We start from the raw sequence: 203,525 nt of genomic DNA, 5'->3' as shown, positions 1-203,525 counted from the left end.
ACCAACAATTTCCTTAAATTCTTTTTCTTTAATTATTCTTTTTCTTTCTTACTCGTCTTCATCATCGTCAAACACAACGATGGATTTTAAAAATCACCAAAATCAAATCTTCATCACTCAAATTTTGCCTCCTCATCTTCTGCAATCAGTTTTTTTTTATCTTTATCTCCTCCCCCCACCACCATTGTTGAAGCTTCAAAACCTAATTAGGTTTTTATTTGAAGATTTAGGGATTTCACAATTTAGAGATTGGATTTGCCAAAATTACTTGTTTGGTATACAATTCGGGTTGGTAACTCAATTTATGTGACGATTAGGTCTTTGCATTGTTGAATCATAGTGATTCTTAGGTAGATTGGAATTAAAATCCGAGTTCATCACCAAATCTGCAGAGAAGGACAACTGGTACGAATGGTACAACTAAGAGATAAGAGGACAACTAGCACAACTGGTACAACTATGAGATAGAGGACAACTGGTACAATTAGGTATAACTAAGACAATTTAAATAATTACTCATTAAAAATTCTTTGATTATAATTGCAAATCGGGTTGTAACCCAGTTTTATATGACGATTAGGTATTTGCATGAAAAATTTCATAAATATAGTCGTTGAATCGTAGTAATTCTTAGATAAATTATAATTAAACCTGAGTTCATCACCAAATTTCCAGAGAACAACTGGTACAAATGGTACAACTAAGAGATAAGAAGACAACTAGTACAACTGGTACAACTAGAACAACTACGAGATAGAGGACACCTAGTAAAAATGGATATACCTAAGACAACTTGAATAATTTTTAATTGAGATTTTTTTTTTATTATATTTTCAAGGGAGAATGAGCATCAGCCACACAAGCAATTCAATAGATTTTATATCATTTAATACTTCATATTTCGAGCAGATAACTTATTCGGTATTAGTCGATAAGATATTGTATGTAAGAAGATTGCGATATATAAAACTAAACAGCTTTGGAATAGATAATTTATATGAAGAATGAATTGCACATATAAATGAAACTAGGTGGAGTATTTTTGATAATAAACAAGAATTATTTGTTTTACTGCCGAATTAAACAAAAAAAAAACAAAAATGTGGTTTCTATTCTCAAAAAAACATCGTCGAAAGACAAAAACAGATAATAAATTAGATAAGTATTTCAGGGCAAAAGTAGCATGGAAACTTAATTTGTGTATGTTTTCAGGTTTATTTTATCCGAAGAGATTTTATTTTAGCTAAGAAAATTATATTTTAGCCAGTGAATTTTTATTTTGGATAGCCACATTATTCATTTTAGCAGAGAAAAATTTCCCAAATGGGGATAAATAAGGTACAGTTAGACACATATATACAATTATCTGTAACTCCTTAATTTAAAAACAAGGTACTGCTGAATGAATGATTCAACTTATTTCGGCCTTAGAGTGTACATAAATATTTTGGAGTTATTTGTATTTTGAATTTTTTGGATTTCTTTGAATTCTTACATTACTATTTATTTTGGAGTTATTGTATTTTGGATTTCTTTAATTTCTTGCATTGCTATTTATTTTGGAGTTAGGTGCAATTACGTAATGAGTTTTTCCAGGGTAACTAGGTGCAACTAGGTACAATTACGTTATGAATTTTTCCAGGGCAACTAAGTGCAACTAGGTACAATTACGTTATGAATTTCTCCAGGGCAACTAGGTGCAACTCGGGACAACTATATTTTAATTGTAGTGTTAAAAAATAAATTCTTAAAATTATTTACTTAAAAACAATACAACTCATACCTTAAAAACTGTTTTTTTCACATTTATACTAGAAAGAATAAAATCAAACTTTGTTTTGTTCAAAGAACCAAATATTTTTGGTTTCACTTGAAATAAGCCCTTATGTTATAAGAAAGTCTTTTGACAATGTTATCCATCTTATGCAAGCGTCTATGCAAAAATATAAGAAATAGAAAAATAATAACACAAAGTATATGGGGCTGCTATATAATGTTCGGAATTCTTGTGGACAACTAGAACATAAAAATTTATGGCGAAGGACAACTGAAAAAACTACAAAATCGATCAAAGGACAACTATTACAAATTTTGGACAACTGGATAATTAGGTACAACTATGTTGTCAGTTGTAGATGCACGTGTGAGATGGCGGCTGAGAATAATTTTTTTTTTATCCATTTAGACACGTATATAATTTAAAATTATAATTAAAATCAATTAAAAATTAATAAAATAGACATGTGTGCCGACAAAAAGGACATGTGCGCAGGCAAAGTACCACGTGCGCCGTCAATTTTGTACATAGTTATACCCAGTTGTCCAGTTGTCCAAAATTCTTCATAGTTGTCCTTTGGCGATTTTAGCAGTTTTTCCAGTTGTCCCTTGATATAAATTATCATTTTGTAGTTGTCCACATGATTTTAGACTATTGTAGTCCTTTTACAACATTTTCATATTATAATTGATGCAAAATTATATTGTTGGCTCTTTTCCATCATAAGATTGTTAACATTATCAATTCTTTGTATCATAAAGGGTGTTTGATGTGAAACCAATAATATGTATTAGAAAAATGATAATTTCATGTTATCCATCTTTTTAATTTTTTTCCTTATAGTTTACAACTTTTTTACATTTTTAGGTGAATGTTTGCTTTATATTCATACTTTTATCACTATTAATTTCTAATGAAAGAATTACATATAGTTGTACATATGTGTCCAGTTGTACCTTGTTTATTTCCATCCGGAAAGCATCCTCGGCTAAAAATAAAATCCTTTAGACTATATTGACTTTCTTAAGTGTCCAGTTATCCGTCAAAGTAACATGTGCACCTATGTGCGATATCAATTTTTGTACATAGTTATACCTAATTGTACTAGTTGTCCTTCTCTGCAAATTTGGTGATGAATTGAGGTATAATTATAATTTACCTAAGAATCACTATGATTCAATAACTTTATTTAAGAAATTATCAATGCAAATACCTAATCATCAGATAAACCTGGGTTACCAATCCGATTTGCAATTATAATAAAAGAATTTCCAAACAGCAATTATTTAAGTTGTCTTAGTTATACCTAATTGTATCAGTTGTCCTCTATCTCATAGTTGTACCAGTTGTACTAGTTGTCCTCTTATCTCTTAGTTGTACCATTCGTACCAGTTGTCCTTCTCTGCAGATTTGATGATGAATTCTGGTTTTAATTCTAATTTATCTAAGAATCACTACAATTCAACAACTATATTCAACAAATTATATATGCAAAGATCTAATCGTCATATAAATTGGGTTACCAACCCAATTTGCAAATCTCTAAATAAAAACCCTTAATTGTGAAATCTAATCCCTAAATTGTGAAATCCTCAAATCTCTAAATAAAAACCTAACTGAGTTTTGAAACTTCAACAATAATAGTAGAGAAAGGAGATAAAGACAAGAAATTGATTACAGAGGATGAAGAAGGAGAAGAAGAGGAAGAGACAAAAGCAAAAAAATGAGATTTAGAAGGTTTGGGGTTGAAGATGAAGACATGAATTGGAAAGAAGAGAAAACAAAAATCATATTTTTAATTAATTTTCGTTTTATTTTTAATATATTAATTACGAAATTATTTAAATATTATTTTTGGATAAAATCAGATATGCCATAAACCAATTCATTAAGGGTAAAATAGGATTTTCATGTGATTTATGCACCCAGACTATAATATGGCACAGCAGATTTTTTGTTTACAAATTATGGCATCTGAGCCATTAATTCACCGTGATCTTATCCGAAAACAAGTCTTTTAAAGAAACGCTGACGTTTTGCCTCTAAAATGACCCGAAACGCTGGCGTTTTGCCTCTTCCAGTTTAATCTGGCGAAAAAACATATCCCACTCGCACCTGGTGCGCGTTGCGCGCGTTAGGCCTAATTCGTGGGTTTATATAGTCCATCGATTTTGCCCATTTTTGGCCAATATTTAAAAGTGAGCGAGTAGGCTGCGTTTTACGTTATATGAGATTGTCGTTTTGGCGCTTATTTCGAGCAAATTTAAGCAATTAGGAGCATGTCTCCTCTATTTCACAGCCCGTCAAATTAACGTCTGTCATACATAAACACTATTAACATCATTTGATATTATATGCGTTTTGTTTGTTATTGGGTTGCCGTTTCGTTTTGCAGGGAAATTAGTCATCGTCCCTTCTCTGGTTCGCCGGAGAAGAGAACGCCGGCTATTCTGAATTGCTCCGGCTCGCTTCGTCACTGAATTGCTCCGCCTCACTTTCTTCCTCCATCCCTAAAAATAAGGATAGGTAATCTCCAAAGGTTTCAATTGTTAGTGTTTGGTATCGTGAAAGATCGATTGAAACTGGCCCACAGATCGAATTCTGAGGTTAGAGCTCGAGATGTTGATGATGTGATGGGCATTGACATTTTGAGATCAGATTATGGAAATGCTTTTTGACTACATCGTTTTGACTTCATCAAGTCTTTAAATTCTGGAAACTGCTTGTTATTCAAGTCCATCTGATTGCGTTTTCTAAAGATTATAACAACTATCAAGTGATTTTGTTCATTGAATATGTGGATGGTTCACCATAGCTAAGCTCATTACTAAGCTTCCCCATTGAGAAACCAAGGTCAGACACTAACCGGTAAAACTCATTCCTGTAACATTTGTACCAGGAATCTTCACTTCTGCAGTTTACTCGTAAACTCATTCCTGCTCAAGGCTTCCTTCAGATGAGTTAGTCTGATACCTAGCAGCTTCATCAGTTAGTTTTCTTTTATGCAAATTTTGCTTCTTTATACAAATTCATATGACATTCTGTCCTTTTTCCGGTGATAAGTTAATTGCTTCTGTTATGAAGTATGGATGAACTGTTTTTTTTTTAATATATGTTTGTTCATTCCCGATTAAACGCAGGAAGAACCAACTGGTGCAGCGAACAATCCCAGTGATACGCAGTTACCTCTGTAGAGTGCTCACCAAAGTCTACTAATTTGTGAAGTTTTGAAGACAGAAGAAAGAAAGCAGTCGTTAGCAGAGAAGTAGACTCATGTGAGTTAGTTCTTTAAATTAGACTCTTTTTATAAGGTAGTAATGATCATCATTAACAATATTCCAAATAGTTCACTGTACTTTGATTGATTCTGTCATAGTACGGTACAGCTTGTACCAATTTAAGGTTAACCACCAACTGAATACTTTGGTCGAGAATATTCAGTTTTCGAAACTTGGGAAACAGATATCTTAAAACCAATCATGTCTTGATCTTTTGGAGGGTGTCCCAAACTCATAAAAGTGAGGGATTTGAGTCCTGTCTAGTCTTCGGTACATGTCGATTTCGTAGTCTTCATCTTCAGAGCTATCTTCACCACTCTCTTCAGTCACACGCTTAAGTTCTTGCCACTTTTTAATCTCCTCAAGAATCTCATCTCTAATAGCTTTTCCTTTTGTCCCTGATGAGTCTCCTCTAGTAAGGTCTACACTTGCAGCTAAAGTCAATTTTGCAGCCAAGAGCTCACAGGCATCAGACCGAAAATCCGGAGGCGTGTTTAGGACAATCTCTGTTTTTTCCAAACATTCCACAAGAGTCCCTACAAAACTCTTCTTCCTCTTCTGGCCAACTACTAGTAGTTGAGTAAGAGTCAAGTTAGCAAGTTCTGATAAACCTCCAACACTTACCATGATCTTGGCTGCAATTTTAGTCCCGACGATAGCAGATAGATTCGGTGCGATGAATCTCGTTTTAATTTCGACAAAGTCAGAGACTTTCTTCCTCGAAGAATCAAGATCAATGGCTCGATCGCACGCCTCTATCGTCTTCTCTATAACATCTCATTGAAGTGGCTCTCTGTTTGTTGTTGAAGCAACAAGCAAAATAGCTATCCTCATACCCGAGGGAAGAAGACCTTTTAGATCAACTAGGGCTAAATTCATCTCATTGCCGATTCTTTTAACAACACGAGCATAATCGATTGCGTCATGTACAAGCAATTCCAGCTCTCGGAATTTAAGTCTGTAATTTTGACGGATAAACTTGTGGATCATAGCAATTTCCTTGTCGATGTCAACTAAGAGCTTATTGCAATCGGCAATTATCTTGTATTCAGAATCTAGAACCTCTTCAACTTTCTGCATAATATCAGAGAATCTCCTACTTTTCTGGAGCTTAGAAAGATCATCGTAGTTAAGGGTATTAACAATAATCTTGTCTTCTTCTTCTTCTTCCTCCTTCTGAGCATCATTCTCTTTGATCTCGGTTTCATCGTCAGATAACTCATCAAGGTCTGCGAGCAAAGAATCTTCAAGAGTTGCCATATCGAACGCAGAATCTCACTCAAACAAAAATTCTTATTTCAGAAAAACCTTGAGAGTTGGGATTTGATTACAAAAGTTTCTTCACAACATGTTGAACATTGATGGGGATATGAAATTTTATTTTGGCAAGCCTAAATTTACAATCAATGAATTGGTTTCTTAGTCCTTGTGAACAAAATATTACATATGTTTTCTTTTTGATGGAATGGAAAGGGTTTTCAATCCCGAATCTAGAATCGTCCTACATAAGAAAATAACTTGGTAATAACTTGAAAAAAAAAATTCAAAAAAGAAAACTAAACTTAACCCGAGACCAATAAAGCTATTACATATTAAATTGGCATAAGTTACATTGGCAAGAAGAACATCTAAACACTTCTAAAACACACACACAGGCACGTAGAAGAAGAGGCCAAACTCAACTCAGATCTCACCTTATCTTTCTCAGTGTCTTCTACTTCCATTGGAACTTTGAGCTCTAGAGTCAGATGAAGAACACGTAAAAGAGTATCTCGACCTTTTCTTCTTATGAGTAGTATTCCACTTAAATATTCCCTTTACACCATTCTCTTCTTCACCTTCTTCTTCTTCTTCTTCAGACTTGTCTACTCTCTGTTTCCCACTCATCACCTTTGCTCTTTCTTCTTCCTCCTCTTCTTCCTCCTCCTCGCTCGTCCCATCACTCACCATTTGGATAGGTTCTATCGCTTTTTTAATCGTTGATGTTTTTGTCTTGCTTGCGTTCTCCTCTCTCCTCTGTTTAATAGAGAATTTTGACAGGTCTTCACCGCTCTCCACGGCTTTCATCCACTGTACCTCGCTTAGTGAGTCGCTATAAACGATTTCTTTACGTTTTCGCTTACCTGTGACACTCCCAAAATGGTATTTTGAGCTGTTCGACTTGTCATCTTGGGTCTGCGTAGTGTATGCCCACTCAGGGACTTCCTGTTCTTGCATCAGACGGGCTCTGTAATTCTCCTTCCTTCGTCTCTCCTCATCCATTCTCTCAAACATCCAGAATTCATCTTCACTACGAGCCGCAAGCCGGTTTATTTCTCTCTCACTGGGGACATCATTCCCGAGTGAGCTTGTTCCTTTGCGCATAATCTCTTCAAGCATCTCTCTTCTGTCTTGTGCTGTTATTATCATAATCGCAAAACGCACATCAAGAGATTTACCATCACAATAAATGTATCACATTTTTGTTTACTTACCAGTGGAAGTTGTGTTGAAAAGTCCAGCTTGTATGACTTTGGCATCAATGCCCATCTTTTGTTTTGCACGCTCCAATATTACTTCTTCAATGGAGCCAACGCTAACTAAAACAAACACTCTGACTTCCTTCTTCTGCCCTATGCGATGGGCGCGATCTTCGGCCTGTTGGTCCATTTGTGGGTTCCAATCACTGTCAAAGATAATAACAGTGTCTGCAGTTTGCAAGTTCAAACCGAGACCTCCCGCACGCGTGCTCAGAAGAAACATGAAGTAGGGAGAGTCTGGCTCGTTGAATTGCTTCAGTAAAAGCCCTCTTTGATCTGTCTTTGTGGTACCATCGAGCCTGAGGTACTTAAAATCATTAAGTGTCAGATAAATCTCGAGAACATCAATGAGACGGGTCATTTGGGAGAAAAGAAGAATTCTATGTCCGGCCTTGCGCAGTTTTGGAAGGAGACGATCAAGGAGCTCAAATTTCCCTGAAGCTCTCACAATCTCTGGTTTCTTCCACATGTTGTAGTCTCCTCCAACAAATAGATAGGGATGGTTACAACACTTTCGTAACTGCATCGTTAGATTTTGCAGACTCTTTGATTTCCCAGATCCTGCACATGACGATTACGTTTGCATCAAATCAGCTTCACTTTCTGATTCATTTTCTTTACCTTAAAGATGAGTGCAAATTTTTGGGGAGACTATAAATAGAGCTACAAACCTGTTTGAAGGCCAACCCTGCCCATGTCTGTAACTTGTTTGTAATACACTTTCTGCCACGCTGACATATCACACTTCAATATGACCTGTGTCTTACCAGGAAGGAATTTCTCTACTTCGTCCTTTTTCCTTCTCAGTATAAACGGCCTTATAACCTGCAAGGGACAGAGTGAATAACGTTGAAACACTGCATACAAAAATTTGGTAAGATTGTGAAGGAAAAATAGCTGCAGAACCCACATGATGCAGACGGTGGATTATCAACAGCTCCTCTTCATCGGTAAGACTGACATTAGCACGATCAGCAAAAGGAGCATTAAACCATTCCTCGAAGTTCTGAACCGAGTTAAAGATGTGAGGAAGGAGAAAGTTAAGCAATGACCATAGTTCTTGAAGGCTATTCTGTATGGGTGTCCCGGTTAACAGAAGTCTGCGTTTTATACGATAGCTGCATCCAGGATCAGATTTGTTAGGAAACATACTAAAATTCCTCAGCATTTTTGGGGGGATAAGTTAGAGTAGCCATAAACAAATTAGTCAGCTAACATCATTCACTTCAGACAAATTAGGGTAGAAATGTACCCTGTTAATAGAGTCTTTGCGAGAGCAGATTCATGGTTCTTCAGCCGATGTCCTTCATCAACTATCATGTAGTACCAGTCAATTTTCTTCAAAAATGCTTTATCTCTCATGATAAGATCATAGTGCGTTATCAACACGTTAAATTTTCCTTCGCCTGAAATCTTTTCCCTTATTGCCTTTCTTTCCTCTAAACGTCCATCATAAAGAAAAGCTGCAATGCTGCCAAAAAATAGAATGGCTAATTTTCAGACATAACATTCATACCGGTGCAAATGCCCAGCACCAAAAGAAAGATTGTTTGAAACATACCTTGGTACCCATGTTGCAAACTCGTTTACCCAGTTTGGTAGCACAGCTTTGGGAGCGACTATCAGATAAGGCCCAGGCACACCTTTATTCTCCAGAAGATACGCAATCAGGGAAATTGTTTGAATAGTTTTTCCCAGACCCATCTCATCCGCTAAAATCCCATTAAGGTTATTGTTGAATAGAGAAACCATCCATTGGAGCCCTTCTAATTGGTAGGATCGTAGTTCCCCACCTTGTAGAAGAGAGGGCTGCTCCGACACCTGTTAAAAGTATATATCGCTACTTAAATCCGTTGGTCTCTGAGATAACAGTTGTGTAAACGATTAACCGTACTGCTACTAAATGTATTATAAAGATCAACATTACCTTCTCTTGTATTGAATGGATAGCTGAGTTATACTGCCTCTGTCCCTCTAGTAAATCATTAGAGTCATCATTATTGTCAGACTCAGCGATATCAAGATCCTGGTCAGGAAGCAAATCCTGTAACGATTCATTTCTTGGAGCATCAAGTTCAGACAAGTCAGATTCTGAGTCTTTCAGTAGATCAATGCCGTCTGGAAGTTTAGCATCTTTCTGACGCTGAACAGCAGCTCCCAAATTAGCAAGGAGTTTGTTAGTCTCCTCTAGAAGAGTGGTTAGTCTTTCATTCTTACTCTCCTTTACTAGTTTCATGTAAGCCTCTTGATCATCGGATTTAAGGGCCATTAGCCTCAACTTTTCAGCACGGGTTGCACGTTGTCTTTGTCTCCCATGCCATGCCTGTTAAATATGTAATTTAGAAACAAGATATCTTTTCAAAGTTTGATACTTTGATGATATTTTAAGGATACTTCATAATATATATGTAAGTGATATCATACCTGCACACCATCATTCCTTTGTCTACGGCGTTTTTGAGTTGCCTGAATTTGCAACTGGAATTCACGAACTGCATTGAGTACTTCTGCAAAGAATTTTCTCTTGGCGGTTTCAATAAGATTCTTCTCCTCCTCTTCTAAGCGCGATAACCTCTAAAAAACAATTTGAACACATCAGTGATGCAAAGCAAAGAAGTTTGACAGCTATAAATAATCCATCATGTAATACGCACTAGAAATTGTGTATAGTTTTCATTTCATTTCTATTAAATCTATCCCTAAATGAGGCAACAAAGCAGAATCTAGTAGTAATATATTTTGACACATGTCTATTTGTGCTGCTAAGATATGTGAGCCATAGTTAAAAGGGGCAATAAGCTCATCACTTATGACACTCCATTGAAAGACTTCATCATCAAGGGTTAAAAATAAAATCCAGGAAACGGGGAAAGTGCTCCAAAATAGCTAGTTGAAGAAAAGGGAATGACCTCAGCATCGCGCTTCTTTCTGAACTGATCATCAGCTTCCATAGCAAAAGGATCTCCAACACCATAAAATGGACGAGGCAACCGCATCATGCCCCAGTCAAAGAGTTGGCTACTGACATCAGCACAGTTCAGACGTAGATATAGTTCCGAGCTCACCTCAGTTCGAACCTTGCATTGCAAATCTTGTAGCTGCAACTCACAAAGATACAGTGTCAGTGTCAAAGATATCACAATTCAAACAATGTAAGATAACAACAAAGATCACTGAGAACATCTGGCAGCGATGATACCTTTAGTCCATAAAGCTCAAGTAAGCATTTTCCTTGCAAGTCTTCACCTCTAGTGGAAGGTAATTCTGGTAATAAACAACACAAGACACCAAAAACATCAGCAGGTGCATTCCTCTTAAACAATAATACAGGGTCTTACTGAAGACATATTAGCAACCAACTCAATAATGATTATATTTTCCAAAAAAAAGTTCATAATGGTTTTCAAGTAACAAAAAAATACAAGTTGCAATAATTTGAGGTAAATTAGGAGGATAAAAATCGATTTTTTAACCTTCAAGTTCAGATAAGCGGCGTTGGAGATGATTCTTATTCCGATTTTCCAGTAATTCTGTCAATCGAGAGCCTGATTCACAGTTTGGCCTCTGCTTCAAAAGTGCATCCTCGAACTCGCCCATCAAATCACCTCCAAAGGGAGTGAAATTATTCCCCTGCAAAAACAAAGACCAAGCACAAACATAAGCAAACAAAAAAACCTTAATGGACAGTAACAAAGCCACTGAAAAACATGCAATTTCCCCGGAAACTAGAAACGGAGAAAGCTTAGAACCAACAAAATCCAAGCTAGTGATGCTCCAGAAACAAATCACAGTACCACAAAATCGATTAAACACCAAAAGAAGCACAAAACAGAAAACCTAGCGCGAGGAGGGTCTCGAGAGAGAGAGTGGGAGAGAATGGAATGGCTTACAGGCGGAGAAGGAGGCGGCGGAGAGACGTCGGAGGGAGAGAGAGAAGAAGAGGCGCCATGGTAGATTGAAGAAACGGCGGCGAAGAGGTGAGGAGGCAAAGGAAGGTCGCGAGAGATGTAATTGAGAGCGCAGATCAGAGACTTGGTCGTCTCCACAGGATCCTCTTGAGAATTGCCGCTGCTCTCTTCTAGCTGCTGAGCCACCATGGCGGGAACTTGTATGTTGTATCCACCTTCGATTTCAACTATCAAAATTGATATTTTTTTTTGTTGTGTTGTTTTTTTTTTCTTTTCAGTTTTCTCAAATCGCTCTCTCTCTCTCTCTCTCTCTCTTTGCCTTAGACACACCCGAGCGGCCGATACGAAGATGAGACGGAGATAAATTGGAATCTGGTTTACGAATTAGGACTCCGTAATAACCACTCACCCAAACATCCCCTTCCATTCTTCTTATATTACATTATTACCCCCGCCCTTTTCTTCTTAATGGGCCCTATCTAAGGCCCATTATTCGTTATCTGCGTCCTGACAATTGGGAAACTATTGGGCTTCAAAATTGAATATTTGGATTGACACAAATTATTTATTTAGCAGATTCATAAGGCCCATTTGTATTGATTGTATTTGTCTCGTCACAATCAACTGGACCACGTTAAACCAAATTTTTTTTTTTTTTGAAATTCTTATTGAAGCACGTGGTGACGCACGTGCAAATCCCTTTTTGTTGGTTTGTTGGTTTGTTAATTTCTGTACCGGTTCCTAGAAAGAGGTAATGAGACATAACACCGACAATACAGATGAGTAATCTCCATTCGGATTTCTGAAAATTCTGAAATTTCAAAATCTTATTATATATAACTATATAAGTAATGAGTTGGTCACGTTTTGTGTTCGTCTCGGAAATAGTAATTTGATTGCTATTGGGAGATGTTCCCTAGAGATTCTCTCTGTTCCGTTAATTTCCTTCCGTTTGTGTACCACAACTTTGTTAATATGGACACATGCATGCGTATGTAGATGTTGCAATTTGCATGATATCACTGGATTGATCTTTCAATGTAGCAATTGTAGATGTTGTCCACTAATGAAAAAGAAAAAACCTTGTTACTATCTTGTAAACTTTTCATTTTTTGGCTACATAAAGACTTTAAATTGGATGATTCGAAAGATCCTTCTTCTAGTAATGGGATAGATCGATGTAAGTATCATGACTGTGTTTGTTCGTTTGAATCACTATTCTTATCCAAACTAGCTAACACATAATAATAAAAGCCTTTCTTTTGCTTAGAAATTGACATCTACTTTGTGAAAATTATAGTTTGCTTGGATGATATGTGAGTGAGACAATAGTTATGGATGAGAATGATATTTTTCATGTGGATGTCATACTTTCAACAAAAGCAAAGGAGACGAACAATAACTCTCTGTGGCTAATACATAAAATTCCATTTATATTCTTTGTCTACCTAAATATATATATATGGGAACTCTGTTAACCAATAGTTCATATACATGTGTAAGCATTAACCAATAAGCTCAATTTAAAAATTAATTCATGGTCAGAATTTAAGAGTTTTAGGAGTGGCCCATAAAGGTTCCACTAACATAGTCAAAAAGATGGTTTTTTTGCTTGTGCAAATCATTTTCAGCCATGAGATTGTACACTTTGGTTTACCATCATGTGTTCAGATTCGGCATAGCGTTTAAGTCATTTTGGGATGATTAAATTTGTCTGAAACAATTTTTTTTTATTTTTCTTGGCAAATTCTTTTCGAATAAGTACGAAATCCAGAACCATTTTATGATAATATCCGAATGAAGTTGGATCTTTGTAAAGCGCTAAAAACCGATTTTTAAAATATGCCAACACCTCTAGATTAAAGATGCACATCCTCGTTTTACATTATAACCACACTATGGTTACATACTTCAAAACGTAAGGCTTAAGTTTCTGTTTCCACTAAATTTCAAGTGGTGTGACGTATTCTTGCCTTTAGATCCTCCATTAGTAGAACAAATAACTAATATTGATGGATAACGATTCGAGTTTCACTCTGTTTTTTTTTTTTGGGGTGTGTGTGTGGATCATGGGGCTTGTGTGACATGACAAGTCAAATTATATTCGTATATAAAATTCTCATACTTTAATTTTGCTTGTGTCTCCTGTCGGTATTCACTTAATAATTGTAAAACTTAATTAGTATACTTAAAGCATCTTTATGTAATAGGACACAAATCAAAAAGTAAAGCACGATCGTTTGGAGCGGCCAAAGGTTGCTATGCTACTTTCTAATTCTTTTCTATGCGTTGGTTCGAAAATTTTAGGACCACATGTGGTGATCAAAGACTCAACATATGTAGATTGATATTTGTCGACAGATTACGTCTGCAGGTCAGCTCCTTTTTCCACCTTTTTTCATTTAATTATGTCATAACTTTCTTACTTTCATGCTTACGTTACAGAATCGTCCATTTTTGAATTATTTTCTTTTATTCATTCCAACAGTGTACCAAACTAAATGATAAATCTTTTCATTCGTTATTCCTTCATGAGAGGGGTGTTGAGTTGTGGAGCGTGATTTTTCGAACTTACTGTGTTATTCGACGACCGGGGCTGCACATTAATCGACAGGTTCGTCGAAGATAGTGATATTACTTAACATGTTGGGGCGTATTTTAGGACTATACTAATTTACCACGAAGTTTATTTTCCTGATTAAATCTTTGTCCGCGTTTTTATATATTTATTGTAGTAGAGCAGGAAAAAAAAAACGAAAAATTAATTTGTAAAAATTCTGTAAGGTCAGATCATTTGGAAATTCAAATCCTAACAAGAAGAAGGGTTGGCAAACAAAATGAGGAATTATCTGTGTGGTGGTAGCTGGTACGTACTTGGTAGGGCAACACTAGTATATAGGGACTATATATCATAAACTATACCCACATATTGAATGTGAGATCGATAATGCTTTCCTTCGCACTACGAAAAATCTTGGGTAGATATGTGACTTATGTTGCCGAGATAATTATAATTTTCATCTTTTCAATATAACTATTCAGCATGATGAATTTATCGGCTCATCATTTTAGACTGAAACTTTTTTTATACTATCTATCCTTTTAAATTTAATTAGTGGACTTTATAATATGTAACTATTAATTAGATATGAGTGGATTAACTAAAACTAAACTAATTGATAAAGACTGAAGTTCATTAAAAAGAAAATCATTTTACCAAAAAAAAAAAAGAAAATCATTAGTTTTCATTTTTATTAAAAAAAATTCATTTTATTTCATAAGAAAAAATATGATAAGAATAGGATGTATAACTTACTCATGCGATTAAACCAGAAGAGAAATTCATGTATGCTCACACTTTAGTTGTTCAAATCATCTTTGCATCTGCTTGGTAATGCGAAGACTTAAATTCTGATTCACGTATATAGTGTGCACTTAGCTAGTAATGCGTGATCATCAACTTGGAACATAGATATTGTAACATGTTGTTACTCCTAGAAGCTGAGTACTCATTCTAGAAAAGAACTGAGGTCTACTTGTCATATACAATACATATCTAAGGTATATTCGTACCAAACCACATATGCATATATAGTCTCTCATAGAACTTTGTGAGAATATATAAACTATATATCTCTGTCTGCTATACACCTAGAAAAGTTTTGGTCGGCTAGCTAATTAAAGCGATCATAGATTATATATACAACCCACATCTAGCATACCATATTGTTAATTATGCTCACATTTGATCGATGGTGTCTAGCTAGCTTATATTTGTATACACATTCTTTATGCACACAGAGTATACAAACTGAGAAAGCTTTACCATTACAGGAAACCCAGAATCTCAAAAATCTCTCCCACTCTCTTCAAATTTAGGAACGGCTCACACTTTCTAGCTAGCCTTTCTTTCTCCCAAGTTATACGGTAAAAGAAGAAGTTAGGGCCCAATTGCTTTTACAAGTGAAATCTACTATGTTTTGCTGAAACAAATACATGATCAAGCAGCATTCAAAAATTTCAAATGGAAATAGAGAAAAAGAAAATCCGGTTTGCAAGTTTTTTAAAAATATTAATAAAAATATAATGAAGCGCATAATTATGGTAAACATTACTTTTGCATTTTTATCCTTTAACTAAGATTATTTTGGAGAGTTTTTTTCTTTTTTTTTGGATTTTCAGGTTTTCTTGACTTTTATTCAGTTTTAATTTTTTTGATCATTTGTTTTAAATATATTGTTTTTAGAACAGTATTTCTATTGTTTTTTTTTTTCTTCAATAGATCTAGATATTGCGATATCAATGATTTCAAAAGGTCTTGGCGACTTAGACACTCTTACTCTTAACGAGTTCATCGCGTTATCGTATTGTTTCTGCTCGATATAAAATGAATATTTATCAAACAAAAGCAAACGCAGTTGCCATTGAGCGTCTTTGCTTATATCATCATTTCACATGGCTTAGAGTTAAGGAAAAGCGAGCTAGTAAATAATTAGTGACTTTAGGTCATCAATCTACTTGTAAAAGTTGTATGCAAGTGTTGTTTTGTTCCTTTAATTTCTTTTTCAGAAAGAATAGGGTTTTAATTAGGGTTTTTTTTCCTACATCACTCAGCGTAAGCATCTGAATAACACCAAAGACATATGAGCGAAAGTGATAGTGGGGAATCAATTGCTGATTCACGAGTCTAGAACTTTGTGTCTTCATAAGCTACTCCGTACGATTTATAGGGGTAACATGGGTTGGACTTGGAGAGGGTAAAAGCAATTTAGTGTTGGTTAGCCAAAGAGAAAAGGGACAAAGTTTGATGTTAACTTAATCCAACCTGGATTACTATTTATAACCACAATGTCCTGAATTTGAGAGAGAATATTCCAAAGTAGAAACCTAGGTGTATTCGTACTCTTTCATAAGCGCGCGGAAAGTTATGAATATAAATTTAGACCTCTAATACTTACAGATCTAAGATGTAAGTGTGTGTATTTTTTTATAAAAGATCCAAGATGTATTCCAAATTCACTCTTTAGAAAACAACAACAAAAAAATAAAAAATACACACGATTTATAGTGGTTAACCTATTTTGAGAGTTTTTGTAAGTGATTTTTTTTTTTATTCTCCATCAAACAAAATATAATATATGAAGATAAACGAATAAATGCATACATGAGATAGTTAAGATATCACTTATGAACACCTTTGATTATACCTAAAATATATCATATATGAACGCCTTGGAAATTCCACTCCCTAATACAAGTCATGAGAACGGAGTTAGAACGGAGTTTACCACTCTCTCAAATCTTCACTTCATCATTACCACCCAAGTCGATCTGTGTCAGGTCCCAATCTTAGGGACTTTACATTGTTAACAAGATTAAACGATACAATTCAACAAAACAAGCTTCTTTTTATTTTTTTTGGTAAATATTGAGACATGTCCTTAAACGCCAGGACCAGTCATGCTAAAATTAAGATAACCCTCCTATGTTTTAAATTATTTTTTGTTAATATAGTTGTATAATTTAGGGCCATTTTATATCATTTCAAGTCATAGCAAGTGGGCGGAAAATGGGTTATGTTTTCTTGCGTTCAACTACAGTTTTCTTGGGTGAGCGTGTTTTAAACACTCTTAAGGCTTTTATATTTTCTATTGTATTTTTTTTTTTTTAGATGGTGCATGCATATTTTCAGTTTTGAGTTCACGAACATTACCCTCTAAATGTTCACGTCTTCATAGATGCCCGTAATCTTATATTAAAGTTATTTTTGTGGTTAACGAAAGAGTTCAACATTGTTGGACTGTTGTTATCATGTTGGTAAGTTGGATTTGAGAAACGACCGGCACACGAATCTTTTTTTCTTCTGATTAAACAGGCACACGGGATCTTGTTTATGACATAGAAGAAACAAAGAGTCATTTTCATTATCATCATGGGGAAGCGAGATTTGTTAATTGTCGGCTTCTTTAAAATTTTGGAAGGTAAATATATATTGACAGAAAGGAAAAACAAGATTGTAAATTTTTAGTTTACTATTCATAAAGGTTTAACCCGCTAAAGCTCAGTGATTTCTACAGGATATCAATTGGAATCGAAGCTATGATTAGTTTTTTTTTTGTTTTCTGGTTTATGGCCAGATCGATAGATCTTATATCAAACCTCATAGCTAAGCTGAAAACAAAAAATTTGTACATTGCTCCGGACATACGTATCTTTAATCTAGGTTTTATTTGGTTATAGTTTAGGACATAAAAGTAACAAAACTGAAAGGAAACAAAAATATACTCCTCCTCTTTCAAATTTCATTTTTTTTTCAAAATAAGTTTATTTTTATAGTTCTAATAAAAAATAATTATATATTTCACTTTCATCAATTAAATGAGTAAAAATTAAATATCTTGAAATTATAATAGTCAATCAATGGCATGATAAAACACTTAAGTTATTTTCTAAATTATTCTCTAAAAATATCAAAACGACACTTTTGAAAAAACGGATAAGTATATAATTTTAGCTATAGTTTTTTATATAAAAAAATTCTACTAACATTTCTCTTTGATATAAGAAGTTCCAAGAATTAGAATAACGTTTCACCTATTTCCGTTTTTAGTTTGGTTTGATTAAATCTAAACATATAAAATAAAAATATTTTTGACCACTTCATTTGGTGTTTGGATTAGTTTTTTCGGACTTTTTGGATTGGAAAACACAGTTGGCTCTGAAACCATATTTTGTGGTTTTACTACATTCATAGGAAACTCTCTTTGGCTTATTTCTTTTTGTGGGTAGCCTCTTTCTGACAAAATCACATGCACGCGGATCGATACTTACTCGCCTCTGACTCGATCATATCTTTTTTTTTTTGCTATTTAAGTGAAAAAAACTATGATTGATTCAGCTTCCTTCATTTCTACAATTGTATTCCTTTTACTAAATAAAAAGAAAGTTTCTCTTTATCAAAATGATATAGACACAAATGTTTTTTTGTTTTGTTTTTGATAACGATGTAGACACAAATGTTCTCAAGGTATATTACACAAATGGAACTGTGCAATGATCCTATTCTATTCATTCACCTATTAATGTATATATATTCTCATATACATTATGTCGCATAAGTTAATAATATTCATTTTAGTCAAGTGGTAGTGTGGAAAAGCTCTTTTCCCACCATCTCTTTCTCTCTCTCTATACACTATACTAAACAATTCTTTCTCGTTTTTTTTTCTTTATTATATATTTTAATAAAAGGTAACTTTTAGGCACTACAAATTAACACCTTCTCCCCTCTCCTTATCCCTCAAATTCACTTCCAAAGCCTCTCTCATCTCCTCTCCTACTTGTCTCCTTGTCTCGGCTTCCTTGTTTTCACATAACAACAAAATCTCTTATAACATAATCTTTTGTCCAAAACTCTAAGCCATGGCTACTGTTGTATATCAAGGGTTTCAATCTTACTTTCATGAGTCTCAACACTTTGAGCCAAGAGCTCTAAGACTCAGGCTCTCTTCTCCTAACAATCCTCAATTATCCACTCCTCTCAAATCCCATTTCATAGACTCATCCATCACTCCACAAGACAACACTACTACCACTAATGCAGCCTCCTTGTCCTCATCAGGTCCTAACTCGGACTCTAACTCGGAAAGTTGGAGCTTCCTTGATCCCCTCTCAAACTCGAGCTCTGATGATAAAGAGAAGACAACATTATCACCATACGTTCCTTCTCCATCTTCACGTAGAACTCTCAGCGATGAGAGCCTAGCATTGTGCACTGAAAGCCTCGGTAGCGAGACCGGCTCTGATGTCATCAACGATCAAGATTTGTTCTTAGTTTCATCAGAACTACAAACCATGGAAACTAGAACGTCGACGACGACATCAGTATCATCACGACAAGGTAGGAAGAGGAATGCGATGGATTCACTTCCACCTCCTTTGACAAGTATGAGAGGTTTTGGTTGCATTCAAGTCAAGTCCCACCGTGAGAATGGGAGATTGGTAATGACGGCCACGAAACCTCCCCCGCGCAATCGGTGCTTACAGGACCGAAGTAATGGCTGCGTCCGGCTCGCTATCTTGATTGATTCTGATGAACGCATAGAGACAGAGACCAAAGATGAAGAAGAAGAAGAAGAAGAAGAAGAAGAAGAAATAATCGAGATAGAGAGAGATAACGAAGAAGAGATTCCAGAATACGAGGAAAAAGAAGAAGAAGAAGTTGAAGAAGAAGTTGAAGAAAAGGAAGAAATCGAAGTGATGGGTATTGAGAAAATACAAAGATCAAAAAGATGTCATGAAGTGGATCAAGAAAACAGAGGATTTCGAAATTGGGAATCTTTTTGTGTTGCCACTTCCTAAGAAAATAATCTGTTTCCAATCTCTCTGTAATCACAATTTCACACCTATTTTTTCCAGCATTGTGTTTTTGTTTTTGTATAAATAACAACCCTTTTTTTATATCACTCTACATGGTTTAAGAAGATGAAATTAATTCCTAAAAAACATAAAAGACTTCCGACAAAGACCTGATTGTCAACGACCTTGATAATTAATTTAATACATAAATATTTTAGTTTGTGTTTACCTTGCATTTAAAAAACAGTTAATGTTTTATCAACTAGTTTTTGAAAATTATATAAACAAATCTCCCCGCATGTGTAATATAAAATTATAATAGAACTCAATTTAGTAGTCAATTAGTTACTGAAATTTGACATAATCTCATAAAATGAAACTGAAATCAACTAAAGAAATAATATATATAGAGAAGAAATGGGATAGAAGCAATTTGGTTGTGGAGTGGTGAACAGTTAGTGAAACTGGTTAGGTGTGATTCGATAAAATGTCCGAAGGAAGTGGCAGACTGAGATTTTGGGCAGGACGATTGTACTACGAAGATGCCTTCATCATGGGAACACACATCACTTCTCTCTGTCTATTCTTGTTTCTCCACGTTTTTTTGTTGTTTGTAAAACCACGCCTTCTTCTTCTTAAAATTGATCATATCTCTAAAGACTTAGAATTGTATTTAATTGGACATTCTAGAACTAATAATAGAGGCTGCGCTCCATTTTTTCTTCATTTTACGGACAGGTGTTTGTCTTACTTCTTTCCACGTTTCTAAATATCAGATGAAGTATTCATTTTCATCATACCAAAATGAAGTAGTCTTAAATGTGGAATGTCATATGACAAAAGGAATAGATAACATTGGACATATCTTTATTTTATTTTATTTTGTATTATGAATTTGTAACTGTCTAGTTAATCTCAAGTTCTCAACAAAATAATGAGAACATATCATATCTTCTTATCATGTATAAGTAATGAGAAACACTGAATAGTGTGTTTGTGTATTTTTTTTTTTGTTTGATAAAAATATATTCACTATACATTCATGATTTCATAATTTAATGAGATTTCTTCTGATGTAATTAACCCTCTCATAATTTGTTTTTGTGATAATCGAATGTTTTATGATGTAATATAGGCTAAAACATATAATAATTCGCAGAAGCCATTTTATTGTTTAAAAACGTTGGTAGTGGAGATTTTATCACATATTTGAAAGAACTTTTATACGAATATAGAAGAATAGTGTAAAATAAAAAAAGGGGATAAAAAATGTGTGATCTAAAAAAGGGTTAAAATGCCGCTAAAAAGGAAAAAAAAAAAAAAAAGAAGAGAAGGGACTGTTGTTCCGTACAATGACGACGTCACATATATACTAAATGCCCTCCGAGTCTCCGCCTCTGATTCGATCAGCCCCACAAAGGCTTTTAGTTTATTTTTTAGTTAATTCTTCAACTGAAATTTAAATAATTTCTTACAACTGGAGTATAATTCAATTTATAAGAAAAACAAATACAGGAGATTTATTAATCTGCTCTGCTCTGATCTTCGACTCAAATAATTTTTAAATATAACGCCAGAAATTTTGAGTTATCGAAAAAAGGAAGAAGACGATAAGTTGCTCGTTGCCAACATCGATTTCTATATATGGATGGATTTAAGTCTATGAAATTAACGTAATATGACCAAAATTGCGATTTCTTGATTTCTACCCATAGAACATACAACCTAATGGCTAATGTGAATGAATATATGTAGAACCACAACTTTCCCATGAAAGTATTTGATTGAGATCTTTAATTTACTTCTTTTTAGTTGTCTTCGATCCCTTTTTCACTTTACAATGGAAATAAAAATCTTAAAAAAGAATGTCTAAGTTTATTTGTAATTGCCGATTAACTTGCATGGCTTTACATTACAAAAAAAACAAACTATTAAAATTATGAAGTAGTAATTTATTATAATATGCTTTAAACCAAGAACTATTTTTTAATCTAATTTTAGTGGGGTTTAAATTGGGTGTATACGTGCGATCCTTTTCACGTTTCTTTTTCTGCAAAGCAATTTGCATGGGATCTGCGTCTATCCATTTGCAATTGCACAATGTATTTTATATTTAAATTTGGTAGTTGGTATAGAATGAAAAATATAAGTCTTCAATTTTGTTAAAACCTGTTACAATCAAAATACGCGGACTATCAAATATCAAACCGAGACATACTCTCATCCATTCGAAAATGAAATTTATCAAATGTAAGATTAAAATTTTGGATGTTACGAACTTACGCTAATTCAATAAACGGAATGCTAATTGACAAATCAGTAAAATCGAATGTAACAAGAAAGAAAACACTAATTTTATCTGCAGGTAGAGGACTTGCACAAAACGTCTTATTTATTTAGAAAATTAAGGTCTCTCATAAAACTAAATTACTCAAAAGTTTACATCAACGTTTAGATAAATAAAGCTTAGTAGCTTACGTTCATGCCATGTCTTGTTCCCACCCTTTTAAATCGATCTAATCTATTAGCCATAATCAACTTGGTCTTATATGATTCGTGACGCAATCCTTTACTTGGTATGTTACAAAATTAGGTCCGGCTTTTATATTATACAACTAAGGTGCATATATATATATATATATCTACGTATAAAGAAAGAATGAAACAATGTGGAAATTTAGAGGAGAAACTAAATGACATCACGAAAAGTAGGATTGGGTATTTTCTTGGTGGCTAAGAACAGCAAAAGGATTGGTGAGTGATATAAGAATATGGACGGACTTACAAGTGTATATGCCCATTACTTATCCCTAACTTACCAATTTGCCCTTCTAAACCTTTTTCCTTTCAAATTAAACAATGAAATCATTTTTAATTTTTCTTTTTTTTTGTTCTTTTAGTAATGGTGGGATGCCTTTTGATTTTTATGTTGTCGCTCTCTTTGACCGGTTAATTAAATTATTAAATTAGTGAAACATCAAACATCATAGAAAATATAATTTGCCAGAAATAAACAAATACGTACTACTCTGGCAAATCATATTTTCTACGATGTTTCTATAACCAGTAAAGCTAATTAAATGTGGATTATTTTCAATATATATATATATATATATATTAGCTGGGACGACTGTTTGGTATCCACAGTTTAATTATTTGTATTTTTGTTCTTTCTTCATACGTATTAAAGATATTTTCATCAAACATTGTATATTTTGATTTTCGGGTACCCGGGGGCCCGTGTCCTAGTGCAACATGGCGACACAACCAAATCGTAGCAACTCTATTGGTCGACTCTTGTCCTAACTTAGTTGTCTTGTATGTTAATTTAAAACGTGTGCATGTATTAATGACGTTCATCTTCGTTTAATATATATATATATATATATTATATAATGATTAGGAAGAAACATGAATTGAAATTTTGAACCAACGAGGTCCCCCACAAGAAGTCGGGAGATTATAATTCTTGGACACGAATATTAAAAGGTGTTTTTAATAAAGGAAAAAAAAAGCATTCATCGCAACTCGCAAGTCACAACGCCTAGCCTTTTAAAAAAAAAAAAAAAATCTATAACAGTTTTGTGAATTTAGTTTGGATAATGCACTGCAAAATTCGTAGGACCCAATCAGATTACAAGAATTGAGTTGTGACTGTTGTGTCCACGTGAACTAATAACATTTGTTAGTTTCTAAGAATACTTCATAGTATTTGCATACATACGTACCAATTTCAGCCTTTCTCTTTCAGCCAATCTGGGAATACCTCATATTATTTGCGTTTTTTTCCAAGTTCGAATTTTGAACGAAAATACAAAAACACAAAAATTATCGAGCGATCCTTTTTTATAGTTTTATCATTGTCTAACAATCATATCATATGTTACACTTCTCATGCTTTTAATGGAAATCCCTTATTACAAAAAAAAAAAAACAATCATATCATAGGTATCTATTGACGGAAACATCGATCTTTCTGCAACATACGAATACCAGTCTCTCTTTTTGTTTTTTTGGTCAAACAGAGAATACCAGTCTCTCTAAACTAGTATATTTTAGCCTTTAAAAACGATCACGTGTACGTAAACATTTATTGGAAAACACAAAGACCAAACCAAAAATTAACGAAAATACCTTGTTTCCATATTTATCTTATTACAACAGGTAAATCGTAAAAACACAGCAAAGAAAAACAAAAATAAAAGTGACGAAGAAAAGGAGTATCTTGCTCTCTCTCTATATCTCTAAAATCATTTGATAGGGACTTGTCGAGGACGTACACAAAACGCAAAAATCAGATGTCCATCTTTCTTCCTTTTATTTGGGGATATACATAAGTGTATCTACAAATGGTCAAGACTTCAATCAAATACGGTCCAAACACTGAAAAAAGAGGAAAGCACAAAATCTTAATGTTGATTGTTAATAGATATGGTAGAGAAAATCAAGGGAATTTTAAAGCAAGAAGATCTTCATGTTTCTCTTTTTTTTTTCGAACTTTGCTCAGCTTTTTTTTTTTTGACAGCTCAACCTCCAACCAAACACTATGTAGATCATTCGACCAAAATTTTGAATCAAACACTTTGGTTTATTTTCTTCCTCCTATTTTTTGGTGGGTGATTGACTGACTGGATCGGTCACGTAAAAGAGAAGAGAGGCAAAGAATAGACACGTTACATCGGAGAGTCAATATTTTTTCTCTTTTTTAAAGGAGAGACCATTTTGTATGTGTTTAATACATTTTAATTTTAATTAATTATTTGTATACTTTCTTCTAAAGAAGAGAATTACTGTTATAAAATGATAATTCTTTCATATTATCTTTAGTTGACGTTTTCATTCATATATAGAAATTAATCAACCTGAAAAAACTATATATAAGCTGAGTTGATTATCTTATTGATTTCAAGATCTTAATTTCAGCATGTAATTGAGTTGCAACGTTTGTATACTTATTTAAACAAAATGTTTTTTTTTTTTCGAAAAATTCGCAGTCAATATGATGATTCATGAAGTTTGACAAGTAAAAGAATTTGCCCTGTGAAATTTCATATTTTTCTCTCAAAAGTGAGACATTTTTATTTATTTTACATATAAACTTCCATAGACACATTTCCTCATATTCTTGGGTCCAGAGTTTCCTGCAGCAGCATTCTTACAAATCCCCTTTTCAAATTTCAACTCATGACTTTTGAAAGTAATTTTTTTATGTAACCAACTACTTTTAGATTGATCATATGACTACAAACTAAAAAAGTCTGAAGTTTCAAGAAATACCTGATCAAAAACAAACCATCATCAAAATAGCAAAATGAAGCAACTTAGTCACGCATCTAACTTTACGTTGAAAATTAACAATAGCATAGAATCATCCGAATAAGTATAGCTTAATCGAACAACATCACACAGTTCACAAACAAAGCTCTTAGATGGTTTTAAGTCAGATTTTTTTAAAAATATATATATATATATAACACAATAGTATATGAAACGTTTAAGAACTATCTACATATACAGTATCAAATATTATCACAGTGATGAAAATCACCCCACCAAAAAAAAAGAAAGAAAGAAAACAGAGTACTCTGGGGCTAACTTAAAAAAGAAACATACAGTTCTTCTCTTAACCGTTCTCTATCCTTTATATAACGGAGACTTCCCTCCTGCACCAGCGTGTCGCATATTCTCTGCAGTGAGTTTTACAATGAGTTAAAAAAAAACAAAAAAAAAAAAAAGACTTTTTAAATTTACTAAAACTGTTTAGACTCGAAGAAAAACACTTGCCTCGATGCCTCTCAAGCTCTTCATAGAGTTCTTCTTCCCATTTCCGTCGAATCTCTGAAAAACTGAGGATGGATTCAAAGAAGGAAACATCAAGACCAATAGAAAAACCAGGCTTTATAAACCAGTAACTTTAGAACGCGCAAACTCACCAACGGCTATTAGTTACTGCCTTCTTGGTTGACTCGTTGACTTGCGTTGGTTCAGTTCCTGGCTGCATCACTCTGCTTGTGTTCAGAGTACGCTTTGAGCTTTTGACAGGGCTGGGCATGGCATCACTGATAGCTGAGAGTCGTCTGCTCGGAAGTCGTTTAGGTGACTTGCTTATAGTTGCTAGGTTTGGTAAATTGTAGCGATTGGTGTCTCCAAGTGCACCTTGGGGTATTCCTGGATTCATAGCATTGTGGAATTCTTCGAGCAGAGGGGTCTGCAATCTTTTCAAATCTTGAGCCTTGATAATAGATAAACCGACAAAAAAATAAGTGATCGGGATTCAGATATCATCACAAAACCTCACAAGATATGCATTTGAAATCCTAGGTAGACCAGACAAGATGATTAAGAGTCTTAAATTTAAGACTAGGGAGTATTATAATTGGAAAGATAATATGGGGTTGAGAATTTCGTTATGTGCATGCATTCAACATTAACCAAGTTTAGGACTCCTTAGTGGCTTCAAAGTTTCAAAATTTCCGATTTGGCAGGTCTGTTCAGCCTAAGTTCAGCAAATGAATTTGAGAAAACATGAATTATGCATAGTATTATTATCTGATTTCTCACCCAGCTGCTATAAAAAGGCCATACCTTTTCATCCAAAAATGATTTTATTTTCAACTCTGTGGCCTTATAATCGTCCTCTGCAACGGAAGAGCTACCAGCAAATGTTAAGCTGGTTTCCTCATCACATGGAACCCCAGCTTTGACTTCAGCAGCTTGGTAAGAAAGCAAGTTAGATTTACTTCTCATCACTTCAGGGCTTTCGTCAAAGTTGCATGACCAGTTATCCGTGGAATCACACATGGGATTAAAACTCTGTAAAAAGTTAAAAGGTTTCTTCCCACTGTCAGTATAACTGCACATAAAGACATATTTGAAAATTTGGAGGATATATTTATCACCTTATTTAAATCTGTGGATTGTGACAAAACATTGTTACTAACTGATGCAATGTTGCAGAGATCATCCATATCGGTCTGACAAAGGTCATCAGAGTCGCCATCTCGCCAATAGATTCCTGAGTTATTTGACTTCTCTGGGTGTATAATGGAGCTCCTTAAGCTTCCCAGTTCACAGACATCCTTCAAGCCTGAACAGGTTGACCTCCTCATCAAAGAGTTTATTCTGGACAAATAGAGTAAGTGAAACAAAAATCAAGAGATCAAAATCATGGATAGCAAATAAACTGAAACTAGAGTTGCAAAGAGATACTTACGAACGCCTAACATTTATTCCTTGCGTGGCTATTGAGTTTCCGCATTCCTGATATATATGAAAGAATGTCAGAAGTTTGAAGAACCAGTACAAAGTTTATTGTCATTATCTACTAACCGTAAGCGAACTACGGGAAGCTGGATAAGATTCTTTGTGCTCTCCAGTGACAAAGGGGTGCTGCAGATGTTAAACAGAAGTCAGCAGTAAAGAACAAAAAAAACTTTGTGTTGGGTCTTAAGAGTATGGACCACTTTCACAACTGTTAGAAATGTAGAAGGTATGAGATTCACAACACCTGAAGCAATTCGGATGCAGAGAGTCTCAAGCTTGGTTCCCTGCAAAATATAATAGCTCTTATAAATAGGACAATAGACATAAATGCTCACTTTAGATGGAAAGGTGGACTATCGGTCTTTACAAAGACAGAAACGAACTGGGAGAAGAAAAAAGACTTATGACATACTTGTGTAAGCATTTCAGTAGAAAGTCTTTAGCCTCTGGTGAAAGGTCTTCCGGAATTGGTGGATGCGCTTTTGTTCTACCAATATGAAGGACAGCGGCAAACTGGAAAAAATTACTTCTTAGTTTTCTAAATTAAAAGACAGCAGCGTATGCATCAACGACATTGGAAAGCGCCTTTCACCAAGTGGATATGCTACCTGCTGATACTGCTCGCTCCAGGGAGGTTTCCCTGTAGCCATCTCGATCACAGTGCATCCAACACTCCATATATCAGCAGAGCTTCAGATTTAGGAAGAGGGTCAGAAAATGAAGTTGCAATACACAAGGAAAAATAGACGACAATCCATTCCCACTACCCAGAACATTTATAACCTATCACCTTACAAAGATTTAGAAGCTAAAAGAAAGTAGAAGATAGCTAGTAGGGTATTCTAGAAATACTTACAAGCTATGACCTGTCTGGAGAATGACTTCAGGAGCCATCCAATACGGCGTTCCCTTCATAGATTTGGCACCATTTACAGTAGCCTGGAAGCACAAAAACCACAAGTTTTGGAGTTATTAAAAAAGAGAGGCAACATATTGGAATATGATTGAAGAGAAAGAGAACTGCAATCATACTAGCTCTACAACTTTCTTGGAAGCACCAAAATCTGCGAGTCTGATGCACCCTTTGTTATCGACCAATATATTTGCCCCCTAAAGAAATGTGAAAGAGTTACGACAGGAGTTTTGAGCAACCACAGGCAAATCATATGTTGGAAAGAGGAAAGTACCTTGATATCTCGATGCATGATCCCATTGTTGTGAAGATACTCTAGACCAAGCAAAAGTTGCTTTGTGTACATTATTATGACCTATTCAGAAAGGTTCAGCACAACATTTATCTCCTGTGAAGCTCAAGCACAAAGTTTAGCAGAATTTCCAGGTGTAGTCAGGACTTACTGGCTCAGGAAAAGATCCAAACTTCTCCAACAGAGATGATATTGAACCACCGGAAACAAATTCCATCAAGATATTCAACGAATCACTCTCTCTTACAGTACCCAAATATCTCTAGGAAAAACAAAAATCAAGATAATAAGGGGACTGCATGCGGAACACAAACAATAAATATATAGAAAAACAGAATTTAATGGATGTCTACTCACAACAATGTTTGGATGCGAAAGGTTCTTGAGAAGTCGTACTTCTTCCTCAAGCTCTCGGATGTGACCCTAGAACAAGGATTCAATAGTAATTGTTACCAAAAATGGGAACAGATTTATCTAAACTTGGAAATTTATCACAAAATTGAACCACAAATTGGAAATACTGAATAGCACAGTGATGAAACTTACCTGAGTCTTCTCCTTTGAAGCACTGTTTGGAGCGATTAAAACCTATCATCATATAGGAAAAAAAAAACACGATCACGAATCAGCAAACACAAAGCAAAAAAAACAATTGACGGATAACCAGAAAAAATAATTTTCAAATCGACCTGTTTAATTGCAAGAAGCTCGCCGGAATCGAGGTTCATTCCCATGTAAACCCTCCCAAAAGCACCGCAACCGATTAATTCCCCTTTCCTCCACCGAATCGACGGCGCTTCTTCTTTTCTAGGAGCAGGAAGACCCGGAGGTGGCTTGGTGAAGAGGCCGATGCGAGAGCTACGGATGCTGGAGTTAATTTTCCCGACGAATCCGCTGAGACCTCCTCCGCCACTACCATCGTCTCCGGCCAAAGACGACCGGAAAACCAAGGATCGGCGAACCGACCCGAGAATATCCTGCATTGTGGTGTCGGAAGTGGATCGTTACGGCGAATGTGTAGAGATCAGTGAAGATTACTCATCCTGGCTTCGTGATGTGTGGTGGATGAAGGAAATTTCGAGGAGGGAAAGAGAAACTCGATCTGTTTTTCAAAATTAAAGGCAAGTTTTACTGATTTTTTCATTGATATTGAAACCCCTTAAAAATCCCAAAATATTAATGGGCCTTATATATTGGGCCCTTTAGCGTACATAAGTATTTATTGGTCCAATTAAAGTCCGCACGTGTCAAAAACTCAGATGATGTGTCGGTCGTTGCATCTAATCACTAAACTCACCGACACTCTCTCTAATCACATGCAATATGGCTTAACTTTAATCTTTGTCGGATGCTTACTAGTCACTACAAATATCTTAAGATAAGATGAGATATTTAAAAAAAAAAAAAAATACTAGTAACTATAATAAGCAAAAGTATTATTGTAATGAAACTCAAAACATGTGATATCTCTCAAAAGAGGAAGAAAGAAAAGGACAACAAGAAAACTAGCAAATAATTAAAGAGGCCAATACTAAAGGTAAAGCCATTAGAATCCTCCTTTGAAGCTGTGGAATAGCTGCCTTCTGGTGTGTTGGTAGTGAGAACCACAACGATCCAATCATCTTCTTTACCAATACCCATTCCTGTAAACTTAGAATCGTTTAAATTCATCGAGTACTGTGACTTGGTGAAGTTTGTGAGGACGAGATTCGAGTCTAAACGAGGAACACATGCGGGCATAATCGAGCCGTCTCTTGTATCTGAGACGTTTAAGTGGCATTTAGCTAGAATCTGAGGGTAGTTTGCGAACTGTGGCTCGGTTCCAGGTACTGTGGCTGAGCCAGTGTCGTTGGTGCATGGCTTATTCTTGAATTGGTCAGCGATCTCGTCGGCTAGACATTCTGCGTTTTCGTTCTTGTTTAATATTGTTAGATTCTGTAATGTTCTGTAGCTGTTGATGCCTGTGAAAAGAACGTCCTCTTCATCTGAGGAAAAAAAAAAAAAATCCAATTAATTTGGAGGAGCATTTTCACAATCTTTAATCAAAGTAAATGTTCTGTTCTTTTTTTTTTTTGTTATCAAGAACAATATAGATCAAGGAAAGTAGATCAATATGCTTGAGAAATTATTAGTTGTTTAGTGAGTGATATCAAACGAAGAACTTTTCAAATGAAGTGAACAAACAGATCCTAAGAGAATTCAGACCAGATCTAAAGATCCTAAGTAAATACAGCGAATCTATCAAGAGAGAGAGGAGCACAAGAACAGAGATTTAATTCAACAAGAAAATAATGAGAGAGAGAAAGAGAGAACGAGAGGATGTTACCGGTGTCGCTAAGCACAGGGCGATTGAGGAAGACAAGGACGACGGAAACAAGGAGAAGAAGTGGGAGCTTGTTAATCGCCATTGAAACTGATTCGAGAACTCTCTGATGATTTTTTTTTCTTTTTTCTTTTTAGTTGGCGATGGCTTTTATTTATTGTTAAAAAGAGAGTGAGAAAATTGGTTAAAGAGAGTGAGAAAATTGGTTGCTTAGCTTTTACTCTTGAGAGAGAGTTGTGTTTGATTCTGTTGTGCTTTTCTTGTCCGCTCGATTTTGATTTTGACGTTGCTCCGACCATTTTTATAACTAATTCGCTGAGGCTCCTATCACCACAACGGCGTCGTTTCTGTGTTTTTTTTTTTCCACTGAAGTTATTCTATTATATCAAAAGATCTTACAACGCTGGATAAACCGGAAATTTAGTCCGACAACCTTTACGGGAAATATATATAGCCGGAAAAAATAAAAAATCTTTCTAGCAAAAAACCAATAGAGAAAAACAAAACCGACGGAATAAACCCTCAAAAACATAAAATAAAAATAAAAAAATTACATAACATAAAACACCAAATCACCAAAATAGATAGAGAGAAAATATAGGGAAAAAAAAAGCCTAATGAACTTTAGGCCATAAAGCTGAGCCGTTGAACCTAAACCTAATAATGACCGTTGTTTTTGGAGGCTTTGATCTTTTTCCACAGTAATAATGGTGCTCACTCGCCGTCGTCGTTCTCTTTTTGCTTCTAATAAGACTCTTCCCACACATGGTCCACGTATCGTTGAGAGAAAGTATGTCCCTGCGATTGAAAGGGAACGGCGGAAGCAGATTCGAATGCAGAGGGCCAAGGAGATTCAAAGTGATCATTCTGATACGCTATGCTTACCTGAATCTGAAACTGAGGTATATAATTTTTTGAAAACCTTTGTAATTCTTGTAATTGATCGTATCCTATAAGCTACTTTGGAAAAAATACGTCGACTTATTTCATTGGTTCTTACAACTTCGTAACACAGGACAAGCTGACTGAGGCGACAACTATCTCCACGTCTCAGTCAAGGTATCTCTTTAATCATTACCGCCATATCTCTATCGATTTGTGAATGTTCATGATTTTGATTGTGATTTGTAGCTCATATATGTTAATGTTTTCACCTGACTCAGCATGCACAAGCAATCCCTCCACAAGGCTTTGAAAAAGAAGAAGAAGAAGATCGTGATGAAGAGCGAAACCAGCCCCTAAAGCCCCCGCTAATCCCAATCAGCCAACTATTTTCTCTTTCTCTTGTGTTTTTCAACTTGTAATAACTTAAAACTTGCAATGCTTTCTGACTTGCACCTTTTATGCTATATGATACGAGACTATGATGGTTAATAACATTTTATTTATTCTCGAATATTCTACTTCATGTTAGGGATTCTCGATCTAGGTACATCAAGGTGAACAATCTGAAATAGTCGATCAGAAAATTGAAACAAATCCTCATTCTAGGTTAATGACATGTAAACATTATTAATCTATTCCTATAACCATTTTGATTCATCGAACACACTCAGGTCTTGAACAAGTAAATAGATTTCAAGAAATGCAAGGAAACCAAAATCAGTGAGAGAAAACCAGAATTTGGCAGCACTTAAGTTATTACAAAACATCTACTGTAAGTGCCAAGATGTGATCAAACACAATACCAAAAATAAAAACAAATCAAACACAGAAGAAAAATACAAGGGTCAAAGTCACTTACTCCATAACTGCGACTCCGCCTACAGCTTTGATCTTTGTTATGATTTCATTGGCTTCTTCCTTTGTCAAACCCTGTTTAAGCACGACCGGGACTTTCTCCACAAGCTCTTTCGCTTCCTTGAGACCCAAACTCGTGAATGCTCTCACTTCTTTTATCACTTTGATCTTGGCAGATGCATCAAACTTCTCCAGCTTCACATCGAAAGCCGTCTTCTCCTTCTTCTCCTCTGCTTTTCCGGTACCAGCATCTTGCTTTGCTCCGATACTCATGCCTTCCGTTGAAATCATCTGTTGTTTTGGTAGACTCAGGTGTTCATTGAGTGCAGGACCGATCTGTTTTCGTTCTTCCGGAGACAATGCAGCTATTCGCTCAGCTAGCTCCACGATTTTGTTTGAAGGTTGAGGTCTAGGACCATATGGGTCATAAACTGACGGATACTTGTATTTCTTAGGTTTAGCTTTCGATACAGAATCTTGCTGCAAGAAACGCACTTGCACAGACCAGTTTACTTTGGGTTGGCATTGCAGCGAATGAACTTTCCTGACAAGCGATATAAGCTTCATGACTCTATTACTCTGCTACCATACAAAACATCAACCCAAGATCATTTCAAGTGACCAAAAAGAGTCTTCTCTGTCTCCAGATCTTCACAGGATAGATACAGTAAAAACTCACCTGTGTCACAAAAAAAAAAAAAAATCACAGAATGAGACTGGTTATGCTCACATGGTGTGATCAATATATCCGTGAAGATGTGGCCTATCTAGAGCAATTATCCAATGGAATTAGTGCTTAACTAGATAATAAATTCAAGAACACATATGTACTGTATCAGTTTAGGCTCAATACGGTTTCTTTGCAGATCAAATCCATTATATCATTTGCCACAAGATCAGTAGAGCAAAATGAAGAATGCAAATAGTATGATTTCAGAAGCAAGCAGAGATTCATAAGATCCGATTTTTAGTGTGAAATTGCTTACAGTCTATAATACTTAGTGATCCGCTCCGATTACAGAAAAACCAACCCCAGACATCAAAACCCAGCAAGTTCGTAACTTATCAGAGTCCCGAAATCAGACAATGGGTTCCATAAAACACAGACCTATGAGGTGAAAAAGAGAGCTCGAGAACCGGAGAAGAAGATGAGAAAGAAAGAAATGGCTTACCTCCGGCGTTGCGGTTGGAGCGACGGCTAGCTTAAGTGGTGGAGAGGAGCCACGAGAGGGTTTAGGTTGAACATTCCTTTCTCTGGGCTCAAAATTACATTTCGGAATTTGGGCTCAGCCGGGCTGAGTCAGCCCAATAGAATCTCATCAACGAAATTTTCCTAGTTATGAACAAACTGTGATTAGATTGATATTAAGCAGCTTCAAAGTTGCCAGGTTAATCCTTTTTTTTTCCTCAACGTTTAGATCTGCTGAGAACGGCAAGAAACAAATAATTTTTAGTGAAACTGAAAACATGGAACAGAGAGAATTTTTTTTTATTTTCACTGTTATTGAACCTGAAAACATGGAAGAGAAAAAAACAAAAGAAAAAGAAAAAAAGTAAGTTGTTACTTCGGTGTGATCCTTTGAAAATGTTCGGATCAAACTTATTTTCAGTTGCAACTTAGAGGAAACAACAGACGCAAGAACAACTTCTCGAAACACTTTGTTAGATCTGTCCTAAAATGACTTCTGCCCCCGACACCTTGAAGTCAGACGGTGCTTCTTCCACGTTGACTGCCTTAACCTTACCGTCTTCTACATAAGCCGACCATCTGCACATCAACATCACAAACCAAGCAAATCTGTAAGATCAATGAATTCAGGGATATGAATTTTCTACAAATGGACTTTGCAGCGGTTTACCTCTCAGACCGAGGCCCGAGCAATGCAGCAGAGAGATCCTTATCCAGCCCCAAGCTTTTATGGAATTTCCCATCAAAATCTCCGTAAAACTCAATCTGATATTATTAACAAGTTTCAAAAACAAAACAAAAAAAAGTTTCAAGATCATCACATTAAGTCATTCTGCTGGAAATCCTTCTAATCATAGGGTCAAATATTATATCATCTACTGATGTGAATGTAAGCCTGAGACAATAACCAATGTGAAATAATAGTTATATAGCCCTATCTATAACAGATAGACGTTAACAATACTAAAAGGAGTAAGGAGATTCCTAAATGATCCATCTTCACCACTCAATTCTTATACAACCAAACCAGGAACCGAATAATAATATATGTTATGATGCAAAATCAAGTTTTCTGAAGCTAACCATCGGATCAGGGTGCTGTTAGGAATATAAAAAGACTCTAATTGAACTTACTGCATCTTTGGCATCAAGCTTCTCTGCCCAGCCATTTATGGCATATGGATCATTAACAGAGACACAGATGACGGAATCAATGCCTTTGGCCTTGAACTTATCAATCTGGCTCTTGTAGCTTGGCACATGCTGCTGTGAACAAACTCCCGTGTAAGCCCCCTGGAACATAGATAACGAACAGTCCGCCACAACATCAGAACACAAAAGCCTGGTCAAGACATGAGAAAGATGACTAAGATAGAAGTCTTCTTACAGGGAGACCAAAGATGACGACTTTCTTCCCCTGCAACAAATACCAACAATCGTTATGTCAGGAATTGAAATTTACCCAAGAATCGAAATTTCCTGGGGAGAAAAAAAAAGGGGAAGAGAGAATTCGAAACCTTGAAGATATCTGTCAATGGTGTGGTGGAGAATTTGGAGGAAACGCCTTCGTCCCAGCTGCGAGCTTTCTGGAGCGAAACGCCAGGCGCCGCCGATGTTATGTCTGTGCCCTCCGAGAGCTTTGAGAAACCCCTCGATGAAACCCCGATCCGGACACTATTTGCGGCCGATCTCAGAGCCGGTGAATTTCTTAGCTTGAGAATAGACATCGCCATCGCTGAAAATGAGACTGAGTGTAGAACAACGTTTGTGGCACTTCTGCTTCTCAGTCTTCTCAAAGACCTTTCCGAAGAAAAACTTCTTGCCGTTTTCTTACAAACGAGTCAAACTGCGCGCTGTCTGCTTAAGTCCACTGGAACAGAGTACTACGACTTTTGTTTTTGATTCCAAAATTAAAAGTCTCAGTTTTTACTGATTTCGGCATCTTGGCTGTTGGTTCATCTTCATTCAGTTCTTGACTACTTTCGAAACCATCAAATGTGAAAAATATTCACTTCTTCACCATGTATATAAAAAATATATGTATGTATTCAACTGAGTTCTTTAATTTATAAAAAAAAAAACAGAGCTTGTTCTAAGACCGGCATGAATCTTGACTAGTTACTACAAAACTATCATCAACATCAACAATTTGAATTGGATAACCGGCCAGACGGGGTAGCGGACTGAGAGACCCCCAGTATGAGAAGGTGTACCCAGAAGTGTTTCTACAGCTTCTGCCCAAAAACTTCAAGAAACATTCTTGAGCTTATGATATGTCAAGGAACAAGTTCTCACCTCTTAACTCTCTGAAATTACCAAAGATAAGCAAAGTTAATATAGCACAATCAATAAAGCAGTCAAACCATGAAGAATTACTATTTTGAATAGCTTGATGGTATTTGGAGGTACTTACTATTCATTTTGGTTTTGCTCCACTTTGCTATGGCGTTATACCAATCCCATTGGAAGAAGAGAGCAATTAGTCTTATTGGGCCTGCGGTTATAACTTCAAGAAAAGCAAGCCAAAATGATCTCTGAGGGGACATGCCGGTTGTTGCGAGAGACAGTAAGAATCCTTCAAAGTTGCATGAGACAGTGAACTTTCCTGCTTTGATCCCATCCATAGCTTTTCTGGCTACGTCTTCTGTTTTCATTGAACCAGAGGACGCAGCTATTATGGCAGTGACCTCAGGTCTGCTCTTCTGTTCTGAGAAACCAAAACAAAGATAATCAACCAAACGCTTATTCACCATCTTTCAACTTCATAGTATGAACCAAGGAACTCTGAACATTAGCCAAGAATGTTTTCACTTCATTCTCAAAGAGGAAAAAATAACTCTTTTCAGATGCTATTCAACGACGGATACATCTCCTTCTGCATCCCCTATTCTCTTCTAAACAGTATTACGTGAAGCACAATTACGCAGAAACTTCATTCTAAACGCTATCATAGTTAGTACTCAGTACTTAACACATCACTGTATCAGTTTCTCGCACCCGGCAATAAAGAAGCAATTGAAATACTACATGCTTGCCAAAGAATACAATTATTCAGATCAGATAAGGGCAAAGATTTTATCTCATGATAACAACTAGATCACTAATAGTTTGATGTCTACATATCTCCCAATCTTATAGTACAGCCTTATGTAGTCCGTCTCCAAATCTTTTTATGCATTAAATTGCGTTATCCACTTAGAATACGGATACTCATCAGTGGCAGTACCTAATCCTAGCTTTACTTTCGTAATACTTTATGCATCCACAATGAAACTAAAAAAACTCAAGAGTATTGCTTTTACCTTCCTCAAAACCGGGTGTATCAGTATCGGGAGGAAAAATAAGAGTGACATGAATATCATCAGCAATAACTTCTTGTTGCAGTGATTGTGCCAAACCTTGAAGCCCAAACTTGCTCGCTGAATACGCAGCATAACCGTAAATACCCACCTGGACAAAAAAGAAAAATTACATTATCATGCTATCTGTGAAACCGCATTACTCAAAGATCCACATGATTGCACTACACAAAGCTCATTCCACGATTTGATTAAGTAAATCCAACATTTTAGAGGATAAAAAAAAAGCTGAAATTTGTGAATGTCTTACTCTCTACTTAGTTCTCAGCTTGCAGTTTAACCAGAATCTCCAGAAGAAACCTATAGTTTTCTAGATTCCTTACGAGACTATGAATCAGGAGGTGGGAAATCAGAGAGACGAACCTGACCGGCCTGAGATGAGACGAGAGCTATGGAGGCAGGTCCACGGTCTCTCCTTGCTTTCATGGCGGGCAAAGCGGCCTTAATCACGTTGAAGCTTCCCACGAGATTGACATCAATCGTGAACTTGACATCCTCTGGACTTTGCTTCTCCAGCTCCTTCGCCGTAAACACGCCTTGATTCACAATCAACACATCGATCGGCCCCGATTCGTCTATAGCCTTCGACACGGCGTCGTAATCGCGAACGTCGGCGGAAAACGTGGCGACTTCGACTCCAGTGGCGAGCTTGATGGATTGTTTAGCCTCATCGAGCTTTCCGGCGGATCGGGCGAGGATGGAGACGCGAGCACCCTCGGAAGCGGCGCGTTGGGCGAGGGCAAGACCGATGCCGCTAGATCCGCCGGTGATGAAGACGTGGCGAGATTTGATGGGGATTTTGATTGGACGAGGGCGTACGATTAGGGCTAAGATAGCGAGAAGCGAGAGTGGAATAATGGGAATGAGGAAGAGAAGGAAGAAAGTAGAAATCGCCGCCATGGATCTCGTCGGCGATGTGAAGCTCCGTTCACTCAATAAATGATTTGATTCACTGGAGAAAAAAGTACGAGAAAACCATTGATCCAAAAACCCGGTTAAGGATTTCTATCTGAACCGGCCGTTAGATATAAATAAATTAATATATGCCTATTTGACAAGAGAATTTGATACGTGAGTCGTGACTACGTGTGTTACTACTTTGCCACTTGTAAGAAACAGATTTTTGAGTTAATACTTTCACATATTGATGCTTAGTCTTATTTGGCATTTTAAACTTAATTTCTGAAAATTACAGCTTATTGACAGAAAACATACAGCTCGCTACATATAAATGTCAAAAAACTGTGACTTTTTTTTTCGTAAAAAGTATTACATCAAGAAATGTACATAATAAATCTATGTATCTTTAATAAAAAGACATTAAATATACTAAAATAACAAAATGGAAAAAAAGAGAGAGAGTGATGGGCATGTAGGCATGTGGGTGCGAGTCTGTGACAGTCTTTTCTCTCTTTAGATCTGACTTTTGTCTATTCAAACATTGTTGCCAACATAACTGTAAAATTCTGTAAGTTTGAGGTCCCAAAGAGATTGATTGGTTCTGGACCTGACATGGAAGATTTTCCAATTTCACATGAGACGTGTCCTGATCCCTAGATTAATTCCTCCATTGATCATTGAGGACTAGTTTCTTGGGTTTTAGTTTTCACTTTAACTTAAAACAATCAGAGAAAATAGTATGGTAAGAGTGAGTGAGTTGATCTCTGTAAATCACACCAAGTCCCTTTAGTTTGATGATTCTCCCTTCATTCTTATTTATTGCTGATTTTACAAACATAAAATCTATAAATATCAATAATAAATTATATATAATATGAAAATTAATGACACAAATCCATGTCTTGAATCTTGATTGAGACTAAGTGAAGAGAGATGCTGCATCTCTGTATGTTCTTCTTGGGTTAGTAGAAGCATGAAGGGTGATGCTTTCTTGGTTGTTGTTGTTGATAGTTGTGTAGTTGTTTTTGTCATAAACATGCTGAGGAAACTGTTGCTTGGGGATGAGGGAACCGAATCTCCCTTGCTTCTTATGATGAGGATGATGATTATGTTTCCTTCTTGGCTGGGAACATCTTGGGATGAACACTCCTGTCCCTTTGCTCTCTCTACTTAGGTTGTAATTCTGCTCATGGTACATCATATATGGTGTTGCTGATGTTTGGTAGTTTTCTCTGAACAAACCCTGTTTTTGTTTTCAAAGATCAACATCACAGATATACACTAATCAAGAGAGAGAGAGAAGGGTTGATAATTTGGACAAACCTGGAAAGAGACAGAAGAGGAAAGTGAGATTGGGTTTTGTTCATCTTCATCTGTGATTAAAAGATTGATTTGCTTGCTTATATCTGCAAAGAAGACATCATCATCAAGCTCAAGCTCCATAGCCACTTCCAAGGCCATATTTCTATCTTTCAACTATCTCTCAATTAGCCTTTTGTTGTCGGTAGAAAGAAGTGTTTTTTGAAAGAAAAAAAATTGGTTCAAGTGGAGTTGTGAGGGAGGATGTTCAAAGGGTGGCATAAATAGGCAAGAGATGGTGTTTAAGAGAGAGAGGGAGAGAGAGAGAGAAGTGCATGTGGGAGAGTGGGGCCAAAGCTAAAGATTTAAGAAATATATAATGTAATCTAATCTGGCATAAGTGAGGTCCCACACACAAACGGATCATGAAGGAAGGTTTGTGCAATGATGTTATACCTACTACTTGCAAATCCTAAAGATATTGAATCAAAAGCTCACAACCCGCAACAAGAACAAAACACCCATATCTATCTCAATTTATTTCGTTTTTCATTACAAATGATAAAATCATCACATCTCATCCACAAAACCCATCCCTCTCTCTCTAGTCTCTCCCTAAATCAAAATTCCTTTTCTTGTATGGCTCAAAGTTCATAGTCTAATAATCTCCACTTAGGATGGAACTCCTAACTACCTTATCCCATGACTTTCTTTTATTAGTTAATACTTTCAGATACAAAAATATATTATCCGATTAGTTAATAACATTCAAATACATATATGCTATTTTGCGAAGTATTTATTTGAACTAGTTCAAAAAAATAAAAAAGTAGAAATCAGTTTTGATAAAATTGAATTTTGTATATAATATGATTAGTTATATTTACAATTAGAATTTTTTCATAAAATAACATAACACATCTGCGTAAAAATAGATAAGTTCTTTTTGCAAGCACTAGAAACTTCTATATTTTGTTTTTTGGGACACACGATCTAAGAACCTTGAGATCGCATGGTTGTTCCACTGTATTATTTTCCCTCAAACTTTACCAAAAAAAGTATTTTTTGCAGCCATTTGCATTTACATCCAAAAAAAAAAAAAGCGCATGTCCACGATGGGTGACCTATGCATATACCAAACTATATGGAACCGTGGGGTTTGAATATATATTTTTTAGCTACTTATCGACATTCAACATGTTAGGAGAATAAAGTTGGAACCTTTATTTAGCTTTTGAAGGAGATACGTTGATTGTTCGTTGTTAGCCTCGTGAAGTGTTCAAAACCTCTCTTCAACGAATTTGACTGACCTAATTGAAACATGTCGGTTGTCAAACTGTTAATCTGTATAAGTTTCTCTGTCTATATAACACCGATAATTTAGATGACTCTAAGAAAACATAGTGATATGGTTATAGTATAGAGTAAATCATAATATGAGGCTTTGAACAGTTGGTGAATTGAATCAAGGTAGTTTGGTTATGTAACAAAATTAGTATTGAGGAAATTCACCGGTGAGTCGCATCTGAAGTGGACATTAGGAATATGGATTTTTTTTTGGAGATAGAGAGTAAGAAGAAAACAAAGAAGAATCTATCTCCATGATTTAATTTGGTTGGAGTTTTGTAGATACTCTTAATTTAAAGGAAGTGGGGTCACACACCGGTCAAGTTGGTTACTTCGAACTACGATTCCAAGTCAAGAGTTTATGAGTGATCTCCATAATTTTTTCATATATTACATAATTTTCTTACAATATATATATTAAAAATAGTTTGCTTCTATGGTTGGAACTTTAGAATCTAGACTAGTCTCTTCGATTTACATAAACTATAAAAATTTGGACTCTGAATGGTTATTCCATAGATAGGGGAGTAGACAGAGCATACAGAAACCGTTAGTGTATTTTTGTATTTGTTCTTTTATATGCTATGTTCACTCATTCGTCTGGAGTAACCATTCGTAATCTAAATCATCAAAGTGTAACTATGTTCATAGATAAATGACGTCAGTTAACAAGTGATCACACTACTGAACGACGGGTGTTTGCTTTATACATATCTTGAACGTATAATATTGTATAGTAGAAACTTATCCGAATTGGATATGTGTTTTTCATCATTTACACCCACAGAAATATTAAAAAGGGCAAATAATAGAACACCACAAAGTTTTGTATAGATAAGCTACTCTACCCTACACCAATATATTTCCAACTTGCAGTTAAACTTCCACAGACAAGTTCCGGAAAAAGCAAACCCAAACCTAGATTTAAACCGAAGTAAACCAAATATAAGATTCAATTGAACTCAGCTTATCGTTAAGTATAATACTCCATGATCACAAATGACAAAAGGAAGAATAAGATAAGAGTAAAGTATCTGAGAAGAGAATCACTGAGAGAATTGACAATCACAGATTCACTCACGAGCTTTCTTGCTAAGGCTCATGTCATATCACGATCACCGACTTGGGTTTTTTTTAGCCTCACCGACTTGTCTTTTGTGAGAACCATAATGATTCGATTCCTTTAAAGGGCCTCTTTGTGATTATTATTGTAATATTAAATTATCGGAAAAACAAACATAAAACTTATCCATAAAAAGACTTTGGTGCATTTAATGGAATAATAATGACACAACGAACACTCTTTTTAAAGTAGTCATCGAGTAGGGTAAGGATATGGAACCGGTGGGAGATCGTGCGGTTGAAGTGGTGTGCATGTCTCGTTCGTTTCAATGATAATTAACGGTAAAATTTGTATGGTTTGAAGTATGGTTAAGTTGGTTTAGCTAGTTATAATTTTTTTTTTCTTTAGTAATGTAAAACTTGAAATTATTTGAACTACATAGTTGACTTAACCATTTTTTTTTTCATATAGTTTCAACTCGGATCAAGATATACCAAATTTTCTAAGTACCTGAAACCAAATATTGAAGCTCTTTTGATGTATATATGAACATTAATGAAAATAAAAAGTTTAGACTAGTCTTTAATTTCTATTTTATCACCGCGTTAGTTATTGTAGATTATATTTAAGAGTGCCGATAGTATATCATATTACTTAAAGTATCTAAAACTAAATTAGAAGCATAGACCAAAAAAAATAAGAAACAAGCTCGATCTCATAATAAGGAAGTGTTGTGTCCGACCTCAAAATTGGGAGCATTTATGTCGGATGAATGACTACTAGATCCAACCCTGAGATTTAAAAGAATTTAAGTAAGCTATTTTTTGTGCACAAATGTCGAACATGAGATTTTAAAAATTTGTCATATTTTACTAAACTATATAAACCAATAAAACCATAAAAGATTAGAGAAACTTTACAAAACAAAAACTAGAAAAACCTTTTTTCTACAATGTTACTCATTTCAAATTCCAATTATCCGTTGAGGCGAATATATAAATTTGTAAATGACATTAAAAGTTTACTGATGAATTTGTGTCAAAAATAAAGTGAATTATTATTTATTATACTAGCTTGGTATATATGACATTTCAATTTGTTTTAAACTTATAGGAAAACTTTGAAAAAGAATAATTACTTGAAAAATACAAAGACAATATCAGATGGTTGACAACATGTACTCTACTACATGGGATGTGATTGTTTCCTAACTATTCAGTAATTGATCTACTGATATTTTTGCTGAGTTCACTAACTACTCTAAATTTTCAGGTACAAATTCAATTGCCATAAGGAAGTAGATCTTGAACTACAAATAATCGATAAGGAAGACCTCATCAGATGATACCAGAAGTTTGTAGGGTTTGTATATGGGGATACAATACAAACAGGAAGAAGAATAGTGAAAGGTAATGGATGATGTTTGCTTTGGAAGAGCTCGTATATTTATTATGTTCTTACCTTGCAGGCACGTGAAAATATCTAAGCTGCTCCGGTTTTGAACGAACATGACTTTCAAAAAGAAGTAAAGCTTGTGAGCAAGCGCAAAGCTACTACATAAGGCATTAAGGCCTCCGCTTATTAGTAAACTATTTGCGTTTCTCACTTTTGTTCTCGGCAATGCTTTGTGACTTAAACTTGCAATGCTCTATGATTTAAATATTTTATGTTATGAGATTGAGAAACCATTAATCTGAAAATAAATTTTGGTATTTCTACTACTGTTCCGCTTATTTCCTTTATACATTATATAATATTTTGGAATTAAATCTTGCTAATATATAGTCTAATTTTTTTTAACAGCTAATTTTATTAATTGTCAATTACCCCCAGTGAGAATGTTCTTATATATCCACTATTATCTCTCTTTTTCTTCTCTTTATAATATTTGTTTTCTTATATCCCATTAAAAATAAACGGCCAATCCATTAATTACAAAAGTTAACTCAATCTATATGAAACTTTGAACATCATTTGATATTTTTATCTTTAAAACACTGGTCCAGAGATTAAAATAATCAACTTAATTACATATCCCCAACCAATTAATCTAATCACCCAATCAAAAAATCTCAACCCTCTTTGATCTTTCAGCATCTTCAAAGAAATTGCAGAAGAAACAAGAGCTTGCTTTTGTTTGTTGTTTCCTTGTTCTGTCCAGCGTCACGACATTGTGACGTTGCCTATAATATTTGCTTCTTCGACTCTTCCAGAAGAATAAGAAGCTTCTTGTTTCATAAACAATGCATAGAGGAGCTCGTTCCATGTGTCAGGAACACCGGGAAGGCACCAGTGGCTACAGTCTTGGCGATGCAGCGGTGCAGGACCAAGCGGACCGAGATAGTAGAGCGATGGGTGGCCGTCTTTTCTTTGAGCAGCCATTGACGTTATGTTCAACAGTTTCATTTTAACAGTCTCTGATCTGTTGGAGTAATGTGACAACACATCTTCAAGGATCTTTAACTGTTCCCATGTCTCTGATGAAACCAATGAGGTTCCAATCTCAGGCAATGTCTCCATGTGACATGTTCCTCCTGTTCTCCAATCTCCTCCCCTGTTTTCAACCAACGACACATCCAAATTAAAACTAAATATGCAGAACATTCTACAGATCATAATGATAAACCCATTTGATCAGTTAAAACCGTAACAGACCTGAAGTGCACAGGAGCGAATGTGCGAAAGAAGACTTGAGTTTTGTTTGAATCGACCTCGCTTTGTATCCATTTGACAACTGTATTCATTGCTAGCTTATACGCAACATCTACATTCATCTTCCATTTTACTTTGTTCCCTTTTTGAAAGTAGCATCCCCTGTTAGTAACAGCATTCAAGACTTGGTCATTGGAGCAAAAATCAGAAAACTGACTAACTAATGAGACATCAAACTCTTGGTTTACGAGGGAAAAACTTACGTTCTAATAGTTTTCCCGTAGTTCCACCAATGTCCAGTATTGAACACTAGAACGTCTGCATCTCTCCATTTGCTAGAAGTCCAATCCATAGTCTCCAGTTTCAACGTTGTCTTAACCTTCTCAGGTGATCCAGCCGGTGGTCTGCTCTGAGGAACCAAAAATGGAGATCTGTAGTATTCCACTGTGCAGTTGTACTCCTCAAATTTGAACACCAAGAACCCTTTATGCTTTGTGATGGGACTTCCGTTCACTTCATAAACCAAGCTCTCGTTCTTGACCGCAGAAGATAGTAGACAAAGAAGAGACTCCCACTGGTTTCTTCCTATCGAGTCTCCAACAAACACTAGTCGCTTGTCCCGGAGTTTCTCTAGCATCAGTTTAGCATCAAATCTGATTCATTTTTCCATTATACAAAACATTATCAGAGAATCAGCCAAGTACTGTCTTCAAAGACAAAAAAAAACTGAATTCCTGACCACAAGTTGTTTCAGAATTGACTCTTTTCACACCGAGAAAATGACAGAATTCATGTTATTTGGCCCGCAATCTTTCAAGATCCTCACGGGTTCATATAGTACAAAAGCCTTTCTAAGAAAACAGCACATACACTGATTGGTCAAGGAATAGCTGTTTGATGTAAATGTGAAATGGAAGAAGAAGGGACCATATAAAAGATCAAATCAAGAGAAGAAGAGAACAAAAAGGCACTGGCTTTAATTGCAAAAGATGATGACTGGTTCACGAGATAAAAGAGAGCTGACCCTAGATTGTGCTTATCTTAAGCCGTAACTTGCGGACACAACTGGAGAAGAGACCATAGAAAACGACATCAAAGCTGAAAGCAGCAAAAAACAACTCAAGGAAGCTCTTAACTTCTCTTCTTCATAGAGAAAAGGATTTCATAAAATCTCAATCCAAAAACCCTTTTCGTTTTAGCCTAAAATACTGTACCAAAATTTTCTAGAGAACAAAATCTGATTTTTTTTTTATAATCTCAAGCCAATCTGTGTAGAACAGGTGAGAAACTTAAGAACCTCTGATTTCGCTAATACTCAATAACCTCAATTCAAAATCTAAATTTTCGAGAACAAACAACAATTACAACAAGAGAAGCGATTTGATTCGTAGTCACGGATTAGCAATCAAGGAGAACCAAGTGGCAGAAACTGTGAAAGATCAGAGAAAAAGATCGAATTTTGTCTTTACCTGGGCAAATTACAGTGTCTAGGTTGCCATCGCCACTGGGTATAGAACAAATCAGACCTTCCATACTCACTACACCTAAAACCTTCATCGAGAAATCTACAATCTTTGGATTGATACAATGGATAAGACTCGTCCCAAACCCAATCTCCATCGTACACATCACAATCATTTCCACCCTCTTCCAGAAACCCAACTCTCTTGGAACTACTACTACTACTGTTGCTGTTGTTGTTGTTGTTGTCAAGCTTGAGCCAGACGAATCTCTCTGATTTGTCAGAAAGTCCATAGCTTTTAGCCACGCTTCTGTAATCAAAGTAGAAAAAGCTCCAGACCAAACACACCCCAACCAAGAAAAAACCCAACACTCCTAGAGAAGGCTCGAACACGAGCCTCGACCTCTTGAATCTCTTCAAGGCTTCACAGATTGGCTTCGCTCCTTCATTTTCTTCAACTTGTGAGTTCTTAGACATCTAGAGAGGTTTGTCTAAACTCGAATAAAGTTGAGAATTCAAGAAATTAGGAAAGAGAGGAAGAATAGGGACATGATGGCGAATGAAACAGAGGCATGTTGAGGATTGTTAATGGAGAAGAGAAGTGGCTGCTTTGCTTGGTTGGTCAGTTTCGTCTTCCTTTTAGAAAAAAATTATGAAGAATGATGCGAAAAACATGTGTCAGGGAAACGAGGAAACGCTCATGGATGGATGTTTTGTTGCGCTTTTTGATGGAAAATTTCTGATCAAAAGTTGAGATTTTTTTTCAGAAAAGAGAAGAGGAAGAGACCAAAAGAGGGGTTTACTACAATAACAATGGCGATTCGGTTCGAATTCAAGCAAGAGGAGATAAAAAGAAAACTCTCAACCTTCTCTTGTTGTCTTTTTGTGTTCACATTCAGATGGAGAGAGAAAGATGAGTGACTATTGGTTGAGAATCGTGGGTTTTTGAAATATGGGTCCATTTAATTCCTCTTTGTTTATTTTAGGAAGAAAACATATCGAAAACAATAATTCTTCAATTTACCTAGATTAATTATTTTTATCTTTTAATCAATGAAAAATCTGTGCTTATTTGGTAACTTCAGATTTTCCAAAACTTAAAAGTGAATACTTATGACTAATTAAGAAGTCAATAGCAAATATTATCCAGAAGCAGTAACAAATTAACTACAATTTGTATTAAATTGCCAGCACAAATATTTTCATACAATCTACAAGTAGTAATAACTAATAACAGGTTCAGCCTAAAGAAAAATGCAAAGAATTCATAGAAAGAAAAAAAATTATGTGACAAGGAAAACTACAAACTTTTACTTACTCAAGCAACCAGCCGTTTAATTGTTTTGTTAGGATAAAACGGCTTTAATTGATGTATTTTTTTTTCCTCTCCAGCAAATGAAAACAAAGTTACGTCTTTGGGTACACGCCCATAAGGCGCGTGTGAATACCTCACGTCGTTGAGAGCGTGCAGGAAAAGCGTGGAAAAATGAAACGGCGTAAAAGCGCGTGGGATAAAACAGTATGATTGGTCATAATGGTGGGGCCATCGGCCGTGTGCGCTTTTACTAGTGGGGTTTAAGGGTGTTAATGTATTTTGTTGGGAATCCTTTAGTTATTACAACAGATTTAGTGGGGTTAATGTAATCTTTCACAATTGTAATTTGCGTTTAATCCTTTTTGGGAATAATTTTCTCTGAAGTAACAATCGATTCCTTGCTTTAACAGATAGATTGTTCTATAATGGGACAAATATACGATAGCCCATAGGATCCAAGTATTAGTAACAAAAGATGAGTAACTTGTAGTTGTGAAAGTAGATAATATAATTTGGTACCAGATAAATGCTAGACAAAAATTGGAAAATAGCTGTATTTGTTATGGGATTTGAAACCTGATGAATGGTAGAGAATTTTTGATGAAATCATAGTTTATGTTAAAAGTGATTAATTATCCAGCATTGGTTGTCATTATTTGATCCGAACCTGGTTTAGTTTACAGATGACAACCCAACCAAAAAAAAAAAAAAACTGAAACCACTTGATCAAATCAAGATTCGTTTTCATATATTTATTCAGTTTGATTTAGATTTTTTTATGACATTGTAAATCATTATTTCATTGGTTTGATTTGTCCAATTAAACATCCAACTAGTTTTAATTTGCTTTTTACTAATCAAAAGATAACTATGTTGAAGGGTGGCGGGTTAATTTTTATCAAACTTAACAGACTGGAACATACAGTACACAAATTATTTAGTCGAACATATAAGTATTTGATAAGCTAAGAAAATGGCACTGTGTATGCTAATGCTCCTATAATCCAAAGGTTAATGACCACAAAGATATTGAAAAAAATTATGCAAGTAACCCTACTGGCTACTGCTTTGACATTTGACAACCAACGGTCTCATACTTTTTTGCCAAACAAGTTTTCTTTTAAGACAAACGTGAACAAAATTATGAAAAGAGATTTGTCGCCTTTGACCCTTTTTCTAATAATATAGATAAGCATTTGCAAGGTCAATTAATGTAGCAAATGAAAGTAGTTGGAAGAAGGAGAGAGATGTTCCCAAAAAAAAAAAAAGGAAGGAGAGAGATGTTTCGGTTTATAAACTTTGATTTTAATAAAGGGATAAATCGTTAATCAACAAACCAAACTGAACAAAACATAAACCTTATTCACCCCTTCTAATCCGTTTCGGTTATTTTTTTCCTTGTTACATAGTTTGATATACCCAAACTAAAACTATCAGAATACTAGCACTTTTGATATACCCAAACTAAAACTATCAGAATACTAGCACACGCTAATTTTTGCTATACCAACCCTAAAATGACTGAAATTATTACTATATTAGGAGCATTAATAAGCATCAAATTCTTCTACTCTATTTAGTCCTATCCTTATCATCTTCGTCACCTTTGGTTATTTGGTGTCACTAAATAATGACATTATTTTATTATACAGTAGCTCCAAAATGCATTAGAATAGGCTAGCATTTCTTTAGATCGGATCAAAATTATACAAGATACCCGAAAAGCCACAACCTGATTTGGTAACACAGTTAAACCGGAACCAAATAAAATTTTCTATTTGAATCTGAATTTTTGCTATTTCGAAAAATATAACATAAACGATCAAACGGAACATAACAAGTTAAGAACTACACATTTCTGTCAAACTTTAATTAACTCAATGTATATTATGTTTTCTTTTTATACATATATTTTTTCTTAAAAAAAAAAAAAAATCTAAACCAACACCGAGAACCAAATACTGGATTTGATAATTCATAAATGATTGATTCTCCAAATGGATAATAATGATATTAATTTTATAGAGATACACTATTAAATTGAAGAAGCTAGAAACTCCGCACTGTCCATGCCATTTGTCTTAAGGTTTTGTAACACATCACATGTCATTTTTATTGGGGACAATGAACCTCAGTAGCAGAGAGAATAAAAAGAGAAGAGATTGCGTACTGGTCAAGCTCAAAAATCCATTTGATATTGATGTTAAGAGATGCAAAAGCATTTTTTTAATCCAAAAAAAAAAATCAAGAGATGCAAAAAGCATCGTTAATTCTCTTCTTAAGCAATGATTTGTATAGTTTTTTTCTACTTTCTCGACTTTTTGTATTGATTTTCCCAAACTCTGAATGTAGTGACATAGTACGTAGATGACAGATCTCATCGCTCAACTCCACCTTAGTGCTTTGATCGATAGAGGCGGTTGCAATCAACGTTTGCGTTTGGTATAAGGTTTTCTGTTTCCATGAGTTTAGGATTTTTTTGTAACAAAGAGGGCTTAGTATGCAATTGTCACTTTAAAAAAAAGGAACAAATAACACATGAAAGACCTTCCGTTTCTTCCAGCGGGCAGGTCTGCTCCTCCTGGCTCCTGAGATGCGTCTCGCAATGGTGGTTGATGACTTGCATAATTATTAATTTATTTGTAAACAATGACTGCCATAATATATACGATCGATTGTTTTAAACGTTTACTTTTACTAGAGTTATTCTAGCCTAGGTGTTAGTCTCACAGAATCCAATAATTTCCTCTTCTGATCGAACATTTTCTTCAAATTACCATCTAAATTTGAATATATTTAGTTGGAAATTAGCTATAGTCTACCTAAAAACACATGGTTTAAAGTTCTAATATCAGACTCAGACATATCATGAATTAATGAGATTTTACTCTTGGTCTTAAATTAGAAACTCTGAAATAGAATTAAATACAATGTAGCAACCTAAAACATACTATTCATGGACTATTCACTCACTCAGTCAATAAAATTGAACCGTTTAACTAAATCTGCAATAACTCACGTACAGACAAATAAAAATATGTAAACATGCATACATACACGAATACGAATCATTGTTAAGAACTATCAGTTTCAAGAGTAGTGATAGAGAGAAAATGGAGATGAAGAAGTTTTGTAAAGTTGTGTTTTTCTTGGTCACTTACTTAATTTGCTCCATTGCCATGGCTAGTCATCATGGTTGTGAAGATGTTGTAGAGAAGAGAATGAGAACGAGTGTGGTCGGAGAAGCTTCAAGAGATGAGTTTGGGAACTGCAGTGAGAAGAAGAAGAAGGTGAAATTTACGTCGAGTCGTAAGTTGGCTTCTGGTCCAAGTCGCAGAGGTTGCGGCCACTAAACTTTTAGTTGGGGTAATATAACATTAGAAAAAGTTTATGTTTCTCAGTAACGTTTAAGTAGTATGGGTATTGTAATAGGTTCCTATAACATAATGAACGGATTTGAGTTTTCATATGGTTTTCTTTTCAGTTTCTAAAATATATTAGAGTTTTTGTTCATTTGCTTTGCGCGACAACAAGACGCTCTCTGTTTTCATTAATTATTATCAAAAGAAGCTCTCTAGATCTTTTTGCTCATCACGTAATGGGATCTTATGACCTAATGAAAGGATTGGACGTTTTATGTGAATAACCTTTTATCTTCTTAGCATAACATTTAACAAAAATATGTAATTTGAGCAGAACTTTCTCACATTCATGATGACTTAAATGTATTCTTGTAAGATATGAATATCCATGCAACATAAAAATTTATTAGTAGTCTCAATAGAGGCCCAATGGCCTACGTTAAACGTAGAGTAAAATTGTTTATTTGTAGAGTAAGGTTAGCTTATTTAGATACTAGTTAGGTTTTGAGGCGATTAGCGTAAAAGCGAGGAGACGGACGGGGAATGTGGAGAAGGGCAAGGCCTGCTCTTGAGGCTAATTGTTCTGTACGTCAAAACTCCGATGATGGCTCCGATCACCGGAGCCGTCAGGTAAACCCATATGTCCTCAAAATCCCATGCCACCACCGCCGGTCCTAGTGATCGAGCTGGGTTCATCGATCCTCCTGAAATCGGTCTAACCATATTGTATTCCCAAAAAAACATTAGAACAAACCATAATTATTTCAATTACGATTTTTGTGTTTGAGGTAAGGATAGAAAAAAAGTTAATCTTTTTAAGTTTTTTATGGCTTTTTCTAATAGAATTTATGAACGTAAACGTCAAAGGGAAGTATAAGAAGACATTAACTAAATATAAACGAATGCAAGCACGAGCATAAATAATAAAAAGCTACGTTATATATATATATATATATATATATATATATTAGCGATTTTCCTTACGATAATGGATTTAAAGTTAAGTACCCGGTAATAAGCACTCCAAGGGAAATGACTGTTCCAATCACCAACCCCGTCAAATTACCCGACTGTACAAAAATAACATAGAAATTATATAACATTTAAATATACGTATACCGTCTTTGAATCGAAGAGTTTGGATTATAAACATGTACATTTCCTCAGACTGGCTATTTTATTGATCTTAGGAATCTTTAATAAATATTTTATATAATACAAATTTCATGTGCAAAAAATACTTTTATAATTAAGACATCGATCTGGTCACTTACATTTTGATGAGGACCACAATGCAACGCGGAGGCGAGAAATACGACGATGCCCGTAGCAACGAGCTCAACGCAAAACGCAGAAACGCAGCTTAACGTAGGTTTTGTTGCCATTAGATCAGCGTTTACTCCGTAGACTGACACCCCAACTAACGTTGCAGCTGTTGCCCCCAGCGTTTGTGCCGTTATATATAACGGAACCTGACAACCACAATTAGGCTCAAGAGCGATATATATGAGTCTCGCCTATGAAAACACAAATTAAATTGAAATTTGAGATCTATGTATGGAATTGCGATTGTTTTGATAAATTTATCGATAAATTATTTTTAATTGTTTTGAAACACAATTATTCTTAGTAATGTCGATAAATTTCAACATACATGTATACCGAAGAAATTAAATTAGTCAGTTGGTCAAACTAGGCAAATTAATGTAAGGGAATATATATATATATATATATGGAGGCATTAATTAGATATTTGTACCTGAGACCAGGGGAATCCGCCAAAGACGGCAAAAGCAATGGTGATTGAAGGGTTGAGATGTGCGCCGGAGATGTGTCCGACGGAGTAAACTACGACCACCACCGATAATCCAGCCGTCGCGGCGTACTCTAGCAATCCTACGTGGCCGCCGGATATTTGTGTACTGCTTATCACTCCACACACACTGAACATTAGAATGAACGTCCCCACCAATTCCGCCATTACCTATACGGCCCATATATATTTTTACAAATATGATATGTTTTTAGTTTTATGTTTACCACAACTAATGATAATCTTATTTCATGAAAGCAAATAGACTATTTGCTCTTTGTACATGCATGTGATTGAACATCACAGCATTCGTGGAAATTTTGCTAAATCATTTTTATACTATACAAAGAGGGTATATGAAGCTTACAATGCGTAGGGGATTAAGATCTATATCATAAGGGAGACATCGGAACAGCCTTTGTGTCGAGGGATGATCTCCATCTCTCAACGTAGATGGAGTTGAGCCAGCTTCTTGGTCAACTACTCTTGACCTTGCCTCATCATTCATCTTCTTCCCTCAAGATGGTGATTGATGAGAATCAAGGACACAGTCGCAAGGTGATCGGCTTTATAAATGGATCTGATATATGGACAAAACAAAAGAGGGATAGAGAGAAAAACACAAAGAAAATGGTGAGGGTATCATCAAAAAAAAAAAAAAAATTATATAAAATAAGAGTGATATTCCTTTGGTTAAGCAGATTGAAAGGAGAGGAGGGTGCTCAACACTTTTCTTGTGTGCCTTTTTACTTCTTCTCTACCAATATTTCTTAATTTGTTCAACTTGCTGTTTTGTAAGTCATGCATTTTTCTTATTAAGTTCATATCATGTATAAAGATTGACTCTTGAACCCTTTTTTAGTTTCCTTGAATTAACCTATTATATAATATTAAATCTGCCCACATATAGACTACCATATCACCGGAACCAAACCAAATCTGAACCAAGCTAAAATTAATTTACTATATAAAATTAAATTAATACGAAAAGTTATCCAAGAAGTGGCTATTTATTAGCGAATATTGGTTTCTCATAGCATAAAACTATTATTAGAGGTGTGAAGCAAATTCTTGATTAAGAGTTTATGAAAATCCAACAAAGATAACCAAGTGACTACGTCAAAAAAAGATAACCAAGTGACCCAAATAAATTTGTTTGGGCCATATATTGTCGTTTCTTAGCAAAGAGTATTGCTTTTAATCATACTTGTTTTCTTTGTGTTGATCGATCATTGGAGTACAAATTACTTGAAGACGGGAAACAAAATGATATAAGTTCTTATGAACGAGATAGATCACATGTCGGCTCGTAGAATTTTGAAGAAGATTTGCATCTTTCTAGAAGAGATGATTTCTTTCGGAATATTTCATCGCGACCAAGGAAAAAAGTTTGACGTGCGGTTAAAACTAACAAATCTAAAAAAAATAAAAATAAAAAAATGCACCAGCCGGGAATCGAACCCGGGTCTGTACCGTGGCAGGGTACTATTCTACCACTAGACCACTGGTGCTCGTTGGAACTTAACTACAAATAGCATCAATAAATCATAATATTAAATTTGCCTTCTCTCCTTCATATCTGGCTGGATTGTGAATTTCGTCGTGGAGTATTTTGAAAAAGGCGAGAAGATGGAAAAAGTGGTTGATCTCTTCGGAGTTGGATATGCTAATTCCCAGAAGCTATACGAAGGAGGCAACGATCTCAGCGACATCGGACAGGTTTCTTTCTTCTCCATATTCTAATTTCACTCTTACGAAATCAGTTTCCTCGATATCTATCTATAAAAGATCTCTGTTCGATTTGTCAGGGAGTGTTCATAGGTTCAGTAGCTGAAGCGAATAACAAGGATTTGCTGAAAAGCTCCAATGTCACTCATATCTTAACCGTAGCTGTTGCCTTGGCCCCTCCTTACCCTGATGATTTTGTCTATAAAGTCATTGAAGGTGCCTTTTTTTTTTTGCCCATCTTGGTTTATCGATTTCTCTTTCGAGTAAAGTCTTTAACCTTGATCGTATGTTTTGATGTAGTCGTCGACAGATCCGAGACCGATTTGACAGTATATTTCGATGAGTGTTTTAGCTTCATGGACCAAGCTATTCAATCTGGAGGTGGTGTTTTGGTCCACTGCTTCATGGGAATCTCTAGGAGGTGACTTTCTTTCTGATAGATTTTAGTGTTTAGGAATCAATGTGAACCAATTGCAATTTCATGAGGAAACAAGAAAAAGTATGCAGCGGTTAGTTATGAGATTGAAGCCATAGCTAATAAGTGAATAACCATAGAAATCTACAGACCCTTGATATGAATCATCTTGGCAAAAAGTGTGTGTCTTGTGTGATATGAATCTTGTAGTTTGCTTTTATTACTTTAGCTACTGATTCTAGTATCGCTTGGGAGCCTAGTTAAGAGATATGGCAATGAACACTTGAACAGATTACATATTATGTCGACAAGTAAAGATTTTTCTCGAGCCTGTAATTTGGAAATCGTTGTCATCTAAACAGAGAATGATCTGTCTGTGATTTATACAGCTTAGCACAATTTGATTGTTTTAAGTTCTCTTTGAAGTGTGACTATAGTGGTGGCTTATCTGATGAAAAAGCATGGCATGAGCTTCTCTAAAGCTATGGAACTCGTAAGGAGTCGACGACCTCAAGCATCGCCTAATTGTGGTTTCATTTCTCAGCTGCAGCAATTTGAAAAATCCATCAAAGGTGTATGATTCTTTCTTTCCTCATTCTGTTTTCTTTCTTATTTTCTGTCTCAAACAAACAACGCTGATCCAAATAGTGAAATGTCAGCATCTGTTTGCAAGAGACTGTAGATTTTCCTTATAATCTAACACTTACTGATGCAATATATTCTTCTTCTTCTTTTTTTCTGTTACACAGTACAAGTTGAAGATTCAGCTGATAAGAAGATAGAGTCATGAATTCTCAAGAGATTCCGATCAAATCTCATGAGCCCCATGATGACCAAACAAAAATAAAAACTTATTGGTTTCGTGTTGTGAAGTATTTTTCTTGTGAACGATTGATTGTGAGCTCATTGCCATGTCCATTACCCAATTGAAATAAATGAAAACGCAGAAATTACATTTCCTCTTTTACTACTACAATGAATATTTTCGAGGAGGATGAATGCACATAACCAAAACCAAAGAAATAAAAAGGAAAACAGATTTTTCTCAAGATAGCTGTGATACCTTAGTGGTTAGATTTAAGTTGTCAAAAAGAATTCATACATAAAATACATTCACTTCTCTACATTTTCGGATAAGATATAGCAGTAATTATATATTTGCGTATGTGCAAACCGAAATATTTTTTGTTTTAGTTTTTTCCTTTTCTTTTACTGTCTTGTAGATCAGTATTATATAACGTGATAGACCATGAACAAATTGAATAGCGATGTTGGAGTAAAAATCGCTTAAAATTAATATTTAATTAAATGGGGCATGCACCTTTGCATGTCTTATACGTATTGTAGCATAACGTTGGCGGCTACAAACATTTGTCACGAACATTCTCTTTGCAACAGCTTCCACATTTTTGGGGACTTGGGAGATAAACAAAAAAAATTGATCACATCTTCCAGTTTACTTTAACAATAAGCTAATCATGCATGCACATTGTGCAGTGTATATATGTGTTATTCCACTGGATTTGTTGCATACCGCAATCAAACAACTTGCTTTTTTCCTTTTTAAGTTAAAACTTTTTATTAAAATGAAGTTTGGATTGGAACATTGTGGAGTTTACAAAACAGAGCCAGATTTTAAGAATACCTCTTTTATACTAAAAAGTAAAAACAAAATAATACTATCAATTAGAATACTACTTTTTGGGAGGAATCTTAATGAGCCGTCCAGGTAGTTGAGAGTCATGAAGAACCGCCTAAAAGAACTGAACTTCATGCTTGCTCCAAAGGTTATATCAATATTTCTTTAACAATACGATTGCGGTTTCGATTGGTAACACAACCCGGAATAATTAGTGGAGTGGCCTCAAATAACATACCGAGTAAGCAAAAATGATGTAATTTTTACTAGAAATCTGCGCGTAATTACATTCTTTTGCTACTTGTCATTAATCTTACAAAATAGCTGGATAGATGGGTCTAAAAAAGAGTGTATTTAGTGAAAATTAAAAAGTGAAATCGCATAATCATTCCATCACATTCCGCAATTTCAAAGATTGCCATTCATACTCTTGTCTGTAAATATTGGCCAATGTGTGTCTACAGTGACTACTTAAAAATTCTATATATCAAAGACTTTGGCGTTTATAGATTGCCTCGTACGTACGTGTAAAAAGCATTTTCTGAACAAAATTTGACTACTATAAATAAATTAATGAATCTACAATTGTTGGCGTTCATGGATCACTGGATATAAAAATTAGATTTTTGGGATATGCAATGTTTTTAAATTAAGTTCCCACGTGAACGTGATCATATAATTGGTTCAACGTAACGCCTTTCTCAACTCTATAAAATTTTAGGATACAGTGACCGCCTTTCATTATATAGTGATGTGTAACCGGATAATATCAAACTTTTCTAGAGGAAACACTTGCTTTCTTCTGTGAGATGAAATATGTTTTTTGTAATGTCCGTAAGACCTTTTTCGTTTATGTTATGGTAAAACCGTAAAACAATTAAGGACACCTTTTATTGCTTCTAATTTCTCTAAACTTGGCATAATAGTTTATTTTATGGCTCATTTATCATTAAAAAATAAAAAATCTCAATGCGCACTCATAATTTCACCAGTAATCTTAATAAATCAAATCAATTTGTTTTTGGTTAAAAGAACGCGGAGATTAAGAACCAAAGAGGGGCGCAAGGGGTAGAACTAGAAGTAAAAGAAGATGGTGCAAAGGCATGCACTCTAAATGAAAAATACGATATAAAATCATAAAAGACCTCACGCAGTGAATGTAAATGTAAATGTATCCAACTTCACAAACGTGACGTATCTTTGTGTATGCATACCTTTCTCTACTTTGTACTTATACATATTGATAGTTATAAGAAAGAGAGAACAGTAAGAGAGAGAAAATTTATAAGAGACAAAAAAATGGTCACGAGACAGCGACATAGTGCATTTATGAAACCTTGAAAAAAAAATATAAACCCTAACTATCTCTCATTGTTGCGGCTGTATAAATACCACATTGTTTTGAAGAGTGTGTCGAAAAAGGCTTAAAGCGATCATCTTCTTCTTTATAGATAGGAACTGTCGAAGAGAGAATATCAATTGAAGAAGAAGATGTCTCACATCGCTGTTGAGAGGAATCGAAGAAGGCAAATGAACGAGCATCTTAGATCCCTTCGTTCTCTGACTCCTTGTTTCTATATCAAAAGGGTAATTTTTGTTTTATGTTATCTCCTCTTCCTTTTACTCTCAATTCCCTTTAGTTTTTTTGGTTTAATGATTGGCGATTTCTTTGTTGAAGAAATTTCATAGGGTCTAATTCGAGATTCACTGAATTTTTGACTTTTCTGGATCATTGAACCTTCTCTAATAGTTTTTTTTCAAGATCCAAAGAAAACATTTGCTGTTTAAACAAAAGGGTTTCGATACGTAATGGATCATGCATGGTAATCTTTCTAATATCGGATAGTACTCCAAACTTACTAATCTTGGAAAAATATGTTGTGCCATCTTATATTCGTTTTTTTTGTTGTTGTTGATTGTCTCTTGTATATATGTGTTATATGATAGAAAATATGACTTCTTACAACAAATTACTCGCATGCACCAATCTATTCATAAATATGGTCTTGATTTCGATGATTGATCGGAATTAATTAGGGAGATCAAGCTTCGATAATTGGAGGAGTGATAGAGTTCATCAAAGAGCTGCAGCAATTGGTGCAAGTTCTCGAGTCCAAGAAACGTCGAAAGACACTAAACCGACCTTCTTTTCCTTATGATCACCAAACACTCGAGCCATCCATATTAGCTGCCACAGCCACCACCAACGCAACCACCAGAGTGCCGTTTAGTCGAATCGAAAATTTAATGAGCACAAGCACTTTCAAAGAAGTAGGAGCATGTTGCAACTCCCCTCATGCTAACGTCGAAGCGAAGATCTCAGGCTCTAACGTTGTATTGAGAGTTGTCTCTAGGCGAATTTCGGGACAGCTCGTGAGGATCATATCCGTCTTGGAGAAACTATCTTTTCAGGTTCTTCATCTCAACATTAGCAGCATGGAGGAGACCGTCTTATACTTCTTCGTTGTTAAGGTACATATTTTACATCTACATATGAAAACTTTGTTAATTCAATCACTAGAATCACTTATTAAAGTCACCGAATATTATAAGACAATAGCTTGAAATTAATTAGGGTATAAACCTGTATATTGAGAGTCGACCTCTCAGACTGATTGAACGCCGATCATGCTAACCTAAAACCATACCTAGCGTCGGTGTAGTTACTTGTTACCAAATTAAGCTTGTTCAACTTTGAAAAATACTTTTTTACACTAAGATAGAATCCAATATTTGTGGTCACTAATAAACTTTATTATCTATATATGGATCAAATAACATTTATATGAATGTTTTTTAAGGCTGAATAATTGAATTTACATATGCAGATAGGACTTGAGTGTCACTTAAGCTTGGAGGAACTAACCCTCGAAGTTCAGAAAAGCTTTGTGCCTGAAGTCATCGTCTCGACCAACTAAACCAAAAGTATACATGTGCTAGCTTGTACCGTTACATGAGTATACTTGTTACTTTGCTCGAAAATAAGCTCCTAATGTGGAAAATTTAAATCATCTTAGCAAAAATAAGCTCCTATAAAACTTAATTATTGTTTAACTTGGTATCGATTATCTTATCACTTATGTTTTACTTAGTTTGTTGTAGTATCCGAACTCGATCAAAGCTGTAATTTTCCATAATAAATCATCAGCAGATTTACGGTCTAACTAGTTTAAAACTTCCACATCATCTTCTGAATGTATGCGTAAAACTGTAATATATGCAGTATATTTGTAAAGAGAAGTATTACTAAAGTATTGGAGTCTAAACATTATTAGATTGAATAAATTTTTCTTAGAGTAAATTGTGTTCCCTTAATTAAGACATTTCTTGAACGCTATCTCACCTTTCTGGGGTTCGATCGAATTAATAATAATTTGGATTTTCTTTTTTTCAAAACCAGATATTTTTATTTTGGAATACAAATGAACTCCGGAGTTGTACACAAGGATTTTTTTTTGTACACAAGGATTTCAAATTTCTAAATATATATTATGCCTAGACTATTACAGATTTTGTAGGTCGAACCAAAAGATAACATAGACTTATCCAAATTATGAATTGTATGAGCTTCCAAAACTAAAGCAAACAGGGTATGTGTCTTCTGAATTTATGGCTGAAGCTCGTGGCATGCGCGCGGCCTTATGCGAGCCTGAACCGAGCATTTCCATGAAAGCCCATGTCTTCTCGAATTGTCAAGCTCTCGTAAGGCTACTAGTCTCGTATAAGCCCCACGAGGATGTGAGAACATCCTTTTACTAGCATCAAAGTTTCCATTGATGATCTCTTTTCATTTTAGCCAACTCTTTGGCAGATGCACTTTCAAAGAGAGCCCTTATGCCTCTTGCTAACTCTGTTCCTATTACTTAAGCTATAAATATGCATTTCTTGACCCCAAAACAAACAAACAAAACAATCGGCTCTTCGCCTTAGATTTTAGAAAATGGAATCGTTAATAAAGACGAAGAACGAACACAGAATAGTATATTGATATGTTAAATACTAGAAAAAAAAAAGATATGGATCTCTTTCTTTCATGCTAATGCACGTGAGCCCCTTTAATATCTAAATAAATAAAATTTAGAGCATACAAACGATATTCACATACATTATGTCTTATATTGTAAGTAGATTTATTCATGAGAAAGTAGTATATCTCTTTCTAATTACAAATGATTTAATACCCTGATCTCTAACATTGTAAAACTACGAACTCAAACGATTTCTTTTTATGTAACATATTGTATATAATAATTAATACTAAAAAGAAAATTATTACCCATCTTTTGTTTTTTGAAATTACCCAGATTTATATTTATTTATCTATTTTTAGTTTATATCAAACGCTGTGTTGTGTTCAAATTAAACATCGCTGTAAAGGATTTTTCCTTTTTAAAACGACCAAAAGAATAGAAAATAGATTTATTGAGGAAGTAATATACTTTTAAACCATGTTTTTAATCAAGGAATATTTTTAAGAATCAATATGTTGGAATTTGTGAGATAGTAAAAGGGCAGGTGGCCTTATTTCAAGGAACATGTCGATAATGTTCTTTGGAAAATCTATTTATATGAGAGGGGCATAATCAGATTTACAGATTGATAAAAGGGCATTACTATTGAGTGACGCATGAACATATTACATATTTTTTCTTTTTCTTTTTTGAACATATATGACATATACATGCGCGTCAACTTTGTAATTGACTTATTGCTAAGTAAATCAATCATACGAGCTTTTGTAAGTGTAGAACGACAACTCGTGAATACTGAATACACATATCTTCTTAGATTTTAGTCGCAATTTGCAATTTGCATAATCAAGTGAACAGCATGCCCTTAAGGCCTTAGCAAGGTACTATACTTTTGAATATGTGATTTTTATTCAAGATTAGTTAATTGATAGAGGAGTTTGGCGTGTGGTTCAATTATTGATTTTTTGAGTTGACCATCAGTTCCTTTGTGGATAGTTAAAGTGGTATTTGCTTGCTTCTGATGTTACCTTCACAGTTCACATGAGCCATTCAATCATTTTTGGATTAATAATGAAGGTAAAAGTTTAATTTTAATCAAATCCTTTTTTTTGCTGCAGATGTTAACCAAATCTACAACCACGGCCAACAAAAAATATTATCAGCATGGGATTAGTTGAGGATAATTGACAAACATAGTGAATGTCAAGCCAAAGAAGTTAAGAGCAGGTTCATTGGTGAACCTTTTTTATATTAAATTTTTTTTTTTAATTTGAAAATTAAAAAAAAAAACTTTTGCCTAATGATATTTTGCCACCTGGACGAACCTGGGGTCTTCAGGGTTGTCCTGATGAACCGATCCTTCTCATATAAGCATTTTTTCTTTTTTTTTAATCAAAATTGTCTATAAACTCGATTCGAACTCTTTCTCCAACCCCCAATAGATATGCTCAGAGGAAAGACAGGAAGATTCCGAATTTTCACCAATAGCTTGCTTTTAAAAAGTTTCTTTATCTGTATATTCTGTAAATATATAACAGAGATATATTTGGCGGTGAAGATCTCATTCGGAAAAAAAGAAAATAATAAAAAGGTGAAATTGAAAACTATGGGTCCCAAAAGAGGAAAAGGATGGGTGATCAGTGACAACTATCTGTAGAGGGTCTTGTTTGGAAACAAGAGTAGCCATAGTTTGGAGAATAATGTTTTAAGACTTATAACCAAACAAGAGATGAACAAATGTCGGATCTCGAGCTGCTCGCACACTTGGTCGCATCTCACTTCTTGTCTCCACTTTTCAACTCTTCTTTCACTTCTTGTTGTTTTTCTTTCTAGTATTTAATTGTGGGGGATCTCCTAAATGCAAAACACAGATTTTTTTTTTTTTTTGTTAAAAATGCAAAACACAGAAATTATAGGACACAGTGAACACTCTTATTATGCAAAAAAAAAAAAAAAACGGTTAGAGAAAAAAAAACTTTTGAATTTTAATGCAACCGATATGCTGACTTTTGCTCATCATTTTTTTTTACCTTAAAGTCTTAAACCAATGACAGCCAAAAAAGAAAAAAGACTACTTCTCCTTAATAGTATAATTCAGAACTAACAACGACAACAAGAAAATAAAGCAAGATCCATAAATAGTGGAGGGAAATGATCTTAAGAATTAATATAAGGGAGTTGTGTCCCAATTTCATTTAAGAATCCGTATCCGCTCTTTATACGATTTTGTCAACTAGTCAAAATCTATGTTTTTTTATAACAAACTAGACAAATAAGATTGTACTAAAAGTATGAACATTCATATCTAATCATGATTTGGAATCTACCGAAATCGGTCATAGAGCAATTCTGTATATTCATAACCAATTTTATAGATTAGCTAATAAAAAGTTACATGAAAGAAGGAGAACAACCTAAACATAACTTAGGATTTGATCCTTGGATAAGAAAAAAAAAGATGAGAAAGGATAACACAAGTTTTATTACAGCTTTATACAAACTATATCTCACATAATAGCGCAGCTTGATGTGTTGTCGTCACTAAAGACATGAGAGTAATGATCATTATTACCATGAGGAGGAGGAGGATATGGATACGGAGGGTTCGGATATTGGTGCGGGTGTGGTGGCATGTAGTTAATCGCCGGTGGTGGCCGTGCGTACATCATTGGTTGGAACCGTTCGTTTCCCATAGCTCGTTGTTGATTCATCACCGCTGCTAAATACTGTTGCTGCTGCATTTGCATCGCCTCCGACCCGCCTCCTTGGTAATAACCCGGCGGTGCACCGCCTGGACCGGTCGCTGGTATTCCTTGATGAACCGCCGGAATATTCCCCATCAAACCTCCCATAGATGAACGGGAACCTACCGGAATTTTTCCAGACATGGGCCCACCTCCGCCGTTACCCTTCTTGCCGACGTTTGGATCGCCGCCTCCACCACCGCTGCTTTTACCTCCGCCTTGGTTTTTATCCCCACCAAGACCTCCTTTGCCGCCGCCACCGCTACCAGCACCGGGAACGCCGCCCTTATCGCCGTTTTTACCAGGGCCACCACCACCACCGCCAAGATTGGCCTTCTTTTGAGCGTTTATCATCTTCTGTTGAGCATTAAGCATCATCGTGTTGGGCTTCATCTTACTTGGCGGAGGAGGGAGATCATCAAACTCATCATCTTCAAACTCGTCGTCATCATCATATTCACTAAACTCATCATCGAATTCGTCATCACTAAAATCATCATCATCCTCAGGGACATCGAACTTCTTTCCTTTCTGATTTTGATTCTTGTTCGCTTGATTAGCAGTTGAACCCTTCAAATCCTTGAACTGAGGAGGAAGTTTCAGATCTTGAAACCCTTTCATCTTCTGAATCTGTTGCGGTTGCTGACCCATCTTCGGCCCATTATTGTTACCTCCACCGTTCTTGGAGTCTTTCTTGTTGTTATTATTGTTTCCGCCTTTTCCATTGTCAATATGCAGTCCCTTCAACTGATCATTCGCCAAATGGGATTGATTCACATTGTTGTTACCCTTTGGAGCTCCCCAGATTTCAGCATGTTTACCAGATTTGGCGAGCTTCTTGATGAGAACTGATGGATCTACACTCCCTGAGACGGTCACTTTCCCTTGCTCTGCATCTATCTTTGTAGTAAAGACACCTGAGTTTTTTGGTTTCAGACAAAACACAGATTGAGTTTTAAGACTTTTAGTCAACAGAACAAACTGAAAAAAGAAAAAAAAAAAAATCTTTTATTCAAGCTTTCCAAAAAAATGTCAATTGGGATTTTGAGGAGTTTGATTATTTTCTCTACCCTCAATTTTCTGCAAGATTTTCTTGACTTTCTGCTTACAACCATCGCAATGTATGTTCACCTTAAGAACACAAGTCTACAAATAAAAACTCATTGATTTAAGTCAAGATAATACAATTTTATTTTAAAATGAGAAGGAATCTCATGGATATGGTGAACAAACCTGGATCTTCATGAACTCTTCTTTACTCATTTTCTCTTAACCTAGATGGTGGAAAATAAAGTTTGGTCTGGTGGAGAAGCTCAAATATCTTTTTCTCTCTTTATTACCAGATCTGAGATAACTCCTCTGGTACTTCTAACTTTAATCTAGACAGCCAAAAAAACCAAGAAAATGTTTTTTTCTTTCTAAAACACGTTTAAAGAGTCAAGCAAGAAAAAACATCATATATACATACTTATATTTATATGTTACATATATTTATATGCGTATATGATATCTGAGAAAGATATCGTCTTTCTTCAAAACAGCAAAGAAAGAGAGAGAGATAGAATAAAAAACAGAGAAACGTATATGAAAGAAGGGAAAAAAAGAAGGAAGAGAGTTTCAGACTTTACAGTAATTTGGTGGATATTAACTTCTCCATTTCATCATTTTCAGAGTCAGAGTGAGAGAGAGAGAGATGAGCAAAGTCGCTCTTCCATTTTATTAGAATTTAGAAGAAACGAGTGAACACTGAACACTATTATCTTATTTTTTTGGTCGAACTGTTTTTGTCTTAAGCTTTAGACAAATAACTTTCATACAATTTCTTCTAATTTTTTTTTAAATCAATTTTTTTTTTCAAATTTAAGTTTATAAATCTTATTTCCTAGTTATTAGTTAAGTTGAGATGTGCAGATAAAAATAAAATAAAAAATGAGATGTGAAAACAATAACAAATTGAGTTAACTAACTAATTTAGTCTTATAAATAGATATAATTTCATTGGAAAAAAGAATGGAACGGATTTCTTGGTGTAAAACACTTTCATTTATTTATTCAATCAAGCATGTTTAATTCAATAATTATTACATGTTTAATCAAATCTGATCAAATAATAGAAATTTAAAAATTAGGATCTTCAGCACTTGTTTGATATGAATGTTGTCCAATTATTGATGGAGAATAAAAGTAAACCATAAGAAGAATAATTTATACATTTGGAAAGTTCCAAAAAAAAGAACAAAAATTGCATGTTAATCGATTTTTGTCGTTGGAGTTTTGCGCAATCTAATAGCTGTTGGTCACATGAGTGTCTCTGCGCATGCCATGGCTCTTCTTCTTTTATTCTTCTACTTCTTCACAAAATGACATTAATTCTTCTAAGCTTTTGTCCGATTCTCTTCTCGTGTTACCATCTTTTCCTTTGGATTCGTTTTCAGTGTCATATTTTGGGAAAGTGCATTCTTGTACGTTTTGGACTATAAAAGATAATAATTCTCAACGACCTCACCTCTTGTCTAACAAACTATTCTTTAACTCTATAAATTCTTAATGCGTTATTGACTGAATATGTTTTGACTGAATATGGAGATAAAAAGGTACTGTATATCAAACGATTGCTTGGATTATATATATATATATATAGTCCGATCTAATTCAATGAGTTGAAGACAAAAGAATATATCAAATTAAATAAATAGTTCTATAAACATTGATTTTTTATATCAAAACCAACTGTAAATAGAATTATCTTCTAGTTCAGTTTAAACTTGCGACCAACAATAACAGATCAGTTGAAGACTTTTCTCATTTCTAAAGTTTAAACATTCTCTCAAAAGGATGAATAGAGTACTATTTAGGAAAAAGGGGCCTTTTTTATTTTTCTTTCAAACATAACTTTAGTGGGAAACATTCTTTTTCCTCCGGCAGCTTTTCTTCACTGGATGTTTTAAATTTATAGCCTGATCTAGGCCAAAAGAAGAAAAGGTTCTTCTTCTTCTTCTTTAGCTATGTTTTGACCTCTCTACTTTTGAATCGCTGTACAGACCAATTTTTTACATTCATATAACAAAGAAATAGGGTCAAAAGAAAAAACAAAGAGATTAAGGTATAGAGCTAAGTAACTCCTGCAGATTTGGTTTCTGTTTATACCATGAAACCTGCACATACCCTTTTGAACCGAATCAAGTCCCGTAAAACGAAAATCATTATGATCGGATCCTTGTGCTTATGCAAAAAAAAGGAAAGCTTTAAGCACAATAGCTATACATATACTGACGCTTATATATATTTTTTTTTTTTGATAAACTGATGCTTATATCTTCCAAATACAAAGCTTAAAAACAAACAAATCTATATGCGTCATGAAACAAACAAATATCGAAGATACAGATCAGATGTGGAAGATTTCGATGAAGTAAGAAGAAATAATCAAGAATGGTGTTTAAGTAACAGAAGAACCCTTTTCTATATTAATGTAGTTCATCTTTACTGTTCACATTGACCTCTAAGAGCTCTTCGATGGGTTGTCGGCAAATTGGACATTTGTTGGACTGTAGCCTCAATTCTTTTGCACAGTCGCTACACATGCACTGCAAGGACGGACATAAGACACTATTGGACGTTAGAATAATGCAACTAAAAGTTCTTCTCTTGAAACCGATTGAGTAGATAAGATCCAGAGAGATAGATTGTAGGTTGGGTTCAATCGAAAACAAGAAGTGCCCATCAAATCAATTACATATATTTGAAAGTCCAAATGAAAGAGTTTGCCTTTCACTGTTTGGAAATTTGCTAAAGATTGTAAAACTATGAAACCAAAAGTAGAAGATTGAGAAAGCTTTACCAAATGTCTGCAAGGCAGCACGGCCGTGTCCTTAGCCTCAGTCATGCAGATCACACATTCTTTACCTGAACCACTGTCCTCTAAGCCTGAGGCTGCACCTTGACTGGTCGAGCCATACAACTCACGGAGTTCATATCGCACTCCTTCGATCCAAAGAATCTGCTTCACAACTTTCACTTTGAAAGATCCATCGGTATCTTTCTCAAGCACCGCTAGTGTGACTTGCTTATGAACTGATGATTGCTCTGAGATCGAATTTGGAGAGATTAGAGTCTCAGCTGATATTACCAGCGGGTAGACGTCTTCTTCTAAAGGTTTTGACAGATCGTCAAGAGCGAAGAAGCCTAAATCGGTTCCTGTACCCGAAGGCTGTAGAAACTTCTGTCCAGGACCTTTTTGAAAGGGGAATCTTATCGGTGAATAAACCTCTGGAAACTGTGGGACAAAAATGCAGTTTGGTTCCTCTTTCGCAAAGAAGGTGATAGTGAAACTGAAAACCAAATGAGAATACAATGAGGGGTCTATCTATATAATCTTAGCATTGATCAATACAAATCATTTAGTAAGGTTAATCCAATTGTGAAGAAAGATGGGGATGAGTTTAAAAAGGGATCTCTCAACGTTTCTGATCTAAAATTGATTTCAAGGCTTACACAAGGCGTTCTTGGGTTCAATCTACACAAACCCATCTAACAAATCATGTAAAGCTTGAGCCTTTTTAATCGGAAAGAGTGATTCCAGAAGGCTAACACAAGCTTTATTCCCGTGTCTAAAGAAAGATCTTTCCTTTCCTAGCTACCTCAACCTTAATTTCCCAATTTCTTGGCTCGAAGCATCAGAAATTCAATCACATTTCACGCAATTGTCATTTGGATGAAACAGCTAATCACAAAAGGGTCAAAGCCAGATCGGTGAATACATTACCTGCCGTGGAAAAGGGCATCGAAGACGAAGGAAACTAGATGGTGAGCAGGGACTAGATCGTCCACTTGGAGCCTCACCGTATCTCTATGCACATTGACATCGTTCCTCACCTTCTTCGAGTTCTGTTGCTCCACGTACGGCGGAGGAAGCGGTTGCGTTTCCGGCTGATTCGGACCGGAGACTCCAGGCCTCATGGTTGGGCCCCACCAATTGGGCTGAGCGGAGGTGAAATACTGAGGATGCTGAGGGTAATAATGGTAATGATGACCGTAGGAACAAGAGGTGATCTGTGGCGGTGGCAGTGGGAGTGGTGGTAGAGGCGGAGACATGTGGTAAGTGGAATAGCTGTAGTCATAATGCGGTGGAAATGGCGGCGGAGGAGGATCGAGGTAATAGTTAGGCGGCGGAGGACGGTGGTAGAGGTGGCGGCGGTTGTTGTCTCGTCTTCTGTTGGTGCTAAAGGAAATTCCCATCGGTGAGAGTGAAAAAAGGAAAGAAAAAGACAAGACAGAAAGCAGAACAGAAGCAGACTGAAGAAGAAGATTTGGAAGACAAAAGTGAGCTGTGTTGTTGAAGATTCGGTGATACTTTTTGACTTTTTCTCTTTTTCTTCTTACTTTTTATACCGACCATCAAAACATGTCTTTTGGGTTTGGTTTTCAGTTTTTATTGTCCGGTTTACTGTTCGGTTTATTGTTTGGTTATAATCCACAAGTTATTACCAAAATGTAGATTGGTTTGATTTGATTTTAGTCACGGCTGACATTTCTCATAATGTTAAAATTTTATCTACTTTTTGGTTTGGTCTTCTACTCCTTACGCTAGGGTAAAATTTTAAACAAAGATATGATGTTTCTGCGGGAGCTGATAATTGATAAGGTATCATGTGTCTGTGATATTGAGTTATAGAGATTCTCATATAGACAATCTTAGTTTTATGTTACTTTTTTTTTGTTTAGCAATGCTAATGATGCATTGAAGAAGTTGCGTATCAAGCAGCTTTCAAGAGCTGTGGGAGTAAAGAATACTGCTGATTTCATTATACGCCATCTCGGTGGATAATAAACAGAGTGATTACTGTTATGTATCTCATTAGTTTATGTTCAATTGATTTCATCTGCTGTCTGTTTTGCTAGGGATATTGCATGTCTTGTACTGCCACATCGAGTTCGGGTTCTCTTCTAACTCTTACATTCCAGGTAGCAGATATGAGTCCTTAGAGCCGGAAGTCAGTAGAATTATGTGTGGGATGGAGAAACCATTACATATCGTTTTAAATCAATCAATGTCTTCAAAACCATTTTCTTTCATTCCTAGAGGAACAAGAATAACCTAGCTTGCATCTCAAGGACAAGCGTTTTGGCGCTCTAGAATGTGCTCTTTTCAAATTTTTATCATTATACTCTAAATAACTATAATGTTTAACATAATAGATTTAAAATATAAAACTAAGAGTAATCTGTTAATATTTAGATTTGATATATGATAACTAAGAGTAATCTGTTAATCTTGTACTATAAAACAAATGGTTAGGTTTTCAATTTTCTTTGTAACTTTGACTTTGTAAATTTTCGCACCTAATCTCACTTACCGTGCATTATTAACTGATTTTCCTCAAAAGTCAAGTCATGCGGAATATCGATTTTTTAGAACTTCATATAAAGATATGAATATCATCAGTCATCATGCATAAAAACTCCATTGATTCTTTCTTGAGTTTTAACCGAAAGTTTGTTGCCTCAAATACTGGACAGTGGATAATAGTATGTGGCACACTTGAATTAATTTATTAGTGCTCTATCAAAGTGGGGAGGATTGGAAGGTCATTATTTTGCCTGCCATCAAAGCACCTCACTGGGTTTTGTAGCCTTTCTCCAACGAAGAAAACACACAACACATTATTGATCATCGAGAAATGTGCAAAGATAAGATCTCTCTAATATTTTGCAGTGATGGTTTTGTTTCTCAACAAAAACTTAAAAAAGAAGACGAAAGAAATCTCCAGGAATAGTCTTCATTATAAAAAAGTTTGCTTACTTTCAACACTATTTAGGAACAATATACCCTTAAAAGAAACAAAAATTGGATTATGATTTATGAAGCATGATCATTCGTATATAAGTTTTAATATATTTTGAAGAGATCACTATTAACCAAGTTGTGTTAACTCAATAATGTCATCTTGTGATTACTTTTTTGCACTATGTATATAATCTTCAACTACCACAAATTCCGGAGAAGTAGATCTCTAGTTACTCCTTTTGGCTTTTGGTAAAAGTTCAACTGGTGATCACATTGTTTAATCCAATAAAAACAAAATCAAGAAGAGAGTCAATATTGGAGCTGGAGTTGCACATAGATAGAAACTGCATCATGTATCACAATAAAATACATATATATATAAAATATAATAATCATTTTTTTTGGTAACAAGTAATCTTAATTATTCAAAGCAACTAGCTAATAATGATAAATCTCACAAGGAGAAAATTAAGAGAACTGAAGAAGGAGATAGAGAATCAACAAATAGCAGAAGATCTGTCTCTCTTCTCAACAGAGACACAACCTCTGTGTAAATCCTTAAAAACCCTAATCTCCGAGTAATCCCTCAGATCCTCGAGACTCACGTACTGTTGCTTCACCATCTTCGACAAGTCCGTACCGGTCTCGTGTACCCATACGTAAGGTAGACATGTGTCGTCGTAGTACAACCATCTGTGTCCTTCCTGGTCAGGCACGTAGGCTCGTTGGATGTTACTGTGTCTTAGCTTCTTGGAACGGCCGGGTTTGAGAGTGTGAACCCGTTTAAGGATTGAACCGACTCGAATCTGGAGCTCCACGGGACGGTCTGAAAGGTTCCAGAAGCGGGTGGATGTGGTGGCGATGGAGCAAGGGAGTAAGTGGGTCCGGTCACCGCAACCTCCGTAGCATTGTCGGAGGAAGAGGAGGAGGAGGCTGAGCCTTGGGAGCTTGTCTTTGATAGATTCCACCATCTTTTTTGTAAACTTCTTTTTTGATGTTTTCATCATATCCATTTTCTTTCTTCTCTCTCTGTCTTCTTTTTTACGGCTCACAAGAGTGGGATGTTGGATTTTCTATTGTGTATTATATATATGTGTGCCAAATAAGAAATGAAAGAGTAATATCATATATTGTACGTAATAATAAGAAGAGTAAATACTTTAAAGGAAAATAACAAACGTTTATGGTTTACTAGTAACAAAAGTTTTGCTGGACAAAGGGGAAAGTTTATTTTATCCAGACCCAGTTAAACCACCAGACCACGAAAAATTGAATCAACTGAACTAAAGAACCATTTCAATTTGGTCATTCTTCACGGAAGAAAAAGAAAGAATGAAAATATCTTAACCATATTAAACCAGATAACGGGATGTCCATCCTTGTTGTAGCGATATTCCTCGTGTTGATCTAGGTTTTGTTCCAAAAAAAGTGTCTTGTGACTCAATATAATCAAAATGGGTCTAGTTTTCGATATATTTGATTTACAAATAAAAACAAAAACTAATGGACCAAAACAAATTAAATATTCAATTTTATGCTTCGCATATTAACCAATAAATCGAAGAATGCTTATCCAAATATTTGGAAATCGGTTATATATATGTGGTGAAGGAAAATTGGTATTTGGGTAGCCAATAAGCCAAGATGAATCAAAGACGCCGACAAATACTTCGTTACTTCTATTTAACAAGATGATATACCTCGCTTCCTCCTTGCAAAAGAAAACAATATATTTATAAAATTTGTAAAACACACACACTTGAACTTTCATCATTATGAAGTAAGGCAACTTTAATCTCCCTTTTGGTTTCCAATTATCGCCTTTTTATTCTAATCATAGACTTTACAATGATAAAGATTATTCATCTGAGTATCGGACCCAAATTGAATGATTAATTGCTGCATTATGTGCCTTGTACAGTCCCTGATTTTTTAATCCCTTCAGGTCTCTTTCTTTTTCCTTTTCTCATATTAAGATATATCCTGCTTTGTTGACCAAAAAAAAGATATATCCTGCTTTTAAAATTATATGGAGAGTATTAGTATATGTTTTCTCACTCAGCTTTTATATTTTATACAAACCAATTAATCGAGAACTTAACACTTTTGTAATTCATATTTTCCACAGACAATGAGGTGAACTTTAATGACACTATCGTTTGTTGATGATCCAGTTAGATCGGTGATAGAGATAAGAGCTAGGGACAAGAAAAAGAATTCTACTTTCTGCAGGTTTGATCCGAAGAAGTTCAAATCGTTTTCTTGTTGCAAAACTTAAAAACACAACATCTCAATTGCTAGTGAAACTGATTAAAACTGCAACAAAAGGTTTTGCCAATCCGCATAAGCATATAATGTAAACAAAACCTAAAACCGAAAGGATAGTAGTATCAAGAAAGATGAGACAATGGTACATATCACTAAACAAGTTAATTTACCATATACTAACTTACAACCTATAGAAAAAAAATCCCATATTCTGCCTCCATGCTAAGTTGTTGGAGGTTCTATTTCCAATTTCAGTCCTCTGTTGTATAATAAATAAGAACAGAGCTGTTTCCAAACTCAAACCTCTGTTTTATAGTTGAACTATGTTTTATAAACTTTGTTCCCATCTCCACTGAAAAGTTCAAAATTATTATTATCAGAAAAATGATATATTACACAAATGTAGCTCCAATCTATCGCTATTATACAACAAAAAAACTCAAGCTTGAATTGAGTTATCCCAAATAATAAGAATCTAGTATAGTCCAAAAAAAGAAAAAAGTTCTTCTACACATGAATAAAGAATCCGTGACTCCTAATCCATTACTACAATCTCACACACAATGCATTTAGCAACACATGAACGAGCATCAAATCCACAAAGTACTGATGTCCGATCTCACCGTCCCTCCACCGCATTTTCGCCGGAGCTCTTCCGTAATGAACTCCGTCGTTGCACCGGTTATCATAATGCCACGGATACGTCATGTCGAAATTATCCACCACGCTCGTGACTAATCCTGCATCCCTCATTTTCTCAAGAAACACACCATTAAACGCCTCCATTTTGCTCGGGTTAAACGCTAGCGTCCTCGCGTAACCGCCCGTCGCGATCGTGTTCCTGAAAACCACTTCAGGCGGTTGCAATCCCCTGCTCTTGACCGCCTCGAAAACCTCTCTCCAAAACGCAGCCGCGGTTTCGGCTCCTCTCTCAAACGCTCTAAGACTTGACCAGTGAATCCCGTCGTGTAAGCCCGAGTTCACAACCATCGCATCGGGAACACGTTTCTCCGAGAAGTATTTCTTGAGCAGCTCTCTAAAGTCTCGGTCTTTAAGTGAATCCAGGCCTTGATAGTTCTTTGTCTCGTTCCAGTGACCGTTGAAGATGCTCGTGATCCTAACCGTCTCCGATGAGTTCTTCGGATTCGAGAACTTCAAATCAAACCTTCTCGGCACAGCTGGGATCTCAGGATGACCCAAGACGAAATTCAACATGTTCCTGATCGAATCCACGTGATTTGAATCTCCCCAGAAGAAAATCCATTTGTTTCTCAAGCAATCCCAAGCCGAATCGCCGGAGAAGAGCTTGAAAGAGCAATGGCTAGAGTAAACCCAACCATTGCTCTCTATTGCTCCGACGGCTCCGTCGCACCACGGTTTCCGGCAAGGGAAATCCGCGGCGAGGCAACGGTAACGCCCGTCGTTGCTGATCTGGCACTCGTCGTTTTTCCCGAGCCTGGTCCATCGTCCCGACCAAGCGTCCCGGGTAAAGTCGGATCTTTTACATGACCGGAGCTCCGGCAGAGAAACGCCAGGCTTCTTGACGAAACGTAATCGGATGTTTCGAAGCTTTCTGTCGAAGCCTAAACGCGCGGTGCTGAACTTGAGGCCTTGGTAATGGCGGAAGAGCAAAATGACGGTGAGGTTGAATTCTCCGGCGAACTCAGGATGAACCTGTAACGACATTGAGTATGTTCCGTTGCCGAAATCTTTCACCGGCGGTCTAGATTTCCAGCTCTCGCCGGATAAATCAGTTTCGAAATAGTCACCGCCGATGCAAACGGGTTGTTTAGATTCGTCTAGAGCTTGGAATTTGAATTCGTGGATCTCGCCGGCGGTTAGCTCCACTGAATCAACCCCGTCGAGACCGGGAACGGATATCTCGACGGTCTTCGCCTCTCTGCACGGCGCTCCTCCTGGAGCCAGCCAATTTCTCAACAGATTCGCCGTGAAGTTTTTCTCCGATTCGGCGGTGATCCACCCGAATTGGACCCGGGTCGAGTTTGAAGTGAGATTCGTCTTCTTCTGATCCAGATTTCGTGGACCCGTCGTCGTGTTCAGGGTGAGATATTGTCGGTGGGGTTTCAGGGATTCTAGATGAGGTATCGGAGACGGTGAAGGAGAAGGAGACGGAGAAGAATTGAGTCGAACGGAGTATGCATTGAATCTCCATGGATCGACGAAGCTTTGGATCCAGCAACCATCAATGCTCCAGACGACCAACATGAGGAAGAAGACGAGTGCTGTAAGAGCACCAAGCCGCCATTGAAGCAGAGGACTTGGCCGTAGAATCAACAGTTGGTTCGGCACCGGAGATAGAATCGCTCCTTTCTCCGGCATCTGAAGATCCGACAGAAACAAAAACCCAGAAAGGAGGATTCAGGTGAGAAAATCACAAAAGAATAAAAACTAAAAAAAAATCAATTCTACGACAAGCCAATTTCCAAGACGAGTTTTTTTTGTTTCTTTTTTAGTAAAGCATACGCTTTTAGATTCTCTTCTCTACCGAGAATACATGGAAAGTCAAAAACCCCAACTTTGAATAAGATAAATTAAACATTGAACTTACTTTAAATGCTTCAATGATGGATAATCTCTCGTCCGAACTAGTAGAAGATGATGATGACGATGAATGATTCACAATCCACAAGTTTCGTTCTTCTTTCAACAGGAAAAAAAAACAAAAACTTTCCTGGTCCTTCTAGGTTTTGCAGTTTAAATTCTTAGATTCACCCAAAACTCAAAATCCTCCCAATTTCCGGAAAAGAGAAAAAGGAACTTAGAGGAGGATTAAGAGTCTTAAATTTTCAACTACACAAACCAAACATTCATATATTATACATTTATAAAGGAAAAGAAGAAGGAAAAAAAATCAAAATTTGACAGCTAAAAAATTGATCTCCAGGAAAATTTAGGACATCCCAAGTGGAGCCAAAAAAGCGTTTTAATGGAGGTGGAAGGGGAGAAAAAGACAACTTTATGTATGGACGATTATAACCCTGTTGTTCCACTGGATTTACCATGACCCGAGGCCGATGACCGCGGTGAATAATGGAGCAGCGACATGTGGGCAACGAAGCGTTTCAGAAGTCGCGTCGGTGTGGCGTTAGGGGTGTTTTTGTCAATTCAGTTTAACATTTAATTCGTCGTGTATTGGTGGTGATTGGCGTCACATGCCTTTGTTTTCTTGTTGCCGCGCACCGCCGCTCCAAATTTTCTGCAGGAGATAAACTAATATACTTAAATACTAAATCTTTTTATTTGGCAATAAAAATTTCTATATTTTGTTTTGTCAAAAGTCAAAACAAAAATTTTGGATCATAAATAAGAGGTCATTGGGTACTTGAAAAGGAAATCAGTTCCTACCAAAAAAAAAAAGAAGAAGAAGTAATTATCCAATGTCGATGTTCAAAAAAAAAAAAAGTAATTATCCAATGTCAATCCAATTAAGATATTTTGGTTAAAAGAGATCGAAGCAAGATGTTATAATTATCTAAAGCAAAAAAAAAAAAACCGTTGGGGATTTAGTATAACTAACAGTTTTAGATATGACAATTATAAGCTTTTTCTTCTTCTTCTGATTATCTTAGATTAGTATTAGTCTATTTTCAATACCACTTTAGCTTAATAAAAGTGTCTATTTTGTTTTCTTAAGTGTTATAAAGAGAGTTTTCTAATTTACCATTCTCTATATTAAAAATAAAAATTAGAACCTAATATAAACAAGTGTGTGTAGAATAAACCATAAGGTGACTGGTGTGCATGTCGTCTTGGGTAAGAAGTCAATCCTTTTTTTTTGTTAAATAAGTAAGAAGTCAATCCCAAAGGAAACAAAATCATTCATAACCTTGAAAAATTGCCATAGCATTCAAGGGTAATTTCACATACATTCTATAATCATTCAGGAGGTCTGGGTTAATCAAGAAAATTTGCTCACATAATATTGAACCTTTGCTGAGTCAAAAGACTCAAAACATAGTATAATATTGGAAAAAAAAAAAAATAGAAGATACTAATTTTGAATACGCCTTTTGTCACTGAATATACCAAAACTGAAACGACCTATTTATCGACAGCCCTTAACTAGTGTTCGGTTTGTAAGGATTAAACTATGATTAATCCAAGAAAAACATTCAATGAGGATCACTCTTAAGCTTAGTCGCCAATCTTATTCTCCTTTTTTCTTTCGCTCTTGCGGAAACGTAAAAGACACAACTTAAAGATTTAAGGAGTGCATATCTCCAATGTGGAGACACCCATCTTATATATTTACAAGAGTTAATTACACCAAAAAATCGGTGTGTCTTTTGAACTCTCTGATTCACTAAAAAACTCTAGAATTCTCAATACTCGAATACAAGATCTTCAGAGATATATTTCCTAACCCTAATCTTGGAGGAGAAGAAAAGGGTGGCTGAGAAGCTGTGAAGCTGTCCATCTCTCGCTAGGTTTCTTGCGTAAACAGCAATCGATGAAACTCTTCAACTCGTCGGAGCATTCCTCGGGGGCTTTCGGTGGTTCTCCAAAGCACACGGCGCACATTAGCGTACACCAATCTAGTTTCTGTCCTTGAGGAAGAAGCGGGAAGTAACCCACCAAGATCTCGAGCATCGTAAGCCCAAAACTCCATATATCTCCAGCGTAAACGTTTGATTCGCTTTCTTCCTCTGCACCAGCAGCTTCACTGTCGAATCTCTCGGGGCTCATGTAAGCGCAAGTGCCGGTGAATGAGTTGCACTTGTCCAAAGACTTGACCACGATCTTGCTCACTCCAAAGTCTGCGATTTTGACCTCTTGTTTCGAGTTACGTAGCAGGTTCGCTGGCTTGATGTCTCTATGAACGATCTTGAGCTCGTGCAAGTAATTTAGCCCTTTCAAAACTTGACGAGCGATCAAAGCGAGCTGATCCTCTGTGACGACTAGAGACTCGAGCGTACCGAGATCCATGTATTCCATCAGAATAGAGACTTCTCCGGAAGGTTTCTGGAAGATGTCGTGGCACTTAACGGCGTAAGGAGAGTCGACAAGGCGGAGGATTTCGATCTCTCGGAGGAGTTGGTGGCGAGAAGCAGAATCCAAGTATTCTTTAACTTTCTTCAACGCGTAAATCTCTGAGGTTGTTTTATGGCGAACTTTGTAGACGGTTCCGCCGTTTCCGTTGCCGAGAACATTGATTCTGTCCAAATCAGAAGCAGAGACGGTGTTGCTTGAGCAGGAAGTAACTGTAGTGGAGGCTGTTGCAAAGGCAACGATTGGGAAGCAACAGGGGAGGGAAGTAGTAGAAGCTTGTGGAAGAGAGAGCTTAAGATTAGGGAGTCGATTATTCCTAAACAGAGCCATCGTTTAGCTGTTGAAGGATTGATCTTCAAGAGGCTAGGTTTTTTTTTTCTAGAGTGGAGGCTCTGTAACTGCGAGAGTAGAGACCTCATCCTAAATTAATACATATATATATTCTCAAAATTTATTTAGATGAACAAAATACACACACTCTGTTTTTCCTGTTTTCCTCCGTGAAACCGTTTTATTTTTGTGATAAAGATGACATATTCATTTAATTTAATTATTTACTACTAGATGAATTCTTGCGCCACCGACAATTTTTTTCCCATTCTAATAAATTACTAGATTTTCAAATAATTAGACAGAAAAGCTAGCTACTTTGATAAAATCTGAATTGTGAGCAAGTTTTTAAATGTTGTCAAAATAAAGAATAAATTAAACGAATATACTGTACTTCATAATTATTACATGTTTTTTTTTCTTACAAAATAAATACATATGTAATAGTTAAAGCTTTTGTTGCCGAGAGCTTTGAGTTTATCAAGTGGAAAATGATACTTGTGATTGTTCATACTCGAGCATTTTCAAAGCCAACTCGGCTAACCAGTGAACCGTTCTGCAATGGCGGCTCACTCCAACCGCGCCCGAGAAGACATCGAAGTTCTCGAGCTCAGCCGTAGTTTCAAGAACCTTCTCGAGCTCTCTCTCCATACCCAAATCTCGGAGCACCACAACGTTCTCCACATCATCTTCCATCATCCATATCGCCAGCTCGATCACAAACCTTCTGATTCTTGGAACTTTGATCGATGGCTTGTCATGCTTTTTCAGAATCGAAACCAGTGACTTCGCCAGTTCTTGCTTCTTGATCCCTGATTCCGTCACAACGACGTTTGCTTCTTCTGAACTCATTAGTTTGAACACTTGTGTTGCTAGCCCTAGCATCACTTCCTGTAATTTGTTGTCTCCTGATGTTATTGACTTCAACACCTGCAAGAAAACGAAACAGGTTTTGAATATTTTGAGGGTTTATCATCGCATTTATACCGACATTACATACTCACCGTAGGAGCTGCTGCTTTAATGAGTCTCAGGTCAAGGAAGCATTCATGTCCAGAATATATGCACAAGTTTCTCAGCACTCTCGCTGCATTTACACGGACCAAAGGAACTTGTAGAGCATCCACGAGTCTTTTCAAGACTCCGAGCTTTAGAATGTGGGTGCAGTTGCTACTGCTCTCCAAAGCAAGCATAGCTATAGCCTCCCCTGCAGCGATTCTGACACGGCTCTCATTCTCATCCTCATGTGTTTTGCTTTTTAAGAAAATGTTGAACAGCTCTTTCAAGACACCTCCAGTCACGCCAATTCTTTCCCGTGCATCTGTATCAAGCGCGAGGAAGCTCAGGATCTCAATCCCGAGCTTCTGCAGTTTCGGGTATCTCACTCCATGACGCAGTACATCTCTCAAGTTGCTGATTGAGAAAACGATTTCCGAGATCTCTCTCCTGAGACATTTCCCAGTGTTCCCACTTGTGCTTACTAACATTTTCACTAGCTGCAGGGACCTTTTCACTGTTAGGACTCGTGACAGAACCATATCTGCGTTCTCGTCCTTCAAGAGTGTTGCATCTGTGTGCATGAAATCAATAATCTTTGGAAGAAGCCCTCTTGTATTGCCGATTTTTCCACAGTTGTCATGATCTCTGGACAGTTTCTTTAGAATCACGAGGCCTAAATTGTTGAACCTCCAGAAATCGTATTGTAGATGATGGTCGTGGAAGGTTTTCTTCTCTCCAATCTCGTCAGGAGCTTCACCTAAAGATCTTGTGTTGTGTAACAGTGATGAAATAGATTCCATCGCACCAGAGATTCCAGCAACTCTGAGAGAGTTCTGTTTTTTGCCTGCGAGTTTCGATAATATCTCAGCAGAGGATCTCCTAATCTCTTCTTCTTGCAGATCTTTCCAGTTCAGCATCTCCACCAACCTGAACAAGAAAAGTTTTTTAAAAATCCGATATGTAGATGAAGATGTAGTAATATGTAACACAATACGTTTATGGCAAGAATGAGATAAGCTTAGTTTTTTTCAAAACTGCAATTTCAATATGATTAAGTTCTCCGCAAAATTACTTTGTAAAGAACAAACCTTTCAATGACGGGTAAGTTGATTCCGATCTTCTGAAGCGTATCCTCTGCGTACAGCTCATTTACCGCAAACTGCCTGAGAATCCTTGCTCCTATGAGCTGTTCATCGGAGCAGCTCGAGCCCAATAGATCCATAGCAAAGCTGACCATATCCATCTTCACACCGTCAAAGATACTTCCATTGACAGACTTTGAATAAGCATCATAAAAGAACCTCTTGATGGAGACCATCCCAGTAACCCCAAAGCCACACTCTCTAGTCACATTCTCAAGCAAGCTACACACACTGACCTGCCACTCCCAGTAAGCTTTCTCCGCAAGAAACAGCAACGCCTCAGCAAGCGCAAGCGAGTAGAAGATGCTAAGAGCGGCCTTTCTGTTCCTTTTGTCCATCTCTCCGTCCTGAAAGTCTCCGTAGTTGTGCCTGACGAGCTTGTAAGAAGACAGAGCCACACAGGCGGTTGCTGAGAGGAGCTGGAGCCAGTAGAGAAGCCGGCTCACGTAGCTGGAGATATAAAGCCATCTCGCGTAAGGAAGAAGAGGAACCTCTGAGTTCTTCCATGTCCGAGTGGTCTCTTGTCCTCCGACGACGCAGTGGCTCTCTCTATATCGGCTTTCAAGGATTGGCTTGAAAAATCCTTCCCTGCAGAGAAACGCAATCATCATTACTCAAATCAAATGTAATCCTTAACCGAAGCGATTCAGATTCGAATCAGCAAAAACCTGATTCGTTTCAGATTTCTGAGAAGTGAGATCGAGCTTGACTGGAGAGCGCGGAAGCTACTGATTCCGACGCCTGCTACCGTCCACGTGGCCTGGTGCTGCCACTCGAGCTCGTGGCTTCTGCTGAAGATTCGAGTGCCTTCGATGAGGAGAATGATTGTGATGAACCAGAAATCGGATTTTTCGAGGGTGATCGCGAATCCGCCGAGCAGAACCACCGTGGCCCAGATGAAACCTAAGGTTCCGAGGCAAGTAGCGATTTTCTCGAGAATCGCAAGACGGAGAGCGAAAAGTGTGAGCTTTTGCTCCGGCGCTGGGGATGATGATCTGTGGAACGCGATCGCGGAAGAGGCAGACGCTGCGTCTGCGGTCTCGCCGCTGTCTCCTTTCTCGACGCTGTTTCTGAACTCCAATACGGTGTCGCTTGAGCCTCGAGCTTCCTCTAATTTTTGTAGCTCCAATACCTATTTATTAATTTATTTTTATTTCAAAGTTTATTTTTCTACTAATCTTGAAAACGTTTGTTTCGTCGTATTGACGTCAATTTTGCATGTTTGCTATTAGAATTTTTCTTTTAAATACGTAGTAGATTACATAGAGAGAGAGGCATGTTTAACTACTAGATTACATACTTTTGGTTATCTTTGCTGCAAATTGCGAATCTTATTGGGTTTATAGCTACTTATATGAAATTTCTAATTGAAAGATCGAGAGGAGATCAATAATGATAAGTCAAATATAAGTGAAATTCATATACATTTTTAGAGCAAACCGAGCCACGTAATCTCAAATATACATTTTACCAAAAAAAAAATCTCAAATATGCACTGATCAAATCTACATGACCAACAATATTTGAAAATGTGTTAGACACTAATCGAAACCTAAGATTGTCTTGACGTCTGATGTTTATGAACTAGATTGTGTAAAAGAAATGAAATTGAAAAGAGCTCAGTATTCCTAGAAAATCCAAAGCGAAGGAGAAAGTATGAAGAACAAAAACTTGTGTATGTCGTTTTAAGAAAATAAAACCTGCAAATGTATGCTCCTATCATCCTCTCCAATTTTCTCGGAATCCATTAAACCTTGCTAAAATATACTTTTCGTTATATGTTTTTTTGGGTTAAGTTTAGGAGTTGTTAATGATTGATACAAATGTGAAAAAAGCATATGATTATTTATATTGCATATACTTGTGTCTTGTGTGTGTAAGATAGATAAGGCAGAAGAAATGCAAAGGGTGGAGAGGAAGACACCAGTGAGGCAAAAATTGAAAAGGAAGTGTACAAGAAAGTCTAACTTATAATTGCTGTTTATTTTCTGTCACTTCCTCCTATAAATTAATGAAAAGAGTTTGATCTAAGCTTCTTTTATCCAATCATCATTACATGAGAAAGACGAGCTTCTTTGTATGTTTTTTTTTTTTTTTTTATGTTCTTCTAATCGCTTGGCTTGCTGAAAAAAGAGTATGTTGCTTGACTTATCTTTTTCTCAAAGCCGACGCTAATCCTTTTTTGTTGTTGTCACAAACGAACCAAACAACCTTAAATTGATTGTCCTTAACAAGCAAGCACAATTTTTTTTATTTTTTTTTTCCTTTTTGTGAAATATTAAATTGAATTTGGATTTGCAAGAACTTGCATATACGCACCACTAGAATTAGGCCATCATCTTTTTACATAAAACCACACAGCTAGTAAAAACGTAGAAAAATTCTTAATTAGAATGTTCGATACATTCCTTTTATACATTTTATACTTGTTGGGCCGTTTTTATCTCACAAAATTAGCATCGATCTGTTTGAAGAGCGTAGCCCCCAATGTAATATTCAACATTTTATGTTGTATGTTGAGATTAGTAATGAATGATCGGGAAATTTGAGAGTTGACGTGGAGTATATTATTAACTAATCGTAAGTCGTAACCAAATAATTCATGGGAAGTGGTTGATTATGGTTTATGGGCGGTGACTTGGGAAGTCTAGATTCCAGCACAACCCTTCCTGTGTCAACCTCAAAGACTTTAAACTGGGTCATCCTCTCCACATTAATTTATAAAACTATACGTTTTTCTTTTTTACATTTAAAAAAAAATTAAAGGAACCCAGCTGTGAAATTATACGTTTACGAATTATAAAAAGGGTTCAAAACTAACATAAACATGTTCCGGAGTTCTTGGAACTCAGCCGCCTCTCGCCATCTTGTAAAGTTACTAATTAAACTATTCTCAACAATGCTACATTACATCATGTTAAGGATTGATCGATCAACTTTTGAGGATCATAATAACAGAATCTTAAAGTGTTAAAGATATGAGTCTTCGTAAACACTGAGGAGGATTCACCTTGGAACGAAATTACGCATGCCGGAACAAAAACTAATTTGGTCCGCAATAACAGTGTCTGGAGACAGCGAGCGATATGCTCCAGACAATGATATCTGCAAGAAAGCATCGAGAATATGTTATCCGTACAGAAACAAACAAACATGTGTACAGACATTCTGAATTTCTTGCAAGTCTTCTAGTTCTAGGGAAGAATGATTTCAAAGGATTCAAAAACAGTTTGGAGCATGCTGGATCTACTAATTTAGGTGGTTAGCTAGATTTTTTCCAACAAATGACCATAGAAATCAAATAAGTAACAGAAAGGTATCGGCATTGTGACAAGAACAGCGACAAAAGCAGATCACTGTGAACAACTTAATCAATCATCGCTCAATCCTCTGCGGTAAAATCTCCCTATCTCAAAGTTTGGTTAGAATGGTTTCTCTAGCCCTTTGCTTGTTTTGTTTTGTTTTAGCACTCCATATGAGCTTGCTTATGTTAACAGCTTAGATGCATGATCGTTATGTAGCAATGTAAAGAAACCCATCAAAACATGGTGCTAATTCATATTCCTCAATTCAATCAAAACAAGTAAAGGTATCATATTTAATCATTCACATTATCCCCCTATATGAAGACACTTAGAAAATTAAGATTCTTTTAAAGCAAGCAAGTAGTACCTGCACATCAAATCCGAACAACTCTTTGATGAACTTTAGATTTCTCGGCGTCGATAATAGATTCGACGCGGTTAACCGCATCGTCAAGCCTCCCTTTGGCATTGACCACAACGTAATCGAATTTCTTCAGATGCCTAACCTCTTCTCTCGCCGTGGCGACTCTAACAAGCAGCTCCTCCTGACTCTCCGTCTTCCGATCAATCAACCTCTCCACCATCGCAAGCTCGCTCTCCGCCACGATGAAAACAAACACGGCGGAGCTACCAAGAATCCTCCTCAGCGTCTGAGCTCCTTGAATGTCCACTCTTAGAACAATGTCTTCCCCTTTCGCCATGAATTCCTGAATCTGCTTCTTCGGAATTCCCTTGTACTCGCCGTAAACGAGTGCGTATTCCAGAAGCTCCTCTTTCTCCACCATTGACAAGAACTGTTCCCTCGAGACAAAGAAGTAGTCTTTCCCGTCTACTTCACCGGGTCTCATCGGACGGCTAGTGGCCGTAACGACGAAATGAAGACCTTGACGAACCTCTCGAAGCTTGTTGATCACCGCGTCTTTACCGACTCCGCTTGGACCGCTGATGACGATGACGATCTGATTCGGCGGCGGGATGATCGGATCGACGCTGAAGCAGGAACCCATTTGAAATTCGAGGGAGCGAAGGGTTTCGGGTTTGGTCGGAGACGGAATCGGGGACGAATTCGGGGTTTTGAGGTTGTCGGGCGTCTGGGTATCGGTCATTTTCAAAGAGGAATAAGAGAGGATAGGTGCGTGACGGAGATGTTGAGGAAAAGAGCGGGATTTGGGGAAGATGATGGAGCGAGAGAAAGAGGAAGAGAGCCTGTGAAACATCTGAGTAGTAAAGGACAAGTCTTTGGATCACTCGGCGAGGAATACTCTCTTCGGGTTCTTCTAGCTACCGATATTCTCGATGCTTTGGCGCGATTTTAACTGTATCCTTCCTCTCTTACCACCATATCTAGGGCTTTTGCTTGTTCAAAGGTCTCATTTTTTAGTTTTCCATTTTGTAATTTCTTTTTATCTTCTCCTTAAAAAAAAAGGAAATACATTTTGTTGGGAAAAAATATATTTGAAATAAATTTCTCGAAACATTATTGGTTTAATGATTCTGATTTTTCTAAGCTAATTTGCAATATTGTAATCACGATAATTTTTTACTATAATGGATCATAAATATAAAATGCAAAATTTTGAAGATGGATAAACTGAAGAAGTGAATACTGAGACTAAGTGAGGGAACAATAAGATACAGTAATCATCAAGCCGGTTAATGTATAGAGTAAAAATAATATCTTAATTTATACACATTCCTTTACGATCATGAAGCGTCAATTCTTGCTATCAATTTTCTATCCTAGTTTATTTTGCGCATTCATCTAGTGTATATCGTTTTTCTTTTTCCATTACCAAAAATTACCATAATTGACAAATTGAGTAATGGAGTATTAGATATGCTTTTCAAAATACAAATGCTCTTATAGCTTTTGAAGAAGAAAAATCTTTGAGACGTAGAGAAGAAAAGGGCATTAATTAATTTTCCTTCCTAATCTAAATAAAAATTAATTTCCAAATACAATAGAATTGGCATTCACACAATTAATTTGTTTATTTCGGACTTCATTTATATTCGCTACCTACCAAACTGTTGAGGTAAAGTTAAACCGATAATCAAGTGCTCTTCTCTCGCATCTCTCTTCCTCTCGTTTCGTATCGGCCAACGTCGTCGTCGTCACGATCCACGACGATTCAGCTCCGAGTACCGGCGATTATCGGTCTGAGTTCTGATTCCGCAAAATCCCCCCTTTCTTGTCTCGTCTTCGCTCTCGAATTCCCGTATTTCTCCCTCTATTTCGAGACCCTGATTTCGTCTATCAATCCGGAAAATCCCGGTTTCGTCCGAAATTCGAAGACTTGAGAGTCGCGCTTATTCCGGGCAAGAAGATCGAAGAAATATTCAATCTTTTACAAAGTCGGTGATTCTTGGATCTCGTCTTTGTTGATGGACGCAATTAGGGTTTGCGCGGAGGTTCCTGGATCTTCGAAATCCACTGGTCCCTCTCTCACGGAGTCGACCTCTCGCACGGAAACCATCAATGGCTCCCACGAATTCAAGATCAGCGGCTACTCTCTCGCGAAAGGGATGGGGATAGGCAAATACGTCGCCTCGGATACGTTTATGGTCGGTGGCTACTCCTGGGCGATCTACTTCTACCCAGATGGAAAGAGTCCTGAGGATAATTCGGTGTACGTGTCTCTGTTCATAGCCCTCGCGAGCGAAGGAGCTGATGTTAGGGCTTTGTTTGAGCTGACCCTCGTGGATCAGAGCGGCAATGAAAGGCACAAGGTCCATAGCCATTTCGGTAGAACTCTAGAAAGCGGACCCTATACTCTCAAGTACCGAGGAAGTATGTGGTGAGTAAATTATATCCCTTTCTGGAAAATTTTCGAGTTATGAGTGAATTCAAGAGATGCTTGCCAAGTCTCTACCTTGTACTGACGACTTTATTGGATGTTGACATGTTTCTGTTCCTTCAATGTTAATTAGTTTATTGATGTTTGCTTGATTCAGGGGATACAAACGGTTTTTCAAGAGGTCTCTTTTGGAGTCATCGGATTATCTCAAGGACAATTGCCTCTTGGTTCGGTGCTGTGTTGGTGTGGTGAAGTCACGCACGGAGGGGCCGAGGAGTTACAATATCCCGGTGCCGGTTTCTGACTTGGGTCAGCAGTTCGGAAAGCTTTTGGAAAGTAGGAAAGGAGCAGATGTTACTTTCCATGTCGATGGAGAAACATTTCCTGCTCACAAATTGGTTCTTGCAGCTCGTTCTCCAGTTTTCAGGGCACAGCTTTTTGGCCCGTTGAAAAACCAAAATACCAAATACATAAACATAGAAGACATGGAAGCCCCCATTTTCAAGGTCCTCCATTTACCTTCTTTTTCTTGTTTATTTCTGTTTGTTCCTTGGAATGTCTTATTAGAATTCTAAAATTGTAGCTTTAGGCTGTTAGTTTCAGTGTCAGGTGTTATAAGGTCATAATAGGAAGAGATAGCTTTGGTTCCTTGCCTTTTCTCGGGTGAGTGATTGTGGTATGGTACAGGTTTGTTTGTTTACGAGTGTACATTCCGGGACCTTCTCCTGGGGCGCTGCTCTTGTTCTCAAATATTACTCACCCGGGATAAGGTTTAATCTTTCTGCTTCTCTTCTCATTGCATGAATGTCTGTTTGCTTATTTCATTGCTGCAATGTCATCATTTCTCGTATTCAGTACCTATATTGAAATGTTCTGTTATAGGTGGTTATGGCCAAAATAATACCCTCTGTAATGCTATGTTTATGCATTTCCCTTGGACATACTTGACTGCAGAAGCTTCAAACTCTAGTAATGTTGAGTAGGAACTTTTTTCTGCTTTGCATCGCTAGGTTTGTTTGTTACGATTGGTCTTTAGTCGATGTGCGTTTCAGATCCTGAATGCTTAAAATTTAAGAGTGAAGTGTTGCTGATTCAAAATCCCTTTTCTGATTCCTTTTGTAATATTGTGCTTTGTTTGCAGATGTTGCTCCATTTTATCTACTGGGACGAATTACCTGATATGCAAGACTTAATGGGCACAGACTTGAAATGGGCATCGACTCTTGTGGCTCAGCATCTGCTTGCAGCTGCAGACCGTTATGCTCTTGAGCGGCTTAGAACAATCTGTGAGTCAAAACTCTGTGAAGGAATCAGCATAAACACGGTTGCAACCACTTTGGCTCTGGCAGAGCAGCATCATTGTTTCCAGCTGAAAGCTGCATGCCTCAAATTCATAGCTTCGCCAGAAAACCTGAAAGGTAAAAAAGAAGATGATTCTATTTTGCTTGAGTCCCTTTGATCAAATCATCTTTTGAAATCTGAAAAACACCCTTTTGTGTGTAAATTTTGCAATTTTTTTTAGCTGTGATGGAAACGGATGGGTTTGATTATCTGAAGGAAAGCTGCCCATGCTTACTAAGTGAGCTACTGGAATATGTGGCTAGGCTGAGTGAGCATTCTTTAACATCGTCGGGGAATCGAAAGGAGTTTTATGCTGATGGTTGTGACGTTAATGGGAGACGAGTGAAGCAGCGGTTACATTAAGTAACTAACTCTGGGGGAGAGAGGCCGATGTTGGTGGTGACATTTGGTAAACAGAATTGTAGAAGAGTCCAGATTTGTGCATTTGTCATTGTAAAAGGATTAGTGATTGTTCTGTGTTGTCTAGCAAGTAGAGTGAAATGTTGTTTTTTTTTTTTTTTGGGGGCCCAAAGATTCTATGACTCCATAACCGCTTCTCTCAAGGAAAAGTTTCATGCGACTAAAGTGATGAATCTAGGACTTGGGTTGGTTTTAAAATGTTTGATACAAAAAATCACTTAGCTCTCCTTTGAAGTCTCAGACAATAAAGCAAGCAACTGAAGTCTTACTAGCGGACAAAACAAAAGTTGGTTTCAAAATGTCTGATATAAAAAGTGGAAGTCACAGACACTAAAGCAAGCAACTGGAGTCTGAATATCGTACAAAACAGAAGAAAGATTCAGATAGATTTTACCTCAAAAGTTAATAATATAGCTAGTGACTCATCGGAACCTTCGTTATAAGCACGACAAATGATCAAAGATCTTATATCAACCTTTTTGACATTTAATTATTCGCAATTAGATTGCCTCTTCTTTAGTTTGCCGTGGTATGTAATTTGGTCCAATAACAAGTTAATTGTTCAAATTGTAATATTGGAACATTTCTAAAGGTAAAAGGAATTAAAGAAGAAGACCCCCCGTAAAGGAAGCTGTACGGATTTCTCTAGTTTCCAAGATGAACTCTGCAAACATTGAATGTGATAAATATATAATGATAGATTGAAGAGTTCCTATCGACCTGATCAGCGATTGTCTACCCGTCCCTTTAGAGCCAAGTTCGCTTGCGATCTGCACATGACAAAAGGCGTAAACTGAATCAGTGAAGAAATCGAATGAGTTGAGACTAAAATGTTTTCTAAGAATGCGTAAATATGATTACTGATCAAATGAGAGATATGAGGCAGACAAACAAAGAGATCAAAGAACACAAAATCACAAAATCTACTGATGAATAGTAACCAACCAACGACCTTAGTTATAGTAGATGTGTCTATAGGAGTACAAGTTACCTACAAAGCAATAAAAAAAAATTGGACAGCCAACCACCAGCAGAACTTGAAAAATAACAGTTGCAGAAAAGTTGGAGTTTTCCCACTGATAAATTAACTAGACAGAAGCTGCTAATCCTTGCCTCTTAGGTTTTATTACGATAAGCCTAAACCGTGGAATCAGCACTTCGAACATCATGAGACAAGACACTGCCTTTAATGTAGTCTAGATCTTAAACATGATTCTAATTAGAACAAGCTAAGGCAGAAGAATCATAATTCATGACCAAATTCCCATTTTTTTTCAAATCTGACTCAGCCAGTACTTGTATCCTTTAGTTTCGAGTCTACTATACTGAAAAGTCCAGTTATACCTAGATGCATATGTGCCATGATAATCAACCGTTTCAATGGATTACAAATGGATATCACAACACCAAACATCATGTCCATTGGATTCGATTTTATTTCTCACTCAGAAGATGCAATGTGGTCGAATTCACAGAGGATCTGATCAGCAAAACCGCAAAGAGTATAAAAACCATTCTTTTACCAAGAGACTCACTCAATTCATGAATCATTTATCAATGGCTAAGAGTAGCAACTGAGATTATATAAATCACTGGTATAGTCATCAAAAGGGATCAAATTTGCAGCTGTTTCCGGAATCAGTACTCAGAGTTGGCGAAAGCAAGTTCCAGGATTTGAGTTCAGGTAACAAATTCAAACAAGCAACGAAGATTGGTAATGAGGAGGAAGAGGGTTTGACTTACTTTTTATGACGCCGGCCTCGCTTAGGTCCCCAGCCTTCGAGCTTAGCGACGGGGCAGCCGCATCTTGATCGGAAAAGTAAAACGGCACGGCCATTAGGCGGAGCCATTCTTCTAAGCTCAGCCCTCAAACACTCGTAATCTGGATTGCTCTCGCTGCCTCCTTTCCACGGCAAGCGATCGATCTCTTTAGTAGCTCCCGATCTAACGCATTCCTCAGTCTGCAATTGCAAATCAAACTCCATCGCCTTCTTCAAACCCTTGCATTTCGGGTTCCGGCATTTCCTCGATCTCGGCCCGCAGCACAGGTCGAGGAACGCAACGGAGGCGGCGAAGAATACGGCGAAGGCGAAGAAGTAGGATGCCGGAGGGATTCCGGGGAGATCATAATCGTCGTCGTCGTCGCCGGAGGAGAAGATCAAGGGGATGAGAGAGGAGAGGGAAGGGAAGTGAGAGGAGAGGAGAGAGAAGGAGTGGAAAAGATAGGAGAAGTAGGAGGAGAGGAGGAAAGCGCCGGAGAAGAGGACGAGGATGAGGATGAGAAGGTCGAGAGTCGCGGAGGGGGAGTGCTTGCAGAGGTGGAGAGATGAGGAGGAAGAGGAGGAGCTATGATTGGAGGCGGATCTAGAGGCGGCATGGGAAGAGGGCATGCTGGTGGAATCTTCGTCGGAGACAAGGAGGAGATGGAGCATGTTAGACGACGGTGGCTCCTTTACATATAAGCCTCTATGTATCTATACATTTTTGGGTTAATAATAATCCCCAAAATATTATAAAAACTCTACCCGGTAGAGAGATTTCTCATAAGTGAAAATACTACACGGAAAAAGAAAAATCACATGTTCCGTGCTCAGTATAGCCAAAATTAAAATTAAACAAGACATTTATTAAAAAAACAATTAGTAATTAATTAAAATTAACTGTAATTATTAAAAGTTTGATAAAAGGTATAAAAGGAGATGCGTGAGTGAATAAAGACATAGCAAGGTAAAATGATTTTTCTAATTATTGTTAGATAAGAAAGTAACTTAAATAGTAGTGTGATCTAATAGTAAAGATAAGTAAGATTATGGAATAGTTTATTAAAAATTAAAAGATGATTTATTTTTAAATAATGAGAAAGTGAGATTAAACAATTTATCCCACTGGATGGATGATTAGTCTACTAAAGTTAACCAGATTGAAATGGTTGACAAATGACAAGTGTCCGTCCATGTTAGAAGTAACCGAAAGCTTTTCCTCACCCGTTTTCCATAACTTTAATGCCTTTTTTGTCACAGTTAATTTTCAGTTTGCAAGGTTTGATGATGTTTATAATATATAATGTTCACGGTATCATCCCAATTCAGAAAATAATGGAATAAATGTTATGTCTTTGTTGATTTGCTTTCAAAATTCAAGTTACAACCATAAGTGAAACTTAATTATAATTATTGCCACAACACAACAGAATACTTCTAACATTCAAGGTTTTTTTAGTTCAGGTTTTAATTACAAGTCTAGAACATTAACAAGAGCTACATCCATAACCATTACAAGACCATACCCACCTTTAAGGTGGCTAAACATAAACATATACATACATTCAGCAGACTATAATACCGATATGCCCCATTAGTAGAACTCGCGATCCGGAAGGATAAGTGGTGCGATGAGTGTCCAGATGTAGAGTGCAGCCGTGACCCAACCGGTGCATAGTTTGACCCAAACCGAGGTCCATCCCACATCGATTAGAGACGCACTCTCTGATGAGTCAGTCCATCCCGAGAGAAGCATTGCCGCGTACATGCTCGCTAGCGCAAAGATTATATGGAAGAAAGAGTACGAGTAACTCACAGGCCTTGCCTCGCCTCCACCACTCTTCTTCTTCCCATCCTCTGGGTCTTCTAACAATGCCTCTGCGAATAACGTTTCCAGCAAAAACAAAAATAAATCCGAGTCTACTTCAGACTCTCTATATGCTCATGCGTATTGAAGAGTTTGGAGAAGAACCTGATCTGGGAGAAGATGGTGGTGAGAGGAATGTGGTGGAAGAGCCAGCTCGGAGTGCGGAGTAGAGAACCGAGAGAACTGTAGTGAGCATTCCGAGTATTAGAGTACTAGCGGTCACTGCCTTGGATCTGTTAAGTCCATTGCACACGTAGTCATGTGGTTCGCTAGAGAGACCCGTGTAACAGACATACGCACAGTAAACCGATATAACCGATGCCGGTAAAAGGCTGCCATTCACCGCGGGATGTAAGGCAACAATGGCAAAAACAAAGGCAAGGATCATCGTCATGACGATAAAGAAAACATTTAGTCCACAATCATGACCAGGTGGGTTGAACCACATGAACAGGATTCCTGAGAAGGCGTATGTGGCAACGTAACACACAACAGATATGACAAGCAGAGCGACGAACCTATATAAATAAAGATCCCATTACATCATAAAATTATCCTTGATCAAACTTCCAGAAACAGGGAAGATGCATTGAAAAGATGTTGAGCATACCACTTCCTTTCATCCTTCTCGACCCAAGAATCATTCCAGTTATGTGTAGCATCTAACAACAAGACCACTTGAACCAACAGAAATGCTCCAGCACCAAATTTTGATAAAATTCCTGAAAGAATGTACAAGCACTGAGATTAAAAGCATATATGGCCTTGTTATATATAAACAAAAGCGCATCAAGTGACAGACTTCACTTTAAAAGAGATGAAAATTGTACAATTTTACTTCTCAATCTTTTATCAGATGGAAAAAAGAAAAGTACGAAGCTATATCAAAGAACGGTATATAATCACACATAGTATTTGTCAGTTCTTCCGATTTTAAGCTCAAAATGTAAATATTGTGAGATGGTGGCATAAGTGTGAAACTATGAGAAGAATTACCATAGATTGAGACGACAACATTTGGAACAAAAAACATGAGGACAACAAGCAAAAACCAGACAATCATCTTAACAGGCCATCCGCCATGGTGCCACGAGTCACGCCTGTCGTTCTGATCCTTGACACCAACCATGATCAAAGCATATATCGCAAAGAAGAGAAAATTCCCAAAGCTCACGCGAAGAACAGCTTGCTGCTGATACCATTCTTTTGTATATGTATCGGAAGTGTTTATCCCTATTTATTAAACCACAGAAAAACAAAAACAAAACAGAAATATACATCATTCATTATGCGATGATTTTCTTTTCCAATGCTCCGGTTGATTTTCTGAAGCCGCAGTGGAATTATCAAACTGTTGCAGCTACAAATGAAAAAATAAATTCTACTAAATCAAAAAGCTAGAGCAGAAAGGGAGAGAACGTTCTAGCAAATCCCGTCATCTCCCAAATCTATCCACCGGATGAGATTCAATTGACAAGACGAGAGAAAACCCAATTTGGAAACTGATTGGTTTCAATTCAAATCATCAAATCTCTTAGCTAAATTTTTTGAACATAATAATAATATTTACGAAACCCACTGAAACATCTGATATTAACAGAGACAAAAGCAAGAAGGATCAGAGAACGTACAGGGGAATTTCTCGAGGAGCGGAGCACCGGTCTCGCGAAGGATCCAAGAGACGACAAGGGAGGCACCGAAGAGACCACAGTAAGCGATCCTCGCCGATTTCCTCGAAATCCCTGAAGCCACCGACGAGCACAACCCACAAGTCGCCGACGCACAGCAACAAGCTAAGCACGACATAGTTGTTTGCCAACTGATAGTTTCAGAGAATTTCGCGTCTTTTTGGACTCTCTCTTTTATGTTTGCTTGTGTGCGCCTCTAAAGGAAGAAAGAGATGTACACTTTCGAGAAATTACAAAATCGGTGCTTAACAAATGAAAGTTATCATTTTAACCCAATTTCCTCTGATGGGATTAAAAATCGGTTTTAGACTACCGAGATAAACCTGGATCATCAGTAAAACAAACTAATCAATAGAAAACAATCTATCCATTTCCTCTAAGACGCAAGCAAAAGCAATGATGGAGGCGACCAAGAGGGAAAGGCGGAGAGAAGAAGATGACAACGACGGCAATGAAGAAACCAAGCAAGAAGCCTCATCGGAATCGCTCGTCCTTCCTCCAGAGCTAATCAGGGAAATTCTTATTCGATTGCCGGCCAAATCGATCGGGCGATTCAAGTGCATCTCAAAGCTGTTTCACTCTCTATCATCGGATCCAGGTTTCGCAAAGAGCCACCTCGATCTGACCTTGCGAAACGATTCCGTTCACCGGAAGCTAATCGTGTCCTCACATAACCTTTACGCGTTGGACTTGAATTCCATCGGTGACGGATGCCAAGGAATCAGAGATTTGGTTGCTTTGGAGCTCAGTTATCCGCTTAAAGACGACCCGAGTGTTTTCGATGAGATGATTAGGGTTTACGTGAGAGATCATCTTTACGGTGGTGGATCTGAGGTTGACCAAGATGATCGTCGCGTGATGCTTAAGCTTAACGCGAAATCGTTTCGAAGAAACTGGGTTGAGATCGTCGGATCTTCCAACGGTTTAGTGTGTATTTCTCCAGGAGAAGGCGCACTCTTCTTGTATAACCCAACCACCGGAGAATCCAAGAGATTGCCTGAAACTTTGCCTCCCAAATCCAAAGAATATGGAGAACAGTTCCAAACTTTCGGATTTGGCTTCGATGATCTGACCAGTGATTACAAAGTAGTGAAGCTTATCGCTGATAACGACGATGTTCTCCACGCTAGTGTCTACTCCTTGAAGACAGACTCGTGGAGATGGATACGTGATTTGACTTATCAACACAACGATGGCTTCAATTCCGGTGTGCATCTCAAAGGAGCGATACACTGGGTGCTCACACTTGAAGATGGTAACCACAACCAGAGACTGGTCTTAGCGTTTGATCTTAGAACCGAGGAGTTTAGAGAGATGCCATTGCCTGATGGAGCTGAGGATTGTCTTCATAGGTTCAAGAACTTTGTGGTCGGTAATCTCAATGGGCGTCTCTGTGTTGTCAATAGCTGCTACGAGGTGCACGATGACATATGGGTGATGAATGAATACGGGGAAGCAAGTTCATGGAGAAGAATCCGGATCAGCTTGTTGTATAGGTCGATGAAACCGCTGTGTTCGACTAAGAACAGTGAGGAGGTGCTTCTTGAGCTTGATGGAGACATGGTGTTGTACAATTTCGAGACCGATGCATCGAGGAACCTGGGAATTCGCGGGGTTAAGCTCAGTGACGGTTTCGAGGCCAATACTTACGTTGAGAGCCTCATTTCACCAAACACTTATGGTTTAGTATAGAGAGCTGAAGAACAGAGCGTTTGGTTATTATTAGTTAGCGTAATTTTACACGTTAGATAAATGAAAGAAAGTGCCTTTCTTTGTGATCTTAATGAACAGAACCACCCAAAAACTAAAGCAATGTTTGTGCTTGAAAGTTAAAATGATTAGCGAGAATGGAAAATAACTTGATGATAATATTACATTACATCCTTCTTTGTTTCACTATTTTTCATATAAGCTGCCGAAAACATTCTATTCCATAGATCCGCCCAAATGTTCGAATCTTCCAAAAACTCTAATTTATGGAAACAACATCAAACAAAGCAACAAGAGAAGAGACGAGTCGTCGTTAAACCCTCCCCACCGGATACGACTCTGCCATCTCCACCACCACCATTTGCGGTGACTGAAGTTAACAAAAGAGTTAGGATTTACATCGGCGGCTGCCATGAACAAAGGCTTCATCTTCCTCAAACGGAGAGGACAAAAATACCCCAACAGGCTACAACAACAAACAAACAAAACCTCTTGCTTTTTAATCTGTAACAGAGGAAGGACAACGCTCGTTAGCTCCTGCGTTATAACCTGAATCTAATGGCTGAACTGTTCCAAAAAGCTTTTCAGAAAAGGAATGCAATTAAATGATACTGTTATTCACAACAAGGCAGAACAGATGGAGAGGAGACTGAAGCCGATGAGTCACACAAACCTAGTCAGGACCAGAACAGAAAATATAACAACCTCGCTACCACAAAACGCTTTTAAAGATTTGGATATATTCGACTCTAAAAACTCGAGAAACAGAGAGAATAATCAGGATAAATGACCTTACTTGGTTTGCTTATTTATCTCTGCCAACACAGTTTCTTCCCACCCTCACGCATGATTTCATATGCAAGCTTATACTTCTCCAGAGACGATGTCCCAAACTCTATATACTTTGAAGCTGCTTCTCTCAAGCTCCAGATCATCAGGGCCTTGAGGTCCTGAGAAGTCACACCTGATTCAACATCGCGCACAAACCCAAACTCCGCGTTCTTGGTCCAACGGTGTAGTATATACCGAGATGGGAGTTCTCGAATGTCTAAGAGGTTGAACACTTTCAATATATGTCTGCACAGAAGTCCTTCGTACTCAAACATTTGACAACTGCAGCTCGCGTTGAGATTCGACGCACTGAAAGTCACTGCGTGCTTCTCGTTCTCGTTCCCACATTTCCTCACCAGAAATCTGCTGATGGCTCCTTCCTCATAGGTCTTTAAACCGAGGTAATTATAAGACTGTGCGAGCTCGCTCTGGAAAATCCTGAAGATGGTGAGAGTGTACAGCCTCCTGCACTGCTCTTCAACGGGTTCTTTTGTCTGCAGAAATGGCTGCAAGTTATAAGAATTGAAATCTTCTTTTCTTTCCTCTTCACGGCGCTGCTCGAGTCCTTGCTCATACCGCGAGATGAACTCCCTGAGAGACGTCAGAGAATTCAGAGAAGTGCCGTAAAACGGTTCGAATGTGCCGTTTACAGGGATACCACCAAAGAAACTGGCTCTAAGATACGCCGGTACCCAATTCTCGCGCTTTTCATATATTTCTCTGAGCCACATGTTATCCCTAAGGCCATATTTGTTGACAAGAGCACTCCACATGGTGTCAAACTCGACTGTTGTCTGCGTCTGGTATAAACACTTGTCGTACTCGTACTTGAATTCATTGGGAAACGACCTGAGATTTTCACGTTCCTTGGACCTTATTTGCCACGCTGAGAACCGGTGATGAGTCCCGGGAAAGACTTGAGCCACAGCTTGCTGGATAGGCAAGTCTTGATCAGCTACAATAGACCTCGGGCGACGACCTGACATAGCACGAAGCCATGTCTGAAACAACCACGAGAAAGCCTCTTTAGATTCATCAGCAACTAAGGCACCTCCAAGAAGCACAGGTTGCCTATGGTGATTAAAACCAATAAACATAGCAAACGGAACAGAGTAATCTCCTTTTCTATACGAAGTATCTAACACAACAGCATCACCAAACTGGCTGCACGCGAATCTTGACCGGCTATCTGCCCAGAAAATGCTCATGCAGCTTCCATTGCTATCAAGCTCAACGGCGTAAAAGAATCCCATGTCTTCTGCCTGTTTTGACTGGAAATAGTCGAGAAGCACTGGATACCATTCCTTACCTATTGTGTTCTCTCTGGTTTTGTTCATGTGATTGCTGAAGTCGTTTAGCTCGATAAGATCAACCGAATCCAACCCTCCCGTCACATCCTCTGTTATTTTCTTCATACCAGCATTCTTCTTCCCAGGTTCAAGATCGTGATTATGATCTTTATTGAGACGATCAACTATCCAACCTCCGGAGTCTTGTCTTTTGATCCTCATGTAAGCACCACATCCCATTCTCGAAGGATGCTGAAACCCTTCTTTTGAACAAACAAACCTTCTGGATGTGATCGATCCATCGACTTTCGACCTAAACAACTGGCCGATACGAACTCTAAAGCCTACAACTTCAGCATACGCTTGATAAAACTGGCACGCTTCATTAGCTGAACCAAACTCCAACCCTGCATGAGGCTCAGTAGCCTTGTGCTGCTGCGTTTGCACATCACTCTCTTCAGCTCCTTTGAAGCGCTTGAAAGAGATCACACCAGAAGGGCATGACCGTCCTTTATCAGCCTCGTCAACAACTTTCATCTTGGGCCTATGTGGAACCGATATGGCTAGCTTCGTAGGAGCCGGTGCTCTCTGTTGTACAGAAGGACGAGGAGTAGTCTCCTCCACATGGCCTCCAAGCTCGTGGTTGTGCTCCTTTTGAATCTGGTCAAGAACCCATTTCCCAGTATCTCGTCGCTGCACTCGGATAAACGCAGGACATCCTGTTCTTGAATTTAACTGAAAACCTTCCTTTGAGCAGACGAACCTCCTTGATGAAACCGTACCATCGGTCCTGGACCTATACAGTTGACCTGTCCTAACCTTGAAACCCGTCCGCGTAGCATAAGAGTTGTAGAATTCACGCGCTTCCTCTGCGGTATCAAACTCTAGTCCAACATATGGTTCAACTCCAGAGTCTCCTTCGTCTTCTCCAATGCCGTTGTTATTCATAACCCGTACCATTCCTAATGGGTAAGCTTTTACAACCATGTTGTTACCACAATTCAAGCTAGTAGGCTCAGTATCTGCACTGCATCAAATCAAACAAGGCAAAAGAAAAAGTACACGATAGTTATCTACTATCCAACTGTCATATCCAAACAATTATTATTCCTAGTGACATATTCGCAATAAGAACAGATAAATGTTCAACACAGAATCAGTAGTAGATACAAAATCGAAACAGATTACTACTAATTTTTTTTTTTTTTTTTGTTGGACGACTATGTTATTCCACAAGCATAGATCTTTAGTTATCCTACATTCTTTCTTTCTACAACCAAAAATGCTAAAAGGGAAAGAATTGGAAATCTCCTAATAAAGAAAGAAACAATGAGAAAAGAGAATCAGACAAGAAGTGAAGTGCAGCTAGATCAAAACACACATCTGAATGAGAAAAGAAATTCCGAGTGAAACCTAATCTAAAACACAAAATCAGCAACGAGATTTTCCTTGGAAGATTACCTCTCCATGTCCATCTAAGCGACCAGAGACCACCGAATCAGAGCGAAAACACCCAAAAAAAAAACCCTCTCTTTACCCGACGGAGGTTGCGAGAGACAGCTCGAAAGGCTTCAGTTTGTATGCCGATTAGACTTCACTTTGGAGTCTCAATTCTCGAACGTTCCCATTGTCCTTGTAAGGAAGATTGATTGAGGGTAAGAACACACAATTTAGGGATTGCAACGAAGAAGATAGACAGAGATACAGAGAGCAGAGAGAGAGAGAGAGAGAGAGAGAGAGAGAGAGAGAATGAGAAGAAGCAAAGCAAAGCCCCCTTTTTTTATCCGTCATTTGACCAAATTTAAGATTTGATGTAATAAAACTAATTTTTTTGATTAATTTATTAACTTTCTAAAGGACAAATAGTACATGGACTCCAACTCATTTAATAAAAGGATCTCCCTTTTTCTCCTTATAAAGTTTACAAATTTGAAGAAGAAAAGGAAAGGGAAAACAAGTTGGAAAACAAATTGATCCGTATCAGAAAATCAGAAAATCAGAGAATCAGTAGATTGAGATTCGAGTGATTCGCCCATGAGTAGAGGAGAGCTCATCTCCGTATCTTAGCTTCTCTGTACATATCACTTTTATTTTCACAACCGTCAAAAATTGATCGGCGGTGGAAGCGTATCGTCGGAAATTGCCGCCATAAACTAAACCAAAACAGAGAGACTTGGTTTAACAGGTCCTCTTTGGATTGAAAAAGCAGAGAGCTAAGAATATATAAAGCTCAGCAATCTTGGTTTAACTAAAACTTCCACTAAACCGAGGTTAGACCAAATTGAATTTTATAAACTTCCTCCGTATACAGAAGAACAGAAGAGGACAAAATGAAAGAAAGCTGCCACCGCAAAGAGAAGGTTTATATCAGTGAAGAAACAAAATGAGCCATAAATAATTCGATTTTTTTTTGTTCTTCAGGATTTCAATTAAGCTCGAATCGAATCTTATACAATTGCTCCCTTTGCTGATCGGAGAATTCTGCAGAATCGAGACGTTCATCTACTTATCCTGGTAAAAACTTCTGCATTCTCATGGTTTCTTCTGTAAAAAAATCAATGCTTTAGTAGCTATGGTGACTTGGATCACTCTCTGTAGTTGGGAATTTAGACGGGTTTCGCTAGTTTCTGTGCCGGATCGTAGAAATTTTAATTGAAAAAATAATGAATTTAATCCGCCATTTTTGCAGGAATACTACCTATTATATTACACGCGGAATATTCTATGGGTTGAATCAAAGAGAGGGAGAAAAAGAAGAACAAAAAAAATGATGATGATTGATACCATCTCTTGTGATAAACACTACTGAGCTCAATGCACAACGTCTTTTTGCATTAAGAGTGTGTGTTGAAGAAAAAAAAATTAGTTCTTTCTTTTTGCTACACTTGTTTGGATTTCCAAAATGAAAACTTTCGCTCTCTTTGATCGCTAAAAAAAAAAAACCCTGCTTTGCTTTGGATCCTCTCCTCTCCTATTATATATATATATATATATATATATATATATATATGTGCCAATCTTCTTTATGTTTGTTTTCTTTTTGCCTCTACTCTTCTAATGAATGTCTTGATGAACGGTACAGATCATACGGAGCCCATAGATGATCAACGATACAAGGCTTCCTTGAATCTAGTCTCAACCATGGCTTCCCTTTTCCGCTCCAATGAAGAAGACTTATGGGACCCGGATGCAACGTTCTGCATCTTCCTTCGAAGTTATCCCCTCCAAGACCGTGCTGGTTCCACCTGTGATTAACCGCTTTGATATCTCCGGCGAATATCAGCAAAAACGGAGGCAATGATCCCAAATGGTAAATCCTCTTCTGCTTCTGAACCGTCATCCACTCTTCTACCTTCTGTGTGTACAATCCTTTCCTCCATTTGTCAACATCCACAACCATCACACCTGTGTTGAAGTAACAGGGGCGTTTTCCTTCAAGAACCTTGACCAGGACCGGGTCTGACCAGAATGCTTTGGTGAAATAATGGGTGAAGTTGGCGTGGCAGTACTCGGGAGCAGCCACGACTTTGCCTTCCATCTCGACATGCCAGAGCTTCTCTATGTCGTCCACAACGACGAGGTCCGAGTCCAAGTAGATGATCCTGTCGACGCTACTTGGGATGATGTCCGCGAGGTAGATTCTTGCGTAGTTGAGAGGCTGGTCGAGGGCTTGCCTGATGGATTTGGAGATCTTGCTGCGGACGAGGTTTGGATCGAACTGATAAATCTTGAAGTTAAGGTAAGGAAAAGTGGATTTGATGCTGGAGAAGAGGTCGTTTTCGAAATGGGGAAGGGAGAGGAAATGAAAAGAGAGGTTTTCAGGGCAGGTGGAATGTTGAAGGAGAGACAAAACGGCGGCCATTGTTCCACGGAGGTAGTTTGTGTCGAGAGTCATGGCAATGTGAATGTGATGATCAGCCTCGCATTGATCACCGTTTCTGAAAGCCGGGGCTTCTCTGAAAACAGGGAGGCTTGGAGCAGAGGGCTTATGAAGAATGACTCCAACACGAACCGCCATTGTGGTGGTTGTGGTTGTGATCACGACCAAGAAGAGGAGGAGGATAAAGGACAGGAGGCCTAGGAGTTGTGTATAGGAGCGGCTCCTTGAGGCCATCCTGAACCTAATTCTCAGGTTAATTCTTTTATTTTTATTATTTTTTTGGGTTTTTTTTTTTCTTTTTAAAAAATGTTATTTACAAATTAAAAAGATGAAAAGTTAATAGAGCCATTGTTAGGGAAAGGCTAAGAATAAAGGGTTTGGGGAGAGGCTTGTTTTATTAGCAGTCGAAATGTGAGGAAGAGATTGAAGTTCGGACTGTTTTCCTCCTCCCACACAATCTTTGTCTCAACAAAAATCCCATTTCCTTTGAAATAGGATTCAGACAAGTCTGTTTGTCCAAAGAAACCGGAGAGATTTTTTTAGATTTTGTTTCTTCTTCCTTAGATTCCCTTCTTACAAACTGGTTTATGTTTTTTGTTTATTTTTTTTGAACAAAAAATATTGTCTATTTTTAGGACAAAATTGTGCTGATCCATTTGCTTTGCTGTCTTTTCTTTTAGTTGAATGTGCCGGCGGATATTTTTTTTATAAAAAGTGCTCAAGTTAGAATAGCAACTGTCTCCTAATAATGTATTGCATCGTCTTCAATTATGTAGTTTGCAACAACTAAAAACAAAAACAAACATTCTCACGTAAAACCATCTTAAAATAGAGCTAAAAAATGTTTCACAACTCTTTATTTTGGTTACCATCTCGTGATAACATCGTACCATCTCAATTAGTTAAAGAGAGTGTGTGATAGTCACTCCACAACTCAGCAAGAAAAAGTGTGTATTACTCCAATCTTCACGCATGCCATTCTCATGCCAAATATATTTATAAACCAAATCCGTTAAAATTAAAGTCTTTGGATTACTTACGATGACAAAGAGATGCATGCTTACGCCAGCACGACTGATTAATGTTGCAAATTCTTCATGATCTTGTTTTGATTTCACCAATTGTCAAAACATCTGTAGAGAAGAAAAATCGAAATTGACTCAATCTGCTAAAATATTAAGTTTCTTTTTTTTTTATTGGTCAAAAGATTAATACATTCTCTAGTCTATGATATTGGTCTAAGATAATATATACATATACCAAAAATAATCCTATATATAAATCACAGAGAAATATATAAACTTAACGGATAAAAACGGTCGAGATATTACTGTTTTACTAGTTTCCGGTTAAATTCAATAAATAAGAGAAATGTCAATAAGAGTATAATAGACTTTGTTATTTATCATTTGAAAAAAAAAACGAGAGAATTTGATTTATATGTGTGGTGGAGTGCAACAATTTCGCGCGTGCAAGTGCAAATTGGCGGCTAAAGACAAGTTGCTATTTTTAGTAACTAACTAATAACTGCATGATACGGTATGAATAAGAAAATAAGAAGAAGAAAATAAATGTACCAAACAGAAGAAACGTAGCTTGTCACCCAAAGGAGTCAAGGATGTATATCATGTATGTAGCTGCCAAAGGGGTCCCACAGTTCCGTAGCTCTGTGTGTACAAACGGTGGATACATCCATACATACGTAGTTTTTACTATCAACTAAAAATTTGGTTCTTATTTTATGTTTAAGATATGTTTCCTCTCAAAAGCTAAAATACATTTACTATGAAGATTGGAAATCACAAATATGACCATACAAGATACAACTACTCTTGAAAACAAAATCTTTGCTAATTTACATTAGATTTACATGAGTGTTTTTCTTCTTTCAATTACTTTTTTTTTTTTGGACATGGTAATTGGATTTCTAGGTTTGACAGTTGGTCATCTTTTTGAATCTTTGTGATAATATTACCGAAATTAAATAAACACTAGTTTCTTCATGGCCGTACAGTTCCTCCGAAGACAATATTTCATCTATAGGCGGTAAAATACAGTTGAAGTTTAAAACAAGAAGTAAATTTATACGCGAGGGCCCAATAAATACGCTTGGCCCGTCAGGATTTTTCAAACCAAAACGATATTTCGTGGATGTTTTATCGGGTCGGAAAAATGTTACCCGACCCGTTACAGAAGGGGAAATTAAACGAGTAAAGTAAAGATTTTCTCGATCAAAAAAATTATATTCATTGAGTTTCTCAAAAAAATTGTTTGTTTTGGGAATTCGTGCGCGGCTGTGCAGAGGCCAAAACCCACCCGTGTACTCCATCCGTCTGATCGACCAAATTCAGCTCTTTTCTCTCTCTTTTTCTTATTTTATTCTTCTTTCTTTTCGAACAAATTCATCTGCTTTGCTTTTAGGGTTTCTCGAATTTTGACGCTTTCTCTTAAAAGGGTTGACGGAATAATCCTTTAAGGGAAAGGTAGAGGAAGACACGAAGGAAAGGAAAGGAAAGAGGTTGAAGAAGAAGAAGAAAAAGGAGTCGAAACAGCAAGAAAAGAAACGAATTCCCCTCTTTCTTAACCTTTGTGGGTTTTTTTTGTTCTTCCTCTTCCTCAATTTCTTCTTCTCGGATTATTCCCAACCATTCCCATAAATTCTCCGTTTATTGGGCAAACAAAGATTCTAGCTTTGGGTGTGAATTTCGTCTTTCCTTTTGTTCGTTTCCTTCAACCCCTTTTTTTTGATTTTGCCGCGTTTAACATGACTTCTGCAAAACCCTACACTTTTGCCGACGCCATTGTTGAATCTAACGAATACCCTTTTATTCGTTTTCCTGGACATTGCTTTTTCTAGCCGAGCCAGAGAATTGAGGAAAAATTCGATTTTTTTTTTCTGAGGAGTCGAATCTGTTTTTTTTTTTTGTTCTGCGTTATCGTAGATGGGTTGTGTTCAATGCAAATGCTGTCGCCGATATCCATCGTCATCATCAGAAGGAGATTCTCGAGGACACGGAGACGCCAAAGGCAAAGATGGCGTCGCTCCGAAACCCCTCGGAACAATTCAGGTCCCTTCTCCCAATTTCGAAATGGTTTACTCTGTGCTATCTCAACGAGGCTATTATCCAGATTCACCTGATAAGGAGAACCAAGACACTTACTGCATCAAAACCGAGCTCCAAGGTAACCCAAATGTTCACTTCTTCGGCGTTTTCGACGGCCACGGTGTATTCGGTACGCAGTGCTCGAACTTCGTCAAGGAGAGGGTCGTGGAAATGTTGTCAGAAGACCCGACTCTGCTCGAGGATCCAGAGAAAGCTTACAAGTCTGCTTTTTTGAGGGTGAACGAGGAGTTACACGACAGCGAAATCGATGATTCGATGAGTGGTACTACTGCGATCACGGTTCTTGTTGTTGGTGATAAGATATATGTCGCCAATGTAGGTGATTCGAGGGCTGTGCTCGCTGTTAAAGACAGGAACCGGATTCTAGCGGAGGATTTGTCTTACGATCAAACGCCTTTTAGGAAAGATGAATGCGAGAGGGTGAAAGCTTGTGGAGCTAGAGTTCTGAGTGTGGATCAGGTGGAAGGTTTGAAAGATCCGAATATACAGACATGGGCAAGCGAAGAGAGCGAAGGAGGAGACCCACCGAGACTTTGGGTACAGAACGGGATGTATCCGGGAACTGCGTTCACGAGGAGTGTTGGAGATTTCACAGCTGAGAGCATTGGAGTCACTGCTGAACCAGAAGTGTCCATGGTTCATCTTTCACCGAACCATTTGTTCTTTGTTGTTGCAAGCGATGGGATCTTCGAGTTTCTTCCAAGCCAAGCTGTTGTTGATATGGTAAGCAAAAAACAGAACTCAAGTGTGTTGTCATCGATAGAAACATGTTTTTTTTTTTGGGATTCCGAATGTGATTTGAGAAATGTGTGTTTGCAGGTGGGGAGATACGCTGATCCGCGAGATGGATGCGCAGCAGCAGCAGCGGAATCATACAAACTGTGGTTGGAGCATGAGAATAGGACAGATGATATCACAATTATCATTGTACAGATAAAGAACCTGTGTAATGAATGATGATGATGCATGATTCTGATTCCTATTTGCCCCTTTGTTTGTTTTTATGTACCTCTTATGTTCACAGATTCATTCTTCTATATAGCAAGTAAAAAGTAATGCTCTGTATGAGCTTCTTTTATCGGATTAAAAGACGTGTCCATTACGCTATTTGCTCCGACACAGTTACTTGTTGCAGAGAAGAAGCTCTTGCAAATAACGAGTCTTAATGTTAGGGTTAAACAAATCAAAATTCGTGCACGCGCTCGTTCGAGGCGTTCTTTTCTTTTCTTATAGACGCCAATGTTTTACTGGCGATTTGGCACGTTAGTTTCACGCGCCAAGAGTGCATATGGTGGAAGTGGAACGTATGATACACATTAGACACGAGTGGTAAGCGAAGTAGCAAGACTTTTTTTAGTAAACAGATGACGCGTAGAAGGTGAAGCTTTCCTTAATAGATTTCAATAAGATCTGGTTCAATTTAATATTGACTCTTTCCCGCTGAACATGATGAAAAGAGCTTAGCTTTTCATACTTTGTTTAATTAAGGTAATGGGTAAATTAAGTTTAATAGCCTGCAACTTTCTTTGCTAATCATTTTCATATAACACAATAAAAGTCAGCGGAGTAGCTAGCCAATTCTTTTATTTGTCTCTTTCCAAAAAAAATACACAAAAAGTCAGCCAAATTGCAGTTGAATTCTCTTATTTGTATTTGTTTTCTATCCAAAAGTAAGTTTTACAAGTGAGATTTTCTTTCAAAAGTTAATTTTATGTTGGTGGGTGTTATTCATTGGAACCGAAGTCTTGTAATTACAGTAGTTGCCATATAAAACAGTTTTTATGGGGTTTTCTCAAGTAAGTGTATGTATGCATATTTGATCATTCGGTAATCATACAATAGCAGCGCCTTTAGGTCAATGCCCTCTAACTCTACTAAGCTGGAATGTAACAACAATACAACATTAACAAAAAGGGCTTAATGAAATTCAAAAGTAAATGCAGAGCTTCTCGGCTATGCTATTCTGTACCAAGTTACATCTCTCCAACAATTCATCTAATCTCTCACTCTCTCTCTCGTTCATCGTCTTCTTCTCCGCTGCTTCTTTACCTTTGCTCCTCCATGATCTCTCGGTTTCATCAGCTAACTCATCTTCCTCAGTTATCATCATATCAATCCTTCTAGAAGCTTCTCTACTCTTCTCCAACATCGACTCATCTATGTCTCTATGATCTTCGATAGGCCTTTCTGTCTCAACCGGTTCGACAACTCTCTGGACTTTGTGATTACATGGAGGAGACGACTTGAAGGGACTGCAGCTGATTTGGATCATTTCGTGAAGCAATGGACGATTTGGACGAGAATATGGGTACGATGCATCTTCAGACAAGAATTTATCAGCATAGCTTGAAGCTGACATAGTGAGATCGGACTTCAGTACGTAGGCCGAGGAAGACGACGAATCGAGCAATCCCATTATCCGCCAGTTGAAGATCCTCTGGAAGATCCCGATCCATTTCGGGATGATATGGTAGTAGCTTGAGTTATGGAGTTCGAGTCTAGTGTTTCTTTGCAGCATCACTCCTGTTTCTTTGGTGGCTAATGAGACTCCCATAAGATTGCTTGTCTGTGTTAAGTACTCGACTAAGCATCCCTCGAGGCGTTGCGTATGGTTCTCTACCTCAGCACCAGAAGCACATCCTAGAGTTAACCATGTCAAATCATCTTCAAAATATGGAAGCTTACAGTTCTCTAGCACAGAATTGAGTGGTTTAATGCTCTCTGCACTGCTCCAGTTCAGGTTGGGTAGATATCGCTTCACCATTGAATGTTCTTTTCTGCTATCCTCGAGCAACATTGTCTCAGGGCCAGGCCAATCAATCCGATTTGCTTCAGCAGCAGAAGTGATATTTCTTTGTGAAGTTTCCAATGCGTCGTTGAAGGCTGATATGCATATGTTAGGACCAACTTCCTGATCTGGCATCTGCTTAAGTAACTCCAATGAAAAACTGAAATGGGTCAGAACAAGTTCCCGCGGTTTAACATGATGAAGATTTGGTTGCAGAGGTGAATTGCCCGCAAGCCATTTAAGCCCATCCCTTAGCCGTGAGTCGCTGAAAAAATGAACTTCCTGTCCCTTCTGGGACTTATTAGCAATAGAAACGATGGTGAAGCTTGCTATCTTTGATTTGTCAATATCATGGAGGCCTAGCTCAGAGACAAGATTGGTATCAGGATCCGTGCTTTCCCCATTGCACGAGCTGATTACTACGAGAAGGGGAAGGAGCGAGCTGTTAGGTACTGATTCAAGAATGCGGTTAAGCTGTTCTCTCTGGAGATTCAGAGGGAGGCCTTTAGATGCAAGGAAAAGAACGGCACTTGCACCACGTGTTGTTTCACACAGATCGTTATCAGCTTCCACATCCCTAGCTATTGAGAGACAGCATTTGAAATCCGAGTCAGACCCACTTGCAGCCCATTTCTTCCATACCGACACACCGGGAGCTGAAAACAGCGGATTATCATCGGAGACACTATGTTCTGCGTGAGGGATAAGCTTTGATAATAACCATCGACTAGCTGCTGAATGTGTATCGTGACTTGATGAGTTTACTGATTTAATCTGAGTACATAAGATGACCTTCCAGCATATGCATTTTGAGTCTGGATTCCTTCCGAGTAGTATATCAGCTATCACATCTGAAATATTCAGCCTTGACCATGATTTTTCATGTTCTTCAAATCTCCTCCTCATGGCTTGATCAATGTCAAACTCACCACATGCCCTCGATTCCTGTGTATGAAAAGAAACCGATATTAGACTTGTATTGCTTCCTTGAAAAAAAGACTAATGATCAGCACATGTTATGGGGAAGAAAACTGAAACTTACATTAGTTTTGCTAAATCGGATAGGAGTACCCAAGGATAGTGAATCCAGTGCAGCAGCTGCAGCTAACTGTCGACGCTCCCGCAATTCACTTTGACGTGAAGACCACCGCTTCCATAATCTGCCAAGATTAGAAAACAGAGGTTAAAAAAATAAAAAAATCTAAACCAATTATCAACTTGCATTAGGAGCTGGCAGACCTTATGATCAACTTGAGTTTTGCCTTTGCCACTTCCTCGTCATACTGATTTGTGATGACCCCATTCCCATCCTCGTCTTGCTGTTCAATGCCATAGAAGTCCTTTTCCAAGGTACTAACCATTGCAGCTTCGGGTCCAGATTCTTCCATAGCATTTATGGTGTCTACACTCGTCGGAGACTCTACAATGGTAGTTACAGGCACACTCTTCACTGGCATAGTCTTCGAACTTTGTTGCAAAGTTGGTCCAGGCACAAGATTCATTTGCATATGCCCAGCACATGGAAATTTAATTTCCCCAGGAGATATACTAGTGTGGCCGTCACTAGGCTGTTTCTTCAAATTCGATGATTCAGCTAGTGGAAATCCAGGAGAACCAAAAGGAGAATAGAACTTTAAGGGAGAATGAAATCCACCAGCCGGCGTAAGGTGAATTTGTTTCTGTTGATCCACTGCTGGATTGATAACAGATGTCTTCACTGGCTTGTCATCCTCCGGTAAGAGGGAAGCCTTAGAGTCGGTCGTTTCTTTATTAACTAGACGCACTGATGTTTGTTTCTTAGGACTTTGAGCAGGCGGCCTTTCATGTTTATGGGCGGTAATATGTGGTTGATATCCTTTTGTTGCTTCCTTCGGCAAGGATGACACCGGAGATGGAACAGAAACATCTTCCCCTACCGAGGGAGCAGAAACATCTTCCACTATGGTTCTTGACTTTTTCATGTGAACAAGTTTAGAGCATTTTGTTTTATAATCCTTGTCAGCATGGAGAAATATGTCATCCTTTACCATGTATGGCTCTTCGAACACCTTAATTGAAAATCCATGGTACTCCAACAGGGCTTCTATGTCCTCTTCCTGAATTCCATCACAGGAAGAAAAATGTAAGACCTCTAGCAATTTCTGTGACAGACCAAGAAAAGGATACACCAAGTAACTAAGCGATGCAAGAATTACCTCCATCCCTATCCACTTTGACGTATCCGAAACTGGGAGACCCTGATTATTTTGCAGAGCCGAGTGCAGAGAAGCAAGTGCCTGAGTTCTCAGCTGATGAAATGGAATAAAGTTTAGATCTCGATGAAATAACCACACAACAATATGGTAAGACTGGAAGCTTTTAAACCTACACCATATATTAGCCCTTACCTTCGAAAAATGAGCATGCATTAAACATGCTTGAAGATAGCTTGCTATTCGTGCGAGGCGAAAGAAGGTGATGAAGTTGCCAGTTCTGCAAGCTCTGTTATTGCACGACTGGTTTCAATATTATAGATCAAGTTAACAAACTTTCAGTCAAGTAAAAATTCATGGAACAACCTGGCTACATTGCGGGCGAAGAGAACTTCTGAAGTTTGCCTTATTTCTGGAGTCATGTTTGCAAGATCAAGAGAAAGTTCTGAAGGTTCAACCTAGCAGGAAATTTAATTATACAGTTAAGATCTTAACACAGAAATCTGACCTGTAAACTTCACCCAGAAGGACTCACCTTATACCCAGGATGCTTGTCGAGTTTGAGAAGAGCATAGTAGCCACGGAACTCTTTTTCTGTAGGAACAACTATTCCTTTCTTCCTGTGATCATCATACATTTGAAACAACTCAACAGATGTCTTGTTCATCTGCTCAATATTCAGATGTGCATCAAACCCCTCTGAAAAGCCCTCTCCTTTGGTATATTCACATAATTCATGCATTGCAATGATGTGAAGTCTTATCTGTAACAAGGAAATCAAATCATCCATAGGACGGAACACACATCCAAAACGGAATATTGGTTATCATCGTGTTTCGTGGAATTTATATAAGATCAGAAAACACAAACCATTTGCTCCAGCAGAGTTATAGCTTCTCGGTTGAAAATATGTTGCATTCTTAGATCCATTCGAATAGCTCTCATCCTATCCCATAAGAAATTGTACATGCCAAGAAAGTTTTCATTGTAAGGCTGGTCAAGCAAACTCAGCAAATATTCCATTGTATTCTGAAGGACAGGCATTGGCCGTATCAAAATTGCTTCTCGCTCCGCCGTCCTGGTATACTAATCAAAGGCAGATATATCAGTAGTCATCACAGTGAATGGGTGGGTAATCTAGTATATGTCATCTAAGAAAGAATCGACACTTAATTGATATGAAAAACGTATACTTACTTTCTTCACAGCAAGGGATTTGCTCGTCTGGTTCCTATCTCCATCCACACGCTCATAATGGTCCAAGTCACCCTTCCTTTCACGATCCCCCCGTTCTGATTCTGGGAAGGTGAATAAGAAAACCCCTCAATATATTTCCTCTACTATCTCAGTACTCACTAAAACAAGACATCAGTTATGGGCAATTTCAATATTGTTCGCAACGCAATTCTTCTCTAATCACATAAAATATAACAAAGACTATCCACTCAATAGTTGTTTTATAAGCATGTCTCAGGCTTATGCTTACCGGGACACATGTCAGGGCATAATCCAATGATAAGAGAGGGCTGCTCCAAGCTTTCATAATCAGACAAGGCATCAACCTTCAGGGCATCCCTACTTGATTCCAGTGAATTGAATGTTTGTTTGTTGTCCAGAGGCTTTACAGTTTTATTTACAGATGATTTAGTAGTATCAACAGGTCTGGCTGCAATAGGCTCCAGTTCACCCTTGAAGCGGGCCAGTCTCTTTGCCCTGGCTTGCTCTTCTCTGTACAAAAGGCACACAGTTCAGAAAATTTAAGAACTCGTCCACATATGAATATAAAGAGCCGATATTGTGCGGTTAATCTACCCTTCAGTACAATCTTGAGAAGGAAAAGAGTTTCCCTGGATATCTTCTTCCACTGGATATAAAGGCGGAGATCTCGTCCTTTTTGTAGCAGGTGAATTGCTTGTCTTACTCGCACTATTAGAATTATTTACAGAGGAGGGCTGCCCAGGAAATTGAGAATCTGAGCTTCTTGAAAGCAAAAATGACTTTGTGCCTGACGCAGGAGGAGATGTTGAAAACCTATTATACAAACAGCACACTTAACTAAGAGCAAGTTTAAGGCACATCCAGCCAGATAGAGAAAAGCAGATTTTTTGCATGAGCACTAAAGATAAAGCTACAAGAGGAAATAGCATGGTTCACCAGGCTCGTAGCAGACAGTTTTCCATCAAAACAATTAAAATTTAAGGTAAATACGTTCATACTCCGATTTGCAAAGGTAAAAGTTTATTAGGACTGTAACCCTATTCCAAATCGTGATTTCCCCTACCATTCATAAGTACACGTAGGACAGGTGGAGACATAACGAAAATAATAAGCTCAGAAAATATGAGTTTCATGCGCACTACCTTCGAAAATCATGTTGAGAAAACACAGGGTCGTCTCGAAGAGGTTTATCGGAAGGTGCTATAGCCGAAGACTTTCTTTTTGTAGCTTCCTGAATTTCAGCTACTTCATGTGCATACGGAAATGAAGGGCTTGGGGTTTGTTCTTGATGAATCAACCGACTGGGATTGCTCCTCGACCTCTCAGGATTATACTCCACAGAAGAGGGAGAGCGCCTACAAAATCATGAGAAAAGGTTCCAGGACGCAAGTTTCAAAAGTCAGTGAGACGACGGACTAATAATCAGTATGAAAATCAAGGAGGAAAAACACATGCATGGTTCAACTTACCATAACTCATGTGAGATATTTTATGACATTTCTTATACCAACAGCAAAAACGAGAGGCAAAGACCAAATATTTATGAAACTGACAAGAAAATAAATAGCTTACATCCAAGTTTGGCTAGAAGGCTGCTGGAAATCATTTAGCAAGCTGCCATCCTCAAAACCAGATACAGGCGATTGATTTTGTCGAGAAAACCCCATACTCCGATCAGGAAAAAGATCTGACCGACTGCAACAAAAATGGAGGATCTTTTAGATTTAAATTTAGTTACAACAATAACCATGATCTCACTAAACATCACAGCCATGCATATGACAGCTCATATTCCAGCACCAAGACCACACAACAAACTTTGAAATCTGAAAGAGAACAGTACATGACGAGAACACAGTAGGTGTACAAACTCTCGCAAAAAGACAAGTGTTAAGAAAGCCAAGGATAAGATAGTGCTACAGAACAGAAAGAATGTTTATTGCAGAAAAAGTCTGCTGGCATAAATGGCCTTCATATAAAGGAAATGGCATAACGGACCTTTTCCTTTTCGAATCTTGTGATCGGCCAATCTCAACAGCATCAGTTCCACTTCTGGAAAGAGTGTGTGATGTACTAGCTGGAGGCGTGGTGGCTACACTATGTTCACCATGATCCTTCAAGAAATTCCTTGATTCATCATGCCCAGTTTGAGGATATAAAGTAGGCCTGAAAGGAAAAATGAGGCAGGTGGAATTAATGTAACTCATCAAGAACAATCCAGCAGCTTGCTTATGGAGTTTCAAAGCCGCTGCCATAGTAAGACCCTACGTATTAGGCATTCAGATGGGCAAAGACCTATAGCACTCCGCCACAGCCTGCTCTCTTCCTAATGCTATATTTTCTATTGCAGAAGACTGAAAGCATTGAGTTGTGTGATTAACACTGCTGCCAAGGTGTCGAATATGACACTCTTCTAAGTGGAACATATCACACGTAGACTTTTACCTCTGAACTTCAGGAAAGTTGTAAGGTCTCACAGAGGGGCTTGGACGTGGAAAAGCTTCCGAACCCCATGGTATTCCATTGGCAGGTCCTGGGCTCCTGAAAAAACCATAGCATTGAAGTGTTCCAATAAATTTCTTCATATCAAAATTTGTCCAACCCTCAGAAGATTCAAGCAGAACTTTCACCAAAACAAAAAATAGACAATAATTTTTATTATTTAGATTGTATCTATCCTCCATATTGGTTAACCAATATTTTGTATTCAGACTTTCTTTCAAAAATTCAATTTCATCACCAGCTGTTTCAACTCAAAGATCGTGTATGTACAGGCATAAAAAAAAAAGAAAGAGAGCCATAAAAGTAAGTTAGTCTAACCTTTGAATTCCACCAGGTCGGTAAGATTGTCCTGGGGGATTTTGAAAAGCCGAATGAGTTGGTGTTCGATTCATTGGAGGAATACTGCAAGCAAAAACCATAATGATTTAGGGAATAACCCAAACGAAGAATAAAGCCAACCTAACATCATCATCATCATCAGGCAGATAAAACTGAAAGAGCAAAGGAAGAAGATTAAGCCATACAATTAAGAATGTCTAACCTTTGAACCCCACCTGGTCGGTAAGGTTTCCCTATAAAGGGTGGAGGGTTTTGAGAAGCCGAAGGAGGGGGTGCTTGCTGAATTGGAGGACCACTACAAGCAAAAGTTCCGATACGCAGGTGAGAATGTAAAGGACATAGAAAGTTAGCAGACTTGATAAGAAAGACCACAAGAAGTAGCACAACAAGTCTCCCTAAGGTGACTCACAAACAACCTAACACAGTAGAGCAAAGTTTATCTAACCTTTGAATTCCAGCAGGTCCAAAAGATTGTCCTGCGTAGGGTGAACGGTTTTGAGACGCCAGTGGCTGAACTGGAGGATCACTACAAGCAAATCCCCAATTCGCAGGGTTAAAATTTAGAGAAAAGAGTAAAACCTGAGAGAACCAAAATCAAAGTGCAGCTACTCTTAAGGAAGGTAAAGAAAACCACACAAACTACATTCGAAAATAGGCAACTGAGCTTTAGAAACCCGAAGCTTAGAGCTGCCAAAGTGATACAGAGCACAACCGCATAGAATATTCAAGATACTTAAGCGTGCTCCTAGACACAACAAGGAAAAATTGTAGAGCATAATAGATCCATAGCGTGAAATCAATCTAAAAACCTCAGAAAGTGGAATGAAAGTAGGATCATGTGCATACAGAAATCAACAGGATAGAAAAGCACACCTGGTGGTTGTGGGATGCGTTGGAGCAGAAGTGCCGAAGGTTGTAAACGGCGATGGCTTGGAGCTCATCGCCGGCCCTACATCTTTTCCAAAAGGCTTAAACGCCATCTCTTTAAGTTTTCCTTAAATTGCCCTTATTAGCTTTTGATTCTTCTTCAGCTTTCATTCACATTCGTCGCCGGCTAAAATCAAAACCAGACACCTCTCCGGCGAGGATTATTTCACTTTTCTGAAATTCGACGTCCAGTTGGTTTAGAATTTAACCGGCAGGAAATAATTATGTTGGGCTTTAATGTGAATTGGGCCTTTGTCTATAATTTTAATGGGCTTTCTAATGGGAAATTGGTAAAGCAGCCGAGAAATAATTGTTATGAACGTTCCGGATTAGCAAAAACGACGTGCGCATGTCGTCGCCATCTCGTTAGGTAGAGCCATCAGCTCTTCATGACCGTTGACATTTTCCAGAGAAGAGAAGTAAAAATTTCCCTCTTTATTTTCTCGGGAGAAAAGTTAATTATCCCCAGCTCTTGATCTCTCCACGTTTTCCTGGATCCAAGCGAGTGCGATGCTGATGTCAATGTCTCGCCGGGGATTGTTGTTGTTCGTCGCCGTCTTCCTCGTCTCTCTTCGGTCTTCCACTTCCCTGATTAGTTCTCCCAGTTCTATCATCAACCCTTCTAAAGTCAAACAGGTTTCTTCAAAACCCAGGTTTGATTTTCTCCTCCCTCCGTCTATTGTTTGATTCCATCAGTGACAAGTGACGCGAAAGCCTCTGAGTAATTTTTGAACATCAACTTTTGTGTGTTTGATGCTCAATTGGGAAACTTTTGATGTTGTTTCTTCAGGGCATTTGTGTATGAAGGTTTTCTGACGGACCTGGAGTGTGATCATCTGATCTCCCTTGTGAGTTCATATTATAACACGATTTTGATCTCTGTGTCTGAGCTCAATTTTGGAAAGTTTTTTCTCTTTGAATGTGCTGATTTCAGTTTCTGATTTTGACTTTTCAGGCGAAAGAGAATCTGCAGAGATCTGCGGTTGCTGATAACGATAATGGCGAGAGTCAAGTCAGTGACGTTCGGACCAGCTCCGGCACGTTTATCTCCAAAGGAAAGGTGACATTTTTATTCTGTTTTCTTTAATTCGCCGTAAAACTTAGAGCTTTAATTCGAATCTCACTGAATTTCTTCGATTCGACATTGGTCTTGATTCGAATGTATGAAAATTCACTAAAAGAGCTCTGAATCTCAGATGTGGATCATGATAAAAACCGGATCTGATAAGTCGAAACCCTCATGTGTCTGATGAATTAGATCCCTTATCCAATTCAGTAATTCACACACATATTGGATTGTTCATCAGATTTTGAGTTACACTGATCATGTTTATGAATCTTTCTAAACAAATTCACGTTGATCCTTCCGGTTTCTTGGTAGAGTGACCCAAAACTGTAGTTGATTTGTGATTGCTGCTTGGTACTACTTAAAGGTTTCACAGGGCTAGTTAGTCAACGGAACTACTTCTGCGTGTGTATGATAATCAATCAATCGTGGATTTTTAGTAATGATTACAATCTTCATGTAAAACTCTCTTTGCTTAATCACAGGATCCTATTGTTTCCGGTATAGAGGACAAACTCTCCACATGGACATTCCTCCCCAAAGGTAACAAGACTTTCTCAATGGCTTAATAGCGATCTATTGGTTTCAAAAGATTAAGTACAGAGGAACCTCAACTCTTACTCGATTTTCTTGAAGAAAGTTATTTGAGAAGATATTTATTGTTTCTAAGTAGTCCTTACACTATCTTGGTGACAGAAAACGGGGAAGATCTTCAGGTATTGAGATATGAGTCCGGTCAGAAATATGACGCTCACTTTGACTACTTTCACGACAAAGTCAACATCGCCCGTGGTGGACACCGCATAGCAACGGTTCTCATGTATCTATCCAATGTTACAAAGGGTGGAGAAACTGTTTTCCCTGATGCATTGGTTTGTATTACATCTATTACAATGCCTACTCTGTTTAATGGTTCTATAAATGGGACAACTATATCATTTTTTCCGTTCTCTGAAGAAAGTTTCACTGCAGGAATATTCTCGCCGCAAGCTTTCTGAGAACAAAGACGACCTTTCTGATTGTGCAAAGAAAGGGATTGCTGGTGAGCTATAGAACTTTTTATCATAAGTTGCTGGTTTTCCTGTAGAGATCTTATCTCTAAAGAGTGTTTTTGATTTCTGGGTTAATGCTCCTAGTGAAACCGAAGAAAGGAGATGCACTCTTGTTCTTCAACCTCCACCAAGACGCAATCCCAGATCCCTTGAGCCTTCACGGAGGTTGTCCTGTGATCGAAGGAGAGAAATGGTCAGCAACTAAGTGGATCCACGTGGACTCATTCGACAAGATATTGACACATGACGGTAACTGTACGGATATAAACGAGAGCTGTGAAAGATGGGCAGTGCTTGGGGAATGCGCAAAGAACCCAGAGTATATGGTGGGAACTCCAGAGCTCCCTGGAAACTGCAGGCGTAGCTGTAAAGCTTGTTGAAGAGTTAAAATTATATTTTCTCTGTACCATTAAGTACCTTTTTTTTTTTTTTTAACCTTGAATGAGTTTCTTTTTCTCGTTTTTCCTGTTTCTGTTGAATTGTTGTTTGTTGAAGAACGTCTCTTGTTCTTGAATCAGTTAGATTGCTCGTATCAATGGACTCTCTATTTCAATTAGGTCTTTAAGTGTTCTCGTTTTCTGTCTTTACTTGAAGGTCAAGTTATGAGCAGAGCTATAAGTAGTATAACATTTTCGGATTTTCCATAGAACAAAAACGAGTTATTTAGAATGTAATAAGTTGGTGTTTGAAACTGTCATACCAATATTAGAAACTGAAGTGCAATCCATTTTAATTCATTAGTTTGTACTATATATCGAGGCAGGTACTAGGTAGTAGACACACCATGAAGTTGAATTCTCATTTCAAGGGGCAAGCTTTCTCGAATGCTTCTTGCTCTTTCCGACACAAATCAAACTCATTTGTGAAGTAATACATGCAGCCGACATAAGCATCCATCTCCTTTGGGCATTTCTGGTGAAGATCTTTCAGCCTACAAAAAACTCAAATTAAGACGGTTATGGATCACCACCGTCTCATGATTTGAATTGAAGCTTACAAAACTGGAGAGCTCTTACGAAATAGACCACTATGCATAACTACACAAAGACTCAAACAACTGTTCTTAGATATTAAACAAATGGCAGGCTTTTGGATTCAAATTCAATCCGAGGAAATGATCCACAGTATACAAAGACTAACAAGGTTCTAGGAATGTTTCGAATTCAATGAAAACAGCAAAACATGTGAAGAAAGATTCTTTCAATCAACAATGTGGCATTTTCCACTATCTTCTTCACCAAGATTACCAGAATTAGCCCAAACGGGTTACACGACGACGATCATCCAAATATCTTGAAATGAGAAACTTACAGGCCAAGCACACAGCGAGTGACGTCACGTCCCTTTTCGAGGCATTTCTCTGGGTTAGGATCATTCTTCTTGCATTTCAGGAACGCCATGTTTTCCGGCATACACCTGATTCCTATATGCTTCGCCGACGCTGTCAAAACCGCCGACGTAGGGATCGGATTCCCCTTCCCGTCCACCGCACTCTCCGCCATCGCTCAAGATTTTCCACAATCCCTTATTCTCAAATCGAATCTGATCGCAAATCTGAGAATCAAAAAATTTTCGAAATCCAACGGAAAATTTGATTGATTAAGCAAAAACAAACGCACATTGTCTCTCACCTTTCCTGCGGATGACTCGAGTCTTCTTCTCTACTGACAAGTGACAACAAGAAGCATTTCGCTGTCGTCATTAAACGCTGTGTTTTGATTTTGCAATCATAGGCCAATATTGGGCTCGTTTAAAAAAGGCCCATTATGTTTGATCTAAACCCAATTTCCCGTTTCCTAGGTTTTTTTCAACCGTCATCCTCGTCGGCGTTTGGTTATCTCTGTGAACGTGTTCACCGATCAGTCTCTCCTTCGCCGGACTCCGTCGTCGCTTTCTATTTTCCAGGTATGCGTGATCCTCTAACCTTTTCGATCTCGACTCATCTCGATCTGTTTAGAGATAAATTCACCTCTTCGAAAGGATTCTTCTAGTGTTTATCGTGTTCGAACTGAGATTTCTGTACCGAAGATCTCTGAAATTCTAAGCATTAGATCTCAAAATGAGCTATTTCCCATATGATTTAGGCTAAAACTATTCATTTCTAAGTTTTGCCAATCATCAAATTATAGCTTCAACTAGAGTAAACAAAAAAAAAAAAATCAAAACTTTATACGTTTTGTTCCTCTGTTTCATCAATTTCAAGGGCTTAAAGTTGAAATATTGTTGATATCTTGTATGATACCATTCTCTTACTTCCTTGTGTGTTTGAAGTGAGAGAGATGGGTGACAAGAGGAAGAAGACGTTCATGTTCATCCGACTAGTGTCAGCAGCTGGAACTGGATTCTTCTATGTCAAGAGGAAGAGTAGCAAGGGACTTCTTGAGAAGCTTGAGTTCCGCAAGTACGATCCTCGAGTCAATCGTCATGTCCTCTTTACTGAGCAGAAGATGAAGTGAAGAAGCAAAACAAAAGCAAAGATGGCTTTTGCCTGTTATGCTAGCAAACACAATTACAAAAATGCAAGTTACTTTCATCAAGCAAATAACTTTTCAATTTAGGATTCTAAAACCTAATTGCAGTTTGATTGTATTCGTGATCAATTTCGAGATACCCTTTATTCTATTAGATTTCCGAACAGTTGTATTGTGTGAGCCTATAATCGAATCTCACTTATGTTTTCTATTACTTAGATGTTTATATATAATCACTCATTGTCATTTCGAGCTGCAAGCAATCGCTAGAATGCGAATTGATTTCTTTACCTAATGAACTAACTAACCTTACGAGCTTCCTTTAACTTTACTCTTTCCTAATTCATTCACTCTTATGGCTGCCTAAATGATGAACCAGCAAGGGCCTAACATTTGGAGATCTTTGAGTCATTTTCTATAATCTGTAAAGAAGCCTAATACTTGATTATCTGAATTGTTCGGCGAAATAAGGCAAATTACAAACGGCTATTTAGATAGCCTAAATCCGTAATGGACCTACCATATATATCTGAATTATGACTTGGAGATGAGTCTTGGCAGACAAATATAATTAAATTCCATTTAGGATGACTAATTGAACACTTATCTTGGGTTGGTGGTTATAAAATGATGTTTTAAGCGTATGACGATTTGACCAGTCTCTCTACTCTCCTTTTTGTGTTTGGTATTTGATTGTGATAAAGATAGGAGTAGGCCAGACAAGTAAATTGGTCAAACGGTAAATTGACTGTTTCGATGACCATACAAACAAAACAACCCACCAAACTATATTAGTATAAGATTTTCTTTTAGGTGTATAATTGTAGCATGTGGTATATTACGTGGGAGATTAGAGTAGTTTATACAATACATTCTGGTGAGGACTTAAAGACGCAATTTTAAAATCATCGTGATTTGTGATTTGGAAAAATTTATACTAGAATAAGTAGATGCAAAAGTAGCTTTTTCTTCTTACTTTCAAACCTAATTTATTTTGGTAAAACTTTAATTAAAATGGAATACTTGAATTTCCAAATTCACATATATAGTTAGAAAAATCTTCAATGCGTAAGAACGAAGGAGAATGATTTTCCCTTGAAAGCGACGGAATCGACATGAACATGAGGTTCGAAACTCGTAACGTTGAATTTTCCTCGTCATCTTCGTCGAAATCAACGACAAGAATATGATTCGTTTTTCTCTGTCGATATTCAAGTATTAAATTGGATTATGAGAATTTTGTATTCTTTTTTTAGTAACATCTTTTTTGGGAAATTAAAGAACAGTAATTATATAAGGGGAGTGTCAGTGGCAACTACGTATTTATATAAGTGAACAAAATAAAGTACGAGCCTTTTCGTATAATGTCAGTCTTGGATTCAATGAATATAAAAAACTACAATTATTTCATCAAATAGACTAATAGAGATTGTTTTATCTTCTCTCTATCTCTCTCTTACAGGATATTTGTCGAGCAGCTTCGATTTTGTATTGATATAATTTTTTTTTATTATCGGTTTAATTTTGGTTCGATCATGATGCAAGATTTGGCAGCTCAACAACCGGAAATTGCTATAATCGTGGGGGATTCTTCACCTTCATCTTCTTCTCCTCTTCCGCCTCATTCTTCTTCTCAGGTACATATTTTCAAAAAAAGAGAAAAAAATCCTATCTTTGTCTCTTCTTGTAGAACCTAAGACGAATTATTATTCTGGGTTTGTAGATTCTAAGGTAAATCTGAAAGCTTTTTCCTCATAGCTTGTCTCTAATCTCTTAATTTCACGTGGGTAAATTCAAGAGTCGTTAGAAAACGAATCTGGGTTTTATTTGTTGTTAATTGTGTTGTGTCTTAATGATTGCTCCGGTTGGACTATCCACAACATTTCCTCTAAAGTTGTAGGGTTTATATGGCTTGACATTATAATTGAGATCTTTTCTCTTCCTCTGTTCGTCTGAATATCGATTTAATCTATCTGATTGACTTAGTAGCCATAGAATCTCCTTTTGATTTATTTATGTTTCTATTATAAAGAAAATTTTAAAAAACTGGAGCCACTTGGGATTGTTTTATATAGAAGAAGTTTTCAGCTTTTCTGTGGAAAAAAAATTGAAATGAGAAGTACAGATCTATTGTTTCGATCTTGCATTTATAATTGGGAATAGCTTCAGTAACTACAAAGCTTCCTTTTCCCCTCGTTGTTAACATATTAGAGTGTTTCCTCAAAGTTTGGATATGGGGAAAGATTGTTTATTCTGACCCTCAGGTCTAGTTTTGCATGTGTGTAACCATTGCAAAGTTAGTATTTTTTGAACGAGTCAAATGACGAAAGCAAGCTTATGTTTCTTCTACTTATTCAAGTGTCAACGATATAGAGATCTGAAGGTCTAACAATGTCACTAATTCGAATTGAAAATGCTGGATTTCTCTTTAAATGAGAAAATGCTGTAATCAAATTTCGGATTTTTTGTTAGTATTTATTGTGCATGCGGAAGGCCTGAACTTTGACACGTATTGCTTATAGGGTGATCATCAGGTAAAAGAAAAATCTACTGAAGATGTGCCGAGCTCTCAACCGAGCGGAACCCACTTGGATCTTTCAATACAAATACCCACAAGACCAGTTCCATTTGTTGGTGGCCGTAACCCAAAGAGTTCATTGAAGTCCACAAGTTCATTCAAAAGTGGCAGTACATCGTCACCAAGAGGAATCTTGCGGAATTTAAGCTTGAAAAAGAAAGTTGTAGCTCATCCTGAAAGCGAGAGAAGCTCCCTACTATCTCCTGGTCTCATGGAAACAACGAAAAAGCCCGATACTGCAGGTTCAGATACTTCCCCTTATTGGAAAAGATGCTTGTCGCTTCCATCTAGACATGCCGCAAAATTGTCTCCTGTGGTATCTGCACAGGTTTCAGTTGGTCTGCCTGGTGAACCGCCCAATGTGAGTTATTTGCTACCTTAAGATTATAATGTGTAAAAAAGTTAAATTTACCAAAGGACATTATTTTCTTTCCCAAAATATACCTGAAAAGAAAGAGAAAAATAAAGATTTTACTTTGTTGCAGAAAGATAATATTTATCCACCAGTTCCAAGGTCCTTGTCCATGCCTGGAAGAAACAAAGTGATTGTGCGATCTATTTCTTTTGACAACCAGAAAGCTCGTGTTTCGTCTGAAATAAGCGCAGGTATATGTTTCTAACAGATGTGAACATCAAATATTTTCCTAAGTTTATCATCTTACTGTTGAGTTTAGGCAGTCACTTTATGCTGAAATTCTTGAGTGGAGCCTTTTTTATAGATCGGCAGGTTTTGTATTTCAATTGAATCAAAAGATACAGACTTGTGAAAAAACTTGAGATTTGCATAATAATATAAGGAATAGATTGATTCATGTGCAGTGTTTTTGGTGTAAAGTATGATCATTGTTTCCTTTTTTTTTATTGTGTTTGCTGATTCTTCCATCTTTGGCAGATCAAATCTCTCCCGTTCCTACAGAAGAAACTGATGAAGAAATTCCAGAAGAAGAAGCAGTGTGCAGGATCTGCCTGGACGTGTGCGAAGAAGGCAATACTCTGAAAATGGAGTGTAGCTGCAAAGGTGATCTCAGACTTGTTCATGAAGCGTGTGCCATTAAGTGGTTTAGTACGAAGGGGACAAGAACCTGTGACGTCTGTAGACAAGAAGTCCAGAACTTACCAGTTACATTGCTTCGTGTGCCTACAACTAATCAACCAAACAACAGGCGTGATCGCAGTCAACATAATATGCAGTCACCAACCGCTAGGTAACCTCAACATTCTTCTTCTTTTTTTTCACCATTCATCAAAATAACACAACTGAGAATTGAATGGTTTGGTGCAGTGCTTGGCAAGAGTTTGTGGTGCTAGTTCTAATCAGCACAGTCTGTTACTTCTTCTTCCTCGAGCAATTACTGGTAAGCCACGGATAGAAAGTATTTGTTTTGGTTGATGCTTTGTTACAAAGAAAAAAATATATTGGCAAAGTTGTTAAAATGTCTCTTTTGTATGTAGATAAGGGACTTGAACACGCAAGCTATCTACATAGCAGCGCCATTTTCATTGACGTTGGGCCTCTTAGCATCCGTTTTTGCCATTGTCCTCGGTAAACGCAACCATCCTGCCTCAGAGACCTCTAAAGTCTCGCTCTTTCCTTTGTTTGCCAACAAAAATTTTAAAACTTTGTGATTACAATCTGACTCTGCAGCTATCAGAGAATACATATGGACATACGCAGCACTTGAGTTTGCGCTTGTGGGGATGCTGGTTCATCTATTGTATGCTACGGTAAGCAAGACTCTCACTTAAATCGATTTATCCGTAAAATCATTACTGATACAAGTGGAAATCAAAACATTTTCTCAATCTCTGTGTTTCAGGTTAGACTACCGGCGATCTATGCTGTACTTTTTGCAGGGATTCTTGGTTTTGGGATAGCCGTGTGCCTAAACTCGTTGTATCTTCATTATTTCGCTTGGCGTGTACGGGTTGCAGAGAACTCGAGTCCAGTATGAGATTATCTTTTTCTTTGATTTCTCTTTTCTTCGTTGAGTTTGTATCATGCAAGAAGAAGAAGAAGAAGAAGTTGTTTATCTGATCCAGCAGTGACATGTAATGTGTAAATATATCTAGCCTTCTTCAAAAATGTTACTCACGTTCCTTTTTTTGTGCCCCTACAGTCTTTCATTTTTGGGGACGATGATAGTTTTTAAAAGGGAATTTCGTGTATCAAATGAAAAAAAGTTTTTCATGTACAATGCACTTCTTAAATGAAAAGGGGAGTATGATCTACAACGCTATGCTATTTTCGTCTTTTTGTCGTTTTTTGAAGGTATAAACGGTAGGTGTTCATGTTGACTTCAATAAAACATCACGTCGCCAACATATTGAAAGAAAAAAAAAAGGATAAAAAGAGGCATTCCGCTAATTGAACTCGGGACCTCTCGCACCCTACGCGAGAATCATACCACTAGACTAAATGCCCGCGCACTTCAAAATGAGAGTGTATCATTTAATTAAGTGGATAATATTTCATAACATCTCCCCATTCATCGTCTTCCTTGTGGACCTTGCTTCAAGCCAGAAGTTGAAAAACTGATATGCTATTTTTACAAGTGTAAAATGGATAACACAAATATACTCTGCGCCAAAAGAGTTTTCACCAACTTGATTACACAGTTTCTTTCTATAGCAACAATTGAGTTTAAAGCATATCTTAATTAAGCTACATGTCTGAGTAAACAAACAAAGAGAAAACGTAAGGGCTAGATGAATAATGAAAACAATCTCCCACCAGAATTATGACACACAGGTATCGAGCTCAACAAAAGGACTCTGGGGAGCTCTGGTTTCTCTTTGTCAGTAAAACCTGTACGCCCGATCAAAATAAACCGGCTCCTTCCGATAATTGGTGATAATATCAACAGGCAGATCCTGAAGGTGGAGATTGATGGTCTTGGTCTTGAGTTGTTTCTTCTCCTGATATGTTTTGAGAGTAAGGGAATGGTAAAGCAGCTGGATCAAGCTCATACCAACCTTCTGATACACCTCTCCCTTCTGTTCCCTTGAGTTTGACGGACGGAACTCTATGTGAGAATCTACGGAACTCATGAGGTGGAATTTCAAAAGCGTCCGATCCATCCTTTGGCATTGGACGGAAAACACAAGTAAAGCCTTTCACTTTAGACAAGGACGCGACTGATATAGCGGTTTGCTCTGCACTGTCAGACAGGATCTCAACAAACTCATACTCACGAGGAGAATCTGGTTCAGAGGACGAGTTCTTATTCCAGTTCTTGTAAAGTGCCCACGTTTCTCCTTTCCTCGGGAATACCTTAAAGCGACGGCCATTGCGTCTTGTTTTCTCGTAGACCAAATGAGAGAAAATGGCACACGCATTTGTCTCCTCCTCTTCCCCAAGTTCGAAGTTACCAACAGAGACAGGCAAACTTCGTGTTTCATCCTCTTCATCTTCGTCTGCCTCTAACCATACGTACTTAAGCAAGAAGTCTGGAGTTTTAACCTTTTTTATGAGAGCATAAAATCTAGGCATTCCCTCTTCTTCATATAAAGCCCAGATCTGGCCAACTTGAAAACGGCTTTTTTCCCTCTCCTTATCGAAGTCATTGAAATCAGCATCAACACACTGGATTATATTTGGTTTTGCTGCACTCCCTGAACTTAACTCTTCCTCCGGGTCACTGTCACCACCAGAGCTTTCCACCTGGTCTTCTTTTATTTTCTCTTTCGGGTTTTTGCCATTCGGCAAGGTTTCAGTAGAGTGATGATCCTCATGTGTTTGCTTTTCGTCTTCTTTCTCTTCTTCCCTTTCAGCATCTATATTTTTCCCGGACCCTTTACCATTTTCGTTGACTAAGTCTACATCGTCGTCGTCGTCGCTCAAATTCTCATCATAGGAAACCTGCCGCTTGCTACGGACCGACCTCCGACGCTGCTCTCCTCCATTGGACCCCAAATCTTGTGCTCCCATGGTATCATCATTTACAACATCATCTGACTCGCTGTCACTCTCACTGTCAGAGCTTTCACTAGATGCAACCATATTGTTTCTCTTCCTCTTTCCATTATTGTTTTCTGCAGTAGAACCCGGCGCATTTCTAGAGGAAACAGTGGCATGATTACCTGGACGCTTCTCCGTTTCATTACAAGCCTTTTGGCCTGGAAACTTGTTCTGTTGTGGGAAAGAAGATGTAGTATGACATGAGCTTTTTGCACTCTGGAAATTGAAGACATTCCTCATAATATCGCTTGCCTGCTGTGTGTGATAATTCGGCACCTGTTGGGGTTTATATGATGCTGTTGCAGGCTTTCTACATGTTTTGCGTTGAATGTCATGTTGCGCCCTCTTATCTTTATCCAAAAGTATCCTCTGAGCTTCACCGATCAACTTGAATGCAGATTCAGCACCGGGAAGCTTGTTTTTATCTGGATGGAGAAGAAGCGCCAGCCTTTTGTACTGTTTCTTGATGGTAATATCATTAGCATTCAGCTCAACCTGGAGTATGCCATACCAATCCATCTCATTCCCAAACAACTTCTCAGTTGCAGCGCAGTGCACATCACACACCATGATCATGCGTGATATGTTCTCCAAGCTAGGTTCCAATTTGTGAGCCCTCAGTGCAAGCTTCCGAGCATTAGTGAAATCCGTCTTTTTCATCAAATCCTCCGCCATATCTTTGGCTCTAAGAGCCTCGTCTCTGTTGATATTCATCATCAATTCACCACCACAAATATCATAGAACACCCAAAACAAGAAAAGGAATATATATAATCAGCTTTGTCCAATTTCCACCTCTGCTTGGATCCTGCCACAGATATATGTAACGCTTCTATCAGTCAAATGATACAAACTCTAAACTGCTAATTAGATATGAATTTAGGTATTTTCTCAAGGGTATAACTTATGGACCCTAAAAAGAACGTAATCAGAGAAAAAGTGTTCATGCGAAGATTGAGAACCAAACAAAATTTCCAAATTGAGAGAAATCAAAAACCCTAAGACATGTGTGGACGTTCTCTACAAATACACCTTACAGTCAAATGTGATAAAAGCAAAGGAGAATAAACCCAATTGTGAAGAAACCCAACAAAACAGTTAACGTAGTCATACGGAGAAAAGAAATTCGAACAATTGAGACATGTCGAGTCGTGGAGCGAACGAAACAGAGTAGAATTCTCCCGATTAAAAATCTATATACGATCCGACGAACAATGAATTGGAAGGTAGCTTAGTTGAAAAAGTGAGAGAAATTTTTAAAAAAGCTCACCGGAGGGAAGCAGCCGGGACGGTGGAGAGGAAGGACTTCGGCTAAGTTGATGAAAAACTAAACGCCATCTAACTAATATTTTTTTGAGTGTTGCTTTTGGCTTAATCTAGCAAATTGATTAACTTTGGGGTCATTTGAAAGATGTGCATATTCTGAATAAATTGCATATCAACCCTTCGATTTTAATTAGTATTAAGACTTTGAAATTACAGTCAGAATTCTTAAACGATTTATCAAATTGCGGCGATTCAAGAGGGTATTTAAAGGGAGAAAAAAAAATTGAAGCCAAAGACAAAGAAATCAAAATCTGGAAAACTATACTTCGGAAGTAAAGTATAAGAAGAGAGCAATAAAAGCTACGTTGAGATAAAGATTCAGATTCAAAAAAGTATGAATGAATGATCAGAAGAAGAAGAGATTCCGAATCAATAATCGAAACAACATAAAATCATTAACAACCAAAAAAAAAAGGAAGCTTACTTTTTCGCTGAGGAGACGAGACGTCGGAGAGAAATAAGATCTGGCGGAAAATAAAACTTCTTTGTGAGATTTTAATCTTTTTTCCCATTTTCGCGTGGGAAAATCCTCATTTGCCAATTTGTTTTTGGCGGGAACCAAATCGTGCATTGGAAAATATAAATTTGGGGAATGGTCACAACAGTTAATAGTTCTTAATAGTGAATGTTTTAAGTTTTTTATCTTAAAAAAAAAAAAAAACATTTGTCAATTTGAGTCAGGCGAAAATCATAATCTTCAAATTTGAGTTGAATTAGTCGAGTTACCTCGATCTTTACATAATTTTGATTTAAGTTTACAAATATGCTATTCTGTTTTGCAAATAATTTACGGAGGAAGCAATTTCGTTTACAGTTTGGGAAAAAGATTTGATAAACAATCAACTCAACAAGCTTTATCGTTTATATTACACAAAGAGAAAACAGCTATGGGGTCGAAAAGGGCACTCTCAGAAAATACAAATGGCAGGCATTTCAAAAGTTTTAGTTGAATTGAGTTTCCATGGAAGAAGAGGAAGATAGGCATACACATACACACAAGCGGAGGTCTCAGTACTTGGACATGATTTGCCAGTAGAGTTCCTTTGGAGCTGCACAACAATGGAAACATATTATATTTAGCCGAGGTGAGTGGTAAAGTCAGCTTGTTTTTTTTAAGGTTTAAATGGAAAGGGGTCCCTTCTTGTTCGGTATGAGTCACTTACCGGGCAAACCGGTGAAAATTTCAAACTGCTCGTAAGCCTGTCTCACAAACATCTCTGAGCCCGAGACAGTTATGGCTCCACATTCTTCTGCTTCTTGTAACAGTCGGGTGTTTCTAGGAGTATAGACCGCATCAAAGACCAGTGCGTAGTGCTTCAACGCATCCTTGGGGAACAAAAACAAGCTAGGTTACTAATTTGTGTGTAATAGATTAATAGATTTTCAAGACAGATTTGCAGGCGAGAAGACCGGTTTTTGTTCTTTACATAACCAAGAAAACAAAAGAGAAGTAAAGAGCTACTTAGGAACCAAAAGGAAACGGTGTTACCTTGGAAATGGGAGTCTCGTCAACATTTGGATGCATACCCATTGACGTGGAGTTGGCCAAAACCATGCCATCTTCTGGGTGAAAGTTATCTAAATCTGTGAGAGATAACGCCTTGCCTCCGATTGCTTCCGCGAGTTCTAGTGCTCGTTCTTTAGAAACACAACATCAGGAACCAACCCAAAAAAAAAATCATATCATCAGTTACTACCACCAACAGGACAGCAACAACAAAAAAAAAGGATGGAGAGATGAAGAGTAGTGTCAATGGAATATTAAAGGTGCTCATAAAGCGAAAAGTTGCCAATTTAGGATATGAGTTTTACCGTAAGTTCGATTAGCAATTACAACTTTGGCCCCTTTTTCTTTTGCACCATAAGCAAGTGCCTTGCCTGCTCCACCAGCACCAATAACCACCACTGTTTTACCGGCTAATGGCGAAGGAGAAGAAGGTGCACTGCTTGGATTACCTGAGCCTGAGAAAAAAGCAATGGAAAAGGCTCCATGACTAAAACTGAAACTTCTCTACAAGGAGAAACAACCGATGAAAGCCTTAAACATGGAACTTACTTCTTAGGCCATCCTCAATAGCAGAAATGGAACCGATACAATCTGTGTTGTAACCCAACAACTTTCCGTCGCTTTTTCTCCTCAGTATAGTGTTCACAGCTCCTATAGACTGTATAATATAACAACGAGCGTTCAGGGTCAATTTAGTCCATCTGATAGTGATTGGAATTACAATCAAAATTATCTGGTGTTTATTAGCAAATCAAACCTTTGCCAATGGATCAACCTCATCACAACATTGCACTGCAGCTTCTTTGTGAGGCATTGTACAGCTGGAGGTAAAACAGATTTACATCATTCACCCAAAAATTCCCTTATTGCCAATGAAACTAAACGTAAAAGTGAAATGTGGATGATTCTGTTCACTACTTTGGAATTTTATACTCTGGAGATAAGCTTATTTGTCACCATGATAGCTTACCTGAATCCAGCGAAATCAGAGGATGAGTATGCTTGGAGAAAGCTTGGAAGATCATCGACTAACAAGTGGACATATACTCCATTATAATCAACAGATTTGAAAGCTTGATTGTGAACAATAGGTGATTTGCTATGACTGACTGGCTTGCCAATAATTCCATACACCTTAGTGTCAGGACCAATACTTCTAAAGTTGTAAAGATCCAACAGATCCTTGATCGTTGGTTGACCAGGCGCTGAAGCTTTTCCAGATTCTATTATGCCAAATGTCAAATATCCACCAAATTTCGAACAAAGAATCCGAGAAATAAGACCTCTTTCGCCCATAACAAGTCCAATTGTGGGAACCTGCAATTTGAGTGAGAAAAATTCATCATTTTCATAAGTCAGCAAAGTTGTGAGTTTGACTTTAATGCTGGGCACGTAAGGCACTTACTTGAGCATTTGAGGTTATATGGAACATGCGAGCAACATCTGTGATGTCCACAGCAGTAGTAGCAATTTTCACAATGTCGGCTCCAGCCTGTTGTATTCTTACAGCAAGGTCACTGAGATCCTCAACAGAGGGGGTATTCTGATAGTTGTGCGATGAAACAATTACTCTAAAATTTTCAGGCTTCTTCCCCTTAATCGATTTGATGAACTCACTTGCAACCTTGAACATACAAATACGAAGTAGGAGAAAAAACTAAATTAGCATCAAAACACCTTCTGAATACCAAAGTTTTTATGATGGTAACCTGAAGTTCAACATCAATGTAATCCGCTCCCAATTCCATGACCAAACGTAGCACATCCAGCCGCTTATTTTCATCACCTTCATACTGACCACCTTCCCATTTTGGTCTAGAGAACATTCATCATACAAACAATAACATTACTAATACTTCAGCACAAGAATAACTTGAGAGAGCTAATCGTTACTTCAAAACTTCAAAAGCTCGACACAAGCGGGCTAAAAAAAAAGTCTCAAGCTTGAAAATACACACACAAACCTGTAGGTGAATAGAGTGGGAAGAGGAGATTTTTGTATAATGGTTTTTAGATCCTCAAGAGGGTTGAAATCCTTGAGAAAATCTAATCGAATTTCCACCAAATCTGCACCTACTTCCTGGGCTTTGCACGTTTCAGTCACCATCTTGTCTATAGAATCCGCAATCACTGGAGCACAGATCAAGCTCTGATTCTTCAAAATTTCTTGACTTCCGATCTCCACTTCCATGGAATTTGAAGCCACCTAAGGTCACAAAACAGGATTAAATACCACAATCATTTAGCTTCGTATTTTTTTAGCTGTGGATTCAAATCCAACTACTACTGAGAACTAAAAAAAAAAAATTAAACATCAAACTCTTCATCCAAAAGTTCAGAACAAAGAGATAAATCTGCAAATCCATCATCGCTATCTAACACTCTTCAAAAGATCACCGGAACAGAAAACCCATTAAAAATCAAACCAATGAAATAATCACTAACATAGACATTGCTTGGTTCCATGCTTCGACGGCACCGTCGATCGGAAAATACTACCGGAACCGGTACAGTCCTGGTTTGAAGGGAAGATAATTCAGCGGAGAAGAAATTCGATTTGAAGCGATGAGGAAAATCGGCGGCCGGAAAACTGAGGTTGGCGACGGGGGTTGGTGATAGTCGTGGATTGGAGAATACATGAGGAGAGTAGGTAAGACGAGAATTAGTTGAAGAAGAAGCCATTGAGCCGTCAAACAAACAACGGACCTTAAAGGCTTTTTTCACACACTAAAAACTTTTGTTGTTATTATTTTCATATTTATACACTTCTAAACCAAAAATGGTAGGTGGCTTTGGACAGACATTAGGCGGAAAAAACATATTTTATTTCATTTTTTCTATTTTGCAATTACAAAATATTTTTCTTTCCTTACAACCCATTTGACAAAATATATTTCTTTCATAATAATTATATATGTTGTGACATAAATCTTCAAGAGAAAATTCGAAATCTGTAAACAGAAGTTTTCGAATAAGAAGAGGAAAAAAATGTTGGAAATGTTATGAAATAGAGTGATAATTGCAAAATTAGTCAAACAAACAGGCAGAGGTTTGGCAAGTTCTTGGGTCTCTATCTAAACTAACTGATAAAGTACACAACACTACAGTACCATCATTTATCATTGTTGGGCTCAGCATGCTTTGCATTTACGGTAGTGCGCTGGGTTCCATGGGCCTATAAATTCTTAGAACGTTCAACAAACAAACTTAAACATTCGTATCGTACAAGTACGATTTTTCATTTGGATTAGTTCTGCTTAGGTTTTTGTTACGTGATTCACCACTGTCTTCTAGGAACTTAGATACAGAAAAAAAATTAAGAAGTTAGTATCAAATAAAGCCATAATCTCAAGAAACTAGTGTATTACATTTGGATTTCAAAATTCTGTGAAACATCTATTCGAAACTGAATACAGCATGTATAATCATCTGTAATATATACTCAGTTTCTACCATAAAAGTGAAATCTCGATCTACGCTCTTCAACATTGTCAACAAAAGAAAGTTCTTTTCCACCGAACATCCTTTTAATAATACAATACTCATACTTTAGAAAAAGGTAAGAGAATTTCATTTCAATCAAATGTTAGTTGTTTACTATTAAAGCTAAAAGTTTCTTTATAGAGAGACAGTATCATTACAACACAAACTGCACTTTGATCAGTAGAGAGAAAGAGAGAGAGAGTGAGACAACGTCCCAAAAAAATAAAGCTAGCTTTGATTTGTTCATCATTACAGTAACAACAACAACAAAAATGGCTTCATCTTTATGCATTGTAACACTCATGACCTTCATCTTTCTCTCCTCATCACTTTCTCTTTCTTTGCCGACAACAAATACAATCCCATCTTCTCCAACAATCTCTCCCTTTGATGAACAACAGATCTCGCCGGAAATCGCTCCTCTCCTCCCTTCACCGGCCGTCTCCTCCACTCAAACCATACCTTCTTCTAATTCAAGCCTTCCCGATGACGGAAACGACAACGTTTTAGCTGATCCTGACCCTGCCTTTGCTCCCTCCGCTTCTCCGCCGGCTTCTTCACTTGCTACTCCGTCTTCTCAAGCTCCCGGAGTTCTCTTCTCCGTCGTATTCGTCGCCGTCTCTTGTTTCTCCCTCCGGCTTCTTGCCGTTTCAGCTTTGTAGTTACTTTATGTTATATACCCACGTACTCAGGGCTATAATTGTCCCAAAAACAAATTAAATATCATTTTATAACTCGAATAAACATTTTTACCTTTTTCCGTTTCTTCGTATTGTAAATCGCTTGTTACTGATTTAGGCTTCAATCGGTTACGTCAGAACCACACATTATATGCATAAACTTAAGAACTCCGGATTAAAGACCTAATTTCTTGCGTGATTGACATAGGAGTTTCTATGTTTCATTGATTTGGTCGTTTCTGCACTTGTTTATTGTTTCTTTTTTTATTTTTTGCTAAAGGGTCTTTTGAAAAAGTTGAAACCACGTTACAAATTAAAGTGTCATATACTTTACAATTTATGTATTGTTCTTTTTCGTATTCAAACTTTACAGTTTACTATTTAATAACACTCGAGTCATGAGCTAGGGAGCTAACAATTTTGCCATATATTGGTCTAGTAGCCTGGTACAATATCAATTTCTAACTATACTAATAATCCAGATAAACAAAAACGTATATGACTTTGAAAGCAAGCAAATTTATTATATATTTTGTGAATTAGCATCTTTAATTAAATATAGAGCGAAATTTGTAAGAAATGCCAGAAGGTTAGAGGCGCATGTGAATTGCTGCATATGCTACCTCACAGGCAAAAGCAAAGGGGTCTTCTTATGTATACATCATGTGTTTAGGAATATAAATGACATTTCCTCTTTATTTTAACATCATGTGTTTAGGGTTTTATGCGTGACAAAATGTACATGTCTTTATAAAGTTGGGATCCACTCACTCTGTCCTTAGTGGGAACACAATATGAAATTAGCAAGAAACATATAAAGCAAGATAAATTTCAAAACCCGTATTTATCATTCTCACTCACAAGCAACACTTATATCAATCCCGATTTACATGGAGAATTACGATATTACAATCCAAAAAACAAAAACCTAAACTCCAAAGCATATAAAAATGGGACTGGCTCTAATAAACCACACCACAAACCAAAATCAACCGGAAACATGATTTCATATAGCAGAAACCAATATACCAAAACTTGAATAAAAAAATGAAGCCGCCCCATGATGTACTATATATTATCCCATGATATACATATCGGTGGTCTAAACATTGCAAAGTAATACCTACATTGATAAATATTTCATTGAATTTTTTTCTTTGTATATCTCAAATCAATGTCGTAAGTCACGCCTACATGAGTCCTTATTTACATGAAGAACCACAAATTTACAACTCAAAACTCAAACCACAAAAAATGGGACCGGCTCTAAAAGATCACACCACAAACACCAAGATCAAACCGAACAAAAAACCACATGAAGCAAAAAAAAATGCTCCCATATAGCAAACCTAAATGCAAAAAAAGGAGAGAGCCGGTCCATATGTTGTCGCCAAAAACGTGAGTAACAAGTCAAAGATCTTTTTACCTATGTCACTAATTAAGGCTCAATGTGTATTTCCTTGTTATCTACGTCTTCAATCCACAGACGAACACTAGTGTCAATTGGTGAACCGGGAACTCTTTCCGAAACGCCTCGGCCGCCAAATATGCGACGCATAACTGCATCATCGAATGTCCTCCAATAATGATGAATGGCTCGGGATGGTGTATTCCAGAACATTCCTAAGCTGATCGGATGATCATCAATGTTGTATTCTGATTGGCCTTGGCTGCTAATTAACGGCTCGTGGAAAGAAGATATCGGTGTCGTTAACCTTTTTGATGGAGGCTGCAAGTGTTTCACTAACGGTTTGGTTAGCAATCCAAACACCTGCAAACAATTTGTTTTTTTTTTAAAATCAGAAAAAAATTAAGATGGGAGAATTTGGATATATATATTCTTTTCTTTAAACCGGGTTTACTCGCTAACCGCAATGTATCCAATCCGTTTTCGTTCGAAATTTTCAATTTGTGCAAAAGAATAATATATTCGGTTTTGGTGTGATATGATTTCGGTTGGAATTTGCTTTTTAGAGGAATTTAGTTCTTATGCGGTTTTGGTTTGTTTGGATTTAGAAAAGAAGAAAAAAGAAACCGGATCGGTTTATATTCTCGATGTTTCAGTTGTAGAATTGGTTTTCCAGTATGTGTGGAGCTAAACCGGATTCCATCTCTAGCCGAAATCTGTATAAATGAGGACGCAAACCCGGTTTGGACTAAAACGTTTTAAACGTACCACAGTACTGAAAAGAACAACACTGATGGTGCTGGTGATCATGATAGCGTTTCCAAGAAGCTTCGTGTGTCCTGAAGTCGTGAACTGTTATGATGTAACAAAGGAGAGGTTAGTGAAAAAAAGTTGTTAAAATCACATTGATTTACATCGTAGAAATCGGTTTTATCTTGGTTTCTTGTAGCTCACGGATCAGACCTGATTATAAGCAAGAGCCATTGACACTGCCCCACGCATCAGACCAGCCCACCAAATGGTTACCTGTTTCTTCCAATCGATTCTCTCATCCGTTGAAGACTTTGTCAAATTCGACAAGAACGAAAGAGGGAACACGAAAGCTGCGCGACCCAGAAGAATAAGCCCAAGGAGTATCGAACTCACTCCTATCGACTGGCCAGGACTGTCCAATATTTGTTAATAACAAGTTCATGAAAAAAATGAAACAAACAAAATTGTCAATGTAATCTCTATGCACCTGTTGCGTACAACGTCCCATTTTTCTATATCGAGAGCGTCCATTCCAACGTAAAGAAAGATAAAGATCTCAGCGAGAAATGATAACGCTGCAAAAGTGTGTCTACGTACACCAAGCAAAAAGTTTACATTTTTAGTCAGTCAGGATTAATTAATTTAAGGCATATAGGCATTATTGGGAGAAGAAGTACTAGTAGACTTACCTTGTAGTGATCTTTGATTTATCTGTAACATTGTGCCATGTGTAGTGAGACATTACAATCCCACAGAAGAAGACAGTCAAGATAGAGCTTAAATGGAATAGCTGCAAATTGAGGGAAAAATGTTTCATGTTTTGATTTTCTTTTCTTTTTTTGTGTCTAGGTAAAAACTGTAACAAAATATTTCGTGTTTTGTTTTATTTTACCTCTGCCAACATATATGATAAGTAAGCCAGTAACATCATAAGTGCAACTTCACGATTAGTAGCGTGACTGATTTTTACCAAAAAAGAGATTACATAAACACCTAACAAAAAAAAAGTATAAATTGCGCAGTATATCGCATTTTGTTTATCGCACATAAATATACATACATATGAATGTGAATACCTTTCGAAATAGAGCTTCTTGATAACGAAAGCACTGAGCAATCCAGCCTGAAAGAAAATTGAGTAAAACATTTTTCCGAATTCCTTCAAAAGGAATTTGAGAGAGAGAGCAGAGAGAGAAGCTCACTGCAACACCAAGTGCTGTGCTTAAGATGAAGAGATAAAAAAAGTTCCCAGCAAACTCCAAAGCAATAGCGGAATTGATGTGTGTGAGGTCGAATCTTTGTATCGCGTTGAAGAGCACGACCGATGTTGCATCGTTCACTACACCTTCTCCAAATACTAAACTGTACAAGAGAGGTGTCTCTTCTTGTTTAAGCACCTAGATGTAAACAAAGAGGAAGTTATTTAATTATGGACTAGCAAAATGTAGTAGAACAACATTTTTGAACGTTGCTTTACCTGCAAGGTGCAAACAGAGTCTGTAGCAGAGAATATTGCTCCAATGGCTGCAAATCAAAACATATTAAACGGTGTGACCCTAAAATTAACAACAAAGCAGAGCAAGCATTCTTTTTTAGGGGTACCTAGATAATCTGAAATGGTGAGATCTCCGATATTCATTTTCTCGAGAAAGTGTATAGCACCTAGAAAAGGACAAGAAGGAGAAAATATCGTCAAAATGTATGAGACTGATTTTTGAAATGAGGGAAGCTGATGATTGAGATTTTTACCTAATGAGATGATAACAAATGAAATGAGGGTACCAATAGCACCAAATAACATAATGGTCATGAAGTTGCGGAAAAAATGCTTCTTCTTAACCTGAAACCTGTAAGAGAACAAAAAATAGTGTTGCTCAAAGCTGACTTCACTAACCGAGTTGTTTCCCAATTGAAGTGATATAGCCGGTTTTGATGCATGAAATGTCAAAAACTAACCCAGCGTTGAATATAATAGGTGGAAGAAGATAAATGAAGAAGAGATCTTCGCTAAACACCAGAATCCTCGAGCTCTTTCCTCCACTTATAAGCAAGATCACAATGCCAGTACATGAGCCCTGTAAAAATTACAAGATCGAATTTTAGCATTTTTTTCTTAATAAAAAAATTTGTATTGTTTTCAAGATTTTTGTGGGAAACAAGAAAAGAAAAAGCTGACAATGATAAGAGCGGTGATTGACTCGTTCATCCACCGAGTCTTCCCGAGTAAGTGACCGAGCACGATGCAAGCGCAAAGCAGAGCGACGAACAAGTTCATGGAGACGACTGATGCATGATCTGATCCCAACAGAGTCTCTGATTTTTCCAGCATTGTGTTTAATCCCAAAGCCATTTTCCTAGTATATTTCCCTAAAAACAAACCGTGATTTGTGGAAAAAGAAAACTCTGATTGAAGTATCTAAAAAGGCTATCTATTCTCTCCCTCTTTAGCCTCCAGGAAAAATAGAAATCAGCATTTATTTCTTTCACAAAGTATGATCCCAAGAATCTTAAAACCTTGGAAAATTATAGATTTAGAAACTAAATCACAAAACAAGATATTATGACTAATCTTTCGAATCAAATTTGAAATTGCATCATTTTCGTCCTCACCGGAAGCTTGGATTTCACACTTCCATGAACAGTTAAAAAATCTCAAAAAGTATCCACAAAAATGAAAAGAAAAAAAAAAAAATGAAAACTCGATTAAGCATCAAACACATACCTGCCAAAGTTATATTCAAGGATCAAATGTGGTCCTAGAGAGAGAGAGAGAGAGAGAGAGAGAGAGAGAGAGAGAGAGAGAGAGAGAGAGAGGAGATGTTACAGAGTTAGTTAAAGGACAGCAAAGAGACGAAGACGAAGACGAGAGACCACCAAAGATGGCGTATCTATATATTTATAGATTGTCAGGAAGCCAAGTCGAGAGACAGAATGTCAACGCCTTCAAAATCTCACATCTGCTAATCTCTACCGTTGATATATCCATCTCAAGAAAAGTATTCCATATGGACGGTTGTGATTATTTTTGAAAAGATGGAACTAGCTCATTGGTTTCACTTATGATGTTGTCGTGTAAAGATATATATCAAAAACAACAGAGGGGAACACGCTTACCCTTTCTTATGACCCATATAGTATATTGGCATCTTTAATATATGACCAAGTGAAAATAATCATAGGATTATTCTCTTTTTAGGAACAAAGTGAAATTTAGTGTTTTTCTTCTTTTTGGCACCATAGATTGTTTTATGTTTTTTCAAAATTTAATAAAACTTATTACATTCAGATATATCAGGAATTTAGGATGATGACCTATTTCACCAATAACTCCAAAAATTGTTTATGTTACGTCAGGTTTATTGATTAATTTCCTACATACAAAAAAAAAAACAAAAAATGTTAGGATTTTCCTCGTAAATATAATTGCTAATTCATCGTCTTTTTATTTATGTATTACTTAGTCTTTGTGCCAAAATTTGGATCTTGGATGTAAAAAAGAACTAGTCATCATTACAAGGAAATAGCTTTTGTTATTTGAATAATTTAGATAGTACTAGTTGCCCAAGTGTTTTTTTTTCTTTCTTTTCTCTTTGTTTTTGTACTTACAAAGAGAGCAAAAGCCAATACTGGTGTTCCCATTTTGGGGTCATTTTCATCATTATATGTCACGATTTAATTTTGAGCATGTAATTTTTTTCATCTCCGTAACTTTTTCAATTTGTTTCATCTCATAATTGTTTCGTTCTTTTTTTTGGGAAAATCCCTTTTTTTTTTGCTAGAAAGACGTAACTCGTAGTAAGAGTAAAATTTCGATATCCTATACTCTTGATAACTTGATTGGATGGACAATTATGACATAATAAATCAAAATTTATCTTGAAGACCCCTAAAAATAGGTAGTATACGTTCATGCCTCGAGGAAGAAAAGTTTAATTACGTCAAGGCTAAACGTTTAAGTTACAATATTGTGGGTGATAAAAGTATATATCTACATGACAATTGTTTTCGAAAGGAGATAAAACGTTAACAAGATTTTTAATATGGAACACTTCCGTAGAAGACTAAATCTACAATAAATCATTAAATATCAATGTATCATATGGACTTTTTAACAAATTGTAAATGCTTTTTAAAAAAAGACGACGGACAGGACCATAATACTAGTCTTACTATATAATTAGTTTCTTATAAAAATGAAACATGATAACTGGCAAAGAAAAGCTTTATTCATACCTCCCACGATGCATGTCCAAAGACTAGTAGTTGTTTGTTTACTCCACTCCTAACATTTAAATAAACTATTGTATTCTCCAAACGTTTTGCAATAAAGGTCAGCTGCTTTGACATTTCTAAGAAATTCTTTTACTATATCTTACATAATATCTCTAAATTGTTTTTTTTTTTTAATTAATTAGAACACGTCTACTATCGAGTTTAGACCGAGGTTATAGCAATGCCAACAACACTAAACCAAACCATTAAGATACAACTCCCGGCTACATATGAATCATGTTTTCATGTAATTTTACATTAATATATTTGTATATACATGATATAAAAAGTTGATACAGTTATTTTAAAGATGAATCGGATGCTTAGCTGGTTGGTTGATCAAATGTTGTTACTGGACCGACCCAATGGAAACTGAAACATTGCAAAATCATAGCAGTGGCCCAAACGTGCTCGTCTGGCAACTTCAATTCATGACTCATGTTCTATACATTTGTGCCTCCTATCTAAATTTTATGTTTTTTTTTTCTTTTAAGACGCCACACATGTATATATAACATATTAACATCCCAAAATTACATCATAGATACATTTATTAGCTACTTGGATTCTTAGTTATTTTGTAGGGTTTTGTTTTCGTATGAGGGCAGGAGAAATAAAAGGAATCGAAAATAAGTAACGAATGATGATGGTGTAATACACAGTAATTTGCTTCCACATAATGCTCGGCCAAAAGCATCTCTTTGTTGGGACATGTATAGATAAAACGACAGTAGAATCCTAGTATTTCATACGTCCAATAATAATAACAATATTGGCTAAATTCGTGACATAGTCTGTGGAATTTGAGAAAAATAAACAAAAGAGGATTTCATGATTCATCTAGTTTTTTTTTAGCATAAATTTATACATTTATCTAGTTTATATAGTTCTAAATAGTTGACAAATTAAAATAGTACTCGATCGGTAATAAAACTAGACAACAGATTATTTTTTTTTTCAGCGAAAATTGATGTCACAAAATCAGAATACAACGTTTTAGTGAGCTATTTTGGTGGAAAAATACATTCGGAGAGAAAAATAGACAACTGATATAAAATAGAGAAATGTTTAAACATACCAAATTCGTCCGGTTATCATTTTTTTTATTTGGTTCCAGCCCGGTATATCATTCGTATGGAATCATAGTCTCATTCACAATTTCACAGTATCGTCTTCCCCAAAAAATCACTCAAAATAATAAAAATGAAAATTACAAAATCAGATAAGAAGCGGTAAAGCGTTTAGAAAAGAAAAAAAGAGGCTTCCATTATTGTCCGAATCTTCTTCGCGTCTCTCAACAACAACAACACCACCACCTCTTCCTAACTTCTTCACCTCAACTTTCCCGAAAATGATTCTCCCGTAAAATTCCTCAAACTCAGATTATGTTCCCATGATCAATTATCTCTTGAACCCTTTAGATCTCACCGGAATCGCATGACGATCCGAAGTCTGATCCAGGAAATGCGGTCCAGGCCGCACCGTGTGGTCCACGACGCAGCCTCCATCGCTCCTGCTTCGGAGCCTTTCCGATGGTCGGAGCTCCCGGAGGAGCTACTTAGAGAAATCCTGATTAAGGTTGAGTCGGCGGACGGCGGCGATTGGCCGTCTCGGCGAAACGTGGTGGCTTGCGCCGGCGTCTGCCGTGCCTGGCGGCTGCTCATGAAGGAGATCGTAGCTGTTCCTGAACTCTCCTCTAAATTGACTTTCCCAATCTCTCTCAAGCAGGTGTGTTTCTCTGTAAATGTCAATGTCTATTTTGAGTTTATTTGATGGAATCAAAAACTTTAAAGTTAGTTTCTTTATCTATTTGTAGAAAGAAAAAGTTACCCTTTTTAATTGAAGCATTGAAAACATAGGCAACTGGGTCTGTTGATTGTGTGTAAAGTGTAAACCTTATCCCATAACATAATGAAATTCCGCAGCGTTTGCGTTTGCGTTTTGTGCTAAAAGCAGAGTGGCTGATGAACCGTGATGCTCGTTGTGTCTAGGATTGATCCACATGATCTCATGTTTTTAATGTGTTCTTATGCTGAAACTCAAAGCTTTTCTAGTCCTTTTGATGATTGATAGACACTTTATTGGTTGCTATAGAGGAACGATGTTGAACACTGCGAGCGAGATGTTTGAGTCCTTAGATTGGTTTTGTTATTCAATTGATGTTTTTCTTAACAACAAAAACGAAGCTGAAAAGATTGGTGCTTTTGAATGCATTTTATGCAGCCTGGCCCAAGGGATTCTCTGGTTCAATGCTTCATAAAGCGTAACCGAAATACGCAATCGTATCATCTCTATCTGGGGTTAACCAACTGTAAGCCATCTCTCTTCGCTTACCTGTTTGAAATCTGATTTGCGAGAAAAGATGATTTGTTTCCGACTGTAATCTGAAATGTTTGTAAAAATCCCTTTTTTATTAATATTTCTGGCAGCTTTGACGGATAATGGGAAGTTTCTTCTTGCTGCTTGTAAGCTGAAGCGCGCAACTTGCACTGATTACATCATCTCGATGCGCTCAGACGACATGTCAAGGAGAAGCAACGCATATCTCGGCAGAGTAAGGTATGAGCTTGTCTGAGAGATCACAAGAAGAGTCTTAGCTTCATGAGTTGATCGATAGTCTCGGGTTTATGAGCTTTGAATTATGAAACTGATACATTTTGACAGATGTGGAGTTTTGAGTTTTAGCAGAATGTTTGCAACTTTACCTCTAAACTCTGTGTTTTTGTTATCGCAAGATCAAACTTCCTTGGAACGAAATTCACGGTCTTCGACGGTAATCTGATGCCACAGACCAGAGCAGCGAAGATGCTGAAGAGCCGCTCTTCTAATCTCATGAAAGTTTCACCTAGAGTTCCTCAGGGAAGTTACCCCGTTGCTCACATTTCATACGAGTTAAACGTCTTAGGCTCCCGGTAAATTATTATCTTCACATTCGAAAATGAAAGCTGTGTAAGTCGTTTGATCATTGTGGTCTTTACAAAAACTCTTGATGATATAAATAACAGGGGACCAAGAAGAATGCGTTGCATAATGGATACAGTACCAATGAGTGTCTTGGAGCCCCGAGGAGCAGCTTCAACACCTATAAGCTCCTTTTCCACTCGATCATCAGCCTTCTTTAGGTCTCACTCGAAACCGATACGCAGCAACAGTGCATCTTGCAGCGACTCAGGCAACAACAACTTGAGAGACCCACCATTGGTCCTGAGCAATAAGACTCCAAGATGGCACGAGCAGCTACGTTGCTGGTGCTTAAATTTCCATGGACGAGTCACAGTGGCTTCGGTTAAGAACTTTCAGCTTGTGGCGGTCAGGGATTGTGAAACAGAGCAGCCATCTGAGAGGATTATACTACAGTTTGGGAAAGTCGGGAAGGACATGTTCACCATGGATTATGGATATCCGATTTCTGCGTTTCAAGCGTTTGCGATTTGCCTGAGCAGTTTTGAGACCAGAATCGCCTGTGAATGATGAAAGAGACGTCACCTTAAACAACTCCTTGTACTTGTCCATAAATGGTGAAATATTTGTGAAAAATCTCAGGATCGTTGATAGCTTTGTCTGGATTGTTCACTATCATTCAAATCTGTCTGTTGTATCTTATCCTTTTCGCAGAGATTCTAAACCCCGTAAAATCTCGTCTGTGTTAACATATTTCTACTTGTATGTGTGTGTGTATAAATTCCTGTAGAATGCCAAATATGTATATAGTCTGTCAAGTTTACACTCTAGGCAGAAAACTTGGCTGACAAGGCAGATACATGGAGGAGTGCGACTACTGTTGAAGCTTCAGCCCCGTGATCCGATTTCACGTCGGCCTAGCAGCGGTTATCTCTATGGAGATGTTTGGCTTGGATCACCGCCTATTTTAACTCTTATGATGGAATTTTGTATATGCTTTTTATGTTTAATCTTGGTAGGCAATTTGTGGTTGTGTCTGCATTTCTAGAAACAATAAAAACTTACATATCATCTGGTAGTGTATGTTTTTTTTTTTGAACGAATAGTATGTTTATTTATGTAAACCTTATCTGTAACTAAAGAAATTTCCCACAAAAGAATTTACTCTTGAAAAGAAGATCTGTAATCTCTCTCTGGGGATTTACTTCACAGGAAAATGAAAGCTTTGGCCTTTCTTGATATACTAATATACTTAAGCAGCTTGCGTACTTGTGCTTGGGAAAAAGAAGATGAACTACTACACAACTCAACTAAGAAGGGCTTACTAAGAGGATAATTTATAAAAAAAAACGTAGAGTTTAAGATTTTATAATTATTAGTTTATGAATTTTTATTGTATTGTTATTCATTTACGTGTTATAACAATTTGTTATTGGTTTGATAATTTTTATAATCTAATAAAATATATTGTTATTCAAAAAATTTGTATTTTAATGATTCTATGATTCTTAAAATCTAGTGTTACTGAGGATAAATCATGATTTTCAAAATACTATCTATATCATTTAAATTTTCAAAGTCTATCATATTAAAAATATTTTATGGATTGTTTAGGGGTCTAGGGGTTATTGAGAACTGAATTTATAAAGACTTTGACTGATTTTAAAAGTTATGAGATTTGTCAAATCTTTAAGAATTTTGTTGAATTTGTAAAAAGACTTTATATGCACAAAACTAGCACAAAACCCTGCAAAAAAACAAGAATTTCAAGCCTTTTATAGATCTTTTTATGGCCAAATTGAGACTACTCTCCAAAGATGACTAAGGCTCCATGTGCCAACACATTTTGTGCATAATTACCGAATTTTTCCACTAGCTTCAGCGGTATGAGCTTCATCACGGATGTCTCTTTCAGTGGTTTAACCGGAGATTTCAAAATTGTATGTCTGAGAAAGCCAGAGCCAAATTCAATGGGAGCAAGAAGTTTAGGCCACTAGAGCCTCAAGATCCCATAGAAGAGATTTACAATGGATTTGTCACTATGTTGATTCAGCGGTTCTTCCGAAAGCTAGAAGTGAAGACGCACAACAATGTGGACCTTGTGGAGAAATTTGGTAGGTATGCAACTAGAGGAGCTTTATTTATCATCGGCGAAGAGTCTTTGTATAGACACGAGATGAGACACGAGATGAGCTTGCACGTTTCAAAACAGCTTCTAAGGCCGGGAAAGATGCAGAAATGGAAAAATTGCAATGTAAGTACCATTTCTTTTCCTATTGTATAGACTTTTTCTATTTTACAAGTATATTCTATAATCAATTCCTGTCCAGCATAATGTGTTATAAATTCTAAAGAAACGAAGAACAAAATTTTCAGCAGAGAAGGAAGAAAATAGTTAAAAATAGGATCAGAAAATAACTTCAAATGAACCGCCAAAAACGACCAAGATCAAAGTTTGGATCACAAAGCTCAACTACTCCAGATCATTTGAGCTGACACAAATTAACATAGGGACTACCAGATTATATATATATATATATATAATGAGACTCCCTAAGATTGCTTGACTGTGTTAAGTACCCAACTAAACCCGAAACAATAAAAACTTACATATCATCTGGTAGGATGTTTATTTTTGTGAGCTCAAAAGATCTCGAGTAGTTGAGCTTTGTGATCCAAAAACTTTGGTTTTGGTTGTTTTGGCGCTTCTTTGGGTGTTAGTTCCGATCCTGTTTTTCACTATTATCTCCCTTCTCGTTGCTGCGGCTATGAGCTATCTATTCCAAGCTTGGGTTTGTCCTATTGTATTGCTTCCACCAAGTATAGTTCTGCTCTCTCTAATCGACCTCAGCATTAAGATCATCGTTTGGTAGCTTAAATTCAGTGTTCAGAGATTTTCTTGAATCTTTATTTTGTTTGTCAAAAGAAATAGTTTTTTCCTTCTGAAAACCGTAAAACAACGTTCACTATAAAGACCAAACAGTTTACGCCTTTGTGGATAACATTGCATTGCCACGAGACCAAGACCAGTAACTTATATTATTCCAAAACAGTCAGCGACAAATAAATAAAAGCAGATTTGAGACCAAGCCAATAACTTGTAGAGGTTAGTTAAACTAAACATCATCAACATGAAGGATCTACAAAAACGTTTATAGTGGCTGATTCCATAAGAGGCAACAATCTAACACAGCTTTTTTCTACTTAATCTACTCGTTTCATATACCAAAAGCGAGAAAGAGAGAGAGAGAGCTTATAGGTAGTCATAGTTTTATTACCATGGAGCCGACACAGTTTTCTTAAACTCAAGCTCCACATCTTCCATCTCCTGGAAAACCATAGCGGCACTTGATTTCAGTTCAAGTGTCCTTTTGTCAGTGGCTTCCTTCATCTCTTTTGCAACTGCCTCTTGTCTCTGCAGCTCAAGAATTTTTAGTTTCAACTCAGCCATTTCTTCTTCTAACTTGCGACTTCCACTCTCTTCCTCTTCAATCCTTTTCTGAAAAGATGTTCCTTCTTCCGCTTTCCTTGCTCGCACATCTTTGAGAAACAACACTCTGCTGATCCGTGACTGAGGGGCTGCAACGTCGAAACCATGCTTCTCTAGATCGGCCAAGGAAACGCTCAGATTATTGACCTTGCTCACGGAATCGTCGAGTTTCAGATCTTTGACTTCGTCTAGTAACCCGTAGAAGGTCACCATCATGCCAACCGCTGACCACTCACGGATATCGTCTTTAGCTTCAACCAGTGGGCTAAAGTGAGGGCGTTGTGGAACTGATTTGAAGCCTTCCGTCTTTTCATATGTCTTCCAATACGGCGACTTCTTTGCAAAAGGCAAAGTCATTAGTGTGTCGTTTTGTTGTCTTTCCTCCACATAAGTGACAGCAGCAGAATTATTCACCACGTTCGGTGTCTCCTCTGGACAGATCAATGCAAAAAAAAATAAACAAGGCAATTTTTTTAGTGGATGAATCTAAGCTAATTTGGAAAGAAACGGCTTTAGTATCATGAAAAGATAGCCGAACCAGTAGATCCTATCCACGTAGAGAGAGGCTGATCAACAACTTCACCATCGTTGCACATATTTTTACTTGTACCATTCTCAACATTTGAACCAATGCAAGTCCCATCTACAAATTACAACCAAGGATAGGATTAATCGTTTGGCAAGAAACAAAGATATCAAAAGTAATATGGCTAATGCCTATTTAAGACATACCATTCTCATTCAGGTCTGAGTGTTGTTCTTGTTCTCTTCTCCTTTTTCTACTCTTTGCTTCGCTGGTTTCCTCCTCAGGCATCTGCAGAAAGAGTGTAAGACCATCATTTCAAAGATAAACAACAATCATGAAGACTAATATGGTAAGCATCGTCTAACAAATTACCAAGAAACTGAGACTGATTATGTTCTAAACGAGGAACTAACTTTACCTTATGTGGAGTTGAATCATTTCCCAAACCATCCCGATTACTCACTGGATCAAGTGCCTTCACTGGGGATGTCATTCGTACACTACTGGCCTCTGTTTGTTTCAATGGTGTTTCAGTTATGACCGGAGACGAAGGTACAATTGAAACAGATTCTTTTGCTAGTAGATATAGACATTATAGATCAGTATTCATGGTGAAGAGATTAAACAAAAGGAGTTATAGAATATCAGATCTACCTATTGATGTTGCTTGCGGGGTAATGACCAGAGGGGTGTTATCATTCATCACAGGCTCAGCTCTCTCCTTTCCCGAACCTCTAGTGGCCTATTTTCAGGTAATAAAGTTTGTAAAACAACATCGAACACATGAAGAAACGCAAACAAAAAGCTAGAGAGAAAGAAGAAGAATCTAGCTCACAGTTAAAGTGGGTGTCCCATCTTCCAACTCAGTAGATAGATTTCCTATCCAAGTAAAGAGCAGCTAATAATCAACATCATCATCGTTGCGGATAACAGATTTGGCAAGAAACAAAGATACCAAAACTAATATGGCTGATGCTGATTGAAACATACCAGTTTCATTCACGGCTGAATGTTGTTCTTGTTCTCTTTTCCTTTTTCTACTCTCAGCTTCGCTATTCACCTCCTCAGGCATCTGAATAAAGAGTGTAAAACGAGGCTAAGATGATAAGCACCATCTAGTGAAAGCGAGAGCGATTATGTTTCTAACGAAAAACTAAACTTTACCTTCTGTCGAGTGGAATCGTTTCCCAAGCTGTTCTTATTTCTTGTTGGCTCAAGCGTCTTCTCAGAGGATTTCATTCCTTCGGTTTCAGTCTCCGTATGTTTCAGCTTTGTTGCAGTTATGACTGGGGATGGAGTTACAAGTGAACCAGATTCTTCTGCTGAAAAACATTGAGATTAAAGATCAAAATTCATGATGCAGGAATTCAAGAATTAAACTTAGCGAGGTGAAGAAGATCACAATTACCTGCTGATGTTACTTGTGGGGTTATGACCGGAGGAGTTTTCTTATACGTAACAGCATCAGCCCTCTTCTTTCTCAAATCTCCAGTGGACTATATTCAAGTAACAATATTTGTAAAACCAGACATGATGAAAAGCAAACGAAATTATTGAGTGTCTAACTTACAGCCATAGTTTTAGCTGTAGCGAGTGTCTCTCCACCGTCATCTGGATTCAGGGATCTTCCTATAGGAGTCATTTGGTTAGCACCAGAACAAGAGCGCATTGGATTCTTGTTTATGACGTTGGAAGGAGTTTCTTTTGCGGGCTTTTGCTGCAAATGGAAAGAAAATATCAGCTTCAATTCAGACCAATGAACCAAAGTTGACAGAATGTTGACTGAAATTAGTGAAATCGATACCTTTGCTCCGTTACGCCAAACCCCATTTTCCCACACCATCAAAGGTCTAACATCCGAGTGTTTAAATACACATTCCTCCTTTGTAGCCTCTAAGAAAACCATGTAGCGTTTTTCAGAGAGAATTCTCCTCACAAGCCCTTGACGCCATCTGAGATTATGAAACGCCTCCACACATTCCAACAAGTTATACAGTCCAACTGAAGAAGGAGGCGGAGTGGGTCTAACACGGTGCGGATCAAGAGTCGTGGTTGCATCATCACCATTGCAGGTCAAGTCCTTGACAATGAATTTCTTCTCGTCATCCTCTTCAGTCTCTGTAACTATCATTGCAGGGAACCACCCAACTTCCATGTTATCTTCGACAGAGCTGACTTCCACCATTGTCCCGGTGCAGAACATGGACGACTTATCCAAATCCTTCAAGGAAAACAAACAGAGAAGTTGAAAGGTCTACTCTCAGATTCAAAACCAATGCTGAAAAACCTTTAACCATTTTTAAGTTTAGATGCAACAAAAGCAAAGAAAGCAAAAACGGATTAAAAAAAAGGGATCTTTAAACATTGCATGCAACAAAACAAAACAGAGACGACAAAGCTTCAACCTTTTTGCAAGAAAGCAGCAAAATTTAAGAAACAAAATTAACCCGCTTGAATCAAAATCACAGCCTCGTACCTTAAAATCTGGTATGACCCATTTCCAACCGGTCCAGTGAAGATGAGCCCGCAACTGGTTTCTCTCGAACTCGATAATGTCCGGTGGTGAATCGAAGTAAACCAAAAACTTGTCATCCTCAAGATTCTTCTTCACAACAACGCCAGACCACCACCCATCTTTGTGATCTGCGTCGACAAGCGTTCCTTCATCCAAAACGACAGTGTTCTGTAGATCCACCGGCGGGATTGGCCGAATGAACTTCTGTTGGACGAATTCGATGAGAGGAGAGAAGCCGTCGTCGCTTAGCAAAGTCATGTAGCGAATACGAAGCTTCTTTCGTCCTGATTTAGTAAGGTTTTCCTCTAAAACCGCTCGGAACCAAGCCCCTTCGAAACCTTCCTCCTCAGAACACACTTCTACCTCACAGTCTTTTATCATCATTTTGCTGTTCCTTACTCACACTATTCAGAACAAAAGAAAGCCAAAAGCCAAAAATAGAAAAAGCCCGCCTTTCTTCTTCCTCTATAGAAAAAAACCCTAAAATCGGAAAACCCCAACTTCAAGTCTGAAAGTGAAAAACAGCTCATTTACAGTGGGAGCGGAGACGTCATATCACTCACTGGTCTCTGAGTAAAAATCAATTTTAGTTTTTTCTTTTTCGTTTTACTTGGCGCGACCAAATATTACAGACAAAAATAAAAAAAAATAAAAGAAAATATTTTGATAAGTATAGCTTTATTGGGCCTAGATAAATGAGTCCCACGATAATTGGCCTCTTAGACCACATTGTAATCATCGTTATCTGCTAACACTGCGTTTAACTTTTTTTTTTTTTTTGCGTTTAACATTTAACTACGATCAGCAAAAATATAATTCAATCAGCATTAAGATGAGATTGATGATGCCAACAATTTCTGCCACACTCAACAACAAAAATTGATGATATTCAACTTACACCGTTTAGGGCTTTTTGTTTTTAACATACTAACACCGTTTAGGTGTTGTGGTTGTTTGATCTTTAACAAAAACACGACCAGATTCAACTAAGTTCGCAATAACGGTCGTATAATCTTCTTTTACTAAAAAAAAAAAAAACATTGACTCTGAATTTGATACGCTTTTTTTTTGTTTTTCACAAAATGAAGTAAGATAAAGATATATAGGACTCGAGAAATTGTCAATTAAGATAGAGGATCGTGGCGGCATCTAAATCGTTTGCTTGATTTCAGCAGTTACAGCAGTAACTAACGAGTTTAGAAAGAGATAAATGAATGGATTATGCTCAAAAAGTCAGAACAACGCAGATAGATATATTGAGATATACTTAGCACAACGATACAAACCAAATCCGACACAAAGATACACACGGCACACACAAACGCGCGTGTGAACAAATAACACGTTACGAGATAGGACTTTTCATATGGGTTTAGTATTTGTTCATGTAGATCTCTTGGAAAGAGAGCAAATGGATAAAACTAGAAGCAGAAGAGAAGCAAAGAGAGATAAGGCAAGCGAAGTTGCGATGTAATCACAAAACTTGTCGTAGACATTACAAATCTTGTTCCACCCAATTTCTTCGTTTCCTTTCAACGCTATGTACGCGACTCCTCCCGCCGTTCCCGTCGCAGACGCCAAAATCCCCAACATCACCTGTTCATGTGTATATGATATATTCCAGAGTATATGTTTAAGTAAACTTAACCTGGTGTGGAAGATTCAAAGTTACTTGTGAAACAAGTTACCATGTCCAATGAGGTTAGGAAGATCGAGAACTGTGCAACAAATTCAGGTTTCAAGAGTAGAGAGATGGAAATAAGTGTTGAGATTAAGGCGTAGAAACTTGCCACTACAAGAGCCACCACGAAGTATCTGCACATATATATAGTCAACAATATTAACATTACAGTTTAAACTGAAAAGCATATAATACGAAGTCTCTTGTTTAGTTATGATGATCAAATATTGAGTTTAGTCTAAAGAGACGGACATGAAAGCGGGCGAGTCATTGAACTGGGCGGAGACAGGAGCTGGAGACGGAGCTCCAGGGAGCTGAGTCATCTCGGTCTGGTCGCTGGTCACCATTACTATAAGAGCAGTCAATGTGGCGGAGAAAAGCAAAACTCTTAACGTGACGTCTATTTTCCGGCAGTCTAGGAAACTGGCGGCTGAAGACGGTGGTGGTGGTGGTGGTGGTTCAGCTGAAGCCGGAAGCGGTTTGGATTTACCGGTTTCTGGATCAGGGTTTTCGGTAGATGCCATCAAAACGTTTATTTATAGATGATATATACTTTTATTCTGTTGTGTATGCAGATGGAGGTTTTAATTTGAGGTTCAGTATGGACTGAGGTTGAGTTATCAAATTGGCTGATACATTATAATACGTGTGTATATATAGTCCCGGCGATGGATTGTGGTTGCCCTCACGGCAAGAAATAAGTATGTATTATACATGGGCATGAATTGCGAATAAAAAGTTTATTATTTTTAATTCCCGTTAATTTTTTTGTTTGCGTTTATAAACTTACATATATAATTTTCTGACGTTTGAAATAAAACACTATGGTTTGTTTGAAAGTAAGTAAACACACATTTTAACATATGAGTTTAAACACATGGAAACGGCCCAAAAAAGTCATGTTTTCGAGAATACAAACCAGCCTAAAATACAGTTAAATTAATATTTTCGTATAACAAAAAAAAAGCTTTGCATCTGATCTTATATTAATATATATATGTAGGCATTTGTGGATAATGCAGTATATGAATATGTTAGGCCAACCCCATTTAAGGTTGGTGAGGAAATTGGAAGTTGATAACCAATATGACAAAACAAAACAAATTAAAAAAGGAAAGAAAAATGGGGAGTGGTTAAAGTTAAACAATCATTTGCATAAAACAGGAATTTTATTATGTGCTCTTAGGTATTACTTTGCTTTCTACTTGCGGCTGTATATTATGTAAATGATATCTTATCTTATGTAGATGTGTTAAAATCTTGAACTGCAAGTAACAGTAGCATTACCAATTCTCAATTATACTATGATATTTTAACGCGAAGAAGAAACTTCTTCAGATAACAGCCAGACGAAACAGAACAGATTATTTAAGGTTCTATTTATTCACATCAAGAAATAATTATTTAATCAGCTAGACGAAACAGAACAGATTTGTGTCCTAACAAAAGCACCAAACACTATCAGGCCAACAAAGAAGTCAGGCCTAACAATGAATATGTATCATGGTTTCTTTATTTCCTCCGTATTCAACTAAATTAAAATTAAAAGAGATGATTTGTGGCGATATTCAAACAAAATATACAAAAAGATTCGAAGTATATTAAAAAGTTTCTGAAATAGTAACAATTCGAAGATTTCATCAAGATGCTAGTAAAAGGATTTTCTCCTGATTGCTATATATCGAGTATTTTATTTTCTTCCTAAGGCATTAATTAAATGGATTAAGAGAGCATGATGAGGTCATATTCTTGTTCTTCTAGTTCTTGCTTATTGAACGAAACCATACTCAACATTCATTTAGGTGGGTTTAGACTAGACGAGTCAGATTATAATAACAAAAACTTGATTAAGAGATTCCAAACTAGTAAGCAAGGCAATACACGGCCGAGAAAGAAAAGTTCGTGTAAGCCAAGATGGAGTAGAATCAGATCGAGTTGGGCGAGCATAGCAACACTTGCAAGTTTGGATATAATTACTACACAGACCGTGAGAAATGATCCCATCTCATTAAATGGAGTTTTGAGTAGTATGAACTCAAGTAATACACTAGAAGTTAGAAGAAAGGAAGCACATCTGGATGTGGTTGCTTGAAGAGACAAAGTTTATTGTCATTATAACATGTGTAAAAAACTTTGCTCAAGCATCCTCCCAAAATACAAACAATTTGGGCTTCAATATAGGCCTTAAGGAGCCAATAGGCCCAATCAATACCAAACGAAATCCAAAGCGGGAATTTTCCAAAACTCTCTTCCTCAGGTGGCGGGTAAATACTATTCGACGAAGCGACTAGTTACACATCGTAGCCGTCGATTTTATTACCCCTAATCAACGGTCATTAATAAGCGAATAACCCTGAAGCTTCGGTCGTTTCGGGGTCTGCACTTTACACAATTGTATCTAAATTTTCATTTTTTTTGTTTGTTTGATTTGTTTCGTACTTTCCCCAAAACGAACCCTCGATCTCAAGGCGAATCCGGATTCGCAGCTCACATGGCGAGAATTTCGAATTCTGATGACGCTTACTCGTCGGAGGAGGATGAAGAGCCGGTTAAGAACAATGGAGAAGAAGAAGACGAGGAGGAGCTCGAAGCTGTCGCTCGCTCTTCTGACTCCGATGATGAGGCCGTACCCGAAGAACCCCCAGTCTCCGACGAAGAGGCCGCCCCTATGGAAGATGATTACGAGGTAGGTGCATCCCGATTTCGTTTCGATGCTGTGATTTTCGCTTTCTCAGTGTCACTGCGTCTTATTGTTCTTGAATTTCCATTGAGTGTAGTGGTTTCGGTGTTCGCTAGTGCGAGAATTAACTTTGTTGTTTGTGTTGCTACGTTCGTTGCTTTTAGTCTACTAATTCCGCTTCGTTTCTGTTTACTTTGAAAGTGTCTGCATGGTCGCTCATTGTGGTAATATGGAATATGCAGGACGAAGAAGATGATGAAAAAGCTGAGATCAGCAAACGTGAGAAAGCCAGGCTTAAAGAGATGCAGAAGTTGAAGAAGCAAAAAATTCAAGAGATGCTGGACTCACAAAATGCTTCCATAGATGCGGATATGGTGCGTTGTGTGAAGTAATAATTTTCTCACGATTTGAGCTGCTTTTACCTTTTTGTGTGCTTATGAAATTGACGATCTAAACCATTCCATGCATTCAGAACAACAAAGGAAAAGGGAGACTGAAGTATCTTCTGCAGCAAACTGAGTTATTTGCACACTTTGCTAAAGGTGATCCATCTTCTTCTCAGAAGAAGACGAAAGGAAGGTGTGTTGGGTTCAATTGATTCCTTAATTATTGGTTTCTTCATTGTTTCTGGTCTCTAAATAAAAATGGTGTGCAAAGCCCTGATTTATTGGGTTTTAACTTTTACCTTCAGGGGTCGTCATGCATCCAAAGTAACTGAAGAGGAGGAAGATGAAGAGTATTTAAAGGAAGAAGAGGATGGCTTAACTGGATCTGGAAACACGAGGTTGCTCACACAGCCCTCTTGTAAGTATCTTTATATTTCTCTTTAGTCTGGAAGTATTGCATATTGATCATTTGTCTGAGAGCAAACGGTGCAATATTATTGAGATCTCCTTCCATTTCTGTAACATATAACTATCTGACTTCACAGTTACTAGGTCGTATAGTGTAAATTTTCTAAGATTAGGATATTCACCTTTTTCTTCCCAACTTACAGGTATTCAAGGGAAATTAAGAGATTACCAATTAGCTGGTTTAAACTGGCTCATTCGGCTGTATGAAAATGGCATAAATGGAATTCTTGCTGATGAAATGGTAAACAATGGCTCCCCCAAGGATACAAGCAAAACTAGTTCTCTATTTTCTGTGATGCTAATCGTTAAACTGTTTTTTGTTCTGTTGTCTAGGGTCTGGGAAAGACGCTTCAAACGATTTCTTTGTTGGCCTACCTTCATGAATACAGAGGAATCAATGGTCCTCATATGGTAGTTGCTCCAAAATCAACCCTTGGTAATTGGATGAACGAAATTCGCCGGTTTTGTCCTGTCTTGCGTGCTGTGAAATTCCTTGGTAATCCTGAGGAAAGGGTAAGTCACGAGCTGTATGCCATCTCAGAGTTTATGTAAATGTTTTCCCCGGGATTCTGAGATATCTGCTAAATAATGCAGAGACATATTCGTGATGACCTCCTAGTTGCTGGGAAATTTGATATTTGTGTCACAAGCTTTGAGATGGCCATAAAAGAAAAGACAGCACTGCGTCGCTTTAGCTGGCGTTATATTATCATCGATGAAGCGCATCGAATCAAGAACGAAAATTCACTCCTTTCTAAAACCATGAGACTTTTTAGCACCAATTATCGGCTTCTTATCACGGGAACCCCCCTTCAGGTTTGCTCTATCTTATTCTTGATTATTTGGACACTGAAGTTTTGTTGTTAAGTTGCTTCCAATTGTAATTTCAAACAACCTTTCTTGTACGAGTTTGTTTGTACTCTTGCTTTTCTATTCCTCTTACCTCATGCTTTCTCGTATATGCAGAATAATCTTCATGAACTGTGGGCTCTTCTCAATTTTCTTCTGCCTGAGATTTTTAGTTCAGCAGAGACTTTTGATGAATGGTTTCAGATTTCTGGTGAAAATGACCAGCAGGAAGTTGTTCAACAACTTCACAAGGTAAGTATGTACCTATTGCATCTATCGAGTTTATCATGTCTTAATTGTTAGGCTAACTTCCTGTATCTTCTTAGGTCCTTCGACCATTTCTTCTTCGGAGACTTAAATCAGATGTTGAGAAAGGTTTGCCTCCAAAGAAGGAGACGATACTTAAAGTTGGCATGTCTCAGATGCAAAAACAGTACTATAAGGCGTTACTGCAGAAGGATCTTGAAGCGGTTAATGCTGGCGGAGAACGCAAACGTCTGCTAAACATTGCAATGCAACTTCGTAAATGCTGTAATCACCCTTATCTCTTCCAGGGTGCAGAGCCTGGTCCCCCATATACCACCGGAGATCACCTTATAACAAACGCTGGTAAGACTAGCATTCAAACTAAATCCTTCAGATTTATGTGTAAATGTGCTTTTAAGGCATCTTTATATTGTTATTTTCAGGTAAGATGGTTCTCTTGGATAAATTGCTTCCTAAGTTGAAGGAACGTGATTCGAGAGTTCTGATATTCTCTCAGGTAATCGCTGGTACAGAACAGCGGGAGATAATTGTTTCTTGCGGTTCATATTCTCTGTTTCTTTTCTCTATTTATTTTCTCTATTTAAGTCTGAGCGTTGTTATTTTCTTTGCTCATATAATGTCAGATGACAAGGCTTTTGGATATTCTTGAGGATTATTTAATGTATCGCGGTTATCTGTACTGCCGTATTGATGGAAATACTGGTGGTGATGAACGAGATGCCTCCATCGAAGCCTACAACAAACCAGGAAGTGAGAAATTTGTTTTCTTGTTATCTACTAGAGCAGGAGGGCTTGGTATCAATCTTGCTACTGCAGATGTCGTGATTCTTTATGATAGTGACTGGTAAGTCTCTACTCTGTCCATTGTAGTTTGTGAGTATTCTCTTCACTTTTGACGAGTCTGGCGGATTTTGGCAGGAACCCACAAGTCGACTTGCAAGCTCAGGATCGTGCCCATAGGATTGGTCAAAAAAAAGAAGTTCAAGTGTTTCGATTCTGCACTGAGGTTTTATACTATCCCCTTGTATGTCAAGTAAGAACAGACTATGAGAGTTCGGATTAATAAAGTATTGGTTGTTTACAGTCTGCTATTGAGGAGAAAGTGATTGAGAGAGCTTACAAGAAGTTGGCGCTTGATGCTCTGGTAATTCAACAAGGGCGATTGGCAGAGCAGAAAAGTAAGTTTCTTATACCGAGTTTGCAACATGCATTGGTTCATCTCTAAGAGAATTAATATTTATTTTTACTTTGCAGCTGTCAATAAGGATGAATTGCTTCAAATGGTAAGATATGGGGCTGAGATGGTGTTCAGTTCTAAAGATAGCACAATCACAGACGAGGATATTGATAGAATCATTGCGAAAGGAGAGGAGGCAACAGCTGAACTTGATGCCAAGATGAAGAAATTCACAGAAGATGCGATACAGTTTAAAATGGATGACAGTAAGGGTTTTCATGGACCTTTTTCCCCTTCTCTGTTGTATTAATAGTGTAATAATTGGATATTTTTATTTGATTTGTTGCAGGTGCTGACTTCTATGATTTTGATGATGACAATAAGGTATATTTCTTTGCATAGTTTAAGCTTTCATGTCATACCCTGGTTTTGATCTACATTACTGAAAATCAATTTACTGAGATTTTTATAATTATGTTTTATAGGATGAGAACAAGCTTGATTTTAAAAAGATTGTGAGCGACAACTGGAATGATCCACCAAAGCGGGAGAGGAAGCGCAAGTAAATGTTCTTTGTGCCTATACGTTGTGCACTCCTACTTTGCCTGTTTTCGTAAACTTTATCTCACAGAAAAATCCCTTCTCCTTTATCTCCTGTATCTTCAGTTACTCTGAATCTGAATACTTTAAGCAAACATTGCGGCAAGGTGCTCCAGCTAAACCTAAAGAGCCTAGAATTCCGCGCATGCCCCAGTTGTGAGAACCTCATAAACTCTACTCTGCATCGGTGAATTGCCTTTTCCCTGTCTTAATGGTATTTTACTTTGTCCTGCAGGCACGATTTCCAGTTTTTTAACATTCAGAGATTGACCGAGTTGTATGAAAAGGAAGTACGCTATCTCATGGTAGGGTTCTTTTAAGTAAAATACTTGTCACTGGTTTGTTGTGCCCAAGAGCGAGTTTTTCGGCTAATAAAAGCAACTTGCTTCTTTTTCAGCAAACACATCAGAAGAATCAGTTGAAAGACACAATTGATGTAGAAGAACTAGAAGGTCAAGCAGTTTCTCAGTTTGTGCCAACTATGCTTACATTTTTACCAGCGAACCTATTACTGATTAAGAAATCTATGTTTGAAGGTGGAGATCCCTTAACTGCTGAAGAAGTAGAAGAAAAGGAGGGTTTATTGGAGGAGGCAAGTGACAACGTCTGATGATTAATTATTTGTGATTTCGCCGGGCCTTGTTTAATTGTTTGTAATTGTTAATCTCCAGGGTTTCTCAACATGGAGCAGAAGAGACTTCAATAGTTTCCTTAGGGCTTGTGAGAAGTATGGCCGCAATGACATCAAAAGCATTGCATCGGAGATGGAAGGCAAAACAGAGGAAGAAGTAGAAAGATACGCCAAAGTATTCAAAGAGCGATACAAGGAGCTGAACGGTATGTAACACAAGACCTTCAGATGCTAAGTAAAGTAATTCTTACCTTATGAAGGAGCTTATGCCCTCTAAATTGGCAGACTATGATAGAATCATTAAGAACATAGAGAGGGGAGAGGCAAGAATCTCTAGGAAAGATGAAATCATGAAAGCCATAGGGAAGAAACTCGATCGCTACAGAAACCCTTGGCTGGAACTGAAGATTCAATATGGTCAGAACAAAGGAAAGCTTTACAATGAAGAGTGCGACCGTTTCATGGTCTGTCTTTTTCATCGTTTCGTTTTCGCTCCTTATGTTTCTATTATCTATTATGAAGCTTTGATTGATTGGAAACTTTTGTTTGTTTTAAAACAGATCTGCATGATCCACAAACTTGGGTATGGGAACTGGGATGAGCTAAAGGCAGCGTTCAGGACATCGCCTTTGTTCAGATTTGACTGGTTTGTGAAATCCCGCACGAGTCAGGAACTCGCAAGAAGATGCGACACTCTGATTCGACTGATTGAGAAAGAAAACCAAGAATTTGATGAGAGAGAGAGGCAAGCCCGTAAAGAGAAGAAGCTCGCAAAGGTAAGAGTTAAAACATATATATAGTTGTAGTGTCTTTTGATTTGATTCCTTTGGATGCTTATGCTTTCTTCTCTTTTTTTTAAATCTTTGAAGAGTGCAACACCATCAAAGCGAGCCTTAGGAAGGCAACCAAGTGAGAGTCCTTCATCGTTGAAGAAGCGCAAGCATCTGAGATGATTTTCTGAGCTCTGTTTACGCATTTTCCAGAATATCAGTTTGCTAAGTTTTTCTTGTCAAATATATAACTAAGGTAATTTTAAACATAGCAAGTGAATGTCAGTCTGGTTGGGTGAAAAATGTTGTCCTTGTTGACTTGGATTTTAAAAGTTTTTAATCGTATGAATTAATTTTAATTTTGTTTTATCGAAAATTAGTCCCTTCTATGCTTGTGTATACATAACAAAATTTTAGTTTCGTGATTAACAAGAGAAAAGGATCAAAAAGTTTGAGATTCAGAGGATTAAAAACTTAAGTTTATCAAGTGTCAGATGGACGCGAACACAATATTTTTTATACATTATTTGCCTATTTTTCTCTGTTTTCTCTTTTGTCAACATTTGCATTATCGGCTGAATCTTTTCTGGTAGAAGATACGTAACGTTATTCTTGTCATGAGTAATGATATTGTCAAGGATACGAAAATTTAAAAAAATTAAGAGAAAACGTGAATCGTAGATTCGTTTCTGCTTCTTAATAAGTTCGTGGAGTTGTTGTTGATGCTCCAGATTCATGAAACGAATGGACGAATAAAAAACAGGGGGTTTTCAGGAATCGAATGTCGTGTGAACAAGGCGGCCATTTATTTAGTAATCGTTGTTCAAGAAAGAGAAAAAGAAAAAACAAGAGAGAGAGAGAGATAGAAGGCCGTATGAGAGAATTATATTATATATGGACAAATGGTAAATGACAGAAGCTTTGGTCTCTCTGCTTCCATCAAATCTCAGACCCCAAAAATAATCTTCTTTTCTCTTTTCTTAATGTTGCTTAGTTCATGAAGAATTGAGGAGGATATTTTCCTCTCTTTTTTTTTATGTTTAACTTGAAGAAGTCTTAGCTTCTACGCTGCCACTGACGCTAGCAGAGTCACCACTGGCCTCAGCTGGCTCTTGACGGCTCAAGCCACTGACCATAGGAGAAGAAACTGCAGCAGTCACAGCCTCTGTGGTGGGTTCATTGCTTGAGCTTACTGGAGCTGATGCTCCGCTGAGTGAGGATGATCCGATTGGGTATGGAGCCACGGGCATATCGGTAAGCGAAGATGCAGACGGGCTGTAGCTAAGTGAAGAAGCCATTGAGTGATCAAACTTGCACGCCGGTCCAAACTTGCAGATTCCGTGTTGTGCAAAGTGAGTGCATTGCGCTACGCCCTGCGTCAAAACATATTGAAATGTTGTCTCATACCAAAACTAGCAAAAACAATTATCATATTGGATCGAGTTTTGCGTCCACAGAAAAAGGAAAAAGACTTACGGGACGAAGTGGAAGGCCAATGGAGCTGAGGAGAACACCGGTTTTAGGTTGAACTGCATCCAGAGGATGATGGTATCTGCACGAAGATCCGAATTTACAATCTCCGGTTCTCATGAAGTATTGGCACTCAGGTTGATCAGGTCGCTGAGGAAAAGATTGTTCTTTTGAGGTATTCGAGGAAGCCCCAGATTGGTATGTTCCAGTATAAACAGTCCCTGAAGGAGATAACGGTGCGATTCCATAAACAGAGCTCGATCCAATAGAGGGCTGAGTTCCAGGGGAAGGCATTGCACTTAAAGAAGCCTTAAAAAACAAAACCGATTTGATTCTTTAAGCTAAAAGAAAAAGGTAGCAAATGAAGAATTTCAAAAAGCGAATTTTGATAATAGAATACCTGGTAAGGATTCCAACCAGGGTATGGAACCATTCCAGGAGGCAGAACCATTGGAGGACCGTAATGGCTTTGAAGATATGAAGCAGGTAAAAGAGAAGGCCTTGCCAAAACTAACCCATATTGTTGAGACGAAGGCACGGGTTGAGATTGAAGTGTTGGATAAATAGTCTGTAGTTGCTGCTGCGGCTGCTGCTGTGGCTGCTGCTGAGGTGGGCCCTGTACAGCGAGTGGCACGGGATGGTCGAATCTACAGGTCAAACCAAATTTACACTGACCGGTTCTCATGTAATAAGAACACTCTTTTTCTCCCTGCAACCAAATTCAGAGGAGCTTTTAAGAGATCATACAAGAAACAATGTGTGGAAGATTGATAAACCAAATAACATTCATGGGACTATATAGAACACAAACCGGGCGTAATGGATATCCCAAATAACTTAGCGAGACAGGCGTAACGGAACTAGCTCCCTGTCTAGGATGATGATACTTGCAAGAAGCACCGAATTTACATGTTCCCGTTCGCATAAAATGCTGAGGAAGAACAATGAAAAGGGAAAAAAAAAGTCTAAAGTTCACAGATTTCTTATGTAAACAAAAAGCAGATAAATTGAAAATGCATTGCTCAAATCCGGAAAAATGGTTTAGATTGTTTCAACTTCACATCATCAAAAAACCTGACAAACCGGATGTCCCATCCTCTCCGGTAAAGCTCCATCTCCTCCTCTCACAACTCCAATAACCTAAACATCAAATCAAACAGCTTTCAAAAACCAATAAATTTCTCAATTTTTTTCAAAAAAATTAATGTTAAATTTAACAATGCCCAAGAACTAAATCACTGATTCAGCGATCTGATCATCTGAAACCGAGGAATTGAAGATCGTGAGTAAGGAGAATCAAAATTGGGAATTTTTTTTACCGCTCCACGGTCTCGTGGGTGATTAAACCGGCATCTCGACCCGTACCCGCAAACGCCGGTTCGCAAGTAATAGATACAATCGGGCTCGTCGGGTCGCTCCGGGTACGATTCACCTCCTCCAGCTCCTCCAGCTCCGCCGCCGCTCAACCCTAACCGCCACATCGAAGCTACAAGAAGACGCATTTGGAAGAAAATCATTTAATCTCAGAACGCTAATCGCAGATTAAGCAGGAAATCGATAGCTTTACCTTCGACTCCGGTTTCGCCTCCATGGGAGGTCCATTCAAGCGATGGATCCGATCGCGACCCTTCTTCACCGGCGCGACCGTACCGCTCCATTTATAACCTAACCTCTGCCGAGGGAGACAAATCCCCCTCAGACCGAAAGAAGATGTCTTTTTTGTTTTTTTGTTTAGCTTCTGTTGGAATGTCGGAAGCTCCGATCGAAGAAGAGTGTTGTTGAAATCTAAGTGGAAAAGGAAAAGAAAAAAAAACGCAGATCGTGGTTTCGCTTCCACACCACTCTCACTCGCTTGATCCCTAGCTTCAAAGCTGAAACTTTTTTGAACTTTAAAAAAAATAAAAATTTATATAATTTTCGGCTTCGATTTTCTTTATGTCGTAACAAGTTTTATTTTTTCTTTTTGGAAGTGATGGGAGGTTTTGATCTTTCTTTATGCGTGCTCGCCTTTTTCGTGGGTGTTTTGCCGGTGGTGGTTAATATACGCGCCAAACATAGAATTAGTGACCTCTCTTTATTTTATTTATTTTTCCTTCTCTTTTTTTAACATTTGGGAAATATCAAAAACAGATTTTCAAAAATGCAAGTAGAAAAACCGTAAATTTAAAATATTTTTTTGCAGGTATATAATTTTTTATATTATAAACTACAATTACAAAGCTTAAACTCAGGTAAAATTTTTTTTATAAAAGCTTATCTCCAATCACTAGGCTGCCATATTGGGTAGTACTTTAAACCATTTAGTCTACAGATCTTGACCTGTTTTATTTGTTGTTTATTTGTACATTCATATATGGGAAAGGGACGTTGATTAGATTTTAGTATGGATAAATACAGTACTAGATTGTAGAAAGTTTTGTATGGCCAAGTTTGTTTCCTGTTTAATTAAATGGTGTATATATAAATATCACAAGAAACTGCAACTTTCTTACATCACTCGTGATTGTCTACAGGTTACTATCTTTAGTAAATAATGCTAATGCTATTTCAACAATACCACAGTGGCAAGTTAGAACCCGAATTATTTTTAAAAATCCAGAACATTCTTGATATAATGCTACTTGACAATGAAATTGCTTTTCGTATTTTATAAATACTAGTATTTACAGTCTTAATATTTGGTCTTGCTCGTAACCATGGCCTAAAGAAATTGGTCTAGGCGTCTATTAAAATGCTCGTCTAAACGCTCATAAAGAAAATTGGTCAGTTGAATTGGTTGCTCGATTTAGACGCTTTAATCCGATTATACTCGGTCCAATCCACAATTTTATAAAATTTGATAAACTTCGTTTTTTAGCTCAGTCACTACACTTTGAGTGTCGCCAATCTAATAGATTTCAATTAGTCGTTTTAAGTTTTAGTCTTCTACTGATCGCCTGACTATTCATTACCAAAGTTGTGAGCATTATGATTAACTAACTAGGTTAATCGCTCATTTCTCACAGTTACAAAAGTATATATATATATATATATATTAGAAAAATATTGTAACCGTTACATTGAGAGGGTTATTTTTTGAATGTTTTTTTTTGTGATATATTTTTGTAATTTTAAGATGTAGAAAGCAACTAGTTTAAGTTTTGATTGACCCTTTTTGGTCTTCTACAATGAATCGATAATTTTGTCTCAAATGTTTATAGTTTGCCTCTTTTTTTTTTCTAAATGGCCTATGTATTATCTCACAAAAGGAAAGAGGGAGAAGAACTCCTCCTACCATGAGAAAACCAGCAGAGATTATCTAAAGGCAAGTAAGAGATCATTTCCTCTACCTTTATTTTAATCAGGACACGTCCATGGAGAAATTGGAATTATGGATCAAATTAAAGACAAGGGCCACAACAAAAAGAAAGAAAAAAATAAAAAGCATTGAATCTTCTTGTCTTAATTGTTCAAGAAAAATAATGCATAATGTCCATCACAGCCCATGGCATGGGCAGAATAAAATTGTTTGTTCCATCCACTAATATCCATTTTCTATTGATTTACATGTATATATAATTACTATACTAATTTGTAAGTTGCAGTTGTTAAAAGAAAAACGAATAAAAAGCCAGTGATTTTGACTGATGATGATATACAGCTAAAACAAAATACATACGACCAATCAAAAACCTCTTCGTACAGATTTTTTGGTCACCGGTCAGTATTACAAACTTTTCATTTTTGGTTTCTATGGTATTTACAAATTAATGCCATAAATTGATAGATCTTGTGCGATACAATTTGTTACAAAACAAAGAGTCGGAAATAAACAAACAGTACGTTTAGTTTTTTTTTAAAAATAGTAAAAAAACAGGCACTGTAATTAAGTTAGTAGTATTTTTTTTGGTTACATTTAGTATTTTTTGTTTGTAGATAGTAGTATTTTAACGTTAACGCATCCAATTGTCTTATAATCTTTTGAATCTTTATATATTGTTTCAATTTTATCGACAATTTCCAAAGGAATCGTTAAAGAAGATATTGATGTAGGAAATTTTGTAGACACTACTTTACATAACAACTGTCGTATAATCGTATATATATTTCTATATATTTTCTTTTGTCGCTGAAGTATTGCTTAGATACTGTATTATTAAAAAAAAAAATAGATACTGTATTATTTCCCAGAAAAATTAAAATCTTTCGTTTTCCCATTTTCTATTAATTTGGATCTATTATATAGTGTATGACGTTCAGTTGCTTGGGCAGGCGCGTGACTTAATCTTAGAACGATGACTTTACTTGCATCACTTTAAAGAAGTCAAATTGGTTTGGTCTGGTCATGAAACGACCAATCCAACGGCATCAAAAAGCAATAAGCCGATGACCAACGGCCCAGATCTACTCCAAAGTCACTGTCCATTGAACTACTGACCAAACGAACCCCTTGTGTGTAGTAGGTAAAGAAGCCCATTCTAAAGTTAAAAATTCAATTAATACGTAGGATAACTCCATGAGAGTTAATCTGAACAATGAAAAGAATCAAATTTTTAGAATTTATTAATCCACTTATGGAATCAATTTGGTATGTATAGAAATATGTGTGAATTTGTAAGATTTTAAAGAAACTTTCCAAGGTTCTCAGTATATTTATCGATGCCACCGATGGAATCAATTTGGATATGTTGCATACTTGAAAATATATAAAAAATATCCAAGATCTTGCACACCAAAAAGACATTTCATATCAAATACGAATAACCAAAATTCAAATTTAACTTTAGTCATAGATATATATAATAAAAAGTCTTTACGGTAAGACCAAATATGAGATACTTCGCAACTATGAGTATCAATTCCCTGTCACCTCATCGTAATAAATAAAAGCTTTTCGGTTTGTAAAGTCGAAAAGTGAAAATTAGTCAGCATAAATAAGTCTTTCTTTTTGTCAACAGTCAGTATAAATAAGTCTAAGGAGCAATAAAGGCATTTTGCAAAGGAAGATTAGAGTAATAATAAGTTTAATAAATTTGTGTAGTAAAATAAAGAAAGTAGAAGCTTTGACTTGGACAGGAATGAGCCACATGTGACCAGCTTTTGGAGATTGTGTAATTCCCCAAAGGATCTTTTGGACCATAACATCCCTCCTTTCTTCGTCTACCAAATGTCGGCGAGCAGATTTACCTTTTCAATATTAAATTTCAATATACATAATTTTCTAACTTTTAAATTAATCACAATATTCGGCGGAGTAAGGCACGATTACATCGTTGTCTTATTTGTTGCATGAGGTTTTGATTATACAGTATAATATTGTTGGGAGTATTTAACAGTTTTTTTTTATATACTCAAGAAAACTATACAAGTACTTTTTGATTGTTACAGTTTTAGTAATATCATCTAGAGATAATGACAATTTATTAGCACTTGTGAAGCTTTTGAATCATGCGACTTCAAAAATCAACTTTAGACAAGCATATAAATCCCAAAAGACAATTGTTATAATATCACAAACAGCTTCAGTAAACAACACAAACAACTTCATCCACAGTTTTTCTGTTTATTCTAAAAACTTATACCGACAGGAATACACAGAAGAGACATTGACTCGTAAAGATTGTAGAATCATTGTGTTGGGGGAAAAACAAAAAGAAAGACATATCATATAGCCTTTATTCTTTTTTGTTTTTATTTTTCATATATGTGAAGCTTGAAAGTTTTGTAGCCAATCTTGATCAGAGGATACCATAGAAAGATGAAAAAAGGTCCAAGGAACAAGTCAATAACACATATATTCGAAAATTTTATTCCTTATCCAGACAGCACCAAAGTGGACAGATACCTCGACATCTTCAAATTGAGGCTTCTATGTGTTGAATTGTTATTTCTCGATTCCAAAATCCCTGAAACACAAAATAGCTTTACCCTCAAGTTTATGCTTTGATTCCTCCTAATCAGAAACATAAGGAAATTTCACAAAAACCAATGTACGTACATCCTCTAATTACATAACATACATAATCAAATATTCCAAATTCCAAACCAACGAACCCCAAATTAAGTATCTCAAAAGCGGCGTATGGACTAAACCCTCTTGTTCGAACTACAAATCACAACTCATGATCAGTAGTACTGTAGTAAGATAGGTACTCAGAACTCACTCTATAGAAATGTATCTCGAGCGTTTTAGTACGGACAAATTTTAGAAGATTATGATCAACGGAAGAAATATGTAATAACCCCATCAGGGTATTTAAAGAAAATATTGTTTGTCGACAACAAATATAATTCCCTTGCTGACTTAAAAAAAAAGAAATTAAAAAATTCGCTGTCCATTTTACAAAGGCCCATATTCTATTCAAACAGGCCCAATCTGGTCCGAATAACAAAGAAACGCACAATTTCGTTCTTTGGTAATGACCCAAAAAATGGCAAAAGTCAAAATTAACAAAGCTACAGTATATTGACCAAGCAAAATTCCCGCTATATTCACAATGTCGTCACGTTACGAAAATACGAAGTTTTGGTAATTTTTTTGTTTCATCAATAAGGCATATTAATCGCAAAAAATAAAAGTAATTTAAAAAAATAAAATAAATAGAGTCCTCAATACTTTTGTCATTTTTTTTTTTGAGGTCAGCAAATACATATATCTAACTGGGTATAGTATCGTGTTTGTAACAGCAAGGAATATCCGGATCTATATATAAGATTGAAAAAAAGCACAAAAATTCCAAAACCTAATGGATGCTTTTAGGCCAACTAAAAAGAAAGATGATTTTATACAATCGTATGGACCATCTATCGCGTCGTTAAATCCCAAAACTTGAACGTGTTTTGTTCCATGGTTTCAAATTTCAGTTGTTGTGATCTTAACACTAAAACCAACGCATGACTAAAACGATTTTTTTTTTTTTTTTTGAGGGTCAACGACATACTAGAAATGTTTGAAATTTGTAATCAGAACATAATTATATATCTAATTATCTATGGCAAAGGAAATACATATATTGCATTTTTTTAGAGAAAAGTGACTAGAGGATATACACAAATTATACAGTATTCTAAAGTTTGCGGTGCAGCTCAAAACATTATCGTGGTTAATGAAAGTCGTACGGGACACGTTTAACGCGCCGACATTGAAATTTCTTAGGTCCTCATTTTACTATATCTACCCAAACTAACGTGCTTGCACGAAACTATGTTTCTTTTTTTCTTTTTTTTCTGTTCTTTTTTCTATGAGGGAAGAAAAAAACAAAAACAAAAATGGTTTCGTGTGAATCATCACTTTGTCTTATTATTGCCTTTGGGTCAACATGATTTACAAAGTTAAATATTTTTTTTGCATTTTTCTGTACAAGGGCAGCTAACAACGACAATAGCTGACATTCATTATTCACAAACATACGAATCAAACAAATGGATTATTCAGAAAAGAGTTTTCCGATTCGATTATTAAACCAACGAATCTTTTTTTGTTAGCCGAATGTTTTCTCGGTGCTGTAAGTCATGTACAAGAACCCATCTCCTTCCTTGAAAGTATTGTACAAAGAGTCCATGCGACTAGCTGCAAAATCAAGAGAAGAAAAGAGTTAAATGGATGTTTTTATAGAAGAATTAGGGAAAGGCTTTACATGGATGCTGCTTAATTACCCGTTTGAGGAAGTGTGTTCTGTACAAAAACAAACAGAGCTTTGGATGGATCTAACTGTAACCTATTGCTTAACATGTGAATGAAATGTCCAACGGTCATGTCTCGTGGGACCAAGTATCTGAAATATGATCAACACAGATCACTCAATTTGTGGATAATGTTCACTTTGTCCCAAAAGCTAAATTGAAGTCACAAACAACTTACTTGTTCTTCTCCATGTCTGGGAGGTCTGCGTTTGAATATTTCTCAATAATCACCTGTCAATGATTGACTCAATCATTAATCAGAGATCATATGCTTATAGATAATCAGAATAGTTGTTTTCATTTGATTATTTATTAAGTGCAACTTTCTTAATAAATAGCCAAAGAAAACAATAACATGGTCGGTCACAAACTTACAATCTTTATATAATTCCACGCCAGATCTCTAAATCTGGCATTTATAATTAAGAAAGAAGAAAAGAGCAAGTCTCTAATCAAAAAAAAAAAAAACATGAAAGATTGACCAGAGTGATCGTATCAGCAAAAAAACGCACAAAATCAGTCGAACTTCATCAACAAATGGCAACAGAAATTCATGGATTGAAACCAGATTCATATAATTTAGAAGACAATTATAGAAACAAAAAATTGGACTAATTATTCGAACCTAGGGAAGTCCACAATAACACGGCAACTAAGACGAACGAACCACCACGAAAGAAAATCAACGATGATCATGAAATCAACTCACCGGAACTCTGTCCGGATATTTCGCAATGATGTTCTTCGACTCCTTCAATCGCTCATCTGCAACCCCAAAAAGCAAGACCCATCAAAATCCGCACGGATCTGCGCACATTTACGTTTCGCTGGAAAATCTAAAGAAAAGAGAGAGAGAAAAGAGATTAACCAGAGGAGAATTGATCCTTGAAAGACTTGACAACAATCCCCATTGTAGATTTCCGGTAAATGATTCCGACCGAAGCTGATTGGTTTTTGCAGAGAGCAGAATGTGTTCAGAATTTTCCTTTCGGGTGGTTCGCTTTGATTGTTTGAGAAGAAACGGTAAGAGAGAGAGAAAGAGAGAAAAACGAGACAGATTTTATAGAAAAAGCCAAGCAGTTACCGCAAGGCTAGTCAAACTGGACTCATCCGACTTCCTGGGCAAGTCAGGCTTTATTTATGGGCCCAATATATATAAATTTTGGCCCACATCAAACAACGCACAAGACTTTCATAAATAAAAGCTTTTTATACACATAAGCTGCAAGAACGAACAATCAAGTGTATTACAAAACTCTTACTTCTACTGTTTCAATGCAGAGAATAAATCACAAACCTCGATCATCCAGGGAGATTCTCCTCCTCTTTCGTAGCTGCAAATTGCCTCTCTTGTTCCAAGTAATAGATCTTATCATTCATTCCTTCTTTTCCATACGCCTCGATCATGATCTCAAACGTTCTTGAATCGCATACACATTCCCTCTCCTTCATTCTTTTGTACACTCTTTCCATCTCTATCAGATCATCGGCTTTTGCACACGCTGATATAACCGCGTTGTAAAACGATGTATTCTCGGGTATCTCAAACTTTGCAGCCAGCTGTACGCTGCTTATCACCTTGTGGAAAAGACCTGCATTGGCGTATCCGTTTATGAGGCAGCAAAAGGTCTTTGTGTCTGCTTTCATACCTTCGCTTCTCATCTGATCAAACGTGTACTCCATGTTCTTTGCATCACCAACATCCGCAAACGCCTCGATGATGTTGTTGTAAGTCGATGTCGTCCATGGAAACTCAAGCTTTCGCATGTATTCCATCACGGACGACATCTTATCATACATTCTCTTCTTCCCATAAGCACCGATCAAGATGTTGAAGCTTCGAGTCTCTGGCTCAATCCCGAAGTTCCTGAACTTTTCGTACCAGCTCTCCATCATGTCTATCTTTCCCATGTTGCCAAACACGCTAAGGATGATGTTCATAGTCCACACATCAGGTTTGCAAGAAGTACTCACCAGCATATCAGACAGAACTTTCTCCATCTGATCAAACCTTCCGACCCTACCAAACCCACTTAAGACTATGTTCTGGGTCACGGTGTTTGGAGTTATCAAACGTTCGTCCATTTCTTTGTATAACGAGTCCACCAGGTCAAATAGAGAAGCGTCCACACACGCCTTGAGCAGAGTGCTGTATGTGAAAACATCAGGTTGGCATCGAGGCAGGCTTTTCATTCGGTCAAGTATTGAAAAGGCCTCGTCGATGAGATTGTTGCGAGTGTAAGCCGCGAGAAGAGCAGTGTAGAGCTCAGCAGTGGGCTCAAGTCCTTCTTCAAGCATTTCGTCGAACAGCTTCTGTGCACGGTTGGGTTGTCCAGATTTCCCCAGCAGAACAAGCAGCTTCATGTAAGTTCCTTCCTTTGGTTGGTAAAATGGTTGCTCCCTCAACATACCGAAAACCTAAGTTCATCCATAAGAATACCCAATTGAAGCAACTCAACTTCAGAATCTCCAGTTTCAGATACATTAAAGTTTCAAAATTCCACTGAATTTGGATTGAGAAGAGAGAAATTGAGATACCTCGAGAGCTTGTAACCACTGCTTTTTGGCGATGAGATCGGACAAGGTTTCAGTGACTGTGCAAACCCATCCGTTAGCTTTGCTTCTCCTGTCCAATTTCTTCTTCACATTCTTGATCGGGGTTCGTCTGGGATTAACTGGCTCCGTGATTCCAGGAAACTCGCCTTCCTTCCAAAGCCTCTTCTTCGTAGCACCTCCCGGAGAAGGTTTTGAAGCAGCCAGAACGCATCGTACGAAGCTCACATCTCTCTGAAGAAATCTACGCTCTCCTTGGGGAATTCGAGACGAACATAGCGAAGAAGAAAACGAGAGAGACATTGACGCCATCGTCTTCTTCCTTCACACCTCGCTGTCACTCTGTTACGGATAATTCCCGTCAATACTCATTTCGGTTGGATATGGTAATAGCCGGTTACAGATAACCGAACCCGAAACCCGAATTGAATAATCATGGGAAAATTTAAAACTGCTAAATTACCAAACTGAACCGGAGTGATAAATTAGCAAGCGTTTTGACAAGAAATGAGAAAACCAAACCAAATATGAGAGCGTTTGTTTACCCAAAAGCAAACTTACAAAAGTTCAACTACACGTTGTTCTCTAAAATAGTAGTATCTACAAAATCACAAGTGACGTTTCGCATGTTCAAGAACAACATACAGTGTAATTGTGTAAAAGAGAAATCATTTCAACTCTGTATACCTCTAACTCTCTAAGCAAATGTCTAAGGAGATTAGGTAACATATTCTCATAAGTCCAAACCAACGTCCAACGATGAACTCTATAGTCTTTATGACTCTACCCCACTAAGATTTCTCAATTTTACTGAATACATGAAGTTTCACATTGATAAGTATTTGTAAAGGTTTTGGAAATGACAAGACCAATTTAACATCGTAAGCAATACGTATAATTTTGTTATGGTTTGTAAAGGTTTGTAAAGGTTTTAATATGCATTTTGCTAACCTAATTTAATTGGCCAAGCAACTTTGGTTTTTGTTTGTTACTTACGCCTTTAATTCGATGGATAAAATGTAAACATAATAATAAGTAAAAACCAAAATACTCTTCATTAAGCGACATTACATTACATCAGATAATGTCCATATGAAAATGGATTACACTTGTGATAACTAAAAAAAGATGAAATACAATAAGAAGATATATATAGAGAAAGTCTACTAATAAACAACCAAATCTGACAAATTAATTATAGAGAATGCATGAAATAATTCATCAATAAAAACTGAAAAACCTGTAGTTACCTTGGAGGTAACTGAGAAAGTAGATTTGCATAAGAAAAATAAAAAGAATGAGAAAACAGAACAAAAAAGGCTGGACTTTACGATCATATTCAAGAGCAAAGAGAGTCAAAGCAGCCATTCTCAGATACTTGTAACCGACATCAATTGACCTGACAAATTATAGAGAATGCATGGAGTAATACATCAATAGAAACTGAAAAATCTGTAGTTCTCTCCAAGGTGATTGAAACAATAGATATACATAAGAAAAACAAAAAGAGTGAGAAAACAGAACCAGAAAAGCTGGATTTTGGAATCATATTCAAGGGCAAAGAGAGTCAAGTTAGACCCTAGTATCAACATCATTAGTATCAGTGGCGGATTCATAAATTATTTTTATCAGGTTAGAAATTTAAAATGATAGAAATAATAAAAAACAAATTGTTGTTTGTGCATTATTTTAGAATATTTTTTTTTTTTTTTTGGTTGAGAAACAATAATTTACATGATCATAGAACTTATATTTTTTCATGAAACATATATTTTTTTATAAGAAATTCATCTTTTTCACTCATTCCTTGATCATCCATACAACCATGATATCCATCTTATCACTTTATGGATTATCAAGAGAATATGTCTCAAAATATAGTGGTAAAAAGGTCTCAAACTATACTGGTAAAATGAGTCTTTAAACCATATTGGTAAATGGATACCAAAACAAAGATGTAAAACCACAAAACAGGTTTACTGATCAGAGATGCATTTCATTAGCCACATGATCTGGTGGAACTTGGTACTACCAAAAAATGCTAATCCCAAGTTCAAGAAGCTTCAAAATTTTCATGGACTTGGGTAAACAGCTTTACAGTTTACAGTTCTCCGTTTCATAAGATTTTTAGAGCACTTCGCTGATGACATTCAAATGTCTCTTATTTCTTGGTTTTAGTTTTAGTTTTTGGTTTCCTACATCTTGTTTTACTTGCAAAATTCTTCTACATGCTACAAGATTTTGGGTTAGCAGATGATTTTTTCACTATAGCTATAGTAGTTCAAAGTCATCTTTTTCGAGGCTCATGGACGCAACTTCCCATTATACTAGTTTCTGGTATACTATTTTTTTTATGTAACAAAAAGTATACTAATACTTATTCTCCATTTTTCAAAACTCCTCTTGCTGTGAGGAGAGTAAGGCAAAAAGGAGGAAGAGAACAGGAAGAAGAAGAAGAAGAAGAGAAGAGAAAGTAACATCAACAAGATTACCATTTTTACGTTTGTTCATTGTACCACTCCAACCATCCCAAAGCAAGATAAATTAATAAATATGATTTTCTCTTGCATCGAATTCAACCTGCATGCCTTTTTTTTTTGCTTGATGATCTAATTCAACATGCATGCTATTTTGATGATCTAATTCAACATGCATGCTATTTTTGTTTTCAACTTACATTTTGCTTTACTACCACATGGTCATGCCGATGATTCGTGGATTGCGTTTAGGTACTCGGTGGTGTAAAGAATCTAAAGAAGGCCTCTTACAAATTTTACAATACTCGTCCATAGTTTCATCAAACTCCAGCCATACATTTAATAAACAAACGGAAGACATGAACATAAAAACATATACAAAATCGAAAGAGTCATAAATAAATACAAACAACCATGCTAAACCATACAGTATTGGGCTTGGTTTTTATTGGGATAGTAAATTAAATGAACATCCATAATCTATACAATACTGTATGTTTTTTTTAAAAGGACACATAAACATGCATCATGTTATACACAACATCAATAATTACATAACATTTGATCCTCAGCAACAAGATTTCAAGATTCCCTGTAGAACGTTTCAACAAAGTCTCAATCTTTGCAACAAGATTGAGAGATCCTATTCGCAGCAAATAGATTGGCTCTCCTTTTGCAGCTTCTCCCACAGACACAATACCAGCCGAGGAGTTTGGTAATGAACAAGAATGTAATTTGATTTACAGCCACTGTTATGGAATCTTTTGTCATTGATGTACTTAACACTTTTTACACTCTGGTTGTATTGTTGAATCCATATGCCCATCGCCACATCTTCCAGTTTGAAAAGCTTTCAGCAAAACAAAATAAGAACACCGTTTATTTACCATCTCTTAGATTACTTATATCTCAACTCCATAATGAAAATGCAAAACTCACTCTAAGATCTCTCTGACGGTGACCCTTAACCACAAATTTCGCGATATCATGAGAGATGATGTAGCCAGGGCCATGTGCCCATGGAGGATACGAATCTAGAGGCCATTCCTTTACAAGAGAGAACGCAATATGAGTCTCTATTCTCTAAGAAGTTAGAGAGAAGAGAAATGTGAGAAATCTTCAATAGTTACCTCTTTACGGATGAACCATTTGCTGCCTTGTTCACGGTCTGGCAACGAACCAAATGATATCAGACCGTACAACAGGGCACTAGACGGTTTTTCTTGTAGACTCGATAGCAGTTCATCAATCCGAACAAAAGTATCATCATCCGTCTTCATTATGTATTTTGCTGGGATGACTTTGGTCTGTATTAACATGGAGAAAACATCAGAGAGGCACAATTCACCGAGACAAGTCAAGAAGTGATATCTCACCAGTTTCTATGTTTTGTTTAAACAGTAGCTTACCCCGAGAATGCAAAGTGCAACTGTTTTCAAGCTAAGTAGACCATAGTAGTCAACAAATGGCATAAACTGAATGTCTCCATATGCCTCAGCTTCTCTCCACATCTCTAAATTGACTTTTTCATTGGTGTGCTGACCAGAAAACGCCAAGTTATTGCTAAAAAAAATGCATACATCCAAGGAGAAATGTTCACTTGCACAAGTAATTACCAGGCCAATGAGAAATCGAACAGCGACTTTTCCAGATCTTACTGCCTCATATTGCATCCAAGATCTTCTCAATGCCATACGTCGCTTAAAATTATTTCCAGTGGAGAAAACACCCACCAACAATGCTATTCTTGTTCTGGAAAGAGATGGAGCTTTAAGTTTCTCTTCTATGGCTAAAGAAGCATGGTCATCGGGAACGGGCAGCCTTGTGGCTAAGGCAGATAACAGTTTCAGACCACCTGTGACTCTGACAGCACTGACTAACCACGGCTCGAGCTTCTGCAAATCAAAAATGTTGGTGTAAACAAAACAACAACCTCAAAACTAACTCTTCAGATCACTCTTTACCTCCTTGTAAGCAAATGAAGTCTCATGACGACCATTAACCGTCATATGAAAACCTTCTAAGCCAGCCCACAGTGTGGCAGTGAATGGATTCCCTTTAAGAAATGGAAAATCAGCATTTAAAAGAGCAAACTCTATAGTTGTATCTTCGTTGGGACTCTCTTCCAAAGTGATTCTACCGGTCTGTTCGTTGCAGAGAGGAAGTTCATCAACTACAATGGTTGCAAAGAGACTTTTCAACAATATCCTTCAAGATGACATAAAAAAAGAAGCAAAGATATGTTAAGGCCAGAGTTTTACTACCTATCTGATTCCTAACTGATCCACGAGATCGGCATCTAACTTCGTTTCCCCACCCCAGCTTTTCTGTCCATGTATTTTGCACTATGGATGGCTTAGAAAAGTTTACATTGTAACGCAAGATGATTGGACGACGGGATTCTCCTGATAGTCCTGAGCCAACGAGCTGAATCTGGAAGCTTCTCGAATGTTCATCAGGAATACCAACGACAGTTATTGAAGAATCTTCAATTAATCCACAAGGAAGCTCAAGTACAGGCCTTGAACCAGACAAGTCCCCATCAATTGCAGTGACAAAATGTGGACAGTTTTTTCTAATATCCTTAGAGACCATAGCAGAAGAAGAGGCTCCTTTCTCTTTATTGATCAGAAAAACCAAATCTTTCATTGCCAATGTAGCTTCTTTGATCCCCTGAGCAGTTTCTGGCAAAGCATCTGGTCTCTCGAGAAACGGACGCATATGAGACCACACAAGCAATCCGTTGGTATCTCCTTCTCCTGAAATGCTCTTGTTTGAAAAGAGGTAATCAAGATCTTCCAAATTCATAAAATGTGGTTTCTTTGCTGGTTCATGGATACTCTCTCCTTCTAAACTAATACTAGAATCATCCACAGTGTGATTCGACGGAAGTTTGTGAACAGGTTTCTCAAAACGGATGATAAATATCAGAGTAAGAACCATGATGCAGATTCCCGCCGACCCACTCTTCATTCTGGCTGAAGTGAAACCAGATTTGAATTTCACCATTGACATCACATTACCGCCTAAGGAAAACCCAGATGCCGAATTAGAGTTAGCACAGTTCGATTCTCATTCTCCGAATCCGAGACATTAAGCTAAAGAAAACCGAACTGGTGCAGAAAAGTGCAGCCTTGGATGGATACAAGTAGACCCAGAAGCAAGAACATGGCAAATTATAACTAACGGGAAGAAGAAACAAAAAGGATAGCTTTTGGAACATCTAAGTTACTACTTCAACAAACTGAAAAGCTGTGTTCATTTACTGAGAGAAGCCTACCCGCTTTATTTTGATTTCTTGTGAATTTTTCAGATAAAAACAAAAATCTGATTAACCAAATTAAGGAAGATATCGACAAGCAAAATTTCACAAATAAGAGTTTATAAGTGAAATTGACCAAAGACAAAGAGATGAAGATATCAGGCGTAGCTATATCTTGTAATGAAACCATTATGCTTCCCAAAGCTAAAGATTCAAATTTGTTCGATAATGTTTTATCATGAATGGAGAAATCAAACCAATTTAGCTGAGCGACAAAGTTGGAAGCTTAAGTAAAACCTAAAAACCCAGAACGAATATCACCGAAGCTCAACACACAAACTAACGAGAGATTCACAAATTCAAACAAACAGAGCAAAACATTTAGGAAGGAGATTTACCTGTAAGATGTTTTTGAAATCAATGGCTCTTTCAGGATGATGAACACTGAAATGGAGAGATCGGATAGCAAAACGGCAACCGATGAGAAGTAAAACGCATATGATAATATAAATTGATGTTAATTTGACAGGCAGTGACATAATATCAAATGTGTTAATAATGTTATTGTATCACAGGAATTAATTTGACGGGCAGTGATATAGAGGAGACATGCTCCTATTTGCTTAAAATAAGCACCAAAACGACAATCCAATATAGAGTAAAACGCAGGCTACTCGCTGGTGTTCTGATTTTGGCCAAAAATGAGCAAAATTCGTGGTCTATATATAACCTGCGAAATAAGGCCTAACGCGCGCAACGCGCACTTGCTGCGAGTGGGATATGCCTTTTGATAAAACGCTGTCGTTTTTTATCGTTTCATTAAGTAGCGAACGAAACTGTGTCGTTTGGTATGCTTCGAACGTTGTTGTCTTTTGTAATAAAACCAAATCGCTTAGTTATTTACATTGGAGCCCATTTTTTCTGAAACAAACAATTTCTCAAAGATGTTGACTTTGGAGCCCAGAATTATTTCCCATTTTTTCGGAGATATTTTTCATCTAAGAAAATCTCAAAGTAGAAAAACAAATGAAGTAACTTAATTAGCTTAGGAATCTGTTGATAGGAATATATGGAATTGGACACTGCTTAGCTTACTACACAGACTTTCCCAAATTAGAAAGTCTCTGTTCTACTCCTCCTCCGGTGGCGAATCGTGGACTTAGCGGAGCTCTTCCGGCGGGCGACCTTGGACTTATCTCTCCTCCTCCTCCTCTGAAATCACTTAAGCTCCGTATATACACTTTCTCCGACACTCTTGGGTTCTGAAAACTCACCACTCGTCTCATCAGCTCCACTCCTCCCGCCGGCGAACCACCCGCCGATCCACTTCCTCCGCCACCACCGAGCTTTATGCTGCTCAACCTCCTTATCTCTCCTCTGCTTCTTGTGAACATTCCATCCATCACTTCTCCACTGTCCGCAAACGACGTCGCACGGCTCACTTCCCCTTCCTGCACAAAGACCAAGATCTACTAATTCTCGATAAAGCCTCAAACTTTTTGTAGAGAGGAAGAAGAAGAGAGTTTATTACCGGTTTGAGATTGAAAGATAAGAGAGCAGGTGCTTCTTCATACTCTGCAGCGTCCAAGTCTTGGAGATGTGCTCCTTTGAAGAAATTAGGCAACACGTACTGTCTAACCGGAACAAGAAACATTATCATCAACGGGAACAGAACTCCGGCCACCGGAACCCACGTGATCCCAAAGCACACCAGCAAGTAAGCCGCTTGAAACAGAGTAAACATCGCCATCGTCTTAAACGGTACCGTTTCAACAAACACTGCATGATTATCCTCAAGAACTCTGAAAAAAAAAAGATCACAATTCAGGTAAAACAAGATATACTCGTGATTGAGGAAGAAAGTTTGATCTTTTACTTGAATCTCCTGCTTGGGGCGGTGAAGAGAAGCAAGATCCTTTCCCAGAATTGATTCCCTGGGAGGCTTTCGATGGCCATGTAAGCGAAGTAACCCCAAAGAACCGAGCTTGGGATTCTTTTGATTAGGGGCATTGCTGCAACACATCCAGCCACCATCATAGCTTGGAGAAAGTTGCTTACTCTTTGTTCTTTTACTTCTACTGGCAATATATTCTCAACCTCAGTCTCTACATCGAACACTGTTTCATTGACCAGTGTGTCTGCGTCTCCTAAGCTTGAAGCCTTTTGCATTTGTGACTGTTTGAGCCCTTGAATCTGATTTGCCCCGTGATGGATTGATCAGAAATGAGCTAAAAGTCTAATTATAAACTGATATAGATGATTGGTCCGCACATACCCGAGAAGGCCCTTGGTGTATCAGAGGGCTCTGCATTTTCTGGTAAGCTTCTTCCATGCTTCCATAGACTTGTCCTAAAGTTGCATTGTTTCTGATGCATTTGCGCGCAGCTGCCACGAGTTTGCTTCGAAGTAGCTGCACATCAATCAACCGGTTTTAAATGCCTTTTGACAAATGCAACTAGAGGCCTACATATATACACAGTGAGATAATCAGACCTGGCGTTTCAGTGTTGCTAAGCTTTTTGTATGCATTGGAGATTGTGGGATGACACCATTCGATGGAGGAATCCCGAGGAGACCGCATAGGATTGTCTACAGAAGAATGTTCATATTCTCTGACCGTCAAATAAGCTGATAAAGTAATTCAAGGAAACTGAGACAGAGTGTAAAAGAACAATCATTTTTACCAAGAAGCCTAGAAGAAACAGATCATAATGATAAGAAGGAGGTTTTCTCAGATTGAAATCTTCCTGCTGTGCGAGCTGTGAAGCTACACTATGGTCAAAGTAGTAAAGAACCGCAATCATTGACGCTGGAACAAACGCCAAGAGAATGTAAAGCACAGGCACATCCACCATTTCCTGCAGTTTATTCATCAAGCACTTATGATAAATAATCATAATGCATTAAATAGTAGAGAGAAATATAATAAGTGGAGAGGAAGTGATTAGTGCCTTAATGACAGTCCAATTCTGATATGCACCGGGAGACCATGGATTAGGACTAACTAGACGTCTTGGTATTCCTTGAGGAACACTTTTCCAAGGAATGTATGATACACAAGTCCACACAACCACCATCACTGGAACACCGTAATCTGCTATAAACCCGCGCAACCATTCTGCAATTACAAGGACACCAACAATCCTGAGGTTCTTGCTAGGAAAATTAAATGTCTTTTTTGGTTTTGTTTAAAGGTTAGAATGAAAACTAAGGTTCCTTACCAGCACCAAATCTCCAAGACCTTGCTTTTCGGCTTTTCAGTGCGGTAAACAGAAGTCCAAAAGACAAAACCAAACCAAACATTCCATTTGCAAACACCCAAGCAGGTTGGAACTCAGCTGATCTCGGATTTGTTCTTCCGGGGACACCAAACTCATCCACAATGCCCTGAAAAGTAGAGTTTCAGCGAGCTTTTCGATGCAAAAATGCTAGTATAAAGTTGTGATTGTAATTGAATAAAGAAAGCTTTTTTACTTACTTTAATGGCTTCTTGCATGAAAAGCATGGCGATTAGGATACCGAACAGTTCCCCGGCAAGTCGAGTGAATCGATTGATAAAGACACAAGCGCCTAATACAGCTAATAAGAACAACAACAGCCCCGTCCACAAGCAAACCCTTTAAAATAAATCATCCATGTAGAAAAACAAAAGAACAATATTGAGACTTAAAAAACTTCTTGAAAGGAATTATGTTATTATGCAAAGAGAATGATTTTGAGTTTACCATCCAGTCCAAGCGAGAAAGAGATTAGAGCCCAAATCCGGTCTACTTTTGGCGAAGTTGAACATAAAGGTGTACATTATAACAGTAGGCTCTGCAACACCAAGAATCAACAATGGCTGGCCTCCAATAATGGAATGAATCACTCCACACAATGCAGTTGAAACTAAGGTTTGAACAGCTGTGATCTTCCCATCTTGCCGAGTTGCAAAAGAAACAAAACGCAGAAAGTTTACAGTTTTCGGTTACTCTCATCAAAAGCAGAGAAAGTAAATATGAAAGAGGGAGCAAAAGTGTCATTTTGATGTACCAGTATCTCTTTCCAATTGTTCTCCAAATGTAATCACCGGAATCGCGGATGCAAAGAATATGTAAGTTGTTGGTGCCAGAATCCTAGATTTTGCATAAATAAAGTACACATCAAGGCCTCATTAACACTTTTGTAAACCAAAAGAGAAAAGAAGTTGATTTTAACCTAAATCCAGCTCTGAGACCACTGATCCAATCTTGCTTGTAGCATTTGAGTCTCCCTTTGACATCATTCTTTATACCTTGAAACGGGACAAAGCTCTCTGCCTCGTCCATATCGATTTGGTGTTTTCTACTTGACAGTGTCCTACAAGTTAAAAAATTGAACAAAAGATTATGAAGAATGATTAAGACAAAACACTATTAACCAAGACTAGAATTCTAAATCCAACTGAATCAGATTTAGTACTTTCCTATGTAGCTGAAACTGGTTTTACTTGTAGCTAAAAGTCACTAGAACCAAAATAAACTATTTCTAATGGCTAATGAAACGGAATATTCAATTTACTAAGAAACTCAGATCCAAATATGAATATTTTTGCAGGAAGCTAAAAGAGAAGAGAACCCAAATAAATGTCTTCATAGCGCTAATTGCGGATGGAGTCTTTAAAAGAAGTACAGTAGATTTGGTGTGGCAAAAAATGAGAAAACTTTACAACACATTTTTGACGGAAATCTCAAAGAAAGAAAAAAATCAAAAGCTGGCGAGAATCGAAAAAAGCGAAATACAGAATGACTAACATAGGAACTAAGTTTGGATTCAAGAATGACTCAGAAATAGATTAAAGAAAAAACACTTACCAGAGGAAAAAAACAGCTCAAAATGCCCAAAAGAAGACAGCTTTCTGAGACTGAGAGAAGAATAAGCAAATGAACAGGTTTGGGTCTCTGCTCTTGACCTCCTCACAAGAGCCGTGAGAGATTTTTTTTTATCTAAACTGCTGCAGATTAAAAATGTTGTGAATAAAAGAAAAAAAAAAGTACTGTAAAGTTGAATTACGAAAGAAAAAAAAAAGTGACTGTGATGTTGAGATCTTATGGGAGGAAGAGAGAGAGAGATGTCTGTCTCTGTTCTGTCTCGGGTTTCAGACAGTGCTCGTGATTGGTTCACGCGGCATTTACATTTTACAATCTCTCTTTTTTTTTACTCTTTACCTTCTTTCTTTTTTTTGTTCAAGAGACTTTTTGAATAATATTAAGACTTTTTGTTTTTGATTTTGAGTCATACATTTCCTCGGATAGAAGAGTTTGAAACTTTTCCAAAAAAGATTCATTTCTGATAATGACGGTTTAACATGGTATACAGTTTGTCTTACATTTTTTTTTATCTAGACATATTTTCCTAATTAATATATATATCCTTTGCATTACTTACTGGCATCATATCCTTTTAGATGACAAACAATTATAAGTGACCTTAAGTGTCGCTCCAACTCCAAGCCTAAAATTCTTCTTAGGTGTCGCCAAAATATGTTTTAGGTTAGGTTTTTCTGTTTTTGGACTGAGTATAATTTTTTTGTAGATTAAATTTGATACATCAAATTCTGATCAAATTTTTTAGATTTTAAGAAATTGTAGTTGTTCAAATCGTAAAATAAATTGAACTAAACAATGACATCTAACATAAAGTTATAATAAAGTCAAATTAATAAACAAGAACATCAAAATGTTCATAACACCATCACTCAACTTTAGCTAGACGCTGAAATGTGACTTGTTATATAAGCAGAAGAAAATAAAAAAAATATGCCGAAAATGTTTCGATTAAGGTTAATGCTTATATAATTCATATAACGGTCTTCTCAAGTATACACAGAGCAACCATGTTCTCATAATCAAGCCATCGACTATATCAATCCATTAAAGATTCTGACTTCAAATAAACCTCAATATGTACAAGGATGAAAGTAAATGGTGCATTTCTTTACGATATCACCTTGACATTCTCACGTCATGCATAATAAGGAAAATGATGATGCATTCTTTACGATATGCATGACAAGAAGACAAAAAAAAAAGACTTTCATTTTTGCTCAAAATGATAAGAAAACACTGATGATGCATCCCTTACGATATTACGTTTTCCCCACGTAATGCATGATAAGAAAAGTGAAAAACTGATGATGCATTCTTTACGATATACCTTTTCCACGTTATGCATGATAAGAAAAAAATTGATGATGCCTTTTTTACGATATATTACCTTCCCACGTTATGCATGATAAGAAATATTGATGATGCATTATTTACGATATTACATTCCCACGTTATGCATGATAAAAGAAAAATAAGCCGATGGGGTAAGCCTCTGATCTCTCTCCCATATCTTCCAGCTTCTCCTGTAAGCCCGACCAGCGCCGGGAAAGCGGAGACGCGTGAGATCCGGCGACGCAATGTCATCGGTTTATGCCATGTTCCTACATTCACGGTACAATGGCATCGGTTTACGCAATGACAATGGTTTTCGTTAGCGAAATATTTATATATAAATAGATATCGCGATCTCTCCTTTATCTCTCTGTCATATCCTCAAACTTGGCCGGAGAAATGGAATCGGTTTACTCCACCCTAACCTACTGGCTCGTGGACCATCCCAACATCTCAAACTTCACGTGGACCGAAGGTGAAACCCTTGGCTCCACCGTCTTCTTCGTCTCCGTCGTGGTCTCCGTTTACCTCTGCGCCACATTCTTCCTCCGATCAGCTGTCCATTCACTCCCTTCACTCTCTCCCCGCATTCGCAAACCAATCACGGCCGTCCACAGTTTGATCCTCTTCCTACTCTCCTTAATAATGGCCGTTGGTTGCACTCTCTCCCTAGCCTCGTCTCACGCGCCCTCCGGTGGTCCGACGGCGCGTTTCCTATACGCCGTCTGTCTCCCAGTCGACGTGGAACCTAAAGGACCGCTTTTCTTTTGGGCTCAAGTCTTCTACCTCTCGAAGATCCTCGAGTTCGGAGACACCATCCTCATCTTGCTCGGCAAATCAATCCACCGGCTCTCCTTCCTCCACGTGTACCACCACGCGACGGTTGTGGTCATGTGCTACCTCTGGCTCCGAACCCGCCAATCTATGTTTCCGGTTGGGCTCGTGATGAACTCGACGGTCCACGTCATCATGTATGGTTACTACTTCCTCTGCGCCGTCGGATACAGGCCCACGTGGAAGAGGTTGGTGACGGATTGTCAGATTGTGCAGTTCATTTTGAGCTTCGTAATAGCCGGTTGGTTGGTCCGAGATCATTTTTTCGGGTCGGGTTGCTCCGGGATTTGGGGATTATACTTCAACGGTGTGTTTAATGCTTCTCTCTTAGCTCTCTTCTTCAACTTCTATTTCAAGAACTATGTCAAGAAGACAACACTAGAGAGGTGTGCAAAAAAAGCCATTGATATTTATTATTCTAAGGAAATGGTTAAATTGTCTTGACTTTCTTGTAATATTATATTCTGGAGTTTCCATCTCTTGATGCATTGTTGTAACTGGAAAATGTTGGGATTGTTTGAAATTGTTTTTTTTTTATTATTAATAAGATGACAAAACATATTATATAATGTCATGCACATAAATCATGAAATGGCTTCGCCGTCTGATTCTTAGATTGAAAACATCTTTCTGTGATCTATGCGGCATTCGCCAAGCAGCTTTTTCTTTAAGAGTTGAACACTGAGATATTAGTTTATAAATTACACCAAGTTTGTGACTTGTCAACTATTAATTTAATACCTCTAAATGCTGTATTTGCCATTTTACTCTTAATTAATCACTGTCCATCTTAAAGACATCCATAACTTTTGTTTTCTCAAGTTGAATCATGATTTCTTCTCTCCGATTCAAGAGAATTAAGATTTTGAATTTTGAATGTTACGTTTCCCCGGTCGTTTGGGTTTTATCATTTTATAGAAAATGTTTTGTCCACAGAAAAAGAGAGAAGATCGAAGATCATGCATGCTAATATGCTATATCCTATAGAAGAAGACAATTTTTGGTTTAGAATTTTCTAGTTTGGAAGACCATAAAGATAGATCACAACTCTTGGAGAAATAACTCTAAAACTTTATTAAATATAGGTGGTGGCCTTAAACTGAGTATATCTTAGAGTAGATCCAATTCCAAACCGAGTAACTCTAAAACTGACTATATCTTAGAGCATGATTAAAAAAAAATCTTAACAGATGCCATGCATTGTTCTATTTAATCCGATACTTGAATGGCATGGTCAACGTATTTAAATGGTATATAAAATACGATTTTGGAAAACTAAAAAAAAGATATGATTCCTTGGGACCCACTTGCGAACGTAGATAGCCCGATTGGGTAACGCTTCGTCTCTCTCTACCATATCTGTAAACTTCAGATCCTCCAAACTTCGCCGGCGAATCACTTTTCTATCCGCCGCCAGTAAGCGGAGACGCGTGAGATTCCACGCAATGACATCGGTTTACTCCACCCTCACCTACTGGCTCGTGAACCATCCCAACATCGCCAATTTCACGTGGACCGAAGGTGAAACCCTCGGCTCCACCGTCTTCTCCGTCTCCGTCGTCGTCTCCGTTTATCTCTCCGCCACATTCCTCCTCCGATCCGCCATCGATTCACTCCCCTCACTCGGTCCCCGAATACTCAAACCAATCACGGCCGTTCACAGCCTAATCCTCTGCCTCCTCTCCGTAATCATGGCAATCGGCTGCACTCTCTCAATCACCTCATCTCAATCGCCCTCAGATCCGACGGCGCACGCCATTTGTTTCCCCGTCTACGTGAAACCTAACGGACCGCTTTTCTTCTGGGCTCAAGTATTCTACCTCTCGAAGATCCTCGAGTTCGGAGACACCATCCTCATCATAATCGGCAAATCGATCCATCGGCTCTCGTTCCTTCACGTGTACCACCACGCGACGGTTGTGGTCATGTGCTACCTCTGGCTCCGAACCCGTCAATCGATGTTTCCGGTTGCGCTCGTGACGAATTCGACGGTTCATGTCATCATGTATGGTTACTACTTCCTCTGCGCCGTCGGATACAGGCCCAAGTGGAAGAGGTTGGTGACGGATTGTCAGATCGTGCAGTTTGTTTTCAGCTTCGGATTATCCGGTTGGATGCTCCGAGAGCATTTTTTCGGGTCGGGTTGCTCCGGAATTTGGGGATGGTGTTTCAACGCTGCGTTTAATGCTTCTCTTTTGGCTCTCTTCTTCAACTTCCATTCCAAGAACTATTCGAAAATGACAAGAACAGAGGGCCGCAAAAAACGCGATTAGATTCGTTTCCACCCTCAAAAAAAAAAATTGATCTTAATTTTGATTGATTATTCTGGAATTTTGGTCTCCTGATGTGTTGTGTTTTCTGGAAATGTTAGTTTTGAATTGTTTCTTGAATAAGATTGACAAAATGTATCAAAATGTCACATAAATCATGAGAATACATGCAAGAAAATAAGTTTCACCAACCAACGTTTCTTCAAGAGTTGAGCACTTTAGTTAAATTATACCAAGTTTGTGACTAATCATATATTAGGAATTAATTTTAAGCTTTGTAAATGCTGTCTCTGTCTATCTTCAATCACACGTTTGTCCACCATTCTCCAATTCTATTTTGTAGTCCATAATTGTTGGAAGGCAGCAGCTGGTGTTACATAAACGATAAAATTCTTAATACATTACAGACTAACTCTCCATAATACAACACAAAAATGACGATATATATAAAGAAAAAAAAATAAAGAAACGTCAGCTGTCTGATTTGATGGATCCATTCAATAACCAAAAATTTTCGGATGAATTATGAAATTCTTCATTCTCTGTTTCGAGTCCTGACTTTTAGGGTTCATCAACCACCGGTCGTACAAAAGCCGATTCTATCTGTGTCTCGACAACCCCATTCTCTCTTCTCTCAGACAATGGCGTAGGAACCACGGTTTCAAGACCCGTCGCTGCTACAATGTCAGCTGGTGGTTTAATATCAAATCCAGACACACGCCGTGCCCTATCCCGTCTTTCATAAACCGGACTAGGACTACGGCTATAGCTTCTGCTCCGGTTATAACCACCACGGTCACGGCTACGCCTAGGGCTACGGCTCCTTGAGCGTGACCAGCTCCTGCTACGGCTACGGCTACGACTATAGCTCCGACTCCGGCTATAGCTCGGGCGTCTTGGCCGAACCAAGTCAGGACTTCTGCTACGGCTTCTACCTCTCCTGTTATCAAACCGTCCACCACCACCACGACCAAAGCCTCTACCACCACCACCACGACCACGACCAAAGCCTCGGCCATCCATATTATTATTGCCAAACCGACCAAATCCGCCTCTACCCACATTCATATGACTAGCATCAGGACCAGGAAAACCCCGACCCCGATTCCCGCCACGTCCGAATGAGTCATCTCTCATTCCAAATCCGCCACTACGGCCACCAAACCCACCATCACGCCCACCAAATCCGCCATCACGCCCACCAAACCCGCCGTCACGCCCACCAAACCCGCCGTCACGCCCACCAAACCCACCTGAAGAATCCCAACGGCTACCACCACCGCCAGAGTCAAAACGGTTTACCATACCTCTTCGGTCCTGGCTAAAACCTGGACCACCACCACCACCACCACCACGCATTGCAATGTCTCTCACCTGAGGCGGTACTTGCTGGTTTGCTCCTTCCAGAACTTTGATCAGATCAGGCGCGTATTTCCAATCTTGCTCTGTAAAGAAAGTGAATGCAACTCCAGTTGCACCAGCTCGACCAGTTCTCCCAATACGGTGGACATAGTCTTCAACACCGGTTGGAAAATCATAGTTGATCACAACTCTGTAGTGTCATAACATAATCAAATGTAAGGAAGGAATCTTCATAACAAACAAGCAAAGAGATATATCCAATACTTATTATAACGAACCTTATGTCTTTTATATCCAGTCCCCGGGCAGCAACGTCGGTAGCTATCAAAACACACGACTTCCCGCTTCGGAACTGGTTAAGTACCCAATCTCTCTCACCTTGAGATTTGTCTCCATGGATTACAACAGCGCCAAAATTACGTCCAACACTGCGTCCTAGATGATCACAGAGTCTCTTCGTGGAACAGAATATTATAGCTTTTGAACCTCGTTCTTGCGACCTCAGGATTTGCTCCAAGCGTCTCTCTTTCTCCATTTGTGGGACAACTTCAACATACTGCGTTAATAAGCATGGATTAGTAACCTCATCACCAACTTCTGTAGAAGGATGTTTAAGAGTGATTAAAAATGGTTTAGATGATAATCACCTGTGTTATCGACTTGTTTGCAGCCAACTCATCTACTCTGCCTATATTAACTTGGACAGGGTTCACAAGAAGATCACTAGCAATTTTCCGTACTTCTTTTGGCCAAGTTGCTGTGTACATAAGAGTCTGTCTCCGAGGAGGAATTTCGTTCACAATCTTACGGATTTGGGGTTCAAAACCCATGTCAAGCATCCGATCTGCCTCATCAAGCACAAGAAGGGAAACCTGCTGGAAATCAATCTGCTTCATCTCCAATATATCATTTAGACGCCCAGGAGTTGCCACCACAATATCAGCTCCTCGTTCCAACTCTTTTAATTGAGGACCCTTTGGAGCTCCACCATACAAACACTGAACCAAAATATATATATATATATATATATATATATATATATATATATTAGTATTCAAACTAAAACGTTCAGGTAAGCTCTATTTGAAAGTGACTCAAAATATAAATCTCACAGTGCACGAGATCCTGGAAGACCGACCGAACCTAAGGGCTTCGTCTTGTATTTGTGTGGCTAGCTCTCGAGTGGGAGCTAAAATCAAAACTGTTGGGCCATTGCGGGGGTCATTACGACAGTGCCTTAGAAGAATGAAGGCAGGGATCAAGTATCCCAATGTTTTACCAGAACCAGTTTTTGCAACGGCAACTATATCCCTGCTCTGCAGAGCAATTGGCCATGTTTGAGCCTGGATCGGTGTTGGTGATGGAAATCCAGCAGAAAGCAACTGAAAAACAAAGTTACAAACATTAACACACCATATGTATGAAAAAACTACGCCACTAATAAAGTTCATAATAAAACTGACCTCTCGAAGTATTTCAGGTGGGAGACCACTAGATTCGAACGTGATGAATGGTGCTGGAATATTCTCACCCTGCACAACAAAGAAAGTTTTTTTAAGGCGGTATACAGATTATAATAGATGAGAAAGTGCAAGGTTTAACACTATTCTCAAATGCTATTACTTAGTCCAGTTGAAGTTCGTCTAATCCCACATTCTCAGTAGAGTATTATGGACAAACATTCACTGAAACAAAATTGAAAAATATTACAGCACATTACAGCTTAATGAACATAACAGACAAATTAAGCAAATCAATCCAAGAAATGTGAGCTTACAGTTGTTGAGACTTCATGTTGTTTTAGGTAGATTTCAACAGGCGAGAGATGGGGAACATCAGAAGGTGTGACAAAATGAGGCCTCCCTTCGGTTGGAAAAGCTGGACCAGCGTGTCTATATGTTCCATGACCTGTTTGTCCCGTGGCGGGATCAGCATTTGCAGGTGGACCGCCACCTATCCTTATATCCTGCATACCATTTTAAAATTGGTTCTTTCCGTGAGAAATGATTGTGAGGCAGGGATATTTCACAACAGAGATAGGAGAAGTGATCATCTGTAACCTTAGGCATTGCTGCAGGATGAAGTGGTTGTGTGCCCCTAACCGGCCCTTCCATTCTTGCGTTAACGTACGGGTCATTCCCAGGTCTAGATTGCAGATTATTGTCATAAGTATTATTTGATCGGAAAGGGGAAGCATGAGACTTCTGGTGCAACATCGGGTCCATGTGATTTGGAGGCCTAGGTCCAAGCTGCTGGTGAACCAGATTAGCCCCTGGCTGTTGAAACTGTGTGACTGTAGAAGGAGGTTGCATGTTTGCTTGAGGTCCATTGTATTGCTGAGCTAGAGCCAAGTTTGCATTTGTCCTTTGTGATGCTGCCTTAGCTTCAAAGGGGGTATTATGAGATGGCGAGCCTTCAACATTGTGTAAATGGGGTTGAGAAAACCCAGTTTTCTTACCCCCTTGGAACTCGTCCCCCTCCCTCTTAAGCGCCAACGAGTTGTACTCTGGCTGGCTCGGAAATTGTTGAGTCTGGGGACCAACCTGAGGTGTGTGATGTGAGTTTTGAAGCCCTTGTGGTTGCATGTAAGGCCGATAACCCATGTATTGTTGTTGTGAATGTGCATACTGATGGTTTAGCTGCTGAGGCATTGCTTGCTGCTGCTGCGGTGGCGTTGGCTGATAAGTCTGTAGAGAAGGATGCCCATGTGGCTGCTGCACCATCGATTGGCTTTGTTGCTGGGGAAACTGTTGAGGCATCTGCTGGCCCGGAGGCTGTTGCTGCATTATTTGGGGCCTTACATGTTGAGATGGAAATTGCGGTGGCTGCTGTTGTAAACCATGCGGCTGAGACGCATGACCAACTGGTTTTGCTTGTTCGAGCTGAGCTTGGTGGCCTTGTCTTGCAGAAGGTATAGGAATCTGAGCGAGCTTCGGTGTTGTGGAAGAGTGGGGAGGAGCGCCAGCAGGTAACGGTGGAGCCGGTGCAGAAGGTCTTTCATATTGAGTGATGTTCGTTTCAGGATTCCAGTAATACAGAATGCCGGTGCTTCCATCAATAAGCCCCTTCCATGGTTGGGGAAGAGTTGGATCCTCAGGGGCATATCTTGGACCAGCAGAAGCTGGAGCTGCTTCTGTCGTGGCCATAGGCAAAGGCTCTGAAAGCAGAGAAATTCTCATGTTAACAGCTTTGACATAAAGAGAGTATTTTCCAGAGACCCAATTCGACCTATGCTTTCACTCTATAAAAGGTTATGCCACATGATTGATCAACGAGATAGTCAAGCTAGGCTCACGCGCACATTAGTAAACATCATCTACTTCCACGAGACCGTAACAGTTAACACAGTCATGCCGAGAAATCCAAAAATCACAATCTCAATCGCAAACTAAAGAAATCAAGCGAATTAAGCAATTGAGAAACAAATTTTAAGGTGAAGAAACCCCGAAGCTGATTTAGGGTTTGTGATATGGACACTTACATCGACGATGAAAGAGCAACGGCACTCCTATGCGAACAAAGAAAATATGTTTTTCCGGTATGATACAGAGGTGGACGAAGAAGGTCACTGCGAGGTAGAGACTGGAGCAGAGACACGGGCTAAGTTCGGCGTATTGATGGAGAAGTGTGGCTGGGATTCACGAAAGAGAAGCAAGTGTGACGAAGAGAGGCCACACGACGTCGTAATGAAGGATCCTTAATACGACGGCGTTATCATCGTTTTCTTGTTGAAATGAAATTTTTAACGAAAAACGAAACGAAAAACGACCGTCGTTTGTTGTTCTCTCTCTCTCTCACTGCTGTTCTACATAATTTTGGGTAAATCCTTCCTTGCTTTCAGTCCATCACAAAAGTTTCCACGCAAGTTGTAGTTGCTAACCAATCATTTTCATCTGTTTCAGAACTAAACCGATCCATAAATAGTTGAACCAGTGACAAATATCAAATAACCGATCCAAATCTAGGACCATAACTGTTTTATCAATACATACTATATAGACCAACAACGTTTTGCATACTTTCGGATACAAGAGATTGCACCGAGTACAAGGTATTGAAATCAAATCAGAGGAGATTAAATCACTTCAAAATCTCCATATCTGAGTTTAGAATCAAGAAAGCATAAATGGAGAAATAATGTCTGTACAATAAAAAAAAAAAAAACTAAATAGCATAGCCTGACTTGGAGGTTCTCTCAGGGCAAAGGCTCTTGTGAATCTCCAAGGCGAGACAAGTGCAAGTAAGCATCAGTCCCTGCACCATATCAACGATACACATAAATCAAAACTGAGATATGATCTTCAAATCTGATTGAGATATTTCAGGTTAAAAGACATTTATGGAACAAGTATTGACTCACCATATCCTTCCATGGATATGATCTGCAAATCTCCACCAAAATATCGAGCATACAAGCGACTAATTGGCAGACCATAACCATAACCAGCCATAGTCAGGGGAACATCAGCTGTTCCTAAATCGACATCTTCCTCAAGCGGGTTTCTTGCGGTGCTGTAGAGATAAGTGAATATCTTGGGGAGACCGCTTCTTGGTATACCTCCACCTTCATCTGAGACCTGTTAAATTAACCCACAACAATTGTTGGCTCAAAATGGTGCAATCAACAAGATTTGAAGGCCTAGCACAAAAAGAGAAAAAGCAAAGGAAAACAACAACCTTTATTGTAACATCTTCGATTCCATCAGCAACTATGATGCGGATTGGTGGTGCAACTCTATCAGAGTCAACATATCGCTCTTGGACAGCACGTAGAGAGTTCTTGACTAACTCAAATACCATAAGGTGCAAATGGGTTGGAACATACCTATGAAAAGGAGTAGAAAAAGACATTGTTCAAAACAAAAGCTATGGAATGAATTTCAACAAAAAAGAAAGAAAAAGAAAGGAAAAAAAGGGCAACTTGAATTGAAACTCACGGGAATGTGAAACTGGGATCCCCGTAGATGTTTATTTCTGGAGCAGAGCCATACTCTCGGAAACAAATTGATCGAGCATCTTCACTGGCATTCCTTGCTACCTCCATGGGAGACATCTTGGTGTGTATGTAACCCACAGTATGAAGTGGCGGATTTGGATTATGCAACTCAACATGCTGCCCTGAGAATTTCATTATAACCTCAAAAAGTATTAACACAACAATAGCAAACGAAAACTTTTCAGTCAAGACAGAGAGAGAGAGATCCAAATACCAAGTCTTACCAATAAGCATACGGATCCCTATTCGGGACAAGTAGAAGCGATCAAGAAACTGATGAATCTCATCAAGATTTTCGTAGACAATCCTGGAGTTCATTCCTTTCTTCAGCTGATTAACGCCCAGAGCCATCATGGGAACCACGTTGTTGTGCCTTACTTTGACAGCCTTAATCATCTGAGTGAACTCTTTCTCATCAGCCGTATCCTTGATATCAGGAAACGCTCTCATGTCTCTGAATGATTCCACATACCAATCCCTTACCTATAAAACAGCAAAGTTGAATCTTTAAGAGGATTATTTGGGTGTCAAAATTGCCAAATCTTATGTCATTCTAAAGATTGCATACAAAACTCTTCTAAGGATTCCCTTTCACTGTAGCACAACTGCACAAGTATAGAGAAAAACAATAATAATCACACCGAATCAATCGTATATCTACTTTGCCATAAAATCTACAATATCCATTTTCATACAACAATATCTTGAGAAGCAACACGCAGGTGGCGCAATTGAACGATCAAACACCACAGTTCCACAAGACCAATTCGATTTAAATCACCAGAATCTCGATTTCCAGAAACATTGAAACAAGATTCAATAATTACCCACAACGAAGAAAGCGAATTTCGGAAAGTACCTTGAGGACGGCAGGTTTCTCAGAGAGGCCGTAAGGGAGGGTCTCGAGTTCGATCGCTCTCCTGGCGACACGAATCGGAAGCTCCTTGTGAAGAAACTGAGCCGAAATCAAAAGGTTTCGCTCGGTGGGTTCGGAACCAAACTCCATCATGTATCGGAGGCTCACACCGGTCTGCTTCATGCAGCCCCATTTGTGAACATCCTCGATCAAGCTCTTCGGAAACATCTCGCTGGCCTTCTTCACAGCCATTAACCAAAGAAACCAAAATTCCCCTAACGTCGTCGAGACTTGCTCGAAATCTCAGTTATCAGATTCCTTTGTCGCCTCCGGTCGCTTCTCCACCGTTATCATCGACTGGACGGGAACGTCGCAGATGATTGGACATCCAGAAACAGAGAGGATTGGCTTTGGCATCGGCAAAAAAATTGATGATATATGGATAACTTTTAATTATAATAACATTTACTAAAAAGTTGCCCGCTAATTTCATGGATTAAGATTTGTTTTTTGCTAATTTACGAGTGTTTTGAGTCATCGTGTGGTACTCGCTCTTCTCCAATTATATATTTTACTGTATTTACCTTCTTCAAATTTAAGTTTTTTATTTCAAAAAGTTATATTCTGAATAAAAGGAAATGACACACACAATAATGAAAAGAAAAAGGAAAACCCACTTTGAAAAATTGTCCGAATAGTGTCAGATCATTTTTTTCCTGAAAAACATAAATTTGTATTTTTTTTAAAAAAAAACCTTTTTTTATAAGAAAAGAACTATACGTTAAATTGATGGCTATTTGCTCAACATCATCGGTCTATACAAAATATATATAGAAGCAAATAAGATTACTAAACTGTCTATGTTAAAACCAAAAAACAAGGCGAAATTTTTGGCAGTTACCTCCCAACCGTGAACCCTGGAGAAGGTTCTTGCCTCGGTCTCATTGCCAAAAACATAGTCCATGTACCTGGTCGGAGCAAGACATTAGATGCATGCAGGAGTCTGTGCTTTTCAGTATATCGCCAATGATTGATTACTTTAATTTACCAAACTATAAGACAGAATGGTATCAGGATTTGCTTACGGTAGACACTTATCCTGAACGTCTTTGAAGAATTCACAGATGAATGGAGCAGAAAGGTTGGTTCATCGTGAACACCTGTCAGATATTTGAGCATGTCAGGATCTTTCGTATTAAAGACATACTATTCGGGGAGAAAGATCAGTGAGCCTTGTTTTCCAATGGACACATAACACAGACACCGCAAGTTCCGGTAGGTGTTGACTCATCTTCGTAATAGTGGACCTGGATATAGAACACCAGCAGATTTTAACACAGGCTTCTATTTCATGACCTTTTGGAGTGGACTTAAATCAGAACCAAACACCAATATATTTAAAAAAAGTTTAAGTAGACTCACATTGACACCAGCTGCTGTAGCATCCTTCTTCATTGCCTCTCCGTACTTGTCCTTTCCAATGGATCCCACGTAACTGGTTGCCCCAGGGATTTGAAGCATCCACTGCAGAAATCAAAGATATCATTTGTTTAGCAAAAAAAAAAAGTAGTAACTTTAAAAGCAAGTATGAAGAATAAGGTGTAATCATCCTTTACCTGGGCCACTTTAATTGAGTTTTGGGTAGCACCTGAAAGCCCAACGATTTAAGAAGATATTAGAATCCTGCGAATGCACATTAACACCACCACATGTCCAATAGCGCAAAGGATGATTTACCTCCACCAATGTATTCGACATTGAACTTTTTTGCTCATTTCATCGTACCTACGAAAAATATCAGATTTCATGTGAATTCCCAATAACAAGCCATCTAAAGAAAAGCTCTTTTCTTGGTAAATTAGTTAAGAGTCATATCAAATCACAACTATGAAGAAAAGCTATTTTCTTTCTTAATTAAAAAAAACAAAGCTATTTTCTTTGTCTGAATCACTTACTCACTTAGGCTAAGAAAAAATCAACAGACTTTAACTAACTTCTATATAGTGTTCAAGACAGGACTTATCCAGATTCCATTTTACATACCCTCAACCGATTACCGAACAACTTGAAGAGTAATGTACTATTTAAGATGGAAGCTTTTCGCGAGCATTTGAGTGGAGCTTAAAATCACATCCAATCAGGAGCGGCATCTTCAACCGGAGCGGCGTCCCGAACGGCGTCTTCAACCAAAACAGCGTCTTCAACCGGCGCACAGTTTCCTAGTCGTTGTTGAAGAGCTCACCAAGAGTCACGTGATGTGCAACCACATTAGGAGCGGCGTCTTCAACCGGAGCGGCGTCTTCGTCAAAGACGGCATCCGTCTTCGTCTTCGTCTTCGTCTTCGTCTTCAACAGCCTTGGCGTCTTCGTCTTCAAAGGCGTCGGCGTCTTTGTTTTCAACGGTGTGGCATCTTCGTTGAAAATGGCGTCGGCGTCGGCGTCGGCGTCGGCGTCGGCGTCGGCATCGGCGTCGGCGTCGGCGTCGGCGTCGGCGTCGGCGTCGGCGTCTTCAATTCAACCGGAGCGGCGTCTTCGTCAAAGATGGCATCCGTCTTCGTCTTCGTCTTCAACAGCCTTGGCGTCTTCGTCTTCAAAGGCGTCGGCGTCTTTGTTTTCAACGGTGTGGCATCTTCGTTGAAAATGGCGTCGGCGTCGGCGTCGGCGTCGGCGTCGGCGTCTTCAACCAGCGCATCAGTTCTCTCTGGTCGTTGTTGAAGAGCTTACCAAGAGTCACCTGATGTGCAACCGCATTAGGAGCAGCGTCTTCAACCGGCACATCCAATAGATCTTTGTAGGGTAGACGTGAGTGTGTGAACAACACAAGAATGAGTCCACTGATGTAATAAATCACAACCATTATAGCCAACCTAGACGTTCTTTGCTTTCAGCCATTTTTGCAGTTAGTAAAATGATAAAAGTAAGTGAAAAAAAAATGATTATGCACAATTTTTGAAGATAATTTTTTTCATTAAGAAATGGTAATTATATGATCATCGAACACAAAATTTTCATAAAACATAAAAATTTTTCATGGAACATATTTTTTATTTATAGAAAAGCTCATCTCTTACTCGGATAGTTGTTTTGTTTCTTTAGCATCTATATGTTTTGTTTATACAACATAAACATTCAGGGATTTGGGTAGGTTGTTAGGGGAATTGGTTAGCTTATTTATTAGTTTTTTTTTGGTCGGAGAGGGGAAGACAATGTCTCCCCAAATTTATTCATAAAATAAAAAATTACAATCTCACATTGCGGGGTCTCGTAAAACCACTCGCATCGTCTACCATAATCGAATTAACACAATCCGGACAATAATCAAAAAACTGAAAACCTAAAAGCATGGAAAATGCATAGTTTGCCAATCCATCGGCTAGACGATTGGCCTCCCTTATACACATGTGAAATATGGACTGTCCAGTCCTTCATCAAAAAGTCATAGCACAAACGTACTAGGAATGACAGCGGATGAGTATCACCTATCCCTGTCGTAAGATAACCAACCACCACTTGCGAATCCACTTCAAACTCCACTCTACTAGCTCGATGCTCTCATGCTATGTATAAGCCATAATAAATACCCCATAAGTCGGCCATTGGAGCCGAACATATCCCTATGAACATATAGCTTACTTATTGGTTAGCATCTATATGTTTTGTTCATACAATATAATGATCGTATTAATTACAAAAATAAAAAGATCAAATTTCATATAAATAAAAATAATACTGCTACAAAAAAATGTAATTTTTAATGCAATATATTATTAGCTTCATAAAATTAAAAGAGGAAAACATAATTAGCTCATCCTATATACAATCCACATTTTTATAGGCAACATAAGTGTTGGCCCAAAACTCCTAAGCATGCCTCGATGTAGAGAAGTCGCAATTTGAATGTGTTGTTTATTTTGGAACAACAAAACAGTTGGTGTTTGACTTCAATATCTTACCGACTTCCCCGAATCGGCTCAATGGCTAATTTTCTTTCTAAAGCAGCGACGTTTAATGTTTCATTGACCACATTTTAATTTATTCATATTTGGTTACTTCTCCATAAGCATTATGAGCTTATCTTTGACTTGTTCACTCCCTTTTCTATTATTGTTTTCCCCCGGTACGAGGTTCTGTTTTCCGAAGTTCATATTAATCTTCGAATCCAACCCATCATGTGAATTCCACATCGACGAAGTAATAAAAACCACTAAACTACAATAGTTTGGCTTTTGGATATATACATTTATGATTAAACACATAATATATATACACACACAACTTCTCTGGTCTTTGCCATTTAGCTTAAAAGAAAAAAACTAAGGCCCTGCTCTAAACAAGTCTTGCTTAGGAGCACGAGCAACTTAATCATTCATGCAAAACTGGTTTCAACTTCTACCACAAATGTGTTATGATCCGCATTCCGCATCTGAATTAAAAATGGGGTTCTCACTGATTTTTTTTTGCCTTTTCTGTGGTATAAACTATTCTTTGACTAATAACTTGTTGGCTCTATGACGACTAAATGGAAATCAAACATTTTATATTAATCTAATTGAATATTTAAACCATATGAAAACGAGTAAACGACCACGTAATTAGGACCTAGAAAATCGTTGAAACATTCTTATTCAACTATGTTCATAACTTTATTTTAATCATCATGCAAGAGAAAGTGCTTTAGTTAGACAAATCACGTACTTATAAATTAGATAATGTAAAAGTACATTAAATCATTTTATGAGCTTTGAGCAAAGCTTCCGTTGTTGACTTGGCAACAAAGACAATAGACTCCAAACGCACGAGTGGGTTGTGACTAACTCGAAGAGCTCTTTGACTAATTTGATCGGAGGACACGTCAAATATCAAATCGATTTTGTTTTTTATTAAAGTATATCAAATTGAGTTAAGAGTCAAAATCTAACAAACAATTTTTATTTTATTTTTGATATTTGAGTTCTCTTAAAGATTCGATATGGATATTATATATTCATTAAATAATGTTCCTAGTAGGTTCAGTCCGATATGGATAGTGTCGAGTGGTCTCAGTTATCCCACGTGTGCGTTTATGTTTATCAGCTTTATAAATCGTAAGACTTTATTTTAATTAACAAGTATAAATCGTAAGACTTGTAAGATGGAAGACATTATTGTCGAAGTTTGAGCGATATGGGCGTACGTGATTATATGGAAATGATATGATCTGCACTTTTTTTTTTAATTTCTTCGATAAATCAATTTCGGATGTTAAATAAAAACGAATTATACAGTTTATAACCTTCATGAGATATATATGTATATATATTGATTGCTAATACTGATTGCTAATTACAACTTGACGATTTATTATATATATATAGTAATTTTAGTAGAGAAAACAAACGACACTTCGTATTGATGTTTTCATACTTTCATCACCATTGTTTAAAAAGCCATCTTATATAGTTTTTCTTTTGTCAATAGCCAACCTATATAATAAATTCTTTTAAATGATGTATAATGAAAAAAAGGAAAGAGTTAAAAGCAATTTTATAAGAAAAAAGGGTTTAACGACAAAAATGTTTGTCTTTAAACAAACATCATGTTTCTTTTGCGAAGATAGAGAGAAGATGAGAAACAAAAATAACAATAATAATTAACAAAGCACTTGTGTTTTCCACTTTGGAGGAAACCAAATTGCTTATAATATAAGTCTGAAGCTTCTTAAAAATCCTAAATACTACTTTATGTTCCCTATTAGCTTGGTTTTCTTTTATATTATCTATAACTTCACATATTTGCTTTCACATTGACATTCCATCTTCTCTTTAATTACAACTTTTACCAGAAACGTGGACCAACATATTCATAAGAAGTAAACTGAGATTAAAATTATGATTAGATCGAAGCTTCCAACAATAATTCCACAAATACATATTTTTACGTAATGCATACCAACTCTTTACTATTCTATCACATACCTATCCTCAACAAAGGAAATGAGCAGTAAATTGTTCCGATCATCTCTATTTGTGCATGGTTTGATGTTCAGGAAATAAATTTTAAAAAACAATTGTCAATAAATTATGGCGAATCACGAATGTAATTTTCTACAATTGTAGACGTCGTATAATATAGGAAGATACTTGCATCATGTCAAACAGTTTTATACTTTTATATATTGGAGGATGGTTCTTAAATCTAACAATTGACTATCAGGGGATGCAATAAGGTAAGAGGGGGGTCAGCTGATCCCAGTTATTTTTTAAAATTCAGTTATATCCTTTGAAGAAAATTATATTGATCCCAATTCAAAATTAATTTAGATACATAAGAAAAAAAACAAATACATGAAATAGAATAGTCCAGATACTAATGAGTTGGATTTCAGCTACAAATTTATCCATATGGCTAAAGTAAAGTAAAAAATATAACCACCTAATATTAGTTATGTTTTTAAGAAATACACAAATGATAAATATTAATTTTTTTGTGTGTTTAAATTTATATTGAATTTTTTTAACCCCGGTAAATAAAAATTCTAGCTCCGCCATAATGCAGATACGTAATACATGCATGCAAATTTCCCACCTTTATCTATACATGTGCTTTACTATTATTTGAACATCATTTATATCATGTACTACTAACATTTATCGGCAAAAATCAAGAGTCCTAACTGTGAAGCTCTTTAAATTAGTTGAACAAAAATAAACACACTTTCTAATACAAATAATTAAAGTATTTGATAAAACTTCTTTTTACATACAGTAGTAAGGGTTGGAGTTTTATTACAAAAACCTTTTGTTCAAATCATTGATTTAGTTTTATTTTGCTGGTTAATAAACCATTATTAACCCAATAGTCAAAGACTGTTTTCCTTTTTGTCTATTATCTTCGAACAAAAAAACTTCCTTTGAGATTAATTTGGTTTCTAGCGTCATCATTTGGTCATTCTCTTTTGTATATTCTTTATAATTTTTTTCATACTAATTAATTTTGTGTATTTTCTGTGCTCCTAAATATGTAGCAATTTTCTCTATATTATTGTTACGAGTAAAACATAAAAAAAATAGAACATAATGTAGAGCAACCGAATTTGAATAAAATATCGGAATGTGAATCGGTGGATGGTGGCGTATTTCAAATAAATAAATAATATAATGTCAAAAATGGAAAAGTATGGAGTTGTTCAAAGTGAGTACTATAATTGTCAAAACTCAAAATGAGTCGTATATAGTCCACTTCAAATCAATTGATAATGGAATTTTACTTCCCTAAACTCTATCAATTTTTTCAACACAACAGTAGTTTACTCAAAACTAAGTGTCGTTAATTTCTTTTCAAAAGAGTCATTAATTAAACTTCTTATTTTGCGGCCTTTAATCCACTTGAGTCATATATTGTATACAGTATTTATAAGCGTGAATAGCGGAAATTGTTTTTGTCAAAGTAATAGCAGAGATTTTTCATGTTTTTTTCAATTTAAAATTCCAAAACAGTTGCGGATGACATGGCTAACAATAATAATTCATTTATCAAGGCAAAACTCAGAAGTATAGCTCAAAAACAAGAAACTTATAAAACAGAAAATTTATAAAATATGAAATTTAACGATTGACTATGCATGATGGTTCTAAAAAACTTGGTCAAAAAATATTTGACCATCCTCCATAAATAAAACTATTAGTCTAGTTTGTTTAAAATTTTGGTAAAAAAAAAAAAACAGGAAATTTAACTGTTTATAGGAGATGTTACTCCCTTCACCGGATTTGCAGTTCGATTCTTTGACTTGCATATGATACACAAAGCATGTCAGGTGATATACTCTCATGATACATAAACAAGTTAACTAAAGAGATAGAGTCTAACTGGCGTTCAATTAAAAAGATAAATTAGGCAATGATGTCATGCAAATACTACGATGAAAATGAGTGATTGTTGAGTCAAATTTCTCCAGATATTCTTGTAAGGGTTACAGGAGTTCGTCCTATCAATTTTGCAGCTTCACTAATATCTGATTTTATTTTATTTACTGGCGTATGTGTTCAAACATATACATGAAAATAAGTAATGGAACTCAAAAGGGCTGTCATTGTTCGGGGAGGACTTTGTATGTTTTAGGGCCATTGAATCTAGACTTGAAACTACTTTCGCCCGTCTCACTCAGACATAACTTATTAACTTTATAAAGCTCAGAGAAGGTTTTATTTTTGTGTATGTGTGTGTGCATATCTTGTTTTTCATTCACTTAAGTTTCACAGTATAATAATAGGTGTTTTATTGTTTAATAATAAGGTGTTATCGAAACAATTCTACGATTACAATAAAGAGTTATCAGATTAATTTTTGCGGTTACAATTTAGCGATTTCAAAGTAAATTAAAAACGATCTAAAAGCATTTTTTACAGTAATCTAATTTATATCTATCTATACATTTTTGGAACAATATCATCATCACTGTCGTCATTTTCATATGCACTTTCAAGAGTCATCATTTTGAGATTAATCTTATCTTATAAACCATTACTTGCGTTGTTATATTACTTTTAATTAGATAAGTTATGTATGTCTATGGGTAAAACTATATGCGAATGTGGTCCTGAAAACACATGCCCTCGCATTAACCAACACACGTAAGCATATTCAAGATTTGGAACTTTCAACCTTATTTTATAAGGATTTAGAGCTAAACTTTGGTGTCATGTTGGTCCGTGTGTTTTGCTTCACTATATCACCAAAATGTTTTTCTTTTTAGAGTTTCTTTTATTAATATCACCAAAACATATTTAATCCAAAATAAACTCAATAAATATTATCATGAGATCTAAAGGACTAATGGTTAAATACATAAGTTAGTCCTATTGTGCTTCTAGTTTGATTTCTGAAACGATGTCTTACGCCATATCATAAGATGTCCCAAGCCATAAGGGATTAAAGCAAGATCTAAATCAGTCTTAATAATAATAAATAAAAAATACTTAAAGAAATTATTTGATGATGCGCAAAAATCACATTGAATCTTGTGAGCTTCATGAGTAGCAAACCAGCTATCAAATAAAACGGAATCGAAGAACAAAATATAGATTGCAATGTGTGAAAATCAACGGACGAAAACGATTAGATTAGAGTATGTATATTTTACATAGAACCATTACATTTCGCTGCCACTATTGAGAAAGATTTGAGAATTTTAAATCTCGGTGCCATAGTGCATAAATTATATCACCTTTTTAAATATAAAGAATATGACCTTTCACTACTTTTCATCTTTTTTGGTTTAACTAAATTAATCTTTTCACTCTCTTATTACAGTTTTGTCTGTTCACATTGTTTTCGGTTTTATTGAAATACTTAAAATCTTTTCTGTATAGAAAAAACATTTTCCTTACTAATATTCAATTTCTTGGACTTGTTTGCAACGCTCTTGACCATAGAACATGTTAAAATGCGGCTAAAATTAATAGAATAGTGTAATATTATTATATAAGACTAATACCTGTATACATGGATAGATGGATGTATGCGAGCGTGTGTGTGTGGTTCTAGCTGGTTCCTTTGGATTTGTGCCTACTAATGATACCCACAAATATTCTTTGGCACATTGTTTATTGTTTCACAATTTGGCCTAATTACATAACTTATGAAAACCAAGTACACATTATTACCTCTTCTATTTAATTATTCTTCATTAATCAGACTATGATATCGACCAACCAATCATAATTAGAGTTCAAGATTTACAAGTCTTGGAAGCAAAAGATTTATCTCAGATGTACGTGGCCACGTGTCTGATATGCTCTATGTATGATTATCTAATGGCTAACGATAATTCTTGGAGTTCTTTTATAAAAATATTATTTCGACTTTAAAAGGTTCTTTACAGTTCCCCGTCTCAACTTACCCCAAATCGGGGACCGAGAAAAAAACAAAAATGTGAACTTTGATGTACTTTACGAAAAACCTATCTAGAGTTCTTCTATCTATGGAGCTATGCTAAGTAACGTTATATTTAAAGAAAGATGGAAGTTCTCACATAGGGTTTTAAATTTTTAACTAGCACCAGTCTAAAGTCTAAACATATCAAATATGAAAGATCTAACGAAAAATGGTTCTATTAAGTATAAACAATTTATATTTAAGCACAAATTGTTTTTGAAAAATAATCGAATTCTAAATCATTATATAGAGTAGAGTTTTTCTCTTAAAAGTAATTTGACGACAAAAAAAAGTAATTTTTGCTAAAAAAATATAACGAAAACTTCTTGTATTGACATTCGATATAAAATTAGTTCTTGTGCTTATTACTGATTGTGAATATTCAAATTTAAGCATTTAATATATAAAAATATTAACCAATATGTATTATATATATCGTTGGCTCCCATCAGAATTATCTGACCGACGAAGTTTAGATATTCATAATTTTTCAAAACTTGCAAAAATGGTTGTAAATGAATGGAGGTGTTACTTAATGATGCATTTATATAAAATTTTAATCTAACCACATTCAGTTGTTATGCCTTGAAATCTGTTGTTATTGGATTATATATGTGTAAATTATCCCTAATTTTTTTTAGAGTTTGATCTTATTTAATTAAGGTTTCAAAATATTCATCAATATTTAAGTGTTATTTAAAAAATATATTTAAAGTCATTGTTTATCGATTTATTTGAAATAAATTTTAATAAAAATTCATGAGTAAAATATTAGAATCAAATTTTCATAAGTAAAATGTTAAAAATCAGGATCAAAACGAATTAATTTGAAAATCATTATTTATCGATTTTCAATAAAAATTCATGATCTGTTTATGAAGTTTTAAAGAATGACTTCTATAAGGATGCGGTTTCCTAAAAGAAAGACATGTGTGGATCTAAAGAAAAAAAAAATTTATACTTTTACATATACATGTATTTGTGCTTTATAATCGTGAGTGTGTATCAAGTACTCATTTACACTTCACTGACTTTATAGTGACAACACGCGATGTCCGTGCCATCTAATAAAAATTAGAATCTTTTAATTCCAAAAATGTTTAGATGTCTTCTTGTTAATATAAAAGTCATCAAATGCAGAATCCGCAGATATGTAAATATATATATATATATATATATCTTTTTTTGCTGGGGGGGGGATGGATGTAGGATATCAGACTTTACAAATACCATTATCTACGCGATCGTGTATCTATAAGCTATTATACAATGCAGACTAGGTTATTTCAATCACTGTAGTTTAGTTGGACAGAGTTTGGATTTATAGTTACCTTTGAAAAGAGGGATTTCTAAACTATAAAATACAAATCCATGGTACTCAGAATCAATTTGAATGTTTTCCAAGCAAGATTTGTGAATCCCTCATGATGAAGCTGATATATGCTCCCGAATGTATCTGTATCGTGGAATCTTAGCCTTCATTGGCTGCCGGTAGCATTATTATACTGCCTGATCTCGTACTCATCTACAAAGATGGCAAGCCAATTATCTACAAACTCGGCGTTTTCATTAAGGTTTATTCCTTCCTCATTCATCAAGATCTATTCCTTCTTGGAAACATTTATAGAGTGGTTAGAAACAAATCTATTGCTCTAAAGAATCAGAGTTCAAAGCATGGTGAAACTTTGTTATTCTGTTGGTCTACTCGTTGATTCTATCATCTTCTGCATATTTCTATGGTTGTGTATTCCAATTGCTAGCCGTTGTAGCTTTTTCTCTTTTCATGTCTTTTAAATTATGTTAGTTATGTAATGGTTCTTGTATGATTACTTTGTAAAACGTTTTAATTATACTTATGGAAAACCCGTTAGCCAAAAAAAAAAAAATCCCTTAGGGGATGATAAGCACAATGAGTTGATATATTGCCAAGTTGACAAGTTGATACATTATTAATTAGTTGGGTGTATTTTCGTAGTAGGTTAAAGTTTTGCATTTAAGTGCACAACAAAGTGTAGTGAATGATATTTAATTATTAATCACAGCAATTAGTGTAGTTGCTTTGAGCGTGGGGGTATTTTTAGAGAGTGGTCCTAAAATTAATAATTTTCGATCAATTTGTGTATGACGCTATATACGTTTGTTGAAATAAGTCATGATACAGTAAAGGGTAAAAGAAAAAAGTCATCCAAATATATCCGGTTTCGTTAACCATTTTATACTGTACCATAAAAAAAAAAGAGCAAACATCAATCGCCCGGGGCGCCAAAATAGCTTGGTTCGAATATCCGAACTTTAATTTTTGTTAAACTTATGTAGCTTAATTAGTGCACTCAAATGTCTTATAAAAACTGGTGTTTATCTGCTTTACCGATGAGATTATGAACCGAATGCTCACAATATTTTGGTAATAATCAGACAGTTAACCACATATTTTATTAGAATTAGAGACATTACTCTTAGTTGACACACATCATATGAATTCATGGATGACAAAAATATCAAATAACATTTAAATCTTTATAAAAACTCGTAAAATATTTCATAAAAATAAAATTGAACTTTTAAAGATTATATATTGTTATGAACAGAGAGAGTATATATGCTAAATAAAAATTACGTGTATATGGAATTATAGATGATCGAGTGATGGAATTTTGTGTATTTACCTAAATATTATCTAGGGTATATTCTAGATCCTGTGGGCAGGCGGATGTATATGTATGTTATGCATGTATGTTCAGCATTTCTATTTAATTGAGGAAATTCGAGTAGTTATCCAATTGAAATCGTGCATGAAGGCTTGAGAGCTTTCAAGTACTTAAGTGAGATTATACCAAAGCTCACTATTATATTGAAGGTTTTTTTTTTGTCAAACCACTATTATATTGAAGTTATACATATCAATTTGTCCTTTTTGATATTTATAGACTTTGAAAGAAAAAATCGTCAGGACGTATGATACGTAGACATTTCTACTTTTGTCTTCTGGTACTTCATTACACATTATAACAAAATTAAGATCATTTACAAGATATCAAATTATATAGTACTAT

The 203,525-nt window shown here is 37.3% G+C and overlaps 50 protein-coding genes, 1 long non-coding RNA gene, 1 other non-coding gene and 1 pseudogene across 63 annotated transcripts; 17 read left to right on the top strand and 36 right to left on the bottom strand.

Moving 5' to 3' along the window:
- Positions 1–3,968: 3,968 nt before the first annotated feature.
- On the top strand, positions 3,969–5,184 carry LOC18023617. The gene is made up of 3 exons (XR_002900820.1): positions 3,969–4,303; positions 4,677–4,765; positions 4,918–5,184. It is a non-coding gene; the product is annotated as an uncharacterized LOC18023617 (long non-coding RNA).
- A 60-nt stretch (positions 5,185–5,244) lies between these two features.
- Positions 5,245–6,315, bottom strand: LOC18023616 (annotated as a pseudogene).
- Positions 6,316–6,451: 136 nt separating this feature from the next.
- LOC18023615 (probable ATP-dependent DNA helicase CHR12) lies at positions 6,452–11,671 on the bottom strand. Its single transcript, XM_006407932.2, has 12 exons — positions 11,465–11,671; positions 11,048–11,204; positions 10,774–10,838; positions 10,484–10,672; positions 9,999–10,148; positions 9,502–9,897; positions 9,136–9,395; positions 8,827–9,045; positions 8,485–8,692; positions 8,246–8,399; positions 7,530–8,135; positions 6,452–7,451 (listed from the first exon to the last, which is right to left on the bottom strand). The coding sequence occupies exons 1-12, from the start codon at positions 11,669–11,671 to the stop codon at positions 6,760–6,762; spliced, it is 3,303 nt and encodes a 1,100-aa protein (XP_006407995.1). The 3' UTR covers positions 6,452–6,759.
- Positions 11,672–18,740: 7,069 nt separating this feature from the next.
- LOC112088954 lies at positions 18,741–18,855 on the bottom strand (the record flags this gene model as incomplete). The annotated part of the gene is given in 2 exon segments (XM_024159522.1): positions 18,741–18,767; positions 18,769–18,855. Coding segments are annotated over 2 exon segments (114 nt in total), but the record flags the coding sequence as incomplete, so codon positions are not given.
- LOC18023614 (protein FANTASTIC FOUR 4) lies at positions 18,810–19,896 on the top strand. Its single transcript, XM_006407931.2, has one exon. The coding sequence runs from the start codon at positions 18,905–18,907 to the stop codon at positions 19,841–19,843; it is 939 nt and encodes a 312-aa protein (XP_006407994.1). The 5' UTR covers positions 18,810–18,904; the 3' UTR covers positions 19,844–19,896.
- A 5,462-nt stretch (positions 19,897–25,358) lies between these two features.
- LOC18023613 (mitogen-activated protein kinase kinase kinase 3) lies at positions 25,359–29,402 on the bottom strand. Its single transcript, XM_006407930.2, has 17 exons — positions 28,998–29,402; positions 28,855–28,896; positions 28,666–28,731; positions 28,460–28,570; positions 28,291–28,371; positions 28,136–28,213; positions 27,960–28,042; positions 27,712–27,793; positions 27,516–27,616; positions 27,348–27,387; positions 27,170–27,229; positions 27,054–27,100; positions 26,740–26,962; positions 26,426–26,653; positions 25,774–26,072; positions 25,625–25,686; positions 25,359–25,527 (listed from the first exon to the last, which is right to left on the bottom strand). The coding sequence occupies exons 1-17, from the start codon at positions 29,289–29,291 to the stop codon at positions 25,475–25,477; spliced, it is 1,950 nt and encodes a 649-aa protein (XP_006407993.1). The 5' UTR covers positions 29,292–29,402; the 3' UTR covers positions 25,359–25,474.
- A 304-nt stretch (positions 29,403–29,706) lies between these two features.
- On the bottom strand, positions 29,707–30,907 carry LOC18023612 (uncharacterized GPI-anchored protein At3g06035). The gene is made up of 2 exons (XM_006407929.2): positions 30,635–30,907; positions 29,707–30,293 (listed from the first exon to the last, which is right to left on the bottom strand). The coding sequence occupies exons 1-2, from the start codon at positions 30,714–30,716 to the stop codon at positions 29,779–29,781; spliced, it is 597 nt and encodes a 198-aa protein (XP_006407992.1). The 5' UTR covers positions 30,717–30,907; the 3' UTR covers positions 29,707–29,778.
- Positions 30,908–32,217: 1,310 nt separating this feature from the next.
- LOC18023611 (50S ribosomal protein L7/L12) lies at positions 32,218–33,650 on the bottom strand. 2 transcript variants are annotated; one of them, XM_006407926.2, is made up of 2 exons: positions 33,544–33,650; positions 32,218–33,050 (listed from the first exon to the last, which is right to left on the bottom strand). In XM_006407926.2, the coding sequence occupies exon 2, from the start codon at positions 32,936–32,938 to the stop codon at positions 32,372–32,374; it is 567 nt and encodes a 188-aa protein (XP_006407989.1). In that variant the 5' UTR covers positions 32,939–33,050; positions 33,544–33,650; the 3' UTR covers positions 32,218–32,371. The 2 variants fall into 2 exon arrangements, with proteins under 2 accessions (XP_006407989.1, XP_006407991.1); XM_006407928.2 differs by having other exon boundaries at positions 33,358–33,553.
- A 158-nt stretch (positions 33,651–33,808) lies between these two features.
- LOC18023610 (peroxiredoxin-2F, mitochondrial) lies at positions 33,809–35,349 on the bottom strand. Its single transcript, XM_006407925.2, has 5 exons — positions 35,078–35,349; positions 34,948–34,977; positions 34,695–34,853; positions 34,231–34,325; positions 33,809–34,139 (listed from the first exon to the last, which is right to left on the bottom strand). The coding sequence occupies exons 1-5, from the start codon at positions 35,291–35,293 to the stop codon at positions 34,034–34,036; spliced, it is 606 nt and encodes a 201-aa protein (XP_006407988.1). The 5' UTR covers positions 35,294–35,349; the 3' UTR covers positions 33,809–34,033.
- Positions 35,350–35,578: 229 nt separating this feature from the next.
- LOC18023609 (3-dehydrosphinganine reductase TSC10A) lies at positions 35,579–37,913 on the bottom strand. Its single transcript, XM_006407924.2, has 4 exons — positions 37,283–37,913; positions 36,863–37,010; positions 35,974–36,267; positions 35,579–35,866 (listed from the first exon to the last, which is right to left on the bottom strand). Exons 1-4 carry the CDS (start codon positions 37,817–37,819, stop codon positions 35,859–35,861), a joined length of 987 nt encoding a protein of 328 aa, XP_006407987.1. The 5' UTR covers positions 37,820–37,913; the 3' UTR covers positions 35,579–35,858.
- A 691-nt stretch (positions 37,914–38,604) lies between these two features.
- Positions 38,605–39,401, bottom strand: LOC18023608. The gene is made up of 2 exons (XM_006407923.2): positions 39,143–39,401; positions 38,605–39,062 (listed from the first exon to the last, which is right to left on the bottom strand). The coding sequence occupies exons 1-2, from the start codon at positions 39,278–39,280 to the stop codon at positions 38,739–38,741; spliced, it is 462 nt and encodes a 153-aa protein (XP_006407986.1). The 5' UTR covers positions 39,281–39,401; the 3' UTR covers positions 38,605–38,738.
- Positions 39,402–43,480: 4,079 nt separating this feature from the next.
- Positions 43,481–46,449, bottom strand: LOC18023607 (protein trichome birefringence-like 10). The gene is made up of 4 exons (XM_006407922.2): positions 45,650–46,449; positions 44,444–44,833; positions 44,184–44,342; positions 43,481–44,082 (listed from the first exon to the last, which is right to left on the bottom strand). Exons 1-4 carry the CDS (start codon positions 46,117–46,119, stop codon positions 43,692–43,694), a joined length of 1,410 nt encoding a protein of 469 aa, XP_006407985.1. The 5' UTR covers positions 46,120–46,449; the 3' UTR covers positions 43,481–43,691.
- Positions 46,195–46,591, top strand: LOC112088953. The gene is given in 3 exon segments (XM_024159521.1): positions 46,195–46,212; positions 46,386–46,554; positions 46,557–46,591. Coding segments are annotated over 3 exon segments (222 nt in total).
- A 3,479-nt stretch (positions 46,592–50,070) lies between these two features.
- Positions 50,071–50,310, top strand: LOC18023606. Its single transcript, XM_006407921.1, has one exon. The coding sequence runs from the start codon at positions 50,071–50,073 to the stop codon at positions 50,308–50,310; it is 240 nt and encodes a 79-aa protein (XP_006407984.1).
- Positions 50,311–50,832: 522 nt separating this feature from the next.
- Positions 50,833–52,640, bottom strand: LOC18023605 (probable aquaporin NIP7-1). Its single transcript, XM_006407920.2, has 5 exons — positions 52,500–52,640; positions 52,079–52,303; positions 51,594–51,791; positions 51,328–51,389; positions 50,833–51,034 (listed from the first exon to the last, which is right to left on the bottom strand). Exons 1-5 carry the CDS (start codon positions 52,638–52,640, stop codon positions 50,833–50,835), a joined length of 828 nt encoding a protein of 275 aa, XP_006407983.1.
- A 932-nt stretch (positions 52,641–53,572) lies between these two features.
- TRNAG-GCC lies at positions 53,573–53,643 on the bottom strand. Its single transcript has one exon. It is a non-coding gene; the product is annotated as a tRNA-Gly (tRNA).
- Positions 53,644–53,700: 57 nt separating this feature from the next.
- LOC18023604 (dual specificity protein phosphatase 1B) lies at positions 53,701–55,234 on the top strand. The gene is made up of 5 exons (XM_006407919.2): positions 53,701–53,851; positions 53,941–54,076; positions 54,161–54,281; positions 54,702–54,847; positions 55,025–55,234. The coding sequence occupies exons 1-5, from the start codon at positions 53,762–53,764 to the stop codon at positions 55,063–55,065; spliced, it is 534 nt and encodes a 177-aa protein (XP_006407982.1). The 5' UTR covers positions 53,701–53,761; the 3' UTR covers positions 55,066–55,234.
- Positions 55,235–57,360: 2,126 nt separating this feature from the next.
- LOC18023603 (transcription factor MUTE) lies at positions 57,361–58,987 on the top strand. Its single transcript, XM_006407917.2, has 3 exons — positions 57,361–57,501; positions 57,952–58,386; positions 58,743–58,987. Exons 1-3 carry the CDS (start codon positions 57,406–57,408, stop codon positions 58,830–58,832), a joined length of 621 nt encoding a protein of 206 aa, XP_006407980.2. The 5' UTR covers positions 57,361–57,405; the 3' UTR covers positions 58,833–58,987.
- Positions 58,988–62,237: 3,250 nt separating this feature from the next.
- LOC18023602 (heavy metal-associated isoprenylated plant protein 32) lies at positions 62,238–64,369 on the bottom strand. Of its 2 annotated transcripts, none has more exons than XM_006407916.2 (4): positions 64,258–64,369; positions 63,863–64,008; positions 63,700–63,775; positions 62,238–63,546 (listed from the first exon to the last, which is right to left on the bottom strand). In XM_006407916.2, the coding sequence occupies exons 2-4, from the start codon at positions 63,890–63,892 to the stop codon at positions 62,393–62,395; spliced, it is 1,260 nt and encodes a 419-aa protein (XP_006407979.1). In that variant the 5' UTR covers positions 63,893–64,008; positions 64,258–64,369; the 3' UTR covers positions 62,238–62,392. The 2 variants fall into 2 exon arrangements, with proteins under 2 accessions (XP_006407979.1, XP_024014846.1); XM_024159078.1 differs by having other exon boundaries at positions 64,253–64,286.
- A 1,556-nt stretch (positions 64,370–65,925) lies between these two features.
- On the bottom strand, positions 65,926–70,546 carry LOC18023221 (probable E3 ubiquitin-protein ligase LUL4). The gene is given in 5 exon segments (XM_006407914.2): positions 65,926–66,216; positions 66,471–66,960; positions 67,395–67,877; positions 67,879–67,924; positions 69,919–70,546. Coding segments are annotated over 5 exon segments (1,650 nt in total). The 5' UTR covers positions 70,430–70,546; the 3' UTR covers positions 65,926–66,096.
- A 1,487-nt stretch (positions 70,547–72,033) lies between these two features.
- On the bottom strand, positions 72,034–74,562 carry LOC18023219. The gene is made up of 2 exons (XM_006407912.2): positions 74,254–74,562; positions 72,034–74,024 (listed from the first exon to the last, which is right to left on the bottom strand). Exon 2 carries the CDS (start codon positions 74,022–74,024, stop codon positions 72,231–72,233), a length of 1,794 nt encoding a protein of 597 aa, XP_006407975.1. The 5' UTR covers positions 74,254–74,562; the 3' UTR covers positions 72,034–72,230.
- A 1,508-nt stretch (positions 74,563–76,070) lies between these two features.
- LOC18023218 (mitogen-activated protein kinase kinase 8) lies at positions 76,071–77,024 on the bottom strand. The gene has a single exon (XM_006407911.1). It carries the CDS (start codon positions 77,022–77,024, stop codon positions 76,071–76,073), a length of 954 nt encoding a protein of 317 aa, XP_006407974.1.
- Positions 77,025–77,399: 375 nt separating this feature from the next.
- LOC18023217 lies at positions 77,400–80,913 on the bottom strand. The gene is made up of 5 exons (XM_006407910.2): positions 80,866–80,913; positions 79,834–80,297; positions 79,112–79,753; positions 78,029–78,950; positions 77,400–77,954 (listed from the first exon to the last, which is right to left on the bottom strand). Exons 1-5 carry the CDS (start codon positions 80,911–80,913, stop codon positions 77,505–77,507), a joined length of 2,526 nt encoding a protein of 841 aa, XP_006407973.1. The 3' UTR covers positions 77,400–77,504.
- Positions 80,914–81,947: 1,034 nt separating this feature from the next.
- On the bottom strand, positions 81,948–83,812 carry LOC18023216 (guanylate kinase 3, chloroplastic). The gene is made up of 2 exons (XM_006407909.2): positions 82,838–83,812; positions 81,948–82,270 (listed from the first exon to the last, which is right to left on the bottom strand). The coding sequence occupies exon 1, from the start codon at positions 83,685–83,687 to the stop codon at positions 82,845–82,847; it is 843 nt and encodes a 280-aa protein (XP_006407972.1). The 5' UTR covers positions 83,688–83,812; the 3' UTR covers positions 81,948–82,270; positions 82,838–82,844.
- A 702-nt stretch (positions 83,813–84,514) lies between these two features.
- On the top strand, positions 84,515–87,123 carry LOC18023215 (BTB/POZ and MATH domain-containing protein 2). 2 transcript variants are annotated; one of them, XR_002900797.1, is made up of 5 exons: positions 84,515–85,268; positions 85,426–85,774; positions 85,956–86,038; positions 86,410–86,686; positions 86,791–87,121. XR_002900797.1 is itself a non-coding variant. In XM_006407908.2 (4 exons), the coding sequence occupies exons 1-4, from the start codon at positions 84,856–84,858 to the stop codon at positions 86,970–86,972; spliced, it is 1,221 nt and encodes a 406-aa protein (XP_006407971.1). In that variant the 5' UTR covers positions 84,515–84,855; the 3' UTR covers positions 86,973–87,123. The 2 variants fall into 2 exon arrangements, 1 of the variants encoding a protein (XP_006407971.1); XM_006407908.2 differs by lacking the exon at positions 85,956–86,038 and having other exon boundaries at positions 86,791–87,123.
- Positions 87,124–87,560: 437 nt separating this feature from the next.
- LOC112088991 (uncharacterized protein At5g19025) lies at positions 87,561–89,480 on the bottom strand. Of its 2 annotated transcripts, XM_024159767.1 has the most exons (3): positions 88,930–89,480; positions 88,773–88,835; positions 87,561–87,799 (listed from the first exon to the last, which is right to left on the bottom strand). In XM_024159767.1, exons 1-3 carry the CDS (start codon positions 89,459–89,461, stop codon positions 87,777–87,779), a joined length of 618 nt encoding a protein of 205 aa, XP_024015535.1. In that variant the 5' UTR covers positions 89,462–89,480; the 3' UTR covers positions 87,561–87,776. The 2 variants fall into 2 exon arrangements, with proteins under 2 accessions (XP_024015535.1, XP_024015534.1); XM_024159766.1 differs by having other exon boundaries at positions 88,773–89,480.
- Positions 89,481–90,174: 694 nt separating this feature from the next.
- Positions 90,175–92,567, bottom strand: LOC18023214 (serine incorporator 3). Its single transcript, XM_006407907.2, has 5 exons — positions 92,288–92,567; positions 91,653–91,889; positions 91,267–91,378; positions 90,762–91,174; positions 90,175–90,667 (listed from the first exon to the last, which is right to left on the bottom strand). Exons 1-5 carry the CDS (start codon positions 92,460–92,462, stop codon positions 90,384–90,386), a joined length of 1,221 nt encoding a protein of 406 aa, XP_006407970.1. The 5' UTR covers positions 92,463–92,567; the 3' UTR covers positions 90,175–90,383.
- A 124-nt stretch (positions 92,568–92,691) lies between these two features.
- On the top strand, positions 92,692–94,226 carry LOC18023213 (F-box/kelch-repeat protein At3g06240). The gene has a single exon (XM_006407905.2). The coding sequence runs from the start codon at positions 92,741–92,743 to the stop codon at positions 94,034–94,036; it is 1,296 nt and encodes a 431-aa protein (XP_006407968.2). The 5' UTR covers positions 92,692–92,740; the 3' UTR covers positions 94,037–94,226.
- LOC18023212 (protein FAR1-RELATED SEQUENCE 7) lies at positions 94,187–97,974 on the bottom strand. 5 transcript variants are annotated; one of them, XM_024159086.1, is made up of 3 exons: positions 97,636–97,974; positions 94,851–97,201; positions 94,187–94,520 (listed from the first exon to the last, which is right to left on the bottom strand). In XM_024159086.1, exons 1-2 carry the CDS (start codon positions 97,647–97,649, stop codon positions 94,864–94,866), a joined length of 2,352 nt encoding a protein of 783 aa, XP_024014854.1. In that variant the 5' UTR covers positions 97,650–97,974; the 3' UTR covers positions 94,187–94,520; positions 94,851–94,863. The 5 variants fall into 5 exon arrangements, with proteins under 5 accessions (XP_024014854.1, XP_024014853.1, XP_006407967.1 ...); XM_024159085.1 differs by having other exon boundaries at positions 94,187–94,558; positions 94,846–97,201; positions 97,636–97,973; XM_006407904.2 differs by having other exon boundaries at positions 94,189–94,558; positions 94,851–97,196; positions 97,636–97,971.
- Positions 97,975–99,038: 1,064 nt separating this feature from the next.
- LOC18023211 (probable galacturonosyltransferase-like 4) lies at positions 99,039–100,332 on the bottom strand. Its single transcript, XM_006407903.2, has one exon. The coding sequence runs from the start codon at positions 100,286–100,288 to the stop codon at positions 99,221–99,223; it is 1,068 nt and encodes a 355-aa protein (XP_006407966.1). The 5' UTR covers positions 100,289–100,332; the 3' UTR covers positions 99,039–99,220.
- A 1,987-nt stretch (positions 100,333–102,319) lies between these two features.
- On the top strand, positions 102,320–104,252 carry LOC18023210 (probable protein phosphatase 2C 35). The gene is made up of 2 exons (XM_006407902.2): positions 102,320–103,902; positions 103,999–104,252. The coding sequence occupies exons 1-2, from the start codon at positions 102,997–102,999 to the stop codon at positions 104,134–104,136; spliced, it is 1,044 nt and encodes a 347-aa protein (XP_006407965.1). The 5' UTR covers positions 102,320–102,996; the 3' UTR covers positions 104,137–104,252.
- A 715-nt stretch (positions 104,253–104,967) lies between these two features.
- LOC18023209 (SAC3 family protein B) lies at positions 104,968–113,321 on the bottom strand. 2 transcript variants are annotated; one of them, XM_024159267.1, is made up of 19 exons: positions 113,092–113,321; positions 112,664–112,744; positions 112,421–112,513; positions 112,198–112,281; positions 111,823–111,918; positions 111,376–111,543; positions 110,950–111,072; positions 110,520–110,732; positions 109,972–110,190; positions 109,646–109,887; positions 109,357–109,457; positions 109,030–109,245; positions 108,695–108,922; positions 108,526–108,617; positions 108,355–108,448; positions 108,163–108,255; positions 107,207–108,063; positions 107,010–107,127; positions 104,968–106,912 (listed from the first exon to the last, which is right to left on the bottom strand). In XM_024159267.1, the coding sequence occupies exons 1-19, from the start codon at positions 113,196–113,198 to the stop codon at positions 105,107–105,109; spliced, it is 5,031 nt and encodes a 1,676-aa protein (XP_024015035.1). In that variant the 5' UTR covers positions 113,199–113,321; the 3' UTR covers positions 104,968–105,106. The 2 variants fall into 2 exon arrangements, with proteins under 2 accessions (XP_024015035.1, XP_006407964.2); XM_006407901.2 differs by lacking the exon at positions 113,092–113,321 and having other exon boundaries at positions 105,107–106,912; positions 112,434–112,513; positions 112,664–112,695.
- A 170-nt stretch (positions 113,322–113,491) lies between these two features.
- LOC18023208 (prolyl 4-hydroxylase 2) lies at positions 113,492–115,819 on the top strand. The gene is made up of 7 exons (XM_006407900.2): positions 113,492–113,798; positions 113,936–113,993; positions 114,101–114,205; positions 114,697–114,754; positions 114,908–115,083; positions 115,184–115,253; positions 115,348–115,819. The coding sequence occupies exons 1-7, from the start codon at positions 113,656–113,658 to the stop codon at positions 115,641–115,643; spliced, it is 906 nt and encodes a 301-aa protein (XP_006407963.1). The 5' UTR covers positions 113,492–113,655; the 3' UTR covers positions 115,644–115,819.
- Positions 115,820–115,845: 26 nt separating this feature from the next.
- LOC18023207 (NADH dehydrogenase [ubiquinone] 1 alpha subcomplex subunit 8-A) lies at positions 115,846–117,343 on the bottom strand. Of its 2 annotated transcripts, none has more exons than XM_024159538.1 (3): positions 116,883–116,902; positions 116,575–116,805; positions 115,846–116,194 (listed from the first exon to the last, which is right to left on the bottom strand). In XM_024159538.1, the coding sequence occupies exons 2-3, from the start codon at positions 116,763–116,765 to the stop codon at positions 116,062–116,064; spliced, it is 324 nt and encodes a 107-aa protein (XP_024015306.1). In that variant the 5' UTR covers positions 116,766–116,805; positions 116,883–116,902; the 3' UTR covers positions 115,846–116,061. The 2 variants fall into 2 exon arrangements, with proteins under 2 accessions (XP_024015306.1, XP_006407962.1); XM_006407899.2 differs by having other exon boundaries at positions 115,848–116,194; positions 116,895–117,343.
- LOC18023206 (50S ribosomal protein L33) lies at positions 117,029–117,943 on the top strand. Its single transcript, XM_006407898.2, has 2 exons — positions 117,029–117,168; positions 117,535–117,943. Exons 1-2 carry the CDS (start codon positions 117,030–117,032, stop codon positions 117,717–117,719), a joined length of 324 nt encoding a protein of 107 aa, XP_006407961.2. The 5' UTR covers position 117,029; the 3' UTR covers positions 117,720–117,943.
- A 1,087-nt stretch (positions 117,944–119,030) lies between these two features.
- On the top strand, positions 119,031–122,531 carry LOC18023205. 2 transcript variants are annotated; one of them, XM_024159951.1, is made up of 9 exons: positions 119,031–119,100; positions 119,280–119,371; positions 120,257–120,673; positions 120,798–120,918; positions 121,205–121,517; positions 121,595–121,667; positions 121,765–121,855; positions 121,958–122,037; positions 122,130–122,531. In XM_024159951.1, the coding sequence occupies exons 3-9, from the start codon at positions 120,524–120,526 to the stop codon at positions 122,262–122,264; spliced, it is 963 nt and encodes a 320-aa protein (XP_024015719.1). In that variant the 5' UTR covers positions 119,031–119,100; positions 119,280–119,371; positions 120,257–120,523; the 3' UTR covers positions 122,265–122,531. The 2 variants fall into 2 exon arrangements, with proteins under 2 accessions (XP_024015719.1, XP_006407960.1); XM_006407897.2 differs by having other exon boundaries at positions 119,038–119,371.
- A 416-nt stretch (positions 122,532–122,947) lies between these two features.
- LOC18023204 lies at positions 122,948–125,634 on the bottom strand. Its single transcript, XM_006407895.2, has 2 exons — positions 125,541–125,634; positions 122,948–125,078 (listed from the first exon to the last, which is right to left on the bottom strand). The coding sequence occupies exon 2, from the start codon at positions 124,985–124,987 to the stop codon at positions 123,170–123,172; it is 1,818 nt and encodes a 605-aa protein (XP_006407958.2). The 5' UTR covers positions 124,988–125,078; positions 125,541–125,634; the 3' UTR covers positions 122,948–123,169.
- Positions 125,635–126,292: 658 nt separating this feature from the next.
- Positions 126,293–129,817, bottom strand: LOC18023203 (bifunctional 3-dehydroquinate dehydratase/shikimate dehydrogenase, chloroplastic). The gene is made up of 11 exons (XM_006407894.2): positions 129,549–129,817; positions 129,068–129,309; positions 128,813–128,918; positions 128,509–128,727; positions 128,074–128,420; positions 127,861–127,924; positions 127,653–127,761; positions 127,409–127,558; positions 127,086–127,234; positions 126,760–126,922; positions 126,293–126,645 (listed from the first exon to the last, which is right to left on the bottom strand). Exons 1-11 carry the CDS (start codon positions 129,783–129,785, stop codon positions 126,605–126,607), a joined length of 1,827 nt encoding a protein of 608 aa, XP_006407957.1. The 5' UTR covers positions 129,786–129,817; the 3' UTR covers positions 126,293–126,604.
- A 962-nt stretch (positions 129,818–130,779) lies between these two features.
- LOC18023202 (classical arabinogalactan protein 27) lies at positions 130,780–131,412 on the top strand. The gene has a single exon (XM_006407893.2). It carries the CDS (start codon positions 130,859–130,861, stop codon positions 131,246–131,248), a length of 390 nt encoding a protein of 129 aa, XP_006407956.1. The 5' UTR covers positions 130,780–130,858; the 3' UTR covers positions 131,249–131,412.
- A 1,186-nt stretch (positions 131,413–132,598) lies between these two features.
- LOC18023201 (sodium/hydrogen exchanger 3) lies at positions 132,599–135,777 on the bottom strand. Its single transcript, XM_024159611.1, has 13 exons — positions 135,604–135,777; positions 135,384–135,502; positions 135,177–135,274; positions 135,030–135,089; positions 134,905–134,951; positions 134,630–134,824; positions 134,504–134,550; positions 134,320–134,386; positions 134,117–134,217; positions 133,915–134,016; positions 133,638–133,839; positions 133,443–133,526; positions 132,599–133,037 (listed from the first exon to the last, which is right to left on the bottom strand). Exons 1-13 carry the CDS (start codon positions 135,775–135,777, stop codon positions 132,705–132,707), a joined length of 1,629 nt encoding a protein of 542 aa, XP_024015379.1. The 3' UTR covers positions 132,599–132,704.
- Positions 135,778–138,930: 3,153 nt separating this feature from the next.
- On the top strand, positions 138,931–141,414 carry LOC18023200 (tubby-like F-box protein 9). The gene is made up of 5 exons (XM_006407891.2): positions 138,931–139,427; positions 139,923–140,010; positions 140,129–140,258; positions 140,435–140,611; positions 140,705–141,414. The coding sequence occupies exons 1-5, from the start codon at positions 139,137–139,139 to the stop codon at positions 141,168–141,170; spliced, it is 1,152 nt and encodes a 383-aa protein (XP_006407954.1). The 5' UTR covers positions 138,931–139,136; the 3' UTR covers positions 141,171–141,414.
- Positions 141,415–143,726: 2,312 nt separating this feature from the next.
- On the bottom strand, positions 143,727–147,524 carry LOC18023199 (DUF724 domain-containing protein 6). Its single transcript, XM_024159654.1, has 12 exons — positions 147,093–147,524; positions 146,421–146,837; positions 146,187–146,333; positions 146,025–146,112; positions 145,781–145,938; positions 145,607–145,688; positions 145,452–145,495; positions 145,271–145,358; positions 145,035–145,192; positions 144,823–144,904; positions 144,629–144,733; positions 143,727–144,521 (listed from the first exon to the last, which is right to left on the bottom strand). Exons 1-12 carry the CDS (start codon positions 147,513–147,515, stop codon positions 143,875–143,877), a joined length of 2,439 nt encoding a protein of 812 aa, XP_024015422.1. The 5' UTR covers positions 147,516–147,524; the 3' UTR covers positions 143,727–143,874.
- An 845-nt stretch (positions 147,525–148,369) lies between these two features.
- Positions 148,370–149,433, bottom strand: LOC18023512 (CASP-like protein 1D2). The gene is made up of 3 exons (XM_006407889.2): positions 149,065–149,433; positions 148,820–148,946; positions 148,370–148,727 (listed from the first exon to the last, which is right to left on the bottom strand). The coding sequence occupies exons 1-3, from the start codon at positions 149,334–149,336 to the stop codon at positions 148,515–148,517; spliced, it is 612 nt and encodes a 203-aa protein (XP_006407952.1). The 5' UTR covers positions 149,337–149,433; the 3' UTR covers positions 148,370–148,514.
- A 1,769-nt stretch (positions 149,434–151,202) lies between these two features.
- Positions 151,203–157,027, top strand: LOC18023511 (ISWI chromatin-remodeling complex ATPase CHR11). Its single transcript, XM_006407888.2, has 24 exons — positions 151,203–151,498; positions 151,735–151,866; positions 151,965–152,071; positions 152,184–152,296; positions 152,490–152,587; positions 152,680–152,859; positions 152,941–153,162; positions 153,313–153,447; positions 153,522–153,804; positions 153,885–153,958; positions 154,086–154,306; positions 154,381–154,468; positions 154,547–154,640; positions 154,717–154,905; positions 154,989–155,023; positions 155,125–155,201; positions 155,306–155,395; positions 155,475–155,544; positions 155,637–155,691; positions 155,776–155,831; positions 155,911–156,076; positions 156,156–156,334; positions 156,431–156,646; positions 156,740–157,027. Exons 1-24 carry the CDS (start codon positions 151,304–151,306, stop codon positions 156,821–156,823), a joined length of 3,159 nt encoding a protein of 1,052 aa, XP_006407951.1. The 5' UTR covers positions 151,203–151,303; the 3' UTR covers positions 156,824–157,027.
- A 400-nt stretch (positions 157,028–157,427) lies between these two features.
- Positions 157,428–160,106, bottom strand: LOC18023510 (zinc finger CCCH domain-containing protein 34). The gene is made up of 7 exons (XM_006407886.2): positions 159,678–160,106; positions 159,430–159,596; positions 159,185–159,250; positions 158,922–159,041; positions 158,511–158,819; positions 158,117–158,419; positions 157,428–158,013 (listed from the first exon to the last, which is right to left on the bottom strand). The coding sequence occupies exons 1-7, from the start codon at positions 159,766–159,768 to the stop codon at positions 157,681–157,683; spliced, it is 1,389 nt and encodes a 462-aa protein (XP_006407949.1). The 5' UTR covers positions 159,769–160,106; the 3' UTR covers positions 157,428–157,680.
- Positions 160,107–165,362: 5,256 nt separating this feature from the next.
- LOC18023509 (autophagy-related protein 8h) lies at positions 165,363–166,772 on the bottom strand. The gene is made up of 5 exons (XM_006407885.2): positions 166,641–166,772; positions 166,482–166,537; positions 165,951–166,003; positions 165,746–165,864; positions 165,363–165,659 (listed from the first exon to the last, which is right to left on the bottom strand). Exons 1-5 carry the CDS (start codon positions 166,681–166,683, stop codon positions 165,571–165,573), a joined length of 360 nt encoding a protein of 119 aa, XP_006407948.1. The 5' UTR covers positions 166,684–166,772; the 3' UTR covers positions 165,363–165,570.
- Positions 166,773–166,950: 178 nt separating this feature from the next.
- Positions 166,951–168,690, bottom strand: LOC18023508 (pentatricopeptide repeat-containing protein At3g06430, chloroplastic). The gene is made up of 2 exons (XM_006407884.2): positions 168,311–168,690; positions 166,951–168,190 (listed from the first exon to the last, which is right to left on the bottom strand). Exons 1-2 carry the CDS (start codon positions 168,635–168,637, stop codon positions 167,075–167,077), a joined length of 1,443 nt encoding a protein of 480 aa, XP_006407947.1. The 5' UTR covers positions 168,638–168,690; the 3' UTR covers positions 166,951–167,074.
- Positions 168,691–171,178: 2,488 nt separating this feature from the next.
- LOC18023507 (hydroxyproline O-galactosyltransferase GALT3) lies at positions 171,179–174,649 on the bottom strand. The gene is made up of 8 exons (XM_006407883.2): positions 174,463–174,649; positions 173,067–173,828; positions 172,767–172,975; positions 172,419–172,697; positions 172,212–172,340; positions 171,933–172,109; positions 171,742–171,849; positions 171,179–171,652 (listed from the first exon to the last, which is right to left on the bottom strand). Exons 2-8 carry the CDS (start codon positions 173,815–173,817, stop codon positions 171,446–171,448), a joined length of 1,860 nt encoding a protein of 619 aa, XP_006407946.1. The 5' UTR covers positions 173,818–173,828; positions 174,463–174,649; the 3' UTR covers positions 171,179–171,445.
- A 373-nt stretch (positions 174,650–175,022) lies between these two features.
- Positions 175,023–179,027, bottom strand: LOC18023506 (probable boron transporter 3). Its single transcript, XM_006407882.2, has 13 exons — positions 178,897–179,027; positions 178,262–178,402; positions 178,097–178,179; positions 177,790–177,982; positions 177,543–177,681; positions 177,286–177,451; positions 177,016–177,182; positions 176,749–176,922; positions 176,558–176,653; positions 176,340–176,474; positions 175,941–176,257; positions 175,596–175,866; positions 175,023–175,515 (listed from the first exon to the last, which is right to left on the bottom strand). The coding sequence occupies exons 2-13, from the start codon at positions 178,369–178,371 to the stop codon at positions 175,159–175,161; spliced, it is 2,208 nt and encodes a 735-aa protein (XP_006407945.1). The 5' UTR covers positions 178,372–178,402; positions 178,897–179,027; the 3' UTR covers positions 175,023–175,158.
- Positions 179,028–180,642: 1,615 nt separating this feature from the next.
- Positions 180,643–181,521, top strand: LOC18023505 (elongation of fatty acids protein 3-like). Its single transcript, XM_006407880.1, has one exon. The coding sequence runs from the start codon at positions 180,643–180,645 to the stop codon at positions 181,519–181,521; it is 879 nt and encodes a 292-aa protein (XP_006407943.1).
- A 775-nt stretch (positions 181,522–182,296) lies between these two features.
- On the top strand, positions 182,297–183,530 carry LOC18023504 (elongation of fatty acids protein 3-like). Its single transcript, XM_006407879.2, has one exon. The coding sequence runs from the start codon at positions 182,523–182,525 to the stop codon at positions 183,348–183,350; it is 828 nt and encodes a 275-aa protein (XP_006407942.1). The 5' UTR covers positions 182,297–182,522; the 3' UTR covers positions 183,351–183,530.
- Positions 183,531–183,682: 152 nt separating this feature from the next.
- On the bottom strand, positions 183,683–188,492 carry LOC18023503 (DEAD-box ATP-dependent RNA helicase 40). The gene is made up of 8 exons (XM_006407878.2): positions 188,191–188,492; positions 186,770–187,866; positions 186,487–186,675; positions 186,173–186,241; positions 185,822–186,091; positions 185,357–185,707; positions 184,988–185,265; positions 183,683–184,899 (listed from the first exon to the last, which is right to left on the bottom strand). Exons 2-8 carry the CDS (start codon positions 187,853–187,855, stop codon positions 183,909–183,911), a joined length of 3,234 nt encoding a protein of 1,077 aa, XP_006407941.1. The 5' UTR covers positions 187,856–187,866; positions 188,191–188,492; the 3' UTR covers positions 183,683–183,908.
- Positions 188,493–188,651: 159 nt separating this feature from the next.
- Positions 188,652–192,211, bottom strand: LOC18023502 (pyruvate dehydrogenase (acetyl-transferring) kinase, mitochondrial). Its single transcript, XM_006407877.2, has 10 exons — positions 192,178–192,211; positions 191,984–192,085; positions 191,647–191,868; positions 191,463–191,529; positions 190,565–190,969; positions 189,930–190,188; positions 189,647–189,827; positions 189,387–189,534; positions 189,070–189,286; positions 188,652–188,963 (listed from the first exon to the last, which is right to left on the bottom strand). The coding sequence occupies exons 5-10, from the start codon at positions 190,811–190,813 to the stop codon at positions 188,905–188,907; spliced, it is 1,113 nt and encodes a 370-aa protein (XP_006407940.1). The 5' UTR covers positions 190,814–190,969; positions 191,463–191,529; positions 191,647–191,868; positions 191,984–192,085; positions 192,178–192,211; the 3' UTR covers positions 188,652–188,904.
- Positions 192,212–203,525: the final 11,314 nt, after the last annotated feature.

The sequence above is a fragment of the Eutrema salsugineum genome, unplaced genomic scaffold (genome assembly GCF_000478725.1).
Source record: "Eutrema salsugineum unplaced genomic scaffold, Eutsalg1_0 scaffold_13, whole genome shotgun sequence".
In the NCBI taxonomy this organism is placed as follows: Eukaryota; Viridiplantae; Streptophyta; class Magnoliopsida; order Brassicales; family Brassicaceae; genus Eutrema; species Eutrema salsugineum.
Note: the sequence above shows the minus strand (reverse complement) of the source record. Positions and strands in the feature narration are given on the sequence as shown.

What these genes read in the sequence shown, in the direction of transcription:
- LOC18023615 (XM_006407932.2), bottom strand. Translation starts at nt 11,671, where the DNA reads ATGGTGGCTCAGCAGCTAGAAGAGAGCAGCGGCAATTCTCAAGAGGAT. An exon ending in CCGCTTATCTGAACTTGAAG is followed by an intron (nt 10,839 to 11,047) that starts GTTAAAAAATCG and finishes GTTTATTACCAG; the next exon opens with AATTACCTTCCACTAGAGGT. An exon ending in TTGAGCTTTATGGACTAAAG is followed by an intron (nt 10,673 to 10,773) that starts GTATCATCGCTG and finishes TGTGAGTTGCAG; the next exon opens with CTACAAGATTTGCAATGCAA.
- LOC18023614 (XM_006407931.2), top strand. Translation starts at nt 18,905, where the DNA reads ATGGCTACTGTTGTATATCAAGGGTTTCAATCTTACTTTCATGAGTCT.
- LOC18023613 (XM_006407930.2), bottom strand. Translation starts at nt 29,291, where the DNA reads ATGCAGGATATTCTCGGGTCGGTTCGCCGATCCTTGGTTTTCCGGTCG. An exon ending in GGAGCGAGCAGTATCAGCAG is followed by an intron (nt 27,617 to 27,711) that starts GTAGCATATCCA and finishes AATTTTTTCCAG; the next exon opens with TTTGCCGCTGTCCTTCATAT. An exon ending in CTGCATCCGAATTGCTTCAG is followed by an intron (nt 27,230 to 27,347) that starts GTGTTGTGAATC and finishes TAACATCTGCAG; the next exon opens with CACCCCTTTGTCACTGGAGA.
- LOC18023612 (XM_006407929.2), bottom strand. Translation starts at nt 30,716, where the DNA reads ATGGCGATTAACAAGCTCCCACTTCTTCTCCTTGTTTCCGTCGTCCTT. An exon ending in CCCTGTGCTTAGCGACACCG is followed by an intron (nt 30,294 to 30,634) that starts GTAACATCCTCT and finishes TTTTTTCCTCAG; the next exon opens with ATGAAGAGGACGTTCTTTTC.
- LOC18023611 (XM_006407926.2), bottom strand. Translation starts at nt 32,938, where the DNA reads ATGAAGCTTATATCGCTTGTCAGGAAAGTTCATTCGCTGCAATGCCAA.
- LOC18023610 (XM_006407925.2), bottom strand. Translation starts at nt 35,293, where the DNA reads ATGGCGATGTCTATTCTCAAGCTAAGAAATTCACCGGCTCTGAGATCG. An exon ending in TCGTCATCTTTGGTCTCCCT is followed by an intron (nt 34,854 to 34,947) that starts GTAAGAAGACTT and finishes TCTATGTTCCAG; the next exon opens with GGGGCTTACACGGGAGTTTG. An exon ending in AGCTTGATGCCAAAGATGCA is followed by an intron (nt 34,326 to 34,694) that starts GTAAGTTCAATT and finishes TAATAATATCAG; the next exon opens with ATTGAGTTTTACGGAGATTT.
- LOC18023609 (XM_006407924.2), bottom strand. Translation starts at nt 37,819, where the DNA reads ATGGCGGCGATTTCTACTTTCTTCCTTCTCTTCCTCATTCCCATTATT. An exon ending in TCTCATCTCAGGCCGGTCAG is followed by an intron (nt 37,011 to 37,282) that starts GTTCGTCTCTCT and finishes TTTTTTGTCCAG; the next exon opens with GTGGGTATTTACGGTTATGC. An exon ending in TACACCCGGTTTTGAGGAAG is followed by an intron (nt 36,268 to 36,862) that starts GTAAAAGCAATA and finishes TTGGTTTCTCAG; the next exon opens with AACAGAAGAGCAGACCTGAG.
- LOC18023608 (XM_006407923.2), bottom strand. Translation starts at nt 39,280, where the DNA reads ATGGCCTTGGAAGTGGCTATGGAGCTTGAGCTTGATGATGATGTCTTC. An exon ending in CCTCTTCTGTCTCTTTCCAG is followed by an intron (nt 39,063 to 39,142) that starts GTTTGTCCAAAT and finishes AAACAAAAACAG; the next exon opens with GGTTTGTTCAGAGAAAACTA.
- LOC18023607 (XM_006407922.2), bottom strand. Translation starts at nt 46,119, where the DNA reads ATGTCTAAGAACTCACAAGTTGAAGAAAATGAAGGAGCGAAGCCAATC. An exon ending in AGACACTGTAATTTGCCCAG is followed by an intron (nt 44,834 to 45,649) that starts GTAAAGACAAAA and finishes AAAATGAATCAG; the next exon opens with ATTTGATGCTAAACTGATGC. An exon ending in TTCGCTCCTGTGCACTTCAG is followed by an intron (nt 44,083 to 44,183) that starts GTCTGTTACGGT and finishes GGTTGAAAACAG; the next exon opens with GGGAGGAGATTGGAGAACAG.
- LOC18023606 (XM_006407921.1), top strand. Translation starts at nt 50,071, where the DNA reads ATGGAGATGAAGAAGTTTTGTAAAGTTGTGTTTTTCTTGGTCACTTAC.
- LOC18023605 (XM_006407920.2), bottom strand. Translation starts at nt 52,640, where the DNA reads ATGAATGATGAGGCAAGGTCAAGAGTAGTTGACCAAGAAGCTGGCTCA. An exon ending in ATCTTAATCCCCTACGCATT is followed by an intron (nt 52,304 to 52,499) that starts GTAAGCTTCATA and finishes TGGGCCGTATAG; the next exon opens with GTAATGGCGGAATTGGTGGG. An exon ending in GCGGATTCCCCTGGTCTCAG is followed by an intron (nt 51,792 to 52,078) that starts GTACAAATATCT and finishes TGTGGTTGTCAG; the next exon opens with GTTCCGTTATATATAACGGC.
- LOC18023604 (XM_006407919.2), top strand. Translation starts at nt 53,762, where the DNA reads ATGGAAAAAGTGGTTGATCTCTTCGGAGTTGGATATGCTAATTCCCAG. An exon ending in TGTCTATAAAGTCATTGAAG is followed by an intron (nt 54,077 to 54,160) that starts GTGCCTTTTTTT and finishes GTTTTGATGTAG; the next exon opens with TCGTCGACAGATCCGAGACC. An exon ending in ATTTGAAAAATCCATCAAAG is followed by an intron (nt 54,848 to 55,024) that starts GTGTATGATTCT and finishes TCTGTTACACAG; the next exon opens with TACAAGTTGAAGATTCAGCT.
- LOC18023603 (XM_006407917.2), top strand. Translation starts at nt 57,406, where the DNA reads ATGTCTCACATCGCTGTTGAGAGGAATCGAAGAAGGCAAATGAACGAG. An exon ending in CTTGTTTCTATATCAAAAGG is followed by an intron (nt 57,502 to 57,951) that starts GTAATTTTTGTT and finishes GGAATTAATTAG; the next exon opens with GGAGATCAAGCTTCGATAAT. An exon ending in TATACTTCTTCGTTGTTAAG is followed by an intron (nt 58,387 to 58,742) that starts GTACATATTTTA and finishes TTACATATGCAG; the next exon opens with ATAGGACTTGAGTGTCACTT.
- LOC18023602 (XM_006407916.2), bottom strand. Translation starts at nt 63,892, where the DNA reads ATGAGTAAAGAAGAGTTCATGAAGATCCAG. An exon ending in AAGAGTTCATGAAGATCCAG is followed by an intron (nt 63,776 to 63,862) that starts GTTTGTTCACCA and finishes TTTTATTTGTAG; the next exon opens with ACTTGTGTTCTTAAGGTGAA. An exon ending in AATCTTGCAGAAAATTGAGG is followed by an intron (nt 63,547 to 63,699) that starts GTAGAGAAAATA and finishes CAAAAAACTCAG; the next exon opens with GTGTCTTTACTACAAAGATA.
- LOC18023219 (XM_006407912.2), bottom strand. Translation starts at nt 74,024, where the DNA reads ATGCCGGAGAAAGGAGCGATTCTATCTCCGGTGCCGAACCAACTGTTG.
- LOC18023218 (XM_006407911.1), bottom strand. Translation starts at nt 77,024, where the DNA reads ATGGCTCTGTTTAGGAATAATCGACTCCCTAATCTTAAGCTCTCTCTT.
- LOC18023217 (XM_006407910.2), bottom strand. Translation starts at nt 80,913, where the DNA reads ATGGATTCCGAGAAAATTGGAGAGGATGATAGGAGCATACATTTGCAG. An exon ending in ATAGGAGCATACATTTGCAG is followed by an intron (nt 80,298 to 80,865) that starts GTTTTATTTTCT and finishes ATTAATAAATAG; the next exon opens with GTATTGGAGCTACAAAAATT. An exon ending in TTAAAGCAGCAGCTCCTACG is followed by an intron (nt 77,955 to 78,028) that starts GTGAGTATGTAA and finishes GTTTTCTTGCAG; the next exon opens with GTGTTGAAGTCAATAACATC.
- LOC18023216 (XM_006407909.2), bottom strand. Translation starts at nt 83,687, where the DNA reads ATGTTTCACAGGCTCTCTTCCTCTTTCTCTCGCTCCATCATCTTCCCC.
- LOC18023215 (XM_006407908.2), top strand. Translation starts at nt 84,856, where the DNA reads ATGGACGCAATTAGGGTTTGCGCGGAGGTTCCTGGATCTTCGAAATCC. An exon ending in AAGTACCGAGGAAGTATGTG is followed by an intron (nt 85,269 to 85,425) that starts GTGAGTAAATTA and finishes TGCTTGATTCAG; the next exon opens with GGGATACAAACGGTTTTTCA. An exon ending in TTCGCCAGAAAACCTGAAAG is followed by an intron (nt 86,687 to 86,790) that starts GTAAAAAAGAAG and finishes AATTTTTTTTAG; the next exon opens with CTGTGATGGAAACGGATGGG.
- LOC112088991 (XM_024159766.1), bottom strand. Translation starts at nt 89,461, where the DNA reads ATGCTCCATCTCCTCCTTGTCTCCGACGAAGATTCCACCAGCATGCCC. An exon ending in CGAGGCCGGCGTCATAAAAA is followed by an intron (nt 87,800 to 88,772) that starts GTAAGTCAAACC and finishes TGTCATGTGCAG; the next exon opens with ATCGCAAGCGAACTTGGCTC.
- LOC18023214 (XM_006407907.2), bottom strand. Translation starts at nt 92,462, where the DNA reads ATGTCGTGCTTAGCTTGTTGCTGTGCGTCGGCGACTTGTGGGTTGTGC. An exon ending in TGTTGTCGTCTCAATCTATG is followed by an intron (nt 91,379 to 91,652) that starts GTAATTCTTCTC and finishes ACATTCTTTCAG; the next exon opens with GAATTTTATCAAAATTTGGT. An exon ending in ACCATCTTCTCCCAGATCAG is followed by an intron (nt 90,668 to 90,761) that starts GTTCTTCTCCAA and finishes CGTTATTCGCAG; the next exon opens with AGGCATTGTTAGAAGACCCA.
- LOC18023213 (XM_006407905.2), top strand. Translation starts at nt 92,741, where the DNA reads ATGATGGAGGCGACCAAGAGGGAAAGGCGGAGAGAAGAAGATGACAAC.
- LOC18023211 (XM_006407903.2), bottom strand. Translation starts at nt 100,288, where the DNA reads ATGGCCTCAAGGAGCCGCTCCTATACACAACTCCTAGGCCTCCTGTCC.
- LOC18023210 (XM_006407902.2), top strand. Translation starts at nt 102,997, where the DNA reads ATGGGTTGTGTTCAATGCAAATGCTGTCGCCGATATCCATCGTCATCA. An exon ending in GCCAAGCTGTTGTTGATATG is followed by an intron (nt 103,903 to 103,998) that starts GTAAGCAAAAAA and finishes GTGTGTTTGCAG; the next exon opens with GTGGGGAGATACGCTGATCC.
- LOC18023209 (XM_024159267.1), bottom strand. Translation starts at nt 113,198, where the DNA reads ATGGCGTTTAAGCCTTTTGGAAAAGATGTAGGGCCGGCGATGAGCTCC. An exon ending in AATCCCTTGCTGTGAAGAAA is followed by an intron (nt 109,246 to 109,356) that starts GTAAGTATACGT and finishes GCCTTTGATTAG; the next exon opens with TATACCAGGACGGCGGAGCG. An exon ending in TAACTCTGCTGGAGCAAATG is followed by an intron (nt 108,923 to 109,029) that starts GTTTGTGTTTTC and finishes TCCTTGTTACAG; the next exon opens with ATAAGACTTCACATCATTGC.
- LOC18023208 (XM_006407900.2), top strand. Translation starts at nt 113,656, where the DNA reads ATGCTGATGTCAATGTCTCGCCGGGGATTGTTGTTGTTCGTCGCCGTC. An exon ending in GTGATCATCTGATCTCCCTT is followed by an intron (nt 113,994 to 114,100) that starts GTGAGTTCATAT and finishes TTGACTTTTCAG; the next exon opens with GCGAAAGAGAATCTGCAGAG. An exon ending in CTGTTTTCCCTGATGCATTG is followed by an intron (nt 115,084 to 115,183) that starts GTTTGTATTACA and finishes GTTTCACTGCAG; the next exon opens with GAATATTCTCGCCGCAAGCT.
- LOC18023207 (XM_006407899.2), bottom strand. Translation starts at nt 116,765, where the DNA reads ATGGCGGAGAGTGCGGTGGACGGGAAGGGGAATCCGATCCCTACGTCG. An exon ending in ACTCGCTGTGTGCTTGGCCT is followed by an intron (nt 116,195 to 116,574) that starts GTAAGTTTCTCA and finishes AGTTTTTTGTAG; the next exon opens with GCTGAAAGATCTTCACCAGA.
- LOC18023206 (XM_006407898.2), top strand. Translation starts at nt 117,030, where the DNA reads ATGTTTGATCTAAACCCAATTTCCCGTTTCCTAGGTTTTTTTCAACCG. An exon ending in CGTCGCTTTCTATTTTCCAG is followed by an intron (nt 117,169 to 117,534) that starts GTATGCGTGATC and finishes GTGTGTTTGAAG; the next exon opens with TGAGAGAGATGGGTGACAAG.
- LOC18023205 (XM_006407897.2), top strand. Translation starts at nt 119,270, where the DNA reads ATGATGCAAGATTTGGCAGCTCAACAACCGGAAATTGCTATAATCGTG. An exon ending in ATGCAGTCACCAACCGCTAG is followed by an intron (nt 121,518 to 121,594) that starts GTAACCTCAACA and finishes GGTTTGGTGCAG; the next exon opens with TGCTTGGCAAGAGTTTGTGG. An exon ending in TTCATCTATTGTATGCTACG is followed by an intron (nt 122,038 to 122,129) that starts GTAAGCAAGACT and finishes TCTGTGTTTCAG; the next exon opens with GTTAGACTACCGGCGATCTA.
- LOC18023204 (XM_006407895.2), bottom strand. Translation starts at nt 124,987, where the DNA reads ATGATGAATATCAACAGAGACGAGGCTCTTAGAGCCAAAGATATGGCG.
- LOC18023203 (XM_006407894.2), bottom strand. Translation starts at nt 129,785, where the DNA reads ATGGCTTCTTCTTCAACTAATTCTCGTCTTACCTACTCTCCTCATGTA. An exon ending in ACATTGATGTTGAACTTCAG is followed by an intron (nt 128,728 to 128,812) that starts GTTACCATCATA and finishes TGTATGTTCAAG; the next exon opens with GTTGCAAGTGAGTTCATCAA. An exon ending in TATTGAGGATGGCCTAAGAA is followed by an intron (nt 127,559 to 127,652) that starts GTAAGTTCCATG and finishes CTTTTTTCTCAG; the next exon opens with GCTCAGGTAATCCAAGCAGT.
- LOC18023202 (XM_006407893.2), top strand. Translation starts at nt 130,859, where the DNA reads ATGGCTTCATCTTTATGCATTGTAACACTCATGACCTTCATCTTTCTC.
- LOC18023201 (XM_024159611.1), bottom strand. Translation starts at nt 135,777, where the DNA reads ATGGCTTTGGGATTAAACACAATGCTGGAAAAATCAGAGACTCTGTTG. An exon ending in ACTCTGTTTGCACCTTGCAG is followed by an intron (nt 134,825 to 134,904) that starts GTAAAGCAACGT and finishes GTTTACATCTAG; the next exon opens with GTGCTTAAACAAGAAGAGAC. An exon ending in TGGGACGTTGTACGCAACAG is followed by an intron (nt 133,840 to 133,914) that starts GTGCATAGAGAT and finishes AATATTGGACAG; the next exon opens with TCCTGGCCAGTCGATAGGAG.
- LOC18023200 (XM_006407891.2), top strand. Translation starts at nt 139,137, where the DNA reads ATGACGATCCGAAGTCTGATCCAGGAAATGCGGTCCAGGCCGCACCGT. An exon ending in CTATCTGGGGTTAACCAACT is followed by an intron (nt 140,011 to 140,128) that starts GTAAGCCATCTC and finishes TATTTCTGGCAG; the next exon opens with CTTTGACGGATAATGGGAAG. An exon ending in GCATATCTCGGCAGAGTAAG is followed by an intron (nt 140,259 to 140,434) that starts GTATGAGCTTGT and finishes TGTTATCGCAAG; the next exon opens with ATCAAACTTCCTTGGAACGA.
- LOC18023199 (XM_024159654.1), bottom strand. Translation starts at nt 147,515, where the DNA reads ATGATGATAAAAGACTGTGAGGTAGAAGTGTGTTCTGAGGAGGAAGGT. An exon ending in GGGTCATACCAGATTTTAAG is followed by an intron (nt 146,838 to 147,092) that starts GTACGAGGCTGT and finishes TTTTCCTTGAAG; the next exon opens with GATTTGGATAAGTCGTCCAT. An exon ending in CTACAGCTAAAACTATGGCT is followed by an intron (nt 146,113 to 146,186) that starts GTAAGTTAGACA and finishes ACTTGAATATAG; the next exon opens with TCCACTGGAGATTTGAGAAA.
- LOC18023512 (XM_006407889.2), bottom strand. Translation starts at nt 149,336, where the DNA reads ATGGCATCTACCGAAAACCCTGATCCAGAAACCGGTAAATCCAAACCG. An exon ending in AATGACTCGCCCGCTTTCAT is followed by an intron (nt 148,947 to 149,064) that starts GTCCGTCTCTTT and finishes ATATATGTGCAG; the next exon opens with ATACTTCGTGGTGGCTCTTG. An exon ending in TCCTAACCTCATTGGACATG is followed by an intron (nt 148,728 to 148,819) that starts GTAACTTGTTTC and finishes ACACATGAACAG; the next exon opens with GTGATGTTGGGGATTTTGGC.
- LOC18023511 (XM_006407888.2), top strand. Translation starts at nt 151,304, where the DNA reads ATGGCGAGAATTTCGAATTCTGATGACGCTTACTCGTCGGAGGAGGAT. An exon ending in GCGATTGGCAGAGCAGAAAA is followed by an intron (nt 154,641 to 154,716) that starts GTAAGTTTCTTA and finishes TTTACTTTGCAG; the next exon opens with CTGTCAATAAGGATGAATTG. An exon ending in AGGAAGTACGCTATCTCATG is followed by an intron (nt 155,545 to 155,636) that starts GTAGGGTTCTTT and finishes CTTCTTTTTCAG; the next exon opens with CAAACACATCAGAAGAATCA.
- LOC18023510 (XM_006407886.2), bottom strand. Translation starts at nt 159,768, where the DNA reads ATGGAGCGGTACGGTCGCGCCGGTGAAGAAGGGTCGCGATCGGATCCA. An exon ending in AGGCGAAACCGGAGTCGAAG is followed by an intron (nt 159,597 to 159,677) that starts GTAAAGCTATCG and finishes GTCTTCTTGTAG; the next exon opens with CTTCGATGTGGCGGTTAGGG. An exon ending in TGGGATATCCATTACGCCCG is followed by an intron (nt 158,820 to 158,921) that starts GTTTGTGTTCTA and finishes ATTTGGTTGCAG; the next exon opens with GGAGAAAAAGAGTGTTCTTA.
- LOC18023509 (XM_006407885.2), bottom strand. Translation starts at nt 166,683, where the DNA reads ATGGGGATTGTTGTCAAGTCTTTCAAGGATCAATTCTCCTCTG. An exon ending in CAAGGATCAATTCTCCTCTG is followed by an intron (nt 166,538 to 166,640) that starts GTTAATCTCTTT and finishes TTGGGGTTGCAG; the next exon opens with ATGAGCGATTGAAGGAGTCG. An exon ending in CCAGACATGGAGAAGAACAA is followed by an intron (nt 165,865 to 165,950) that starts GTAAGTTGTTTG and finishes ATCATATTTCAG; the next exon opens with ATACTTGGTCCCACGAGACA.
- LOC18023508 (XM_006407884.2), bottom strand. Translation starts at nt 168,637, where the DNA reads ATGGCGTCAATGTCTCTCTCGTTTTCTTCTTCGCTATGTTCGTCTCGA. An exon ending in AGTGGTTACAAGCTCTCGAG is followed by an intron (nt 168,191 to 168,310) that starts GTATCTCAATTT and finishes GGATGAACTTAG; the next exon opens with GTTTTCGGTATGTTGAGGGA.
- LOC18023507 (XM_006407883.2), bottom strand. Translation starts at nt 173,817, where the DNA reads ATGTCAATGGTGAAATTCAAATCTGGTTTCACTTCAGCCAGAATGAAG. An exon ending in TTGCACTTTGCATTCTCGGG is followed by an intron (nt 172,110 to 172,211) that starts GTAAGCTACTGT and finishes ATGTTAATACAG; the next exon opens with ACCAAAGTCATCCCAGCAAA. An exon ending in ACCGTCAGAGAGATCTTAGA is followed by an intron (nt 171,653 to 171,741) that starts GTGAGTTTTGCA and finishes TTTTGCTGAAAG; the next exon opens with CTTTTCAAACTGGAAGATGT.
- LOC18023506 (XM_006407882.2), bottom strand. Translation starts at nt 178,371, where the DNA reads ATGGACGAGGCAGAGAGCTTTGTCCCGTTTCAAGGTATAAAGAATGAT. An exon ending in TTTCTCGCTTGGACTGGATG is followed by an intron (nt 177,682 to 177,789) that starts GTAAACTCAAAA and finishes TTTATTTTAAAG; the next exon opens with GGTTTGCTTGTGGACGGGGC. An exon ending in AGAATTGGACTGTCATTAAG is followed by an intron (nt 176,923 to 177,015) that starts GCACTAATCACT and finishes AATAAACTGCAG; the next exon opens with GAAATGGTGGATGTGCCTGT.
- LOC18023505 (XM_006407880.1), top strand. Translation starts at nt 180,643, where the DNA reads ATGGAATCGGTTTACTCCACCCTAACCTACTGGCTCGTGGACCATCCC.
- LOC18023504 (XM_006407879.2), top strand. Translation starts at nt 182,523, where the DNA reads ATGACATCGGTTTACTCCACCCTCACCTACTGGCTCGTGAACCATCCC.
- LOC18023503 (XM_006407878.2), bottom strand. Translation starts at nt 187,855, where the DNA reads ATGGCCACGACAGAAGCAGCTCCAGCTTCTGCTGGTCCAAGATATGCC. An exon ending in CACCTGAAATACTTCGAGAG is followed by an intron (nt 186,092 to 186,172) that starts GTCAGTTTTATT and finishes TTTGTTTTTCAG; the next exon opens with TTGCTTTCTGCTGGATTTCC. An exon ending in CTTCCAGGATCTCGTGCACT is followed by an intron (nt 185,708 to 185,821) that starts GTGAGATTTATA and finishes ATTTTGGTTCAG; the next exon opens with TGTTTGTATGGTGGAGCTCC.
- LOC18023502 (XM_006407877.2), bottom strand. Translation starts at nt 190,813, where the DNA reads ATGGCTGTGAAGAAGGCCAGCGAGATGTTTCCGAAGAGCTTGATCGAG. An exon ending in AGGGATCCGTATGCTTATTG is followed by an intron (nt 189,828 to 189,929) that starts GTAAGACTTGGT and finishes TGAAATTCTCAG; the next exon opens with GGCAGCATGTTGAGTTGCAT. An exon ending in CATATCCATGGAAGGATATG is followed by an intron (nt 188,964 to 189,069) that starts GTGAGTCAATAC and finishes GATATGGTGCAG; the next exon opens with GGACTGATGCTTACTTGCAC.